We start from the raw sequence: 265,343 nt of genomic DNA, 5'->3' as shown, positions 1-265,343 counted from the left end.
TGTTTCCAGCAACACACACACACCACAATATCAGGTGTGGACAATAGCGTTTCACGCACCCACAGCTAATTGTCCCAGAGCTAGGAAGGCAGAGCTGTGTGAAAAGGGGGAAATTAACATGCCCCATACAGCCTTCCTTACAGCAGGCTGGGAACACTCCTACAAGGCCAGCGGCCCAGAACTTCCCTTGGGGGAAGGCGCTCACCTGTGACATAGCACAGCCTTCCCTCAGCAGAGGCCCTAGGAGGGCACAGCTTGAAAGAGGGACTCACTCGCAAGTCCCAGGGACCATACGCCAATACCAAGGACTTGTGGGTCAGCGCCAGAGACAATCTGTGGTGAGACTGAAGTGAAGGTTTAGACTCTTGCAATGGCCTTAAATCTCCAGGAACACCTGGGAGGTTTGATTATTAAAGCCACCCTCCCTCCCTATCTGCTCAGACACATGCCCCACATTCAGGGTGGACAGTACCAACAACACACCCAAACTTGGTGCACTAATTGGAGCCCCCCCACACACCCAAGAATCAGACTGCCACACACCACAAAGACAAAGTTGGGAAGAACTGGCTTGAGGGGAATAGGTGGCTCGCGAATGCCATCTGCTGGTTAGTTAGAGAAAGTGTACGCCACTAAGCTGTGGATCTGACAGATGAGAGATTAGTCTCTGAATTAGCCTACATATTTTAAAAGAAACCTATCAAGTTAAACAAATACCAAGAGGCCAAAAAAACAGATAATTTTAAAACATATGAAAAAAACCAGACAATATGGAAAACCCAAACCCAAACACCCAAATCAAAAGATCAGAGGAGACACAGTACTTGGAGCAATTAATCAAAGAACTAAAGACAAAGAATGAGAGCATGGCACAGGATATAAAGGACATGAAGAAGACCCTAGAAGAGCATAAAGAAGAAATTGCAAGAGTAAATAAAAAAAAAAAAAGATGACCTTACGGAAATAAAAGAAACTGTTGATCAAATTAAAAAGAGTCTGGATACTCATAGTACAAGACTAGAGGACACTGAACAACAAATCAGTGACCTCAAGGGCCACAGAATGGAAAATGAAAGAATAAAAGAAAGAATGGGGAAAAAAATAAAAAAAATCAAAATGGACCTCAGGGATATGATAGATAAAATAAAACATCCAAATATAAGACTCATTGGTGTCCCAGAAGGGGAAGAAAAGGGTAAAGGTCTAGAAAGAGTATTCAGAGAAACTGTTGGGAAAAACTTCCCAAACCTTCTACACAATATAAATACACAAAGCATAAATGCCCAGTGAACTCCAAATAGAATAAATCCAAATAAACCCACTCCAAGACATATTCTGATCAGACTGTCAAGTACTGAAGAGAAGAAGCAAGTTCTGAAAGCAGCAAGAGAAAAGCAATTCACCACATCCAAAGGAAACAACATAAGACTAAGTAGTGACTACTCAGTGGCCACCATGGAGGCGAGAAGGCACAACATGGTGGCACAACATATTTAAAAATCTGAGAGAGAAAAATTTCCAACCAAGAATACTTTATCCAGCAAAGCTCTCCTTCAAATTTGAGGGAGAGCTTAAATTTTTCACAGACAAACAAATGCTGAGAGATTTTGCTAACAAAAGACCTGCCCTACTTCAGATACTAAAGGAGCCCTACTGACAGAGAAACAAAGAAAGGAGAGAGAGATGGAGAAAGGTTCAGTAATATATTGTTGTATTCGATTTGCTAATATTTTGTTGAGAATTTTAGCATCTATATTCATAAGAGATATTTGTTTGTAGTTTTCCTTTCTTGTAATGTCTTTATCTGGTTTTATCATCAGGGTAATGCTGGAACTTGTGTAACTTCTCCCCTTCAGTCTCATCAAATATATAATTGGGTTTAAACAATAGGGGCTACCTCATTAGGTTATTATGCAGGTTAAATCACTAAATACATGTAAAGCACCTATGACAGAGCCTAGTACATAATAAGTACTAAATATATATTTTTTAAAATATTGCTTTCTTGGAAGTAAATTCTACAGTTACAATTCAGTATTCAATTACCATGTTGTTAGATTTCACTTGTTAAATGTTTGTTTATGACTTTTTTTTTTGGTGTTTGTAAAATGATTCACGTATCATCTTCTTTTTATATCCTGTTCTTGTCCACCTTTGGTATCAGGGTTTGGCTAGCCTCCAAAAGTGAGGTGAATAGCCATCCATCTTTTTCTATGCTCAGGAAGTGTTTACATAATATACAAAATCATCTGGGCCTATTTTTCTATTAGTTGTATATTGCTGTGTAACAAATTACCCCCCAAAACTTAATGGCTTAAAACAGCAAACATTTATTACCTCATAATTTCTGTAGATCAAGAAACTAAGCATGGATCTGTCACAGGCTGCAATCAAGGTGTTGGCTGGGATTTCAGCCCTCTTAGGGCTAGCTAGGGGGAAGATACATTTCCAACCTCACTCACATGGCTGTTGGCCAGATGCAGTTTCCTGTGGGCTGTCTGACTCAAGACCTCAGTTTTTCATGGGCTGTTGGCCAGAGACCCCCTCAGTTCCTTGACACATGGAACTCTCCCCAGGGCTGCTCACAACTTGGCAACTGGCTTCACTAAGGGAGAGAGTCATGTAGCAAAACAAGAGTGACTGTGTTTTGTAACCTAACCTTGAAAGTAATATCCCATCACTTTTGCTGCAGTCTATTGGCTAGAAGAAGTGAGTTGCTGGTCCAGCCACCCTCAAAGGGAGGGGATTACACAAGGGTGTGAATAACAATAGGTGCTATTATGGGCCATTTTAGAGGCTGCCTGCAACAAATTTTAAAGGTAGATCTTCGACTATCCTTCCACTTTCTTCTACAGCTATTGGTCCATACTAGTCCTATACTTTTTCTTACACAATTTTGGTAATTTATGATTGCCTACCAAATAATTATGCTTCTGTTTTGAAAATTTATTTGTTAAAAAATCTAATCTGGATGTATGAGCAGAGGAGTAATAAAATAATGACAAAAAATATATAAATATTGGGAGAGATAAGGGGTCTTGGATGGTTTGGGTGTTCTTTTTATTTCCTTCATTTTTTTATATTTTTTTCTTCATTTTGGAGTGATGAAAATGCTTGAAAATTGATTGTGGTGATGAATGCACAACTCTATGATGATTCTGTGAGCCACTGACTGTATACTTTGGATGGATTATATGGTGTGTGAGTGTATCTCAATAAAATTGCATTTAAAAAAAAATCTAATCTGGAGCTGAAGCTTATTCCTATCATTATTTATGTCTCCCCTCTCTTTTTCTTTATCAGAAAGAACATTTGTCTAATTTGTTGGTCATTGCAAAGAAGCAGTTTTTTGTGTATTGCTCAACTCTATTTTTTGTATTTTCTTTGATTTCTGACTTTATTAATTACTGCCTTTTACTTTTATTTGAGCTTATTTTGTGGACTTTCACCTAGATTCTTGAAAGCTTGGTTTCTTTGTTTTCAATTTTTATTTCTAATAAATACATTTAAGGCCAAAAAAAAAAAAAAAACATATAAGCTTCCCCTTTATTTTATTTAGGGTTGTAAAGTTCTTGCAAGCAAAACAAGAGAAAAAAAACAAAACAAAACCCATTTTCTAGAGAAAAAAGTAACATAATTCGTTTTGAAAATGATCTTCTGGTACTAACTCTATTTCTATTCCATCTAAATGATTTAACAATGCAGCAGATGATCTATTTTATGCCACAGTTCATTCATTCAGTCAATCAATTTTTCACTCAGCAAATAATATTTGTACTACCTTTCCCCATTTTGACAACACAGTAAGATTTCTGAGCCTAATATGAACTGGGAAGGAACATAATTAGGTAAAAATATTCCATTAACAATGACTTATTCTACAATCAATTTGAATTGGCTATCTATGCCTAACTCATGCCTCTTTTTTATTTTTTATTTCAAGTTTTCACTCTAAAAATATCATTACTTTCCATTTTGAGCTAATGTCTATGTCTTTCTAACTGTCCAAAGGCCTGGAAATCACTCTCCATTATATGTAATTCTTTTTTTGAGAAAAAGAAACCATCACAGCAAAAGAATTAAATAACATTGTAAAATTACATGTAATTTAAAATTGCCAAAACTAGAATAATGCACCAGTATTTTAATTTCTACACCAAATCTATTTCCTTTTGGCCCATCATTCCTTCCTGCTTATTAAAAGGCCTTAAAAAATAAAACAGCTAGCAGGAACACAATGACAACTAATCTATTTATATGAGCTAAATTTGAATGATTCCCCAAATGAAAACCACATGAATTCAAATTTCCTTAGGATACACATGTACTAGAAGTTTCGTTTTCAAAAAGTGCAGTTTATAAAATGTGTGTATATGTGCTTATTTTAGGACAATGAAGATGGAGTTAAACAAATTAGAAACAACGATTTTAGGCATTTGACCTTTCTAAAGAGACTGGAGGGCATCTGTCTCTAATGTCAAGGAATGAAATGGCAGTTTTATGACTCATGAAATCTACTGACTATAGTTTTGCTACTTTTGTGTTTACTAATAAATGTTGCATAGTTTGCATTTCAGGTAGTACTTGGTTATCTGAAACATCAGAAACAGTAAAGATAATTTTTAAGGAAAAATATAATACAATGTCAATGAATTATTGAAGATGGGATTTAAGTGACAGCTTATATATTTTAAAAAATATAAAACTATTTTTGTATGGGTCATGGAGTTTTGAAAACCAGTATTAAAAGTTGGAGCTTTGAAACAATGTATTTTGTTTTGTTGTTTTCTTTTCCCCAGGAGAAAAGAGACCAACAACAAGACATAAGATTACATAAATAGGGAGAAAATTAATACTACAGACAGAGGAAACAAGATCTTTTAAAACGATTGTTCATAGCCTCTGGAGGAAACATGCTGGTTGGAATTAATTGCAGATAATGGAACTTTATCCTAAGTGTTCAAAAATATACATGTATAGTTAATCAACATGATAAACATTTGTGAACCAGTGTTTAGCAGTTATGCAATTCTCCGTCTGCTGAAGAATCTCCACCTCATCCTCTATTGCCGACCCCACGAGGGCTTGTGGCAATTCAAGTATTTTGTCGTTTCCTGGAATGCACGTCTGTGAAACACCATCTGAACAAGTGGTAATAGTGTCCTGCAACATTCCAGTCAGGGAAGAGAACCAGCAGTCTGAAAGAAGACACCTGCCAGCCGTTCCTAGAGCATTTCTCCCTGCTCATCTCTGTACACTCTCTCTCTGGCTTTGGGGCTGTATGTGGCCTGGGGAGAAGTACCAGTGCAGCTGGTGGTATGATTTTAGATTTCAATCACAGAGGCTCATAGAGGGAAGGGGATACCCACCAGCAAATTCTACTTTTACACCAAGTCAAGAGTTGCTGCTGCCTTGTCCAACATCGTAGCATGAGGGAGGCATAGAACACAGTCAACTGACAAGTTTCTTTTTCAACATATAAAATATTTAAAATGTAAACAGGATAATTTTGGAGACATTAATAATTGTTTGTTCTTAAGGTGTCCCACGTCTTCCTATTCTAAGCAAGTAGTTGAACTTGTCCTATTTCCTTAACTCAGGAACAGTTGCTGAGCAGAATTAGAAGGTGGTGGTAGGAATTTGCAGTTTTATAAGACCTAAACTCCATGAAATGGTTGTGCATTCATCCCCCCTCTCCCTCAGTGGGGAAGGATGAGAAGGAAGTGCCCTTGAGGGAAGCAAGGGAGAGAAGAGGGCTTGAGTCCTGACTCGGCAGGGTGCAGAGGTCTGTGGGTCTCTCAAGCAGTGAGGAGCAGCATGCTGCTATCAGGGAGGAAATGGCAGGACCTTGGTGAGAAATGGCTTCAGGACTTTGGAAGGAGGCTGGACATCAAGAGCAGTGCTCCCAACCTCTGCCAATATTCTTCAGCACATGGATGGCTCAGAGGCTAGTCAGGTACCTGACTGCAGGTCAAGACCATGGACATTCAGTAAAGGCAAATGGATGAGGACCTGCTGCTTTGTTCCACCCCAGGACCTTTGCAAAACCAGGGGAAGAAGGAGCCTTAACCATACCTGAGACTGGCATGTCCACTGACCCAGTGGAATGGGGAACTGGAGTTGGAATAGGTTGTTTAAAAGGATAAAATGACATTCTCGAGCTGGTTAAAGATACTATCTATGAACTTTAGAGTTTGCAGTTCATTCATTCATTCATTAAGTATTTGAATCAGTGAGTACCAGGCACTCTATTAGGTTCAGGTGATGTATCTTTCAGTAACGCGGGCAAGATTCTTGATCTCTTGGAGCCCACATTTTATGAGAGAAGCCAGATAATAAATAAGTAAACAAAACAGCTTCAGGGAGAAATGAGAGCTAGAAATGAATTAAACAGAGTGATATGATGGAGAATGAAAGGAACACATATAAGATGGTCAGAAAAAGCCTCCCTAAGCTGAGACACAAATGACAAGGGGACAGTTATTTGAAAAGCAGGATGAATGGGAGGAAGGGTAAAACACATTTTGTTCATACAAGGAACAGATGAAAGCGAGTTCAGCAGAAATGCAATAGATGCATGCCAGTTGCCAGAGAAGAACTGAACATGAAGCTAATAAAGCTGAAGCCTCACGGACCCTCCCTTGCATGTTCACGTGCTTATCTGCTTTTGTAAAATTTGCCAAAGTCAAATATTTAAACCAAATTTGGCTAAAATCGTTGCCCCCTTTTCTCTCCAACTTCTCCTCCTCCAAGTGGTACTGGAGTGGTTGTTAGCATTTGTGGAATCCACCTAAGGGAAGTTGTGTTGGGGATTTGTTCATTTTGGGTTTAGTGGAATACATTTATGTGATTTACAATCACATTCACATAAAGTTATTGCCAGCTGCCCCAGCGTAGGAATGAATAGCTCCCAGGCACATTCCTACCAGCTGTGGCATTGTGCCAATTTACCTGGTGCAGAAACATTCACAGGCAGGGCCAGAGGTCTTATCATGGCATCAGCACATTCCGTGGTGCCAGCGGTGGGAGTATTTGGGGAGTGGGGGAGAAACGAGGTTTGAAACATGCGATTCCAGAAGCTGGTCTGTGAAAACTCTGCCCAACACCAAACACAATAATTGTCAGTGAAGAATTTGGTTCTTATTGAGGCCTAGTCAAATACAAAATTCTCTACTTTTAGTAATATGTTTGATAATGCAGCAAAACTATAGCTGCACCACACATTTTTCTTTTTTGATGTCAATCACGAGAAATAAATTAATCAGAATTCCTGTGTTTATGGACACAATTCTCTGTATTACATTACATCTGTATGGAAAGACATATGTTGTGTGCACTTCAACTAGCAATAATAAAAAACTCATTTTGATTAGCCATGCTAAATATTAATGTAAAAATGATGTTACAAAATTGTCATATAAAGAGATCAAAGAGATTCAACCAAAATCACACAAGGGAAAACGAGATGTCAAGCTGATAATTAATAAAAAGTATTGTTATTTATCTGGATTTTGTGATGTTTGTGGTATTTATCAACTTTTAAAATTTGTAATTTGGGTGTTTTCCCCCTCATTCAAAATAAATATTCACCTTCATGTTTAATTTCAATAATAAAAGTTTTGTAGTCTTTTTCTTAAAAGCCCTCCACCCCTGCCCCTAAATTGTGTAAATTCAGATGCCACAAAACTTGTATCTACTTGTTTTGGTTTTCTCGGCTGCTTAAGCAAAATCATAAAATGGTCAGGTTAAACAATGGGAATTTATGGTTTTGAGGCCAGGAAATGTCCAAGTCAAGGCATCATCAGGGTGATGCTTTCTCCCTGAAGACTATGGTGTCCTGGGGCTGGCTGCCAGTGACCCTTGGCTTCTCTGCCACGTGGCAAGGCACATAGTGGCATCTGCTGGTCTCTGCCTTCTCTTCTGGGTTCAGTTGATTTCAGCTTCTTATTTCCTGTGACTTTCTCTTTGTCTGAATTTCTTTCTCTTATAAAGGCCTCCAACAACATGATTAAGACCCATCTTGATTGAGGTAGGTCACACCTTAACTGAAATAGCCTCACCAAAATCCCTACTTATAATGGGTTTACACTCACAAGCATGGGTTAAATTTAAGAACATGTTTTTTCTGGGTACCTACAACTTCAAGCCACCACACTACTCCTGCTTCAGTGCATTTATGATAAAGGTCCACAGTAGGAGAACTAAGCAAAAACCTATTATGTACAAAAAGAACCACAATTCGGCAAAAGGCTAGTTTTAGGATATATCAGGAGCAAAATCTCATTGCATATTGTCTATTGATTGCAGTTCTAGCTTATTTTAATTATTTGAATGGACTTCATTTAAAATAGACTTTTAAAAAGAGATCTCATAAAATTAGGGGAGAATTTTGTCTTTCAACAGTGATTAATTTCTGAGTTTTCTTAACAGATAAAAGCAACACTGTTAGACTGTCATAATTTAGTTGGCACTCTTCTGATCTTTTCATTTTTCTGCATCACTCTTTCCACCCCATTTCTTATTTCATAGCTTCTCAAGAGGAATAAAAATGTCCGCTTTACCCTTAGGCTTCTAGAAGCTACTAAGATTAAAAATAAATACATTTACATTTATAATGTTGAAATGAAAATGCTTCAAGTTGCAATAGTATTATTAGTGATGACTAATGAGTAAAATAATGTCAATGGACTCCTGAGTCAAGCCTTACATTGGAGGCACATTTTAGTTATAGGTTGTAGTTTGTCAAGTTTAGTCTATTAAGCAAATATATTATTCAAATTGCTGTATTTTGTTGCCTGAAGTAATGTCTTCTAGACTAAATCACACTGTGTTGTCAATGTGTCACAGGCTTACTATCTACCCTGCCTTAAAAAAACTGCCTTTTTCTCATTCATTCATTTAGCAAATATTTATTGTTTATTTCAGGCACCATTCTAGGCACCAGGAATATAGAAGTTAACAAGTCAGACATGCCCTCTAGAAGCTTATATTCCAATTGTCAGGACAGGTAATAAAGACAAATAACAACATGGTTTGTCATGATGGGAAGTGCTCGGAAGAAAAATAAAGCTGGTGGGGTATGTGGCTACTTCAGGGAAAGCTTTCTGAAGAGGTGACATTTGTGTTGTTGCAGTGGTGGTGGTGGTTGTCATTGTTGATGTAAATCATAAAACTGTTTTGGCCAAACCACATGTCACAAGTTATATTCTTTTCAGAGGCAGGTGGGCTTTGTGTCGATTCAAACCCCAGCTCTGCTGGTATTCTCTGCACAGCCTTAGGTACATCACGAGTCCTCTCTTACCGCAATTAATCTTTTTAGATAAATGTTGTAATAAATGAGATGTTTTTATGCACCTGAAACAGTTCCTGGTGCACAATAACTGCTTAATAAACCTATCTTTTAATCTGTCACTTTACTCTCTAAGATGGTGCTCTCCATTGGAAACACAAATGCCTCTGAAGGGGGAAGGGGGCCAAGCATTTTGGAAGAAAATAGCTTTTCATTGCAGGTCAGTAAAACAGGCTTCCCAGAAAAGTGAGGACTTCCTAGAAAATGCCTATTTCCAAAGTAGCCAACAGCCACTGAGTAAAGAGAGTAAAACATCAACCACTGGGTTTGAAGAGATGTTCCGCTGACCTGTTTTCACTGGCTGTCATGACTCTGCAGTCGACTTTGGAATTAGACAGGCCTCAGCTTGTCTCCTGGCTCTGCCACCCCCAGCTAGTTATTCTAGCTCCATTTTCTCATGTGTAGAAAACAAAGGGCTGTTGGGTGGAATAGGTGAGACGAGTCCATGCTCAGCACTATGCTGGGATACAGGACACACTCGGTTCATTTTGTTATTGTTATGAGCGGTGATTATCACTTTTTTTTTTTTTTTTGCCTTCTTACTTCCCTAATTGTCTACTGAATATGCATTTTTTTAAAAAATCTTCATTTTATTGAGATATATTCACATACCACACAGTCATACAAAACAAATCGTACATTCGATTGTTCACAGTACCATTACATAGTTGTACATTCATCACCTAAATCAATCCCTGACACCTTCATTAGCACACACACAAAAATAACAAGAATAATAATTAAAGTGAAAAAGAGCAATTGAAGTAAAAAAGAACACTGGGTACCTTTGTCTGTTTGTTTGTTTGTTTCCTTCCCCTATTTTTCTACTCATCCATCCATAAACTAGACAAAGTGGAGTGTGGTCCTTATGGCTTTCCCAATCCCATTGTCACCCCTCATATGCTACATTTTTATACAATTGTCTTCGAGATTCAATGGGTTCTGGGTTGTAGTTTGATAGTTTCAGATATCCACCACCAGCTACCCCAATTCTTTAGAACCTAAAAAAGGGTTGTCTAAATTGTGCGTAAGAGTGCCCACCAGAGTGACCTCTCGGCTCCTTTTGGAATCTCTCTGCCACTGAAGCTTATTTCATTGCCTTTCACATCCTCCGTTTGGTCAAGAAGATGTTCTCCATCTCATGATGCCGGGTCTACATTCCTCTCTGGGAGTCATATTCCACGTTGCCAGGGAGATTCACTCCCTTGGGTGTCTGATCCCATGTAGGGGGGAGGGCAGTGGTTTCACCTTTCAAGTTGGCTTAGCTAGAGAGAGAGGGCCACATCTGAGCAACAAAGAGGCATTCGGAAGGAGGCTCTTAGGCACAATTATAGGGAGGCCTAGCCTCTCCTTGATTATCACTTTTTTAAACTCCAGCACTTTCCCACCCACCATCTCATGGGTTTCTCACAGGATAGCAAAGTAGTAGAAATGCATCATACCTTTAAGAGAACTATGAAATAAGCCCCTGAGAGAGCAACTGGCTTCTCCAAGTAACCATAGCTGGAATTCTGTTTCAGTTCTCCTAATCTCCAGCATCTAGCATAGATGGAATAGATGGAAGTTTTGGAGCTCAAAAATATTTGCTGGAGGATAAATTGTCCTATCTCCCATTTCTGAGTTTTTTCCACTGTGTGGTACATCCAGAATTAATGGAATTGATGAACCAGTTGGGGGCTTTGGAGGTCCGTTTTCCTGCCCTTCAAGCAAGGAAAACTCTTGTCCTTCCAAGATGCACAGTGAACCAACTTCTATAGGACCCAGACTTTGTGTTTTCTGAAGATAATAGCAGTTCTTCAATAAATAAACATGGAATTAAATTGCATAGACTAGAATTAAATGGAAACAACATGAATGCAGACTTGAGCTAAAAGTATTAAACTTGGTTTCAACATGATTTCCAGATTCCAACTTTCATTGACCAACAAGTAGAGCAGAATGGAGCAATATTTCCTACACCTTTGATAACTTTCTCTTTTTAATCATGAAGTGCTTATGAACATTAAGCCCCATCAAGCAACCATCACTTTCCAAGCTCTCTGGTGAGAGAGGGAAACAGGCAGCCAGGTCAAGCACATGGCCTGGGGTCACACTGGGATCAGTGAGAGAGCAAATCAGACTCTGGGGTCCTCTTACAACACAGAAAAAGTTACATGGAGGTCACTTGGGCCATTTCCCTAGCAACATATTCAGGGGGTTTTCCTGCATTTTGTTTTCCAGCACTTTGCCAAATCTGACCTTAAATATCTCAAGGGATAGCATTTGTTTCCGTGTTTCTTCCTTCCAACTTGGCTAATTATGCCAGCATCTAAGACCTCTGCCTGCTAGGCAATGTTTATCTGTCTTTCAAAGTATAACTTCCAGATCTCTTCTCGTTATTTCTAGTTGTACTCTTCCTGTTACCTTTTTCTTCCTTTTTAGTACCCATACTAGCAATGATAAAAAGTTTTATGATAGGCATACACAAATATGCATGAGAATTTGCAGAGACTGACAATTTTGAAAAGTACTAGTATGTTGTCATTATAGAAAAATTCAATGCACGCATGAGATGCTTTAAATATGTTGATATTTCTCATTTACAAATGTGTAAAAAATGTACAAATCACCTGGATTTGGATAATCAGTTTGAAAAGCTGTAAAATCTAGATCCAGTGCACTATATTTTTAGGGAAATAAAAGTGTTTTCATAAGTGCAGCTAATCCAAAAAATATGTGAAATCTACAGTCATTTCACAGGACTTTCAAATATGATTATGCCCCTTACTCCAGCATTTTTCATTAAATAAGTAGATTTTTTCAATTGGATGGAGGAGTAAAGTGGATCAGGTCACTGTAACTTTTTTTCTCTATGAAGTACATACTTTCACTCAAAGTTAAATATGACAAAGCTTGACTTAAGACATGGAGGCAGATTTCCAGTACAAAATGAAATCACATAATGGTCATTAAAACTGATTTCACTTCATTTTTTCTGAATCCTTCTTATCCTGCCTGAGCAATAAATGAAACCCAGATGTTGGGATGATGCAAGATACCTTGTTTCAAGCCCAGCAAAGCAGAGACATGCTCTCTAGTTAGTAGGGCCATTCATTTGAAAAAACAGCACCTTTAGCTTCTTTAGCAAATTGTTTTGGCTAAGGAACCTCTGGGATGTAAATCATTAAGGATACCAATAGCCCTCAAGAGACAAGTAAATAAATAACAGATACTAGCCAGGTACAGTGGAAATTCAAAATTTAAAATAACATTGCTTCAGAGTTTTAAGTAACTTCAAAAACTGATTGTTGGGAGGCGGGGCAAGATGGCAGACTGGTGAGCTGTAAGTTTTAGTTACTCCTCTAGGAAAGTAGGTAAAAAGCCAGGAACTGCGTGGACTGGACACCACAGAGTAATCTGTCTTTGGGCATACTTCATACAACACTCATGAAAACGTGGAACTGCTGAGATCAGCGAAATCTGTAAGTTTTTGCGGCCAGGGGACCCGCGCCCCTCCCTGCCAGGCTCAGTCCCGTGGGAGGAGGGGCTGCCAGCTCCGGGAAGGAGAAGGGAGAACTGCAGTGGTAGCCCTTCTCGGAAACTCATTCTACTGATCCATACTCCAACCATAGATAGACAGAGACCAGACACCAGAGAATCTGAGAGCTGCCAGCCCAGCAGAGAGGAGACAGGCATAGAGAAAAAAAAATAACATGAAAAACTCCAAAATAAAAGCAGAGGATTTTTGGAGTTCTGGTGAACACAGAAAGGGGAAGGGCGGAGCTCAGGCCTCGAGGCGCATATGCAAATCCCGAAGAAAAGCTGATCTCTCTGCCCTGTGGACCTTTCCTTAATGGCCCTGGTTGCTTTGTCTATTAGCATTTCAATAACCCATTAGATCTCTGAGGAGGGCCCTTTTTTTTTTTTTTTTTTTTTTAATCCTTTTTTCTTTTTCTAAAACAATTACTCTAAGAAGCCCAATACAGAAAAACTTCAAAGAATTGCAATTTGGGCACGTCAAGTCAAGAGCAGAACTAAGAGAGCTCTGAGACAAAAGGCAATAATCCAGTGGCTGAGAAAATTCACTAAACACCACAACTTCCCAAGAAAAGGGGTGTGTCCGCTCACAGCCACCATCCTGGTGGACAGGAAACACTCCTGCCCATCGCCAGCCCCATAGCCCAGAGCTGCCCCAGACAACCCAGTGTGACGGAAGTGCTTCAAATAACAGGCACACACTACAAAACTGCGCGTGGACATTAGCCTTCCCTGCAACCTCAGCTGATTGTCCCAGAGTTGGGAAGGTGGAGCAGTGTGAATTAACAAAGCCCCATTCAGCCATCATTTGAGCAAACTGGGAGCCTCCCTACATAGCCCAGCAGCCCAGAACTGCCCTGGGGGGACGGCACTCACCTGTGACATAGCACAGTCATCCCTCAACAGAGGACCCGGGGTGCACAGCCTGGAAGAGGGGCCCACTTGCAAGTCTCAGGAGCCATATGCCAATACCAAGGACTTGTGGGTCAGTGGCAGAGACAAACTGTGGCAGGACTGAACTGAAGGATTAGACTATTGCAGCAGCTTTAAAACTCTAGGATCACCAGGGAGATTTGATTGTTAGGGCCACCCCCCCTCCCCGACTGCCCAGAAACACGCCCCACATACAGGGCAGGCAACACCAACTACACACGCAAGCTTGGTACACCAATTGGGCCCCACAAGACTCACTCCCCCACCCACCAAAAAGGCTAAGCAGGGGAGAACTGGCTTGTGGAGAACAGGTGGCTCGTGGACCCCACCTGCTGGTTAGTTAGAGAAAGTGTACTCCACGAAGCTGTAGAGCTGATAAATTAGAGATAAGGACTTCAATAGGTCTACAAACCCTAAAAAAACCCTATCAAATTCAGCAAATGCCACGAGGCCAAAAACAACAGAAAATTATAAAGCATATGAAAAAACCAGACGATATGGATAACCCAAGCCCAAGCACCCAAATCAAAAGACCAGAAGAGACACAGCACCTAGAGCAGCTACTCAAAGAACAAAAGATGAACAATGAGACCATAGTACGGGATATGAAGGAAATCAAGAAGACTCTAGAAGAGCATAAAGAAGACATTGCAAGACTAAATAAAAAAATGGATGATCTTATGGAAATTAAAGAAACTGTTGACCAAATTAAAAAGATTCTGGACACTCATAGTACAAGACTAGAGGAAGTTGAACAACGAATCAGTGACCTGGAAGATGACAGAATGGAAAATGAAAGCATAAAAGAAAGAATGGGGAAAAAAATTGAAAAAATCGAAATGGACCTCAGGGATATGATAGATAATATGAAACGTCCAAATATAAGACTCATTGGTGTCCCAGAAGGGGAAGAAAAGGGTAAAGGTCTAGGAAGAGTATTCAAAGAAATTGTTGGGGAAAACTTCCCAAATCTTCTAAACAACATAAATACACAAATCATAAATGCTCAGCGAACTCCAAATAGAATAAATCCAAATAAACCCACTCCGAGACATATACTGATCACACTGTCAAACACAGAAGAGAAGGAGCAAGTTCTGAAAGCAGCAAGAGAAAAGCAATTCACCACATACAAAGGAAACAGCATAAGACTAAGTAGTGACTACTCAGCAGCCACCATGGAGTCAAGAAGGCAATGGCACAATATATTTAAAATTCTGAGTGAGAAAAATTTCCAGCCAAGAATACTTTATCCAGCAAAGCTCTCCTTCAAATTTGAGGGAGAGCTTAAATTTTTCACAGACAAACAAATGCTGAGAGAATTTGCTAACAAGAGACCTGCCCTACTGGAGATACTAAAGGGAGCCCTACAGACAGAGAAACAAAGACAGGACAGAGAGACTTGGAGAAAGGTTCAGTACTAAAGAGATTCGGTATGGGTACAATAAAGGATATCAATAGAGAGAGGGAAAAATATGGCAAACATAAACCAAAGGATAAGATGACCGATTCAAGAAATGCCTTCACGGTTTTAACGTTGAATGTAAATGGATTAAACTCCCCAATTAAAAGATATAGATTCGCAGAATGGATCAAAAAAAATGAACCATCAATATGTTGCATACAAGAGACTCATCTTAGACACAGGGACACAAAGAAACTGAAAGTGAAAGGATGGAAAAAAATATTTCATGCAAGCTACAGCCAAAAGAAAGCAGGTGTAGCAATATTAATCTCAGATAAAATAGACTTCAAATGCAGGGATGTTTTGAGAGACAAAGAAGGCCACTACATACTAATAAAAGGGGCAATTCAGCAAGAAGAAATAACAATCGTAAATGTCTATGCACCCAATCAAGGTGCCACAAAATACATGAGAGAAACACTGGCAAAACTAAAGGAAGCAATTGATGTTTCCACAATAATTGTGGGAGACTTCAACACATCACTCTCTCCTATAGATAGATCAACCAGACAGAAGACCAATAAGGAAATTGAAAACCTAAACAATCTGATAAATGAATTAGGTTTAACAGACATCTACAGGACATTACATCCCAAATCACCAGGATACACATACTTTTCTAGTGCTCATGGAACTTTCTCCAGAATAGATCATATGCTGGGACATAAAACAAGCCTCAATAAATTTAAAAAGATTGAAATTATTCAAAGCACATTCTCTGACCACAATGGAATACAATTAGAAGTCAATAACCATCAGAGACTTAGAAAATTCACAAATACCTGGAGGTTAAACAACACACTCCTCAACAATCAGTGGGTTAAAGAAGAAATAGCAAGAGAAATTGCTAAATATATAGAGACGAATGAAAATGAGAACACAACATACCAAAACCTATGGGATGCAGCAAAAGCAGTGCTAAGGGGGAAATTTATAGCACTAAACGCATATATTAAAAAGGAAGAAAGAGCCAAAATCAAAGAACTAATGGATCAACTGAAGAAGCTATAAAATGAACAGCGAACCAATCCTAAACCAAGTACAAGAAAAGAAATAACAAGGATTAAAGCAGAAATAAATGACATAGAGAACAAAAAAACAATAGAGAGGATAAATATCACCAAAAGTTGGTTCTTTGAGAAGATCAACAAGATTGACAAGCCCCTAGCTAGACTGACAAAATCAAAAAGAGAGAAGACCCATATAAACAAAATAATGAATGAAAATGGTGACATAACTGCAGATCCTGAAGAAATTAAAAAAATTATAAGAGGATATTATGAACAACTGTATGGCAACAAACTGGATAATGTTGCAGAAATGGACAATTTCCTGGAAACATATGAACAACCTAGACTGACCAGAGAAGAAATAGAAGACCTCAACCAACCCATCACAAGCAAAGAGATCCAATCAGTCATCAAAAATCTTCCCACAAATAAATGCCCAGGGCCAGATGGCTTCACAGGGGAATTCTTCCAAACTTTCTAGAAAGAACTGACACCAATCTTACTCAAACTCTTTCAAAACATTGAAAAAAATGGAACACTACCTAACTCATTTTATGAAGCTAACATCAATCTAATACCAAAACCAGGCAAAGATGCTACAAAAAAGGAAAACTACCGGCCAATCTCCCTAATGAATATAGATGCAAAAATCCTCAACAAAATACTTGCAAATCGAATCCAAAGACACATTAAAAAAATCATACACCATGACCAAGTGGGGTTCATTCCAGGCATGCAAGGATGGTTCAACATAAGAAAAACAATCAATGTATTACAACACATTAAAAACTCGAAAGGGAAAAATCAATTGATCATCTCAATAGATGCCGAAAAAGCATTTGACAAAATCCAACATCCCTTTTTGATAAAAACACTTCAAAAGGTAGGAATTGAAGGAAATTTCCTCAACATGATAAAGAGTATATATGAAAAACCCACAGCCAGCATAGTACTCAATGGTGAGAGACTGAAAGCCTTCCCTCTAAGATCAGGAACAAGACAAGGATGCCCGCTGTCACCACTGTTATTCAACATTGTGCTGGAAGTGCTAGCCAGGGCAATCCGGCAAGACAAAGAAATAAAAGGCATCCAAATTGGAAAAGAAGAAGTAAAACTGTCATTGTTTGCAGATGATATGATCTTATATCTAGAAAACCCTGAGAAATCAACGATACACCTACTAGAGCTAATAAACAAATTTAGCAAAGTAGCGGGATACAAGATTAATGCACATAAGTCAGTAATGTTTCTATATGCTAGAAATGAACAAACTGAAGAGACACTCAAGAAAAAGATACCATTTTCAATAGCAACTAAAAAAATCAAGTACCTAGGAATAAACTTAACCAAAGATGTAAAAGACCTATACAAAGAAAACTACATAACTCTACTAAAAGAAATAGAAGGGGACCTTAAAAGATGGAAAAATATTCCATGTTCATGGATAGGAAGGCTAAATGTCATTCAGATGTCAATTCTACCCAAACTCATCTACAGATTCAATGCAATCCCAATCAAAATTCCAACAACCTACTTTGCAGACTTGGAAAAGCTAGTTATCAAATTTATTTGGAATGGGAAGATGCCTCGAATTGCTAAAGACACTCTAAAAAAGAAAAACGAAGTGGGAGGACTTACACTCCCTGACTTTGAAGCTTATTATAAGGCCACAGTTGCCAAAACAGCATGGTACTGGCACAAAGATAGACATATAGATCAATGGAATCGAATTGAGAATTCAGAGATAGACCCTCAGATCTATGGCCGACTGATCTTTGATAAGGCCCCCAAAGTCACTGAACTGAGCCATAATGGTCTTTTCAACAAATGGGGCTGGGAGAGTTGGATATCCATATCCAAAAGAATGAAAGAGGACCCCTACCTCACCCCCTACACAAAAATTAACTCAAAATGGACCAAAGATCTCAATATAAAAGAAAGTACCATAAAACTCCTAGAAGATAATGTAGGAAAACATCTTCAAGACCTTGTATTAGGCGGCCACTTCCTAGACTTTACACCCAAAGCACAAGTAACAAAAGAGAAAATAGATAAATGGGAACTCCTCAAGGTTAGAACTTTCTGCACTTCAAAGGAATTTCTCAAAAAGGTAAAGAGGCAGCCAACTCAATGGGAAAAAATTTTTGGAAACCATGTATCTGACAAAAGACTGATATCTTGCATATACAAAGAAATCCTACAACTCAATGACAATAGTATAGTCGGCCCAATTATAAAATGGGCAAAAGATATGAAAAGACAGTTCCCTGAAGAGGAAATACAAATGGCCAAGAAACACATGAAAAAATGTTCAGCTTCACTAGCTATTAGAGAGATGCAAATTAAGACCACAATGAGATACCATCTAACACCGATTAGAATGGCTGCCATTAAACAAACAGGAAACTACAAATGCTGGAGGGGATGTGGAGAAATTGGAACTCTTATTCATTGTTGGTGGGACTGTATAATGGTTCAGCCACTCTGGAAGTCAGTCTGGCAGTTCCTTAGAAAACTAGATATAGAGCTACCATTCGATTCAGCGATTGCACTTCTCGGTATATACCCGGAAGATCGGAAAGCAGTGACACGAACAGATATCTGCACGCCAATGTTCATAGCAGCATTATTCACAATTGCCAAGAGATGGAAACAACCCAAATGTCCTTCAACAGATGAGTGGATAAATAAAATGTGGTATATACACACGATGGAATACTACGCGGCAGTAAGAAGGAACGATCTCGTGAAACATATGACAACATGGATGAACCTTGAAGACATAATGCTGAGCGAAAGAAGCCAGGCACAAAAAGAGAAATATTATATGCTACCACTAATGTGAACTTTGAAAAATGTAAAACAAATGGTTTATAATGTAGAATGTAGGGGAACTAGCAGTAGAGAGCAATTAAGGAAGGGGGAACAATAATCCAAGAAGAACAGATAAGCTATTTAACGTTCTGGGGATGCCCAGAAATGACTATGGTCTGTTAATTTCTGATGGATATAGTAGGAACAAGTTCACAGAAATGTTGCTATATTAAGTAACTTCCTTGGGGTAAAGTAGGAACATGTTGGAAGTTAAGCAGTTATCTTAGGTTAGTTGTCTTTTTCTTACTCCCTTGTTATGGTCTCTTTGAAATGTTCTTTTATTGTATGTTTGTTTTCTTTTTAACTTTTTTTTTCATACAGTTGATTTAAAAAAGAAGGGAAAGTTAAAAAAAAAAGAAAAAAAAGGAAAAACAAGGGAAAAAAAAAAAGATGTAGTGCCCCCTTGAGGAGCCTGTGGAGAATGCAGGGGTATTCGCCTACCCCACCTCCATGGTTGCTAACATGACCACAGACATAGGGGACTGGTGGTTTGATGGGTTGAGCCCTCTACCATAAGTTTTACCCTTGGGAAGACGGTTGCTGCAAAGGAGAGGCTAGGCCTCCCTATATTTGTGCCTAAGAGTCTCCTCCTGAATGCCTCTTTGTTGCTCAGATGTGGCCCTCTCTCTCTGGCTAAGCCAACTTGAAAGGTGAAATCACTGCCCTCCCCCCTACGTGGGACCAGACACCCAGGGGAGTGAATCTCCCTGGCAACGTGGAATATGACTCCCGGGGAGGAATGTAGACCCGGCATCGTGGGACGGAGAACATCTTCTTGACCAAAAGGGGGATGTGAAAGGAAATGAAATAAGCTTCAGTGGCAGAGAGATTCCAAAACGAGCCGAGAGTTCACTCTGGTGGGCACTCTTACGCACAATATAGACAACACTTTTTAGGTTCTAAAGAATTGGGGTAGCTGGTGGTGGATACCTGAAACTATCAAACTACAACCCAGAACCCATGAATCTCAAAGACAGTTGTATAAAAATGTAGCTTATGAGAGGTGACAATGGGATTGGGAAAGCCATAAGGACCACACTCCACTTTGTCTAGTTTATGGATGGATGAGTAGAAAAATAGGGGAAGGAAACAAACAGACAAAGGTACCCAGTGTTCTTTTTTACTTCAATTGCTCTTTTTCACTCTAATTATTATTCTTGTTATTTTTGTGTGTGTGCTAATGAAGGTGTCAGGGATTGATTTAAGTGATGAATGTACAACTATGTAATGGTACTGTAAACAATCGAAAGTACGGTTTGTTTTGTATGACTGCGTGTTATGTGAATATATCTCAATAAAATGATGATTAAAAAAAAAAAAAAAATGGGGTAGCTGGTGGTGGATACCTGAAACTATCAAACTACAACCCAGAACCCATGAATCTCGAAGATAGTTGTATAAAAATGTAGCTTATGAGGGGTGACAATGGGATTGGGAAAGCCATAAGGACCAAACTCCACTTTGTCTAGTTTATGGATGGATGTGTAGAAAAGTAGGGGAAGGAATCAAACAGACAAAGGTACCCAGTGTTCTTTTTTACTTCAATTGCTCGTTTTCACTCTAATTATTATTCTTGTTATTTTTGTGTGTGTGCTAATGAAGGTGTCAGGGATTGATTTAGGTAATGAATGTACAACTATGTAATGGTACTGTAAACAATCGAAAGTACAATTTGTTTTGTATGACTGCGTGGTATGTGAATATATCTCAATAAAATGATGATTAAAAAACAAAAAAAAAACTGATTGTTAAGGTTTATGGTATGGTAAACGTGCTTTTGTCACAGGATTAATGGAATGACAAATACAGATGCATTAATATTCAAGATGCAAAACTAGTTCAGGACAGTGTCTAATGATGTTCATCATTAAAGATTAGTAGAACAAATCATTCTACAAGAATCATAGGATTTTGAAGTGAAAGCATACAGATGATCACTGGATTGATAGACAAGGTACACAAGGATTATTTTAGTCCAAGGACATCTAATCCCAACAACCTTGAGCCAGTAAATAATTTCTTTTCCACGGTTTATGAGCCCATTTGTGACAGATGATTCTACCAATCATCTCTATTTCATTTGTGTCTGTGAAAGAAGGAGAAGAAAAGGTAACTATTTCAAGGGCTAAATGATTGTGAAAGAAACTGGATAGAAGACATTCTTATTAGCAAATAAGAAATTATCAAAAATATCAAATATAAATTATTATATTCTTCAGAAAATGTCAAAGAGAACAGTTACCATATGTACTGTAAAAAAAAGTTACACGCAGAGCCATTCTATTAATAGAGAGATGAAGTAAATAACCATCTTTAACAAATATACCAGTTTTAAAATTGATAGACATGACTGATTTGCACTGAAGAATTTACTCTTTTGTCCTACCATCCTTGTAGTAGATAATACACTTTTGCAACATGGATAGTCACATTTAGAAGGGCAGTCTATGACTGAAGAAAAGAGACAGCCAAGATTTTTATAATCTTAAAATTAAACCCTTTGGCATTATTCTTTTAACCAGCTGTGTCTTTGGACCCAAACAGGATATAGTAATGCAAACAAAATGCAGGATGATCTTTCATTGCATTTAGTCATTTGAAAGAAAAGGCTTGAGTTCAATTTATATTTTTAGATAAATATCTAAGAAAATAAAAGCACGCAGTCCTTCAGCTACAATATATTAGACACTAGAGATACATATCTTTGGTTCCTACCTTCATGGCATTCAAGATCTAGAGCAGGGGTTTCCAACTATGGCCTGCAGGCCACACAGTCTCTGGTGCAACTGCTCCATCATCTCAGTGCAAAAGCACCCAGAGACAAGATGTTAATAAATGGGTGTGACTGTGTTCCAATAAAACTTTATTTCCGAAAACAGGCAACAGCCATATTTGGACTGTAGTTTGCCGACCCCGGGTTAAACTCAAGAAAAAACTAGAAGGCTAGACTAACTACAAAAAATAGAATTAAGCAAAGAAAAAAAAATTTTTTTTTTTAATCATTCTTTGGAATTCTGCTTCTGGATATTAGGCTATACCTTTCAGCAGAACAAAACTTTCACAGAAAACTTCTAGAAAAGCCAGATAATTTATTTTTAGAATCTGTTTAAAGACATTAGAGGTGCTGAATTTACTAGTACTAGACGGTGCCAAGATGCCAGAGAAGAGCAAGCAGTTGCACCTATAGGCTTTGCCTAGAGAGAGGGCTGCTTCTGGGAACAAAGAAATCACCAGAGCCTTTGTTGATCTTTGGGGCTAGTGCAGGGATGTTTGGCACTGTCTTGTGACATTTTTGATTGCCATGATGGGGGCAGGGGTGCTTGCTACTGGCAACTGATGAGTAGAGGCGAGGGATGCTGCTAAACATCCTACAATGCACAGGACAGCCCCTCACAACAAAGAATTATCTAGTCCAAAATATCAGTATGCCACAGTTGAGAATCCCTGATCTAGAAAGACAAACCTGGAGACTTAGAATCACATGCACACATCAAAGTATATATAATTCTTCTTCCTGACTTTGGTTCAGACATTTTCTACAAATCATTTTGTTAGAGTCTTATAATTTCAGATATGGAATTTTTATGCCCCTATTAAATTCTACACCTGAAATGTTCTGAGTCATTTTCTCCCAGGTCCCAACCCCATCCCAGCCACAATAATTCTCAGCATGTAACCTTATCACTTACCTTAATGGTTTGGTTGAAATCATCTTATGTGAGCTCTGTCTACCTTCATCCTTTCCACACAATTTTTTTTCTATCAGTTCACCCATTCTTTGCCATTTCTAAGAAAGTATCTCTTCTTTACCAAGAGAATGCCTTATTTGTTCTCTCCCCCACCCCATTTTTTTAAAAAAATCACTTTTTCTTAATCCTGCTGTCTTTTCAGGTTGTTCTCCCATCTCTCTCCTTCCTTTTGTGCCCCAAATTATTGAAAGAGTGGTCAACATGTACTGCATATATTTTATTATAATCTAGCCTCAGTTTCAGTGATCTTATCCACATTTCAATCATATAATCAATGTTCTTTCTTCAGCCATGATATTTAACTCTTAAAAATTTCCTCTGGCCTTCTCTGACACTCACTAACCTGATTTCTTCTATTACCTTTTTTGTTGCTCCTTCACTATCCCACCCACTAAATAGGCCTCACAACATTCAATGCCCAGTATGCCAGTTGTGCCTCTCAGCTTCAAAGCCACCTCTCTATGTTCTTTTCTAGGACGCTTGATCAGGGACTCTCAAATCACATTTCTGTTTTGCCAGCAGCTCTGTGTTAGTTTATGCCAACAGGGGGCTGGAGGAGGGAGAAGGTACCTGCTCCTATTGTTTGTCTAAAGTTCCTATAGCAGTTAGTTTCAGTAGCAGCAACTGATTCCAGTTTGAAGCTATCCCACCATTTGCAGAACCAGCCTCATCACACCCTCTTGGCAATACCAGCACCAGCCAAGCAATGCTTTCTTCTCAGATGTCTGAATTCCAGCCCCATGAGGACCCTTCTCCAATTTTCCAAGTTTAAATAATTCCAACTTCTTCCCTTTGTTCCTCCAGATCTATGGGTAGTATCTGCTTCCTGTAGTGCTACCTCCATGATACCTTGGTGTTTCTATTTGCCTTTCCAATTATTTACTAATAGAGCTAGTAATAAAGTAAATAGACACAACTACAACCCTTAATCATCTTACTCATTAGACAAAGCGCTAATGCAACTTGCTTTTTTCTTAGAATATTTTGGCCTTACTTTTCCCTTAGCTGACAAATATATGAAATTTTGGTCTTCATTTATATATTGATGTTAAACATGGGGGAAGAATCTAACATGGGGTAAAGAATCTTTAAGTTGACGTCAAGATGCTGATAAAAACTCTATCCTATCTTTCTGTATTCATAGTTGTGTTCCTATATTATAAGATACCAAGAACTCATAAGAAATGTTATAAGATTTGGCCTCTGAGGCTTAACAGGCAGCCAGGTTCACCCTTACCCTGCCTCCTGATAATGCTTTCACTACTTGTCGTGAGATGTGGGTGATTATGGTATGCGGGGAGAGAGGATCTAAAACTAGAAGTTTTAAAAGTTGAACGAGACAGGGGATTTTAGTGACATATACAAACTGTGATGAAGTGAGCCCCTTTGAGCCAAACTATGGACATCCGTAACCTTTCTGTCCTGATGCAGTAGGTATTATGCACTAATAAAATCTCTTAAGATTCACTCATTCAAGTTGATTTATTTATTTTCTATATTATCCTCAAGACCCCCAGCTAACATGACTATTCAAAGAAAGGCTCTAGGTGTGGTAACATCACAGGGAAACTCTAACTATATGGAGATGTGAGGCCACTGAGAAGGCAGTTAAACCTGGAAGGTCCCGAGACCAGCACAGACTCTAATTTATACCTATTATTTTGCATCTTTGGGCCTACATCAGGAAGGCTGGCCTTCATAGTGATAGGGGTCTTTTGGCCTAGAAACAGGAAGGTTAAATAAATACATGTACTCTTCACCAAAATTAAAGAGCAGTGCAGGAATCCGTCAGAGTTCTAGGCCTTCTAGCCAAATCGGAAAATTGTGAGGGGACAACATGCATTAAAATGTTACAAGATTTCTTAAAAAATTTTTTCTAAGAATAAACTTAGTCTAAGATAGGAATATGGGTATTCTTTAGGGTTTTGGGGACTCCTGTTGACTTGGGCTTATCATACTGTGGCCATTAGGAATATCTAGCTGAAGCTTGCCTAGGAGTAACCTTCATTACAGCCTCTCAACTCTATTTGAATTCTCTTAGCCACTGAAACTTTACTTTGTTGGCTTTCTTTTCCCCCTTTTGGTCAAAAAGGCATTCTCAACCCCTTGATTACAGGGTCAGGCTCATTTCCAGGATCTGTGTCCCACGTTGCCAGGGAGACTCATTCACCTAGGGTGTTCTGTCCCACATTAGGGGGAGGGTGATGAATTTATTTGCAGAGTTGAGCTTAGAGAGAGAAAGTCCACATTTGAGCAACAAAAGAGGTTCTGTGGAGGTGACTTCTAAGTGTAATTATAGGTGAGCTTAGCCTCCCCTTTACAACCATAAATTTAACAAGAGCAAGCCTCAAGAACAAGGGCTTGCTTGACTTATAAGGTAGGGGGTTCCCAAATTCACATAACATATGTTTGGTCCACGATAATCAATCAATAGCGTCACATTATCATCACTTAGTTGTACAATCCTCATCACTCTCCATTTTAAACAATTCTCATGAACCAAAACACCCCATAGCTCTTTTAAGCCCTTAATTATTTGTCCCCAGTATTTGTGTGGTACTATAATTATTCCTATTAATTATAGTCCCTGGTATGCAATAGGTAGATTTTCCCCATATATCACTCTGTTGTCAACTCTGTACCAGTATCAGACCTTAGAAGTATATCAAGCAAGCACCTATTCTATATTTGTCATGTTGATATGTGAGATACATGCCTTCAAAAAACCCCTTTCAATCCTTTTCATCTTCAATGTGGCTCTGATACATATAATCTTATTAACAAACAATCATCACCCCATCCATTCCCATATCTTTAAATTCACCCTCATTAACATATCTTAACATATTAGGTTATCATTCCCCCTTCACTAGTTTCTGTCTATCTCTAGGTCCCCAATATTCTACATTATAAGATACTATTTTACATTGTCCAGGGAGTTCATAGCAGTGGTAACATACAATATCTCTCCTTTTATGTCTGATTTATTTCACTCAGCATTATATCTTCAAGGTTCATCTGTGTTGCCATATGTTTCAGGACCTTATTTCTTCTTATTGCTGCATAGTACTCCATTGTACATATATACCACATTTTGTTTATCCAGTCATCTGTTGAAGGACACTTGGATTGTTTCCATCTCTTGGCAATTGTGAACAATGCTGCTATGAACACCAATGTACAAATGTCTGTTTGTGTCATTGCTTTCAGATCTTCTGGGTATATACTGAGAGGTAGAATTGCTGATTCGTAGGGTAATTCAATATCTAGTTTTCTGAGAAGCCACCAAACTGTCTTCCACAGTGGCTGCACCATTATGCGTTCCTACCAGCAATGAATAAAAGTTCCAATCCATCCACATCCCCTCCTGTACTTGTTTCCTGTTTGTTTAATAGCAGTCATTCTTATTGGTTTGAGATGGTAGCTCATTTTGGTTTTGATTTGCCTTTGCCTAATAGAGAGTGAAGATGAACATTCTTTCATGTGTTTTTTAGCCATTTGTATTTCCTCTTCAGAAAAATGCCTTTTCATTTCTTTTTCCCATTTTATAATTGGGCTGTTTGTACTGTTGTTGAATTGTAGGATTTCTTTATATATGCAAGATATCAGTCTCTTATCAGATACATTGTTTCCAAATATTTTCTCCCATTGAGTTGCTTGCCTCTTCACCTTTTTGACAAGATCTTTTGAGGCTCAGAAGTTTTTTATTTTGAGGAGTTCCCATTTACCTATTTTTTCTTTTGTTTCTTGTGCTTTCGGTGTAAGATCTAAAAGCTACCTCCTATTACTAGGTCTTGGAAATGTTTCCCTATATTATCTTCTAAGAGTTTTATTGTGCTGTCTCTTATATTGAGGTCGTTGACCCACTTTGAGCTAACTTTTGTATAGGGTGTGAAGTAGGGGTCCTCTTTCATTCTTTTGGATATGGATATCCAGTTCTCCCAGCCCCGTTTGTTGAAGAAACTGTTCTGTCCCAGTTCAGTGGATTTGGGGGCCTTATCAAAAATCAGTCAACCATAGACCTGGGGGTCTATTTTCAAACTCTCAATTCGATTCCATTGTCTATCTTTGTGCCAATACCATGCTGTTTTGACTACTGTGGCTTTATAGTAGGTGTCAAAGTCTGGAAGAGAAGTCCTCCCACTTTGTTCTTCTTTTATAGAATGTTTTTGGTAATTCAAAGCCCCTTTCCTTTCCAAATAAATTTGATGACTACATTTTCCAAGTCTGCAAAGTAGGTTGTTAGAATCTTGATTGAAATTGTGCTGAATCTGTAGATCAGTTTGGGTAGAATTGACATCTTAGCGACATACAACCTTCCTATCCATTATTATGGAATATCTTTCCACCTCTTTAGGTCCCATTTGATTTCTTTTAGTTGCAATTTGTAATTTTCTGTGTAGAAGTCTTTTATACCCTTGGTTAAATTTATTCCTAGGTACTTGATTTTTTTAGTTGATATTGTGAATGGAATTTTTTTTTATTGCCTCTTCAGTTAGGTCATTACTGGTATATAGAACATTACTAACTTATGTGCATCAATCTTGTATACCACCACTCTGCTGAATTTGCTTATTAGTTCAAGTAGCTGTGTCATTGATTTCTCAGGATTTTCCAAATTTAAGATCATATCATCTGCAAATAATGACAGTTTTACTTCTTCCTTTCCAATTTGGATACTTTTGTTTCATTGTCTTGGTCAATTGCTCTGGCTAGAACTTCTAGCACAATGTTGAATAGCAGTGGTGACAGCAGGCATCCTTGTCTTGTTTCCAATCTTAGGGGGAAGGCTTTCTGTCTCTCACCATTGAGTACTATGCTGGCTGTGGGTTTTTCATATATGCTCCTTGTCATATGAAGGAAAGCTCTTTAATTTCCTGTCTTTTGAAGTGTTTTTATCAAAAAGTGATGCTGAATTTTGTCAAATGCTTTTTCAGCATCTATTGAAATGATCATTTGATTTTTCCCTTTCAATTTGTTAATGTGTTGTATTACATTGATTGATTTTCTTATGTTGCACCCCCCCCTTGCATGCCGGGAATGAACCCCACTTGATCATCATGTATAATTCTTTTAATGTGCCTTTGGACTTGATTTGCAAGTATTTTGTTAAGAATTTTTTTATCTATATTCATTAGGGAGATTGGCCTATAGTTTTCCTTTTTTATAGTACCTTTACGTGGTTTTGGTATTAGAGTGACATTAGCTTCATAAAATGAGTTAGGTAGTGTTCCTTTTTCTTCAATTTTCTGAAAGAGTTTGAGCAGGAATGGTATCATTTCTTTCTGGAAGGTTTGGCAAAATTTCCCTGTGAAGCCATCTGGCCCTGGGCTTTTATTTGTAGGAAGCTTTTTGATGACTGGTTGGATCTCTTTGCTTTATTGGTTTGTTAAGGTCTTCTATTTCTTCTTGGGTCAGTCTAGGTTGTTCATGTGTTTCCAAGAAATTGTCCATTTCCTCTAAATTTTCTATCTTGTTGGTATACAGTTGTTCATAGTATCCTCTTGTGATTTTATTTTATTTCTTCAGGATCCATAGTAATTACCCCACTCTCATTTCTGATTCTGTTTATTTGGGTCTTCTCTCTTTTTGACTTTTCAGTCTCGCTAAGGGTCTGCCAATCTTGTTGATAGTCTCAAAGATCTAATTTTTGGTTTTTTAAAATTCTTCTCTATTTTTTTTTGTTGTTGTTCTCCAACTCATTTATTTCTGCTTTAATCCTTGTTATTTCTTTTCTTCTACTTGCTTTAGGGTTAGTTTGCTGATCATTCTCTAGCCATCTTCCTGGTTTCTTAAATTTTGTAATTTTCTTAGATTATTTTTATGAAGATTCTGTATATCTCAATGATTATTCCATTCTGTAGCAGTTTCTAATATGCTTGTTCTCAAGGCAACAAGGAAGTAGGGGTTTGAAAGGAATATACCCTTCCATTACTGTAGTCAGAAGTATCAAAAGACCAGCAAGGATTAGAGTGGATGTGAACAGCTTTAAGCAGGGTGGTGAGGAATGCTAAAGCCCTCAGGACAGTACATCAGGGAAGAAATAAGGGTGGAGAGAGCTAGCTTAGTGTCAATAACTGACCCTGGGAAACTGATACTCAGGAAGCCCTGTGGTATTCAAGCATATGGAAGTATAATGTGTAAGTAAAGCAGGAGAAATGCAAGCCAAATAAGGAATTACCAACACTTCTTGTTTCCTGAAGAGCCTAAAAATCTTATTGAGACATTATTTCTCCCAAAATTACTTTTATGACATTACCGACTACTGATTATTACTATTATTGTCATGCCTACTATATGAAAGTATTCTACTCAAACTGGAAATTAAGTATGAGCTTAAACTTCACACTAAATTTCAGAGCTTTCCTTTCAACTAATTCTCGTGTTGATCTATGAAGAAAGTTAAAATTTTAGCACTTTCACAAATTACTTAAAAAGACTGGTTTTGTTTTGTTTTAATTCTATCCTGTTGCAGTGAACCATAAGCTCTATGCACTTCCTTAGTGGCAAACTCAGAAATTTTTTCAAGGGCTTTCTAATGATAAATGCAATCCATCCTACCTTGTTCTGGCTGCACTTTGGGATTATTTACTTTTTTTATTATATAATATGCACAGTTAACACAATTTATCCTATTCTCAGTTTAATCTGGTTAGCATTTTATGAAATTTCCTGGGGGATTGAGTTGCTCTAAATGGCTGTTGCTTATGCACTTCTGATGACAACTCCTTGAAATATTTTGCACTACTTTGTTAAATTATCCAATGTCTTCAGTGCAGAAAAATCAAAGACCATATGCTTGCCTGTGTTTTATTCCTTTAATGTTTGGAAAAGGTCTACAGTATTTGAGGATGATGGTTCTATATAGGTTGCTCCAAGTTTAATACATTGCAATCATATAAATAGCTTGGTTGTACATTTGTTAATAAACTGTTTTTAAAGCCAAGATTTTCTTTTCAATTATAAAAATAAAAGCTTACATTTTTGTTTATACCTATAAATACTGTTTGTTAATAAAGAGATTTTATAGATTGTTTTTAAAAACAACATAAATTTATATTCTTTATTTAAAACAACTTACAGAATTTAAAAAAAACAAGGAAGAGAGGTTACTAAGGGCTAAGAAGAGGGAAGAACAGGGAATCATTTAATGGGTACAGAATTTCTGTTTGGAGTAATGAAAAAGTGTTAGTAAGGAGTGGTGATGATGATAACACAACATTGTAAATGTAGTTAATGTCACTGAACTGACTCTTATTGTGGTTAAAGTGGCAAATTTATGTTATATGTATGTTATTACTGTAAGATTTAAATAAATAAATGGAAGATGTCCTTTATTTCTATATAATTAAAGGCTCTTTGCATTCTTTCCTTCACACTAAAAATAGGACAAGAGGAAATACTATTTTTAGAATACATGAAATTGAAATACTCAATGATCTGAAGTGATTTCTATGCATCTCAGCATAAACAGTGGATTAGTATGAAGATTTGCTGCTGAGGAGAGATGGATTACCCTGTGGTAGGTTTAATAATCCTCCCTCAATAAATCTGTAGGCATCTTAGAACTAGAAATGGGCAAACTCCGATGGACAAGAAGATACTGAGCTACTCACTTGAAAAATACTTATTGAGAGCCAACAATATGCTTAACCCTATTAGAAGATACAAGAAATAAGGAGATAGCTCATATCACAGAACATTCGTTGAGCACGTAACATACGCCTTGTACAAAGTGCTTGGTTCTGGAGATAAAGGTAGGAAAGGCGTGGATACCCAACAACCCCCTGTCTAGTTGCGGGAGCAGATATAAATGCAAATCACAATACGCAAGTGTTATGTACTATAATAGGAGTATATTCACTATGTTATGGGGAATAAGAACCGAAGAATTTTGATGGAGGTGGTGACGGGAGGGGCGTTTATGGAACACTGCCAAGAAAGGAAACAATATTTGCACTGGACTTTGTAAACAGGAAAGAAGGAAGGAAGGAAAGAGCATAATGCAAAGAGAAAGATCCCCAAAGGACATGGTGGCATAAGCATTCATCTAAGTTTAAGGACTAGCTAACAGAGAGGAGTGGCTCGAGAGTGAAGCTGGGGTGGTGGGCGGGGAGTGCAGAGCTGGTGTGCTGGAGCTGACTGGAAAAGTAGACTGGAACCAAATTATAAAGGACATTGGTGCCACAGTAAAGACTCTGGACTGTATCTTAAAGGTAGAGAAGATCTAACCAAGGTTCTTAAACAAACAAATGACACAATGAGAAATGGAGGGGGGAGCGCAGTTGTTTTGCGTTGTTTTGGTTTTATGATGTCTTCGGTGCTACTGTTTAGATGCATATTTTAGAACGTTACTTTCAGGCATAGTGTGGGAGGTGGGTTGTTTGTCCTGTGGTGGTGCCTCTGCTACAAATAGAGATGCATCAGATATTGAAAAAGAACTGTTGGGAGATGAAAGGACCTAAACTATGTCAGTGACAATACAAATAGAAAGTGATTATCAGCTATTTTCTGGAGAGGTGCTATGGTGTGGACGTCTCCAAAAGCAACCAGCTTAGGTTAGATTCCTGGATTTCTAGTTACTAATGGTATAAACGGGCAAGTTAGGCTCTTTGTGTCTCATTTTCCCTATCTGTAAAATAGGAATAAAAAATATTACCTACCTCATCGGGGTTGTTATGAATACTAAATGAGCCAACATATGTAAAGTGCTTAGAATGAATAGTATTTGACACATAGCAAGTGTAATGTAAGGGTTAGTTGTTAGTGGTATTGTCTTTCCAAAGGAGAAACAGATTTTGAACTTTTGGAATGAAGGGAGAAAATGGCTTTTAAATTGAACTAAGGTGTAGGGAATATGGTAAAAGGCAGAGATTACTCCAGGTGCTGGGAACAGTAAGAGCAAAGGCTCGGGGGAGAGAAGGACAGAGATGTTTGATTTCCACAGGGTTATGCTTCCACATGGGGCAAAGGGGCGGAAGTGAGCTGGAGCTCTTTGTCTGAGAGCCTAATAGCAAGGAATTGGCCACTGTGCTTTTACATTAGCAGTTTTCTAGCATATTAATAAGGGGCCACAAAAACTTATCATCCAGCTATGACACTTTTGAGAGAGAGAAAAACAGCAAGAATAATTAAAATCAAATAATTTTACACTTATTTAAATACATCCTCATTCTATTTTTTAAATATTTGTATATGGACCAAAAAACTGATGAGCCTAAGAAATAGTTTTTTTTTCAAAAATTACTTTCAAATATAAAAGTCTTTCTAGGAAAAGATAATACATATCTATGTGTGTGAGCATTAGTATATTAAGGCAAAATTTTAAAAAAGTCTTTGTGTTGGTTATCTGGACATTTAAAAATGACTTAAGCCCAATAACTACAAGAAAAGAAAATTGTAGGTTAATATTTCTCCTGAGCATAGATGCAAAATCTAATACAGGAAATGAGCAAATCTAATACCAGACCAAGTAGGGCTTATTTCAGGAATGTAAGATTGGTTTAACATTTAAAATTCAATCAATGTAACAGTAACAGAATAAAGGAGAACATATGATAATTTCAATAGATGCAGAAAAACACATTATCAAGAAAAAATACCTCTCAGCAAATTGGGAATGCAGGACAAATATCTTAATCTCATGGAGTAACTTTTTAAAATATCATCATTATACTTACTGGTAAAATTTGGACATTTTCTCTTGAGGTTCAATTAAGACAAGAATGACCACTCTCACCACTTCCATTCAACTATCTATAGTAGGTTCTAGTTGGTGCTATAAGGCAAGCAAAATCCAAGAAACAAAAGGTGTAATGTCTGGAAAAGAAGTAAAATTGTCATTATTTGTAGATGGTATATTGTATATGTAAAAAATATAAGAAGATGCATAAACTATTGGGATTAATAAGCATAGTTGATGGAAACAAGGTCAATATCCAAAATACAAGTGCATTTAGAAACAAACAACTAAACAATGAAAAAAGATTTAAATTCCATTTACAATGGCATTGAAAAACTAAAATACCTAAGAATAAACCTAAAAAAATAATATGTAAAACTTCTATATTGAAACTACCAAATATTTCTGAAAGAATTTGTAGAATACCTAATAAATGAAAGGAAATTTTAAGTTCATGGAATAGAAGATTCACTATAGTAAAGATGCCAACTTGCTCCAAAGTGATCTACAAATTCAATAAAATCCCAATCAAAATCCCAACAGGTTATTTACTTATTTTTTTGGGGGGTGCAAATTGACAACTGTATACTAAAATTTATATGAAAATGCAAAGGACCTAAAATAGTCACGGCATCCTGAAGAAAAAGGTTAGAAGTCATAAAACTCCTGTTATCAAAATTTAATATGACATTACAAAAATTAAGACAGTGTAGTGTTGGTTCAATGATAGACCAAAAGACTAATGTAACAAAGTAAGAAACTTGACACAGACCCACATGTTCATAATTCCTTGATTTATGACAGTCTCAATAACAATTCAGAAAAGGAAATTAAGGTCTTTTTAATAAATGGTGCCAGAGCTATTGGGTATTAATACTGGAAAAAATTAAACAAGATTCCTATCTCATACAAACATTAATTTGAGATTAATTCTGTATCTAAATGTGAAAAGTAAAACATAAATTTTCAAGAAGAAAACGGATTTTCTTTATGGCCTTGGGATAAGCAAAGAATCTTAAATAGGATATAAAATTCACTAATCATAAAAGGTTGATCACTTTGACTTTATTAAAATTAAGAACTTTTGATCATCAAAAAACAACATCAATGAATTTCTTGAACTTCTTAGCTGTGCTTAATGGGATTGCATAAAAGAATGTTCTTGTTCATGGGAAATGTATATGTGAATTATATTGTTTGTTCAAGGATGTATGCAGCTTGCTCTCATATGTTCAGAAGACAGAGCAATAGATGATGGATGATGGATAGGGAGGGAAGGAAGGAGGGAGGGAGGGAAAGAAAGAAATGGTGGTGTGACAGGATGTTAAAGTTGGTGGATGGGGTATCGGGGGAGGGGGGTTGGGGTATGCTGGAGTTCTGTGTATGGGGTTTGTATTGTTTTTGCAACTGTTCTTGTAAGTTTGAATTTATTTCAAAATAAAATAAAAAAAATAATAATGGAGGGGGGGTGGTTAGGGGTAGGGGAGGAACTAAATTTTCTTTTTTGTCTTTATTTCTTTTCTGGAGTAATGAAAATGTTCTAAAAACTGGAACAAAAAATTAATTGTAGTGATGGATTCACAGCTGTATGATGGTACTGTGGGCAACTGATTGTGCACTTTGGATCTCTCAAATAATCTCAATAAAATTAAATTAAAAAAAACATTAAGAGAGTGAAAAGGAAGTCATAGATTGAAAGAATATCTTTGCAATACATATATTTCACAAAGGACTTGTAGCCAGAATACATAAAAAATTACTAAAAAAAGAAGAAAAAGGCCTTTAACCCAAATTTTTAAAAATGAGAAAAAAAGCTTGAACAGACACTCACCAAAGAAGGCATCCAAATCACCAAAAACCATGTAAAAGGTGCTATCAATATTATTATCAGTGAAATGCAAGTAAAAACAGTAATGAGATATCAAACAGCTATTTAGAAGTACTGACAGTACCAAGTATTGTCAAGTTCATAAAGGAACTGGAACTCTAATACACTGCTGGTGGTAGTGTTAATTAAAAATAGTTTGGAAAACTGGGTAGCAATGTCTACTAAAGCCAGATATACTCAAACCCTATGGCACATAAATATCCACTCTTAAGCATGTCCTCAAGAGAGATAAGTGCATGTGCCTACCAAAATATACATGTACAAAAATGCTCATAGGAGCATTATTCATAATGTCTCAAACTGGGAACAAACCAAATATTCATCAATAGTAGGTCAGATAACTTAAAGATGGTAGATCTATATAATGTAATACTCTGCTACAATGAAAAAGAGCAAACCACTGTTCTACCCCAAAGCATGGATGAACCTTGCAGACATAATGTTGAGCAAAAGGAGCCAGAGGACAAAAGCATGCTTATATTATTCCACTTAAATGAATTGTTTTTAAAGGCAAAATTAATTTTTTGTGACAGAGGTCAGAAAGGTGGCAACTAATTAAGGGCTAATCAACTGGAAGGGGGCATGAAAGAGTCTGCCATGGGGCTGGAATGTTCTTCCTTCAATTTAAAGGCACTTACACAGCTTGTACCTATGTAAGAAATCATGAAGCCTTAGGATCTGTGAACTTGACGTAAGTTATACCTCCACTTTTAAAAGGTAAATAATATAGACTAAATATAGACAGAATAATTGTTCATGTGACATCTTCACATATTTTAATCAGTTTCTTAGCCATATTTGTTTCTACCACATCATTGGTGTTTTCCTGATGAATGTTTTTATTTACTACGGTCTTTTTTTTTTTCTCATGAAATCACCACAATCTTCAAAATGGCATTTTATTGTTAATTATATTTGAAATAGTTGCAACCTTCAATTGACTCTTCTCTTTCAACCATATGATTTTTAATCATCAAAATACTCTCTTTACAGCTGTTGCGGTACTTGGTGAGCTCAGAGCAAAAATTTTTCCAGGTACTCTTTTTGCTTCCAATCAGAATATATTTATTCGGTAAATGTTTCTATAAGACAAAATTTTCCAAGTAGATTGTCTCTCTATGTGACTCTTTGAAAGTTGCCAAACTTAAATTATTTTAAATTTTATTCTATTTTTGCACAGAGAATAAATTTTTCCAATTAGAAGTGGGAGCTCCATCAAAAGTTTCTTCCTATATGTAAAGATATTCCAAAGAGCTCTTACAGAATTTCAAAATTAAAGCTTGTACACTATGGGAATTTATTAACTTACAGTTTGCAGTTCTTAGGCCATGAAAATGTCCAACTCAAGGCATCAACAGGATGATACCTGGACTCTGAATATAGACTGCTGGCATCCAGGACACCTCTGTCACATGGGAAGGCACATGGCCAGTGTCTGCTGGTCCTTCTCTCCTGGGTTTCATTGCTTTCAGCTTCTGGTTCCAGTGACTGCCTCTCCGAGCTTCTGTAGGTCCTCTCTTAGCCCCTTTGGGGCTATTGTCTAACAGCTTCTCTTAACTTAATCTCTTAGCTTCTGTATGTGTTTTATCTTCTTATAAAGGACTCCAGCAAGGGGATCAAGACCCATCCTGAATGAGGCAGTTACAACTCAATTGAAAAAACCTGATCAAAAGGCCCCACCCCCAATAGGTCTGCACCCACAGGAATGGATTCAAAGAACATGGCCTTCTCTGGTGTACATAAGAGTTTCAAACTACCACATACACAATTTGTGCTTACATTATTTAATGTGTTCAGTTTTCTTTTCCATTAGTAAAAATAAATTGCAATGTTAGCCTTCTTGCAAGTTTTGTTTTCAGTAATTGAAACTTGTTAAAAGCATCAAAGCTCATCTTTTGGGCACTCTATTTATTGACTACTTTGATTTAAAAAAAAAATTGACCATTACTTGAATTAGCTGGTTTTTTATTTGTAACATGGAATATCCTGCCATAAAGTTCTCATCATTTAACTATTTGTGAAGGTACTCTGTTAATGGAACAACAACAACAAAAATAGCCATTGCTTTACTTTTTATATGATCACAAGAAAACTTAGAATCTAAAATAAGCAAAATTAATTTAGAAGAAAAGTCATCTGATCCAAATGAAAAGTCATGCTTCAGAGTCACATGTAAATATACCTTCTGCAGCTGCACATATTAAATCAGTACCTCCAAGTACACTTGTATTAAAAATAACATTAACTTATAAAGTAGATGCTTTTGATTTTCATGTGGTTACCCATTATAACCCCTTTGTTGGGTGGGGAATTTTAACAAACATTTTTGCAAGTTGCACCTTCATTATCAGTTTTCTTGAGAAACAGAAATTCAGTACTTATATACACTCTTTTGGTTTTAGGCTTATGGCTGCCAAAAAAGTTTACTGCAGTTTTTTTTAAAAGTATTAAAAAACAGAATAAATAAATTTTTGAAGATTTACACTAAATGATATGGACAAATCTGCTTAGCAAGAGTATTCAGACCACTCACCATACACAATATGGGAGAACAAAACCCAGAAGACAAGGGAGAGATGAGCAGACACTGCCATGTGCTTTGGCATGTGACAGAGGAGCCAAGGATCCCAGCAGCCAGTCTTCCAGTCTTGGGGAAGAAAGCATCGCCTTGATGATATCTTGGTTTGGACATTTTCCTGGCCTCAAAATCCTGAGAAAATAAATTGCCTTTGTTTAAGTCAACTCATATTGTGGTATTTACTTTGAGCAGCCTAGGAAACTAAAACAACATCATAGCAGAAACTGGGAGTACAAAGCAGAGGTCCATCAAAATGATCCTTATTTTAACACAACTCTTAATACTACTTTGTTAAATTAGGAAAATATCCTAAACTGAATGGTACACTGAGGCAACAGGAATGGGGATTGTTTTGGGCAAATGGATATATGTAACGCAACAGCAGTTTAAATACACAGTAGAAATAAGTTCAATTCAAAGCTACAAATATTTGTTGAGGACCTACCAAATCTAAGGACCCTTGCTATGAACAGAAAGAAACTCTAACAGGAATTAAGCCAACTTCTTCATCTTACCTTTAGAAGGATAAAGCATGTAAAAAATGATTGTTATTCAGAATAAAAGGGTATGGCATTTTCTTAAAAATTAATGACATGAGCCTGTTACATCAAAGAAAATAACTGACAGTGTTTGTTGTCAATGATAACTCTTGAGCTTTCATGTAAAAATAAGAACTTTGGAAAAGTTGTATCTACCACCATGAGCTTATCAACATCCCCATATTTAAAGGCTTTTCTGATGAGATTGATAATTATATTAACAAATGTGATAATGAAATGCATCAAAATTTGGAACAACTGCATAACTCAAGTGAATCGATATTTTACAAATGCCAAATGTGTGATATTACAAAATCATACATGGGTTAAAAATGTCCATTCAAATTGCAAGGTAGATCAATGGCTTTTAATGCAACAGAGTATGAAATGTTCACTGATATGCCTTTAGATTCCACACTGTAACTAACCTTTAAGAAACAACCCCTCATTAAGTTTTGTTAATATCAGAAAATTATCTGAAAAGGCTATTAAAATATGACCTCCCTTTTCCAACTACTTATCTACATAAGGCTAGATTTTCTTCATATATTTCAACTAAAATAGAATATCACAACAGATTGAATACAGCAGTGGTTATGATAATCCAGCTGATTTTTAAGCTAGACATTAAAAAGATTTGCCAAAATGTAAAATAATACCACTCTTCTCACTAAATTTTTGTTTTAGAACATACGTTTTGCATAAAAATGTTATTTATAGTGACTTATAATGGATTTATGGTTGCTTTTTAAAAAATGAATTAACAAATATTATAAAAATACCTTTTTTGTTTCTAATACAAGAATATTGATAGATGTAAATCACATAAACAAAACTCTTTGGGATCCTCAATCATTTATAAAAGTGTAAATGGGTCCTTAAATGGAAAAGTTTGAGAAGGACTGCCTCAAATTACATACATTTGGAAGAAATTTCATTACATAGGACTATTGAAATAAAGGGTGTATGTGTGTGGAGATCACAGCAGGAATGATCAGGAAAGTTTTCACAGAAGACCCTAAAAAATGGTAGAATTTTGAGAGGAACTCTTTTGAAAAGATGAAAGATCATGAATAAAAACTTAGAAACAGAAAATCACCTGATGCTCTCAGGCAATAATGAGTCCAGTCGGCTGAAATAAGGACGACACCATTCTCTCCTGCTTCTCTTCTGACCCCTCTGACCATTCCTTTTGCCTCTTTATTGGCTCTTCTTCCTCCCCCACACCACCAATATCAGTGTTTCCTCAGGTTTTGTCCTTGAATCTGTCTTCTCACTCCATATGGTGGTCTCCCTCATTAATCACACTCATCCTCAAATTTGGACCTATCACTTCTTGGCTGATGAATCCCAGATCCTTAGCCTCTTCCCTCTTGAGATCCTGAACTATGTCTTAAACACCTTAAGGGCAACAAGCCTAAAATGGAATAAATATTTTCCTGGAGACCAACCTCTCTCATGTATCTGCTTTCTCGACACCCCCATACAGGGCTAACTCAGGCCAGAAGCAGTCACCTTAGTCTCTACTCTTACTTTTCTCCCCTATATTTATTCAGTTCCACCCCTGTCATCATCACTGTTCCTTGTTTTTACTTTTAATACTATTACACTATTTTCTAGTTGTTCTTTTTGCTGCTAGTCTAACAAATACTCCCATTCCATTCTCCATATTACTGCCAAAACAAAGATATAAAAATATAATCGTGCTGTTTCTCTATTTTAAAACCCTTGATTGCCCCCTTCCAGGATGAATTCCTAACACCTTGGTGGACCATAAAATGTTGCCCGTTATCTGGACTTTCTCCAACCTTATTGCTTGACTAAGTCCCTCCTCTGCCCTGGTGTAACGTATTATTTGCTTCTGCCAAATCAAAGAGCTTGCAGTTTCTTCAATGTCTCTAGTTTGTTTCACATTTCCATGCCTTTGTTCAGGTTGCGTTTTCTTCCAGGATTGCCCTTCTCTGTTTGAGCAACAAAGAACACCAACTCACATTTCATGATTCCTCTTGAGACCCATTTCCTCTAAGAACCCATCCCTTCACAAAGGGTTAAACCACATATTTGGTTTCCTCTTTTAATAATAACTTTTTTTTGTTTTTTTAATTCTTTTCTATTGAGATATAATCATACACCATGCAGTCGTATAAAACAAAGTGTAAATTCAATTGTTTACAGTACCATTATATAGTTGTGCATTCGTCACCAAAATTAATATTTGACATTTTCTTTACCACACACACACAAATAATAAGAATAAAAATTAAAGTGAAACAGAACAATTAAAGTAAAAAAGAGCACTGGGTGTTGTTTTTTATTCTTCCGCCATTTTTCTACTCATCCATCCATACACTGGACAAAGGGGAGTGTGTCCATATGGCTTTCCCAATCACATTGTCACCCCTCATAAGCTACATTTTTATATAATCATCTTCAAGATTCATGGGTTCTGGGTTGTAGTTTGATAGTTTCAGGTATTTCCTGCTAGCTATTCCAATTCATCAGAACCTAAAAAGGGTTGTCTATATTGTGCGTAAGAGTGCCCACCAGAGTGACCTCTCGGCTCCTTTTGGAATCTCTGCCACTGAAGCTTATTTCATTTCCTTTCACATCCCCCTTTTGGTCAGGAAAATGTTCTCCATCCCATGATGCTGGGTCTAGATTCCTCCCCAAGAGTCATATTCCACGTTGCCAGGGAGATTCACTCCCTTGGGTGTCTGATCCCACATAGCGGGGAGGGCAGTAATTTCACCTGCCAAGTTGGCTTAGCTAGAGAGAGAGGGCCACATCTGAACAACAAAGAGGCATTCGGGAGGAGGCCCTTAGGCACAATTATAGGGAGGCCTAGCCTCTCCTTTGCAGCAACAGTCTTGCCAAGGGCAGGTCCTGTGGCAGAGGGCTCAGCCCATCAAATCACCATTCTCCTATGTCTGTGAGCATATCAGCAACCATCGAGGTGGGGAAGCCCAGCACCCCTGCATTGTCCACCAGCTCCTCAAGGGGGCTCTGCATATTTTTTTCATTTTTTTCCTTTTAATTAACTTTTTTTTAAAAAATTAGGGCTTAGATTATAAATTCTTGCAGGGGTATTAGCCTATAAATTCTTGCAGGGGTATTAGCCTACCCCACCTCGATGGTTGCTAACATGACCACAGACATAGGGGACTGGTGGTTGGATGGGTTGAGCCCTCTACCATAAGTTTTACCCTTGGGAAGACGGTTGCTGCAAAGGAGAGGCTAGGCCTCCCTGTATTTGTGCCTAAGAGTCTCCTCCTGAATGCCTCTTTGTTGCTCAGATGTGGCCCTCTCTCTCTGGCTAAGCCAACTTGAAAGGTGAAATCACTGCCCTCCCCCCTACGTGGGATCAGACACCCAGGGAAGTGAATCTCCCTGGCAACGTGGAATATGACTCCCGGGGAGGAATGTAGACCCGGCATCGTGGGACGGAGAACATCTTCTTGACCAAAAGGGGGATATGAAAGGAAATGAAATAAGCTTCAGTGGCAGAGAGATTCCAAAACGAGCCGAGAGATCACTCTGGTGGGCACTCTTACGCACACTTTAGACAACCTTTTTTAGGTTCTAAAGAATTGGGGTAGCTGGTGGTGGATACCTGAAACTATTAAACTACAACCCAGAACCCATGAATCTCGAAGACAGTTGTATAAAAATGTAGCTTATGAGGGGTGACAGTGGGATTGGGAATGCCATAAGGACCAAACTCCACTTTGTCTAGTTTATGGATGGATGTGTAGAAAAGTAGGGGAAGCAAACAAACAGACAAAGGTACCCAGTGTTCTTTTTTACTTCAATTGCTCTTTTTCACTCTAATTATTATTCTTCTTATTTTTGTGTGTGTGCTAATGAAGGTGTCAGGGATTGATTTAGGTGATGAATGTACAACTATGTAATGGTAGTGTAAACAATCGAAAGTACAATTTGTTTTGTATGACTGCGTGGTATGTGAATATATCTCAATAAAATGATGATTTAAAAAAAAAAAAAAAAAAAAAAAAAAATTAATTACATCAAAAAAAATTTTAAAGATATACAATAAAAAAAATTCAAACAAACCATAACAAGGGAGTTAGAAAAAGACAACTAACCTAAAATAACTACTTTACTTCCAACATGTTCCTACTCTACCCCAAGAAAATAACCTAATACAGTAACATTTCTGTGAACTTGTTCCTACTATACCCATCAGAAATTAACAAAGCATAGTCATTCCTGGGCATTCCCAGAACGTTAAATTTACCTGCAATAGCTTATCTATTCTTCTTGGGTTATCTTTCCTCCTTCATTAATTGCTATCTATTGCTAGTTCCCCTACATTCTACATTATAAACCATTTATTTTAGGGGTGTGTTGTTTAACCTTCAGGTGTTTGTGAATTTTCTAAGTCTCTGATGGTTATTGATTTCTAATTGTATTCCATCATGGTCAGAGAATGTGCTTTGAATAATTTCAATTTTTTTAAATTTATTGAGACTTGTTTTATGTCCCAGCATATGGTCTATTCTGGAAAAAGTTCCGTGATCACTAGAGAAGAATGTGTATCCTGGTGATTTGGGATGTAATGTTCTATATATGTCTGTTAAATCTAATTCATTTATCAGATTGTTTAGGTTTTCAATTTCCTTATTGGTCTTCTGTCCGGTTGATCTATCTATAGGAGAGAGTGATGTGTTCAAGTCTCCCACAATTATTGTGGAAACATCCATTGCTTCCTTTAGTTTTGCCAGTGTTTGTCTCATATATTTTGTGGCACCATGATTGGGTGCATAAACATTTATGATTGTTATTTCTTCTTGTTGAATTGCCCCTTTTATTAGTATGTAGTGGCCTTCTTTGTCTCTCCTAACATCCTTGCATTTAAAGTCTATTTTAGCTGAGATTAATATTGCTACTCCTGCTTCCTTTTGGCTGTAGCTTGCATGAAATATTTTTTCCATCCTTTCACTTTCAATTTCTTTGTGTCCCTGTGTCTAAGATGAGTCTCTTGTATGCAACATATTGATGGTTCATATTTTTTGATCCATTCTGCCAATCTATATCTTTTAAATGGGGAGTTTAATCAATTTACATTCAACATTATTACTGTGAAGGCATTTCTTGAATCAGTCGTCCTATCCTTTGGTTTATGTTTATCAGATGTATTTTTTCCCTCTCTCTCTTATTGTCCTTTAGTGAATCGACATTGAATTTCTTTCGTACTGAACCTTTCTCCATATCTCTCTCTTCTTTCTTTGTTTCTCTGTCGGTAGGGTTCTGTTTAGTATCTGAAGTAGGTCAGGTCTTTTATCAGCAAAATCTCTCAGCATTTGTTTGTCTGTGAAAAATTAAGCTCTCCCTCAAATTTGAAGGAGCGCTTTGCTGGATAAAGTATTCTTAGTTGGAAATTTTTCTCTCTCAGAATTTTAAATATGTCATGTCACTGCTTTCTTGCCTCCATGGTGGCCACTGAGTAGTCAAAACTTAGTCTTATGTTGTTTCCCTTGTATGTGGTGAATCGCTTTTCTCTTGCTGCTTTCAGAACTTGCTCCTTCTCTTCAGTATTTGACAGTCTGATCAGAATATGTCTTGGAGTGGGTTTATTTGGATTTATTCTATTTGGAGTTCACTGGGCATTTATGCTTTGTGTATTTATATTGTGTAGAAGGTTTGGGAAGTTTTCCCCAACAATTTCTTTGAATACTCTTTCTAGACCTTTACCCTTCTCTTCCTCTTCTGGGATACCAATGAATCTTGTATTTGGATGTTTTATTTTATCTATCATATCCCTGAGGTCCATTTTGATTTTTTTGATTTTTTCCCCATTCTTTCTTTTGTTCTTTCATTTTCCATTCTGTGGCCCTCGAGGTCACTGATTCATTGTTCAGCTTCCTCTAGTCTTGTACTTTGAGTATCCAGAATCTTCTTAATTTGGTCAACAGCTTCTTTTATTTCCATAAGATCATCTATTTTTTTAATTTACTCTTGCAATTTCTTCTTTATGCTCTTCTAGGGTCTTCTTCATGTTCTTTATATCCTGTGCCATGCTCTTCTTCATGTCCTTTATATCCTATGGCATGCTCTTATTGTTTGCCTTTAGTTCTTTGATTAATTGCTCCAAGTACTGTGTCTCCTCTGACCTTTTGATTTAGGTGTCTGGGTTTGGGTTATCCATATCGTCTGGTTTTTTCATATGCTTTAAAATTTTCTGTCGTTTTTGGCCTCTTGGCATTTGCTTTACTGGATAGGGTTCTTTTAGGATATGTAGGATTATTCAAAGACTAATATCTAATTTGTCAGATCTATAGCTTGGTGGTATACATTTCATCTAACTAACCAGCAGATGGCCTCCATGAGTCACCTATTCCCCTGAAGTCAGTCCTCCCCAACTTTGTCTTTGTGGTGTGTGGGGGTTTGATTCTTGTGGGGTCCAGCTGATGCACCAAGTTTGGGTGTGTTGGTGCTGTCCACCCTGAATGTGGGTCATGTGTCTGAGTGGTTAGGGAGGGAAGGCAGCTTTAATAATCAAACCTCCCAGGTGTTCCTGGAGATTAAGGCTGTTGCAAGAGTCTAAACCTTCATTTCAGTCTTGCCACAGGTTGTCTCTGGCACTGACCCACAAGTCCTTGGTATTGGCGTATGGTCCCTGAGATTTCCGAGTGGGTCCCTCTTCCAAGCTGGGCCCTACTAGGGCCTCTGCTGAAGGAAGGTTGTGCTACATCACAAGTGTGCACTATCCTTCAAGGGAAGTTCTGGGTTGCCAGGCCATGTAGGCACATTCCCAGCCTGCTATAAGGATGGCTGTATAGGTCATGTTAATTTCCCCCCTTTTGCGCAGGTCCACCTTCCCAACTGCGGGACAATTAGCTGTGGGTGCGCAAAAGGCTATTGTCCACGCCTGATATTATGGTGTGTGCACGTGTTGCTGGAAACACTTCCTGTCACACTAGGTTTTTTGGCACAGCTCTGGGCTGTGGCACCGGCACTGGGAAGAAGCTTTCCCAGCCCGCCGGGAAGATGGCTGCAAGGGGCATGGTTATTTTCCCCTTTTGGCTCACCACTGCCTTCCTTGCTCTAAGACAATTAGCAGCGGGTGTGCAAAAGTCTATCTTCCATGCCAGATATTGAGGTGTTTGTACAGCCCTTTCCTGCTGTGCTTCACTGTGTGGTTCTTGCTGCCGTATCTGCAGCCATTTTGGGGTTTTTTAAAAAACAACTAGTCCGCCTCCAAACACCAACCCACAGTTTCCCCACATCACAGCGTGGCTGCCGGACATTCAGCAGGCTCACTCACTCGTTTCGGAACGCAGACTCCTGATTTCACCAAGTGCACAGTCCCTGTGGATTTAGCAGAACTTGTCCAGCTGGTGTATTGCTGGAACTGGTGTTCTGGTTCACTTTCTGGCTTTTATCTAGTATTTTTCATGGAGGTGTTTTTTTGCCCTGTCTCTCCTAGCTGCCATCTTAGGTTCTCCCTTAATAATAACATTTTGAAAGTGTTTTTTTGCATTTCAAATCTGTTTCTGAAACTATTCTTAATCGATGCACCTACTCTATGGCTAGAGTGGTACTGTACAAAGCATTTTCTGTAGACTTGTATTGCATTAAGTAAAAAGCAAAGAAAATGTAAATATCTAGCAGAAAAAATAGGTATTTCTTTTAACATTCCCAAATAAATTGACAAGAGAAGAGCTAACTTTATAAAACATGCACTCAATATCCAAATGTGTATTATTATGTCCTTTAAAAAACATTTTTCACAAATGGTTTTAAATTGCTGGAATTTCTTTAATTCTATGCAAACTTAAATTTTGATAGATTTGACATACTTTTATATCATAAAAGCCATTTTGTTCTGAGAATTATTTTCCCAAACAGACAAATGTCTAGTCTTTCATTTTAATATAGCTGGTCATTCACAGCTCATTTTAAAGAGGATTAAAATTCTTAAGCAGCAACATCATAGACATATTTGCCATCTCCTGAATTCAAATGATATCAGAGTTACAGATAAGCCTGCCAGAGACTTGTTTCATTATTGAGCTCAAGTCCTTATAATCAGTGTGCCCTTGCAGTTTTCTGTGAAAAACAGAGGACCATAGAAGGATGCTTTATGAAGTCACTTTGAAAAAATGGAATCTGCTTAGTTTTATACAGTGCTTTCCATTAAATGACTCATCTACACTTAACATATCACATAAATATGTAATGATTTGAACTTTAGAATTTCATTAGGACTTTTCCAATCTACCACTGAAAAAATAATGTATAACAAGACTTTTTTCAAAGAAAAAATGTATAATAAGTGGCACCAGCAACAATATTGTTCTCATACTTAAACGGTCATTGTGCTTTGGTTTCTTTGTCTTAGGGGCAGAATGCTGACAGGATGTTCTTAATAAATTGCCTAGAGACCATGTCAGTAGATGCTACCCAAACACAAAGCCAGAAATAACTTGTTTAAGAAAAATTCGGGCAGAAAAATAGATATAACTACTGAGGAGATGCTTTTATACTTGATTACATCTAGAAGACATTGTACCCAGTTATAGAAATGACAGGTCACACATCCACACAGGGGTACAGACTCCAGGGTCTACCGTATTCATCTGAAGACCAAAAACAGTGATTGCAAGGGCAGGAGGAAGCAGCACTTATTTACTACTCAGAGATTTCAGTGACATTAGAGTTTTAGTAGGTGTGTTATGGTGATATTTTTCAGTATAAGCCTTGCAATCATCATATGCACAAAAGCAGGGAGTTGACTAAAAAAAAATAAGTAGGCAAATAGAGCAAAGCAAGAAAAAAGTAAAATATGCAAGGCAGTTAATAATTAGAAAGGAAAAAGGAGATGTGAAAAACACCTGAGAAATAAAGCAGTATGTGTGGAAAGAATATTGGATTGTAGAAGCTCGAAGCCTTAATTAATGAGAATAATCAAAAATTATTTTAAAATAAAAGTTTTATGAAGTGGAATCTCTGATAAGCCAGAATTTTTCCATTTATTCTTGCTTAAAATATTCTGTTTCATTGTAATCTGTATAGTCAGTTTAGTGGGGAAACAAATGGTTTGAAATGATGGCAGGGAGAGTAGAGCAAAGGATATTAGTAATACATTTTAATAGGGTAGTTAGCTCTCTCAGAGAGCAAAATGATAAAATCATCCTATCTGAAGAGGTGACTTTGGTTTCCCATATTTCACTCCCCACTCAGAGACACTTAACACTTTCTTCATGAAAAGATAAGATTTTAGAGCTGAAATCAGGAGGCAGGAGAATTGACTGTTACAGTTAAAGCATCATGCTACAAAAGCAGATTTGCACCTTCCCTTGAATTACTTTTAAACTGTTGAACATGCCACAGAAAGAAGAAAGTATAGTATCTAGAAAGCCAGAAGCTAAGTCAAATTCCCAGAAAATCAAGGACTGTATACGATGTTGGATTAAAATAAGCCATGATTGAATGAGTAATGTTTTCTTTCTCCCCCCACCCCACCCCCTCCTTCTCTCTCCTTTCTCTGATTTGTATATGTGTGTCGGTGAGTAGTATATGAATGCATGCACACATGCAATTTATTGCAGATATATTTTAGGAACTTATTCTTTTTTTTTTTAGTTTTCTCCAAAGTATCCTCTTAAAATGTAGTAACAATTTAAGGTTTGCTTAACTCTTAAAACGGGCTTTTTAATGAAAGTGTTGTGAAGAAAAAAAAGTGGAGATAATTTGGAATCATGGAAAATGCACTGGAGTGCAGAACAAGATCTGGACTCTAGCCCCAGATCTTCCAGTATCTGTGGGGCTTGGAGTTGGACCTCCCTAGACCTTAGCTTTCCCATCTGGGTAATGGAAGTACTGGATTAGAATGACGTGTAAAGCCTCTTCCAATCCAACATTTCATTATTTTATGAAATGTCGGTGATGTTAAGTAGAGAGCTCCTATCACAACCTGCTATCACCTGGTGGTTAAAGTGCCTAAAGTGTAAAAGCAGGAAGAGGCAATATCAGCTTCTAAAATATGGAAAGTGCACTCCTCAACAAATGAGATTGCTTGGTTTGTAACAAAGTGGGAACAAAACAGATAACCTTAATAGTAAAATGCAGTATTTTCTATAGGTAAACAGGGTTTTAAGTAGCAAAGCCAATGAAAACATACATAGGATAACCAAAAGACATGTACCAGGGAGTATGCTGGGCTGCCCTCTTCACTGAAGATTTCATGTACAATAGATAATGCAAATAACATTTATAAAATAAAATAAGGCAATTACAACATGATAACAAATCTCATGAAAAGTGAACACTCTCATGGGAACAGTGTGACAGTTAGGGATCCAAGGTTGGACAGATCTAATTGTGTATATCGGTTTGGTAACTTACCAGTTATGTGAACTTGGTCAAGCTAATTATGTGTTCATTGTAAAACAATTTGGAAAATATAGAACAATATCAAAGAATAAAACAAAAACCATTTACTACTACTCAGATATAACATCACTGACTTTGCACATACAGCCAGCCTATTTTCTATGCCACTAGATATACATCTATTACATAACCTGATTTTACCATCTCATATTGTAATATTTCCCATCACTAAACATTCCTTTACAATACTTTGATGCTACAGATGCGGGCTGAGGGAGAGGTGACAGGAGAGGCACTGGGAATGTGAGCCACCAAATCCCCAAACTTACACCTTCAGGACCTGCTCTGGTAGAAATGTTTGTACTCCACTTCCACCTGATGGTGAGTTTCTGCTAAAGTTCATGGCTTGTTGGATCAGCAATCAGCCAGTTCATGATAGGCAACTCTGAAAAACCAGACAGTCTCTATTGCACCCATCAGTGAGCCAAGAGTTTTTTCTCTAAAGGAGAATATTCACTAAAGGCATGGCTTTGCCCCCAAATCATAAGAGTGTGTACTCCAGTTCTCTTACTGAGGCTTACCCCAGGCCAAATTAAGCCTCCTGATCTACCATGGACACTTAGAGCATCCTTGGATCTGTTGAATTAAAATGCTCAGGTAGCTAAACTGCTTGCATTGCAGCCTGAACCAGTTGGAAAGACCCTTACCTCTGAGCCCTAACTAAACTAGCAGCCTTAAGGAATACTCGGTTAATGGAGGCAGTATGGATGGGGAGTAGGGGAGGGGAAAGTCATGCTTCTGGCATCTAATGAATAGAGGCCCGCGATGTTGCTAAATATCCTGCCATGAACAGGACAGAACCCTTATAATAAAGAATTAAATGGCTCAAAATAAGAAAAGTGCCAAGGTTGAAAGCCCTGTTTTAAATGTACCAAAGTCTTTAGTTCTAAACAATAGAATATACCCTAGTTATCTTGAACAGAAAGGATTTGTTAAAAATCCATTACGTAACTAACAGCGCTGAATGGTGTGTAAATGAGGTGGAAAGGGGAAGCTCAGAGTCATATATGTCACCAGAAGAAAAGTTGGAGGTCAAAAGATGGGAATGTATAAAACTGAATCCTATGGTGGGCAATGTCCATGATCAACTGTACAAATACTAGAAATCGCTTCCATGAACCAGAACAAATGTATGACAATACAATTAGAAGTTAATAATAGAGGGGCATGTAGGGAAGAACTATATACCTATTACAAACTATATACTACAGTTAGTAGTATTTCAACATTTTTTCATAAACAGTAACAAATGTACTACATCAATACTACGAGTCAACAATTGAGGGGGGTTGGTTAGGGATAGGGGAGGATTAGAGTCTCCTTTTTTTTTTTTTTTTCTTTTTTCATCTTTCACTTTATTTCTTGTCTGGAGTAATGAAAAGTTTCTAAAAATTGAACAAAAATTAAGTGTGATGGATGCACAGCTGTATGAGGGTACCCAGGGGCAAGTGATTGTACACTTTGGATCTTTGGATAATTGTATGGTATCTCAACAATCTCCATAAAAATAGAAAAAAAAAAAAAAATCCATTACGGATTTTCCAGAGTAAGATGGCGGCAGTGCAAGTGCTGAGGATGTGGAGTCAGAATTCTCTGCGGCTGGTAAGGAGATTTGTGTTTGTTATTTTCAAACATGTTGTAATGCTCATGCTTTGAAACCAAAATTTGTGTATTTTTTCGGTTATACTTCATTTGAGTATAGTCATCCACATCAATTCCTGAAAACAACTGCTGCTGTACATGGACAGATTGTTCAATTCAAACTCTCAGACATTGGAGAAGGGATTAGAGAAGTAACTGTCAAAGAATGGTATGTAAAAGAAGGAGACACAGGGTCTAAATTTGATAGCATCTGTGAAGTTCAAAGTGATAAAGCTTCTGTTACCATCACAAGTTGTTATGATGGAGTCATTAAAAAACTATTATAATCTAGAGGAGATTGCCTAGTGGGGAAGCCGTTAGTAGACATAGAAATGGAAGCTTTAAAAGGTATTGTAAATGTGTGTTCATCTTTTACCAAATTGATTACTTTTGTCCTTTTGTTATTAGGTCTCGATTAAAATTGATGTTTACTTTTAATAACTTTCAGAATTTGAGGTGGGTGTTTAGAAGCCCAAACCAGGAAAATAGAAAAGGTCCTCTGTGATGTGTGATTATCTTCTGACCAGTAGCATGTTAAAAATATGTACAGAAACACTTCATTTATCTGGAGTTCTGCCTACTGTAAAACTTAAGTGTTGAAGAAGCAACAAGCTCCTACAGGAATTAAAGATTTGGGATCTGAGCAGTGGCCACTGATAGCAAGTATTGGAGTGTGCAAAGATTACATCTAACATAATGGGATTGCTCTGTTTGCCGCTGATATAATAAAGAGCACTCTCACTGATGATGGTTATGAAAGCTAAACTTCTTGAGAAGAAAAGTAGAAGAGAAAAAGTGGAAAATCTAAATGAAAAGTGAAGAGTCCGGTATTCAGCAGAAGAAGCAATGATGGTACTTAGAAGCAGCAGATGTCCCAACAAAGAGGAGTTTATTATGAGAATGTGGCAGGAAAAAAAACTAAAATTGCTGGGCAGCCCCAGTGGCTGCAAACAGTTAGGTCTCTGCCAGAAGTTCCTTATGGCATATTGTGATGCATCGAAGTTACATTGTTGAGGAAGCAGCTTTGATATATGGAGATGGGGGCAGGTAAGTTCTGTGATGCAACTCCTAGGCTAGCATTCCATCTTGGTAGTGCTGAGATAAAAATGTTTCAGTAGTATAATTCAGAAGTCTAGAAGGAATCTTTGAATTACAGTGGTTGTTTGACACTAAATATTGCTCTGCAGTCAGTACAAAAATAATAACTAATATCACAATCACTTTTTTTTCCAGAATCATGTTCAGCAATTTAGAAAATGTTTCATACCTATTAATTTTACTTACCCTTATCTGTGAGGTATTATAGTTTAACAGATGAGAAAACAAAACTCAAGAGAAGTGTAGAAAGATTTGCCCAATGATAAGTGAGAGGCCCAAAATTAGAAGTTGAATATCATGAGTCCTTATCCAGAATGTTCTCCATTATCACAGGTTGCCTCCAAAAGGATGGAAGACGGTTTGTTGATGCATTCCTATTATTTAATTTTTGTTGTTATAAAAGCAGTTTATGTGCATTGTAGAAAGTAGAAGATATAGAAAAGCAGAAGCATGTTCCTGCTACTCAGAAATGGCCACTCTCAAGATGTTAGTGTATGTTGTTCCATACATTTTTAAAGGCACATGTATAAACTGTAGATATTTTTACCAAAATAATATCATATTGTACATGTTGCATTCTAATCTGTTTTAGTTAATGATCTACATGTTTTCAGGACAACACATTTTCATTTTATCCAATAACCACACCATATTTACATTTCCCCAATTGCTCCCAAAATGTCCTTGAAATTTCAGTTGATTTGTTCAAACTAGGATCCAGTGCAGGGTCATACATTGCACTTGGCTGTTATATTCCTAAACTCTTTTTTAAACTACCTCATCTCCCCACCCATTTTGTTTCATGACACTGACTTGCTGAAGAGACTGTTTCATTTGTTTCACAGAATGTCACATTTTCAGAATTTGTCTTGTTGCTTGGAGTTAATTGTTCCTTTAGTCCTTATATTTTGTGTAAACTGGAAGTAAGTTTTAAAGTCAAATATTTTTGATAGAATACATCATGGATGATATTGTGTACTTCACATTGCTTCACATCAGGATACAAACAACATCTGGATGACCTGCCACAGTGAAACTGTTTAACATAAATTAGGATACTGATACCCTAACCCCTCCATTGTACAGTTTTGCAACCTGCAAGTTATCTGTAAGGTGTTACTTTGACACTACATAAGTAGTTTAGAATATTATTTGATATCTAAATCCATAATTGCTTTAGTGATTGTGGAATGATTTCAAATTCTGTCATTTTTTTAAATCATTATTAGTTGATATTGTTCTGTAAGATGGCACATCTCCCCATCAACTGGGGTTACCAATTACTCTGAAATACAGTTCCTACTGGAAAGACAGGGAAAAAAAAAAAAAACACTTAATACTTTCCCTTTACCAATTCTCAATGTAAGGAGTTGCTTTAATAGGCACTTCAAGTGGTGATATTAATTTTTCCATCTTTCTCTTTGTGTGTGCATTTCAATTGATTTGATGTGTTTAACTATCACAATCTTTATCCTTTTCAATACTCATATCATTATAGTGGGGGCCTCTTCAAAACAAAAATTCTATTGCGTAGTCAACAAAATCTCTATGAAAGCTACAGACCTGGGTTTAAATGCCATACAACCTAGATAAAAGCAGCCTGGAAAAATCCCCAATCAAACCATGGCACTGCTTAGTAGAAACACTATAGTTACTACCACATGCTACTTTTGGCATCTACAACACTGAAAATCAGATGGCAAAAGCTCTGCCACAGGTGCCCCAGAAAAAAAGCAGATGCTTCTGCCACAGTGCCTGACAGAATTTTCTGTCCTCTTGGGATAGCCCTGAACACATTTGTTTGGAGGAACTTGTTGCTTGCAGACCTCAATGCTGGCAATGCTGGGAAACATAGTTTTAGCTTTCTAATCTCTTTATGAAAGGAAGCAAGCCAGAACAAATGTTCCTGTGCTTGCCACACCCATCACTTTACCCAAAACATCATTCCAAACACATGAAAAGCCATTTCTTTGAAGATCACAAATGAGACAGAAATGTTCACTATCATGTTTACAAACCAACATTACTTTGGAAGCCCCAGCAAGCATGATAAGAAAAGTAAAAGAAATAGGGGGAAAAAAGAAAAGCGGGTCTGATGATGTGGCTGTCCATCTGGAAAACTCAAACAATTGTGTTTTAAAGTAGTAAAAAAATTAGTGCTTTTAAGAGTTGTCCATATAAAAATATAAAATATTAATAACCTGTACCTTACTGGCAATAAACAGCTAGAAATAGAAGTGGCAAAACTTTCCATTCACAAAAGCACACACTTGGGACTCGGACAAGATGGCAGCATAGAGAGGCGTGGAAACTAAGTAGTCCCCCTGGAACAACTACAAAAAACCAGAAACAACTAGTAAATAATCCAGAATAACTGCAGGGGAACAAATGAGACCATCCACTCATCATATACCAACCTGAATTGGGAGGAATGCCCGAGAACACAGCATAAAATCTGTAAGTAAAACCTGCAGATCCAAGTCGTGAGACCCCCTCCCCCATAGCCCGAGCTGCAAAGCCTCGTGGTGCCAGAGAGAAGCTCTCTCCCAGCAGGCGAATACAGCTCAGCTGAGCTCCAACTGGGGTTTTATGTAGCGAGTGTGAACTGCTCACTACAGGTACGTAGCCCCAAAAAACAGAGGCTTTGGGTGACGACTGACCTGGGAGAGCTGGAGGGTCACCTTGGACTGGGTCTGAAGGGGACTATCTATTTCTTTTTGGCTCAGTGGAGAAAGCCCCAGTCATTTTCAGTTCCCAGGGCTGTGACTCAGGGAAGGGTGGAGACAGCACAAGCAGAGAGCGAGACCATTAAAATGCTGATGACCTCCACCTGAGGGGTCTATCTTCTCTAGGAGGAAAGGGGTGGGGCCCTTTCCATTCAGAACCAGACCCCAGAGCCTGGGGGAACACGGCCATACCTCCTCACACCAGTCAAGAATTATAGGCTAACAGGTGTCACCTGCTGGGCAGAAAAGCACAGTGACCTGAGGCATCAAAGAGTGGAGCAATTTTCTAAGACACATCCGCAGGGAAACCAGATACTGAATATTTCTTCCCTCTGGGACCTGAGCCTGTTCTGGTCTGGGAAAACCTGATTTGGATAACCAAGGAAACCATGCCTAGACAACAGAAAATTACAATCTACACTAAGAAAAACAAAGGTATGGCCCAGTCAAAAGATCAAACATACACTTCAACTGAGATACAGGAATTTAAACGACTAATGCTAAATAAATTCAAAAAGTTTAGAGAAGATATTGCAAAAGAGATAGAGGCTGTAAAGGAAGCACTGGGCATGTATACGGCAGAAATTGAAAGTTCAAGAAAACAACTAGTGGAATCTATGGAAATGAAAGGCACAACACAAGAGATGAAAGACACAATGGAAACATAGAACAGCAGATCTCAAGAGGCAGAAGAAAACACTCAGGAACTGGAGAACAAAACACCTGAAAGCCTACATGCAAAGGAACAGATGGAGAAAAGAATGAAAAAATATGAGCAACATCTCTGGGAACTCAAGGATGAAACAAAGTACAATAATGTACATATCACTGGTGTCCCAGAAGGAGAAGAGAAGGGAAAGGGGGCAGAAGCAATAATAGAGGAAATAATTAATGAAAATTTCCCATCTCTTATGAAAGACATAAAAGTACAGATCCAAGAAGCGCAGCGTACTCCAAACAGAAGACATATGAATAGGCCTACGCCAAGACACTTAATAATCAGATTATCAAATGTCAAAGATAAAGAGAGAATCCTGAAAGCAGCAAGAGAAAAGCAATCCATTACATACAAAGGAAGCTTAATAAGACTATGTGCGGATCTCTCAGCAGAAACCATGGAGGCAAGAAGGAAGTGGTGTGATATATTTAAGATACTGAAAGAGAAAAACCGCCAACCAAGAATCCTGTGCCCAGCAAAGCTGTCCTTCAAATATGAAGAAGAGCTCAAAATATTTTCTGACAAACAGACAATGAGAGACTTTGTGAACCAGACACTTGTCCTACAGGAAATACTAAAGGGAGCACTACAGGGTGATAGAAGACAGGAGTGCGTGGTTTGGAACACAATTTTGGGCGATGGTAGCACAACAATGTAAATACACTGAACAAAGGTAACTATGAATATGGTTGAGAGAGGAAGGTGGGGAGCATGTGAGACACCAGAAGAAAGGAGGAAAGATAAAGACTGGGACTGTGTAACTTGGTGAAATCTAGAGTATTCAACAATTGTGATAAAATGTACAAATACATTCTTTTACGAGGGAGAACAAGCAAATGTCAACCTTGCAAGGTATTAAAAATGGGGAGGCATTGGGGGAGGGATGCAATCAGCATAAACTAGAGACTGTAACTAATAGAATCATTGTATTATGCTTCCTTTAATGTAACAAAGGTGATATACCAAGGTGAATGCAGATAAGAGGGGGAGATAGGGGAGGCATGTTAGACACTTGACATTGGTGGTATTGTCTGATTCTTTATAGTACTTTGATTTAAGGTTATTTTTCCTTTTGCTGCTTCCTAGCTGTCATTTTTTTTTTTCCCTCTTTCTTTTGCCTCTCTACCTTCTTTGACTCTCCCTCCTGCCTTGTGGAAGAAATGTAGATGCTCTTATATAGATAGTGGTGAAGGTGGTGAACACATAAATGTATGACCATGCAGAAAGCCATCGATTATTTACTTGGGATGGAATGTATGGTGAGTGAACAAAACCATATTTAAAAAAAATGCGTTGATGACAAAACCTCGACGGCAATATACTGAGTGAAATAAGCCAGACACATTAGGACAATTATTGCAGGGTCTCACTGATAGGAACTAATTATAATATGTAAACTCATAGACATGAAATATAAGGTACCAAGATATAGGATGAGGCTTAAGAATGGGGAGTGATTGCTTAGTATGAGCAGAATGTTCAATTAGGATGAACTTAAATGTTTGGAAATGAACAGGGGTGTTGGTAGCAAGATGTGAGAATAACTAACAGGGCCGAATGGTGTGTGAATGAGGTGGAAAGGGGAAGCTCAGAGTCATATATGTCACCAGAAGGGAAGTTGGAGGTCAAAAGATGGGAATGTATAAAACTGAATCCTATGGTGGGCAATGTCCATGATCAACTGTACAAATACTAGAAATCACTTCCATGAACCAGAACAAATGTATGACAATACAATTAGAAGTTAATAATAGAGGGGCATATAGGGAAGAACTATATACCTATTACAAACTATATACTACAGTTAGTAGTATTTCAACATTTTTTCATAAACAGTAACAAATGTACTATACCAACACTACGAGTCAACAATTGAGGGGGGTTGGTTAGAGATATGGGAGGATTCGCGTTTCCTTTTCCTTTTTTCTTTTTTCATCTTTCACTTTATTTCTTGTCTGGAGTAATGAAAAGTTTCTAAAAATTGAACAAAAATTAAGTGTGATGGATGCACAGCTGTATGAGGGTACCCAGGGGCAAGTGATTGTACACTTTGGATCTTTGGATAATTGTATGGTGTCTGAACAATCTCAATAAAAATGAAAAAAAAAAAAAAAAAAAAAAAAAAAAAAACATGACCAAAAAGCCCTGGGTCCATTCACAGAGGCCTGCAAAGGGTCGCAGGAGAACATGACTTACCTGGGGGGCAGCGACAGGGGACTGACAGGACTGAGGGACCCAGGTGTCTGGACAAAAACAGCACACGGGTACACCACCATTAAGGAAGCATGTGTGTGCATGTAAGAAAAAGTCTGGACGTTTCTAGGGCCAGTCTGCAACCTCTTTTCTTTGGAACCCCAGAGATCAGCACATGATAAATGCTGCTTAAAATAATTCATAAAAGAAAGCCTTCAAAGTACAAGCATCGAACTGTGTCTTCAAGATCGATTCCCCACCATCTCCAGCTAGACATCCAGGAGTTATGAAGGACTCCAGGCACTGGTCCTCTACACGCAGAACCTCAGCACCAGTCTCGGTGCCATACAGAAAGTAGTTTCAACACGCAATATATTTTCACTCTTTAAAATGAAACCATCTTATTAAATATACCACCCGCCGCAATAATAAAAGAGCAAACGGCTAAGGAACACAATTCCTCATTTGCCGTGAAAAGGTAAACTGAGTGACAACTGACAATGAGAAGAGGCTCGATGGCAAACGGATGCTTACACACTTGCGTTTCTTGCATAGGAAGACTTGGTTTGAGAGACTGCAAAGCTTCGTTTCTAATACTGCCTTCAGCACTAGTTCCCTGAGCAGTCTTTGGGTTGTCATGGAAACCAGCCACACCTGGGGATGCACTGGGACCCGCTGGGCTTGTGGCAGGATCAGGAGACAGTGGGGGCTCTGGGGCCTGAGACACTGGCCCATTCTGGCAGACGTCTCGCTTGCTGGGCACATCCAGGCTTTCTCTTTCAATTGAAATTTTGTTTACTCTCACATTGACACCTGGAAAAAGAAAGCAGGTTTGGGTCATTACATTTTTTTAATCAACAATATCAAGTCATTTTTCAAACAGAGCTAAAGTAGGACAAAAAGATTGAGACATATGAACATGAACAATTTCCACATAAGTCTGTTCACTCTGAGAGAAGAGCAGGGTCCCTTTTCTTCTCCCCACTGGCAGGAATTCGTGGACAAGTCACACAGCCTCTCTGGCCTCAATACCCTCACCTGTAGAAGTATCTTACCTTTTGCACAATGGCTGCAGAATTTAAGTAGTAGTAGTTCCTTTTCACTTAAATAAGGCCAATGAGAAATTTTATGAAAGTCTGTTTAAAAAACAAATTGGTGTCTCCATGGATTTGTCTACTCTAGACATTTCACATAAATGGAATCATACAATTAAAAAAAAAAGCACACACTTAAGAAACAGATAATTCTAAGTAAATTAAGTTAAGAAGAAAAATAGAGGATCTAGATATAGTTGAGAATTTTATGTCAATGATGTTCTATACTGTTTTTTGTCTCACCTCTTTCACTCAGTATAATTATTTTGAGATTCATCCATGTTGTCGAACATACCAGTAGTTCACGCCTTTATATTGCTGAGGAATATTCCATTGTATGGATATACCACAATTTATTTATCCATTCACCTGTTTATAGTCATTTGGGTTGTTTCCAATTTTGGGCTATTACAGATAAACCTGTTACGAACATTTGTGTACAAGACTTTATTAAGGACACATGCTTTTGTTCCTCTTGGGTAAATACTTAGTAGTGGAATGGCTAAGTCATAGGATATGTGTATGTTTAACTCTTTAGAAAATTGATGAATTGTTTTCCAAAGTGGTCATACCTTTTACATTGTTCCCAAAATATATGAATGTTCCAATAACTACATATTCTCAATTTTAGGCATTCAAATAAGTGTGTGAGTAGTATATGATATCTCACTGTGGTTTTAGTATGCATTTTCTAATGACTAATGCTGTTGAGCATCTTTTCATGTTTATTTGCCATCCATGTATCTTCTTTAGTGAAGTATCTATTCATATCCTTTCCCTATTTTTCTAAAATAGGTTGTTTTCTTATTGAGACTTGAGTTCCTTATATATTCTGGACATAATCCTTTATCAGACATGTGATTTGTAGATATTTTGGCCTAGGCAGTGCCTTGTATTTTCATTCTCTTAATGGTGTCCTTTGAAGAGTAGAATTTCTTAATTTTAATAAAACCCAAGTTACTATTTATTTTTATGGATTGATTTCTTGCTGTTGTAAAGGATCACAAAGATTTTATCCTGTTTTCTCCTGGAGTTTTTATAGGTTTAGGTTTTTCACTTAGATATATCTATGGTTTATTAATTTTTGTATATGGTGAGATAGTGGTTGAAGTTCATTATTTTGTATGTGGATATACAATTGCTCCAGTACTGTTTGTTAAAAAAGTAAGACATGCCCTCTCACCTTTACCCCTTTGTTCCAAGTAAATTGACTATACGTGTGTGTACCGTCAATTATACATATACTGTATATAGTTCATATATGTATTCTATACATATACATATAGTATATATATACATAATACATATATATGCTTTTATTTCTGGAATGTTTAATCTGTTCCTTTGACGTTTTGTCTCTCTTAATGGCAATACCACAATGATTTGAATATTGTAGCTTTATAATAAGTCTGAAAGTCAGGTAGTGTAAGTTTTCCGACTTTGTTTTTCTTCAAAGTTATTTTAGCTAATATATGCCCTTTGTATTTCCACGTGAATTTTTGTACAATTAGCTATTTTCTCCAAAAATCTTTCTGGTGATTTGATTGAGGTTGCATTAAATCTGTAGATCAATTTGGGAGGAATGACATCTTGATAATGTTGAATCTTCCAATTCATCAGCAAAGTACATCTCTTTATTTATTTTAATCTTTAGATTCTCTTAAACATGTTTTGTCATATTTACTCCTAATATTTTATATTTTTGATATTAGTGTAAATTGTATTGCTTATTTAAATATTAATTTCCAAGTTGCTACTATATAGAAATACAATTGATTTTTGTATATTGATCTTGTACCCTGAACCCTTGTTAAATTCACATATTAATTAGTTCTAGTAGTTTTTGTAGATTCCACTGGATTTCTCTTATACATAGATGATTGTCATCTGTAAATAAGACAGTTTTACTTCTTCCTTTCCAAACAGGAAGCCTTTTATTTCTCTTTCTTGCCTTTTATTTCTCTCACTGGCTAGAACCTCTGGTAAGATTTTGAATATAAGTGATAAGAGCAAACATCTTAGTCTCATTTTTGAACTTAGGGGAAAATAATTCCATTTTCCATCATTAAATATGATGTTAGATGCAAGATTTTTTAATAATTGATTTTATTAGAGCAGTTTTAGGCTTACAGAAGAATCACACAAAGAGTACATAATTCCCATATACCACTCCACACACTTAGTTTTCCCTGTTAGTAATATTTTGCAATAGTGTGGTACCTTTATTACAATTAATGAAACATTATTATTATAGTTATATTAGATGTAGGTATTTTGAAGACGTCTGTTATTAGGTTGAAGAAATTCCCTCGTTTTCTAAGAGTTTTTGTTGCTTTTGATGGTTTTGATGGGTTTCTTTCTTTCTTTGTCTTCTTTTTTTTTTTTTTTTTTTTGTATTGTGTGTGTGCTAGTGATGAATTCATTCAGCTTTTATATGAATGGAACTCTTTACATTTACTTTTGAAAGATTTTCAGTAGGTAAAAAATTCTAATTTGACTTTTTTTGCTATTTTAAAGGATGTTGCTCCATTCTTTCTAGCTTGCATAATTTCCAACAAGAAATCTCTTATCATTTTTATCTTTGTTCATTGGTATTGTGTCTTTTATCTCTGACTGGTTTTAACATTGTTTCTTTATCAGTAGCACTGGTTTTAAGCAATTTGATTAAGGAGTGCGTAGCTGTAATTTATTCATGTTTCTTATGCTTCAGCTTCATTGATCTTCTCGGATCTGTGAGTTTATATTTTTTGTCAAATTTAGAAAAATTGGGGCCTTACTTCCTCACATATCTTTTCTGCCTTCCTTCCAACTCTCTGGCCAGGAACTACAAAAATATATACATTAGGCTGCTTGAAATTGTCTGACAGTGCACTACTGATCTGTTCATGGTTTTCAGTCTTTTATATCTGTGTGTTTCATTTTGGATAGTTTCTATTGTTAAATCTTCAAGTTTACTAATATTTCCTTCTTTAATGTCTAATCTGTGGTTCCCTTCACCCAGTGTATTTTTCATCTCAGACATTGTAATATGTGAATATTACATACATATGCATATTTAGAAATTCAGTTTGGGGTGTATATATATATATATATATATATATATATATATATATATATACATATAAACATGCATATACATATGTACTTGTGTTTATGCTTTCTATCTCTTCCTAACATGCTCAATCTTTCTTCTAACTTCTTGAACATATGAAATACAGTGACAATATGTTTTTTAATGTCATTTTCTATTAATTCTATCATTTGTATCATTTCTAGGTCAATTTCATTTGATACATTATGGGTTGTATTTTCCTGTCTATTTGCATATCTGATAATATTTTATTAGATACCAGATACGGTGACTTTCACCCTGTTGGGTGATGGATATTTTTGTATTCCTGTATTTGTTTTGGGATGTGGTTACATTATTTGAAATCAGTTAGGTAGAAGGAAAGTCTAGAGTTAATTGTCTCCACTACGAAGGCAGAACACTTCTGAATAATCTAATCAATGTCCCATGAATTATGAGAATTTCCACCCTGGCTGGCTTGAACAGGCATTCTTCCAGGCCCCGTGTGAACTCTAAGGACTGTTCTCTCTTATCAGGTAGTTTTTTCCTAAGCCTCAGGTGGTTTCTTCTCATGCATGTGCTGATCAGTACACTCAGTTGAATAGTAGAGAAAGATCCTTTACAGAACTCCGTAGTTTTCTCTGTATAGCTTTCTCTTTTCTGCTATTCTGCCTTGTGAACTCAAGCTGACTTCTCTTTCCCAGACTCATGGATCCATATCCTCAGTTCAGGAAATAACCAGGTTCTGTGTAGGTGCTCCCCTACCTGTGCCACAATCAAGAGACTTTCTCTAGGCAGTAACTAGGATAATCATAGGCAGCTTACTTGCTTTATTGCTTCATCTCTTAGATATCACTGTACTTTGTTACCCAATACTCAATGTCTTGAGAACTATTATTTCATATATTGTCTGGTGTTTTAGTTGTTCTCAGCAAGAGGGTAAATTCTTTCCCCATTATTATATATTGGTAGGAAACAAAATCTAAATTTAATGTCAAAAATTTTTAGAATACTATTGGGTATTTTTGGAATTATACAAAATGATCTTAAAGTGTGTGTATGTGTAAGGATACATTTCATTGGATAGCTGAAACCCATTAAAAAGAAAAGTGATGGAGGAATAAGAGGTCGAGACAAAAAAATTGCTTAATCATATACTAAATCATAACATGAAGCCAATATGGTTTTGGCATTGGAATAAAAAATTAGATCGATATACATAGTCATATCAATATCCATAAATAGATCACAGTTTATTTAGAATTTATTGTATTAAAAAGGTAACATTTCCAAAAGATAGAAAAATGTAGGTTTATTAATAAATGTTTGTGGCACAATTAAAGGAGACACATAAATGAAGAAATGTAATTTGCCCATGCATCATACTTAATATCATAAAGATGTCAGTTTTCCTCAAATTGATCTATAGATTCAATGCACACCTGATAAAATATCAGCAGAATTTTACAAGATGATTAACAAGATGATTCTTGCAAAAGAACAAAGTTGGAAAACTCACAGAGAAATTGGAACTCTAGTGCATTATTGATGGAAATGTAAAATGGTACAGTCACTGTGGAAAAGCAATTTGGAGGCTTCTCAAAAAGTTAAATATACCCCTGAGTGCCTCTTTGTTGCTCAGATGTGGCCCTCTCTCTCTAACTAAGCCACCTTGGCAGATGATCTCACTGCCCTCCCCGCTATGTGGGACCTGACTCCCAGGGGTGTAAATCTCCCTGGCAACACAGGAGATGACTCCCTGGGATGAATCTGGACTCAGCATTGTTGAATTGAGAACATTTTCTTGACCAAAAGGAGGATGCAAAATGAAATAAAGCTTCAGAGGCTGAGAGATTTCAATTGGGCTCGAGAGGTTACTCTGGTGGACATTCTTAAGCACTATATAGATAACACTTTTTAGGTTTTAATGTATTGGAATAGCTAGAAGTAAATACCAGAAACTACCGAATTCCAACCCAGTAGCCTAGACTCTTGAAGATGACTGTATAACAATGTAGATTACAAGGGTTACAGTGTGATTGTGAAAACCTTGTGTATCGCACTCCCTTTATCTAGTGTATAGATGCATGAGTAGATAAATGGGGACAAAAACTAAATGAAAAATAGGGTGGGATGGGGGGATGATTTGGTGTTCTTTTTTATTTTTATTTTTTATTCTGATTCTGATTCTTTCTGGTATAGGAAAATGTTCAAAAATAGATTGGGGTGATGGATGCACAACTATATGATGATACTGTGAACAGTTGATTGTACACCATGGATGATTGTATCATATGTGAATAGATCTCAATAAAACTGAATTTAAAAAAAAAGAGAAAGTAAGAGAGATGCAGGACAGAGGGGCCCCAGAGTGAGCACCTAGGTCTCAAGAGTAGCTTACATGGACACGGTCTGAGTTTATTAGTGTGGAACCTTATTTTTGGCATCAAAAGTCTTAGGAATAACTGGACATACAACAACCTTAACAGGAGTTGCTTTTAGCTCCTCTTTTAACATTTCAGAAAGTACATATGGAGAGGTTTTTCAATTTATTCTTTCGCTTTCAATAATGGGGAAAAGGCCACAATTTTACTTGCCATATCAAATAGAAAAAAATTTCTTGAAATAAAATTTGCATAGATTTAGATTCTGCACCAAAAAAAAAAAAAAAAAAAAACCCTTATAAATCTAAGGTTTAAGAATAGATGCCACTGGGTGAATAGGGCATTGTATAAGTTATGAGGACAATCTTAGAAACAAAACTTGACAAGACACTACTATAAATGGAGCAAACATGGCAGACTCAGTTCACCCAAGACAGACCCAAGCACATGCTTTTCTCATTCAAGGTTTTCCCCAACTGAAATAAATGCACATGCTGGCTGCCTGGAAGAAGGGAATGGGAATGAGAGACGTTTGAGAGTAAATAGGGATTCAAATCAAAATGAGAGAAGAAAAGATCAATCATATTATTTGAGACCTTAAAGCAAACTCAGGTTCTCCTAAGAATCAAGTATCAACTGAATAAAAACCACGTGGAAATCAGCCACAAATCTAGATACTTAGACATAGGAGCCTCTGAGGAGTTCAGAACACCTTCAGTTTTTCTTAGCTCCTATTAATTGTAGACTACCCCAGATGGGCAAACACTGTTCATTCAGTGCTAAAATCAATGCCCTCAAAAGTATGCAAATACATTTGTGACCTAAGCACAATAAATAGATTCTTCAGTAGCTGTGTCTTGCAGACTTTAGGTCCTGACCCATTTGTTAGTAGCGAAATCAATTTTATGGATAGTGCCTTTTTTTTTTTCCATAAAATAGAACAGAACATGTCAGTATGCTTCACACATTGTAAGGTAAGAATTACTTCATGAATCTTTTGTTTCAGTTACACATGTGAATGGTGTGTCTGTGTGTATTGTGTGTACTAAGCTGCGATGTAAAATAAGTTTCTTACTGTGGACTGTAGTAAAAAAGTTTGGGGAAAAAAAGTTAAATATAGATTTACCATATGACCCAGCAATTCCATGACTAGGTACATACCCAAAGAAAGTGAAAACAGAGTCTCAAACAGATTCTTGTACACCAATGTTTATTCACAAGAGCCAAATAGTGGAAACAACCCAAGTATCCATCAACAAATGAAAAGATAAACAAAATGTGGTGCATATACACAATGGAATGTTATTTGGCCATAAGAAAGAATAAAGTTATTTGACATGCTGCATCATGGAAGAACCTTGAAAACATTATGCTCAGTGAAATAAGCAAGGCACAAATATCATATGATATCACTTACAATGACTAGATGACTAGAAATAGAAAATTTGCAGAGATAGAAAGCAGATTTGAGGTTACTACGGGATAGGGGGAGCGTGAAAGGAGGAGTGTTTTTAAACTTTAAAAAAATTTTGGGGAACTTAGACTACCTGACTTCAAGGTTTATTTTAAAACCTTATTAAAGCCTTATGAAGTCTGATTATAGAGCTATAATAATCAAGATAGGTGTAAAGATATACAGAATGATCAATGGGACAGAACAGAGTCCAAAAGAGACTCAAAATTATGTGGTCAATTGATTTTGACAGAAGTATAAATGCAATTTGTTGAAGAAAGGATAATTTTCTCAATAAATGTTACTGGAACAGTTGGATATCCATATGTAAAGAATAGACAAATAAAAAATTAAATTCTACCTTGTATCATATACAAAAATCAAATCCAAATGGATCACAGACCTAAATGGAAAATGGAAAATTATAAAATATCTAGTTGAAACATAGGGGAAAATTTTTGTGATCTTTGATTAGACAAAGTTTTCTTAGATACAACACAAAAACATGATTTATAGAGGACAAAAATTGATAGATGGAAGATCATCAAAATTAAAAATGTCTGCTCTTCTGAAGACACTATAAAGAAATGAAAAGACAAGTCACAGTCTGGGAAAATTTTTCAAATTGCATATGATTAAAAAAAATACTTGTATCCTGCATATATGAAGAAGTCCCAAAACTCAGTAAGAAATCAAACAGCCTAATAATAATGGGCAAAAAATTTAAGCACACAGAAGGGTATTTAATGTTAGTCATTAGAGAAATGCAAATTAAAACCACAGAGAGATACTATAATACATACCTATTGGAAAGCATAAAATAAAAAAGACTGACCATATCAAGTGTGGAAGAAGATGTGAAGCAATCGTAATTCTCATATACTACTGATGGTAATGCAAAATGATACACTCCCTGCCAATTCAAAAACAAATTCAGATATAGGTAGGAAGATAATTTATTCAAAAGGATTAGGAGAGGAATATTGCAATAAAAGGAGTGGGAGTGTTGCAATAGGGAGAATGTTCTACCATCAGATCTGTAAGCATCTCAAAGGTTCAAGTGGAGAGGACTTTTCCTTTATATAGGGTTTGGGGGTAAATAAGATGTTTTAGTTTCCTGGGCTGCTCAAGAAAATGCCGTAAAATGGCATGGCTTAAACAATGGGAACCTATTAGCTTATGGTTTTGAGGCTAAAAGAAAGTTCAAATTAAGGCATCATCAAGGCGATGCTTTCTCCCTGAAGACTTTGGTGTTCTGGGACAGACTGCTGATGATCCTGGGCTTCTCTATCACACGAGAAGGCACATGGTGGCTTCTTCTGGTTACTCCCTTCTCTTCTGGGTTCCACTGAGGTAGCTTCTTGCTTCCTGTGACTTTCTCTCTTTGTCTGAATTTCATTCTCTTATAAAGATCTCCAGTGATAGGATTTAGACCCTTCCTGATTGAGATGGACTACATCTTAACTGAAGTAACCTCATCAAAACATTCTACTTACAATGGATTCACACCCAACATATCTTAAAATATGTTAAGTTTAAGAACATATTTTTCTGGTACGTACAGTTCCAAACCACCACACAAGGTTAGAAAGAACTGGATACGGTGGAATGGGGTGAGTAAGTGGCATAATTGGGCAGTTGAGCAGGAAATGTCTTTCCTCGCAGTCAGCAAGGGGGACCTATGGGAGTCTTGTCTAAGTTAGGTGGGTAATGGTGGTTCTTTGCAGTAAGCCATTTCCTGAAAAACAAAAGGATAGGGGTATTTCTTAACCATTTCTGTTTTCCAGGAGCACAGGCCTCAGGTGAAGTTTAACTTTGTCATCACTTTTGAAAAAAATCTGGCATTATCTTAAAAAGCTAAGTGTATACCATATGACCCAACCATTCCAATCCATACCTAGTTATTTGCTTAAAAGAAATGAAAGCATATGTCCATACTAAGACATGTATGCAAATGTTTACAACAGCTTTGTTTGTCAAAATAGTCAAAATAGTCAAAGGCTGGAACAAGCCAAATGTCAATGAGTAGGTGAATGAATGATGAAATTGTGGTATACCCATACAATAGACTGCTATCCAGCAATAAGAAGATTGAACTACTTGTTTTAGTTTCCTAGGCTGCTAAAAGCAGATGCCATGAAAATGGATTGGCTTAACAATGAGAATTTATTAGCTTACAGTTTTGAGGATGAGAAAAATATTCCAAATGAGGCATCATCAAGGCAATGCTTTCTTCCCAAAGCCTGGTTGCTGGTGATCCTTGACTCCTCCAACATATGGTAAGGCACATGGCAGTGTCTGCTGGCCTCTCCCTTCTCTCCTATGTTTTGTTGCTTTCAGCTTACTGCTTCCATGGCTTTTTTCTCTCTCTGTATTCATTCCATTTAAAAAGGACTCCAGTAAGAGAATTAAGACCCATCCTGATTGAGGTGACCACACCTTAACTGAAGTAAACTCATCAAAAGGTTCTACTTACAACAGGTCCACATCCTTAATTTAATAAACAGGTCCACATCCTTAAATCTAATGCATCAAATTTAAGAACATGCCTTTTTGGGGTTCATACAGCTTCAAACCACCACACTATTGGTATACAAGAAAACATGGATGAATTTCAAAATAATTATGCTGAGTAACAAGTCAGACAAAAAGTGCATACTATATGACTCTATTTATATAAACTTTTAGAAAATGCAAAGAAATCTATAGTGGCAGAAAGCATATCAGTGGTTTCTTGGGGATGTATGGTCGAGAGAGGCAGGAGGAAGGGATTTCAAAGGGGCACAAGGAAATTTCAGAGGTGATGGGTAGGTTAATCATCTTCATTATGATGATTTTATGAGTGCTTACATACCTATGTCAACATGTATCAAATTGAACACTTTAAATATATGCTCTTTATTGCATGTCAATTACACCTTAAGAAAGCTGTTAAATAGATAAGTGCATGACTAAACTTGAATTCTAGAAACGCGAATTTAATGATTATTACTTCACAATACCAAAGGATGTTGCTTCAATACCAGAGGATATGTTAATTTAATTTGAACTTCATTTTTGGAACATTAGCACTCTCGTAATGAAAATATTCATTAATTTTTTTTTATGTGAAGTAAAAGACAAAATATAAATGTATTTATAAAACACAGTTTTATTACTAACATTTACGTAATTTATATTTAAAATTTTAAGCATAATCACGTAAGAAAAGAAATAAGCCATTGAATGAATTACTTCAATCAAAAATGGGGCAATTCTTTAATTTCCTGAGTACTTTTCTCTATTCCTAAATACTTATTCAGGCTAAAATAAGACATACACATTTTATTTCACCTTCAAACACCCTTCAGATAAATATTCAGATGACTAAATATTAAGTATTAATGTTAACTTAAATATTAACAATAGAAATTAAATATGGGTACCACTTTATTTTAAAAGCCAAGGAGTCAAAAAAGCAATTGAAGAATCAAAGCAAGCCTAATTTGTTGCCTTAGAAACAAACTTTGGGTTTTGCTTTCCTGAAATTAAATTTTCTAACAACATCTTTTTTGGATCTATTCAGCTGGGTCTTCTTTGATACCAGCCTTGGTGTTCCTAGGACTTTTCTCTTGTCATAATCAGGTGGCTCAACTCTTTATCTTCCAATCCAAATTAGAAGATCCTGAACTCCATATCTGTGTGTCCCATTGCTTAATGTGAAACAAAACCGGGTGTTCCATCATAAATCTAAATTCAGTATGTCAAATATCATAGTCAGAACCTCATTCATGATGACTACACCCACATTAGTCTTTCCATATCATACTTCTCTTCTGATCTCATGCTGAAATCTCCCAATTCATACATGATATTAGCATTTGGGTGTCTCATATACATCTCAAATATAATTTGTCCCAACCAGAACCCAAATCTCTACCTCAGCCCAAACTGTCACCCTCCTCATATAGTTTTCCCCACCTCTGTAAAAGGCATGTTTGCTCAAGCCAGGTGCCTGTAAATCTTTATCAGATCTAAATTACAGAAAAAGATTGCAGATAGTTATAATACCCCTTTAAGATGCCCGTTAAACATAATGAACATAAATTTATATTTGACATATCAGTGATTTTTCAGCAAAATATATATTCGACATCTCTAATCATTTAAAATCAATTCCTCTTTTCCCAATTTCCCTGCAGCAATCAACAGAATCCTCCAAATTTCTTTACAGTAGTTATCAGAATAAACCTGCAATTGACCAAATGGGGAAAATTTCACGATCTATTTTGAAGTGTTGAAAACCTAAATGCAAAGTTGCTTGTTTCCTCAGGAGGCAATAAAAAATATCAGCCTGTTACTATAAAATAAAGTTACACTTAAAAAAAATTATGGGACTAGCTCCCAATAGTCTAAAAGGCTGAATTAACTCATTACCCAATTCAAGGTGATTGAACTATTTCTGAAGGCTTTCCAAGGTGTGAATTATGCATGCTTCTGAATGCAATCCTCAGATTCTTCCACTCTGGCCTCCATTCCTGAGGTCTAAGGAGAAAGAGAATCTCGCTCTCCTAAGGTTTAAGAAATGGCTCTCGACTCTTGTTAGTGGAGATGGAACTCAGAACTGCTCCCTTGAGGAGTGACTACACCAGGCTCCTCCAGAAATGAGCCCCCACTCTCAACAAGAAAAACTTGCTGATCCATGTTGGCACTGGCTTGAGTTTGCCTTTGTGTGGCCAGGATTAGCTCTCCAGACCTACTCCCCCAACTGTGACCCTAAGGCTAGGCTCAACATCTAGCCCTAAGGAGAAGGGAGAGGGGAAGGCTCCCCTCAGTCCACAAAGCCACCTCAGATCTTGGTCAATTTTGGTTAACAAAGGAAACATCAGTTCTCTTCAAAAGAAAACTCCACCTTTACCCTATTAGGGTATTTTTTCTTTACATCAAGTCCCCATTAATATAATAGAATCACAAAACTGTCTACAGATTGGTATATTACCCACTTTTTAGTTAATTTAGTCTTATCCATAGTCCCCTTGTTATTCTAATATATTATAACCTGTTGTATGTGTGTGTGTGTGTGGTGTGTGTGTGTGTGTTTTAATGGTAGATTTACTCTGCTTGTCCATTTTACAAGTATCTCAATTAAATGTTTATTAGAGAAATAGTTTACAGAACAATTATGCACAAAATACAGGTTCCCATATATCCTTCCACCCCCATTATTAACACCTAGCATTGATGTGGTACATTTGTTACAAATGAAGAAAGCACATTTTATAATTCTGCTGTTAACAATTATAAAATGTCCATGGTTTATTAACAATTATAAAAAGTCCATGGTTTATTAACATTTGTTTTATAACAATTATAAAATGTCCATGGTTTATTAATAATTATAAAATGTCCATGGTTTAACTTAGGATTCACTGTTGTGTAATGCAGTTTCATGGATTTTTTTAAAAAAATTCTTGTTCTATCACCATATATACAAACCAACGTTTCTCCCTATTAACCACATTCAGGTATATATTTCAATGCTGTTAATTACTTCCACAATGTTGTGCTACCATCATCTGCATCCATTACCAAAACATTTCTGTCATTCCATATAGGAATTCTGGACATTTTAAGCCTTAACTTCATATTTCTTCTCCCCATCTTGTCCCCTGGTAACCTATATTCTAGGTTCTGATTCCATGAGTTTGCTTATTCTAATTGTTTCAAATCAGTGAGATCATATATTTGTCCTTTTGTGTTTGGCTTCTTTCACTCAATATGATGTCTTCAGGGTTCACCCCTGTTGTTGCATGTATCAGAACTTCATTCCTATTTATGGCTGAATAATATTCTGAATTTTAAAAAATATGCTAATTTATTGTAAGAGATCCCCCACCCCTCCTCAAAAGCAGTGCTTCAGACCATATAGAGTAATTTTGTGTCATGTAACAACCCAGGGGTAGACAAGGGTCCGAGGTGGGTAAGTGGTTCTGGTTCATGGAGAAATGCAGGGACCTAGGCTCCTTTTATATGATTTTCTGTCATCAACCCTAGAGGATTGTCCTCATCTGCATGGTTAATTTGGCTTTACCATCACCACATCTGCATTCCAGCCTGCAAGAGGGTGAAAGAATAAGGCTGACACTTTTAAAGATGAGACAAGAAAGTAGCAGAAATAATTTCTACTCTGTTCCATGGGTCACAAATCCACAACCAGCTGTCAGGGAAGCTGGACAGCTGTCATGGTGGGGCAATTGCACCCTATCTAAAACTCAGGAGAATGGATTCTCTACCACATTATCTAAATTTCTGATATTTTTCACTTACTGAAAATATTGTGGTAGATTGAATTATGTACTCCAACATAGACACATTAATAATCTTAATCCACATTGCTGTGGGTGTGAACCCATTGTAAATAGGACCTCTTGAAGATGTTAATTTCCGTTAAGGTACTGCCCAACTGAAGTAGGATGAGTCTTAATCTGGATTGCTGTAAACTTTATGAAGAAAATTGGAAAGCCAGAAGTGAGAAAAGAGAGGACATTGTCATGTGATGTGAAGCAGAGATGCAAGCCAAGGAACCTCAAGGATTGTGGCAAGCCAGCACCAGAACACTACTGATTCGGGGAGGAAACCATGCAAAAATAATTCCCCTTGTTTAAGCCAATCCATTGTGTGCTTTGTCACAGCAGGCTGGCAAACTAAGACGTAGAGCATTGCCTTATTTTCTAGGTAATCATGTAAGTGGACTTCAGGAAGGAATCAAAGTCAAATAACTTCTTCCTGTTAATGATCTCATGTTCAAGCACTGACATCAAACAGACTGTTAGTACCACTTCTAATTCCTCCCACCATTATATCTGTGAGTTATCAGGTATTTTCCCCCCTCAATTCAATCTGAATAACAAATAGATATTGGTGATAGAACATCACATAGTTGGTTTTCAATATTATTATACCTTCTTTATAAGCATTTTGTTATATAAAAACTGGGTTTCATTCACTTCCTTTTGAGTGCCTGTTCTCCTGTCTTCTTCACTTAGATTAATCATTTCTTGATTAAGCAATGCAATGAAAACATTGAGTCACACCTCATTCACTCCTTCAATTACAAAAAATTTCAAGTGCCCAGAAATACATGTGGTATGAGTATGGAGTGAGTTATGAATACAGAACTAGGGCTGTGCAGCAGCCATGGCTCAATTTTCCACCCATTTTTATAGGAAGTTATAAAAGAACACTTAACTGTTCCTCTTCAAATCATAGACATGACCAAGAAAACTTCTGTGAAACCAAGTGATAGAAGGATACATTTCCAAGGTCTAAAATCTCACTGAGATCTTGTAAAATGAATGTTTTCTGAATACCAGATTCTTTATGATGAGATGCTATCTTCCATATAAGTCAGAAAATACTGAAAAGTGAGTCAGATCATGTCACTTCTCCGCTCAAAACCTAAAATGACCATCTTCTCACTCAAAATAAAAGCCAGGCTCTTTAAAATAGCCTAAGAGACTGTACCTCGTCTTCTTTCACCCCCTTTTCCTCTCCCCTCATTCACTCTGCTCTATCCTCTCTGGCATCCACCTGCTCCTGGAACATGCCAGAAACCCCCCTTCCTGAGGAGAAACTTTTTTTGGAACCCTCCCCTCTTCTGGGATTGCTCTTTTCCCCAGATACCTGCATGGATAACTCCCTTACCTTCTTCAAGGCTTTGTTCAAATATCACCTTCTCTATGAGGTTGCGTCAGTTCAGGACCCCTGAAAAGCAGATACCAATGTGGAATTAGACATCCAAAAGATTTATTGAAGGAAACATCTGTGAAGAAGAAAGGAGAGCAGGAGCAGGAGTGGAAGAGAAAGCCATCAGGTGCAACACTGATCCTGATCCCTGTGAAAAGAGAGGGAAAAGGAAGAAGGATTGGGTGGGATGAGCCTCAGAGTGCAGTGCAGCTCTGAGAAAGTCTCAGTCAGGGTGATGAGAACCCCAGAACAAGGGCTTCCTGTCAAAGGTGTGCCATGTTGGGCAGAAATAGCCTGGCTATAATACCCACACCATGCTCAGTCATTGTTTGAAAGCTGCTGGGAAGAGTGTGACTTCAGCATGAATGAACTAGCAGCTCCAAAGGTGAAGCAGCTGAAGGCTGTCAGCTGCTTACATTCCTTGAAGCAGGCTGTCTTGAAGGGAGATACAAGGCATTCACCTCCATGGCCCCACAGAGGCTTACCCTATTGACCCCAACTCTGCATTCTCAATCCTTTTTAGCCTGCTCCACTTTTACTTTGTCCACAGTACTTTCCTTTTTTACATACATATCATGTCATGTTCATGAGCACACTGAAAAGAATGTGTTATCCCCAATTTAAAATGAGTAAATAAATCAAGGTTTAGTAAGCTTACAAAATGCACCTATTCTAGAGCTCCCTAGGGTTTTGTCCTTGGACTTTACTCCCATGGCTTCAATTTTCACGTATATACAATGAATAATGACTATGGTGATGATGCCATAATAACAATAATAGTGAACAATATTAAGCACCCTCCAGGCATGCATATCCAACAGCTGACTTGACATCTCCACTCAGATGTCCTATAGATATCACCAAACATCCAAAACCAAACCCATTCCCCTCTCAAATCTGCTCTTGCTCCTGATGCCCCACTTCTTGAATAGCCCAGCATCCACCCATGAATTCCATCTGATCAAAAATCTGAGAGTGGTCTTTGTGACTCCTCCCTCTCTTCCCTGGCTTTCTGTTGCCAAGTCTTATGGGTCCATTTTATAAACCTCTTTCCAGTCTGTCTGTCCTCTCCACCCACACCCTACTGCCTTTACCTAGGCCATCATGTTTGCTCACCTGGATGATTGCCAACATTACCCAAACCGGTTTGCGTCCCACTTCTGCTGCCCCTCCCTCTATGCGTCCCACTTCTGCTGCCCCTCCCTCTACTTCATCCTTCCAGTGAATCAGACTAATAATTCCGGAAAAAATAAATCCATACTGTCATTCCCTTGATTAAAATCTTTCATGGCCTCTTCAGTGCCTTCAAGGGACACCATGAACTACTCCCACGTGCCAGGTCTCATTTCTCCACTCACTCTTCCAGAACCCCAGGTTTGAGCCATGCTGGACAACTTGCACATCGGAATGTCCTGAGTTCATTCATGCATCCTTGACTTGTTCATGCTGTTCCCATGGGCCTTCACACCTTCTTTGCCTAACATACTCTTGTCCTTTGGGATTTATCAGGGAGATTTCTCTCACTTTCTGAAGCTGAGTTAAAATCCTTTCTTACATATTCCCATGGCAACCTGTATTTTCTCATAGACCACTAATCAACTGTATATTAGTAGGTCTTACTAGACGAGGAGCTATCATACTTTTTCTGTAAAGAGCCAAGTAGTATATATTTCATGTATTTGAGATTTCACAGGCTTTGTGTCTCTGTCACAACTACTAACTCTGCCACTGTAGAATAAAAGCAGCCATAGATAGAATGTAAATGGATGAGCAAGGCTGTGTGCCAATAAAACTTTATTTATGAACACTGAAATTTGAATTTCATACAATTTTCACCTCATGAAATAATATTCTTCTTTTGATTTTTTCAACCTCTTAAAAATGTAAATAGCGTTCTTAGCTCAGGGCCATACAAAAATAGGGAGATGGGCCAGATTTTGCCTACAGGCCATAGTTTGCTGATCTCTATGCTATTCCATGAATTCTTGACAGGACAGTATCTGATCTGACTTTGTATCCACAGTGCCTTGCATAGTATGCAGCATATAGTAGATGCTTAATAAATATTTGTTCAAGAAATAAAACTTGCATAGCTAGTAGTGTTAGTGTCAGGATCAAACCTGAGTTAACTTGACTTGGCAGTGCAATGTCACCTCTGTGGCTAGAGTCACAAGTGGAATGGTATACTCAGAGCAAGACTTTCAAGATATTCAAGAAGTAATTATGGAAATACTGTGGTGATGGGCCTTGTTTCAGTTTGGTAAAGCTGCCGGAATGCAGTATACCAGAAATAGGCTGGCTTTTTCAATGGGAATTTATTAACTCACAATTTACGGTCCTTAGGCCAGGAAAATGTCCAACTCAAGGCATCAGCAGGATGATACCTGGACTCTGAAGACAGGCTGTCAGCTTCCAGGACCCCTGTGTCAAATGGGAAGGCACATGGCTGGCATCTGCTGGTCCTTTGCTCCAGGGTGTCACTGCTTTCAGCTTCTGGCTTTAGTGGCTTCCTCTCTGTTTTCTGTGGGTCCTTTCTGAGCTTCTCCAGGGCCTTTTCTCTGTGAGCTTCTCAATTTCATCTCTATGTGTTGTATCCTCTTATAAAGAACTCCAGTAAGATGATTAGGACTCACCCTGGGGCAGGCCTCAGTTGAAATAACCTAAATAAAAGATCCCACTTACAAAAGGTCTGCACCCACAGGAAGGGATTAAAAGAATATGATTCTTTCTGGGGTACATACAGGCTCCAAACTACCACAGGCTTTAATGACAACTTGAACTCTACTTTTACCATTAGTTGCCATTCAACTTAGCCTATGACATACCCACATTCCACCTCCTCTCCCAGATTAACTTTGTCTTATTTACTGTGCTTACAGGAATTTAAAATAGTCCAGTTCTTGGCATTTCAATTTAAAACAAAACAAAACACAACAAAAACAAAAAACAAAAAACAAATCTTCATCAAACTGTTTGCAGCTCTGGAGTCAGAAACCTCCAAATTTCTTAAGCTAAACTAATACTCAGAGCATCACAGCTCTGATTGTCCACTTATAAGAAGGAAGCCCTAGTGTTGCAGGAAACTCCTCTTTCTACAAATTCTTTTGCAGAGTTATTTGACTCTGCTTTCTTTTCCTTCTGTACTTAGAACAGAAAGACCCCAAAGAACACAGCATCCCAGCACAGTGCCATTCCCTGGGACCTCTCCTTTTCAGTTAGGGTATGGTTACCTGAACTCAGGTGGCAATAGGGCAGGTGGGACCAAAAAAATACTGAGCATTCAGGCTGACTCAGGTCTGGCACAGGCCAATGACCTGATCATGGGTATAAGATCGGAAGGTTGTCACTCAGGTACGTGACATGTGAAGCAGGACTCAAACCAGAAATCTATTTGATAAGAAAAGGGGATTTGTGATCAGTAAGTCCTTTGCTGGTGGAACTGTTCAGTCAGTCAATATTTTAGTTATTTGAGAGCTTAGATATAAGGTAGTCAAGGAAAAAAAAGGCAGAACCAGTTAGTAGAGAAGAGCAAAATCATAGTATCAAAAGGAAGAAAAATACAGTGAGGTGAAAAGAGCTCTGAATTTAAAATCAAAAGACATGATTTCCAACTAGTTGGATGGCTTTGAGTAAGTTGCTTTTATTTTCTGAACCTCATTTTATTTATAAGATGATTGGATTGAATTCATTACCCACTGAATTTGGGTTGAAAACCCATATCTCTTAAGTTCCTTCCAGCTTTAATATTTAGAATTCAAAACTGTGTTAGAACTGAAACCACATGTTTTGTGCTCTGGTCTCAGATAATTTCACCTCTGAGCAAGAGGTGAGGCTGAATTTATAAATTCAAATTTAGTGGTTTTGTACGGGGCATCAAGCCAACCAGGTCATCACATGGCATTCCTATTCTGAGTCTACTCTCTCCTGATTGTGACATAGTTGTGACATAGCAACTTTTTTTTTTTTTTAAATTGCTTTCACAAGCTGTACTATCTCAAACACAGGCCAAATTTTTCTGAATTCCACCAAATATTTTCATCATATTGAGAATATACGAAAATCAAAAAACCGTTTCAGTGTGAATTCTCAAACCTGTCCAGTGTTGAAACTGGATGTAGGAAGGATTTCATATCTTAAAATCTTATAAAAGCTGAGTAGGGAAAGGGACCATAAATCTTCATCACTGCTGGAACTACTCATAATGGCTGCAAAACTCACGTGGCATCTCAGCGGTAGCATTACCCTCATGTAAGTTTTTACCTAGGCATTACATCAGAAAAGGGATTTTGTCAGATAGTTTTTATTTTCTTGTAGCCCAGAAGAAAACATATTTTGAAAGCAAAAACAGTGGTCTGGTTTTACCTTAGTCGTAGAGATACCAAACCTAGGGTTAGCTGAAGACCTTTCTAATTAGCAGTGGGGAGTGGTAGGACATCAGCCTAGAATGGTTCTAATTTTAGGGCAAGAATGAGAGGTCAAATTCCTAGTTCCATGTAACTGGCCCTTCCTTCTCAGCTGTTTATCACAGCACAACGAAAACTCTCAGCTGTTTATCACAGCACGAGGAAAACTGTCGGTACTTATATACATAGAGATGCCTGTGGAAGAAGCCATCCTACTTCGTAGAAACGAATATGTGGACATGTGTTGAAGTAATATACAGAAGTCCAGGAATCCCAGCTTCAGTGAAAGCACCTCTTCCCTCGCTTTTCAGTTGGGACATCTTTTTGCCCCTTCTATTTTACACGTTGCCAGGCTGCCTTGGGGCGTTCCTCCCTCACAATTACGTCATCGAATTCCCTGTGTACACGAGCCAGATTCGCCTTTAAACTGTAATTTCCTCGAGGTCTGGGATCGTGTACTTTCCTTTCAGTATCGGCAATGCAGTATCTACATCATCATACAATGACTCAAGTAACGGTGAATGCAAGGCTGAACCAGCAAACTTTTGAATGAAAGCATCCCTCAGTACTCGCTCTCCTTCTCCTACGGGGCTTCATGGTGAAATTGTTGCTCTGATTCAGTAACAGCATTAAAAATTTTGACCTGTTGAATTAAAAAAAAAAAAAAAGAGGAAAGAGGCGAAAGCAAAAGAGAGGACGGGAGGCCAAAACACCAACGGGACTACAGACTCCGCCCCTCCAGGCTCCGCCTCCCGCCCCGCCGCGCCGCGGTCGGCGCCTGCGCGCGTGCGCCGGCGGGAGCGCGACCGCTGGTCCAAGCCCGGGCGCCGGGGACGCGCAGCCGGGAGTGTTTGACGTGGCAGTTCGCAGCCCGGCTGCAACTCGGTTCTTGAGACCAGCCCGTGGGGACACCCGGCCGGTGGAAAGGCGCGGCGGGAGCAGCGGCCGCAGCGGGAGCTGGGTCACCGGGGGCAACCGGCCCCAGGAACAGAGCCACAGGCTCTCGGAAGCCCGGCGGCGTTGGGGAGCGGGTCCAGGTAATGCCTCGTCCAGCTGCGCTCGGACGGGACAGCCCCCTCCCCCAGCACAGCTGGAGTGGAGTGCGGTGTCCGGCCCGGGGTGGGGGATGGCGAGAGGCTGAGTGCGCACCTGTGGCTTGGTCAGCGCGGTAAAGAGTTCATACTTTGCCTCCTTAGGTCTTTCGTGCAGTTTAATAATTGAGGGAGGGGGTAGAGATGCCCCCCCCCTTTATGTCTCGGGATGCAGGAACAGCCTAGTAGAGTCCTCAGTACCCCAGTATTTCACTGTCACTGACAGCGCTTTTCTCTTCTCCCTAACAACTTAAGTTCCTCTTTCTTGGAAAAAGGGGGTCTTTGAAATATTCATAGTAAAAATGGCAAGTGTATCTTAAGCTGCGAGACATCCTGTTAGTTAAACTGATTTGGCCGAATCCAAACTTGGTCCGAGGCGAGAAGAGCATCTTGGCTAGGGTTGCCTGGTGACGATGGAATAATGGGTGTCGTTCTGGGATTGCAGCTCCCCAGATTTCGACCCTAGGCCTGCTCATGCCAAGTGGCTTTCTGCCATGTCGTGGCTTGAAGCTGAGTCAGGTTTCTGTAACTTGGTCTCTGTGAGGAAGTTTGACGTGGCAAACTGGGTTGCTCGAGGAAGCAAATTCCTCTCAGGTCCAGTTAAAAGGGATCCGGCTACTTCCTGCTCTTGGGAGTGAACATCCCTGTCTTTCTTTTCTGTCACTCAGCAACAGGCTGCTTTGTAGGTATGTTCGTACTGACTTCCTAAATGTGCTTGGTTGGATGAGCCTTGACCAAAGCTCAGGCTGCCACGTCTGTCTGAGCTTAGTGGGAGGAGGGAAAAAGTGTGGTCAGTAGCAAAGCAGACCGGCGGGATTTTGCCTACCTTTCTCCCCCTTGAGTGAGAGAAGAAAGTGATTTTATCATCTTTTTCACTTGCTTATTTTAATTTTGTAAATGGAAAATGAAACCAAATGAAGACTTTAAGCTTACAGTTTAAAATTTGAAATGCACCACCAATCTCTTACCTTAAAAGGCAGCATAATAAAATAACAAAAGGAAGAGTGTTTCTATGCTAGGTGAAGAAACTGGAGAGAAATTGTAGAATCAGTGTTTTATATCTGGGAAGACTCTTAGAGGTTTTATCTTATAAAAGAGGGAACAGGCTCAGAGAGGTTATTCAGTTTATTCTAAGTCACACAACTAAGTATTGGTAGATTTGGAATGAGAACCCACTTCTCTCAGCAGGGTTCAGAGCCTTTTCTGCTCATGTTAGTTTTTTTATTTTGTTTTGTTTTGTTTTGTTTTGTTTTGTTTCTTAAATGGCCCACCCTATGAAATACCTCTTATTTGTGAAAATCCAGAAAAAATGAAAATTAGAAAGAAAATTGATATTTAGGTACTGATTAGAATCAAGAATGGTCTGTTGTATTTGTGAGTGTGTTTGTGTGCACAGTTATACACATAGATTGCACTTTTTGTCTTAGTTCCTTAAATATAGGTTTATACGTTCATAGAGATGTGATTATTTAAATCTGAAGGAAATTCTGTCATTTCTCATAGAGATACCACCACCAACTCTCAAATCTCGTAAGCTACCTACTGGCTTGGTCAAATTATGAGTCATAAAATAGGTCCATTATCAACTTCTTTATCTTTTTCTGTATTTGTTGAACTATTAATTTCTCTTTGTTCTAAATACCTGATTACAATTACTGATTAGGAGAGCACTAAAAGGACACAAGTCACAAAACATCTAATTACAGTTTACTAGTGATTAAGCTTGTCAATCAGTTGAATGGCACAAGTTGTTGCCGGTTGTTTGGTCTGCACTGAAACGGGGTCATGGGCACCAAAAGCACAAGAGCACTTTTAAGAGACTCTTTCTGAAACTCTTCAAACTCTGTCTCTGAAACACTTCAAACTTCCAGTGAAAAAGTGGTTGGCAGTTGTTATTCAGATTTTGTGCCTGAGAATTTGCACAGGACTATTGAAGTGATTTACTGAGTTCCATAGAGCTATGATTAAGAAGCTGTTTATGGGATAATGATATGTGATATGTTATATTGTATGATTGGAAGATGTTTCATGCATCTGATAATTATACCTCTCCTCAGATCATCATAAACATTTATTTGTAGTGTTTATATTTTTTAATAGCATTAAGTGACTTTCGGTTTGCTAAAGCTGCCAAAATGCAATATACCAGAAATGGGTTGGTTTTTACAATGGAGATTTATTAGTTTATAATTTGCAGTTCTTAGGCCATAAAAATGTCCCCATTAAGGCATCAACAGGATGATACCTGGACTCTGAAGAAAGGCTCTTGACATCTGGGACAACTCTGTCACATGGGAAGGCACATGGCTGGCATCTCCTTGGCTTCTCTCCTGGATTTCATTGCTTTCAGCTGCTGGTTCTCTCAGCTTCTGTGGGTCCTCTCTTAGCTCTCCAGGGCTTTTCTTCTCTTTTATTCTCATAAAGGACTCTAGTAAATGATTAGGACCTACCTTGAATGGGGTGGGTCACATCTCAATTGAAACAACCTAATCAAAGGTTCCACTCAGGACAGGTCTGCACCTACAGAAATGGATTAAAAGAAGGTGGCATTTTCTGGGGTACATAACAGCTTCAAACCAGCACAGTGTCTCAACCCCTCCTGATGACATTTTTTTTTTTTTCTGTTGCAGGTTTCTTTTGTAGAACTGTCCTTTGGAATGATATTTTCATAATGAGTCAACAAGGTTATGTGGCTACACCCCCCTATTCTCAGTCGCAGCCTGGAATAGGCCTTTCTCCACCTCATTATGGACACTATGGTGACCCATCACATGCAGCTTCTCCACCAGGTATAGTGCGTTATTTTGACCTATATATGATTATTGACTTCTCAGGCTCACAGCTTTCGGGGCATTGAATGGTCATATATGATGCAATGGGTGGAGATTATAGAATCATTTGGAAAAGGCTCTTTTAGAAGAAGCATGCATCACTAGCTTGGTGTGAATTAGTGGTATGGGTTATTGTAAATATTCGATAAAAAATGCATTAAATTTTTTTTTTTTAAATCATCATTTTATTGAGATATATTCACATACCACGCAGTCATACAAAACAAATTGTACTTTCGATTGTTTACAGTACCATTACATAGTTGTACATTCATCACCTAAATCAATCCCTGACACCTTCATTAGCACACACACAAAAATAACAAGAATAATAATTAGAGTGAAAAAGAGCAATTGAACTAAAAAAGAACACTGGGTACCTTTGTCTGTTTGTTTCCTTCCCCTACTTTTCTACACATCCATCCATAAACTAGACAAAGTGGAGTTTGGTCCTTATGGAAAAAATGCATTAAATTTTAACATGTAAATGCTAAAGTGGTCTTGGCAATAATAATGTCAGTTTTGATATTGGAAAAATATTGTTAGATTTGTACACTAGAGATTTATAATAACAACAAGAAAAACATGGCCTTTCCTTGAAATTATTATTCAACAATATTGGCTGCTTTCAAATATGGTACTCAGCAGAGAGTGTTGGGTTTAGTGGCAGAAGTGGGAGAAAAAAAGGAGTAATGGAGTGAGACCGACAACTATTGTTCTGATGGCTGTTGACACCATGAGATCACTTTCTTTTATGAAAGGGCTGCTTTGAGGGACCAAGCTACAGGAGGCATGTGCAAGGCTTGTTTCAGGTCTGGTAGGCCCCAATTACCTGAAATATTGTGGTTGATAGTTCCTGGGGCTCCTGAGAGAATGCTGGGGAGTTAAGCTCAAAACTGTTGTGGAAATGGACTGTGTGTAAATCAGTGAGTAACTCTTGGACTCCCTAGGACTGACTCAGATAGCTAGGATCCAGGCTGTGCTGGATCCTTGTGGGGTGAGAAGAGCCTTTTAGGTGGGTTGATGTTAGCACCCACATACAGTTTGCTGTAGAAGATGCTCTGAGACTGTGAATTTCCTATGGGAAGTCACTCTTATGATTTAGTCCTCCCCAAATTTTTAAAGACCTCCAGATGAGGCATCTCTCTTCTTGTCCAGGCTAATCCTTCCCTTAACATTTATAGTTTTGCCTTTCTGGATCCTTTAGGAACCATTAACTCATCTTTTTCCAGTTTCTTTTTATCTGACGATTCATTCCTGCTCAATATTTATATATTGAGTAATAATTATAAGTTATTCTTTTTTGAGTATTTAACATGTACCAAAAACTGGCCCTAAAAGCTTTATGTGTGCTATCTTATTTAATCCTTATATAGTACTATGTGTGTTGTTAGTTCTGTTTGCCTCCAAGGAAACTGAGTGTCTAGTTTAATATGACTTGTCCAAGGTCACACAGCTGGCATATGGTGAAGCCAGGATTCATACCCAGGTCTCTAAATGAAAAGAAACAAATGACAAACTCCACTACATACTTAAGTACAACACTCTGTGTCATTCACCCTTTCTCTTTTCACAGCCATCTTTTTTATTTGCATGAGAGTAGTCTTTACTACATACCATAAACATCACTGGCCATGTATGAAAAAGTTAAGGGTCCTGATTCCAGCAAAGGGTATGTGAGTAGGTAGATGTGATTTTCCCAGGGCAGTTCCTGAAGGTACATACAGAGGGATGGGGAGAATCAGAGGTCCTTCAGAAGTCAGAAGTCATTGAGTTCCAGCCCCTTCCTCCAGTCCTCCCCATCCCAAAACTTAACTCCAGAAAGATCGTCTGCAGAATTCTACAGTATAACACACCCTAAACTCCTCCCCAGCTCGATGAACTTCATTTAAACTCATTATTTAACAACTAAATTTAATTTTTTTAAGCAGCAGTAACTAACAGCTGATGCCATTTGTTAAATTTCTACTATGTACAGGATATTTTACATACAGATCTCATTTAATTCTATAACACTGAAAAATAATTTCTTTATTTTACTAATTAAGAAACTCAGAGTGGCAAAGGAACTTCCTAAAATCTCACAACTATTAAGAAACAGCCTGGAGACTTTGGCACTATGGTCATGGTGGAGGGGGCGGCACTGCTGAGGTGGAACAGGCTGGCACCAAGGTGCAGGATTTCTATAATTGGACGGTACTCTAGCTGTTCAGCAGTATATTCAGCAGAACATAAGGCCAGATTGCTCCAATATTGACAAAATTCTTGAACCACCTGAAGGCCAAGATGAGGGTGTATGGAAGTGTGAACATTGAGGCAGTTCTGCCTTGAGCTAAATGGACTTGCTGTCAAACTTCAGTTTGAGTGCCATCTAGATACATGTACTCAGATGACAGCAACTGAACAATGGAGTTTTCTTTGTGCAGCTCATAAAACTCCAAGAGAGTATCCTGCCATAGACTACACAAGGCACACACTTGTTAGTGCTGCATGTCTTCTGAATAGTAATAAATTTTTAGAGTTAGCATAAAGGAATCATCTGTAGCAAAACTAGGAACAGTATGTCATAGGATTTACAGAATATTTTCGTATGCTTATTTTCATCACTGGCAGATATTTGATGAATGTGAAAATGAAATATTTTTGTGTCATCGGTTTACCAAATTTGTGATGAAATATAATTTGATGTCCAAGGATAACCTGATTGTACTAATTTTAGAAGAGGAAGTACAGAATTCAGTTTCTGTACAAAAGCATGAAGGGAATCAGAAAAATATACTGAACACATAATTAACATTAATTATGTACTGTATATATATATATCATTTTAGACACATCAATCATGTATCCATATTATAGTTTTTTTTGTTTAGTATAGGTTTTTATATGCTGTGTATAGCCTTTTAAAATGGGAAACACTTTTTAAGTTATTCATGAGCTGTATATTCACCAGTGTGACATTCATGGTTTTTAAATAAGATTAGTATTATCTGTTTACAATGCCTGATAATAGAAGAATTTACAGTTTAGTAAAATTGCTGCTAAGCACTCATTGGATCACAATCCTCATAAAATAAACCCATCTATAAAAGATGAGGGAGCCTGAGGTTTTGCACAGCCATTTACTAAAGAAATGGTAAAGTTTTCCTTTGTTTTTCAATTCCTGAGTTTGAATTTTCTAGAAAATTCTGTAATACATAGTCTTAACTTTTCAAACACGTGATAAAAGTATTTTACAATTCTGTTTATAGTTTTTGATATGCATATATAATTATGTGTATATCTGAATATAAATGCAAATGAAGTACTAGTAACACTTAGATGATTTTACTATAAAAGTAAATTCTTGGCCGGCATACCTGGAAAGGATTTACGTTTCTGCAACAATGGATGTTATAGGTGAAATGATGACCATAAGGCATGTAAATGATGTTCCCACTGGAAACCTCCCCATCTGTCCCTTCTAAACTGCTTTAGCTGAGAAGCTTTTCACGAAACTGTGATTTATTGGTAGCTTATACCTATTTGTGTTTGAATTCATTGCTTACAAGTTATACCTCTTATTAGCAATTACATTATACTACAGGAAAAGTGTATTGGCATAGGCTCTTATCTTTGTTTTGAAAAATTGTTCTAACTACTTGGAAAATAGTCTTTAAAATAGTTTGACTCTTCCTATTCGTAACATTAATCTTTTCATTTAACCATTGAGGCAGCATTTAGGCAGAGTTGAAAGAATATTGTAATATTTATTTTGTACCCTCTCCCCACAAAGTTTTCGTAACATTAATCTTTTCATTTAACCATTGAGGCGGCATTTAGGTAGAATTGAAAGAATATCGTAATATTTATTTTGTACCCTCTCCCCACAAAGTTTATGTTTGAATTATATGCACATGTGAGGTTATTTGCAATAATTTGCAGGTTCCAAGGGTGTTAATGAATGGTCATACATTTTTTTTACCATGTTGTAATTCATTGTCTTAAGAAGGATTCAACTACAGATTTAACAATCTAATAATCTGTTGGATGCAGTTTTTAAAAAGGTGCTGGAGGTCTTACTGCCAAACTGTCTGAAGGGAGACACTAAGAGAGGATAAAAAAATTGTACATGTAGTGAAGAAAATATTTAAATCTATCATTTGAATAGATTTAATAAACATGGGGAACTTCATTTTCATTTTTAATTTAATTTTTCTTTGATAAAGGCTCATTTTGAAATGAAGATGAAAATATATTCATCTTATTTGAATATGAAGAAATAATTTATACATTATGAGACAAGTATGCACAGCAAAAATGTGGGAAGTAGTAGCTTACTGAGATTGTGTGTATAATTTATGCCTTTCTAAGCCTGCCAGCCTTTTTGGCTTTGAACAGTGCTATCCCAGCAGCCGTTCATTACTGTGCCCCAACCCACAACTATCTTTTAGGAAGTTTTGTGTTCACAGTAAAAGGAATGTTGACTTTGAAATTATGCATTTATATTAGTGTTACTATAAGCCAATAGGAATAGTAATCTTTAAATGAACTTGCTAAATATTGTGAGACTAAACTACTAAATTAATAAATTATACAGTAATGTGGCTGTTTTCTCTAGAGGGCATTTCACAATGAATTTCTGTTGCTTGACTATTTTATTGGTGAACATTTGAACTGAGGCAGTGACTGGGATTGGTGATCTAGCTAAGTATTTTGAAACACGTTGGTTTGGTGTTTACAGGGAAATAAAATATGATTTGTTTCCTACTCAGAAAAAAAGAAAGAAAGAAAGAAAAGAAACAGCTTGGGGATTAAATTTCAGGCTCGTTTGATTCCAAAGCCTGTCACTTACCTCTAGCTCACCTTGCCTCCATATGTTGTATATGAGGCCACTTTTAGGCTGGTGAGTTTGGTAAGGAGGGAAGAAGTAGCTTAAATTACCAGCTAAACTTCAAGTATTTGATTATTTGGACTTTTTTTTTTCTTTTACTTTTTACTGTAGTAGCATATATACAATATAAAATTTCTCATTTTAAACACTTCCAAGTATACAATTCAGTGGTATTATTACATCCACTATCATCCATTACCAAAACTTTTACATCATCCTAAACAGAAACTCTGTACCCATTAAGCATTAATCCCCCATTCTTCCCTGCCGCTGGTAACCTGTAATATGTTGTCTGTCTCTATGAATTTACATATTCTAGTTATTTCATATAAGTGAAATCATACAATTTCTTTTTTTGTGTGCCTGGCTTATTTCATTCAACATGATGTCTCCAGGTTCAGTCTTGTAGAATGTGTCAGAACTTCATTCCTTTTTTATGGTTGAATAATATTCCATTATATGTGCATACCACACTTTGTTTCTTTGTTTATCCATATGTCTGTTGATGGACATTTGGATTGCTCCCACCTTCTGACTATTGTGAATAATGCTGCTGTGAACGTTGGTGTATAAATGTCTGAGTCCCTGCTTTCAATTATTTGGAATATATACCTAGAAATGAGATTGCTAGGCAATATAATAATTGTATGCTTAAATTTTTGAGGAACTGGCAAACTGTTTTCTATAGCATCTGCAGATGCACCCACAGCCACAGTCGTCTTCTTTAAAAAGCATTCACTGTACTCAGTGACTCTGCTCCCTTGCCTCTCATTCCCTCTACAGCTCAGTGTAGTGTACACTCCACAGCTTATCCCCCATCCACCTTTTCCCTTCTCCTACCAGTGCCATCATTAGCTTCTTATGACCGAATGCAGTGGACATTGTCATTTTTCAAAACTCTCTTCTCCTTTGGCTTCACTGTCTTTTTGTTGTTTTTCTTGGTTGCTTTCTGGACATCTCTTTCTTAGGAGCACCTCTTATTTTATAGGACCCTTCAGCGTTGCTGTTTCTCCTTCCATGTTCCATCTTCACCCCTTTTCACCTCTCACTCTTTGGATTTTTCCCTAAGCCATTTCACATTAAATGTTAATCTCCCAGATTTATTTCTCCAGCTCAGATGTCTCTCCTACATTCTAGACCCGTTATTTCCAGTTGCCCAGCTATTTGTGTAGACACAGCTCACATCCAAAAAAATTCGGTGTTTTTTCATAAAAACCTGTTTTTTTCAAGCATTCCATATCTCACTCATTAGCAACATCATTCATTCTGTTATTCAAAGTAGAAACTTTAACTATTTTTAAAAAAACTCTCCCTTTTACCTTCTCCAATCGAACTGGTCTCCCAAATTCTTTGGAGTACTTGTAAACATCTTTCCAATTTGTTTCCTTCTTTCTATCCTCCTGTCACTTTCCTTCTAACCATTCTTCTCACCTGGATTACTAAAGTGGTCCCTTAACTATTATCCCTCTTTCTATTGCTGCTTTTCTCCAAACCATTCACTGCTATCTCACAGTGATTTTTATAGCATGCAAATCTAACTCTGATTTTCCTTTGCTTAAAACTGTTCACGGTACCCCATTACACCTGATTATATTTTAAGGTCCTCAGGTCTTCAGTACTTTACCCTTTTTCTTTTTTCCAACTCATTTGCCACATTCCCACACTTGCTACTCCAGCAATTCTAAACTGTTAGTTATTTGGTGGCTGGTTTGCTCTTGTTTCCCGCTTTGCCTTCCACACTGCTGCAAAGCCAGCCCATGCATCCAGTTTGTCCTCCTAATAAGTTTATACACACACTCCTTCAGATTCGGTGTCTGTAGTATCGGGCTTGCAGGCATTTTCTCATCCCTATTCCTCCTCAAGCTTAGTTAGAAGCTCTCTTTCTCCTCCTGTGTTCTCTTAACACCTGTGCAGACTTCCACACTGTTTACCACACTGTGCTATCATAGATGTGCCTGGAGCATAGAAAGCACTCATTAAATGTTTCTTCAGTGAATGACGTGAATGACTTGAACGACAAGCTGCAGCATTCATCAGCAAAACACTCTGGTGTTTACCAGTATTTTTTAAAGGGTCTTTGTTGAATTAAATTCTTTGTGCTTTAATGTAAGACACGTTCTCCTTATTCAATTCTTAGATGTATACCAGGCTATCATCTTCTGTATAAATATACCTTTCTATAAATTATGTTGTTTTTGTTTAATTGTTTTCACGCTGTCACTAAATTACCCCAGCCTTGATTTCTCTGTACTCCTGTAGATCCTTAATTTTCAGTCATCATGTCTCTTTTCCAGTCTTTGGGTGTTCCTTTGGTTGGTTTTCTGACAGACACAGGCAACCTAGTGGCCATCTTAAGGAATTTAGACTTTATTTAAAGAGAAATATGGTGCCGCTGAAGTGTTCTAAGCTGGGAGAGGTCACAATCCAATATGCATTTTAGGAAGAGCTATACTCCATGTTAGAAAGCTTGGTGAATCAGGACTGGCACACTACTATCTGGGGTAGGGTTTTTCAACCTCAGCACTGGTTACATCTGTAGCCAGGTAATTCTTTATTGTGGGGGGCTGTCCTGTGCATTGCAAGGTGTTTAGCAACATCCTTATCCTCTATCTACTAGCTGCAAATAGCACCCCTTCCTCCCCAGTTGTGGCAACCAATATCCCAGACATTGCCACATGTCCCTTCAGGGGCAAAATTGCCTCTGGTTGAAGACCACTGGTCTGGAAGCTGAAAAGCAGAAAGTGTTGTTGACCTGGAACTAGGATAGGGGCTATGGGATTGGAGCAGCTCTAATAGTGAGCTTGTTTAGGTACTTCTCCCACAGCAGTGCCTCAGGAAGTATAGCCATTAGGATTCTGCCAATAGGATAGGGAGCTTATCTTTGTTTATTTTAGATAAACTTTTTTTCACAGATGGTTTTTAATTTTGGTTTTAGTTTATTAATTCTAGGGCCAAATTCAAGGTGTGCTTTTCTGTGATGTTGTTTTGGCTAGGGTTCTTTTGCCAATAGCAGAATCTACTGTAGCAGGAAGGGATTTGTTAAAGGATATCAGGAAGTTAACAAAATATTAGAACGAGAGAACCAAGCTTGAAACTATGCTATCCAGAGAAATGTACAACCCTACTCAGTTCTGTTCCATCAGAAGCCACTGTCACTTTATCCCAGAACTATCCCTGCCCCTAAGTTGGCCAGAGTCCCCCAGAGGTGTGTTGCTTGTTGGAACCTAAAACACATGGCAGCCCAAGTTGTAAGGCAGTCTAGGAAATGGAGATTCCATCTTTCCAGCTAGGACCAGAGGGGGTTGGAACTGGTAGTGAGTTAGCTATAGTGTTTGCCACTTTTTAAAATACCAATTTGTGATTTCAGATATTTTTCTTTTGACTTAAGCATAGTTAGTTCTTTCTCCTATTGTGGTGTTCCTTTCCTATTAACATATTCATACTGTTCCCTAAAGAACTTGATTCTGTTTCACAGTGACAACTTTTTAAAATGTCAGTAATGTGGTCAGGGGAAGACCAAGACTTTGCAGATAACAATGATACTGGTTTCCCTTTGCCCTAGGAAAAGCCTAAATGGCACAGAAGACTTTGCAGTCTGACCCCAACCAACATGGACAACCTCTGCTCTGGCCACTTTCCTTCTCATTCTCTCCATATGGAACCCTTTGCCGGTCCTGATGATGCTTTCTCATGTTTTTGCCTAAGCTTTTCCTTCTGACTGGAATCCCTTTCCTTGCCTTTATACTAAGAAAACCCCTGCTTGTCCTTTAAGATTTAGCTCAAGGGGTTCTTCCTCTTTGAACTCTTCCTGATTCCCCTAAGAAGGAGAGTTAGGCAGTCCTTATGCATATCATAACACTCATCATGCAGCACTGTAATTATTTGTTTACATGGCGTCTCCTCCATAACAGCTCGTAGTACCTGAAAGGCACATGAAATGTGTGTTGAATAAATGCAAGAGTTTGAATCATTGCTATAGAGTTGATTTCCAAAGATAAAAGAGAGGTCACATTTTAGTAAGATTAGTATATAACAGTTCTGCTTGTGAATATCAGAATTGTTTTCTGATTCTCTACACGTTTGAGAGTTGTTGATGAAAAATGCTACTAATCTACTTACTTTAAAAATAGGAATATCTTTGGTTTCTTATAGGTAAAAATTTCATCTACATCAATTTTCCAGTGGGGGTGATTTTGCCCCCAAGGGACTTTTGACAGTATTTGGAGACATTTTTGATTGTCACACTGGGGAGGTGCTACTGACATCTTGTGGGGAAAGGCCAGGGATGCTGCTAACCATCCCATATAATGCAAAGGTTAGCACTCTCCCCAGCCCCCACCACCACAGTAAAGAGTTATCTGATCTCAAATGTCAGTAAAGCCAAGGTGAAAAACTGATTTCTAGGGATTTAAAATCTACCTTAACGCTCCGATTTGAAATTCAAGTTTGATTTCTGTGCCTGTCCTCCAAATCAATGCATATTGTTATTTTATTGAAATTTTTATTTGTTACACAATAAATAGTATATGCTCCTCTGTCAGCAGAATTCTCTGTCTGTTTTGAATAGTGTTATTAACCCAACTGTACAGAGTACATATGTACTTATTTAAGTTGAAAATATTTTAGTGCTGTGTTGTGGAATTTTTACATTTCTCCAAAATAATGCTTTAGAAAATGAAAATACAAGTGCACATATAATTGTGGTATATATGTTTTGTTAGGATATAAGTCTTTGAATAAAGAAAGGCAGAGGATGTGGCCAGAGGACACAAAGATTTCTTGAGTGTTTACCTTTAAGTATAGGGCATTGTTCTAGGTGCTCTCATACCGTTGCCTAATTTCATTATCAGAACAATTCTTGGAAATGGTGGGGGTGGGGGGGCAGGCATTTTTACCATGACACAGTGTTAAAAATTGAGGTTCTGAAAGATAAAGAATCTTGTCAGGGTCACAGCTTTTATGAGGTAGGGATTTAAAACTGAGTCTGTGTGACTGCTAGTCTCTTGTTTTCTAACTTTGCTATCTTTGAGGTCTAGAACTTTATATAAAAATGTACTGTTATAAGAATAGTATTTATTATTTTAATTTCTGATATATGAAAAATCACCAAATAAAACTTAGAGTATTAATTTTTTGTATATATATATTTTTAACTGAGATTGTTCACATACCATACAACTATCCGAAGATCCAAAGTGTACAATCAATTGCTCATGGTATCATCATACAGCTGTGCATCCATCAACACAATTTTTTTTTCAATTTTTAGAACATTTTCAGTACTCCAGAAAAGAAATAAAGACAAAAAAAAAGGAAACTCAGATCCTCCCATATCCCTAACCACGCCCCCCTCCATTATTGATTCATAGTTTTGGTATAGTACATTTATTACTGTTGATGAAAGACTGTTAACATACTACTAACTGTAGTATATAGTTTGCAATAGGTATACATTTTTTCCCCAAATGCCTCTCTATTATTAACTTCTAGTTACAGTGTCATACATTTGTTCTAGTTCGTGAGAGAGATTTCTGATATTTGTATAGTTAATCACAGACATGGTCCACCACAAGATTCACTGTTTTATACATTTCCATCTTTTAACCTCCAGCTTCCTTCTGGTGACATGCGTGACTCTGAGCTTACCCTTTCCACCACCTTCACACACCTTTCAGCACTGTTAGTTATTCTCACAACATTCTGCCATCACCCTTGTCCATTTCCAAACATTTAAGTTCACCCTAGTTGAACATTCTGCTCATAATAAGCAACCGCTCCTCATTCTATATCCTGGTAACTTACATTTCATGTTTATGAGTTTACATATAACAATTAGTTCATATCAGTGAGACCCTGCAATATTTTCCTTTATGTGTCTGTCATATTTCACTCAATACAGTACCCTCAAGGTTTCTTCATCAACCTGTTTCTTTTAGAATGGTTTTGTTCACACACCATACATTCTGTCCTAAGTAAGCAATTGCTGGTTCCCTGTGTAGTCACGTATTTATGTATTCAGCACCATCGCCACTCTCTATATAAGGACATCTCCATTTCTTCCACAAAGACAGAGGAAGAGTCAAAGAAGACAGAGAAGCAAAAGAAAAAGAAAAGAGAGAGAAAAAACAAACAAAAAAACTTGATAGCTAGAAAGCGACAAAAGGAAAGATAGCATTAACTTAGAGTAGAATAAAGAGTCAGACAGCATCACCAATACCTGGAGTCCCATACCCTTCCCCTATTCCCCAGCCCCTCATACGCATTTAGCTTTGGTGTATTGCTTTTGTTATATTAAAGGAAGCATAATACAATGTTTCTGTTAATTATAGTCTCTAGTTTGCATTGATTGTATTTTCTCCCCAATCCCACCCTATTTTTAACACTTTGCAGTGTTGACATTCATTTGTTCTACATCATGTAAAAACATATTTATACCTTTTATTACAATTGTTGAGCACCGTAGGTTTCTCTGAGTTACACAGTCCCAGTCTTTATCATTCATCTTTTGTTCTGGTGTCCCACATGATCCCAGCCTTCCTCTTTCAACCATACTCACAGCCATCTTTGTTCAGTGTACTTACACTGCTGTGCTACTATCTCTCAAAATTGTTTTCCAAACCTCTTATTCCTGTCTTTTCCTTTCTGTCTGCAGTGCTTCCTTTAGCGTTTCCTGTAGAGCAGTTATCTTGTTCACAAACTGTCATTGTCTGTTTGTCAGAGACTGTTTTAAGCTCTCCCTCATATTTGAAGGATAGTTTTGCCAAATATAGGATTCTTGTTTGGTAGTTTTTCTCTTTCAGCATCTTAAATATATCACCCACTTCCTTCTTGCCTCCATGGTTTCTATTGAGAAATCTGCATCTAGTCTTATCAAGGTTCCTTTGTATGTGATGGATCGCTTTTCTCTTGCTGCTTTCAGGATTCTCTATCTCTGACGTTGATAATCTGATTATTAAGTGTCTTGGTGTAGGCCTATTCAGAGCTATTCTGTTTGGGGTATGCTGAGCTTCTTGGATCCGTAATTTTATGTTTTTCATAAGAGATGGGAAATTTTCATTGATTATTTCCTCTATTATTGCTTCTGCCCCTTTTCCCTTCTCTTCTCCTTCTGGGACACCAATAACACATACATTCTTGCTTTTCATTTTGTCCTTAAATTCCCGGAGACATTGCTCATATTTTTCCATTCTTTTCTCTGTTCTTTTCTGTGTAGGCTTTCAGGTGCCTTGTTCTCCAGTTCCTGAGTATTTTCTTCTGCCTCTTGAGATCTGCTATTGTATGTTTCCATTGTGTCTTTCATCTCTTGTGTTGAGCCTTTCATTTCCATAGATTCTGCCGGTTGATTTTTCGAACTTTCAATTTCGAACTTTTCAGTTTCAAACTTTCAATTGAAATTGAATGAAAAATGCCCAGTGTTTTCATTATATGGTTCAGCTCTTTTGCCATATCTTCCCTAAACTTTTTGAATTGACTTAATATTAGTTGTTTCAATTCCTGTATCTCAGTTGAAGTGTAAGTTTGTTCCTTGATTGGGCCATAACTTCATTTATCTTAGTGTAGGTTGTAGTTTTCTGTTGTCTAGGCATGGTTTCCTTGGTTACCCCAAATAAGGTTTTCCCAGACCAGAACAGGCTCAAGTCCCAGAAAGAAGAAATATTCAGTATCTGGTTTCCCTGAGGGTGTGTCTTAGAAAATTGGTACACCCTGTGTGCCTGTTTGAATGTATTATGTCCCCCAAAACGCCATTATCTTTGATACAATCTTGTGTGGGCAGATGTTTCAGTTTTGATTAGATTGTAATTCTTTGAGTGTTTCCGTGGAGATGTGCCCCACCCAACTGTGGGTGATCACTCTGATTGGATAATTTGCATGGAGGTGTTACTCTACCCATTCAGGGTGGGTCTAAATTAAATCACTGGAGCCATATAAATGAGCTGACAAACAGAAGGAACTCAGTACAGCTGAGAGTGACATTTCGAAGAGGAGCTACAGCCAAGAGGGACACTATGAAGAATGCACAGAAGCTGAGAGAGTAGCTACAGATGAGAGACAGTTTGAAGACAGCTGTTGAAAGCAGACTCTTACTCCAGAGAAGCTAAGAGAGGACAAAACACCCCAAAAGCAACTAAGAGTGACATTTTTGAGGAACTGCAGCCTAGAGAGGAACATCCTGGGAGAAAGCCATTTTGAAACCAGAACTTTGCAGCATTTGCCAGCCAGGTGCCTTCCCAGTACAGCTCCTCTTCAAAATGTCACTCTCAGCTGTACTGATTTTCCGGAGACCACTGGCCATCCTCTAGTGAAGGTACCCTTTGATGATGGACACTTTATGGCCTTAAAACTGTAACTTTGTAGTGAAATAAACCCCCTTTTATAAAAGCCTATCCATTTTTGGTGTTTTGCATTCCAGCAGCATTAGCAAACTAGAACACCCTGTGATGCCTCAGTCACTGTGCTTTTCTGCCCAGCAGGTGGCACCTGTCAGCCTGTAATTCCAGACTGGTGTAAGGCGGTGTGGCCTGTGGCTGTTTTCCCCCAGTCTCTGGGGTCTGGTTCTGAATGGAAGGCAGGTAGTAGAGCTGGGCCTCATCCGTTTCCTCTTAGAGAAGATAAGACCCCCCCTGCTCCGGGAGAGGTCATTAGCATTTCAGTGGTCTCTCTCTGCCTGTGCTGTCTCCACCCTTGTCTGGGTCAGAGCACTGGGAACTGAAAATGGCTGAGGCTTTCTCCACTGAGCCAAAAAAGGGACAGAAAGTCCCCTTCAGGGCTAGGCTGTGTCTACCCTCTAGCTCTCCAAGGTCAGTTGTCACCCAAAGCCTCTGTCTGCTTGTTGGGGAGTTGTAGCTCATAGTGAGCAGTTCACAGTTGCTAATTAAAACCCCAGTTGGAGCTCAGCTGGAGCTCAGCTGAGCTATATTCGCTTGCTGGGAGAGAGCTTCTGTCTAGCACCACGAGGCTTTGCAGCTCGGGCTGTGGCAGGAGGGGTCTCCCGGCTTGGATCCAGAGTTTTTACTTATAGATTTTATGCTGTGATCTTAAGCATTCCTCCCAATTCAGGTTGGTGTATGATGAATGGATGGTCACGTTTGTCACCCCACAGTTATTCCGGATTATTTATTAGTTGTTCCTGTTTTTTTTTTAGTTGTTCCAGGGGGTCTAACTAGCTTCCACTCCTCTCTCTGCCACCATCTTAGATCCTCCCAAGTATTAATTTTTAAGTTTAAGGAATCTAGTTTTTAGAGAAGAGAACTTTATAAAAATTTCAATAATATTATACACAGAAATTGCCACTTCACTAGTTACATACTATTCCAGATTACTCAGGCATCTAAAAGCATCCTTACCCATGTATTATGATGATAATATAATAAACTCCTCATGGAGGACTGCAAGATTATCCACTCAATTTCCTTGCTATTTGGGGGAGAATAAAACTTTCCAGAGGAAGGTAAAAGGAGAAAGGAGATGCTGAGTGTGAAATGTTATCATGAGGTCGAATGGGGGAGTTCACAGAAGGCAGTCTGAAGGTAATTAATGCTGGTGCCAAAAAGGAGGCTGGGTCAAAAAGCAAATAAGAAGACTTGAAGTGGAGATAGCAAATAGAAGAATCATACTTTTCCTTTATTTATTTTTCTTTCTTCTTTTAAAAGGCTAAAAGAGAGTCTCCCAGGTAATTTAGTCTGAATCTTTTATTTTGCAGAAGGGAAACTGAGGTCCTCAAAGATCAGCTTCTTGGCTAGAGCCATACAACTAACAGTAACCCCCAGGGTGGGATCTTGAATTGCTCTAACCCAAGCCCAAGGATTTTTCTCTAGAAGAAAAAAGGAAAATGTCTGGGAGCAGTTTTGAAGGGAAACCTTTAAAGATCTCTGGCTGAGTAGAACGGTTTGTAAATGAAAACACAGTCTCTGCTAGGAGCATCTTTCTATTCATGCATGTGACTCTATATTTTGTATGAATGAGTGTGATGAGGACTTGAGATGACCCCCAACTGTTTATCACAGAACTATTTGGGATTCTGGAAAAATTGCTAACCTCCGAAAGACGTGCTCTGGATTTGTTAGAGAAACAGATGCCACTCTCCATTTGTTTTCCTCATGCTGTAACTCATATAAAAGCATTTTTAGAGGTCTTTTTTTTCAATCCATAAAGTTGAGATGCTCTGTCATTCCTGATAAATTTTTCCAGATGTATTTCTGATATCCAGCTGGCATTTTTTATTGGATTCTCTAGTGTGTTCTATCATGGTGTTTCTATCAGATGCAAAAGTTGCTTCTTCTGTTTTAATTTCTGTTTAGTGTTAAAATTAGTCCTTTCTTTTCTGTTCTTTTATCATATGATATTCAAATAATTATGTGGGAACTTAGCGTTGATAGGTGTGTAGATATTGATTAAAGCGAGTTTAAATGGAGAACTCGTCCTAACCCATTTACTTCCCTCCTCCCCACCTGCTTTGCATTTTTAAACTAATGTCCTCTCTTTGCTTCCTCTCTCTGTACTTTAATACCACACTTTTCCAAATTCATGTTCTTTTGTTGCAGGTTTGATGAAGCCAGCAGGGCCTTTGGGGGCTGCTGCCCCTGGGGGGATGTTGCCCCCTGGCCCTCCACCTCCTGGAACCCATCAGTTTGGCCAGAATGGAGCCCATTCCTCTGGGCTTCCACCTCAAAGGTGAGTTGGGTGGATTCCAAACCCTCATTCAGATATCCTTTTTAAATTGTCTCAGAAGTACCTTCTAAACTAGTTTTTTCATTGGTTGAAAGTTTGAACTCGTGTAGATCTCCACATCATTGAAAAGGTCTGCTGTAAAACTGCCGTAGGAAACAAAGCATTTAAAAAAGTTGAGGAAAAATAAAGCAATATTAGTAAGTATTTTAAAAACATATCAAAAATTCCTTGTGTCATTACCACACATTTTTTAGTGCTGGGTGGGTTAAATTCAGTTCATTTTAGTTCTGTATTAATCTCTGATTACTTCAGATGTCTTTGGTCTGTATTAGTCAACAAAATATTCAATCACCCTGTTCTCTTGAATCTTTCACAAAACTGAGCTTAGTGCCAATAGGTGCTTAATACTTTAAAAATTAAATCATATTGAGACCAATGATAAAGACTGTGAATTTGACATGGAAGGTACATAGATGCCCATGAAGGACTCTCAGAAAGGAAGGGCTACAGGAAGAACGTCATAGGAAATAAGTCTTGTGTTTGTGTTTATAATGAATTGAGGAGGGGAGTAATTGTAGGCAGACTTGTAGAAGTCAAGATATGAGGTATTTAGAGCCCTGCACCCTTACTTGGGATCTTGGGAGGTGAAGAAGTTGAGCCTGCTGCCCCAATTCTGGAGGATGGGAAGAGGATAGGGCAGAAAGACTGAGAACCAGGGGACCTCTTTGGTCCAACAATTAACTAGCTGTAGCTATATGATACTGGTGAAATTCTTTGGCATCTCTAGGTCTCGTCTCCTTTACTTCTAAAATGAGGAAGTAGAATTCTCAGTCCAGAAGCACAGGGGAAATCTGAAAAAGTTCATTGTTAGAACATTCAAGGATCTCACATGTTTTTCAGATGAAATGTGGAGATTGAACAGCTAGTTCAAAGTTAAGGGAAGTTTTTGGTCACTGGTGTTAGTCTGGATTGGGTTGACCTTTTTGGTTATTGTTTGCTTCACTTGAATTATGTTGCTGAGGAATAAAGTAGATCATAAACTTTGTCATCAGACAGACCTAGCTTTGTGATTGTGAATGCAATACAGATCTGGTAGAGTGAAAAACATAAACTGAAGTCAGAAGGACATGTGGTAACACTGACTCAGGCAGTTACTAGTTGGGTGAGTTACTTAACTTCTGTGTGCCTTGGTTTGCCAGTTTGGATATATTATGGTCCCCAAAACATGTTATCTTTGATGCAGTCTTTTGGAGGCAGACATATTAGTATTGATTAGGTTGGAACCTTTTGGATTAGGTTGTTTTCATGGAGCTGTGACCCACCCAACTGTAGGTGATAACTCTGATTAGATAATTTCCATGGAGGTGTGGCCCTGCCCATTCAGCGTGGGTGTTGATTAGTTTTACTGGAGTACTTTAAAAAGAGCCACAGAGGCCCAGATGCTTGCTGGCTGATCTTGATGCTTAGAGAGGCTTGGAGCTGCAGCGGAGAGACACATTTTGAAGATGGCCATTGGGAGCTGTCACTGACATTTTGGAGAATGCCATTTTGAAATGCAACCTGGGAGCAAGCAGATGCCAGCCATGTGCCTTCCCAGCTAACAGAGGATTTTGGATGCCATCGGCCATCCTTCAGTGAATGTACCCTATCGTTGATGCCTTACCTTGGACACTTAATGGCCTTAAGACTATAACTTGGTAACCAAATAAACCCCTTTTATAGAAGCCAATCCATTTTGGGTATTTTGCATTCTGGCAGCATTAGCAAACTGGAACACTTGGTTTCACCAGTTGGAACAATAACGTGATTGTGAGGATGTTCATGATTAATGCATGCAAAATACCTTGCACAGTGCAGATCACCCATTAGGAATTTAATACTGTTAGAAATTTCGGCACATAGTCACAGAGGACATGGAGACTAATTGACTTCAGGCAGAAAAGTTTTATTAGTCCATTAGCATGCCAGGGGTCAGAAGGAAAGGCGCCATTAGTGTGGTGGGAGTCTGAAGTAAAGGTTCAGCCTGCCTGAGACAAAGGGAGAACTGTATTTATGCTTTGCTTTCAGGATGGTCGGTTGTTAAAGATGGATGGGTTTAGCTGATGGGTCAAGTGGTGATTGGTGTCTGTCAGGGTGGGAGTTGAGAAAAAATGGTGTTGAACCAATGGAGAAGAGAGTAGTGGATTTTTTTGTCCTTTAAGCGTTGGAATGTGCATAACTCAGGAAGGGGAGGGATCTTACAGGATACGGTGGTCGCAGTATGTTATTTTGGCAACCAGGAAGTTGTACACAAAGGGCTTACCTAATATGCTGTTTGTGAAGGCCCATATTTGGAGTGGAGTTTTCTAACATTTCCAAAATTTTTGTTTATATAAAAGAAAGGAAGAATGTAACAGGTGTACATCAGGAAGTAAGGATAGGGCTTTGGGGCGTCAATCTTTTCTGGCTGCTTCCTGCTGTTAAGGGACGACGTCGGAGTGTTGTCCTTCTTCCTGGATTCTGTACATACATCTGTCCATTTTGTCTGCTCGGTTGAAGGTGTTGATATTGGAACTTCTGTAGCAGGAGGATGTTGCTAACATGTTCTTGAGTGAGGTTCTTTATAGATCTGTGAATAAAGCTGGTTAAAAGTTGTAAGAAACAAGGTTCCAGAATGAACGCAGAGGAGATAAGAAGTAGGATAGGAGAGAGTGAAGCTAGGGTGAGTTATTAGTTGCATTTTTTTTTGGATCATTTTATGATGCTATATTTTCTTTTAAAGTTTTTAAACTCTTAATTACTTAGCTGGTTACACGTGTGCCCAGTTTGGCAAGGGAGAGGTGGGGTAAAGGCTCGAGCTTGAGATTTTTTATCTACTCCCACTATGGGACAGGTTTTAGAGAAGAGAGGGCTGGAATGTGAGGTTAAGATAGAATAAGTGGCTCCCATATTAATTAAAAAATTAATGGTCTTACTCGCCATATCAAGAGATGCCCAGAGCTCAGCAATCTTGATGTTCTTTGGTGAGATTTAGGGAGCCATTTGCCCTGGGCCCCTTCAGTCTTGGTTAGGGGTAGCCAACAGGGCTTTTGGAGAGGCCTTGCTCTCCCTTAGGGGCTCACTGCACTCTTGGACCCAGTGTCCTGGCTTCCCACACCATGAACAGGGCCCTGCAGGCTCTCTCTCTCCTCAGGGCTCCTGTCGTCCTTGGGGGCACTCTCATTTCCAGTGCCCTGTCCCTCTGCATTGATGACAGGTTCCTGGTGGTTTCTGTACCCGAGTGACCCTGACGTGGCTGATTCCTGTTTATAGCTGAAACTATGAGCCTCGCCTTATTCCGGTCCCTCCTTGGGGGATTAGGGTGTTGAATTTTCTGTTTTAACCTTTTGTTGGACCAGAGGTTGAATATGCTTACTTTCTTTAGTTTTAATTTTTCAGTTATACAGGGGCGTACATTTTAGGGTTCCAGTTAGGGGAAGCTAGGATCTATTTAACTTATCTTTTGGGCAGCTTATGCCCTTTTACTCTAGTGCACTGGCACACTAGTATTTTAAATTTTCATTCAGAGTGTTTTTAATTCTGCTTGGGTTTATTGCATATTCCTTTCTAACTTCAATTCTTCTTCTAAGCGGCACTGCTGCATCGGCTGTTAAGGCTTTTTTGTGTAACTGCACGCACAGCTTTTAAGAATGGCCAGGCATTATTAAGCAGTGATATCGCTAGTTTTTACCATTCTTTAACTTTGGCCACCGAAATAAATTTTCTTTTTTGTAACTTTCTGTATCCATTTTAGGTTTTGTTCCACATTAAAAAAAAAACAAACCACTTTCCTTTTCCTTTCAATGAAAACATCTCTCATACCCTTTACATTTAAGTCATTAAAACAATCTTGGAAATTGTTCTTAAGCAAGCATTTTATAACATACTATTACCATTAAAATTAAACTTGTTAGAATAATGCTAAATATTTAAAACACTTTAGTTAATGCATTATTGAAACAGAAATACACAATTTTTAACAGGAATTCTCAGGATAAGAGTGAGACACTTTGGGATTATTAAGGAGTGAGAAAAAAGGTGTACTATGGAGGGCATTAGACAGTGGAGGGGTTTGTAGGGGCTTAGAGATTATACCATCTGTTCCCATAATAGAGACTGAGGAGTGGGTCAGTGGCCTGGAGAATTTAGGCATAGCAGATTAAGTAGTTTTCATGTTTAAAAGGAATGAAACATTTTTGCCTGCAACTGAGAGCGTTACCCATGTTTCTGCCAGCGTGGTGGTGGTGACTGGAGCCTTTTCGGTACCCAGGCATTTTCAGTTGTCCATGGCAAGCTCCAGGAGATCAAGGAGCTTGAGCTGTGGATTGGCTTGACTTTGGGAGTCTGATGTTTTCTGGTCTGGAGGGGCCTGAGAGCAGTCAGACTTTTAGTGGCCTCACTGTCTGCACAGCAGATGGGGCTCGAGGGTTTTTTCCTTAAGGCGTTTGCTAGCAATTGACATGCCTGCTTTTTAGAGTTATCCTTGGCTTTTGTTTTTTCCTGCTCCTGCTGAGAGTGCTCCAGGTTTCTATTATTAAACATCTTGAAGGTTAGGGTTTAGAGTATGAGCCTAGGCACTGTTTAAGGTGCCTAGAAAGGTTAGAAAGAGAGAAGGGAACATGGATGTGAATGGGCCCCTCTGGTACAGACATTTTTCTCAAGGAGAGGATAGGCTGAGATTGTGAGGAGCAGGTTCTTTGTGGGCAAAGAAAGGAGGGTTGAGAGTCTGAGGTAGAATTTGGAGGTGAGGAGGGTGTTTACTGGCTGTGGTTTAACAGCAGTTTAAGCTTTGCTAGGAGAAGCTGCATAAAGAGAAGGAGGAGGAGAATTGTGGCCATAGCCCTGGCAGGGGTGGGGTATGGCAACATCGGTGACATGGAGCCCTGGCAGGGCTGGGCTGGCACCGAGCACAGCGAAGCCTGGGGGATGGAGCTAGGTTAGGAGCTTGAGGAGAATTGAGGGGAAAGTTTTTGGAAGGATTGAAGAAAGAGTTGGGAGGAGGAGGAGGTGAAAGATTTGACAAGTGGAACAAGTTTGGCAGACAGCGGGGCAGAGAGAGGGGTGGTTATGGAGATAGAAGAAAGCCTGAATATAGGGAACCTCAGACCATTTGCCATTGCATTGTATGACATTTTCAAGATCTTGCACAATTTGGTAATAGTTCCATTTTCTGGCCACTGACTATTATTATCTAATTTATATTGAGGCCAGACAGTGGTTGAAAGAAGATAAGTTTTCTTTAGTCTGAGGTCTCCTCCTGGATATAAGACTTTAAGATTCTGGAGGAGATAGCTAAGAAGAGTGTCCTTGGGAGGAACCAAATGAGAGTTTCCCATGGGGAGTGCTGTTAGGGCAGGGCTTTAGCATCCCTGAATGCAGAACAAGAATGAGAGAAGAGTCAAGCATCCTTGAGTCTTTCACTTCTTGTTCAGAAACGGGAGTGGAGACCTTACTCAAACTCAGGTGTCCCCGAGAACGAGGGGTCAGACCTTGGGAACAATTTCCCTTGGCCGGAGAAGGTCACTGACTTAGCGCTAGGATTTTTGGAGAAAATTTGGAAATAGACAGGACCTTCTGGAGAGGCTGCAAAACTCAACCACAGAGTGTGAATTGGTGTCCGGTGTTGGGCGATTGGTCAGCAGTGGCAGGGTGGAGGCTCCCCACAGGTCAGTTGGTCTCAATGTGACCCTCTCCTGGGTTTTAGCAACAGAATGTTAGAAATTTTGGCGTGCAGTCACAGAGGGCACGGAGACTAATCAACTTCAGGCAGGAAAGGTTTATTTGTGCATCAGCATGGCAGGGATCGGAAGGAAAGACGCCATTGGCATGGCGGGGGTCTGAAGTAAAGCTTCAGCCCACCCGAGACAAAGGGAGAACTGTATTTTTGCTCTACTTTTGGGGGTAGTCAGTTGTTAAAGATGGACAGGGGTTTAGCTGATGGGTCAAGTGGTGATTGGACTGGGGGTCTGTTGGAGTGGGAGTTGAGAAGAAGTGGTGTTGAGCCAATGGAGAAGAGGGTGGTGGGGTTGTTGTTTTTTTTGTGTGTTTTTTTTTTTTTGTCTCTTTAAGGTTGGAATGTTCCTAACTCGGGAAGGGGAGGGGGTCTTACAGGATACGGTGGTCACAGTATGTTATTTTGGCCACCAGGAAGTTTTACATGAAGGGCTTGCCTAATATGCTGTTTGTGAAGACCCATATTTGGAGTGGAATTTTCCAACAAATACATGTTTGCAATTATCAATATCATTTCCTTTGGCTATAGAATGTCTACCGTTGGCAGCTTGCCCTTCCCTACTAGCTCAATCTAATTACTCTTGACAGCTTAATTCAGGAATCTTCTTTTACTGTGATTCCTCAGGAAACACTGACAGATTTTACCTCTTCTTCACTTGCTTCAATTTAAACAGTAAATTGAATGTTAGAAATGGGTTGAAAAATGAGACAGCAGGGAAAAATCTGGTATTGTAGGCCAATTTCCACAGTTACTCGCTACCTTGCCCTCATGGGACACGTTTCTGTGTATATAGTACAATGCAAGGGCAAAGGATGCAGCAGTTGCGCAGGTAAATCCCATCAGTCTGGTGTCTGGGTTATTCAGAGAGCATAACTGGCACATATTTTTCCTTGAGGATAACAGCATTTCATCTGTGTTTTTCTTACTTGGAGGGTCCATCAAATTAATCCCATACTTTTTACCATATCTAAATTATCAAAAAAGAAGATATAATTCAGTCACTATGTTGATTTAAATTAAAATGTATCATTTCTATTTTTAAAACATTACCATTTCAAAGGTAATGTTTCATAAAATTTAGAAGTCATACCTAGTTTTGTCCTTTTGATCTTGGCTGAGGCAGAATAAATGCTTTAAACTTGTAAGTGGTACTAAAGTTATCTATATAGGGGCATTGCTGGGCAGGATTAATCAACTAAAAATCTGCAACCTTGAAGTCCATTTTTAATTATAAAGGGAAAAGTCAATTAAGTGGTCTGTTTGGACCAAAAAATAGCAAACTGCTGGGAAAAGGGAACTCACCTTCCCAAATTGAAGCTGATATGGGTGAATCTACTGACTAGGAAATTGGTTGCAGTGGAAAAGCAGGGAGCCAGACAAGGGAAATGTAGTCAGTTCTTGACATTAACGGTAGTTATGTTCTCTCCAGTCTCCATGAACCCTGAGTTAGTAACTACTGAAACATTTCTCCTAGGGGAAATACAGGATTAGATTCCTGTGAGCCTCGTGTTACAACATTTTCATCAGTAGATCAATACATAACCTTGTTTTATGTGTTTCTGTTTTAAAACATGTGGTTTAATATATATTACTGATTCATTAATTTTGAGCTCATGGCCAAGAGCACTTATTACTTGTGTGAACGAAGCTTATCTAACACATGTATTTTGTCCATAAGGCACATCACACTCTTCTTGTACTTAGGAACACTAGACAGCACTTCAGCGCTGTGTTTGAAGGCCATATTAAACAGTGAAATTGCTAACACAAAGCACAAAATGCAAAAAATGTGGTACTTAATTTATTGCAAAAAAAACACTTTTTCTCAGTATGACAGTTAAAACAAGAAGGGAGAGTTTTTGCTTGGTCAGTATAGAATTTTTGTAAATTAAAATTAACAAAGTAAGAAAAAAAAATTAAAGCTTGAGGAAATAGAACCAAAAAAAGGAGGAGGAGAACATACCTTCACTTCTTGAGCAATTTGTTGCAAACTTGAAAATGGGAAATGCTTGAGGTTGAGCAGACCATGGAAATTGGGTCTACTACAGAGGTTCATGATTCAAAGAGTCTAAATATTCATGCTTTATTAATCATCTGGCAGTAATTCTTTATTGACTATTTTTTATGGTGATCTGCTCTTTTCTGTTTTCAATGAAACAGTAAATTAAAATATAAAATAAAATATAAAATAAAATATATCTCAGCCCAGAAACATGTTAAGTAAAGGTGGTCAGTATGACAGATATTTATATGTATATGACTTTTAATTGTAACCACATTATATTTGTATCAGAGAAAGGGAACGTTGGGCCCCGTGAGCTCTCTTTACAACTTTGAAGCTGAGAGCTAGAGAGGTTAAGTGGCTTGCTCAAGGTCAGATATCAGGTGTCCGAGGACCTGGATTCTCACCTAAGCTCTGATACCCACATACTTTGTGACCTTAGATAAACTTAGTAAAATAATGAAATTGAAAAATATTAAGCCAATTTGTATGTTTAAAATGTTCTGGTAATCTTTCCTGTATGTATGTGAGGGTTTTTGTTAGCCCTTTAATTCTATTTTATTTTTATTTTTAGATTGACAATATTGCTTTTAAAATCCAAATCTATTTAAGACTCATGACTTTTAAGTTAGTCAGAAAGATATAATTTATTTTTGAATTTCAGAAGTCTCACTCTCAGGACATAAATGCTAAGCACTGAATGATAAGTAGGCATTTATCAGTCAAAATAAATAGCTGATGGTTGTACATTCTTTCATTTTATATTTTAAATCTTTAGTTAAGTTAAAAAAAAAATACTTGAAGCTGTTGGTGTCAACTTCTGTTTGAAATTTTTTTGTCCTATCTGTACTGTCTATATAAAAATTGATTTACAGCATTTTATAGTTTAAAAATATTGTTAACATTTGTGAAACACCTGTGAAAAGTGTTTTTGGGAACTTTGTTCTCAAACAATTGAATAGGACAGTTAGTTTTTGTTACATTTAACAGCTGTTTTTCCAGTTCCTACTTATCAGACCAAGCCCTGTAACCATATCTCAAACTGCTTCCACTAATATATTATAAAACATGTACATTTTGCCAATGTGCAGTTACTCTATGTATCTATCCCCCATTGCTGATTAAGAAAAAAGACAAGAAGTATAATAGCTTAAAAAAAGGGATGCTTTATATGAGGCAGTGGATTTTCAAAACAGATCTTTGACAATTTTGAAATCATTTCTGTGACCACAACGTATTTTAAATGTGTCGAGCAAGACTAAAATTATATTTTGCCCTGTGTGGTTCACCCCAATATCAATATATTAACAATATAAAGAAAAGTTAACTTTTATCTTTTCTGCCTTTATTCAGTTTTATCTCCCCTGAAATTAATTAAATCAAAGGATGCTTTGTCTAACTGGTTTTGGTCTTTTTTTCATTTTTGGCAGGAGAGGAAATTGACACTGTAGGCTTTAAAGGAAATTTTGCTTAGCAATATTAAGTTTTTGGGTTAGAACATTATTAATTCAAACTTAAATCCCTTCGTATCCAATTCCCTTCATTGGATAGTTTGTACATGTGAGTTATGTGGAGAAAACATCTCTGATCATTCATTCATTTAACTCATAAGGCATTGGATACCAGCACTCTGAAAAATATGCTTAGTATCATACTGTCAGAGTAATGACTTGAAGGTTAAGTTTAACTTTTGTTTATAATAATTGCTAGACTCAAAAGATATGGAGAAAAAGGACTAGAAAATTAGTGTGATGTTTTTGAAACTGCACTCACTTAAGGCCTGGGTTCAGCCTGGTCCCAGCTTTGTCACAGATAAGTTGTAGTACTTTAGGCAAGTCACTGGACTCTGTCAGTCTCCACCCCTAACCTCTTGTGTGGCAGTGGGGTGTGGAAAGGAAGAGCATGGGACACTAGGGAAATGGTTTCAAATTTGCAGGCAGAGTTATTGAAGTCAGAGTATGCAATCTAGGAAATTTAATTTTTATTTAAAATTTACAGTGGATAAGAAAAGAAATCATGACGTGGCTCTGTGGGAAGACTAACCTCCTAAGGCAGATTAACCATAAAAGGAATGCTGTTCAGATGATGGCTATTTGTTTCATGTAAAACAAGGAAAAATAAATATAAGTTCACACTAAATCCAAAGGTAAAGCATGATGACATTTTTAGATTTTAAAACAGGGAGTGATTTCAAAACTTCTTACTGAGTTGTTCACTTTCAAGTTCTGTTCTGCAGGAAATGTCTTGCTCTAATTCTAGTGCAGTTCATGTTTTGCTTTAAAAGCTGCATAGAATATAAGAATGATCATAAAGATACAAGGCATTTCAGTCCTCTTAATTTCTATTCTGTTGATCACTAACTCTAACATAGATAAGACTTTGGTGGGCTTAGCTTCCCGAATTGATTTTCAAAGCTGGGTCTGTATTCACATTAGGGAATTTTTTTTGCTAAATATCTTGACATGTTTAGCATGTGAGCATGAATATGGAATGATGCTACATGGTTCATTTTGAGCTCACACCAAGGTCAATTAAAGATTCAGCATATAATATCAGGCATTTTCCTTGTGCTTACTTGATGAGTTTATTCAATTTTACAAATTATTGTCATTTGTTATATGTCATTTGTTTATGAGATTCTATGATATTATCTAACACCCTTGTTTTCTTCTCAGATTTCCAGGTCCTCCACCTATCAACAGTGTGGCACCATCCTATGCACCATACTCACCTTCTACACAGTCGTCTTATCCAAGTCCTGCGTCCACTACATCCATCACCCAACTGGGCACCCAACTCAGTGCTATGCAAATTAACAGCTATGGTAACAGTTTCATTATTAGTGTTCGTTGACTGCCTTTGTCATGATTATTTTTGATGATAAAGTCCTCTTCATTCTAAAGATAGACATTTGGAAGTAGTATTCTGGACATTTTTCTATTAAACCATCTGTATTATGTATGACTATAATTAATTGTTTTTTTCCTGATCATGTTGCCATTTACTTCAGGATAATCGGAGGGCCCTCTCAATATCTTATGTTCAATACTGGAATAATAAATAACCATCAGAACAGTGAATTTATTTTAAGAAATACAGGGTAGTTTTAACTTGTGCTGTTTATTATGGGGCCCCCAAATTGAAAATCTAATACCCTTTGTTTCTCACTGCATTTTAATTCAGAATTTAGATCCTGGAAGAATGGAAGCTCAGATGTCATAAGGCAGAAAAGAGAATAATGGGAAAACAGTTACAGTACTGAAATTTACATCAATAGAAACACTGTATATTCCAGAAGCCATGGAATTAAATCTCCACTGTAATAAAAGCATGGTCAGCCATTTATCTTGATGATGAATGTTTCCATATTACTTAAGATTTGTTTTTTAGAAGTATCAGTAAATCCCCTCAGGATGCTTCCTATATTTTACTGATTTTAAAATGGATAATGTCCCCAAAGAAGCAGCTCAATTTCTCATAATCAGAGAAAGGGAAACAAGTATCTGGTTTTACAGCTAATTTAGTGGGCTATCCTTTCTAGCACAGAAGGAAAATAATTTATGAGTGTGTAAGTTACCTGAACAATGCTGGATATGTGAATAAGTTTTCCTCTACATGATTTTCCTCTACATGGTTTTCCAGATTTTAAACCAGCTACATTTCCTTAATTAATTGTATGTGTCATGCAAGTTAATACAACTGAGTTAAGATTTATCTTGCTGATCTTCTAAAATTATGAATGTTGCTTTTTACTCTTTAAAAATTCTCCAGCTGTATCAAATGCCCCCAGATAGCACTTGCATCACTTTCTGAATGAAGATTATCTTATGGCTTAACCATGTGATTTATAACGGTGCCTTCTTGCTTTGTGGTAGGGAAGCAAGTGTCCCTGTAGGGGGCTTTGTACAAGTTAGGGGAGTTGAGAAATGGGGCTTTTAGTTTGGTTGGTTTTCTTTTTTGCGCAGGTTCGGGCATGGCTCCTCCCAGCCAGGGACCCCCTGGCCCTCCATCTGTGGCACCGTTCCAGGGTCCTCCACGACCTCCGCAGCCATCCATTTTGCAACCTGGATCTCAGGTTCTTCTACCACCACCCACTGCACTGAATGGCCCTGGTGCCTCACCCTTGTCTCCGCCAACACATAGGCAGGATGGGCTCCCTGGGCCTGCTCCTCCCAATGCCCAGCACCAGCCCCCATCTCTTCCAGGACAGACTCTGGGCACTGGATATCCTCCACAGCAGGGTAAGGAGGGCAGGCCTTGGGTTACCTAGAGGCACCCTGAATTGGAAATCAGTGTTGCTCTTATGTTACCAAGTATCTATCACTTGCTTTTAAGGAATGGTAGTTTTTTAATAGTGTGGCAAGAGCAAAGAAAGGAGGAAACCACAGACATTCATCCTTATCTCCCTATAGAAAAATATTCTATTTAATGAGATGAAAAATGCAAACTGCTTGAATGACCAACGTAATATTTTCAGTGAGCCCCCCTGCTGGAACTTGGGGCTATAGTCATTTCTTTTTAAAATTGTTTTCAAGCAGCTAACTATGGCCCCCAGATGGCAGGCGCACAACTCTCCTATCCAGGAGGCTTTCCTGGGGGTCCTGCACAGATGGCTGGCCCTCCACCACCCCAGAAGAAGCTGGATCCTGACTCTATCCCTAGCCCAGTAAGTGCTCTTCTCACTCCAGCAGTCTCTCTGACAAAGGGTCATTCTGCAGCCATTATTCTCTGAAACTCTTCCATTGGTTAGTATTTATCTGTCCTCTATCTTAGAAGTTAGAGAATACAATCACATAAAAGAAGACTTACTTGTATGTATGTGTGCGGGTCAGGGGCATACTCAGGTGGGATCCAAGAGAAATAACCTATGTAGATTTTTTCTGATTCATGTGAACTTATTGGCAATAACTATCAACATTTAATGAGTAATTAGCAGTAATACTATATCCTCTATAAACATGCTATTTTAAAAAACCAGAGGACCCTTTTCAATATGAGTGAGATACCCATAGAGAATGAAAGTACAAATTATTTTATGTATTAAAATTTTTGTTTTATATAAAGTTAGACCTAAAACTTAACTCTTATCCACCCAAGTGATTTTCTTTGGAGGGTTCGTTTTTAAGGACTAAATCAGTCAGCTTTCACTAGATCATTCTGCTTCACAGACAGTCCCCAACTTTGCTTATAGCAGCAAAGATTTCTTTATCACCTAGGTTACATGTAGGCTGCAGCACCTACAGATTGGCTTTAGGCTCTGCAGCACATGCCCTCATCATTCCAGAATCTAGGGTGAAGGAACACCCCTTGTTGGGGACAAACTATTCTCATGGCAGAGGGAAAAAGGGAGAGAACTGGCAGAAATATACAGTAGTTCTTAAAGCTTCCCTCACGTGTGTTACATGTCACAACCACACACATGAGAAGATCAAGAAGAGGAGGAAGATAATTATTTGGATTCTTTATTTCTATCTCAACTCCATAACTAGATTTTCTTATTTTCATCCCTATTATATTCTTCATCAATAAATGTTTATATTAGAGAAATATGAGATGTTTCCAAGTTAGAGAGTAAAACTTAGGGACTTTGCTCCTTTTGATTGCTACACAATATGCAAAAACCTCAGGGAATGCTTTATACTGTTTTTGTCTTATGTTTCAAGGAGTAGGGATGAGTCATGGGGTAAACTTGAAAAGCCGAACTAAAGATCAAGATTTATTTCAGGAGAAAAGTTAAGGATTCTTTAGGTTTCATATTGTAAGTAATTTCTTCTGAATTTAATGATTTTTAGCCTTGTAGAGTTTTTTCCTTTATCTGCAAAAAGTGTTTTCTTTTAAAATGTTGTTGTCAGTTTTTTCCTACCAGAATTTTTTTTTAAATGTTTACCTGTCATCCCAGTAGATAAATTGAATAAAAATAAAGTTATTTGAAGGATCAGCATCAGAGCTGATGGAAACTACTGGTCTAAAATGGTAAAAGTAAGGAAAGACGGACCTTAAAACATGATTGGTTTTCAATGAGAATTTGATCTGAAATGAGCTGAAAGGATTAGGAAAATGCCTGTTTTCTTCTGGATATGAATAATAATAAAGAGAGTAAACTCCCTGAGTTGAATGTTGAGGACAGTCTTAGCTAACTTTAGCTTGCTCTTAATACCCTATCAGATCCAGGTGATCGAGAATGACCGAACCACCAGAGGAGGACAAGTTTATGCCACCAACACCAGAGGCCAGGTTCCTCCTCTGGTCACTACAGATTGTGTGATACAAGATCAAGGTATTTATTCTCAATATTTTTTATTGAGGTGTAACATTTTCTTCCCATTTTTTTTTAAGCAAGTATACAGCAGACACCTTTCAATAATGCTGTCACTGATGGGAAACCCCTCTGTAGCTGATAATGGGGATTAATTCACCATTAACCACTCAAGTACTAAGAAGGTACTGTGAATTGAATTCTATTCTTTGCTTGTAGAGGTCTAGAGAGTTTCTGGTGAGCCCTAGTGCAATATATCAGTTTAAGAAAATTTTTCTTTCGAATTAAATTAGTTCATACCCTATTTTGGGTAAATTTACTCACAGCACTATAGAAATCTAGCAGGATAGCATGGGCAGAACAATAGGGAATTGGGCAACAGACCTAGTTCTAGCCCCAACAACATTTTTTCATCGGTTCTTCAACAATTTGTGTTCTGTTTCCCCACTTTTAAAATAGGATGATGAGAGACTCTGTCTCTACAACTCTCCCTTACCTGCTGTCAGTTTAATATATCTATCGAACCTCATAGAGGTTTGATCTTCCCAAGAATATATTACTCTATAGTTTATGGCAAGTTAAAATACAGCCTGATGATATCTGACATCTGAGATTCTGAAGACACCATTTAAATGTGTAAAGGCTCGATCTTAGATGTATATCATCAGGATATAAACAAACATTTTGACATAAAAAACATTTTGATTCTTCTCCGCGTTGCTCAGCCAGCCAAGTCTAGTTGGGGATCTCCCTCTCGTCTAGTCCATCCTCTCTGCTGCCTTCAGCATTATCCTTGTAAAACAGGGAGCACAGTGAGGTGGAAAGGTCTGTGACTAGAAGCCTCACAGATCTGCCCATGAAAACCAGACCCACCCCTTACCGTCTGCATGAGCTTTGATCATCTCTCCTCTGAGCCTCAGTGTCACCTTCTGTAAAATGTAAGGACCAAGGCCTGAAGGGCCAATGCAAGGAGTGTAGTGACTCGGTGTGTCAGGGTGTGTCTGTGCCGGTATGCTTAAATACAAGGATTAGAGGTGAATGTGTGTGTGTGCACACAGTTATGCTTATATGTATGCAGGGGGCTTGACATGTAGAAGGGCTTGATATAAAGTTCACATGATACTATTGTTATGGATATTAGTATTAAAACACAATTTAAATCACTTTGTTTCCTATTCTAAAAATAATTTCTTTGTTCCCTATTACCTGCAGTATCAAATCCAAAATTGTTAGCCTGAGTTCATATTTGTAAAGTACTTAGAACCTGGCATATAATAGGGGTGAGCTATATGAAAATGCTGATTTATTTTTTTAAATCATTGCTGACCTATAAAAATGGCAATTTCATTTCAACCTAATGGCAAGTGTCACATAAATGTTTGTTAGATAAATATGAAATAGGTACTTTGCAACTAAAGAATGATCCTCACCAGCTCATCCTGAACATTTTTCTTCCTTGCATATCTGCCTCCATCATATGAAACTTCTCCCCTTATTTCCCATGTCTCTGAGTATCACCTTGTACTGTTCTCTCTGCAACAGACTAGGGAGCTTTCTTGTTCACCATTGTGTCCCCAGAAATTCACCTGGTACCTAGAACATGATAATTGCCTAGTAAATACTTATAAAGCTATTGTACTTAGAATATATAACTCTCACCCCTTTGCATGGAAAACTCTTAGTTCTTCCAAACTCAATTTAAATTTTCTCTTTGAAATCTTCTCCAGTGTCTTCTCCCATGGCCCTTTGCATACACTCCTATTATAGCCCCTAACATGTTGTATTTTACTGTGGTTTGTGTCTGTTTCTCCCACAATACTGTGAGCTATCAGGGGCAGGGCCCCACTTGTTCATTCATTCATTGATTCATGCATACATGCATTCAGTAAATATTTATTAAGTACTTATTATGTGCTAGGCTTTATGCTAAGCCTAGGATTAATAACATAATTAAAAATATAATTATAACTAAAATACACTTAAAATATTCAAATATTCTTAATACTTAATTCCAACTCCATTCACTTCTCCACTCTTATTGATGACTATTTCATACTTTCTCCTAAACCTGTAATACCACTTCTTCCATCCAATGCTTCACTGCACTTACTTCCTACTTTCTGAGAATACTGTGCGATTAGAAGAGGACTTCCATGTATTCCCACATCAAACCCTATCTGCAATGTGCCCTTGTGCTCTGCCTTCCTGCTTTGTAAATGAGCTGTGTGCTCCAGTGGGAAGCCAATACTTTCCCCTAAGTACTTCTCAAGTATATTGCTGCAGTAATTCTTCCTTCTTTCTCTTATATCATTAATACTTTTACCTTCACAGTATTATTCTCACCTTAAAAAAAAAAAAACCAACCCAACCTTCTCCCATCTTAATTAAAAATGTTTCCTCGACCCACTTCCTTTACCAGCTACCCCTCTTTCTTAGCTGCTTTTTGCAGCAAAACTTGAAAGAATTATTGCCAGTTCCTCTCCTTCCATTCTCTTTAAACCCATTCTAAGCAGGCTTTTTCCCCCACCATTGGAGCAATACTGCTCTTTTCAGGGTCTCCGTTGACTTCCATATTGCTAAATCCATTGGACATGTTACTATGGGAGGACCAAATTGGCACAGTTGATCGTGCCTTTTCCTTGATATACTTATTTCACTTGACTTCCAGGACACCAAGCTCTTCTTGTTTTTATCCTTCCCATTCCTTTGGTTGGTTTCTCCTCTTCCTCTGTTCTGTTTAAGGCAGAGAACCCCAGGGCTCAGTCCTTGATTGCATTCTCTTCTCTGGCCACAAAAACTCCCTTGGTGGCTTGATGTAGTTTCATGGCTTCAAATGTCTTCTACATGCTAACCCCCCAAATGTATATTTCTTTTCTTCACACCTCATACATTATGCTTATCAATAAGTCAGTCATTATACCTTCAAAATATAGTAGTAACCTGGGCACTTCTCAACACTTCTCCTGCTCTGTGGCTGCCCTTGCCACTGCTGCTTCTTACCTGGGTCACTGCAGTAGCCTTCTAACTGGTCTCACTGGTTATGCTCTTCCCTATTACAGTCCATTCTCAAATCCACAGGCACACATAAGTCAGATCATGACACTTCTGTGCTCAAGAGTAAAAGCCAGAGGGTTTGAAGTGGCCTTAAGCCTCTGCGTGATCCATCCGTATGCCTGTGTTGTGCACCCTCCCCTGCCCCCGCCTCGTGCCTCCTGTTACTTCTCTGAACTCATCACCTCCTAGTGTGCCCCTTGCTGGCTCCATTGCAGCTGCACAGGCCTCCTACTGTTCTCCTGCCAGGCCAGGACCACGCCCCCCCCCTCCCCTGCCTCTGCTTGGGCAAATTCCTTGCCTTCATCAAGTCTTTGCTCTGTCACGTTTTTAATGAGGCCTACGCTGTAACTATTTTAAATTGCAATCATCTGCCTCCCACCACCTGCACTTGTCATGTCTACTGTATTAATTTTCTCATTTATTAGGTTGAATATTTATTGTCTTTGTCCCCCCATAGGAATGTAAGCTCCACCGGGAAGCACCTAAGATAGTTCCTGAAGCTAGTAGACAATAAATATTTGATGATTAAGTTCTTTCAATCATAATATAATTTTATTTCAAAATTTATTTTAGATAAATATAAAATAAATTATTTTATATGAATTATTCCAGTGATTCAGAAATATCCTTTGTGCTATGGATATTGTTTTAGCACTCATGTATGCCATGAAATGAAGATGCTTGGTCAGGAAACCTATCATATACTTATCTCATATACTGATCTCAGGGAGGTTTTTGTGTTTTTAAATTAATTTTATTTTAAAAATTATTATTTCTGTTACAACTGTAATTTTCATTTCTAAGTTCAATTTCCAAATTTAGGGGAAAATGGAGTAATATTTGATAAAGTATCACTTGCTACTATGAAATGGTGTACACATGCTTACCTTTCTCATAAGCAGAGATGTATTAGTAGAAGAGGACAAAGAAAAAATAATCATGATCCAAAATTTTATTTTTTCATGTTTTTGTGGCTCTTGTTTCATTTCTTCCAATGAATATAAATACCTTTGAAGTCTGTGAACTGATTATATTAAAACCCTGCTTATGGAAAACAATAGTAATAATTAATAACTCTGTTTTCTGTCTTCTCAGAATTTAGATTGTTTTATTTTGCAAGCAATTATAGTGTCTGTAATACAGATTGTAGAATTACACAATACTACTTTTTTGTTTTTAGAAATCATGAAGAAAGCTTTACAAAGGCAATATATTATCTAGAAGTATCTTTATTAATATTTAAATATTTTAAGGCAGATGTTTTCTGAGCAAATTTTAAGTGTATTCCTTTGAACATTACAGGCAATGCTAGTCCTCGGTACATCCGTTGCACTACATACTGTTTCCCATGCACATCAGATATGGCTAAGCAAGCTCAGATTCCATTAGCTGCTGTTATCAAACCCTTTGCCACAATTCCATCAAATGAGGTAAGAATTATTAATAATAGTGATTTGATAATTTACCAATTCCAAAATTCTTTTTTCATCATTATTTTCTTGTACACTATTCTGTGTTATAAACAGAAAATGCAAAGACACCTAGTCATTCCATTTGTTAGGGGAAAAAAATCAGACATTTTTATCATGTGCCCCAAACACTGAAGGCTGGAGCTGTGTATTGGTTTGCTGTAACAATGAATATATGCAGAAAATGTAGAACGTCACATGATGACAACACCATCAGGAGGCCCTGATGCCCTACCTAGGTGAGCATTTGCCATGTAAATTAAACCCCTATTAAGAAATGGCATATTGCCCTCACCCCAGACAATGGCCTCATGCCTCTTCCTAGTCAATCCCCCCTTTCCATAACCCTGTGGCCCTTCTCCCCTGCAACCAGTGTCTGAATTTTTTCCATCCTGTATTTGTTTTGCCTATTCTAGGGTTTTATGTAAGTAGAATCATACAGTATATACTCTTTAATGTAAGGTTTCTTTGACTCAGCATACTGTTTTTGAGAGCATCCATGTTGTTGCCTTTATTAGTACTTTGTTCTTTTTTTCATTGCTGAATAGTATTTCATTGTAGTATATACCAGTTTGTTTATTTAATCTTTTATTGATGGACATCTGGGCTCTTTCCAGATTTTGTCTATTATGAATAAAGCTGCTGTGTACATTCTTATACAAGTCTATGGACATATGTTTTCAATTCTGTTTGGATAATACCTATGAGTAGATTGCTAGTTCCTGATGTACATGTTTGTTTATAAAACATGTTTCTGATAAAAATTCCCAAGCCAAGGGGAAGTTTCGAGTCATGCAAGTCACCAGAAGAAAAGCTGGAGGTTAAAACATGGGAATGTATAATGCAGTGACTCTTGTGGTGGACACTGTCTGTGATTAACTGTACAAAATATTAAAAAGTTCTTTCATGGACTAGAACAAATATACAACTCTGTTACAAGGAGTTAATAATAGAGGAGTATATGGGAAAAAATGTACCTATTGCAAACGATGACAGTAGTTAACAGTAATATTTTAATATTGGTTCATCAACAGTAACAAAGGTACCACACCAATACTATGGGTAAATAATGGGGGAAGGGAGATAAGGCATATGGGAGGGTTTGGGTTTTCTTTTTTCTTTTTATTGCTTTTTTGGAGTAATGAAAATGTTCTAAAATTGATCATGGGGTGATTTGCATAATTGTGTGATGATACTATGAGCCAGTGATTGTATACTTCAGATGGTTTGTACAGTATGTGAATATATCTCAATAAAATTGCATTAAACAAACAAAAAACCTGCCAAGCCATTCTCCAAAGAGGCTGTACCTTTTTACAATCCCTCCAAAATTGTATGAGATTTCTAGTTGCTCTATATCCTCTCTAGCATTTAGTATTGTCAGTTTTTAAAATTTTAGCCATTCTGATGTGGTGTAATAGTATCCATAAGAAATATATATTTTTATTTTAATATTTAGGCTTTGAACAAAATTTAAGTTCAAAAAGGTACAGTGAATAGTATAACACTCATGTACTTACCACACATCATTAGCCAAGTATTAATATTTTGTCATATTTGTTTGAGATCTTTTTTTTTTAGAGAATTGAAACTTTATAGCTAGATATGAAGTCATCTCTTATCTGTCCCATTACTCTTTCTTCTTCCTTCTCTAGAGGCAAATACTGTAATGAATTTGGTATGTATCTTCCCTACATGTATTTTTATATATTGACTTCATATGCATGTATCCATAACAATATGTCTTACTTTTAAATAATTAAAACACAAGCATTCAAAGATTGAAAGAATATACAAGGAAAAATATCCTATCCCCTTCCCTTCCCCCTTTATAGACAGCGCTTACCTGTTGTTTATGATTCCTTCTAGAAATGCAATATACATATACCAGCATGTAAGTATCCATTCTTTAAAAAACACATAGATAAATGACAGCACATGATACACAGTATTCCATACTTCTCTTTTTTCATTTAATGTGGCTGATACTCCGTCCATGTCACTACATACAGAGCTGCCTCATTCTCTAAAACAGTTGTGTAGCATGATATATTAAGTCATAAGCAAACTGCTGTTGAAACTGTACCTGTCAATTTCAAGATGCATACAGATTTCAGAAATGTAAAACTTTAAAAATGTGAGTACTAAAATTGAATTTATTAACATAAATGTATCTGAAAGAGGATTTATATCAAACCATTGGCATGGCTTCTGTCAGGGAGTGGGATTGTCTTGGACAAACACTCTCTACCTCACACATTTTTCTGCTGCCCGAGTCTTTCTACAGTTATTTGTTATTTTCATAAGCAGCAGAAGAGAACATTTCTGCTTTGAAAGAATCCAGCAGCATATATAAAATAGCAAACTATTCTAGGCAGCAACTCTATTGTATCAATATGGAATACATGGGATTTATACCAGTGAGCAGTGTCAGTTTTGAGTGCACCTTGTTCAAGGCAATGAGTTTGCATTGTTTTCAGCTACAGACTAGGAAAAGCCTCTCCTCCTTGCCCCCTCCCCATAAGGCAGATGACCTGGATCAAGTATGTATGAAACAGAGCAAATCCAACAGTTGTTCACACTACAAACCAGAACCTATAACCATCTCTTGATTACCATTTAGTATTAACTGCAAAATCATTCAGTAATATGTTCCTGAAAATAAAACCTGGTATTTCCTTTTTTAGTTGAAAAAATCTTTCACGTTAGCCCAATCCCTCACTTTCAAATGCGTGTACACATTTCACACACAGATTGAATGTATATGATTTCTATTTTCCAAAGTTGTTTGTGCTCTAACCAAATACTACCTCCTCATCAGCATGAGGTTTTCCTTTAGTGAAAACTTGTGCTTCATTTTAGTCTCTTTGCCTTCCAAGGTAATAAACAGATGAGCTTAGAGTGGTGGCTTATTTTTGGAATCTGACTTAGGGAAATTAACACACTCTATTCTTTTAATGTTGCTAGAGGCTCTGCATACTGACCAGGTAAATGTATTTTGACTATATTTTCTTTATTCAAGCCCTCTTTAAAGAAAACCTCTTTTTTCCTTAGACCTTTGGTGAATAGGATTACTGTGAATATATTTTAGGAAGAAGTACTGTCTCTTGTATGTCAGTTGCTTCTGAGTTGAATGAAGACTTTATCTATTTAAAGAAATACATTTACTTTTGTTAATTAGTTGAAATAGACGGAGTAAGGACTGGGAAAGGGAAGTTCTAACACCAGGAAGAAGGCTTCCAAAGGTGTGCTCTCAAAAATGTCTTTTCTTTTTGGGCAGTTTTACTGAACCTAAAATTGGAAAGCCACTAACATTTGGGGAACATCATTGCTATACTATGCTAACTAGTTGGATGAAAATGTGTATGCTACCGAATATGTGGGCATGCTTTACAGACCATCCTTTTGTGGTGTCCATGACATCATCCTGGTGTGTTTTTTCCTACCTCACTGGCAGGGACCGTCTTAGTCCTCTTGCTTGTTTTCCTGACCTGTGATATTGGGATTAGTCTAGACTTGGTCTTGGCATCTCCTCCCTTCTCTGTTTACAGTCCCTGCTCATGCTAAAGACTTCATAAACATTGTAAGTATCTATGCACTGTTGCTGCTACTGATGAGAATAATAGTCAACACTTAAAAGCACTTACTGATCACAGTTATAAGTTTTTTTTTAATACATTTTTGTTTATTTAATCCTCACATCCATCCCCATTTTATTATACCCATTTTAGATATAAGGAAACTGAAACAGTTAGTACCTTGCCTAATAAGTGGCAGAGCCAGTATTTAAACCCACACAGTCTGGCACCTGAGTCCTTCCTCTTAATCCATGGTATTACTCCATCTACAGTTCATTCATTCATTCTTACATCTCCATTACTATATTCACATATCCAAATGCCTTTCTGACATCTCCCCTTGGGTATTTTATAGAAACCTCAAACTTAACATGTACAAAACTAAATCCTGATCTCTAAACCCTAAACCTGGTTGTTGTTCCACGTCTCAAATAAATGACACTATCAATTGTCTAATTGCTCAAGCTAGAACCACCAAACTAAACAGTTACAGTTAAGTAATAGAAAATGAGGGACATGCTGATTTTAGATATTTATGACATATAATCAGGGGAATTTCTGTAACAGGTTTTAAAGTATCTTTTTTAAAGACAAATGGTTAACATGAGTATTACCATTCTTCATATGAATAGCATTTTAATTATTTTCTTCTATAATGAATGGCTTGCTTATTTCTAGATATAATACAATTTTAGGATTTTATTGTTTATCTTACTAATCTTGCCATCATTACTACAATTAAAAAAAGCTTTCTTTAAAAATTTCTTGATTTGACATCTACCAAAAAGATTTATTTAATGCAGTATTTTTTTAATGGTTCCATTGTTTGACAGAACCTTTTTAAGCATGCCACTGTGTTAGCAACGGCCTGTAAAAATAAACCTAACCCAAGCAGTGATGATCAGAGAATGCTCCCTGTGAGCATTTACTTTGGAAGACATGCTATTTCCAAGGGCATATCTATGCCATCATCGCTTAACATTTCATATTCTTTACTAAAATTTTGCTTTTTCTATATGTGTTTTAAGCAAAACTCATTGCCACATTCAGTATAATTAATTATGAGGTATTTATTCAACAAAAGCAATTGGTTATATTTTAAGTTCTCTTATTCAGTAACCTCTGTTTTAATAGTTGATGCTGTATTCTAAGAACTGAGGTAGACATGGTATAGATTTCCAGTGTAAAAGGATTGAGGACTGTACCTAATTTTTAATTTGATTTTGTGTTTTCTTTTTCTAAAATAGGAAATCCTTACATTTGGGACATGTGCATACATCTAATTATAGATGGAACTAAAAGTAATTTCACTTAAGCCAGATGGTAGAAGCTTTTACTCCATCTGTGACTAGATTCAGGAATATCTGTGTGTATTTTTATATTATTAATGAATGTAATAAAGTAATTTACTTGCTTATTGAAGTCATTAATGAAGATAAATTTTTATCCAAAACTCTAAATTTCACTTGATTTAAAATCCCCTACTTACTTGTGCTAGGAACTGAGCTGGATTTTAGGGATATGGGGAAAAACAAGACCAGTTACTCTTGAACAGGACTTTTAAAATGTTTGAGGGGTACACAGCTAATTTTAGTACAATGTGAAAAAGACTTTGATGGGAATAACCTCATTGTTCTGTGGAGTTTAGGTTTAGGGTAAGTTTTACCTAAGTTATGACTTAATGAATATAGAAGTATATCCTATTATTAAATACTATTTAAGTTCTTTTTTCTCAATGATTGTTCATATACTGATAGGGTCAGTAGATATGCAAAAGATGAAATGGAAAAAAAAAAGGAATGGCTATCAAAGAACTGACAAATTGGGTTAACAGGACAGGAATAAACCCAACACCCATATATTACATGAGGGGTAGACTTCACATCCATCACTTATGGAAGGGATTGCTGACTTCTCAGCCTGTCTTGCTTGCATGAGTTGACATGGTTTTGGCAGAATTTATGCTGCTGTTTCATGCATGAAAGAAAAAAAAATTCTGCCTCATTGTAGTAGTTTATGTCACTATGAATTATGTGTCATCCTTTTAGGAAGATAGCAGCTTTGTGAAGTAGGTATTATCCTAGTTTTATAGATAATGAAGCTCTGCAGGTTTTGAGGCTTATTAAACTCACACAGCCAGTAAGAGATATTGCTGGAATCAAGACTCCAAATTCTAAGTTCTTTTAGTGCCATCTAGATATAAATGAGCTTTTGAGGTTTTATTTGGTTAAACACACAAAACAGCGTTTTTCTTGCTGGTCCATTTAGCAATGGACCTCTTGTTCCAGCAAGCTCATGAGTTTTCTTAAAATGTACATTTTAAACTTCTTTTCTTGAAGTCTTTTGACATCAGGCTACTGCTGACTTCTCCTTAAAGGTAAAGACCATCCAGAATCCAACAATAGGCTGTGCCTACAATAGAGGTCTTAGTTGAATAAATATATTCTCCTTGGAAGAAGTATATACATTTAAAGGCAAAGATAAACCAAATTACAGAAAGGTGGTTGATTTCTAGGTATTTTTTCTAGGTAGATTTTTAAAATGTAGACCTCTAAAAAGCACAATGAGTCTTAATTGTTCCTTGGCCGGACCCATAGTTGGGTCCTATTGATGAACATGTTGTTAATGGATTAAAAAGTTTTTTATCCTACTTTGGTTATTTTGTTTTGGGCTGTTAAATGACTACACACTTCACTTACGGCCATGTTTGCCTCTCTAACAAGCTGTGTGGGTAAAGGAAAAAATCATTTGGAAGACCATAGATATATTTTTCAAGTCCATCAACACTATGTGAGAAACAACTCCTTTTGCTCCAACACATAGTGATAAGAGAGGTTTTTCTTTTACTCTTTTTTCATTATAAAGGACAGACCAGGAAAACAAGTAGGAAGAATTTTTGATAATATGAAGTTCTTTCAGAAACTGATAGAAAATGAGTACTTCCTTCCAAGTGTAACAGATAGTTACCAAATGGCAGAACACTGGGTTAGGCACCAAGAAACGTGATTTCCGTTTTCTGCTTGCTGTGTATTGTGACCTTGAGCCTCCATTCCCATTCTCATAAGAGGGAGAAGTCTGGCTCTGATACTCTATAAATCTAGAAGGCTTCCAGCATCTGCTTTTCTTTTTTATTCTTTATTGGGCCCTCAGCATGGAATACCATTTTTTTATTACCGTATCTTATGTTATTAGAAATTCATAGGAACAAATTGCACAACCCAACCAAAAGTGATTTCATTTCTATTATGTTTTTAGTATAGTAAATTTGGAGTGTATTATTCATTTAAAAAGCACATGAAGATTTGTAACTGCATTTAAAACTTTTATATATAGCTTAGATTTAGCTAGCTTTTAGATAAATGTGGCCTATGATTGCTGATTACTGTTTAATATGTTCTTTAAAAAGCTTAAAGAAAATGTATGCTTTAAATTATTTTAAAATAAAACTTCAAAAGCTGAACTGACTTTTGGAATATGCATTATAATCCAAAATTGTATGCTTTAATGCAATGTTTTTAAAAGTATTGACATAAAAACTTGGAAAAATAAAATGTATGTACTCAAATAGAAATGGAATTGTGACTATAACATTTTAAGTACATTTAAGTAGCATATGAAGTTACTTTAGAAACCAAATTTATCTCTTAAGGTTTTTGTTCTCTCTTTAAACAGTGCTATGAACAAGTATATGAAAAAGTTTGGCAGCTGAAGAACAGAATGTTATCCCATTTTAGAAGTTATAGACTGTTGCAGCATACAGGGAAGTGGCATTTGTCAGGGCAAAGGTTATTAGAATTCTTTATTAAGTTACAATTTCCAAGCTAAATGTAGCCAGCTTATTTTCTCAATCTCAAAATTATTCATGTAAACTTTTGTTTTATTAAATGGAGAATAAATTATTTCAAGAGAAATAATACTAAGAGAGCATTCTCCATGATATGATTTTCATTGAATGTAAGTGTGGGTTTTATGATGTCCAGTGGCCTGATGATTGAGTAAATAGCATCTGTAACATATGAAACAAGAAAGTAGATCAATCTCCCTGGAAGTAGAGCACTGGGGATCAGTGAGGAAACACCAAAGAAGAGGAACTATTTTAGAGCCTTCCTCCTTCCATTTTCATCAATTCTAAGACTCCCATTTTCTCATTTTTTAACATTTCACAAATAGGAATATGTCTTATTAATAGCAACTTCTTAGCACTGTGTCATATTAAATTGGCAGCCTTGGTGCCTCTTATAATTGATGGAGTTTTAGAATCAATTAAATACACTATACTTTGCTTCATGATTCTAACTTCAATCAAATTTGTGGGTATTTGAATAAGACAAGGGCTTACAATTTATACAATGGGTGTGTTCCCTTGTGATCAATTATGAGAAAATCAAATATTTTAAAGTTCCATATTCGAAAGTTGCCTAGGCATCAAGTTCTTATTGAATAAAGGCTAAAACAATTAATGAACAGATCCTATTTTTTAAAAGGAGAGAAGGATGAAAAAATAACCCTATGTAAACATTTAATTTGGAATTGTTTCTTATAATGTCTGAAAATGGCACCCAAGTTGAATCACCTTTAGCCTAGTTAATTCCTATTCATCCTTCAGATTTCAGTTCAAAGTTACTTCCTCAAGGGAGCTTTCCAGGATAGCCTGTCTTTATACTGTCTTGTAGCTCCCTTCATACCATATATCACAGTTTGCGGTTTTGTATTTGTGCATTTGATTAATGTCTTTTTCCCACTAGGCACCTTGAGGGTAGGGACCACCTCTGATTTTTCTAACCCTTTTATTCTCAGCACCTAAACAGTACATGGGATATTTTTGTACTCAATAAATATTTGTTTAGATAAACTTTTATTTTACAATATCATTTATATATGTAAGTATACTAGAATTTGGAGACTGAGTACTTTGATGAGATTTTGGCCCTAGAGATCTAATGCTCATTTATCCAGCATCCACATTGGTTACAATTATGTTCATTGGTATTGAAAGAGTTACAAAATGAACAAGAAAGGAACTGCAATCTAGGAGTCCAGCTAAGACTAGGAACCTTCATTTGGAATCATCTCTTCATCTAAGCATCTACCATTTACTTGAGTTTTCATGTTCTGTAGAAATGTAAATATTTTATTTCCCACTAAATAGTGTACATTCTTATGAAAAATAGCCACTTGGGGACTTATTGGGAATTATTCTTACTTTTAGTATTGCTAACAAATAAAAACAGCTGTGTTAACTAGGGTAACAGTTACATAAGGAATTTCCTGACTACTAAAATGCTTCATAAATTTAGCTTTGTGTTCATTTCTCTCCTCTTCCAATGTTTGTTTCTTTCATTATCATCCCACTATAAATGTTAAGGTGTGTAGTGTGTGTGCATGTGTGTGTGTGTGTGTGTGTGTGAGAGAGAGAGAGAGAGAGAGAGAGAATGGATGTATGAAAGATACATGTAAAAAGAGAGGACTTGAATATTTAAAATGTTATTTATTTTTATTGTTGGGAAAATAAGAGCATCACTAGCTTTATTCAATAATATTTATATAAAATATACAGATAAAACAGAAGAACCATAATGATAAAATCTAGTGTATGTAGATATTATGGAACTCATTTAATATTAAGATATTTATTCTTAATCTTAAACCAAACTACCTAGGTAAATTGAAATATATTATAGCCTTTAACATGGGAATGAGATTTAAGTTTCTTTTGGTTTACCACACCCCATACTCTCTTGTCCTCTACAGTTTAAAAAGTTTTGAAACACTCTTTTATGTAAATACATCAAATGTATGATTTTGCTTACAATTCTTCTTTCTTACAGGAAAAGGATAGAAGAGCATATTAAATGCTCATATTGATCAAATTAAATTATCTATTTGATAAATTAAGAAGTAATCCTCTCTCTCATTCCAGTTCATTGTTGATATATAATAAACATATATTTATTTCTCTAGATTCTTTAAAATTGGGCACACACATTTTTTAGTTAATTTTTTTTTCTCAACTTTTTTTTAAACCTGCTCTCAAGTCTCTCCTCCAAATGGCTTTTGGCTGTTTGTCCAAATCAAATTACCTCACAAAAGATGATTGCTGGAAATGGCCCAACTGATGCACATGAATGTCCACCAGGATGGGCAACAAAGCAGTATTTCCATTGAGAGTCCTCAACTGCATGATTCAAAATCTTGAATTTTTCACACTCTGAAAGCAATACCTAGAAGGAGTTTCAGATATATTTAGATAAACGTATAGTTACCAAGGGAAACAGTAATTTTGATTTGAGTTCTGATATGCTTATTTATGGAATCTGTTTTTTAATTTTATAATGACACCTGAGATTTTAGGAATTTCAGTTGTCATATTTATATGCCATAACCTGGACAACAGTATATTGTTATTTGATATGATGATTTATCAACAGTGTGCATTTTTATGAAGGACTATTAATTTATTTTATCATACTTTATTCCAGAAAGGATTTAAGAACAACTATTCATTCAATTCAATAAATATTTACTATTCACCCAATATGTGTCAGACACTGTTCTTGGCACTTGAGATTTATCAGTGAACAAAACAGACAGAGATCCCTGTCCTCAATGGAGCTTACATTCTAATGGGAAGAGACAAGACAGTGGACCTAAAAATAAAATGTATCTAATGCTGTGAAAGAAGGGGAAAGTAGAGCAGGTAGGGATGGTGACTACACAGGGGGTGGGACGTGGAGTGCAGATTTCAGATTAAATAGTCTAGGCCTAATTGAGAAGGTGCCATTTGAATAAAGACTTCATACATGCATCGAGAAACAAGTTTTAAAGATATTTTCATGGCCTTGTAAAGAAATGAGACAAATGGAAGGGATATTTTGACTAGCTTGTAATTCTGTCTGAGAGACAACAGGAGTTTGCATCTAGGCTTACTAATTTTTAACCCTTTCATCTTTAAAGGGGAGTATTTACTTTTCTTTAAGAGACAGAAAACTGCCCGTTATTCTCTTTTGGAAGAAACATACTTGACTCAGAGGGTTTTTAATTGTAAATTTTATTTTCATCCTCTGTGAAAAACTGTGCGTTCTTATAGCAATTAAATATGTCTTTTGCTAGTACCTATAATTAGACAATAAAATATAATTCTCCCTTAGGATATAAGATAAACTATAATAGGTTAAGGTTTGTAAGAAATGTGGGAAAATGTCTCTCAACTGTAGAATTACTGAATATCAGAGCTCCTTGTGGGAGTGTGTCTTACTCAGAAGTTTCCAACATCTGTTCCAACAAGAAAAATTATGCTGATCTCTGCAAATATACCCATAACTTGAAAGGCTATGTCAGCATAACCCAATCCAAACAAACCATTTTTTGTTTAAGAATCATTAACTACCATTTATAGTTTAGACATGAAACAGGACTGCCTTTCCAGAAAGCTGATACTATGGTTCTCTACTAACTGCACTATTTGTTTTCCCTTTTGGAAATGGGATGCCCTCTTAACCATGAGCAAACCTTTTGTAGACCTTCAGCATGTAGTCTGATTTGACCTTCCCACCAAAAACCCTTTGTGGCATCACAAGGCCTGGGTAGAAAGGTCACAGCTGTGTTTGCTTTAAGGCTCTTTTAGCCTTTGCTTGAGAGTGGTTTTCTAGTGGGTTGTTTGTGCATATTTTGGGATGAACTTGGCATAATAGAGTTTATCATGCCCCGATCTAATCTTCCATAATAAAGAACAAGCAAATATTCTCAAATCCAAAGGCGACTTCTGTTTGTTTTTTCCCTTTTCCCTTCAGTTTTTCCCCTTCAGACTTCCTTCTTTATGTCCTTCCTCTCTCTCTGCTTTCCTCCCTTCTCGCTCTCCTTCTTTCCCTCCCTCACTCCCTCCATCTCTTCCTTCCTCCTCATCCATTCAACAAATATTTATTAAGAATTTACTCTAATCTAGGCCCTGGGGATCAGTGGTGAACATGAAGTTTGTATATGGGTGTTAAAAATTAATTCAAAAATTAATTCACAATATTCAAATATCTTTTTAGTTTACTTTTTAAAGAATCTCATGAATTGAGTATATATAGGAGATGATGCAACAAACAAAAATTCTAGAAATCCCTCATGGTAATTGTAAAACATATGATAGAAATCAGTAATTATAAGTAGGTTTCAAAACTTATACCAAATATATCATTTTTTCAAAAGACATTGTTTCAGTCAATGGCCAAAATCTCTTAACTATTTTCTGTCAGAATTGTGATCATGTAGTAACAACTGATTTGAGATGAATGTGTGTGTGTCTGTTAAACCTGGGATTTCAGGACATAGCACCCAACCTAGCTTTGAAGGCTCTTCACCAAAACACTCCAGCCTTCCTCTTTATCTCCCTTCATCTCAGCGGGTCCAGGCTCCTTGCCAGCAATATGCTTTTCTTCCTGTCTTAAGTTGTTAGCAGTGATTGAAATTCTGTCTTCCTCTTCTCAGGCATTGAAAATACAACTTGTAACTGCCATCTCTTACTTGAAAGAAGCCTTTACTGGCCTCCTATGCAAGTTGACTTCTTTTACTTGGGCTTTTTGCTTTAGCACCTATCACAGCTGTCTTGGGCTTGTGACAGTTAATTTGGGGGGCATCTAATAGATATTTTTTTTTGTTCATTTACAAACTTTTGATTGCTTACTCTTCAGGTACTGTAGGAGACACACAGCAAACAAGTTAGACCTGAGTGTCTTTGATCTGAATGTTTAGTGATGATACTGAAAGATAAAACTGTGTGATGAGTGCTACAAAACACAAGGGAATTGGGAGAATATAACTGAAACATCTAAGCCTGTGTTGGGGGGGCCAGGTTTAGACATGATTACAGTTTAGAAAAGATCTCTGAGAAGGTAGAGAGAAAAAGAGAGAGAGAGACAGAGAGACAGAGAGAGAGAGACAGAGAGAGAGAGACAGAGAGAGAGAGAGAGAGATGGCCCTTCCATTTTAACAGGAGAGGGAGAGAAAAGGAAAATTATGGGTGCGTGTGCTGATAAATTAGTGGGTAAAAATTCTTATGTTAGGGCTTCCATTTTGTTTGTGAAAAAGCCCACCTCTATTTCCCGAGAGAGGTGGAGGGAGAGTTTACTTGGAGGACTGAATAGGGTAGAAATGGTATAAAATAGCTCTTTTAGAGAATGCGAGAGAGATGACAAGGGAACATTAAAATGGCTACCGGCAGGCTTGGTTCAAGTCAGAGACCAAAGATAATGGTGCCTTGCTCTGCAACTCCAGAAGCAATCTGCTAGCAGCTCCCGAATAGCACAGAGAAGGTACATAGTTGGGATGGATGGATGGATGGATGCATGGATGGATGGATGGATGGATGGATGACAATCAAAGCTACAGCTCTGCAATTTCCTGGACAGTCACTTCCCATCTCCTACCTTCAGTTCCCCTCTGAACAATGTAGATGGTGATACCTCAACCCCAAATTGAGATTATGTATATGGAAACATTTTAAACTGCAAATAAACACATACAAAATAGTTATGATTTTACATATATTCTGAGAGGTCTGTATGAGTAAAAAAATTTTTTAGGATTTTTCAATGCTGAAAAAACAAAAAAGACTAACTTCCAACTCAAGGGATATTCAAGTTCAATATAAGCTCTAGTTATAACAAGAATAAATAGACCCATTAATAGAGGCAAAAAATTGGAGATAATCTCTTATGTGCCACTAGCACTCAAGCTAGCAAGAGTATAATATTCTGGAAATATAAAAATGTAAAGTTTTAGGTTAGGAAGAGCCAACTTGAAAACACTCTTGAAAAATATAAATATATTCTTAGAATTAATACAACATATTGCATGCCCCATTGTCAAGCTCTTATCTTTTTAGAAGATGCATTACAAGGTGTGGAACATTTAATCATATTTGTTACAATTGATGATAGCACATTTTTATAATTGTACTATTAATTAAGGTCCATTGTTTAACTTAGGGCTCACTGTGTAGTGTAGTTCCCTGGATTTTTAAAAAATTTTTATTCTGTTACCATATAAACAATCTATTATTTTCCCCTTTTAATCATATTCAGATATATATTTCAGTGCTGTTAATTGCTTTCCAAATAGGAACCCTGTATATTTTAAGCCTTAACTTCCCATTCCCTATCCCCACCCCATCCCCTAGTAACCTGTATTCTAGATTCTGACTCTATGAGTTTGCTTATTCTAATTTATAACATGATTTTTAGAAAACATGCAGAAAATATTCTATTCATGCCATACTTGTAATTTAAAAATAATAGTCAAACAAAATAGAACTTCTGTTTTTTTTTAAAAAATGAGTGTACCCTAAGTAGTTTACTGACCCGTATCTTTTTGTCCATGTAGGGTGACTGAATGTCATATATGGAAAAGCTGAAAATAGAAAACAATACAAGCTGCTTCTCATTTCTCTTTCATATGGAAATTTCTTTAAAGACTGCAGTTGATACCGGCTCTCTTTTCATTTTAGCTTCTGGGCATAATCCTCTGGGAATCTGACTCTTCTTGTCTTCCAGCATGCCTAATAGTCTGAATGTTTAGCATTTTTAAAGGGTAGTTGTTCATCACAGGTTCTGGATTATTTTTTCACATACCATTTCTATGCTGCTACTTATATCCACCAATTAATCCATACTACCAGCTGACCTCCTCTTGAGATAGATCCAAAAATTAAGAAGTACTCCAATCTCAAGAAGTAGCTGTGTGCCAAATCATGTTGAAATATGAAGTCTTTGTTGTTAGAGGTATATATTTACAGTGATTTACTGAGGAAGATGATCTGATGTTGAATATGATCCTTTCTCTATCAAGGTGTCGCATTTTGGCAGATCTTCTTATTTTAAATCCTCAGATCTTTTTAGGAATCAAATAGAGCAAAGTGTCTCTTCCATAACCAATAACTGCTTAGGTGGGGTACTTCCTTCAGGCACTTAGTAAAGAATAATATTGGTAAAAGGGTGACAACTCTTTATTCCCAGGATCTTGCCTATTTTGTTGGAGACTTCTAATGAAGGAAATAAAAGGAGAAGAAAAGGAGAAGAGGAGTACACATTGAAAATAGAAAATATGTTTCTTCAAAATTAGTAAATAGGTGTTAGGAGAGGGGAAAAGCAGGTGATTAAAGAGTGAGTTTAGCATTTATATGAACTATACTGCTGAAAAATAAGGAAAGTGATTGTGGGGCAAATGCTAGGGTAGAAGGGAGATGGGGATGGTTTTCAACCAGCAATATCCTGGATATAGGCAGAAGCAACATTCCTAGTTCAGGGTGTTCCTGAAATCTGGGATTTGGCTACTCTCTCTGACCCCTTCCTTTATCAACATCATTGCTTATGACGACGTTCCAACAGGAAGGTAGATAATTGCTTTAGAAAATCATTTTGGTCATCACTGTGAACTGCCGAGTACCACAGTGCAGGTGTTGCTGTCTTTTGCTTTGTTAATTTGCACCTTGCATGCTAATGTGGAGAGGAAGATGTGGACAGTGCAGTGAGAGAACTAGCTACATAAAGCCGTTGCTTCCCAGGCCATCTTTAGCCTGCCTACTCTGCTTTGTGGCAGCTGCTATTGCAGCAGTGCTTCTGTTTTCTTACGTGTAGTCAAGGAAAAGTTGGTAAAGGATTAAAACTTTTCAAATAGGTTTTTGTTGGTTATCTTCAATCAGTTTGACAAATTCTGTAATTTCTATAGAATTTATGCTTAAAATAGCCTTATATTTATATTTCATGTTGTTCCATAGCATTTTGTTTCACCCAGAATATAGCTTAGCCATTATGAAAAGTTTCTTAATTTTGTGATAATAGCTGACCTAAGCTAAGTAAATGTCATTAGAGTTACATAAGACAATTGTAACCTAATTATTTTGGATGTTTTATTACCCCAGATTATTAATAACGAATTATATATAGTCTTTTCAATTTTTAGTAGTGCAGTGCCACCTACTGGTTTTATGCTATATATACACCTTCATATTTTCTTAAGCTTTCCAAATTTGACAAAATCTGCTGTTAATATTTGGTTGCATTCTGTTATTCATGACTTTTCTAAAACAGAGAATCTATATATAGACTTGTGTATTCAGATATTTATTAGTAATATAGATTCCAAATATTAGGCTGCAAACTTGATGAAAATTCTTCTTGTTGACTTTCTCTATCTCACGTTTCATTTTCTTTAAGCATCTATTTTTGTTTTGGAGTTAAAATCTATGAATAGTTTAACATTCTTTTTAGCCTAAAAACAGTAATGGTATTATTCCAAGTATTCTGTCTACATTCTGTTCTTTTAATTGTATCTGTGTATGCTTGTTTGTTTAATATCTTTCTACCACACTAGACTGTAAGCCTTACAATGGTACATAGTGTGTGTGCTCAGTGCCTACTGTACAGATGTTAAAGTTACCTGAGGGGATAGCAAGAATATTTGGAAAACTGATAATATATTCAAATAAGAAATTTTTAAAAAGATTTTACTAGTAGTATTAAGGAAGTATTGATTGGTAAATCTTGTTATAAACTTCCTTTACATGAAAAACAATGAAAAGTTTTTTGTTTTGTTTTGCTTTTTAATCACTGGTCATTAGCACTGAACCCAACTTCCCAATGAATTTTATTTTTGCTTGTAGTCCAGAATCCACCATGGTGTTATACATGCACAAAAAAGAGAGGCATTTATTCAAATAAAACATTCTAATTAAAATTAGTACTAATATAGTATCTGGCCTGGCCCTGGTAACCCAAAAATATGGAGTATTAAAGTATCATTCTCCTCCCTTTTCTTTCCTTAGCTTCCCATCACTTTCAAGTTGTATAAATCGGGTCATGCCACACAGGGCCACAAACAGGAATAGCCATATGAGGTTTTAGAGCCAGTCTCTCCATCCCTTCATTTTTCCATTTAAGAGAAGTATGTGGGAAAAAAGGGCTGGTAGGGACATACTAGAAGCCAAAAGATCAAAACACATTTATAAGCAAAATTATAAAACCTGAAGATATTTCTGAAGTAATTACGACATAATGCCCTTGGTAAGGGGGTAAAAAACACTTAGGGAAAAATTTTGAAAGTAATATATGTGTGTGTTTTTTTAAAGCTATACTCAGAAGAAAAGTGAGATAAGCTCTTTATGAGCTCATGTACACTACTGTAGAGCAGATAAGCAGACATCTGGAGAGAGCAAAGAAAAAATTTCTGATGATTTTCAACATAGCCTGAGAGAGATGAAACAAGACAGTGTAATTTAGAAACCCATGTCCTGTGGCCTGAAAATAAAATGTAAACAGTTAAAAAGCTTTTAACATTCTTTACTGTCACTTTAGTTGTCTGAAAGCCTTACTTACCTATCCATCATCCTGTTTCCAAAAGAGTGAAAATAGAAAAAATGTAAGCGTCTTTAATAGGCTAGGTACAGTCATTACTTAGCTCTATTTTATTACTAGACATTCATTTTCATTTCTGCAAGTTTGAATCTGCCAGGACTGGAATGCTTAGGTGTTAGTTGACCTAATTTTACAGTAATTTTAGGCTGGGCCTGCCTTTGAGCAAATCATATCAGTAAAAATAAGCTCAATTTCTTTCCATTACCTCTGGTTTGTCTAGAAAATAATTGCATCAGATTTTGTTTCTGAAGTCTCATAGGAATTGATTATAGCCTTTGTACTCTTAGAAAATAAAAGGATGGGAAAAGCAAACTTGGCTATGGTGGATGCTTATTACAGACTTTCTCCCTAGTTTAACTCTTAAAAGCATCTCCTGATCTCAAAGTCTGAAGCTTAGAACAGCACAGTAACCAGAAGCATGACTGATAACTGGATTTTTGAGGAACCAGAAAAAGCTACTTCATTGTTACATTTTTGCTGTCTTGGACTCCTTACTTTCCTGATTCTCCATTCATTGTCAGAATCTGGTTTGTACCTGCATCTTTCTGTTTGCTTCCCTCTTGCCCCTCTGATCATTCTTATTCTTACCAGCTAAAGAGCACAAACATTAGTCACTTTTTACTTTTCAAGCAAAGGAGTGCAGTATGTATCAATATGTGTATATGTGCATGTTTGTGTGTATTTAATATCTACTCTGCCTCTCAACTTTTAACCATTAGATTGTATCAGAATCTCCTGAAAGGTAGATTCCATGTCTTCTAGGTCATTCTTACAATAATATTTTACAGTAACAAACAAGTTGACTAATTTAAATATTTATATAAATAAATGTCTTCAGGAAGTGCAGAGAGCCCATCTCAGACTTATGCAGCTATAACTCTCCAGTTAAAGATACTCTTACCTGAACTGAGTGGTGTTGAGAGAAGAAAGGCCGTTCTGTAAAGTGGTGGTAGCAGTTAACTTTTGGCCAACAGTTACGTGCAGGCACTGTGCTCCATAGTGCTCTCGTGGTACTCATTTAATCCTTGCCACAACCCTACCAGCAGAGGTACTAGAACAATGCCCTTGCTATAGATCAGAAGAGACCATGAACAAGAAAATCCAGTTCATCCTCTGGCTTCCTTCAGGCTGGAGGTAGGAGAGAAGGCTGTGCAGAGACTGAGGGGAGTGATTCCAAATGTATTTTGTTTTTTATCCTTTCTCTGACTCTTCTGCATATTGTCCTGAACCTGTTTTTTCCTGCACTGGGGCCTCAGGAATGGATTAGTTTTCATATTGGACATCTGGGCAGGGAGAAAAAGTAGATTTTGGCAGAAAATGGCCTTATGACCCTTCCTCACTGCTACCTACCTCCCCCTCTTCAGATCTTCGTTAAAAACTAAGCTACTTCATTTACATCTTTTCCTTTAAAGAAAAACTTAGTTGACGTGCCAAATCCTGCAATTCTCATATTTTTCTTAAAATGTTTTCTTTAAGGAGATTTATCAAAACAACAGGAATCTTGGTGGTTTTACTCTGAAAGCTAGAGAGTTTAGAAACAAGGCAGACTTCTAATGCTGAAGCTTTTTCACTTTCAACTGTAAAAGGTGTGTAATGGTTTCTACACATGTTTATGGGGATGAAACAATTGAAGTATTTTTTTCATATCTGGCAAAGCATGACCAGCATGTTGAGGGTCCTCTGAAACATTTTGTCTTTTGATAGAGTAACAGTAAAGGCAGATTCAGCCTCTTTGCCTAATAAGTGACCATTATTGGCATATTTCTTCAAACAGATACTTGTATTTTTGAAGAAATATTTTGTATTCTTAAATGAAACTATCTGAACAGCATACTACTATGAAAAGTAAAGCTTGTAAGATCAGACTCAGTTCACCTCTTTACTTATGGTCTATGAATAAACTCAGCAAAATATGTTGTAAAAGATATACAGAACATGTTTAACCTAAGTATTATCAGTATCATCATCATAGATCTTTCTTCCCCTCTCTTTCTTCCTCTCTCTCCACATGTATTCATAAATAAACATGAACACATGTACATAAATATAAATATACACATACATGCTTATAAATGAGATACAAATTTAAATTAATTTTTGTTTGAGTATTGTGGACAACATCTTATTGTCTTGAATTCACGTGGTATCAAGAAAGGCAGTTTTACTCTCCTGGGGAGTATTAAGAGTAAAGAGTTCCGTAATGAATGCCATTAGAAGACTTTTTAAATTACATCGATTACATAGGACTTCTAAAATACCTGGAAATCCTATGCCCACCTGTTGCTTACTTGTACTTGCTTCTTACAGACTCCCCTTTACTTGGTGAATCATGGAGAGAATGGACCTGTCAGATGCAACAGATGCAAAGCCTATATGTGCCCATTTATGCAGTTCATTGAAGGAGGAAGAAGGTATCAGTGTGGATTTTGCAACTGTGTGAATGATGGTAAGTAGCTCTTAAATATTACTCTTCTTATAATAGGAAAATCAGACCTGATTTTATAGTCATTCCTTCCTCGAAGGAATTCAACAAGAACATGCTCCATTTGGATTATCCAAGCTCCTTTTAGCCTTACACATCCCCATGAGCCCCACATGGAAGCTGCAGTGTTTCTTATAAAAGAAAATTCAAAATTAGAAAAAAAAATTCATTTCTCAATTCCCTTCCATAAAATGTGACATTTTACCCTGTGTATACAGAGGATAAACCTGAGATACCTTTCCTCTTCCATCATTCCTCAGGGTTATTCTTGAATATGAGCTCATTGATATTTAGGAAAAGCTTAGTTCTAACTAAGGGCTTTAACACATATAGATTTTTTTTTCCTCTCCCATATAAATGCTGGATTGTTTAGAGAGGAAAGAGCATTATTACAAAGGGCTTTTCCAAATTCATTATATTTCCAGTTTCATTTCAGTATGAATTTACTAAGTCATACCACAAAAACCACAAATTTGCTAGAAGTTCTCACTTTTATTACACCTATAATGTCTCTTATAATGTTTCTATGTTTTTAAGTCTTTGGTGTTAAATAAAACATATACTCAGGCTGAGAACATTCCCATATTCATTTACGTTTCAGAATTTTTCCAGAACAGTTTATGATGCTAACTAAAGCATGAGTTTTCTATATGCTTCTCTCTGTTCCGTACGTTCATAGACATTTGTCCCTGTGGTTAATTAGATCTAAAGAATGAATAAGACTCTTTCTGCCCTATTGACAGTCGAGCTCAGGCACAATTTCCTGCCTATGTAATTGCATCATGGCACCTCTGATGGGTGAGTGCTTCTCGTTTCCCCACAGCCCCTCCCTTCTCACCCTCCATTATCACAGCCCATGGCTTTGCCCAGCTTGGAGTGCTGGAGACCAGCATTGTGAGTTTCTCTCATGAATACCTTTTGTCAGTTCTTAAAAATGCCACATGTGGAGGTGAATCATAGACTTCTGGCCTTACCACAAAGACCATGGCACGGCATCTACTTAGTGGAAATTAGATAGACCAGTGAGGCCAGATTTTGTTAGCTCTCCACCCTCACTTCTCTTTCCAAGGAAGAGCTCACTCTTTCATCCTGGATGAAATCTGCAACCAAATCTTTGGATATCACTAAATCCTTAGATATTGCTAAATCATTTATCATTAAATCTTAGTACCTGGATTTTAGAAACCCTATAACAATTCACTTCTGTATGCTTTAGTTTTGGGGTGGGGTGTCAGAGTCATGAGAAGACAGCCTCTCCAGGAGCATTTGGATGAAGTCCTCCACCTGGGTCAGTTTCCTGGTGTCTTCACTCAAGGCTTCACCTCACTTGGAGCAACATGGTGTGAAAAAACACCTCAGGTTCTTGCCAAGACAAGGCTTGTATCTCCACGCAGTAGATTCCATTCCTGTGGGTATTCAGTGCTAGGAAGCTGCTATGCTCATTTTCCAAGACAGTTTTATTCACATTAGGCTCAAATATTTGTGCCCACAAGGAAGCCAGGCTCCCTTAGATTAAAGTTGACACCTGCATTCTTCATTTAGGTTTAAAGAAGTCAGAGATTTGTTGGAGTTAGAAAGAATTCAGCAGGCTGGGTCGCATATTCTACTCTATTTCCCTGCAAATTGTCCAGAGGTTGCCCAGTGGGAAGCATATGAGGTCAAAGGGCATGCAGGAAAACAGGTGGCATATGGCAATGCATAATTTATGGTGTGACTTGAATTTCTGTTTATAAAGCATGGTAGATAGTATTAAATGCTAAAATATATAAAATTAATTAATGTAAAAGAGCAAAAAATTCATAGGTTATGCTCCGTAGAAATTACTGTATCAGACATCCCAAGACAGCCAGTACGGCATTCTCTCTCTCATCTACAGGTACAAAAAAGCAGTGGAAGTCCTTGTTAGCTTACTTAACTCAACTGGAACTCTCAATTTTCACTTCTGCAATTTTTTCAAGACATTGAATTTTTCAAATTCAGAGATCCATATGTACATTTGACTCTTATAAAACTTGTTTTAAAAGAATTGGCTAAGATATAAGAAAGTAGGAAAAAAGTCTAGTCTCTGATTTTTTTAAAGTGCAACCAAAGAAAAGAGTCCTTCTGTGATCCATGTGTTAATTGCACAAGTAAAAATAAAGAATATTCAGTTGTTTTTTTATAAGGCATTATTTCTGTAGTTTCATAAATGCAAATGTTGTTTTTTAAAAAATGCTTAAAACCGGAGCATTGTCGGTTATTCTAAATACTTCCATGGGCAGTGGCTTTAATGGCCAGTCCTATTAATCTCAAGGTGACAGAACTTTGCTTTCACAGAGATACCAGGCCATATTTGTCCAAGTGTTTAGTATGTGACTCATAAGTGTTCCTGTGCTGTTGGATGACTTCCAGGTCTTTGCCAGAACTAACCTTCTTAGACGTTTGAATCAAATTGAAGTTCCTCAGCTGAGATCTTGGTGTAGTCTTTGCCTAATACAGTAATCCTCTCTAGTCTGCAGCGCACACTTTAAAAATTAACATACAGACTCCCCATGGCTGAACATATCTCTTAATTAAAGGATAATAGATACTATAGTTAATAGTATAAATAACTGATGTATACTTCTGTTAGGTATATTGAAAATTCAAAGTTAGAAGAATCAGGACTCTCTTTTTATGAGTTCTTTAAATAGGGACAATTAAATCTGGGTTGTGACAACTTAAAAACTCACCAGTGCTCTTATCCCGTTTCTCTAGGATGATACAAATCATAAATGTTTTTTTTTTATCATCAATAACCTATAGAAGAGTCAAGAAGATTTTTTAGAAAACCCGGGTACATTCCAAGACTTACTTCTTAAATAGTGAATATTTAGAATACACTGCATTCCAGCTTTTTAAAGACTTGTTTCTCATACTAAATCCTTTCCTTCCTTAATAAATTTTAAAGACTTATTAAATTGTCTTTGTTTATGAAAACAAAAGATTTCCTCTTCTGTATTGTTTTCATTAGTTCCATCATTCTATTTCCAACATCTGGACCACATTGGGAGAAGACTGGACCACTATGAGAAGCCAGAGCTATCTCTAGGATCTTATGAATATGTTGCTACTTTGGATTACTGCAGAGTAAGTACTCCCAGGACTTCAAATATTTTTACATTGATGTCAAATTCAAGTGAATAACTTTCATATGTAAATAATTGACTCCTGATTCACAAACATTGATTGAATACCTACTTCATGCAAACTGTTTTGGGTGGGGTTATAGGGATGTAGTAATGGCTAAGACACAGATCTAGCCCTCCAGGTCATTAACATGGTGAAACTGCCAAACCATTGACCCAAGTTGTCAGTTTTAGAAACTAAAAATTGTTGTCATAAATAGAAAACAATTATTTATTTTTGTCCCTATCAGATACAACACTCTGGGTTCTTAAAGCAACAGTCCCATGTAGTAGTTTCTGCCTCCATCCTTTTGTCAACAGTCCCTGAATTTTTTTCCCTTTCAAAGCAAAACCTCAACCACTATGACCAGTAGGACTATTGACATGTTTCTGTGTCTCCCTCCTCCGTCTCAGTTGTTACCACAATGGTTTAGCCTCTCAGCATCTCCCTTGGGCTATTTCAGCAGCCTGGGATGCTTCTGGTTTCTCTGTTCTAAAATGTAATCATGAGATACTCCACTATATCCCACAAACCTCTATTTGTTCTTTCTTTTATAAAAAATTAGGTTCAAACAAGTTAAATTTCCTTACAAAACTGTTAATTGTTAGACCCCAGACTACCACCTCAGCTGTATCTTCAGTTGTGCAGAAGTCTCACCACCTACTCCAAACACATTGACCCCTTTTATAACTCCATGTCTTTATAAAAAAGATGTTTTTTTTGGCCAGAATGTCCTTCTATCTTCCTATCATATCTGTACATGCTCCACCTGGCAAATTCCTACTTACTCTTTAAACCTGGCTGAAATTCCATGTGTATGTGGCAACTTTCTCTGTCATCGTGGTAGTTTTTCTTTTTTTTTTTTTTTAACTACATCTTCTCTTTTTTTCATAGAATTTGGGCCATGTCTCTGTTTTAAAAGTTATCCCCATGGAATTTAAGTCTTCTTCCATGTCTTCCCTCTTCACAGATTCTGATACCCTTGGGGACAAGAATCTTGTCCCTGTCATGTTTATGGCCCCTACCTGTTTGGCAAAGGGTAGGCATTTGATCAATGTATGTTTAGTAAGTAAGTGAATGAATGAGTGAATGAATGAATGTGCAGATTTTTTACTATCCCCTGGACTGGCTGTTTCCCTTCTCCATCATCATAATGAGAGTGTCATTACTATGAGCAACTCGTAGGGCTTTAAAATTCTTCAGTGATTTGAAAATTATATCTTCTTGGGTATCAGATTTCAGCTAATTTGCACCATAGGTAGAATTGAAGAAACAGGGCTATTCTCACTGATTTCCTTACTTCTCCAAAAATGAATGTGTGCTACTGTGAGGTCCCCAGAAAACAGCCTCTGATCCACAGGTTTCTCTCATAAATGTTTGCTAAGGAACCAACAAACTTTGACTTTTGACTTTTTGCGTTTTACTTTTTGCCTTTTACTTAAGCAATATGCTTAAGCTTACACTTCTTCCCAAAGAGAACTCACTAACGGTCATTTCGCTGACTAGTTCTCATTCATTTTACTTGCTTTTATTATTAATTTTTCCTTAAATGCTGCGAAGAGATGTCTAGGTACACCTTACCATTTGCCAGTCAGGCAGTCAGTATGTGAATTCCTCAACAGCAGAAGTGGTTTTTAACTCTTGTTTGGCCAGCAGTGCTTAGCAAAGCCCCAAGCACAAAGTATACACGTTGAGTGCCTGCTATGAGTTTTCAGCATGATGAAGTAAAATAATAACCAGTAATGATTTTTAAATGTCATTTAAACAAATTTCAGTGATATTTGGGTTCTTAGTATAGATTATGCAGAACATTTTTCTTGACCAGAAGATTTTTCAATTGATTGGATTAAAATTTTTTTTGCTTAACGTAACTTATTGCCTTTTTAAAAGTAATGTATATGATTGTTTTACACTACATAACATTGAACTAGTTATAAAGAAAACTAGATGCTTTATTAGTTTAAAATGTTGTGAAATTTGAACATATTTTGGAAAATGTAAGAACATTTCTAGTACAAACGTTCTATTTCAGGCAAAAAGGCATGTCCTGAAGTACTAAATACTTATGTATAATTTATTTGTTCTTTCCTGCTAGTGACTCAAGGAGAATCATTAGGAAGAACATAAACATTTGAAGTTCTAATTAAATGTAATAAAGCCATTATAATTAGTAATGGAAAATTTAATCACTGATCTTTGCAACTGTGGTATAAATCTAACCAGGCTCTGAATTTCCATTTCTCTGCCAAAAAAGCTGCATTATCTTGATTTTTTGCTTTTTTAGTAGAAACTTAGGCAAAAAGTCAAATCTATTTCTGGGAAGAGAAGTCTTAGTATCTTCAAATTTTTTTATCTGGAAATATTCCAGATGTCTAGTTGATGGAAAATCTCACTCAGCAGGCAAGGAACCAAGAAAAACTGTATGTTTTTAAGAGGTTTTTGTAAACTTAATCTTCCTTTTATTATATGAAGTAGGATTCATAGTAAAAGATGCTGCAAATATCTTCAAATTTAAAGTTTAATTTGTACATGTATTTTTTTGACACCACACAGATAGAAGGAGAATTTCAGTCCCATTTTTCCCTATTCATTTTATTTTAACTTGGTACCAATTTTAGATCATAAAATTAATATTTATTGAACATTTACTGTGTGTCAGCTCTGTGCTAAGTGTTTTCCATGTAGTCCATCATTTAGTTCTCATGGTGAACACATGTGGTAAGTACCACCATCCTCTGAGGAAACTGAGACTTAGAGAACTTAAATACCAGCCTCAGGTGGTACACCTACGATATGATGGAGTCAGACTAAAAAAACCATGTCTGCATAACCACAGACCCCCTATTCTCTATCACTGTATTCATTGTGGGTATGTAGACAAGTATCTACAAAATCACCATGGGGTTACCTGGTAAAGAAGACCTCATCTTAGTCATATAACTGGAAGTTTATCATTTGTAAGTACATGGTCTATATCTGCATATAAAGTGTACTTGAAATATAAAATCTGATCCCGAACCTGCCTTTTTCCTGAATAAAAAGATAACTTCTCCACTTTATTTTAATTCATTTTGACATTTGTTGGATGCCTCACATTTCCAAGGCACTTGGCTCTGTGCTGTGAGGGATACCAAAATTAGCACAATAATAAACCTGATTTCAAGTTACTACCATCTATAGGACCAATGTGAAACGTTTATAATTATGATGTAAAGCCAAATATGACAAATGCTGTAAGACTGGAATAATCAGAGTGCCATAAGAAAACAGAAATTTAACTTATGATTTGGAAGATCAGGGAAGGCCTCAAAGAGGGAGTGACATTTGTGCTGTTTGAACCATGAGAATATTGACAGGCAAATGGAAGGGGGAACCTCAGTAAGCAGAAAGGTTTCACAGAGTCAACGCTGACCTACTCCCATTTCTTCAGGGGCCAGGCAGGCATTGTAGATGAATGCTGTGGGCTTAGCGTGGGGACTAAATTAGTTGGAGAATATATACTCCTTCTTTCCCCAAACACACTTAAATTCAAATAGTTTTGAAAACTCTTGAGCCAAACCAAACACTTTTCTGGCCAAATTCTTGACCCAGGCTCACTAAGCAGTGACTTCTGGATAGGAGATGTTTTGAAAATGGCAAGCACTTTAATTAGTTGGGGGAATGTGTATTGGGGAATAATGTGAAGTAAAGCTGGGAAATAGTTTTGAATCATAGTCTTTTTTATTTTCTACGTAGTCTACCATCACATCTTTGATCTGTTAGTTGTTTTATACATGTTTGTTAAGTAGTATTATGGAGGGTCTTGAATACCAGGCTATTAAAGAGCTTATACTTAATTCAGTAGGCCAAGAGGATAATTAAAGATTAAGGAAGAAGTTGTTTTCATTAATTTATCTGTCCACCCATTCATCCACACATTCATTCATTCAATCAACAGTTATTGATTGCTTTTTTTTTCTGCCATGCTCTGTACTAGACTCTGGGGATTCAGCAAACTTCCTGTCCTCAGAGGATGTAGGATTGTGATCTGTATTGCACCTTGGACAGTTGGACAGTTATTTCTGACAGCAATCTGTATAATAAGAGGGGAGAGATTGGAGGTGGGGGTAGTTATTAAAAGTTGATGTAGTAGTCCAAGCAAGACAAAATGAAGGTCTCAGTTTAGATATTGGAGCTCAAAGAGCCACAGAGGGCTTCATAAATAACTGATGTGGATGGTAAGGGAGATGGACATTCCACAAACAGAGATTTCAAGCTCAGGTTATTTTAGAGGATTGTGTTTTCTGTAAATTCCTTGTAGAAGGGCCAGGATAATGGCAGAAATGTTATCCAAATGTCTAAAAATTTGAATCGAAGGTGCTGGCAGGACGTTTATGTGGCGGTATAGTTAATTGGAATGTTGGCCTGGAGCGCAGAAAGAGGCTGCAATGACTTGCCTGTATAGAAGTGCTGGTTAAAACTGAGTAAATGAATGCGAGTTCCATGCTGGAGAGTATGGTGAGAGGAGAGAAGCATGTCCTTTGGAGAAGGATGAGAAAATGAAAACCAGAAACAGCTTTCAGAAAAGTGGGGGAGGAAATGATGCTGCCATGCCCTGCAGGTGAAGAGAGTGAAAGTGGTCCACTGTGCCTAAAGTTGAGATCTAGAGTGAGAGCTGGCATTTATTGCAAGTCACTGTAGTTTAGCTTGCAGTTAGGAGGTCTGTGACCTTTAAGAGAGCAGTTTCAGTAGGATGGCATGGAAAACCAGATTTTCTTAGAGTTCATAGGAGTTGGATAAGCGTAGCGGGACAAGGCAAGCTGGATGAAGAAATTAGGCACAAGATGACAAGCTCCCAGATGGTTAGGAGTAGGGATGGGGTAAAACATTGGGGGTAAAAAAGGAGCATTTCTAAAGAAAGTCCCTGGGACACATTTCTTTGTTGGTCTGATTTTGGTAAAAGTGGCCAAGTGATAATGTTTTCAGGCTGACAATTTTTAAGTACTGTAATTTTTTTTACTTCAAATGTAGGACTTTTATTAGAAGAATGTCATGTCTAGCCTTGTAATGGATATAGAATGAATCAAGAAGATAATTTTGAGACATTATCATCAAAATGTCTAATTATAATAATTTTAATACAATTTTATTTTAAAATATTTTTCCATTTTTCATAAAGTTAAAAATTAAATGAGTTTTAATTCTTTATTCTCTAGTGTGAGTCATTAAAGTTGTTTGCCCATGGCTCTCTTTTCTAAATATTTTATAAAACCCAAACTGAAGACTCACTCCCTGAGTGCTTTTTGAATATCAGCCAGTACAGGAACCAACAGTACAAAACATTTTCACAGCAGCTGCTTTGTGTTATAATGATTGTTTTAAACAGATACAGAAAAGGTCTAACATTCCATGATTACCATAAATACATAAGAAATTAGGTAAGTCTTAAATAGTATGGTACAATTTTAGAAAAGTATGTAACTACATTTTATTATATAATTTCACATCTTTAAAATTGGAAGAGTTTATAAAAGACAAGTCTGAAAATAATGACATCCAAAGTAATGAAGTTTTGCTATAATTATTGTAATACTCTTACTTGGCACAATTTGTCAGTGTTCCAGACACATTTCTTCTGATAGGCAGAGTGTCGTAAGAAAGGCCAGCCACAAAACTGTAGTTCACCATTGGGCAGTTGTAGTAATAAAATCTTTGGAGTGTTGCAAAACTGAACCTTCTCTGGTAGATATTGTAATACTGTCTAGGTCATACTCTGGTAAATAAATAGCTGCTTTTTTCACTTTTATAGCATCAGAGACTGTTCTAGAAAATGATTTAGTTCCACAGACCTAATGTCTAAATTCTAAATGAAACATCTGATAACCTCCAAGAGTTTCTTGTGAGTGTTTTAATTTGGTTATGAAATGTATATACTTTCTAATTATATTTATGTAATTTTTTGCTCTTTGTAGAAAAATAAGCCACCTAACCCACCAGCCTTTATCTTCATGATTGATGTTTCATATAGTAATATAAAGAATGGTCTTGTGAAACTCATCTGTGAAGAACTGAAGACTGTGCTGGAAAAGCTTCCAAAGTAAGGGAACTACCATTCTTTTTATAACTTAAATAATATTGCTAAATTCATTTCTTGGCCAGAAATCAAATGCTGTATGACCCATTGATATCTTTTGCTATTGAGGACATCTAGTAATTATTTATAAATCAAACAGTACCATTCTTTTGAGTCCGTATAAATCACAAGTAAACAAACTGATAAGATAGTGCTGTGGTAAAAACATTCAAAATACATTATAAAGTATAAGGAGAATCTCAACAGTGTTGTGGGATGGACCTGGGAAGCCTGTTATTCACTTTCTAAAGTGTTGATTCCCTACTTTAGAAAGTGTTGAAGAGTTTGGGAGTAGGGGGTGCCAGAAAATGGAACTGTCACCTAATGACAGAAATGGTACCTTTTGGATAAATTTCCTTCTCTTTATACGATCCTCTAACTCCTTTGCAGCTTCATTGCTCTATGTCATGTAACTTGACAGCACAAGATAACTTCACTTACCTGCCTTTGTAGAGGGCAGTACATACAGGGAAAGATGGAAAGATATTTTGGCAAACATGACTATTTTTTAAATATCTTACCATACAAACTAGTTGTTTAGGATGGGGAATGAGAACCTAGTAAGGAGATTCAGGAACAAGGAGATTCAGGAACAAGGAGAATGCCTTCCTTCATAAGAGGAAGACACGTTTAAGAAAATTAAACAGGCTAGGAAATGTTGTCTGTAGCCTACCGTGTGTAGGCTCCCTATCTCTCTGAGCATAAGCAATCTCTCATCTGGAGAGGGATTTTTTTTGAGGGTGGAGGTTGTCTTAAGCCCTTGGGATGCCGTGAGTCTTTGGTTGCCTGCTCCTCTGTATTCGTTCAGCATATCACTGCTGCCTTGGCACATGTGAAGCTCAGGCAAATGAACTCTGGACCTCCCAGGAGTAGTTTTGTTTGTATCTTGAAACTGAAGTCATAATATTCTCGATGATGGTTTGTAAAAGCAGTGGGGATGTTTAAAAAACACTGAGGCAATTTCAAACTGAATTCTACAATGAAGAATGAGCCAGGAGCAAGTTAAAGATGGTGAGATGGTGGCATGAGAAAGACATCCCAAAACTGTGGAATTGTTTGTGATTATAGTTCTCTTCCTTCATTGTTAGGGAAATTTGAGAAGAATGGACTTTCTGTTAAATGCTCTTTATATATACATATATAATAAAACTCTCTCACAGGTCTGAATTTTGAGCTTCAAAGAGAGGAAAGAAAAATACTCTTAACTTCTGGAAATGGTTTCTCTCTCTTTTCCTCTCTCTCAAATTGGTTCAAATTAAGTTAACTTATTTTCATAGACAGTTACTTCACCAACCCTTTGTTTCTTTTCAACACAGAGGTGATGTGAAACGTGTAACCTGTTAATGAGTTATGAAATCACAGACTTTTATTAGATGTCATTATAACTTTTATATTCCTTTAGAACACAGATACGTGATTTTTGCAAAAGAGAAAAGAGAAAAGTAGAAGGCTAAGGCTGGTTATTCCCTCCCACTTTTCAAGAAGTTTTTATTCAAGTCCAAACACCGTTTTCCTCTTTATTTATTTATTTTTAATCTGATGGCTTTTCTCCCCCAAAATTTATTTTGGGGCTTGTATTGTGTAACTTTATTTTTTATGATAAGATTGCCATTAATTTGATTTCCTTCTTTGAGCTAAAGCAGGTAATATGTCAAAAAACCTTTTTAAAGCACAGTCTTAAGAGTTGCGGAACATGTCTATGGCATGTTCATCTCTTAGCTAAATCTTTGAAAAGTGAAGTCCCCATTCTTCAGTATTTTACTTTGGATTTATTTCTTTGGTCTTCCCAGGTTGACAGACTTTTCTGTCTGACTTCTCTGGAACAGGAAAGAAGAGATTTGAAGTGTCTCACCTGATGTCCAGATCAAGCTACTGTTTTTTGATTGTTTTTAATGCCACTATAGCTAACATGTTCAAAATGCCTGATTTTGGAATATTCTGGCTTATCTAGTTAATATCTTCAGTGCCACTCTGTTGGATGGTGTTTCTTAGTTTCCTAAGGCTGCTTTAACAAAGTACCACAAGCTGAGTGGCTGAAAACAGCAGAAGTTGATTGTTTCATAGTTCTGGATGTTAAAAGTTCAAAATCAAGGTGTCAACAGTGTCATTCTCCCCCTGATGTCTCTAGGGAAGAATCTGTTCCATGTTTTTCTCTTGGCTTCTGGTGGTTTTCAACAATCTTAGGACTTCAGTCTTGACCTCAGTCATCAAGTGATCTTTCTCTGTGTCCAAATTTCCTCTTTATTTATGGGCACCAGTCATATTGGATTAGGACCCACCCTAATCTAGTTTGGCCTTATCTTAACTAACAAGATCTTCAAAAGTCCTATTTCCAAATGCGGTTACATTCACAGAACTGGGAGTTAGGAATTTTGGGGGAGGTATACAATTCAACCTATAACAGACAGTATTCTCCAGTTCTTCATTCTATTAAAATAATAGGGCAAATGTTGAGTGAAGGGGATAATTGAAAAGCAGAGGAACAAAAAATTTGTCCCTTATGATAAGCCTTAAGTCATTTCACACAACTTGTATAAAGTTAATATGAAGAGAGGCTGAGAATTAGTTTTCTTCTGCTGGATCTGATTTAATGAGACAGTTACACTGTTGAAGACGAAAATTTTAGGACAATTCTTTGTTTTTCAAACAATCTGTTTTTAAAGTATGTTCCCATGGAGACAAGTACTAACATTTTGCAATAATGTGAGATATTCTGATTAAATGCTTTTTAAAAATGTTAATTTATATTTTAAATGAACTCTATAAATCCCAAGATACCCCTTTCCCATAGCATGAAAATATCCAAATCCAAAAGGAAGTAACAATCCAGGTTCTTTTCTGTTGTTTTTCTTTTGTGCCTTTTGACTTAGTTGACTACAGATTAACTATTAAAGGAGAATAAAAGTCCTTCATGATTTTCTGGGCATTTTTCACCTTATTTAATAAAAAGTTTCCTGGTAAATGGGAGCTTACCCAGTGATGTGCTGTTAAAATGGCTCTCAAATAAATAAATATAACCCCAATTTGTAGCATTTTCTGATTTCTGGTGTAAATACTCCCATCCTGACTGATTTTAATCTACTAAGGTTTTGTCACTAAATCAGAGTTGAGAAGAGAGATATATACAATCAGCTTACAATTTGTTTTCTAATTTGCCATCCCGAAGACAGTGTTTCATCATCACAATAGTCATTTGGGGAGCAGAGGTCATAAGACTAGGACCCTGTTCTTTATTGGCTTATAGTCAAGTATTCATGAAATTTTAACTAAAAGGAACTACATGCTAAGAGTCAAACAAGAATGATTTACAGGTATTTAGAAGAGGAAATAACATCTCGCTGATGCATCAGGGGAGGTTTCACAGAAGAACAATTTATGCTTGGTCTTAGAGAATAAAATTCTGATAAATAGGAAGGGGAAGGGGAAAACATGGATGCTATAATATAGTGGTGAGTTGCACAAAATCATACAGCTTGGTATACTGGGTGTGTGTGTGTGTCTGTGTGTGCCTACTCAGAAAGGATAAGGATTCCCACTTCTAGAAACTTTGTATCAGAGTCCAGAATATAAACCTTTGCCAAATGTTTTTCGAAGGAATTATTAGGATCTATTTAAACTGCCATCCCATGTATCAAGGCCACAATGTAGAACCAATTCCCTCAAATAGTAAAGGGAGTAGAGAAGAACTACAACAGAGTTTAAAGTCAGTACTTCACCAGCCTATACTCTGCTGAAACATCAAAGAAATAGGGAAGTCTGCAGTGGGATCAGCAATTTGAACTTCAAATAATTTCATCTAGATATTTCCATTTTCCTTTCTCTTCTCCTCAGCTAACTCTGCCATGGGCAGAATTCAGAAACTGGACAATAAAATTATCCCTTAGGCAAAATAGGTTTTACTGTCATCTAAGTTTCAGTTAAAATGGCATATTTCTCTTGTGGCTATTTTGAACGCTATTTTATATCCACAGTTGAAAATTAGTGAGAGCATCAGTAGTGTCTAGGAATTTTTATTTTGGAGAGAGAGAGAAAAAAAAATAGAACCAGTGTAAAGTACTTTGGTAAACATATAACTGGAGTCTAGACCACTAAATTCTGAATATACTTAGTATAGACTGGAATGAGACTACTCATGCCTTTATAGTCCTTTCAGGAAGATTAAGGTCTTGGTTTGGAATCCCTCAAAAAAACAAAAAAAACCACTTTTTCTTTTCTTTTCTTTCTTTTTTTTTTTTTTCAACAGTTTGATGCTTTTGTTGTTTTTGTTTATTTGTTTGTTTGCCTTGCCATGACCATCACCAGTGGTTACTTAATAAGAAATACATCATCAATTTATAAAAGTGATTCTGTTTTTATATTTATACTATATGTTTATATATTATAGTTCTCCAAATCTAGCCCATTTCTATTAAGATTCTTTAGAATGTATAAGAAAAGAATCACATACACGGAGCAAGTCCTTACTTGATAAAAATAGTTGTCCTGTTAGTAATCTAAGTGTGCTTTTCTCTTGCTTCAGATATTCCATTTGTCCTTTTGACCTGGTGACTTCCAAGACAGTTTTATTTATAAAGAAAGTAATTTAGTCTAGCTTGTTCAGGAAAAAAAAATTATGATTTGCTATGGATTGAGAATAAATACATTAAAGAAATATGAATGAATATTTTCATACAATTTATTTGACTTTCTTTACCTAGATTTTCAAGATTTGTTTTCCTTGGCAATTTGTTTATTTTTCAACTAATCCCTGTCCTCCCCCACTGTGAGTCAGTACCATTTATGTTTGGTAATAGAAATTAAGACCAGGACTATAAATATGTCTTCCATATGTTTTATAGAAGGGCACACTGAATTTCAAATAGCAAACTGCTTTCATTCTAAACTTAAAAAAGGACCTTTCAAACACTTTTTTCCCCCTCATAGGGAAGAACAGGAAGAGACTTCTGCCATTCGAGTTGGTTTTATCACATATAACAAAGTTCTCCATTTCTTTAATGTGAAGAGTAATTTGGCCCAGCCTCAGATGATGGTGGTTACTGATGTTGGAGAGGTCTTTGTTCCTTTGTTGGATGGTTTCCTTGTCAACTATCAAGAATCCCAGTCTGTGATTCACAAGTAAATATCAAGTATTTTATAATTTAAATACAAATCATATGTGTTGTTAATTGCATTGTTATTTTGATTCAGTCACACACTGGCAAGGGGATTTTAAAACTTCACATTTTTTATGCTTGTGTCTTTTTAATGTACAGCTGTATCTAAAAGGAGGGATTTTTGTAATTAACTCTATCAATCCTTTCTTTTTTTCTTTTTTTTTTTAACTGGAAAGGTAATGCAAGGAGATTTCCTGCATGTGGACGAGTGTATTCAATGATGGTTATAATTACTAAAGATATAGCCACTGTTCCAAGAATTTATAGTCTTAGGAGAACAATAATGTAGCAAATAGAAAAATATCTATAAGAGATGTGATTTTGCAAATGTCCCAACGAAATCATAACTTTTGGTGCCAAACCATGTCAGGATATCAGACAATCCTTCCCTGAGAAATGATCTGTGAAATTCACCCATAGGTGTTTGGCATATGATTTTAGGCTTGTACTGTCAGTGATTTATTTCCTGAAGTTTATTAAAAATATGCTAAATATTTAAAACATATTTCTTACTCATTTCTTATAGTTTATTGGACCAGATTCCAGAGATGTTTGCAGACTCTAATGAAAATGAGACTGTCTTTGCTCCTGTCATCCAGGCTGGCATGGAAGCACTAAAGGTGAGAAGAAGCCTCTTCTAATTGCTAGTAAATAAATTTTGAAAACAGGGAGAGAAACAATAATTATAATAAGGAAGGCCTATCTACAAATGCAGGCTTCATTACATCATGTAGGTTGCTAGAGGCTATTCCAGACTTCCTCACAAACCACAAGAGGAAATGGCCAAAACCACAGACTACTCCCAGTGTTTACATTCCAGCACTGTTAGCATCTGAACAACTGATTTTGTTAGGATTTCCAGTTTAGCTCCTCCCTTTGCTTTTATATGAACTTTATATGAACCGTTTTAAAATTAGTTCAACAATATCTGAACTACTAGATATGTGAAAAAAATTCCCGTTAGCACCCTGCCCTTCCTTGGGTTTTCAAACCCGCAGAGGCAAGGCCTTGAGACAGGAGTTGTGAATGGTCCTCAGGGCCTAGCTGGATGCCAAAAGCAGATGGGAAGTTGGCCATGTTTCCAGTTGGAAAGCTGAGCCCAAATGACTCTGATCATTTTCATAGGTTTAATAAAGAAAGTAATCTGAGAAAGGCAAAATGATTAAAAACACTTACTCTCTTAATCATTACTACTTTAGTACGTAAAGTAGTCATGTAAACCATGTTGGTCCTGACAACTGGTTCTTAAAAATTAATTTAAAATTTTATTTATATTAAATTACCTTTTAAGATAAAATGGTAGTAATAGTAACAATTACAAATAACATCAACTATAGGACAGAACTGAGTTTATGAAATATTTTTACTTAAATTGCATCTAACATCATAGTTTAATTCTAGTAAAGGGATTCTGGCTTGAGTTTTTTGTTGTATAGAGTATTCACCCAGCATTGGATCAAAGTCTGCTCTGGCTGTTCTCAAAAGGCCTCAGAATACATGTTAATTTAACCTATATTTTGAAAGTCAGTTTTACATCATAAAACAATTTGGAGATGTTAGGGCTCACCTAGTGGAAGCCAATGGTGATAATTGGTTGGACTACAGGAAAGACAGGAATTCCTATTTCATTCCACATCGCTAAAAACAATTATATGGTCTAGCTCAATTTGAAAGGTTATTTTGTTCTCTCTTCCAATAAGATATTTGGAAATCCATATGTAAATCTTCCCATACATGGTAAATCTTACATGACCCTACAGTTCTTTCTGCTCTAAGAAGTTGTGACTAGGAATAATATTGTATTCATGTGCTCACACAGGATGATGAGTGCATATTCATAAGCTAATGTGTCATCAATTAAGAGAGCATAGTGAAGTGGAAACGAGAGTACAGGCCTGGCTTCCAGTGGACCTGAGTGCAGAATCCCAGCTCAACCCCTTAATTCATTTCTAAAAGAGAACAGTACTATTTTATAGCAATATTTTTCACATGGGCAGTCTCCAAGAGATCTACAGGCAGCTTGGCAGCTCTGAAAAAAAAAATAGAGCATATTTGTGTACATGGGTTCCATGTGTCTGAAATGTAATATTAATTATGATACAGGGAGAACCTAAGATGGTGGCTAGGAGAGACAGGGAAGAAAAACACCTCCTTGAAAAATACTAGGTAAAAGCCAGAAAATGACTCAGAATACCAGTTCCAGCAATGCACCAGCTGGACAAGGTCTGCTAAATCCACAGGGACTGTACACTTGGCGAAACCGAAGTCTGCATTCTGAAATGAGTGAGTGAACCTGCTGAACGTCCGGCAGCCATGCTGAGGTGTGGGGAAACCGTGGGTTGGTGTTTGGAGGCGGAGTAGTTCTTTTTTAAAAAAACCCAAAAGCAGGTGCAGATATGGCAGCGAGAACCACACAGTGAAGCGCAGAGGGAACGGGCTGTGCGAACGCCTCATTATCTGTCATGGAAAATAGCCTTTCGTGGACCCACTGCTAATTGTCTCAGAGTGGGGAGGGCAGAGGTGAGCCAAAAGGAGAAAAAAACCATGCCCCTTGCAGCCATCTTCCCGGCAGGCTGGGAGCGCTCCTGCCGGGCATCAGAGCCATGGACTAGAGCCACACCAAGGGACCCAGTGTGATGGGAAGTGTTTCCTGCTACACCGCGCACATGCCACAGTGTCAGACGTGGACAGTGGCCTTTCATACGCCCACAGCTGGTTGTCCCGGAGCTGGGAAGGTGGAGCTGTGCAAAAAGGGGGAGGTTAACACGCCCCATTCAGCCATCTTTACAGCAGGCTAAGAACGCCCCTGCACAGCCCAGCAGCCCAGGGCTTCCCTTGAGGGACAGTGCGCACTTGTGACGTAGCACAGCCTTCCACCAGCAGAGGCCCTGGAAGGGTACGGCTGGGAAGAAGGACCCACTCGGAAATCCCAGGGACTCTACGCCAATACCAAGGACTTGTGGGTCAGCAGCAGAGACAATCTGTGGCAAGACTGAAATGAAGGTTTAGACTCTTGCAACAGCCTTAAATCTCCAGGAACACCTGGGAGGTTTGATCATTAAAGCTGCCCTGCCCCCCAACCACTCAGAGACATGCCCCACATTCAGGGTGGACAGCACCAACAAAACACCCAAACTTGGTGCACCAATTGGACCCCACAAGAACCAGACCCCCACACACCACAAAGACAAAGTTGGGGAGAACTGACTTGAGGGGAATAGATGACTCTAGGACGCCATCTGCTGGTCAGTTACAGTGTATGCTGTACGCTGTAGATCTGACAAATTAGAGATTAGGGTTTGAATAATTCTTCATATCCTAAAAGAACACTATCAAGTAAAGCAAATGCCATGAGCCCAAAAACAACAGAAAATTTTAAAGCATATGAAAAAACCAGGCAATATGGATAACCCAAACCCAAACACCCAAATCAAAAGATCAGAGGAGACACACAGTACTTGGAGCAATTAATCAAGGAACTAAAGACAAACAATGAGATCATGGCATGGGATATAAAGGACATGAAGAAGACCATAGAAGAGCATAAAGAAGAAATTGCAAGAGTAAATAAAAAAATAGATGATCTTATGGAAATAAAAGAAACTGTTGACCAAATTAAAAAGATTCTGGATGCTCATAGTACAAGACTAGGGGAAGCTGAACAACAACTCAGTGACCTCGAGAACCACATAAGGGAAAATGAAAGAACAAAAGAAAGAATGGGGAAAAAAATCGAAAAAATTGAAATGGACCTCAGGGATATGATAGATAAAATAAAACGTCCAAATATAAGACTCATTGGTGTCCCAGAAGGGGAAGAGAAGCATAAAGGTCCAGAAAGAGTATTCAAAGAAATTGTTGGGGAAAACTTCCCAAACCTTCTACACTATATAAATACACAAAGCATAAATGCCCAGTGAACTACATATAGAATAAATCCAAATAAACCCACTCCAAGGCATATTCTGATTAGACTGTCAAATACTGAAGAGAAGGAGCAAGTTCTGAAAGCAGCAAGAGAAAAGCAATTCATCACATACAAATGAAACAACATAAGACTAAGTAGTGACTACTCAGCAGCCACCATGGAGGCGAGAAGGCAGTGGCATGACATATTTAAAATTCTGAGAGAAAAATTTCTGACCAAGAATACTTTATCCAGCAAAACTCTCCTTCAAATTTGAGGGAGAGCTTAAATTTTTCACAAACAAATGCTGAGAGATTTTGCTAATAAAAGACCTGCCCTACTTCAGATACTAAAGGGAGCCCTACCGACAGAGAAACAAAGAAAGGAGAGAGAGATACAGAGAAATTTAACAGACATATGTAGAACATTAAATCCCAAATCACCAGAATACAGATTCTTCTCTAGTGATCACAGAACTTTCTCCAGAATAGACCATAGGCTGGGACATAAAACAAGCCTCAATAAATTTAAAAAAATTGAAATTATTCAAAGCACATTCTCTGACCACAATGGAATACAAATAGAAGTCAATAACCATCAGAGACTTAGAAAATTCACAAACACCTGGAGGTTAAAAGTGAGGGGGAGATGAAAACATTCCCAGATAATCAAAAGCTGAGGGACTTCATCACAGTAGATCAGTCCTGAAAGAAATGCTAAAGGGAATTGTGCAGGCTGAAAGGAAGGGACACTAAACAGTTGACTGAAACCGCATGAAGAAATAGAGATTTCCAGTAAAGATCATATGGTAAATATAAATACCGATACTACTATATTTTTGATTTGTAGCTCCACTATTACTTCCTACAGGATCTAAAATAATAAAGTGTAATGATAAATCAGTGGTTTTGGACTCAATGTAAAATATGTAATTTTTGACAAGAGCTACATGAAGTTGGGGGAATGGAGGAGTATAGGGACATAGTTTATGTATCCTATTGAATTAAGTTAGTATCAAAGAAAACAAGATTGTTGTAGACTTAAGATGTTAAATTTAAGCCCCATGGTAAACATAAAGAAAATATCAGAGAATATGATCATAGAGATGAAAAGTAGAGTATGGGTTATGAGAAGTGGGGGAAGGGGCAATGGGGAGTTAATAAGAAATGAGTGTGGGGTTTCTGTTTGGGGTGAAGGGAAATTTCTAGTAATGGATGGTGGGAACGTGATGGCATTGCAACATTGTGAATGTGATTAATCCCACTAAATGGAATGCTTGGGAGGGGTTGGAATGGGAAGATTTATGCTGTAGATATGTTCCCACAATTGAAAAAAAAAGACAGTCTAAATAGATAATGACAATTAAATGCCATAGATGATCCTGGACGAGATCTAAGAATAGAGGAGAAAAGGCTCGAAAGGACACAACTGGGACATAAGGAAAAAAATGAAATATAGAATGTAAGCTTTATATCAATGTTAAATTTCTTGAACTTCTTAACTACACTTAATGTGATTACATAAATGAATATTCTTGTTCATAGGAAATGGGTATGTGAATTACATTATTTGTTCAAGGATGTGTGCAGCTTGTTCTCATATGTTCAGAAGACAGAGCAATAGATGATGGATGATAGGGAGGGAGGGAAGGAGGGAGGGAAAGAAAGAAATGGTAAAGTGACAAAATATTAAAGTTGGTAGATTGGAGTATTGGTGGAGGAGGGTTGGGGTATGCTGGAGTTCTGTGTATGGGGTTTGTATTATTTTAGCAACTGTTCCTGTAAGTTTCAATTTATTTCCAATTCAAAAAAAAAAAAAGAGGAAAGGGGGTGTGCCGGTTTGGATGCATAATGCCCCCCAGAATGCCATGTCCTTTGATGCAATATTGTGGGGCAGACATATTAGTGTTGATTAGGTTGGAATCTTGGATTTGGTTGTTTCCATGGAGATGTGACCCACATAGCTGTGGGTAATACCTTTCATTAGATTATTTCCATGGAGGTATGGCCCCACCCATTCAGGGTGGTCTTGATTGATTTACTGGAGTCCTATAAAAAGAGCCATGCAGCCCAGATGCTTGTAGCAGCCAAGAAAGGCATTTTGAAGATGACCATTGTGTTAGGGTTCTCTAGCAAAACAGAATCAACAAGAAATATCTATAAATATAGGATTTATAAAAATGTCTCACACAACTGTGGGTATGCACGAGTCCAAATTCCATAGGGCAGGCAGCAAACTGGCAACTCCAATGAAGATGTTCGATGAACTCCTCAGGCAACGAGCTGGCAACTTCGATGAACATGTTCGATGAACTCCTCAGGAGACAGACTGGCAACTTCGATGAACTCCTCAGGAAACGCTTTGCTGGTCAGCCAAAGAAGAAGTGAAGGTCCTCTATCTGTCTTGCTTAAAAGTCTTCAACCGATTGGATTAAATCCAGCTGACTGCATTCTCTCATTATGGAAGACATGCCCTTCCTTGACTTTGTCAGTCACAGCTGCAGCCCAACTGACTGATGATTTAATAAACCAGCTTGATGGTTTATTAACCAGCCACAAACATCCTCGCAGCAACGGTTAGGCCAGTTCTTGCTTGACCAGACAGCTGGATACCATCACCTGGCCAAGTTGACACATGAACCTAAACATCACAGCCATTGAAGATAGACTTTTACTACTCCAGAGTTTGCCTGAAAGAAACTAAGAGAATACCCCCAGATGCCCAGAGAGAAACATCCTGGGAGAAAGCCATTTTGGAACACAATCTGAGAACAAAGGAAGACGCCAGCCATGTGCCTTCCCAGACAGCAGAGGTGTTCCAGATGCAATTGGCCATTCTTCTGTGAAGGTACCCTATTGTTGACACCTTGGGCACTTTTATGGCCTTAAGACTGTAACTTTGTAACCAAATAAATCCCCTTTATAAAAGCCAAAAAAAAATTATGATACATTACTGAAAAACCATTGTGTTCTTAGTAACTAAAACATTCTTCAAGGTTGCTTGTGCACTACAACGACTGCAGCAATTAGTGTTCTCAGCTGTTAGTCAGTTTAGTAGTCAGTTCATTTCAGCCAATATATTTTCATCTTTTGCATGTTATTTTTTTGTTATATTTGCATTTTTAGTGTTAATGTTTAAATTTACATTGAAGTTTAAAAATTGGTGAAACTTAAATCTAAATAAAACTCAGAATAGCTTCATAAATATCAATGTTAATGCCATTATCCTTACAAAGAAGATTGAACTATCTTTAGAAAAGATGAAGAATTGTCTTTAAAAAAGGGGGAACTATTCTTATAAAATGATGCTGTTGGACAGTTACTATCACATGCCCGCTGTGAACATCATTCTCCTCAACACCAGTCTTCATACAGAGGTTGAATGATGGTTTACTACTTCAGAAGGATAAATAGGGTAGTAGTTCCCCAAATGGCTAATCATAAACTCACAAGTTAAGGAGTCAGTGCTTTTCTTAAACAGATTTCTGACCCTACTCCCAGAGATTCTGATTCATTAGGTCTTGGTTGAAGCCTAAAGATTTGTATTTTTAGAGTTCTCCCTTTTTTTCCTGATGATTATCCACATTTGGGTATGAGGAATTGTTATCCATTCTGAAATCTCTTAGAATATCCTTATATTAACTCAAATCATTAAAAAAAGCTTTTTTTAAAATGCAATTTTATTGATATATATTCACATACCACACAATCTATCCAAAGCATACATTCAGTGGCTCACAGTATCATTAAATAGTAGTGCATTCATCACCACAATCAATTTTAGAACATTTTCATTACTTTCAAAATAAAAAAGTAAAAAGGAACACTCAAAACATCCCATACTCTTTAATCCCCCATATTATTTATTTATTTTTGTCTTTATTTTATTACTCACCTGCCCATATTTTCACATGATAAAAGCTATATAGTTATACAGTTGTCATCAAGAATCAAGTCTACTGGATTACAATTCAACAGATCGGGTGTTTCCTTCTAGCTATTCTAATACACTAGAAACTAAAAAGGTCTATATATATAATGCATAAGAATAACCTTCAGAGTGACCTCTCGACTCTATTTGAAATCTCTTAGCCACTGAAACTTTATTTTGTTTCATTTCTTTTCCCCCTTTTGGTCAAGATGGCTTTCTCAATCCTATGATGCCAGCACCAGGCTCATCCCTGGGAGTCATTTCCAACGTTGTCAGGGAGACTTGCACCCCTAAGAGTCATGTCCCACATAGTAGGGAGGGTCATGAGTTTATTTGCAGTTGGCTGAGAGTCCACATCTGAGCAACAAAAGAGGTTCTCTGGAGGTGACTCCCTAAGCTTTTGATTAATGGTTAAGATTAGAAATAACTATGAAGAAAATTTCTTTCTTTTGCAGAAAGTTAAAGTGGAGATACTATTGCATTATTCAAATTCATTTGTAGAAAGATTCATTTGTTGATTTCCTCAAGTCAGCTTTTACAAGTATTCTAACTCATAATGTTTCTTTTAGCCTTAACTACACGGAAGGTACTACTTACAGCAGATTTTGTAATATAATTATTTCCTTTCCCTGATCTTTTTAAACTGATTTCTAGTTCTTTTACATTTGATTTAGTTGGTTCTATTGTATCTGTGCCTTTAATCATAAGTTTCCTCAAAATGTTTTGTAAATAGATTTAAATGAATAGTAAATTAATGCAAAAGTTTCTCCTGCATCTGTCAGGAAAATTCTGAGAGGTTATAATTCATGGTATAAGAGGAAAAACTGCTGCAGTATTGTTGCAGCTTATCTGTAGTTTATGCTTTTTGCCTCTTAACAAATTTGCCGTCCTTGGATGAAGAGATATTTTTTCCAAGTAGTATAAAATTGTGTGTATGTGTGTGTAAATGTTTGGTGTGTATGATTGTTTAGCTGCCTCTGGCAATCACATTATCTGATTGTCTTTTCAGGTCCAGTGTAGCTGAATTTCAGTCAGATTTAAATTTGTGTAACTAATATACAAGGGTACTAAAATTTTTGCCTAAGGTCTTTATTAGTCTAAGAGATAATGTTTTCAAGAAACTGCAAGGTGGTATCTAAATATTGAAAAGGCCACCTCACTCACTCAGTCATTCTTTCAGTCATCAAAGATCTATTAAATGCCTGTGGTTTTTAAGGCACTGCAGGTCCCTGCTCCTAAATTGTTTGCAGTATGGTAGAAGAGATGTAACTTTGTAATACAAGGCATAGTGGAATGTTTATTGTTTTATCCAAAATTGGGATGTTGGAGGACAAGAATAAGCTTGGAAAGCCCATTACTGTGACTGGGCAGCCAAATTGTTCAGGGTATTTTGCACAGGAGGCTGGAGATAAGTGTCTCGTCCCTCTGTGGGCAGAGAGTAGAAACTGAAAGAACATCCAAGTGAAACCTTTCCTATTGTGTGTCCAAGCAAAGACATTTTGGAACTGAACTCTCCCACTTGAATTATAGCTTCACTTTCTATCACATTGATGCCCCGTAAAATCTATATATAATCAGTAGCAATACAGTTCTTGAAGACAAAAACTATAACAAAAAAACATGTGCTAATTTGTCACAGAGGTAAACAGGGATGTTCGGAAAGTTCCTCGCATACTTTCACAGAAGTCCTTGAGTTAGCTAACTGAAGGCTTTGATGCACTATTTTCTGTTACAAATGCTTCCATGTCCACAGCATCTTGGACTCTTAGTGGGTTTTTTTCCACAGACTCTTTCAAAATCTGTATCTCTTTCAAAACTGACACTCATAACTCAACTGTATGTGAATTGTCTTTTAACTTGGCCAAAGAACAGTGTTCTGAGTTAACTATTACTTCCACCATAAAACCAGATAAAATACAATTTGGAATAAGAATTTGCCAACAAGTTGGAGCAAAATGGCCTTTAGTGATACACTTAAAATATATAAATATTTCACTAGTCCGGGGAATTTATCTCTAAGTGGTCCACCATATATACCTAAATTTAATTTTAAGTAATGCATCCCAGCAACATTCCATTCACAAACATTTATGGAATGTCTATAGAGTGAAAGGCAGTACGGGTCTAGAGAAACATAATGTAGAAAAATCAAGGTCTCCTTTTTAAGGGAGTTCTTGATCTATAGTACAGGGCAGTAGAATACATAAGTTTGTGATACAGTAACATAAATTCTAGAGTAGTTTTGTCTACAAAGTAGAATGGGGACTTCAGGGTAGAGGCAACCAGCTCTGCCAAGGATGTTAATGAGCTGCCTCTTAAAGGAAGGGACATTGGAGCTGGGTTTTTGACAAGTTTTCCAGGCCAACCTTTCTTAGCTTTCTACCATTAGAAGAATAACGTGTCATTTGTCTTATTTTATATGAAATACTCCTGTGGGCCCAGTCAGATTTTGATCAGAACATAAGTTTTGTAGGGAAATAAAGCATAGTCTATCACAGGGGCTTTTTCTTTTTTTAATTTATAGAAGATTTTATAAGCATGCAATTAATGAAATAACCAGATCTAAAATTAATAGCCATTTTACAAGAAATGTTATAATAAAGCTACTCATTTTTTAAAATATTGAACTTCATTTTTTTAATGGACCCTGATTTTTTTCCTTGTGAATTCTACTCTACAGGTAATATTAACGAGGTAATCAAGTATGTTGGATTATGATTTATGCCATGCACTGGCTCATTTCATTTTATCAACAATTATTTTATGTAGACACTACTTTTCCTATTTTATATATTAGGCAACATGATCAGAGAAGTTAAATAATTTGCCCAGTGTCACTCAGATAATAAAATGGCTGTGTTCCTAATCCAGGCAGATAGGAGCTAGGACCTGTGCTCTTAACTACTGTGGTATAAAATTACAATGCCTTTATGAATAGAAAATATCTAGATGGATAGAAACATTTTTGACAGTGAATTCCTTGGGGGAATTGGGTGGGCCAGGCAAGAAAGATTGCAGATAATGTGGACTTTCTTTTTTTAACTTTATACCTTGTCTGCTACCTAAACTTTAAAAAAAAAAAAACTTTCATGATAATAAAAATGATAGAAATAAAACAAACCTTAGTCATAGAATTTCAAAATTTTTAACAGATTTAACTTGATATCAATATTACTGTAGTTTTTACTCTAATTTTGGCATTGCAATTAATGTGTCTGTGCTGGCCAAAATGTTGGTTGTGTCTTTCTTTTTTTTCTTTTTCTTTTTTTGGCTTTTACAAAAGGGGGTTTATTTGGTTACACAGTTACAGTCTTAAGGCCATAAAGTGTCCAGGGTAAGGCATCAACAATCAGGTACCTTCACTGGAAGATGGCCAATGGTGTCCGGAAAACCTCTGTTAGCTGGGAAGGCACATGGCTGGTGTCTGCTCCAAAGTTCCGGTTTCAAAATGGCTTTCTCCCAGGATGTTCCTCTCTAGGCTTCAGCTCCTCAAAAATGTCACTTTTAGTTGCTCTTGGGGCATTTGTCCTCTCTTAGCTTCTCCAGAGCAAAAGTCTGCTTTCACGGCTATCTTCAAACTGTCTGTCATCTGCAGCTACTTTCTCATCTTTGTATTCTTCCAAGTGTCCCTCTTGGCTGTAGCTCCTCTTCAAAATGTCACTCTCAGCTGCACTGAGTTCCTTCTGTTTGTCATCTCATTTATATGGCTCCAGTGATTTAATTTAGACCCACCCTGAGTGGGCGGGGTAACACCTCCATAGAAATTATCCAGTCAGAGTCATCACCCACAGTTGGGTGGGGCACATCTCCTCGGAAACATTCAAAGAATTGCAATCTAATCAAAACTGATACGTCTGCCCATACAAGATTACATCAAAGATAATGGCGTTTGGGGGGACATAATACATTCAAACCGGCACAGGAGGACTTCCAGGTTTCTGGCTTGGGCAGTGAGTAGATGGTGGTGTCATTCAATGGGATAGGTTACAATGAAAGAGAAGCCGATTTGGGGGGGTGGGGTGAGGAATAGATAAAATATCCAACTGAGGTGCCTGTTAAGACATACAATTGGACGTGTCAAGTTGACAATAGGATATCTGGGCCTAGCGCTCAGCGGAGAGATTTTAGGCTGGAGAGCTTGATTTTGGGATCATCTGTGTGAAGGACAACTGAAGCCATGAACACGGGTGAGACTCCAGAAGCAAATGCTGTGCCAGGCTTCGTGGGCAGTCCTGTACAATCTCTGGCTTGGTGCAACATGGTTCCCACAGCCCCGACATCTCCAGTCATCTTCACCTGTCTGTGTGGCCATGGTCCTGGGGGTTCAGAGCAATTGGTTGTGTCTTTCTCTTTCATAGTACATTCACATCTGTATTCACTACATATGCTTCTTCATTCATTCTTGCCTTATTTCTTATTAATGCTGCTATCTATCAATAATTTTCAGAAGAAGACTCATTTAACAATAAAATCACAACTCATAAATTCTTGCCCATTGCCGGTGACAGTAAAGACTAGACAGGACATGGGTTACACCCCCTTCCCAATGTGTTAGCTGTGACTCCGCCTCTATGACCCACTCCAGAAAGCCTATCAGAATGTCTCTCAGTGAAAGACATTAGGACACGGCCAGCCTTGAGTTCATTCAACTTGTTTTTTAGGGAAATTGTTCATAAACCTAAGTACCTTGTTATTAGTTGCAAATAACTTACAACACATCTTTCAGCTGACTGGGGCACACCAGTGTGTCACTAAAGCCAGCTGTTGGAAATAGCAGCTCCAAGTAGAGAAAAGGAGGAATGGGTCCCAGCCTGAGGGAACGGAATATGCAAAGACACATAGGTGTGTAAAGCAGCTGGTGTATTCCAGGAAAACAAGAAGTTGGTGTGGCTGGTGCTTCCGGTGCAAGGGATGGCAAGGGTGAGGAAATATTGGAGATTAAACTGGACAGATTCAGACTAAACTTCAAAGGGCCTTAGAGCTTTCAGTTACTGGCTCTGTGACCTGGGACACACTTGTGACCTAAGCCTCAGTTTTCCCATCCTTATATGCAAACAATAATACCTACTTCATAAGATTGTGAGGGTTAAATAAGAAAACGTGTGAAGGGCCCAGCATGGAGCTGTACACAGCAAATGTTGGTAGAAACTCATCTTACTTGTTCCTGTTGAGATGAAAGGCAGTAGAAAGCCTTCAGAATTCAGGAGAAAAGGCACATTATCATAACAATTGCCTTTATTTAAGGGACTGTGTTCTAACAGCATCATACAGGGTAGTTTGGAAAAAGGTGAAGTGGTGGGGGTGGGGCAGTGTTACTATATTGAATCATATTTAATTGAAGTAAATTCTGCTAGGTAGGTTATTTCTTAGCTTCTTAGATAGGATTTTAAATATTCTGAATACTGAATTGACTTTCATGGAGCCTGAAGTCTTTCTATTACTTTTCAGGGACTACAGATACCTAGTCTTGGTCACACGTTTTTTTTTTTCCCTTTTGTCATCATGCCTTCTTGCTGGTTTCTGGTGTCCACTATTGCCACAACACTACTGCATTCTTGTGCATTCTTCCTTGAAAGGCCACTTTAGGTTTAATCTATGTTTACTAAAGGTTTGAAATAAGAGCTTCTCTTGCATTATGATCCTGGGAATTCTATCATCTACTTTTGCATTACAGGATTCACCTGATACTTAAAGACTATACTGTAGGCTAAACAAGAAAGTAATTTCACAAGGACATGTTATTTTAATAGTTTTTTAAAGCATCATGGTAAACAGACCCATATTTAAATATTGACTTTTTCATTTACAACTTGAATGGCTTTAGGCAAATTACCTATCTGCTCTAAACCTCAGCTTCTCAATATATAAAATTGGGGAAATAGCACCTGCCCAAGGACATGAAGGTTACTGTGAGGATTAAATGAGATTAAAACAGTACCTGACTCATAGAAGGTGTTTAAATGTTAATTTATTTTTGGATTCCCTTAAAATAAAACCTCACCTGGGATATTTTCTGTTTTGTTTTGTTTTGTTTTTTAGGCAGCAGATTGTCCTGGGAAGCTGTTCATCTTCCATTCCTCCTTGCCAACCGCTGAAGCGCCAGGGAAGCTCAAAAACAGAGATGACAAAAAACTGATTAATACAGAGAAAGAGAAGGTACTTAATATACAATTGCCCTTTGAGGTGTTGCAGTAGGTTGGATATGTACCCCAACAAACACATGTTCTTAATCCATGTACCTGTATGAACTCATTGTAAATAAGATCTCTTGAAGATGTCATTTTTAGTTAAGTTGTAGCCCAACTGAAGGAGGGTAGGTCTTAATCTGGATTGCTGGAGACCTTATGAAGAGAACCCAGAAGTCACCAAAGCCGGAAAGGAGAGTACATCACCATGTGATGGGAGATAGAGATAAAAGCCATGGAACCTCCAAGATTGCTGACAGTCAGCACTAGAACACTATAGCCTTGCCAGTATCTTGATTTTGGACTTCGTCTAGCCTCAGAACCCTGAGTCAATAAATTCTAGTTGTCTAAGCCAACCCATTGTGTGGTATTTGGATAGCAGCTCTGGCAAACTAAGATAGGTGTCCATATGTCAGTTATTAAAAGAGGTTAAATAAAGAAAGAATATGTCCTTCAGGTAGGAAGTAGGGGGTGGGGGGCATTGCTGAATCTAATTTATAAGTCCAGGACTTTGTCTATTACAGGAATATTTTGAATTGCAAATAATTCAGGAAATTTTATATTCCAAGAAAAACTGTCTAGAAATTAAAATAAAGCCCCAAACTTTCTTAATATATAATCCATGTAAGAGAGACTGAGGGATAGATAAGACTGTTATAGAAATGGAAAAAGTTTGGGGAGGGGGAAGGGATGCCAAAAGAAGATAAAAAGGGAGACCACAGCATATGACAACATTCCTCTGAGGCAGAGACGTAATGCAGGAGCTAGAGATGCCTGCTCTGATAAGTACCACACCATGGGTTGACTTAAACAACTGGAATTTGTTGATTTCCAGTTTTGGAGGCTAGCAGTCTGATACCAAGGTATTGGCAGGCCTTGCTTTCTCTTGGAGGTGGTAGTGTTCCAGCAATCCTTGGTTTCCTTCTCTGGTTTCCTCTGACTTCTGGCTTATACTGACTACTGGCTTCTCATGGGTCCAGTTCTCTTTGCTTATAAGGATTTCAGCCAGATACATTGAGGTCCACACTGATTCAGTTTGCTCTCATCTGAGGGGTCTTCGAAGATCCCATTTACAAATGAGTCCACACTTTAACTAATAATAACATCTTAAAGGTCCTCTTTACAAATCGGTTCACACCTACTCAGGATGGGGGATAGGACTTGAATGTGTCTCTAAGGGGGTCATGAATCAGCCTCCAACATATGCCTTTCCTCAAACCCTCTGACAGTGCAGCAGGGGAGGAAAAGTCAGGGAAAAGGCAGAAAGCATGGAGGGTAGGGATCCAGCTACTGGCCACATGACATCAGAGAAGTTACTAACCTCTCTGAACCTCATCTGGGACTGTAAAGTGAGGACAGCAGTGCAGTACCAGCTTCATAGGACTGCATGAGGATCAAATAAAATTGTGCACATACTTACATTTTTTGCTTGATATGAGACTGGCACAGATTAGGTACACAATAAATGGCTATTGCCCTGATGATGACCACAACCCATTTCTTCTGCCCAGTTTGATTCCTGGACAATACATGTTTTCATTTTAAAAGCTCAAAGATAATTCAATAGAAATTTAAATTCTGTTTAAGATTTTGTAAATTTCTAACATTTTGTGATTTTCCTTTTCCTTTTTTGCATCTTTTCCTTCAGGTACTTTTCCAGCCCCAAACGAATGTCTATGACTCTCTGGCCAGGGACTGTGTGACTCATGGCTGCTCCGTGACGCTCTTCCTCTTTCCCAGTCAGTATGTGGACGTGGCCTCTCTGGGTCTTGTTCCTCAGCTCACTGGGGGAACCCTTTACAAATACAACAATTTCCAGGTAAATGCCAGCAGTTTGTTCACCTCCTTTTTCTAATTTATTTTGGTGTTTAGCTTGTAAGTTAAGAAAGCTGTGCCCCCTTGTGGGCAACTGGCAGATACACAGTCCAAGAGTAGATGGAAAACAATGCCTCTGCTAAGCAGTTGCTTTCATGCTTCCTGAGTGTTTGGAAACAGTTTGAACTCATTCTGTCTCAGAGTTAAGTATCAATATAAGCTTTCATAATAGGGAAAATATACTTTATATAAAATGTATATAAGCTGTTGCTTTAAAAAGTGACTAAATATTTGTTTTCAACTGTTGGAGTTTGGGAGAGTCAAATCATTATACTCTCTCTTCCAAGCCCAAATTGAGAGACAGATAGAAGAGATGATCAAAATGTCAGCACTATAACTGACCTAGGTTTGTGGGCAAGTGGACTTGCTAATGCTTCACCCCTGAGTTTGTCAGACTTACACACCCAGGCACTTGGTGGGCACAGGTACAAGCTTCTCCTGTGGACACCTGCCCCCTCGAAGCCTTATTGCAGAGCAGAAAATGTTTGCCTCCTGCATGCAGCTGCCTCCCCAAAAAGAAGACCCAGAGGGGTCTGAGCTATGCATACCCAGTTCCTTTTTCCAAACTTACTGAACAGTTAAGTGCCTCCTCCTTTTGAAAAGAGAAATGAGGGGACAGGAGTATACTTCCAAATGGAAACTGGGAGTGGGAATGAGTGTTTCCCCAAACGTAAATGACAAGTGTGAATTATCATTTAGTTTATTTATCATAGATTAAATTATTTTCAATTGCCTGGAGACATTTATATCATAGACTTAGTTAAAGGATTTCATAAGACCAAAGATTGCAAATAAAATAAAGTTGAAGAAGCTTTAAGAATCCTTTCCAAGATTTCTGGGTGAAATAAGCCTTTTTACACTTACACTAGAAAATAAGTTTTTGATAATCATATAGAATTCTGATTCTGGAATATTGAAGCACAACAAAGCCTTCTGTGCTAACCAATTTCAGTTCCTTTCCCAACCATGGAATTAAACTTTATCTGACACTTTATTTCTTACTACCTAAAAAAGGACTTTATGTCTTCAATTCCTTATTGATGAGGCTCTGGCATATGTGAATAATCCTTCCTTGTTAAGCCCCTTAGCATTAGCATGGTCATCAGCTCTAGAGTAACTTAGCTTCAGAGACCATGGATGCACTATAATATAACCATCCAGGTTTATTACATTTTTTTCTATTCTTTAAACGTCGTTGATTTATGTGTTAATCCTGCGTAGTTTCTGATAGAATAAAGGATATTTATTTGTACATCAACATAGCGGTAATTATTATTGTTTCCTTTGATGTGCTCCCAAAAAAGAAATACTGTTGCTATCCAATAGAAGAAAACCCTCTAGGATATAAACAGGGAGTAAAATATTTTGTAAACAAAGAGTTTTCATTTTAGCCATGATAGAACTCATTGTGTTTGCTCTAAATTTTTTTGAAATTGAATTACACTGTGGTATTTCTTTCTCATCTTTAAAATGGAAATTTTTAATAGTGCCTTTTATTCAGTACTAGTGTAAAGAAGAAATAATACAAACAATGACCAAGAACTTTGCAGGCATCCAATTGAATATAAAGAGCTGAAGAGATTATAATAAAAATTTCTCTCTCTTTCCCTCCATCCCTATGATTTTGAAGGGGACCAGAAGGAAGGATATGTGTGCCTGCTTCTCTCTCACCTTTTAATAGTATTGGTGAGAATTTCTTAAAGGACTTCACTGTCCAGGTTGGATGGGAAGCTTTAGAAGCTTGTGCTCAGTCTGTTTGCTCCTTTTGGTGGGCACACAGCTCAGTATTGTGCACACATGCATACTGCATAAATGTTGCTGTGTTGTGAATTGTGAAAAGCCCACAAGAAATATGGTGAGAGTAGAATATTTAACAGGACTGGGAGAAGGGGCTTTGTCTCATGAACTATCCTCTGACTTAGCTTCACCAAGTTCTGAATGTGAAGAAGAAATGAATACAACTCCCAACTCCAGGGTCTTTACCCAACCTCTAAGGGGTGTTATTATGTCTTATTCTTGTCTCTAACTGTAAACCCCTGAGTGGATCATTTACTCAGTATCAGTTTCCCCATTTGCAAAATTTAATTAATAACTGATAACTGATCTTCCCATTCAAGTGTTGTGAAAATGAAAGAAAATACTAGATGTTAGTTTAATTTGAAAAGTTAAGAATCACTGTCTAAATATCTCATATCTCCTTTAACCAAATAAACATAAAATATGCACGGAAGTATGCTAAATCAGTATTTTAAAAATAACTGTTACTTTAAGTACTTTTACTGCCATCTGGTGGACATTGTTCATGCTTTATTTTTTAGATGCACTTGGACAGCCAACAATTTTTGAATGACCTCAGATATGATATTGAAAAGAAAATAGGATTTGATGCTATTATGAGAGTTCGCACCAGCACAGGTAATTATAACACGCTGTTTTTGGGGGTCTCTGTTATGATTGTTTCCTCTTCAAATTAATAATAGGCCAACAAAGAAAATAACAGTAAAATAAGGAGAGGCAAAATTTCCCTTTCCCTCATCCATAGGTTTCAGAGCCACTGATTTTTTTGGTGGAATTTTTATGAACAACACGACCGATGTAGAAATGGCAGCCATTGATTGTGACAAGGCAGTCACTGTGGAGTTCAAGCATGACGACAAACTCAGTGAAGACAGTGGAGCCTTAATCCAGGTGATATAAAAGTTATTGCCGTTTTTTGCATTTTAGTTTATTCCTGAGACTGGCCAGTGGGGAGACTAAAATATCATCAAATGTGTTAGTTTTTTTCATTAAACAAAAACCAACTCTATTTCTCCAAAGGCAAAAGTCATTAGAGAACTCAGTTCTGTGGTTTCTCTATACTCTGAATCCTATATGCTACTTTATATGAAGTAACAATTACATGTCATTGCTCGAGAAAGAGCCCAGTAAACTTGTGGTCAGCATCCTGGACATCAGCAAACTGTTTTCCAGCAGTGTTCCATTCTTTCAGGCTTCAGCCACCCATTCGCTTCTTTGTTGCACTGCTATCATATTTTAGGCACCATGTTAAACACATTATCATATTATAACCAAGATAAAAGGATTTAGTTTTGTAGTAAATAAGGTTAACTAAAGGTATAAGAACTTTGAATTAAAACAAGAAAAATTATGTCTAATGGTCAGAGTGTTCAGACACTAGCTGGCATTCTTAAAGGATGGGGAGATGTTGGCATTGAGTTGAGAAAGAACCTAGTTAAGGTTTATTTTCCATTACAGATATTTGGGTTATGTCTTTGCATTCTTGAAATCTATCTATCTATATATCTGTCTGTCTATCTATCTATCTATCTTTCTATCTCTTCAGCATACGACTCAAGCACCCTCAAAGATAACTGTATATTTTTAAGGGAAGTGAGCCTTGAGTAGGACTGTGAGAACATAAAGGTATTGTTTCTAGACCTAGATTTCATGGTAATAAAATCTGAGTTCATGAAATGCATGCTACTTGTGGAAATGCAACCAGATATTTACATGTGAATAGCCCAGTAATTTAAACCAGTGAAATGCTACATAGAACCCCACTGAATGAATTGGTCATTATTCTTCCCTTACTTGTTGTCATTTAGTCTTTAGCAATAATGGAAAAAAATCTGTGGAAAAATTTAGAAGTCTTTTAGCTGGGCATACTGTTCTGTAAATGCAAATAAGATTATCTAGCTTGGGAGGATATGTTAACCAGAAAAGCATGTGACCTTCATGTTGCCTCTGCAGTGTGCTGTGCTTTACACAACGATCAGCGGCCAAAGAAGACTTCGGATTCACAATCTTGGTTTAAATTGCAGCTCCCAGTTAGCTGATCTCTATAAGAGCTGTGAGACAGATGCCCTTATCAATTTCTTTGCCAAGTCAGGTAAGGCTTTGCTTGTCCTCTGGTCAGCATGCTTGCCTAGTAATTCAGTCAAGCCTTGTTAGTTAATTGAGTCAGTAACTGAAAAGTACTGTGGTGGCACAAGCCTTTGGTGGATAAATTCAGAACTTTTAAAAGCAAAGGGTTACTGAGGATAGTTAACATCTCTTAACTCTAGATTAATAATGGGATAACTCAGTTCAATCCCACACTATACAGTTTTATTTAAAGTTTCCATCCCAGAGTAGGGGTGAGGGCATGAGTTGAAATTTAGGAAAGTGATATTTAGGCTCTTATTATAGTTTGTGACTGTGCCTTTTAGCCCATGGGGATAATGGAAGAAAACTGTCCCTAAACATCATCCTGAACTTGCTTATCCATACCATGATAAGGATGAAATGGGATGGGACCCAAGGCTGGATTTTCTCTGGCTTTCCTCATGAGATTCTACACCAAGGTTTAGAAAAAAGAAGCAACCCATCCTGTAGAAATTCAGGACATCGGAAGTTGGCAAACTGGCCTTTCTTTTCTTTATATGTAGCATTCTGATTCTAATATTCTAAGGAAAGATCTAGACCAATTGTCTACCTGTCACTGTAGGTAGGGCCCTTGTTCTCCACTTGCCAGATCATCACAAATAAATTTAACAATTTTTAAAAGTTGTCTTTCCTTGCTGAAACAAATTTATTCTTTTTAAATTATTATTTGAAGGGATGAATTTATGAGCTACAACACTGATGCCCTTTTCATTGTTTTGTGCACATAGCTTTTAAAGCAGTTCTACACCAGCCCTTGAAGGTCATCCGGGAAATCCTGGTTAATCAGACTGCCCATATGTTGGCATGTTACCGAAAGAATTGTGCAGGTCCATCTGCAGCAAGCCAGGTAAGCTATCTATTGTGCATCAATATTAAATGATACAAACAGCTACTCATTCCTTCAGCATATACCTATTGAGGGCTTGTGACATTCAGGCACTTAGATAGATGCTTTACACTAGAACATACAATCAAGAAGGTTGAGATGCAGGTTTTGGGGGACTATGGTATTTTCATAGCCAACATAAAAAACTTAAGGCCTTACAAGATGCATGAACCAAAAAATGTGCACATTTGCTGTGTTCACAGTCACTACATTATATATAAATAAAAAGAGTGCTATATTTAAGAAGTGTCACAATATAACAGGAATTTCTTTTGCATATGAAGATAGACATTTGGTTGTGAAATATGTGTGCTTACTTACTTTTTAGTCATGCATATCAGCAATCAAAGTTTTGACATAAGCTGGTGGCAGTAATGGCATTCTTTATTATGTAAACATAAACATAATTTATTTTATAAACATTGGAGTTTTTTATTTTTGAAGATTATTAACAGATACAAAGAGTTTTGAAAGAATAGTCTCTGGACTATTATCTAGTAATTTGAAATTTTAGCAGACCCTTTAAATAAGCCTCATTTAACTTCTATCCAGTAAAAGAAAAAGTAAAATCTTAGTCTACATTTATTTTTGTATCCCTTCTCTTGTCCACATTCTTCCCTATGTCAATCAAAGTTAGAATGCCATTTGTTATAGTTGCATGTCGAATATCTGAATATAAAATTTGATTAAAAGAGAAGACAGTGAGCAACAGATGGGAAAAGCTTCTGGCTCATTCATTATCAGTAGTGGATACTGAGGAGGTGTGGACCCTGCCTTGATCAGGATGGCACAATGAGATGCTTCAGGGCTCTGTCCCCCAACAGAAGCTTTGAGCAACCAGCAAGATCTGGTAGAAACATCTTTCTCAAATCTCTAGAAAACAATTAAAGGACCTCAATATCAGGACAAACAGCAAATCAAGAAAACAGCTACTTAAAAACGGAGAGGATCTTGTGGTGCCCTGGCTGGTCCCTCCCTTACCCCTCACTGGCTAGGTCCTGGTTCTGGAGGGAGCAGAGTAACCCTCATATGAATACTGAAAGCATGTACGTCTGGTCCAGTCTGTCTAGTTTTGGCCTGAGGGACTCATTATTCTAGCACTTGCCCTCATGTAGAAGGTGGCACACAGAGTTCTCCAACAGAATGCTGTGGTAGAGCAGTCAAGTGGCTGCCTGGGGCAAGAGATTGCTGGCTGTAAGGTATGTGTTGTAGTGCCCAGGACCTTGAGGAAACTGTTTCCTAGAGAAGAAGGGGCATTCTTATCCATGTAAATGGGGTATTCCTAGGGCCCTCATACTCATGCCCAAGAAAAGACACATGTGCAGAAAGGATCAGTGCAGCCCCTATGCTTTGACCTGGAGCTATTCTCTAAACTCATTGTATGGATAAACTCTGAAGGAGAGCACTCTCCCAGGTCAATCTGTGAAGACTGGGAAAGGTGTTTTTTCTTCCCTTTTTTTTTTTTTTTTTGGTTATTTCTTGGCTCCTGACATTCAAAGAAAGCTCTATCATAACACTAGCTGCATACAAGCATAAAGAACAGAATACTTTAGACTCTAAACTTCTGTGATAACACATTAGAATATCAAAATGCCCAGGCTTAAACAAAAGATATAAAACATACAAAGAAACAGGAAGTGATAGCCCAGGCAGAGGAGAAAATTAAAGCATTAGAAATCACCAAAGAAGAGCATTAGACGTGGGACATAACCAGACAAAAACTTTAAAAAAAAATGTTCTTAAATATGTTCAGAGAGTTAAAGGAAAACATGGACAAAGAACTAAAGGAAATCAGGAAAAAGATATATGCACACAAAATATCAGTAGACAGATGGAAATTATGAAAAGTGTTTGTCAGGAGGAGAGACACCCAAAGAGATGTAAACCCACTCCAATACAGGTGTCAGGATCACCAGCAAAAGCACGACTCACAGGCTATGATGGAAAGACATTTAATCAATCACATAAAGAAGAGACAGCTTCACTAGTGGGCATTGGTTCCCATAGCCAGTGGCTCTCAATTCATGGCCAGATTGAGCAGGGAGATGTATTATGCATAGCACCTTCTGTTGTGTTCATATGCTGCTGCTCCTTCCCCACCAAGGACAGACATGCCACTTGGATGTGAGTTGGACGTCGCAAAACATGCATACCAGAGTCAGACTGTCTCCAGTGAATGTTCACAAATGCTTAGGACAGTAGAGGAAGGAATGTACTGGCAGTCCTCTTATCTCCTTACGGGTCTGTGTTTTATCCTGCCAGACTGATGCACCTGGTCCTGAGCATAGAATATATTTTGAGGGCCCAGGGAAAGGTGGTAGGTCACGCTAGGACAGCTCTCTACCATGAAAAGGAGCCAAACGGAGCTGAAGACCATAGTAACAGAATTTAAAATTTCTTGATGGATTTAACAGCAGATTCAAGCTGGCAGAAAAAAGAATCAGTGAACTTGAAGATACTTGAAATCATCAAGTCTGAGGGGCAAAAGTCTGAAGAAAAGTGAACAGATCTGAGGAACCCGTGGGACATAAAGAGTACCAATATATGCATGGTGGGAATCCCAGAAGGAGAAGAAAACAGAAAGGGGCATAGAGAATATTGAAAGAAATAATGGTTGAAAACATCCCAAATTTAATAAAAGACATGCATATACACATCCAAGATGCTCAGTGAATTCTCAACAGGATAAACCCAAATAGACCCACACCATGATGCATTATAATCAAACTTTCAAAGAGATTATTGTGAAAACCACAAGAGAGAAGCAATGTAAAACATACAAGGAAGCGTCAATAAGATTAAGTGCTACTTTCTCATCAGAAACCATGGAGGCAGGACAGTTGGGGGAATGACATATATTTAAAGTGCTGCAAGGAAAAAATTAACCAACAGAGAATTCCATATCTGGCAAAACTTTCTTTCAAAAATGAGGGAGCGATTAAGGCATTCCTAAATAACCAAAAGCTGAGGGACTTCATCACCACTAGTCAACCCTACAAGAAATGCTAAAGAGAGTTCTGCAGGTTGAAAGGAAAGGACACTAGACAGTCAAAGCCAGATGAAGAAATAAGGATCTCCAGTGAGGATAGCAAAATAACATGGGTAAATATGTCACTACTATTGTATTTTTTTTGGTTTGTAACTCCCCTTTTAACTGCCTACAGAATCTAAAGTACAAATGCATGAAATGTAATGATAAATCAGTGGTTTGGGACTCAATGTATAAACATGCAATTTGTGACAAGAATTACATAAGGGTGGGGAACAGATTTTGTAGATAGTTTGTGTACACCACTGAAGTTAAGTTGGTATCTAAACAAATGAGAGTGTTACAGATTTAGGATGTTAAATGTAAGCCCTAAGGCAGCTACAAAGAAAATTTTGGAAAATATGCAAGCTTATAGAGACAGAAATGAGAGAACACGTTGCCAGGGGCAGAGGGCAGGGGTATGGGGAGTTATATATAAATGGTGTATAGGGTTTCTGTTTGGGAAGATGGGAAAGTTTTAGTAATGGAAGGTGGTAAGGGTACCACAACATTGTAAATGTGGTTAATCCCACTGAATGGTATGCTCTGTGGTTGAGATAGAAAAGTTTATGTCAAAAAATAATATGTGTGTGTGTGTGTGTGTGTGTGTGTGTGTGTGTATGTGTGTATTCCACAATTTAAGAAAGGAATGAGCAGCTAAAGAGATGGTGAAAACTAAATGCAATACATAATTCTGGACAGGATCTAATAATGGAGGAGAAAAGGCCCAACTAGACATTTTGGAGACATGAAAAACTTGGAATAAAGATTATGAGTTGTATGTAAATCAATGTTAAATTTCTTGAACTTGGTAACTGTACTTAAGGTGGTGACATAAGTAAATATCCTTGTCATTAGGAAATGTACATAGCAGTATTAAGTGTTCAGGGAATTGATGTATACAACCTAACTCAAGTAGTCGGAAAATGGATTGATAAATAGGTAGACAGACGGATGGATAGGTTGACAGACAGAATGGTATGGCAAATGTGGCAAAATATTAAAATTGGTGGATCTTGGTAACTGAGGAAGTAGGGGTATGTTGGAGTTCTCTGCATGGAGTTTATATTATTTTTATAACTGTCCTTTAAGTTTGAAAGTATCTCAAAATAAAAAGATTTTTAGAGAGTGGGTACTGAAAGGACATCTGAAACCCCACCAAAAAATTGTATGCTTGCAGCAGCAAAAATAATGCAAATAAATTTAGGGGTCAAATCCTACTCTGAGTTAAGAAGGAAAATAAAGACATTTATTAGCTTGGACTTTTTTTTTTTTTTTTTTAGTTTTTTTTTTTAGTTTTTTGTAGTTTAATTAAAATCAGGACAGGGATACATGAAACAAACAAAAATACTTTTCTGGTCATCAAATTTTGAGACTCAAAGCATCCCCCAACCACTGGAGATCCACCTTATGCTTGAGAGACATCAGCCATCACAAAAGATTTTCATTCTTTTGAACTACTCACATTTTGTAACAGAAAACATAACAAAGTTCCTCAGACATCTTTCCTCCCTTCTGTCTAAAATGTGTTCACAAACAGGCTATTTTCATAGTTCAAAAGAAAAGCAAACAGCTTTCTTCCTTAGCCAGTTGGCCTCTTACTCTCACCCTGGGATCTGATCTCTTAATGAGAGGGTTCAGGGTACCAAATTCAGCCAGAAATTCCCAGGACACCAGTGGCTACCTCACTGGTCTTTCCCGAGGGGAGTTACTCTCCCAAGATTATTCTGCCAGTCATCCATTCTTTTATTTCCTGTGTTGATAATCACATAAGCAACTCTTGAATCTCTGGGTATTCACTCCTCTTAATTATTCGGAAGACTTGCCACTTGTGTACTCTATCACAAGGTATTTGTTCAATTTATACAAAGCCTACCAAGTGCACCTGGAATCTCGCCTGGATATAGTTCAATCATTAGCACTTTAGACCCCAGTTTTACTATTTGTCTTAGAGCTCTGGAAACATTATGTTGACTCGGGAGTATCTCACACATCATAAGTAGATGAAAGAGAACGGTTAAAGTCCCCTCAAAAAGTTTATTTGCTAATGTTAAACAGGTTGGATTCAAAAACCTTAAGTTAAAAACAAATCTGTTGCATATTTATTGGGGAACAAAAACTCAAATATGTCAATTCCTTCTGGTTTAAAAGTTAAAAACTTTGCCTCAAATACTAAATCATTTCTTTCCACAATTATTTCTGGGGTAAAAACATTATGATGCCAAATTTTGTCTGAAAGCATTATTAGAGATTATTCCATTCTTTTAATGAGATTTTTTCTTTCTCCATTAGCAAATTTCAAGTCTGACATTTGAAGACCTTTAAAAAAGTATACCTTTAAATTAGTGATAACTATGTTTTAAAAAAATGAGATAACTTAGATATCATAGAGTCTGCAAAATATAAAGACCAGAACACTGTTAGTAACAATAACATAATAAAATATACCCTTAATTGAAAATTAAGAATAGAATAGCAGCATTTCAGGTCTCTTCAGAGACTGTAACTTCAAACATAGTGTCATCCCAGTTTACTTGTGAGAAATAATATCTGAGAAGAGATGAATTAATAAGGAAAATCTGTTTGACTATAGAACCCAAAGTTTCCTGATCCAAGCAAAACCATTAAGGAACTCCACACTTGAATTATATGATTCTGGACCTCAGTAGAACTGCTTTTACTGAATTGTCACAGTGAGAACTAGGTTGTGGCAAGAGAAGGGCTGAAAACTCCATGGTTCATGTGATCATGTGATAGATGCTGTGTTAAGACATTTAACTAGAAACAACATTATACAAATTTTTAAGCTAACATAAGCAAGGTAGATTCTCTTTATCAAATCTCTCTAATAAGTTCTGAGCTTAATTATATCATATAATGTACAGTGACTTCAAAGGGCAAGTCGTATGACCTCAACAGCAAAGTAATAATTTTTTTTTTTATTTAAAATTCATCACTGTTTCTATTATTTCAAAACACAAAGAAGAGAAGAATTCTCTGGAATCAAAACTGGACTTACATGAATTTCCACTCCTTCCCCATCCACACCCTTTCTCTCCAAGAATAATTAATTTATGGAGGGAATTGGGGAGGTGTGAGGAAGGTTTTATAGTGGCAATCAATTACCACATTTTCTTCCCCACTTCAAAACCATTGAATAAGATTGTTTCCTTGTTTTCTTTCACTCTTTTGCTCCTTTTTTCTTCTTCACCATCAATTTTCTTTCTTATTTATCCCTCTCTTTTCTTCTTTCTGCCCTCCTGTAATCCAGCCTCCTCTAATCAGACTTTGTGGTCCTAATGGTGTCATCATGAGCCAAGCTCAGCCCCTGTGTGGCATTTAAGACAACAAATTTCTAAACTGTCTTAATATGACGTGATGATTGAGAAGCAACCAGTGAAATTGCAAGATAGTATTAGAAAATTGTACGTACATGTTTCTACATGGGAATGTTAGAAAATTGTTAGTACGTAATAATATATATCTAACTGGTAACTAGCCCAAAAAGAGCATTGAGGCCACATGTCTCTGGAAGAGGGCCATGATCTGGTTCCTGCATCTTTTGATCATAATTTTCCTTGTTTGAGGAAGTAATCCAGTGACCAGAGTTGTCAAATGAAAATATTTTATGCTAGAGAAAAAAAAATGCAAGAAGAAGAAAGAGAATGTTCCACTCCTATCAGGAAACATATATTTAACTGTCTTGGTTCTTTGAAAGGTATTAGAAGGGCAAAAACCCTGCAAAATAGAATCATTCTAAAATATGTTTGCCTGAACCAGTTAGAAAGTTTTGTCTTATGCATTCCTTACTTAGTAGATCATGAAAAAGCCCACAATATTAAAAGATTCAGATTGAAGAATAAATCCCAGCAGAGCCCTGAGGGAAATTTTCTTTTCATAAAGGATTCTGATAAGTTTGTATACTTTTTTCTCATTAATATAGTAAACTAAAAAGAAATCATGAATTTACACACCAGATATTTCAGATAATCAGCTTGCAAATTATTATTTCCTATATATGCTTTTTCTTTTGAATATTTCTTTGTTCCTTTAGTTGCTGCCAAATGGAAGGAAGTGAAGCTCAGATCGAACTTGATTATTAGCCATTCTTATGAAACTGAATTGGGAGAAAGTTAAACAACACAGGCCATTATATGTAAATTTTACATTATATGTAAATTAAGTTGTGTGTTTTTAGAACTGCTGCCTTGTGCTATTATCTGTGGCATCCTATCATGGTATGTACCTTGAGGTAGGTAGAGTGAGAGATCACATGAGTGAAAGTGGGGATGGAGAAGAAGGTACAGATGACTTACAATGTAGAATTAAAAAGATTCACTTGCTAATTGAGGGTAAAGAAATAAATGAAATTAATTTTATCTGGTAGTTCTAATATCTAAAATAGGAAACATGAAGAAACAACAGGTTGAGCAAATTACTTAACTGCACATTGCCATTCAGTAGCGACACACCTAAATTCACGAAGCATTTTAGTTTGTACCTATAATATTGCAATCTCCTTATTATGTTTTATCCATTTTATATGTCTGTCCTCCTCAGTGGGCTTTAAGCAACTTGAGACATGGACTTCGCTTCATTCCTCCTTATGTCCTTGACACTTTGCACAGAACCTGTCACACAGGGCATTCAATAGTGTTTAGTGAATTTATGACTAAACATATGAATGTAAGATGCCAGCAGAACATAAAGGAAGAGGTATCTCATGGGCAGTTAGAAATACTGTTCTTAAATTTAAGGGGTGGAAGTTGTAAATTCAGATTAGCCAATCACTTGTTTAATTTCCTTTATTTAGTAAGCATATATATGGTACTTAATACATGTGAGGCACTATTTTAAATGCTTTACAGACCAATAATCATTTAATCCTCATAACAACCCCATGATCATGAAGTATGATCATGAACTATTATTCCATGTTCAGATAAGAAAGCTGAGGAAAAGAAAGGTTAAGTAATTTGCTCAAGGCCATAGACCTAATAAGAGGCAGAGCCAGGATTCCGTTCTAGGCAGTCTGGCCTCAGGGTTGTGCCGTTAACCGCGGTGCCAGGCATAGATAAAATAAAAACAACTGCTGTTCTTTGAACATCCACTTTTGCCAGTTACTGTGCTTTGGGTGCCTTCCATGGGATTACCACATCCTCACAAAAATCTCAAAGGCTAATAATGTTTCTATCTTACATGTAAAGCTCAGGGTTTCTCTCTCAGTAAAGGTCAAGTGTATGAAATAAATATCTTTCTTTTTTCAGCTTATTCTACCAGATTCCATGAAAGTATTGCCAGTGTACATGAATTGTTTGTTAAAAAATAGTGTGCTGCTCAGCAGACCGGAGATCCCAACAGATGAGCGGGCCTATCAGAGGCAGCTGGTCATGACCATGGGTGTGGCTGACTCCCAGCTCTTCTTCTACCCACTGCTTCTGCCAATAGTAAGCATGTCGCAGGTGCACGTTTCCTAGAAGAGTCTGGAAGGGGATCATATTTTATGCTTTTCCATATGCCATATCTGAAACATTTGTTCTTAAGAAATTTAAATTCATGAACACCTTCAAAGTGTGTGGGAATTAGAGCAGTTGCTTGTGTGCGTCAACATGTGCTCAGTATGGTGGGAAGAGGAAAATCAGGGGCTCCTAGTTCATGGAATTATTCGATGATTGCTTTTCTTGTCTCATTCCCAAATTGGTTATCTTCAATTGAGTAGGCAGATTGAAAAATTAGTAAGCAAGTTGAGTTGTTTCAAGAAATCTACTTTATAATATTAAAGGCAACTTACATATGTACAGGACTCTTGTGTATATGTTCATTTATCTATTTTTATAAAATGTATGACTGTCTAATTGTCACCACTTTTAACCAGAATGTCTGTGATTAGTCTTGCCCAAATGCCCTATACTATACAAGGGACCAACTAACCATCTTTGCCCTCAAGAAACTTACATGCTACTAATCTATTCTACTTATTTGAAGTCAGTCCTTAATGTGTGGATGTCCCTGCACTCTGTGACTTGGCTCTTTTCCCCTGAGACCTAACAGATTACAATTGAGGGAGGAGAGAAGAGGAAAAGCTGATCAGCTTATTTCTAATGCCTGTGTTCAAACTCTATACTTAGACTCTTACTTACAATACAATCACTGTTAAACTAGGTCAGAAATAAAAAGAGCTTTTAATTCTTTCAAACAATATGAATGTTGGATGTAAATTATTACAACTGATGGATTTTCAGTTAGATTTGGATTAACACAAGCCTGTAAACCAGAGAGGGAAATAAGCTCTAAGGAACAAGAATGTTACCACTCCACTAAAATTTTCTTGCCAAGGTCATCAGTGACCAACATGTTGCTGAATCCAATGGGTAGTTCTCATTCCTTTTCTTTTTGGACCTAACAACAGCATTTGACGCACTTGATTACTGCCTCTTGAAATACTGTTTTCGCTGGTTTCCCTCCTTCTATCTTTGGTAGTTTTTCCTGTTCTTGTTAGAATGCTCCAGGACTCAGTCCCTATGTAGCTCCTCTTTTCTACCTATACTCAATCCCTTGCCCGGGTGGGGGGTGGGGGGTATCTCATTTGTTCTTATGGCTTTAAACATTTATATTCTAATGACTCCCACATTCGTATCTCTAGTCTGCCTCTGCCCTAAACTCTGGATGTATTTGTCCCTGTGCCCTACTGAACATCTCTCCTTGGATGGGTATCTTAAACCAAGTCCCTGATCTTACCTCCTGAGCCAGCTTCTTCTGCAGTCTTCTCGGTCTCTATTTACCACCCCTCCATCCTTCCAGTTTTACAGGCCAAAACTCTTGCAGTCATCTTGACTTCTTTCTCTCATATACCACATCTCATCTGTCAGCAAACATGTCAGCTCTCCTTTCCAGAATATCCAGTCTGTCTGCTTCTCACCCCCTCCTCGGTCACCACCCAGATTTAAACATAATCATCTCTCCCCTAGACTCCTAACAAGTCTCCCTGCTCTCACCTTTTTCAGTCTGTTTTCAGCATAGAAGTTAGAGTGATGCTGTTAAAATATTGTCAACTCATGTCACTCCTCTGTTCAGAATACTACAGGATTTCCTATTTTAGTTAAAACCGAAGTTCCTACCACCTCTGCCCAACGTAATCTTTGCTACTGTTCCGTCCTTTGTGTCTGACTTCATCTTCTATTACTCTCTCCTTTTTCACTCTACCCCTCGCTGATCTTCAGACAGCCCAGGCAGGCTCTTGCCTCAAGACCTTTGTACTGGCTGTTCCCAACACCTGGATTGTTCTTCCCCCGGATATACCCAGGGCTCCTTCTCTCATCTCCTCGGGTCTTTCCTCAGAAGTTACCTTCTCAGCAAAACTCTCCTTGATGACCTGACTTAAAATTGAACCACCACCACCACTACCGGTATACCCTGTCCCACTCTCCTGTTTCACTTCTTTTCATAACACTTGACACCATCTAAAATTCTATATAATTTTACTTATTTCTTGTCTTTCTTTACCTCCCCCCCAAAAAACAGTAGCTGCACAAGGTAGGGACTATTGTTAATTACAATGCCTCTAAGATAGTTGGTACTCATTAGATACGTGATGGATGGATGGATGGATGGATGGGTGGATAGATGGAAGAACTGAAGGAAGGAAGGAAGGAAGAACAAATGAACAAAGGAATAAAGGAGTGGAAAGGAAAAGAAAAAAAATAGAGGGAGAGAAAAGGAAGAGAAGAAAGAAGGAATTTCTAACTCTCTAATCTTTGCCTACACAGCACGTGTTAGATGTTAAAAATGCAACATTACCTGCTGCTATTCGTTGCTCCGAGACCCGTCTTTCCGAAGAAGGAATATTCCTGTTGGCTAACGGTCTAAATATGTTCTTATGGTTGGGAGTAAGTAGCCCACCAGAACTGATTCAAGGAATATTTAATGTGCCATCTTTTGCTCATATCAACACAGATATGGTAAGTATTGGTTTTTTTTTTTCATTGTTTTTGGGGTAATATATGAAATTTAAATTCTTAAATGCTCTTTGTTAATGTACAACCGTATATTACAAAGAAGAAAAACAGTAAAGCATATAGCTCTATGTAAGAATGAGAATATTTCATGTTTGGTGAATACCAATATTTGTATAAAGTGTTATCAAGATACATCAGCATCTTGGAGGGAGGGGCATAATGATGTTTGTATAAAGAGTTATCAAAGAACCATAAACTTTAATATAAATTGCTAACATTTCATAATCTTTTACTCTGTGCCAATTCGTGTGCTCTGAATAGTTCAAATACACCATTTCATTTCATTCTTACAACAAATCAATGAGATGAATATTGTTATCAACATTTTACAGATCAGTCAATTGAGACTCAAGAGAAAAGTTCATTTGTGTAGTTAAGTGGCAGAGAGAGCTGAATTCAGGTCTGTCTCCAAAAGCATATCCTCCGGGCTCATTCCCGGTGCTGAACTGCATACTCAGAAGAATGTGCAGAAATCTTTCGTAGGTGTGCCACTAAAACTAAGTCAGATTAATGAGTTATAAATAATAAACCCACAAAAACAGATTAAACTCCCCTCTGTTGCAATCATAGCAAAAAGATTATGGATTTCAATGTGGAGGTGAATACAAGTGACTTTATTTTTAAAGTTTGTGAGGAGAAACCAGCAATTAATTCCAATTTGAAAGTCAACATTTATTGCAAACCTTATATGCAGACCATGATTGCATGAGCCTCATTACTATGAAGGTTATCGTCTTACTTTCCTTGGCAAGGGATTCCTGATGGGTCCATGTGTAGATCTTAGCAGATACAGATTCTGCCCTGAAGCCTCACGGTATATGGCAGATGTCTTAAGGCTAGCTGGATCCCCCAATTTCTGGTACAATTTAGAGATACATAAGCATCTTGCAGGAAGGGGCAGGATTGAAATTCAAGGCTACATAGATAGGTGGTCAGTTTAGATAGCTGCATATCCATTATGAATGTCAACAGTATATTATTAAAGGAGTTAAAAAATTATAAAAGCAACTATATTCCATTCAGAGTCGAGCTTTAAGATTAAGAGACTAGAAATTAAGGTATGATTAGAAATGCAATTTTAAACAAACAAACAAAAAAGTTAAATTGACATTCAGTGTGCAAAGAACTATGAGTCTGATGAATGTTTTCGTAAAATTTAAGGAAGCCTCCTCTTATATCACAGTGTATTGATTGACATAGTAAATCCTAAGTACATATTTTCTGAATGGAATATATATTTGAAATAGCCAAAGTCTCTACTACAAAGCAGCAGTTTGGTAGGTTTGTGCTTATATCAGTATATCTCTTTTCAACCTTTTTCAAAAGTAAAACAAAAGAAAAAAACAAGTGTTGACTATTTCGTAAATTTGGGAGGCACTTGGCATTTAAAACATGTACATGGAGTATACTTATTTTATTTATTGAATAAATAATCTGCCTTAATGTCAGAGAATGTACTTAGGAAATGGAATATGAAAATTTATGATGTATTTCCTATTTTTCTTACAAATTCTATGAAAAATATGGGCTATAGTCTTTTCCTGAGAGTTTTGGGATCATGATGAGACATTCTGACTCACCTTTTCTGTAGCTAATTCACAGCTTATATATGAGCTCTTAGCTTCTTCTTGCTGAGAAGTAAGCATTGGCATTTTACTCTGCTTTATGGAAGAACTCTGAGTCCTGATGCTTCCCATGCCCTGGAGGGCCTGCGCATTTAGATTGTTATCTTTCATAGATCTTTAACCTGGTTTCAGTGAAATCAGAGGCCACATTCTCTTTGAGAATCCAGTATATGGAGATTTTTGTTTTAAAGTTGGACCCAATTGCATTTCAAAATGTAATAATGCCTTAATTCTCTGCAGCCCATCCACTTAGGCAATGAAGTATATTGTTTTTTCTCACAACAAAGCCTTGAAACATCCATTTTGAACAGGGATTAAACCTTCATGGTGAATGACCCAAAGACATCCTTTGAGTAAATTGTGTCATTTCAGTGATGTACATGTGTCAAATTCCACAGAAAGATTTTTGTTTTCAAAAGACAGAGATAATTAGTTCATTGATGGACATTTATCCCAATAAGAATTCATAATTTTTAGTCCATTTTTTCACATTTTTGGTTTTCAGGTGTATTAGGGTTCTCTAGGGAAACAGAACCAACAGGAGATATCTGTAAATATGAGATTTTATAAAAGCATTTCATGCAACTTGTTTTAGTTTGCTAATGCTGCTGAATGCAAAACACCAGAGATGGATTGGCTTTTATATAAAGGGGGTTTATTTGGCTACACAGTTACAGTCTTAAGGCCATGAGGTGTCCAAGGTAACACATCAGTAATAGGGTACCTTCACTGGAGGATGGCCAATGGCGTCCAGAAAACCTCTGTTAGCTGGGAAGGCACGTGGCTGGCGTCTGCTCCAAAGTTCTGGTTTCAAAATGGCTTTCTCCCAGGACGTTCCTCTCTAGCAAGCTTGCTCCTCTTCAAAACATCATTCACAGCTGCACTGAGTTCCTTCTCTTTGAGGTAGCTCATTTATATGGCTCCACTGATCAAGACCCACCCTGAATGGGTGGGGCCATGCCTCCATGGGAATATCTCATCAGAGTCATCACCCACAGCTGGGTGGGGCACATTCCAAGCAAATCTAATCAGAACCAAAACGTCTGCCCCACAAGACTACATCAAAGATAATGGCATTTGGGGGACACAATACATTCAAACTGGCACACAGCTGTAGCATTGCACAGGTCCAAATTCTGTAGGGCAGGCAGCAAGCTGGCAACTCTGATGAAGATCTTCAGTAAACTCCCCAGGAAAGGCTGGCTGGCTGATGAAGAAATGAAAGTTCTCTCTTCTCCCTTAAAAGTCTTCAACTGACTGGATTAAATCCAGCTGACTGTATCCTTTCATTGTAGAAGATACTCCCTTAATTGATTGCCGATGTAATCAGCCACAGATACAATCAAGTGACTGATGATTTAATAAACCAGCCTTCTGGTTTATTAACCAGCCACGAAATATCCTTGCAGTAATGGTTAAGCCAGTGTTTGCTTCACCAGACAATTGGGCACCATCGCCTGGCCAAGTTGACACATGAACCTAACCATCACATCAGGTAAATGAACTAAGCCAGTAGTCAAGTACATGGTTTTAAAAAGATATATTTTTTTAAACATTCTAATAATGTCATATTGATGCTTCTAGCTAAATGTTACAAGTTGTACTGTAACTTAAACTTAGGTTTTTTTAAATGCAGACCTTACTGCCTGAGGTGGGAAGCCCATACTCTGAAAAACTCAGAATGATAATGACTATTATTCAGCAGAAGAGGCCGTATTCAGTGAAGGTAAGAATGAGATTTTGTTTTTTCCTTTCTTCGAAGTGTTTTATTTCATTAAAGGCTTTTTAAATGCATGGCCTATATTTGGGAGGTTCTTTTTTATTATTATTAATTTAATTTACACACACTCATATTTAAAACTTATATTTAAAAACTTATATTTAAAAAAGATACCATCACCATAGCCACCAAAATAAAATGTACATATAGGTATAGAGAAACACACAAATTTAAGATATCTTCTCAATTACGGACACTGAAGTATAATTGTTAAAAATACATCTTTTTCCCCATATAGCTTTTTTTTAATGCAGAACATGCAAATACAGATTTGTTCTGGTGGTAGTTCACTGATTTTTTTAAAACTATTTTTATTAGTAGCATTTTTTTAATTAGAGCAGTTGTAGGTTTACAGAAAAGTCATGTAAAAAATACGTTCCCATATACCCCCCTATTACTGACACTTTTGCATTAGTGTGGTACCTTTGTTACAATTGTTGAAAGAATATTAAAATGTTACTGTTAACTATAGTCCATAGTTTACATTTGGTGCATTTGTTCCCCATATACCACATTATTATTAACACCTTGTAATAGTGTAATACATTTGTTATAATTCATAAATGAACATTCTTATATTTGTACTATTAGTCACAATCCCCCACAGGGTTCACTGTGTTATATAGTACCATGATTTATTTCTCACTTTCCTTCTAGTAACATACACAGCCCAAAATTTCCCCTTTCAACCACATTCGCCAACATAATTCAGTGCTATTAATTATACTTACAACAAGGTGCTGGTGTCACCACTGTCCATTTCCAAAAATTTGCAATCAACCTAAATAGAAATTCTGCATAAATTAAGCATCAGCTACCTTTTCTCTACCCCCATTGTATTCCCTGAAACCCGTATTCTAGATTCTGACTCTACGAATTTGCTTATTATAAATAGTTCTATATCAGTGAGAGCACACTATATTTGTCCTTTTGTGTCTGGCTTATTTCACTCAACATAACATCCTCAGGTTTCATCCATGTTGTCACATGCATCAGGACTTCATTTCTTCTTACAGTTGAATAATATTCCATAGTATGTATATAACACATTTTATCAGTCGATCAGTTGATGGACATTTGGGTTGCTTCCATATTTTGGCAATTGTGACTAATGCTGCTATGCACATCGATTTGCAAATATCTTGTTTGTGTCCATGCTTTCAGATCTTCTGGGTATATCCCAAGTAGCAGAATTTCTGGGTTATAAGGCCACTCTATACTTAGCTTCCTGAGGAACCACCAAACTGTCCTTCAGAGCACCTGTACCATTTTACATTTCCACCAGCAGTGAATATGTGTTCCAACTTCTCCACATCCTCTCCAACACTTGTAGTTTCCTGTTTATTTAACAGCAGCCATTCTAACAGGTGTGAGATGATATCTCATTGTGCTTTTGATTTGCCTTTCCCTAAAAGCTAGTGAAGCTGAGCATCTTTTCAAGTGCTTTTTAGTCATCTGTATTTCATCTTCAGAAAAATATCCTTTCATGTCTGTTCTAGTTTGCTAATGCTGCTGGAATGCAAAACACCAAAAATGGATTGGCTTTCATAAAGGGGGGGTTTATTTGGTTGCAGAGCTACAGTCTTAAGGCCATAAAGTGTCCAAGGTAATGCATCAACAATCAGGTACCTTCGCTGGAGGATGGCCAGTGGTGTCCGGAAAACCTCTGTTAGCTGGGAAGGCACGTGGATGGTATCTGTTCCAAAGTTCTGGTTTCAAAATGGCTTTCTCCTGGGACGCCCCTCTCTAGGCTGCAGTTCTTCAAAAATGTCACTCTTAGTTGCACTTGGAGTATTTGTCCTCTCTTAGCTTCTCTGGAGCAAGAGTCTGCTTTCAACGGCCATCTTCAAACTCTTTGTCTCATCCGCAGCTCCTGTGCTTTCTTCAAAGTGTCCCTCTTGGCTGTACTAGCTTGCTCCTTCTGTCTGATCTTATATAGTGCTCCAGTAATTTAATTCAGACCCACCCTGAATGGGCAGGCCAACACCTCCATGGAATTATCCAGTCAGAGTCATCACCCACAGTTGAGTGGGGCACATCTCCATGGAAACACTCAAAGAATTACAATCTAATTAGCACTGATAGGTCTGCCCACAGAAGATTACATCAAAGATAATGGTGTTTGGGGGGACATAATACATTCAAACTGGCACAATGTCTTTTGCCCATTTTTTAGTTAGGTTTGTCTTTTTATTGTTGAGTTGTAGGATCTTTATATATTCTGGCTTTCAAATCCTTATCAGATATGTGGTTTCCAAATATTTCTCCCATTGAGTCGGTTGCCCTTTCACCTTTTGACAAAGTCCTTTGAAGCACTGAAGTATTGCATTTTTGAAGAGTTCCCATTTATCTATTTTTTTCTCTCATTGCTTGTGCTTTGGGTATCAAGTCTAAGAAACTACCATCTATCACCTATCATCTTGCAGATATTTCCCTACATTTTCTTCTAGGAGTTTTATGATACTGGCTCTTATATTTCGGTTTGATGCATTTTGAGTTAATTTTAGAATAGGATGTGAGATTGGGGTCCTCTTTCATTCTTTTGGTTATGGATATCCGGTACTCCCAGTACCACTTATTGCGGAGACTGTTCTGTCCCAGTTGAGTGGACCTGGGAGCCTTATCAAAACTCAATTGACCAATCTCGACAGGTGAACTCACTGCCCTCCCCACTATGTGGGACCCGACTCCCAGGGTTGTAAATCTCCCTGGCAATGCAGAATATGACTCCCGGGGATGAATGTGGACCTGGCATCGTGGGACTGAGAGTACCTTCTTGACCAAAAGGGGGATGCAAAATGAGACGAAATAGTTTCAGTGGCTGAGAGATTTCAAATGGAGTCGAGAGGTCACTCTGGTGAACATTCTTATGCACTATATAGATAACATGTCTTAGGTTTTAATGTGTTGGAATAGCTAGAAGTAAATACCTGAAACTACCAAACTCCAACCCAGCAGTCTGGACTCCTGAAGACAATTATACAATAATGTAGATTACAAGGGGTGACAGTGTGATTGTGAAGACCTTGTGGCTCACACACCCTTTATCTAGTGTATGGATGAGTAGAAAAATGGGGATAAAAACTAAAGGACAAATAGGGTGGGATGGGGGGGATGATTTGGGTGTTCTTTTTTCACTTTTATTTTGTATTCTTTTTCTGGTTCTTTCTGATGTAAGGAAAATGTTCAGAGATAGATTGTGGTGATGAACGCATAACTATGTTATCATACTGTGGACAGTGGATTGTATACCATGGATGATTGTATGGTGTGTGAATGTATTTCAGTAAAACTGAATTTAATTAAAAAAAATAATAATTGGCCAAAGATATGAGGGTCTATTTCTGGAGCTCAGTTGAATTCCATCAATCAATATGTCTATTTTTATGCCAGTACTGTGCTGTTTCAACCACTGTGGCTTTATAATATCGTTAAAGTCAGGAAGCATGATACCTCCACTTCATTCTTTTTCAAGATGCTTGTGGCTGTTCAGGGCACCTTACCCTTCCAAATAAGTTTGTTAATCGGCTTTTCCATTTCTGCAAAGTAGGCTGTTGGAATTTTGATAGGGATTGCGTTGAAACTGTAAATCAATTTGGGTAGAATTGATATCTTAATGATATTTAGTCTTCTAATCCATGAACACAGAATGTCCTTCCATTTATTTAGGTCTTCTTTGATTTCTTTTAGCAATGTTTTGTCATTTTCTGTATATAGCCTTGGTTAAATTTATTCCTAGATATTTGATTTTTTTAGTTTCTATTGTAAATGGAATATTTTTCCTGATGTCCTCCTCAGATTGTTCATTACTAGTGTATAGAAGAAACACTACTGATTTTTGTCTGTTGATCTTGTATCCTGCCACTTTGCTGAACTTGTTTACTAGCTCTAGTAGCTCTATTGTAGATTTTTTGGAGACTTTATAAATATAGGATCATGTCATCTGCAAATAGTGAAAGTTTTACTTCTTCCTTTCCAGTGGATGCTTTTTATTTCTTGTCTAATTGCTCTAGTTAGAACTTCCAGAACAATGCTGAATGACAGTGGTGACAGTGGGCATCTTTGTCTTGTTCCAGATCTTAGAGGGAGAATGTTCAGAGTTTCACCATTGAGTACGATGTTTGCTGTGGGTTTTTCATATATGACCTTTATCATGTTGAGGAACTTTCCTTCTATTCCTATCGTTTGAAGTGTTTTTATCAAGAAAGATTGCTGGATTTTGTCAAATCCCTTTTCTGCATCAATTGAGATGATCATGTGGTTTTTCCTCTTCATTTTGTTAATATGGTGAATTACGTTAATTGATTTTCTTGTGTTGAACCACCCTTGCATACCTGGGATAAAACCCACTTGATCATGGTGTATAATTCTGTTAATGGGCTGTTGGATTTGATATGCAAACATTTTGTTAAGGATTTTTGTATCTATTTTCATTAGAGAAATTGGTGTGTAATTTTCCTTCCTTGTAGTATCTTTATAAGGCTTTGGTAATAGGGTGATGTTGACTTCATAGAGTGAGTTAGGTAGTGTTCTCTCCTCTTCAAATTTTTGGAGGAGCTTGAACAGAACTGGTATTAATTCTTGGAATGATTGGTAGAATTCATCTGTGAAGCCATCTGATCCTGGGCTTTTCTTTGTTGGGAGGCTTTTGATGACTGATTTAATTTCTTTACTTGTAATTGGTATGTTGAGGTCTTCTATTTCTTCTGAAGTCAGTGTAAGTTGTTAGTGTTTCTAGGAATTTGTCCATTTCATCTAAGTTGTCTAATTTGTTGGCATAGTATCCTCTTATGATTCTTTTATCATTTTTATTTCTGTGTAGTCAGTAGTAATATCCCCCCTCTCATTTCTGATTTTACTTATTTGCATCTTCTCTCTTTTTGTCAGTCTAAGTTATTGGGTCAGGGGAAGGTTAAAGCCTATCAGCCTATGGCCCAGGCCAAAATATAATAAAGAAAAAAAGCAAGCTGTGGTGACACAGGTAGTATTCTTGATAACTTAAAAGCTTATAAAGCAAAAGTAGGGAGGGCCTCCTACCTACAAATAAATGGACCAGCTCAGTTATAGTCAGTAGGGCTGGTGAACTGCTGCCCTTCCCCCATGCAGCCTCTGCTGGTGGTTTTACCAGAAATTAGAGGGGATGCTTTGGCTCCTCTTAATTATACATGAAGCATTTTTGTTTTCCATGTGAGGCTCAAATAACCCCAATCATGGCCCAATAAATAAAACTCTGACCAATCAGATCATCTACTTCACCTTCCTCAAACAAGAATAAGGGGGTGTATAGAAGGGCTCAAAATACATGTGACAAAACGTCCCCCTTCTGGGCTTCTTCCCCATGGGTCTCTTCCCCCTAGAGCAGCACTGTCCAATAATATGAGTCACGTGTATAATTTTACATTTTCTAGTAGCCATATAGAAAAAGTAAAATATTCATTTTAATAGTATATTTTATTTAACCCAATATATCCAAAATATTATTTCTACATAATCAGTATAAACAATTATTGAGATTTTTTTTTATATTTTCTTTTTCATACTAAGTTTTAGAAACCCATTGTGTATTTTACATTTACAACAGATCTCAATTCAACTAGCCACATTTCACGTGCTCAGTAGCCACATGTGGCTGGTGGCTACAGTACTGGGCAGCACAACCTTAGAAAATCGCTTTCCTCCTTATGCATTCTGCTTCTGTAATGTCTCAAATCTACTCCCTTATTCCACTTCCAGTGCGCTAATTCAGATCCTGTTCATCTCCCACCTAAACAATTTCAATAGCTCCCTATCTGGTTTCCCTCATCTCGCTAATGTATTGTAGGTACTGCTGCCAGCTAATTCTCCCTTTTCATTCTTCCACACCTTCACTAGATGGCATTTCCTACTATCTGAGTTTGCCAGGCTGCTAACCACACATGGCTTGACTTAAATGGCAAGAAATTATTGGCTCATGGCTTCAGAGGCTAGAAGTCCAAAATCAAGATCTTGACAGGCTAGCTTTCTCCAGAAGTCTGTAGCATTCTTGTGCTGGCTTTCCACAATCCTTGGGGTTCCTTGTCTTACATGTCTGCCTCCCTTCACTAGTGATCTCTGTCTACACACACACACACACACACACACACCCTCTCTCTCTCTGTCTCTTCAGGTTTCTGCTGACTTCCAGCTTCTGGCTTCTCTCTGGCCTTCTCTGACTTCTGGCTTCTGTGTCCTTCTCTTTCTAACGTCTCCAGTAATAAGGTTTAAGACCTACACTGATTCAGTTTACCACACCTTAATTAAAAATAACATCTTCAAGAGGTCCTCTTTACAAATGGTTTCACACCCACAAGAATGCAGATGAAGATTAAGAACGTGTCTATGTTGGGGTACATGATTCAAGTCTACCACACCTACCAAAGCCTAAACTCATTATTATGGTGATTTTTCCCTAACTTTCTACTACATTTTAGAAACACTAGCTAATAATATACCTGCCATATCTGTGTCTTTGGTCCATGGTATTCCCATATGGAATGTTCTCACACCAACCCCCTAATCCTTATGGAAATCCTACCTCTTCTCTGAGGCTCAGGTGATAGTCTACTGTTGGGAAGCCTTTACCTTGGCACTTTGCTTATGTTTTATTTTTGCCACTTACACCTGTATGTCATAGGCTCTGTGGTTTAGGGGGGTCATCCTCCATGGCCTCACACATAGTGGACAGTCTATATTTGGTGAAATGAAGCATACAAAATTAAGTAATTCAGAAACTTTTATAACCAGATATCTTCTTGGTTTTCTCCCCACCCCCAGCTTACAATAGTAAAGCAGCGAGAGCAGCCAGAAATGGTTTTCCGTCAATTCCTGGTAGAAGACAAAGGACTTTACGGAGGATCCTCATATGTGGATTTCCTTTGTTGTGTTCACAAGGAGATTTGTCAGCTGCTTAATTAACTGAATTTTCTCTGTTGTTGATGTTGCATTTCTGAGGAGATAATCTCCTTCTTGGTGCCTAATTCCCTAGCTGATAACAAATTAGTTTTGATTTCTTGTTCATTTTCAGAATAGCTTTCCAAGATGGCATTTAGAACTTCAGCTTTGGTGCTCAGGAATAAAGCCAGTGAAGGTACAGTTGTATCTTAAAGGGAACAGTCTATTTCTGATTGTACAATTTTTAACTTTAAAAACTGATACAGTTTGCATTTCATGAAAGATATAGTTTACAGAACTGTAAACATTCTCAATTTTCTTTATGCTAGACCTATAAATTATTTTTCAAAGTGTATAGATTTTGGGTAAAAATTGTTTTGGTTCCTCTCCTGTTTGCAGTGAGAGAAAAAAAAACTTAATTTTTACATTATACGTAATTTTTTTAAACCATGTAATGCCATCAAACATATTTTTCAACTTAAGGTTTGCATAGCAGACTTTTAATAACCTTGGAATCTATCTGGTGGAACAATTTGTGTTCTGCATTTTTTCTTAATTATATGTTGTGTATGTTAAAATTTTTTCAGTTGTTTTGTCTATGTAACTGTCTTTATCAATATTCTTAATGGTTCTTTGTACAATTTTGAAGGTTTCTACCTGTATATAATGGATCTTAACCAGTATCAATAAATCACTTCGTCTACTCTTAGCAGATACTCACTTTTTATGTATTCTCAGATTTCAAAAAAAAAAAAACAAAAAGAGTAATACTCAAAATGTCTTGGGAAAAAGTTGTTTGGATGGGATCACTAAGAACATATCAGGAAAACTGAATTCTTTCTTTTTTTGAGGATTGGGGAGTGTTAGGTAGTAAGTAAATCAAGGAAATATCAGGGACAATATAGTTGAGAAAAGCATTTAAAAATTTCTCTTATGTCCTTGTGGGCAAGAGAAATAGAAACAGGCTACCCGAGCTCATCAAATGGCTGTTATTAATGGATATAAACCTAGGAGAGTTGTTTTGAGTGGTGTGACACAGGCACCTGTCCTGTATCTGGCCAGTTTTGGGGCAAAATAATCAACTTTGTTATTAATGATTTGACTTGGATAAAGAATATTTATAATTGCTAAAGTATCTTGAATACATACAGTGTCCCAGAAACTGCACTAAGTGTTCCTGTGAACATTACCACATTCCTCGCAGCAACTCTTAATCCTATTATCTGTCCTATTTTACACATGAAGAAATGGGCTTGAAGTGATTCAGTACCTTGTCTGTGATTATATGACTAGTAAAGTTTATTTATTAAATTAGTAGATTTCACGGCTGAGTAGAATAACAGATACACTGACAGGATTCAGATCCCCCCACATGTTAGCCAACTGGAATGAAGTTTCAGACTGACTTGGAGGAGTTTAACAAGAAGAAATGTTAAGATTCTAGACTTGTGTCCAAAACATAAAGGCACACACAGGAGTGGGGGAGATGCTTCTTGGAAACAACAGATAGTAAACATGACCTTAGGGAGTTTGTCAATATGAATCAGTAGTGGGATAAAAGCAAATGTGCTCTCCAGCTGCTTTATATCAAGGACAGCATGTCAGGTGAGTATAGCAATGGTCCCACTTTGCTCAAAGGAGAGGCCACACCCAGATGCATGCTCATGATAGGCACTGTGCTCTATGTGGAATAGAGGCACACAGCACATTCCTTTATTCACTTGAAGACAGTTTAATGATTTGTTCCATGTTCCCTAGGGTATAGCACCAGAATCAATAACCAGAAGTGACAAAGTGCTGCTCAGTAGAAAGAATTTTCTAATTAGGTGTTCAAACATAGACTGTGTCATTCTGGGAGGTAGTACATTCTCTTCAACAAATATTTCTTGCACACCATCTATGTACCAGGCACTGTGATCTCTACTCGGAAGCTAGACAATGAAGAGCGGCACAAACAAGATCCCTGCCATCTCCACATGACAATGAAGTTTCCTAAGTGCCATGAAATACCATAATGAGCATATAATGGGGATATATCTGACCTTGTCTAGTTGGGGACAGGGTATAGTCAGTAAAGATTCCCCAAAGGAAGTTATATTGAAGCTCAGACCTGAAAAAATGAGTATGCACTGGGCAAGTAACTGGGAGTATTGGTAAATATTCCAGAAGAGGGGAAAATGTCCGTGAAGGCCCAGAGTGGGAGAGAACATGTATTACCTTTTCAATAAACTAAAGAACTTAAACTTGGCTGGAACTTACTGATGAGAGATAATGTGGCCAAAGATAAAGCTGGATGAGGTGGATAAAGTGAGTCCTGGTCAAGGAGGAGTTTGGACTTAATCCTAATGACAAAGTGAAGACATTCAAAGGGATTTAAGCACCAAAGTGACTCTTCAGAAAGATCACATTGGAATTTTAAGGTGGCAGAACTGGAAGCAGAGTTTATTTAGGAGGTTGTCCGGTAATCCATCCTAGTTCATGTTAGCATGAACTATGGGGAGGTTGGGGGAGGGGTGTCAGATAAAGCTAGTGAGAGAGAAGATAGTGTCAGAAAATGAAAATGACTCTCAAGTTTCTGCTTTGGGCAACTGAGTAGACGGTGAGGCCATTCCCAAAAGGAGGGAACACAGGGTAGGAGTAGATTGTGTGTGTGTGTGTGTGTGTGTGTGTGTGTGCGCGCCCGTGTGTGTGCGTGCACTCGCACTTATACGTATGTAAGGGGAAGAAGGGGAGGTTAGAGTCCAAATGTGTACATGTTGAGGTGGATTGCAATATATCAAAGTGAAATAATCTATAGCACCTAAAAATAGGGATCTGTGACTCTGGAGAGTTTTGAGCTGGAGATTTGAAAGCCGTTTACATACAGAGAAATAGAAGTCACAGAAGTGAATGAAATAACCTAGGGTGACTTTGTAGAGTGAGAAAGCAGCAGATCCTGGAGGCACACAGTAAAATGGAAACCTGTAAAGGAGGCTGACAAGGAAGGGACTGAGAGGGAAGAACCAAAACTTGGCTTGTCACAAAGCCAAGGGAAAAGGGATCATAGAAAGAGTCAGCCAAGTTAGTTTTCCAAGTTAAAGACTAAATGTATGTTGGGTTTAGTGAGAAGATTATGAGTGACTTTGGCAAAAGCAATTTCTCTGGATAAATAAGAATGAACACTAGATTGAAATAGTCTGAGAAAGAAGAGATAAAGTGGAGGCAATTCAAGAAGAGGATGAGAAGGTTACAAGTGGAGGAGAGGATTTTTTTGTTTTGTTTTTTGCTTTTTTTTTCAGTCTTAAGTTAGGCAGGGATTTGACACTTAAATGCTGATGGAAAGAAGCCAGCATAATATGTAAAAAATAGAAAATAGTGGGAGTACTGAAGTCAAAATAATGCTGGAGATTGAAGACGGAAAAAAAATAATAAAGCAAGACCTTTGGAAGACAAAAGGGATTGAGTATAACACAGCAAAAATGGAGAAATTAGCTTTCAATGGTAGATGCCCAATATATAATGGAACTGGCCAGTACATTCTGAATGAACGCTAGCCAAAAATGGTGTAAATACTGGTAGATGGGTGTTCTAAAATGGTACCTCCAGCAAACCTTGAGAGGCTACAGAGGTAATGGCTAAGAGCAAGGGCTTTGGAACCAACTACATGGGTTCTTATTACCAGCTCCACTATTAGCTGTGTCATCTAGAGCAAGTTAGGAACTTTTCTGTGCCTTGGTTTTCTACCTAGATTGTTTTAAGGATTCAGTTAATATACTTAAAGGACTTAGAATAGTTCTTGATACATAGTAAGTGCTATTTAAGTGTTTGTCGCTGTTAAATTATTTTATGTTTTTTTTTAAATTAAACTTGCTGTTTCAGTTTGCTAAAGCTGCTGGAATGCAATATACCAGAAATGGGTTGGCCTTTTCAATGGGGTTTTATTAAGTTCCAAATTTACAGTTCTAAGTCCATGAAAATGTCCAAATTAAGGAATCAAGAGGAAGATAACTTCTCTAAGGAAAAGCTGCTGGCATCCAGGGTTCCTGTCACATGGGAAGGCATATGGCAACATCTGGTCCTTCGCTCCTGGTTCTGATTTCAATGGCTGTCTCCAAATGTCTCTGGGTGTTTCTCTCTAAGTCTCTCCAAAATGTCTGTGTTTCTGCCTTTTATCCTCCCATGAAGGGTTCCAGTAAAGGATTACGACCCACCTTGAATTAGGTGAGTCACACCCCAGTTGAAACAACCTAACCAAAAGTTCCCACCAACAATAGGTCTGCACTCACAAGAATGGACTAAAAGAACATGGCATTTTCTGGGGTACGTAACAGTTTCTAACCAGCACACTTGCTAAGAACTGTGAAAACTAGGATTAAACTGATTTCTAATTGTTTTGCTGCTATGCCAAGAGTTCCTTGATTGACCCCCTCAAAACCAAGCTACTATCTTTAAATGGCATAGAAATGTTCGCTGGGAATTAACTGATTATTTCAGAGATTAAATTCATCAATATGATAAATTGGCAGCCTAAGGTGCTTTCAGTGTTAAACACCTTAGTATTATATAAACCAAAGATAAGAATTTGCATTTTCAATATTGGGGAATCATTATGAAAAATTCATAGTTCACTCACTCAAGGCACATCTTTGATAAATGTTACTGAATGGTACCACCTTCCCTTTTCCAGACATCTAACCTAATGGCATTAGATTGAGGATAATTAGGGAAGCCCTATTGATATATTTAAAATGTTTATCCTGTTAACATAACAGAAAGTTGTTTCTCTACTAATAAAATAATGAAGGGCAAACATCAAATTTCAGATCAATTTTTTTGCAACATGGAAATGTAATGTGAAATTGAGCTTCAGCTCCACTAGGAGGCATTACACACTAACTGTTAAAGGTTCAAGTCAGTCATTCATCTTCCAGAAAAGGTAATTCTTCATGTGTGTGTCATGGGAAGAGAGAGGATTAGTAAGGGTGTGTGTGTGTGTGCATGGGGGGGGGGACAATTTTAATTGCTGAAAACACAAGATTTAACACTGTGACTGATCTGCATAAAAACAGAAACAAAAAAATTTAGTTGGAAGAGGAAACAGAAATCCCCTAGCCATCTTAAATGGACGTTTCTCGTGGCCTCTGCTTCAGAAAGTGATGAGAAGTTCACTCCTTTTCCAAATGGTCATTTATGAACAATTCTATTTGCTCAAAAATTATATTTAGCATACTACTACCCCAAAGCTTCTACCTTTTGGTGCAAGCCCTGTGGCTCCTGAGACCATAGTTGAATTCCTTGTCTCCTTGATAACAGTTTTCAGATCTTTCAAAGGCTATCATGCCTATCATATTTCTTGTCCAGACCAAACTCCACTTCCCAAAACATTTCGTTACAAACATGATTTCTAGGGCCATTGTCATCTGAACTTAATATATGAAGTTTTAATCACATAGTGAACAAAGTCAATTTAGAGAAGCAAAAATTACTATGTCAAGTTAAGGAAACTATTTTCAAATAGTGACTGCAAATATAGCCTCGAGTAATGAACTGTCCAAGAATTTTTAAGGTATGCATTTTTATTCTGATGTATTTTTAAATTATGCTATCAGTGATACAACTTTTTGATACTGGTAATTTGCAAATTTAAGATCTTTTATGAAATAAGATGTTAGTTTCTTAAGTCACGATTTTTCAAAATGTATTCCTAAGATTGATGAAAGACTTTGTATTTAAATACATATTATTCATATTTGAATAATGCAGTTTAGGATATCCTATGATTTAGATTAATGTTACCTAATCAGTGTTTTAGGGGCCAGATATGCCCACGTGGCAAAAAAAGTTACATTTATCAATTAGGGGAAATCAGATTTAGCAGATAAGAAGTTGCAACAATAAACTGATGTGTACAAAAAAAGTCCTATTTTTAAAATCAACTTAACTGAATCTCAATCGCCATCCCACAGGACTGGCAGGAAAAAGTTTATAATCTTTGGGCCACACTGATACTACTGTCAAATGGTCTCCTGAAGTTCAGGGCTCTCCGCTTCCATGTCATGCTTTGGAGAACATGAATCTGTAGCTTGGAGACTGCAGGTGAACCACTCAGCTATTTGCCGGTGAGGTTATCCCTCCCTGGGGTGTTGCTACTGATCAGCAGCAACTTCCTAAGACTCCTGGGTGCCTCCCAACTCCCACCCTCCATCCTGTCCCCTCACTCTCAGGCAATCAGCTCTCCCTTATGCACACTATTATTCATAAAAAAAAAAAAAAACGCAGTCTAGTTTTTTACTTAGCCTATCATTAAACCAGGCAAAACGGATGTGGTTAAATTACTTTCCTTATTTTAACAGGCTGCATTTGGTAGAGAAGTATTTAGAAATTTATGTCCTGAGGAAAAGTCAGATGTCTTTAAAGTCAGACCAGGTTAAGTTAATTCTCTTCAAAACCACTAATTAAGTGATAATTCAATGGAAATTACTTGGGTTTCCTCTGCCTGAAAGAATAATTTCCTCTTACCGAGAGAAAAAAAAGTCCTTAATAGAGAAACACAACCCTCTTATGCAGCAAGAAAGCATCAGCAGAAGAGAAAAGAACTCAAAAGAGAAGGCTAATAAAAATCCTCTGGGAATTAATAACCAAGCAAGAGAGTAAAGGAGTATTTATTGAGCACTTATTATATGGCATACATTAGAAGCTGAGAAAGCATAGCACTGCCTTTATAAAGTAAATGACGATGACTAAGGTCTGAGAGCACAAGCACCAAGCTTAGGACTAAATTACTAGACAAAGGCAGGTATCAGATGGAATGGCAAGCCTTCGCTGGAATCCAGATAAAAGGAAGCAATTAAATCTGGCAATGAGACCCAAAGAGGTTCTGGTCTCATTCTGATCTAATACCTCGTCAGCACTATCTCAGGAAGAAACTTAAGATTCAGGGAGCTGGTTAACTAAACAAGGCAACATTTGTGCTTATATTTTCTTAAATTTTGCTTTGGAATTATTTTTATAAATACAATATTCTTAATCATACTTATATGCAATAAAATTTTTTTCAATAAAACATGAAAGTTGAAAAGAAAGCTATAATCTTGAACTTAACTATTTATCATGCATGTGAGCCTAGTTTATTGGACAAAGCCAAATAACCCATCCACCTGTTGTAACTTACCTGAACTATGGGCACTATTCTTATGAAGAAAACACCTCTCTTTCACTAAATACTAAAGTATGTACCCACTGAGTTGTCTTGAAAAGCATAAACCTATAAAATGAGATCAAATTCCACAAGACATTTAAGCAACTACACTGGTAATTTAACAAGCACAAACTACTAAACTGGATTTGTTTTTAACAAACTGTGTTCGAATTTGACTTTTTGTCCATTTTCAAAAAAGACAACAGCAAAAAACATTAAAAAGCAGGATAGGTTAGTCCTATTCTCTATGATCATTAATGACTATAATTATAAACTGAAAGCTTGTACAGGTGTAGGATTCTATGTGTGTTTTATGAAAATACAGGCTGGACATTTTCTTCCGCTGGACAGATGAATGGCTTTCAATCACAAAATATATGAAGCTTTAATGTATTAGTCCATGCTTTCAATCTTAATTGTGTTTGTTCTAAAATACACTAACTATATACTTTCAAAGGTGATGGTTTCCTGTCCCAAGCAAGAAACAGTTTCCCATCTCATTTTAATAAAGTTTAGAGGTCAGAATTTAAACTATACATGCAGTTATTTAGCTATCCAAATTAATGTTAAAAGATTTTAATTCTGTGAAAGGAAAATGTAAGCAAAGGATAAAGACAACCAGGACACATGCTCTCCAGTGCCCACCCCACTCTATATTGTCTCATGGCCCCAAGACAAAGAGTCAGTGGCCATTTATTACAGCACCGCTTTGCTTATAGAAGACTTGAGACAACTCCTCCAAGGGGGAAAACGGCCTAGAAGAGGGGAAAATATATGAGTGAAAGTAAATGCTTCTGTGTATTTAATATACAAAGTGTGTCTAAAAACGACAATTATTCCCTTATGAAACAAACTATCTGAACTGCTTCACTGATTTGTATTCAATGATTCTGGACTCCTGTGTAGAATTTACATTGCTGACCTCTAGATTCTCAATTATTTAGAATTATTTTTGGAAAAACCTACCTTTACCTAATTTCACTGTTTATTATAACCTCGATTTGGGGAGGTAAGAACTATAACCCACACTCAAACCAATCATTTTAACCATTCTGTCAATACTAGAAAGATTACTCAGATAAAACATTATTTAATCTATTCTAAGAAAAGCCTTTCTTAAAAGCAAAGGTTTATATTTTCAATAGTTCACAAAAGAGCTGAATGAGTCCCAACCGGACTATCATTTTGTCAAGTTAATAAGGAATGTATTTAACAAATTAGTAAAATCCAGAACTATGAAGATCAAATTTTATGTCCTTAATGAAAATAGTTATGTTTTAAATTAATACAGATTTTTAAATAATATAAGTTTTTCTTCCCCAGCTGCTCTTGCAGCTGTGGAAGAGAAAAAAAAAAAAAAGCTGCCGTAACTAATCAGAAAGATATGATTTAGCTATTAAGACAGGGAGAAGGTATTTTAAAAGACATGAAAAGGAATCATTCCTTGGAACACTCTTAGTAACAGCCATGATACAAGGGTCTCAGCTGATCGATAGAACATTGTAACTCCAGACATCTACCATTACAACTACATTAACTTAAAATCGAACTACAGCATAACACTGAATCAGCTTTAGAATAAGGGAGGTAAGGTTTAAATTTCTACATTTATGAGCCAATAGCCATCAAGTGTCTCTTCTACTTAGCAATGATATCAGAACTGCTGCAGTCCTGATCCACTCCAGCTCTGGACATGTGGCCTGGCATCCACAGACCTGATGCTTGATTTCCAGTTTTCACCTTGTCCTCTCCCTCTCTGTGCTGTTTGGTGACCATTCTACCCTTTGACTGCTCTCTCCATGATTCCTCGGACTAATCTGGTTCAATTGTCTTTGGGTATGGGACTTTCTACCACAAAATCTGTTCTAGCTGACATTATCAACTTCCTCCCCTTTTCTATTCTCCATTATGAAGAAAAGCAGAAAAGAATTCCTATTCAGGCAGCACTTTGGGTCTCCCTATTGTCATCCTCCTTTCGGAGAATAGTTCCCATTGAAGATATTTCAACACTTGGTCTTGGAATACCTAGAATGGTAATTCTGTATAATCTTAGATAGTAGAACTTTTAAACTGAAAAATTTAAGGTTATTTCAGAATGATTAGCTTCTATTCCCAAATGTATAAATTAGAAATCAGTATAGCAACTAAAAATTTATTTTTGGTGATTCCTAGATAATTCTGTCAAAATGTTGAGACATGCAAATATAAAGAGAATTAGAAGCCAGCAAAGGTTAATGAACTTTCATTGGAAACCTTTCCTCAATGAACAACATTCTATTGTAAAAAATGATGAGGCAACCTTTACTAAAAGTGAAAGATGGCAAAACTAAAGTTGATTCTACCCTCTGTTATTAAAAAGGCTGTATTACATTATCCAAAGGATAAAGGCTAGATCTTCTTTTACCCCAATCTATTCTTTTGTTTGCTCTTTTCTAAATATGGCGGACTGTGGCTACTCCCTACTTTCAACCTACAAGCAGCCCTACCTCCCTGAAAGATGTCCTTGAGATAGAGATTTCACAGGTGACTGTGCCAGGTGAGCACCAGGCATGCTGTCTTCCTTCAGCTAGGCCCAGGGCATGGAACATGCTAGAGTCCTGTGCCTGGGACAGGATCACTCCTCAGCTGACACTTCTAAGGACCCATCAGTGGGCAAATGGAACTTCTCTCTGTCCTCTTCATTCCCAGGCCAACTTTGAGAAATACAGTTCTGCTTTAGATAATTTGTAATTAATGAAGTTGAAAACTTCATTTCTAACAGTAAAAACTCTAACCAATCATAATACATAATTTCTACATCTGGAAAGGTGTTAGTCAAACGCTATCTGTACTAAATAGTACTAACAATTTGGGCAAGTTAAATGCATTAGGTTTTTAAGAATCTCAACCCTATTTCCATAACTCAGTCCTTATCTTCAGCTGAGTCTTTAGTGGGTGTATTAGAACCTTGTCTTATGTATGATATGAGCCAGTGAAAAGCACAGAATGGCCACTAAAATGCACCAGAGACCAAAAGAAGAGTTTGATTTCATGTTAGTCTTTTTTTTTTTTCATTTGATAACAGTAATTCTCTTATAGAAAACAGACTCCCAAATTTTGAAGGTTTAAAGTTTCATTGGAAAAATCATACACAAAATAAAAAACTGTATTTATCAAGAATAATGATACTTCATTAAATTCAGAAAATCCATTTAAAACATGAGTTACAGTATAGAAAGAGAAATGACAGCATAAAGTCTTGTACAACAAACTGATCTGCAAAACCAGTTCCTTAAAAACAAGCAAAAGACTATAATGGTTTTAATAAAAGGCAACTGCAGTTCTATTTTCCAAGCTGTATTCTTAAGTTGAGGGATTTCTGTAACTGGTTTTCACATTAAACTTTCTCCATAACTAGTTTAAAGATATATATGTCATTTTCTCATCACCAAGTACTTTATTCCTCAAAATGTTTAAAACAAGTACCTGATAACTAGGTGTCTTTGCTGCTGACTCTGTTACTTCTGTTTTGCTAATGAACACAAAACTGCTTCGAAAGTCAATCCAAGTTCAAATACATACCAAAGTGCTAGCACTTGGCTATCTGTCCTTGTTTGCTTCTAAGGAAGCATGATTAAGAGTCATGTGTAGCTACACGATTAATATTATAATGATGAGCTTTTTGGAAGGTTTTTTTTTTTAGTCTGCAAAATACTCAGATTATATCTGAGTTTAGGATTTTTTAAAAAGAAAAAAAAAAAACCCATCTTTTTCTGTTGTTTCATCAATAAAATGTTAAGACCCCCAACAGAAGTTTCTCATCTGTCCCAATTCCATTCTATCAAGGCTCCCAAACAGCTTCCCATTTGCTGTGACAGCAGTGGCAAGATGTACATTATCTCAACTCCCGTCACACTAGTATAGCACAGAGTGGGTCTTTGTTCACTTCAATTATTCCTAAAATGCAAAAGCCTTTGCAATTAGTTGGAATATATCAGAATAAACTCAGTCAGTCTCTGAAGGTGAAAGTTTTTGTGTTGTTCCATTCTGTTCAGTTACATGCACATGACAAAGGGCAGGACTGCTCATTTATCCTGGACAAAACTAGATAGCGTCTATGACAAATTCAAGGAAGACTGGCTTCGATATTCTGCAGCTTAGAGAAACTAAAGCAAAGTGCAAGCTGGAATGAAATTCTAAAATATGTCTCCCAAATGAAATTCAAACAAATTAAGAAGGGCATTAACAGGATCAGTGTCTTCAGAAATTATCGCGGTGGAAAGCCACCCCTGTGTGCTCCTCCACGGCCCCCTCTAAAGCCACCTCTTTCTCCTCGGAAGTTAGATCGATTTCTTTCTCGTCCACGGCCAGCAGAAGTTCCACCTCTCCCTCCACCCCTGGGAGCTCCACCTCCCCGATCAGATTTAGATTTGGGAGGAGGTGACTTTGGTCGAAGTCTCTCAATTTCTTCTGTACATCCAGTCAAGTAGGAATTAGGGGTGCTGAAATAGGATGCATATGTTTCTGCATTGTAGTTGCTATTTGTAAGAGTTGGTCCAACCGTAAGCCAGCCTGAAATTGAGGAAAACAAAATTATTTTTTCAGTTCTTCTCTTATTGATCCTTTAAGGGCCTAGCTTAATTCCCTATCGCATTCTTAAAGATGTCCCTATCCCTCACCCAATAGTGATCTCTTTTACAGAACTCATGGCACTGAATCATAGTCACATGTTCAGTATTTCATACAAATCTATCTTGTTTCTCCTAGATTGTAACATTTGTAACATATCTTCCTCATTGTCACCATCCGTGTTCCTGTAAGAAAAGCACTTAGAGAAGAAATATTATACTCTGAGTTTGGGCTCAATTAAACTATAAAAAAATTATGTATATCCTTCTTATTAATGGAAATGGTACCATCATATTCTGATTACAATCTTGGAATTGACTTTTGCCTCTAAACTTCCCAACCGTAACATATACTCAATAAGTCCTAAAAATTCTGCTACTACCATGTTGCTCCTATTCATTTCCGTCTTTCCATTCCTACTGCCACCATAAAACTTAAGCCTTTATTATTCTATTAGGCCAGCCCTCTATCATACCACACACATACAACAGACAACATCTATGTTGTACTTATCTCCCAACCACTAGTTTCTCTTCCCTCTAAAAGTGGAGAGCCTAAAGCAAAGCTTAAAAGATATTTGTTACTTCTCTGATCAAAAACCTTCTAAGGGAGGCGGGGCAAGATGGCAGACTGGTGAGCTGTATGTTTTAGTTACTCCTCCAGGAAAGTAGGTAGAAAGCCAAGAACTGCGTGGACTGGACACCACAGAGCAATCTGACTTTGGGCATGCTTCATACAACACTCATGAAAACGTGGAACTGCTGAGATCAGCGAAATCTGTAAGTTTTTGCGGCCAGGGGACCCGCGCCCCTCCCTGCCAGGCTCAGTCCTGGGGGAGGAGGGGCTGTCAGCTCCGGGAAGGAGAAGGGAGAACTGCAGTGGCAGCCCTTATCGGAAACTCATTCTACTGATTCAAACTCCAACCATAGATAGACTGAGACCAGAAACCAGAGAATCTGAGAGCAGCCAGCCCAGCAGAGAGGAGACAGGCATAGAAAAAAAACAACACGAAAAACTCCAAAATAAAAGCGGAGGTTTTTGGAGTTCTGGTGAACATAGAAAGGGGAAGGGCCTTGAGGCGCATATGCAAATCCTGAAGAAAAGCTGATCTCTCTGCCCTGTGGACCTTTCCTTAATGGCCCTGGTTGCTTTGTCTCTTAGCATTTCAATAACCCATTAGATCTCTGAGGAGGGCCCGATTTTTTTTGTTTTTTTTTTTTTTTAATCCTTTTTTCTTTTTCTAAAACAATTACTCTAAGAAGCCCAATACAGAAAGCTTCAAAGACTTGCTATTTGGGCAGGTCAAGTCAAGAGCAGAACTAGGAGAGCTCTGAGACAAAACGCAATAATCCAGTGGCTGAGAAAATTCACTAAACACGACAACTTCCCAAGAAAAGGGGGGTGTCCGCTCACAGCCATCATCCTGGTGGACAGGAAACACTCCTGCCCATCGCCAGCCCCATAGCCCAGAACTGCCCCAGACAACCCAGTGTGACGGAAGTGCTTCAAATAACAGGCACACACCACAAAACTGGGCGTGGACATTAGCCTTCCCTGCAACCTCAGCTGATTGTCCCAGAGTTGGGAAGGTAGATCAGTGTGAATTAACAAAGCCCCATTCAGCCATCATTTCAGCAGACTGGGAGCCTCCCTACACAGCCCAGCAGCCCAGAACTGGCCTGGGGGAACGGCACTCACCTGTGACGTAGCACAGTCATCCCTCAACAGAGGACCCGGGGTGCACGGCCTGGAAGAGGGGCCCACTTGCAAGTCTCAGGAGCCATACGCCAATACCAAGGACTTGTGGGTCAGTGGCAGAGACAAACTGTGGCAGGACTGAACTGAAGGATTAGACTATTGCAGCAGCTTTAAAACTCTAGGATCACCAGGGAGATTTGATTGTTAGAGCCACCCCCCCCTCCCTGACTGCCCAGAAACACGCCCCATACACAGGGCAGGCAACACCAACTACACACGCAAGCTTGGTACACCAATTGGACCCCACAAGACTCACTCCCCCACTCACCAAAAAGGCTAAGCAGGGGAGAACTGGCTTGTGGAGAACAGGTGGCTCGTGGACGCCACCTGCTGGTTAGTTAGAGAAAGTGTACTCCACGAAGCTGTAGATCTGATAAATTAGAGATAAGGACTTCAATTGGTCTACAAATCCTAAAAGAACCCTATCAAATTCAGCAAATGCCACGAGGCCAAAAACAACAGAAAATTATAAAGCATATGAAAAAACCAGACGATATGGATAACCCAAGCCCAAGCACCCAAATCAAAAGACCAGAAGAGACACAGCACCTAGAGCAGCTACTCAAAGAACTAAAGATGAACAATGAGACCATAGTACGGGAGATAAAGGAAATCAAGAAGACCCTAGAAGAGCATAAAGAAGACATTGCAAGACTAAATAAAAAAATAGATGATCTTATGGAAATTAAAGAAACTGTTGACCAAATTAAAAAGATTCTGGACACTCATAGTACAAGACTAGAGGAAGTTGAACAACGAATCAGTGACCTCGAAGATGACAGAATGGAAAATGAAAGCATAAAAGAAAGAATGGGGAAAAAATTTGAAAAAATCGAAATGGACCTCAGGGATATGATCGATAATATGAAACGTCCAAATATAAGACTCATTGGTGTCCCAGAAGGCGAAGAAAAGGGTAAAGGTCTAGGAAGAGTGTTCAAAGAAATTGTCGGGGAAAACTTCCCAAATCTTCTAAACAACATAAATACACAAATCATAAATGCTCAGCGAACTCCAAATAGAATAAATCCAAATAAACCCACGCCGAGACATATACTGATCACACTATCAAACACAGAACAGAAGGAACAAGTTCTGAAAGCAGCAAGAGAAAAGCAATTCACCACATACAAAGGAAACAGCATAAGACTAAGTAGTGACTACTCAGCAGCCACCATGGAGGAGAGAAGTCAGTGGCACGGTATATTTAAAATTCTGAGTGAGAAAAATTTCCAGCCCAGAATACTTTATCCAGCAAAGCTCTCCTTCAAATTTGAGGGAGAGCTTAAATTTTTCACAGACAAACAAATGCTGAGAGAATTTGCTAACAAGAGACCTGCCCTACTGGAGATACTCAAGGGAGCCCTACAGACAGAGAAACAAAGAAAGGACAGAGAGACTTAGAGAAAGGTTCAGTACTAAAGAGATTCGGTATGGGTACAATAAAGGATATTAATAGACAGAGGGGAAAAATATGACAAACATAAACCAAAGGATAAGATGGCTGATTCAAGAAATGCCATCACGGTTATAACGTTGAATGTAAATGGATTAAACTCCCCAATTAAAAGATATAGATTCGCAGAATGGATCAAAAAAAATGAACCATCAATATGTTGCATACAAGAGACTCATCTTAGACACAGGGACACAAAGAAACTGAAAGTGAAAGGATGGAAAAAAATATTTCATGCAAGCTACAGCCAAAAGAAAGCAGGTGTAGCAATATTAATCTCAGATAAAATAGACTTCAAATGCAGGGATGTTTTGAGAGACAAAGAAGGCCACTACGTACTAATAAAAGGGGCAATTCAGCAAGAAGAAATAACAATCGTAAATGTCTATGCACCCAATCAAGGTGCCACAAAATACATGAGAGAAACATTGGCAAAACTAAAGGAAGCAATTGATGTTTCCACAATAATTGTGGGAGACTTCAACACATCACTCTCTCCTATAGATAGATCAACCAGACAGAAGACCAATAAGGAAATTGAAAACCTAAACAATCTGATAAATGAATTAGATTTAACAGACATATACGGGACATTACATCCCAAATCGCCAGGATACACATACTTTTCTAGTGCTCATGGAACTTTCTCCAGAATAGATCATATGCTGGGACATAAAACAAGCCTCAATAAATTTAAAAAGATTGAAATTATTCAAAGCACATTCTCTGACCACAGTGGAATACAATTAGAAGTCAATAACCATCAGAGACTTAGAAAATTCACAAATACCTGGAGGTTAAACAACACACTCCTAAACAATCAGTGGGTTAAAGAAGAAATAGCAAGAGAAATTGCTAAATATATAGAGACGAATGAAAATGAGAACACAACATACCAAAACCTATGGGATGCAGCAAAAGCAGTGCTAAGGGGGAAATTTATAGCACTAAACGCATATATTAAAAAGGAAGAAAGAGCCAAAATCAAAGAACTAATGGATCAACTGAAGAAGCTAGAAAATGAACAGCAAACCAATCCTAAACCAAGTACAAGAAAAGAAATAACAAGGATTAAAGCAGAAATAAATGACATAGAGAAAAAAAAAAAACAACAGAGAGGATAAATATCACCAAAAGTTGGTTCTTTGAGAAGATCAACAAGATTGACAAGCCCCTAGCTAGACTGACAAAATCAAAAAGAGAGAAGACCCATATAAACAAAATAATGAATGAAAAAGGTGACATAACTGCAGATCCTGAAGAAATTAAAAAAATTATAAGAGGATACTATGAACAACTGTATGGCAACAAACTGGATAATGTAGAGGAAATGGACAATTTCCTGGAAACATATGAACAACCTAGACTGACCAGAGAAGAAACAGAAGACCTCAACCAACCCATCACAAGCAAAGAGATCCAATCAGTCATCAAAAATCTTCCCACAAATAAATGCCCAGGGCCAGATGGCTTCACAGGGGAATTCTACCAAACTTTCCAGAAAGAACTGACACCAATCTTACTCAAACTCTTTCAAAACATTGAAGAAAATGAAACACTACCTAACTCATTTTATGAAGCTAACATCAATCTAATACCAAAACCAGGCAAAGATGTTACAAAAAAGGAAAACTACCGGCCAATCTCCCTAATGAATATAGATGCAAAAATCCTCAACAAAATACTTGCAAATCGAATCCAAAGACACATTAAAAAAATCATACACCATGACCAAGTGGGGTTCATTCCAGGCATGCAAGGATGGTTCAACATAAGAAAATCAATCAATGTATTACAACACATTAACAAGTCAAAAGGGAAAAATCAATTGATCATCTCAATAGATGCTGAAAAAGCATTTGACAAAATCCAACATCCCTTTTTGATAAAAACACTTCAAAAGGTAGGAATTGAAGGAAACTTCCTCAACATGATAAAGAGCATATATGAAAAACCCACAGCCAGCATAGTACTCAATGGTGAGAGACTGAAAGCCTTCCCTCTAAAATCAGGAACAAGACAAGGATGCCCGCTATCACCACTGTTATTCAACATTGTGCTGGAAGTGCTAGCCAGGGCAATCCGGCAAGACAAAGAAATAACAGGCATCCAAATTGGAAAAGAAGAAGTAAAACTGTCATTGTTTGCAGATGATATGATCTTATACCTAGAAAACCCTGAGAAATCGACGATACAGCTACTAGAGCTAATAAACAAATTTAGCAAAGTAGCGGGATACAAGGTTAATGCACATAAGTCAGTAATGTTTCTATATGCTAGAAATGAACAAACTGAAGAGACACTCAAGAAAAAGATACCATTTTCAATAGCAACTAAAAAAATCAAGTACCTAGGAATCAACTTAACCAAAGATGTAAAAGACCTATACAAAGAAAACTACATAACTCTACTAAAAGAAATAGAAGGGGACCTTAAAAGATGGAAAAATATTCCATGTTCATGGATAGGAAGACTAAATGTCATTAAGATGTCAATTCCACCCAAACTCATCTACAGATTCAATGCAATCCCAATCAAAATTCCAACAACCTACTTTGCAGACTTGGAAAAGCTAGTTATCAAATTTATTTGGAAAGGGAAGATGCCTGGAATTGCTAAAGACACTCTAAAAAAGAAAAACGAAGTGGGAGGACTTACACTCCCTGACTTTGAAGCTTATTATAAAGCCACAGTTGCCAAAACAGCATGGTACTGGCACAAAGATAGACATATAGATCAATGGAATCGAATTGAGAATTCAGAGATAGACCCTCAGATCTATGGCCGACTGATCTTTGATAAGGCCCCCAAAGTCACTGAACTGAGTCATAATGGTCTTTTCAACAAATGGGGCTGGGAGAGTTGGATATCCATATCCAAAAGAATGAAAGAGGACCCCTACCTCACCCCCTACACAAAAATTAACTCAAAATGGACCAAAGATCTCAATATAAAAGAAAGTACCATAAAACTCCTAGAAGATAATGTAGGAAAACATCTTCAAGACCTTGTATTAGGCGGCCACTTCCTAGACTTTACACCCAAAGCACAAGCAACAAAAGAGAAAATAGATAAATGGGAACTCCGCAAGCTTAAAAGTTTCTGCACCTGGAAGGAATTTCTCAAAAAGGTAAAGAGGCAGCCAACTCAATGGGAAAAAATTTTCGGAAACCATGTATCTGACAAAAGACTGATATCTTGCATATATAAAGAAATCCTACAACTCAATGACAATAGTACAGACAGCCCAATTATAAAATGGGCAAAAGATATGAAAAGACAGTTCTCTGAAGAGGAAATACAAATGGCCAAGAAACACATGAAAAAATGTTCAGCTTCACTAGCTATTAGAGAGATGCAAATTAAGACCACAATGAGATACCATCTAACACCGGTTAGAATGGCTGCCATTAAACAAACAGGAAACTACAAATGCTGGAGGGGATGTGGAGAAATTGGAACTCTTATTCACTGTTGGTGGGACTGTATAATGGTTCAGCCACTCTGGAAGTCAGTCTGGCAGTTCCTTAGAAAACTAGATATAGAGTTACCATTCGATCCAGCGATTGCACTTCTCGGTATATACCCGGAAGATCGGAAAGCAGTGACACGAACGGATATCTGCACGCCAATGTTCATAGCAGCATTATTCACAATTGCCAAAAGATGGAAACAACCCAAATGTCCTTCAACAGATGAGTGGATAAATAAAATGTGGTATATACACATGATGGAATACTACGCGGCAGTAAGAAGGAACGATCTCGTGAAACATATGACAACATGGATGAAGCTTGAGGACATAATGCTAAGCGAAATAAGCCAGGCACAAAAAGAGAAATATTATATGCTACCACTAATGTGAACTTTGAAAAATGTAAAACAAATGGCTTATAATGTAGAATGTAGGGGAACTAGCAATAGAGAGCAATTAAGGAAGGGGGAACAATAATCCAAGAAGAACAGATAAGCTATTTAACGTTCCGGGGATGCCCAGGAATGACTACGGTCTGTTAATTTCTGATGGATATAGTAGGAGCAAGTTCACAGAAATGTTGCTATATTAGGTAACTTTCTTGGGATAAAGTAGGAACATGTTGGAAGTTAAGCAGTTATCTTAGGTTAGTTGTCTTTTTCTTACTCCCCTGTTATGGTCTCTTTGAAATGTTCTTTTATTCTATGTTTGTTTTCTTTTTAACTTTTTTTTCATACAGTTGATTTAAAAAAGAAGGGAAAGTTAAAAAAAAAAAAAAAAAGTTAAAAAAAAAAGATGTAGTGCCCCCTTGAGGAGCCTGTGGAGAATGCAGGGGTATTCGCCTACCCCACCTCCATGGTTGCTAACATGACCACAGACATAGGGGACTGGTGGTTTGATGGGTTGGGCCCTCTACCACAGGTTTTACCCTTGGGAAGATGGTTGCTGCAAAGGAGAGGCTAGGCCTCCCTATGGTTGTGCCTAAGAGCCTCCTCCCGAATGCCTCTTTGTTGCTCAGATGTGGCCCTGTCTCTCTAGCTAAGCCAACTTGAAAGGTGAAATCACTGCCCTCCCCCCTACGTGGGATCAGACACCCAGGGGAGTGAATCTCCCTGGCAACGTGGAATATGACTCCCAGGGAGGAATGTAGACCTGGCATCGTGGGACGGAGAACATCTTCTTGTCCAAAAGGGGGATGTGAAAGGAAATGAAATAAGCTTCAGTGGCAGAGAGAATCCAAAAGGAGCCGAGAGGTCACTCTGGTGGGCACTCTTACGCACACTTTAGACAACCCTTTTTAGGTTCTAAAGAATTGGGGTAGCTGGTGGTGGATACCTGAAACTATCAAACTACAACCCAGAACCCCTGAATCTCGAAGACAGTTGTATAAAAATGTAGCTTATGAGGGGTGACAAGGGGATTGGGAAAGCCATAAGGACCACACTCCACTTCGTCTAGTTTATGGATGGATGAGTAGAAAAATAGGGGAAGGAAACGGGCAGACAAAGGTACCCAGTGTTCTTTTTTACTTCAATTGCTCTTTTTCACTCTAATTATTATTCTTGTTATTCTTGTGTGTGTGCTAATGAAGGTGTCAGGGATTGATTTGGGTGATGAATGTAGAACTATGTAATGGTACTGTGAACAATCGAAAGTACGATTTGTTTTGTATGACTGCGTGGTATATGAATATATCTCAATAAAATGAAGATTAAAAAAAAAAAAGACATAATGCTGAGCAAAATAAGCCAGGCACAAAAAGAGAGATATTGTATGTTACCACTAATGTGAATTCTGTGAAAAATGTACAATGCTTTATACTGTAGAATGTAGGGGACCTAGAGATACCAATTAGTGGAGGGGGAATGATAATCTAATAAGAACAGATAAACTATGGAGGGTAATCTCAATGTTATGGGAATGCTCAGGAATGATTATGGTTTGTAAACTTTCTTGGATATAGTAAGATCATGTTGGAAGCAATAGAGTTATTTTAGGTTTTTTTTTTTCTCTTATTCCTTTGTTTTCTTAGGGGTTGTTAATTTTCTTGGGGTATGGTAGGAACATGTTGGAAGCAATGTAGTTATTTTAGATTATTTGTTTTTCTTACTCCTCTGTTTGGACATGGTTTATTAATTTTCTTGGGGTATGGTAGGAACATATTGGAAGCAATGTAGTTATTTTAGGTTATTTGTTTTCCTTAATCCATTGCTTTGTTTGAAATGTTGTGGGGTTTTTTTGGTTGTTGTTTGCCTGTTTGTTTTTAATTTTTTGATAAACAAAGTTAAAAAATTGAAAAAAAATCAGTAGAAAAATGGGAGTAAAAACTAAATGACAAATAGGGTGGGATGGGGGGATGGTTTGGGTATTCTCTTTTCACTTTTATTTTTTATTCTTATTCTGATTCTTTCTGATGTAAGGAAAATGTTCAGAAATAGATTGTGGTGATGAACGCATAGCTATATGATCATACTGTGAACAGTTGATTGTATACCATGGATGACTGTATGGTTTGTGAATATATTTCAATAAAACTGAATTAAAAAAAAAAAAAAAAAAAAAAAAAAACCTTCTAAGGCTTTCCAAAAAGCCCAAATTCATAAATATTGAACGATTTTACAATGAGGGCTGACCCTAACTTTCCAATCACATTTCTCATTAATGATTTTCATAAAGCCTACATCTGAGTAAAACAATGATCTACTACATTGATTTTTTCCATATTAACCTCAACCTTTGTGCTCATATTATTTTCTTTTTCATTCTGTCAACCTCCTGAAAATCCCACCCTTCAATTCAAATACACTTCCTACACTAAATGAAAATAATGTTTCTCCTTAATTTTCATTACACACTGTACCTCTGTGAGTATTTTTGTCAACTACATTGCTAGGCAACACTGCTTATAATGAAAATGACTTCTGATTGATTAAACTGTCTGAAATGGGGGGAACTACAAATTAACTAAAATTTATAAATGCATGAACACCCACAGGGACAACATAGTTTCAGCTTCCATGGGTGTGGTGATTCATGTAATTGGCATGTACTTTGGGGACCATGGAAACTATGCTATAGAGTGTTACAAGTGACACTGGTGCCTTATCAAGTAATCTCTAAACTTGCCAAGTAATCTCTAAAAATTAGGTTCTTTATCTAAATGAGTTTTGTAAGAATGGGCATAAAGAACCAGATGATAATTTGCAAGCAAAAATTAGTATCTGTACTTCAAAGACTTTGTTCAAATGGTACAGATACAGATAGATGGATATCCTGTATGAAAGAGATCATGTACAATCTAAAGTGGGTAAAGTGGTCACAGTTAAATAAAGAGTAACTTCATTGAAACTTAAATTGTAATTATAAATAAAAACTGGTATCAAGCAGAATCTCTATTTTAGTTGCTTCTAATGATTATATCTACAAGTACACTTCGTAATTTATCTACTCTTCCTACTCCTTAGATTCTTCTACTCATGTTTAAAGAAAATGCCTTTAATGAAATCATTAAAGCAATGCTACGAAGCCATTAAAATAATTATGAATAATTATTTAAAATGTAGAAGCATATTTGACAGAATACTATCCTAAATGAGGAAAAAAATACAAAATAGTGACTATACTTACGTAAAAATTTGGATGCCTAGGAACTGAAATGTATTATGTAAAAAAAATGGAAATTATTCTTGGCAACAGTGAGATAATGAACCTTTTTCCCTCTTTAAAATGTTCTTTCATGTTGTTACATTGACTTTTCAATTATTAAAAGATTACCATCTGTTTGATGTTTGCTTTTACTCTTCAAATAGTCTCAATTTTGCTTTTTCTTTATGTTTTCTTCTTCCTTAAAAGAGCAATTGCCATTGGAGATTGATCCCAGATTCAGCAGCTATTTGGGAGCAGACAGGTTAAGGTTGAAAGAGAAAAATCTGTGTCTTATTTACTCAAACACTAGAGCCATATAATCTTGCTATTCATTATAAATGAACATCTATGTTTTTTGAACAAAACACAGCCCTCCAATTGAGTGCCTGGTACTGTTACTTTCTTTTAAACCAGTGGAGATGAACACTTGCTTGCCACAATGTCTGCTGCCAAAATGTTTTGATAAAAGTAAAATCATCCACCAAACTTCCAAATAAGATGTTCACACATATTTGCAGAGGAAGTCTAAACAACTCAAAGTTCATTTTATAGCAATATATAAACTATGTGCATAACATAGGCATGAAATACATGTTTTCTTAAGAAAAGCTGACTTGAAAAAATTAAGGAAACTATAACGTTTAAACCATAGTATTCTCATCCTTTAAAAATCAATATGCTATTTTAATTTAGACTTTAATCATTCAAGGATGCAAGTTGCAATCTCCAAGATGACCACTAAAGGAAAAATAAAAGAATATCTAGCATGCTAATACAAAGAAAAATGGAACAATAAATATTTAATCCAAAAGAAATGGGAGAAAAACGAACACAGAACAAGTGGTACCAATGTATAGCAAATAGTAAAATGGTAATTTATGCCCAAATATATAGCGAATTACATTAAATACAGATTGACTAAACAGTCCAATTAAAAGATAAAGCTTGTCAGAATGGATGAAGAAGCAGCCATCTGTTCTTCACAAGAGATTACATCTTAAATGTAAGAATGTGGAAAGATTGAAAGTAAAAGGAGGGAAATAATATGCCATGCAAACACAAACCAGAAGAAAGCAGAAATAGCTATTTCTTATTAAGGCAAGAAACACAGAATAAAGAGGTACATTTCATAATATTCAGGGTCAACCCACCTGTAAGACCAAAAAGTTTACATTTTACATGCACGTACCAACACAGCCTTAAACACACACACACACACACACACCAAAAACTGACAAGTAAATGAGGAAAAACACAAATCCATCATTGTAAGAGATTTTAACAAATGTTCCTCATAGAAAAAGCAGTTTTAAAAAATTGAAGACATGGATGATCTAAACAACATGCAATTAATAAACACTGCAACTAACTACAAAAACAGAACATTCTTTCCAGTATGACTTGGAACATTTATCAAATTTGGGTAATAAAATAAACAAATCTCAACAAATTACAAAGCAGTGCAATTTTATAGTATATGTTATTTAACTACAAAGAAAGTAAGTCAAAAAGCAAAAACAAAACAATAATCAGTGAGTTAAATATGTAATTACAACGAAAATTTAAAAAAAAATTTTGAAAGAAATGATAAAAATACCATGTGTCAAACTCTTGGAATGCAATGAAATTGTGCCTAGAGAAATTTAAAGCCCCAATACAATATAATACAATCTAATTTTAAAAAGCTGTGTACCGTTGATCTAAACATATACCTCAGATAGAAAAACAGCAAAATAAAACTAAAGAAAGAAGGAACAAAATAAAGATAAAAACGGAAATTAATGAAATTAAAACAAACATGCAAGAGAGGATCAACAAAGGCAAAAATCAGTTCCTTGAAAAAACTAATAAAATTGATAAAACTGATCAAGAGAAAAAATAGAGAAGGCACAAACTATCAATATCAGGAATGAAAAGGAAGATATCATAAAAATCCCTGAAATATTACAAATCTAAGAGGATATTACAAACTTTATGCCAATAAATTTGAAAATTTAGGTGAAGCAGGTCCCTAGAATAATAGAACTTACCAATAATGACATAAAAGACAGAAAATCTAAACATTACAAATACTAATAAAAACTGAATCTATAATTTAAAACTTTCCTTCAAAAAAACTTCAGACCCAGATGACTTCACCAGTGTATTCATCCAATCATATTAGTAAGAAATAACACCAATCTTGCACAAGGTCTTCCAGAGAAGTTTTATGATGCCCAATTTATTTTATGAGGCCAAAATAACCAGACAATGATGCCAAAACCCAGTAAGGATATTACAACAATTGAAAATCTTTCTCAATAACATAGATGCAATAATCTAAACCACAATATTAAAAAATACAATCGTAAGATACATATAAAGGACAACACATCACAACCAAGTAGGTTGATTCAAGGAAATCCAAGACAGGAATCTAAGACATAAAATGTCAAATTTTAACATTTGAAAATCAATCTATAAAATTCACCGTATTAAAGAATAAAGGAGAAAAAACATGATCATCTAAATCAGAGGGAGGCAAACTATGGCCTGTCGGGTCCTTTATAGAAAAATTCTGCTACTCCCTAATCTAAATAGATTCAGAAAAAGCATTTGATAATTCAACATCTATGCATGATTAAAAATAAAAAAAAAAATCTTAGAAAACCACGACTGAAAAGCTACTTTCTTTTTCTGATAAAAGGCAAAATGACCTACAGCAAATGTCATGCTTAATAGAGAAATACAGAGAACAGGACTGAGACAATGACACAGCCATCAACACTTCTACTCGTCACTGTACTGGATCCTAGCCAGGGCAACAAGACAAGAGAAAGACTTAGAAGAAATAAGGATTGGAAAGGGAAAAATAAAACCTTTTTTTTTCGTTGTTGTTGCATATGGCATGATTATATACATAGGGAAAAAAGAGAGTCAATAAATAAACTATTAAAATTAAACTATTTTAGAAAGGTCAATACTGAAAAAAATAATCCAAGAGTAATCTGTAGTATTGTAAGTCAAGAAAGTGGGTTACCTTTGGGCAGGGAACAGTGAGAAGTCAAGGGCAAGAGGGATGCTGGGAATGATTTATTTCTTCACCTGGACTGTGATTACACAGGTATACTCACTTTGTGATAGCTCATTGAGCTGTACACCTAGGATTGAGATAGTTTTATGGCATGAATTTTGACAAGTTGCTCTGAGAAAAAATTTTTCTTTTAGAGGATGTTTTCTCTAAAGCCAAACCTAGTGTATAAGTTTCACACTCAAAAAAATCTTTGTAAAAAGAATTGTTTTACATTTCTCTTATTATTTTACATAATTTTATGAAATTAGAGACCATTAATGTTTCTAATGCTGATATTTTCTAGTTATTGTATTCACCAAAACATGCCTACAGAGAAAGAGCTGTGGTGGTTATGTTGTACATACAAATCAAGGCAACTTTAAGTATTATTTTTTTGGAATGGACATCAGAGTTTCTTCTAAATTCTCAGATACTTTTAAATCCAATTATTCTACTGTAACTTCTTCAACTTTTCTTACTGTCTTCTTATAAAATGTAGACTTCTTAAAAAAACAAATAAGATTCTGGCTTTTTCCATCTATAAGCTGTATTCTAACACAGGAAGGTGAAACAGATGCATTTTTGTTCAGAATTAAGAAGTGAATAAGACAGTCTTTGCCTTCCATGAGACTAAATGCTACAATGACTATAAACATGTGCCCATGTGAATCAATAATTTGGATAGTGATAAGTGCTACAAAAATAATAAAATAGAATAAGGGGAAAGAGTGTTGGGAAGAGGGAGTGGGAAGTTGGTTAGTTTATACAGGGTTGTGAGAAGAATGCCTGTCTGAGAAGAGGAAAGTTAAGTAGGTATATGGAACAATACTGAGGCAAAAATGAGCTAGGTATATTTGAGGTATAGCAAGAAGGCAAGTTAAACACCTAATTTTATTTTATACAGCACTGTGTCCTATTTCTTGACACTCATATTCCAAGGAACCATGAAGAATGAAAAAAAAACAAAAAAACAAAAAACAAAAACCTAAGGTCCTACCTGGTCGAATTGTACTATCTCTTCCAAAAAGATGAAGGCGTCTTCTACCAAGGCAAAAATGTTCAATTATATGAAATATTTCTACAGGTTTTTCTATATTGCCGATTTCAGGTTCTTCTGTGATAATTAAGTCAATGTCAACATTAGCATGAATGAAGTCCCCATCTGTGCTACGTTTAACAGTTCCTTTGATCCCCATTAGGCAGTGTTCCTAAATAACAATAAGAACAGATCAATTAATATTTTTTCATCATCATATTTCATAACATTTTATATTTCTGATATTCCCAATTTCAAAATAATTCTCATTTCTCTGAAACTTTGGGATCTATTTCTATAGGCAAACACAGACTAGGAAAGCCTGGATCTCTGTATGTGGGAAGACTGCCAGGGAACCTAGAAAAGAAAGCGTTCAAGTTGGGGCTATCAGATTTTAGAAGTGAGTCAATCACCACTGAGTCTTTTCTTCTGCAATACTTGTTAACAATTTATCTTCACCCGTTCTGGAAACCTGTTCTTGACTTTGAATCTTCAAATGATGCTATAGTGGTTCTTCTATGACCCAAGATCAAAACAATACAGAAGGCAACAGTCTTTTTACACTAACAGGGGACTTAAAATATGGATACAGACTTACAAATGTTCAACAAAAGTAAATGCTAAAATCAAACCTTTTTTTTTTTTTTTTTTTTTTAACTTTCCCTATTAAATCTGGATTGGGGAGTGGAGGAAAAAGGATTACATAAATTTCATCGCTTACTCGACTCCATGAACCAACAGTGGCAAGGGTAGCTTAGTTCCCTTCAAAAGAATTTTCCAGTCCAAGAAAGACTTAAGAAAGATCCTCCCACCAGTGGCTCCCTAATCAGTGAGAGGCCAAAGGACACAGACTGTTAATGCCAGACGACAGCAGGGCTGAATCATATGAAGCAGAGGTTCTCCAGGACTCTTTTGTAGGTTCTCAGGGTTTTTATGTAGGAAAAAAGAAAAAGGAAGAGGAGAGAACTATGCCTCTTAGCAGGCAATTATGAGTCTCTTCTTCCTGGGCCTAGAGAAGGAAAAGTTCTGGGAGCTAGGTACCAAAGGCTCATATCTGACTTAGAATTCCAGCAGTTTAGAACATGCAGGACTATATATTCCCTTCTCCAGCACAGTGGAGGCTGATCTAACACAGTGAATGCAACACTTTAAAATTAATTCAGATGCATTCTTATAATGTTCAATGCCATTTTAACAAGTCTAAGAAAAGGACCTTTTCACCCAAATTAATTAAAGAGTATATGGCGATTTGGAAAAGCCTGAGAGAAAATAATGAAAATCAAGAAAACAAAGCAGTAAAGGCAGTACCTTTGTTCTTTGGAAGACAGCTTTTGGATCTAAAGTCTTAGTCTTCCCAGGATTGTTTTTATTGGTTTTAATCCAACAAATATCTTCACATCTTCTATAGCCCCACTTGCGTAAACACTAGACATGAAAGAATTTTTTTTTTTTAAATCCTTAACTTAAATAAACAATACTTAAAATAATCAACTAGCATTTTAAAACTTTCTACAGATTTGTGACATTAAATTCCAAAGGGGCATGGTAATTTTGTTTTACTACAGAAACAGAAGAAAAGAAACGCCGTATTGAAATATACAGCCACAAGATAAAATACATGTAATTTGGGATGTTATAATATATTATATGTGCTATATAATATTAAATATCAAGACATACCAAGGATTATATAAAACCTCAACTCTTTAATACTATCTTACCAGCAATAGAAGCTGTTTTAATCATAAAGAAATGCTCAGCCTTTCTGTAATCACAAGATAATCTAAAAGATAATTTGATTCCTGTCACTTCAATTTTCCACCCTCTGATGAGAACATGCTATAAACCTATATTTCTATATTTAATACAAACAATTTTTTAAAATTCAGACTATTAAAATTGTTACATATATCTATTGAGGAAAAATTTACTTTCATCTTTACTCTAAAAATAAAGATATTTGAATCTTAGCATCCAAAAATCTGTTATATATGAACACAAAACACATACTAACACATCGTTTTCCTCAAGGAAACATTTTGATGGCCTATTATATGCAGGTACTGGCCAGCTGCTGGGAATAAAGCCAAGAATAAACCACAGTCCTTATTCTCAGTTAATTTAAGAGTAAGTGGAGGCAGAATGGATCAAAAAAAATGAACCATCAATATGTTGCATACAAGAGACTCATCTTAGACACAGGGACACAAAGAAACTGAAAGTGAAAGGATGGAAAAAAATATTTCATGCAAGCTACAGCCAAAAGAAAGCAGGTGTAGCAATATTAATCTCAGATAAAATAGACTTCAAATGCAGGGATGTTTTGAGAGACAAAGAAGGCCACTACATAATAATAAAAGGGGCAATTCAGCAAGAAGAAATAACAATCGTAAATGTCTATGCACCCAATCAAGGTGCCACAAAATACATGAGAGAAACACTGGAAAAACTAAAGGAAGCAATTGAGGTTTCCACAATAATTATGGGAGACTTCAACACATCACTCTCTCCTATAGATAGATCAACCAGACAGAAGACCAATAAGGAAATTGAAAACCTAAACAATCTAATAAATGAATTAGATTTAACAGACATATACAGGACATTACATCCCAAATCACCAGGATACACATACTTTTCTAGTGCTCATGGAACTTTCTCCAGAATAGATCATATGCTGGGACATAAAACAAGCCTCAATAAATTTAAAAAGATTGAAATTATTCAAAGCACATTCTCTGACCACAATGGAATACAATTAGAAGTCAATAACCATCAGAGACTTAGAAAATTCACAAATACCTGGAGGTTAAACAACACCTAAACAATCAGTGGGTTAAAGAAGAAATAGCAAGAGAAATTGCTAAATATATAGAGACGAATGAAAATGAGAACACAACATACCAAAACCTATGGGATGCAGCAAAAGCAGTGCTAAGGGGGAAATTTATAGCACTAAACGCATATATTAAAAAGGAAGAAAGAGCCAAAATCAAAGAACTAATGGATCAACTGAAGAAGCTAGAAAATGAACAGCAAACCAATCCTAAACCAAGTACAAGAAAAGAAATAACAAGGATTAAAGCAGAAATAAATGACATAGAGAACAAAAAAACAAGAGAGAGGATAAATATCACCAAAAGTTGGTTCTTTGAGAAGATCAACAAGATTGACAAGCCCCTAGCTAGACTGACAAAATCAAAAAGAGAGAAGACCCATATAAACAAAATAATGAATGAAAAAGGTGACATAACTGCAGATCCTGAAGAAATTAAAAAAAATTGTAAGAGGATACTATGAACAACTGTATGGCAACAAACTGGATAATGTAGAGGAAATGGACAATTTCCTGGAAACATATGAACAACCTAGACTGACCAGAGAAGAAATAGAAGACCTCAACCAATCCATCACAAGCAAAGAGATCCAATCAGTCATCAAAAATCTTCCCACAAATAAATGCCCAGGGCCAGATGCCTTCACAGGGGAATTCTACCAAACTTTCCAGAAAGAACTGACACCAATCTTACTCAAACTCTTTCAAAACATTGAAGAAAATGGAACACTACCTAACTCATTTTATGAAGCTAACATCAATCTAATACCAAAACCAGGCAAAGATGTTACAAAAAAGGAAAACTACCGGCCAATCTCCCTAATGAATATCGATGCAAAAATCCTCAACAAAATACTTGCAAATGGAATCCAAAGACACATTAAAAAAATCATACACCATGACCAAGTGGGGTTCATTCCAGGCATGCAAGGATGGTTCAACATAAGAAAATCAATGAATGTATTACAGCACATTAACAAGTCAAAAGGGAAAAATCAATTGATCATCTCAATAGATGCTGAAAAAGCATTTGACAAAATCCAACATCCCTTTTTGATAAAAACACTTCAAAAGGTAGGAATTGAAGGAAACTTCCTCCACATGATAAAGAGCATATATGAAAAACCCACAGCCAGCATAGTACTCAATGGTGAGAGACTGAAAGCCTTCCCTCTAAGATCAGGAACAAGACAAGGATGCCCACTGTCACCACTGTTATTCAACATTGTGCTGGAAGTGCTAGCCAGGGCAACCCGGCAAGACAAAGAAATAAAAGGCATCCAAATTGGAAAAGAAGAAGTAAAACTGTCATTGTTTGCAGATGATATGATCTTATATCTAGAAAACCCTGAGAAATCGACGATACAGCTACTAGAGCTAATCAACAAATTTAGCAAAGTAGCGGGATACAAGATTAATGCACATAAGTCAGTAATGTTTCTATATGCTAGAAATGAACAAACTGAAGAGACACTCAAGAAAAAGATACCATTTTCAATAGCAACTAAAAAAATCAAGTACCTAGGAATCAACTTAACCAAAGATGTAAAAGACCTATACAAAGAAAACTACATAACTCTACTAAAAGAAATAGAAGGGGACCTTAAAGATGGAAAAATATTCCATGTTCATGAATAGGAAGACTAAATGTCATTAAGATGTCAATTCTACCCAAACTCATCTACAGATTCAATGCAATCCAAATCAAAATTCCAACAACCTACTTTGCAGACTTGGAAAAGCTAGTTATCAAATTTATTTGGAAAGGGAAGATGCCTGGAATTGCTAAAGACACTCTAAAAAAGAAAAACGAAGTGGGAGGACTTACACTCCCTGACTTTGAAGCTTATTATAAAGCCACAGTTGCCAAAACAGCATGGTACTGGCACAAAGATAGACATATAGATCAATGGAATCGAATTGAGAATTCAGAGATAGACCCTCAGATCTATGGCCGACTGATCTTTGATAAGGCCCCCAAAGTCACTGAACTGAGTCATAATGGTCTTTTCAACAAATGGGGCTGGGAGAGTTGGATATCCATATCCAAAAGAATGAAAGAGGACCCCTACCTCACCCCCTACACAAAAATTAACTCAAAATGGACCAAAGATCTCAATATAAAAGAAAGTACCATAAAACTCCTAGAAGATAATGTAGGAAAACATCTTCAAGACCTTGTATTAGGCGGCCACTTCCTAGACTTTACACCCAAAGCACAAGCAACAAAAGAGAAAATAGATAAATGGGAACTCCGCAAGCTTAAAAGTTTCTGCACCTGGAAGGAATTTCTCAAAAAGGTAAAGAGGCAGCCAACTCAATGGGAAAAAATTTTCGGAAACCATGTATCTGACAAAAGACTGATATCTTGCATATATAAAGAAATCCTACAACTCAATGACAATAGTACAGACAGCCCAATTATAAAATGGGCAAAAGATATGAAAAGACAGTTCTCTGAAGAGGAAATACAAATGGCCAAGAAACACATGAAAAAATGTTCAGCTTCACTAGCTATTAGAGAGATGCAAATTAAGACCACAATGAGATACCATCTAACACCGATTAGAATGGCTGCCATTAAACAAACAGGAAACTACAAATGCTGGAGGGGATGTGGAGAAATTGGAACTCTTATTCACTGTTGGTGGGACTGTATAATGGTTCAGCCACTCTGGAAGTCAGTCTCGCAGTTCCTTAGAAAACTAGATATAGAGTTACCTTTCAATCCAGCGATTGCACTTCTCGGTATATACCCGGAAGATCGGAAAGCAGTGACACGAACAGATATCTGCACGCCAATGTTCATAGCAGCATTATTCACAATTGCCAAGAGATGGAAACAACCCAAATGTCCTTCAACAGATGAGTGGATAAATAAAATGTGGTATATACACACGATGGAATACTACACGGCAGTAAGAAGGAACGATCTCGTGAAACATATGACAACATGGATGAACCTTGAAGACATAATGCTGAGCGAAATAAGCCAGGCACAAAAAGAGAAATATTATATGCTACCACTAATGTGAACTTTGAAAAATGTAAAACAAATGGTTTATAATGTAGAATGTAGGGGAACTAGCAATAGAGAGCAATTAAGGAAGGGGGAACAATAATCCAAGAAGAACAGATAAGCTATTTAACGTTCTGGGGATGCCCAGGAATGACTATAGTCTGTTAATTTCTGATGGATATAGTAGGAACAAGTTCACAGAAATGTTGCTATATTATGTAACTTTCTTGGGGTAAAGTAGGAACATGTTGGAAGTTAAGCAGTTATCTTAGGTTAGTTGTCTTTTTCTTACTCCCTTGTTATGGTCCCTTTGAAATGTTCTTTTATTGTATGTTTGTTTTCTTTTTAACTTTTTTTTCATACAGTTGATTTAAAAAAGAAGGGAAAGTTAAAAAAAAAAAAAAAAAAAAGAAAAACAGGGAAAAAAAAAAAAGATGTAGTGCCCCCTTGAGGAGCCTGTGGAGAATGCAGGGGTATTCGCCTACCCCACCTCCATGGTTGCTAACATGACCACAAACATAGGGGACTGGTGGTTTGATGGGTTGAGCCCTCTACCACAGGTTCTACCCTTGGGAAGACGGTTGCTGCAAAGGAGAGGCTAGGCCTCCCTATGGTTGTGCCTAAGAGCCTCCTCCCGAATGCCTCTTTGTTGCTCAGATGTGGCCCTGTCTCTCTAGCTAAGCCAACTTGAAAGGTGAAATCACTGCCCTCCCCCCTACGTGGGATCAGACACCCAGGGGAGTGAATCTCCCTGGCAACGTGGAATATGACTCCCGGGGAGGAATGTAGACCTGGCATCGTGGGACGGAGAACATCTTCTTGACCAAAAGGGGGATGTGAAAGGAAATGAAATAAGCTTCAGTGGCAGAGAGATTCCAAAAGGAGCCGAGAGGTCACTCTGGTGGGCACTCTTATGCACACTTTAGACAACCTTTTTAGGTTCTAAAGAATTGGGGTAGCTGGTGGTGGATACCTGAAACTATCAAACTACAACCCAGAACCCATGAATCTCGAAGACAGTTGTATAAAAATGTAGCTTATGAGGGTTGACAATGGGATTGGGAAAGCCATAAGGACCACACTCCACTTTGTCTAGTTTATGGATGCATGAGTAGAAAAATAGGGGAAGGAAACAAACAGACAAAGGTACCCAGTGTTCTTTTTTACTTCAATTGCTCTTTTTCACTCTAATTATTCTTGTTATTTTTGTGTGTGTGCTAATGAAGGTGTCAGGGATTGATTTGGGTGATGAATGTACCACTATGTAATGGTACTGTAAACAATCAAAAGTACGATTTGTTTTGTATGAATGCGTGGAATGTGAATATATCTCAATAAAATGAAGATTAAAAAAAAAAAAAAAAAAGAAGAGTAAGTGGAGGAAATAAGTAAATTGTGTAGTAGATTACCATTGGTGCTATGATCAAGTACATATAAAAATACAGTGGAGCACAAAACATATGCCCTTTTCAGGAATGCTGCAATTGTATACAGTGAGATACACCTCAACATGAAACTTAGATTTTTATTTTAAAACCTCAAAGATCAAAAGCAATATCTGGTCCTGTCATCAAATATTTTTTTCACACTGGGTGTTCATTATACACCACAAGGGCCTAAATCCTACAGGCCCTAATTAACAAAAGCTAATTTACCAAAAGCTCATGAGTATTTCTCAGGCTGAATTATTTTTGTAATCATCTTGGCCAATATCCGCTTTCACCAATATGCTAAACTGTGGCAACAAATAATATAAAACCTCCTAATCACTTTCAACCTAATTTTGGGGGTGGAAGAAAATACCAAACACAGACATTATAGCTATAAAAGGTAAATACCAATATGCCTGTAAAAAACATACAGTATTTTTCTTTCTGTCTGTTTTGTAAGCTCTTCCATAACATGCTGAAGAGTTGCCACTAAAAGAATAGAGTTCCCCAGTTGGAGTATGGTTATCTTACCTCGGGATTAAAAAATGACAGGATTAATAAGTGAAGCAATGATGTTACCCAACAATCTCAAACTAGTGTTTTATACATAAAATATATTTGTGATTGCAGAATTCCAGAACTTGAGCATAAATTTACCTCAATAAAATCCTACTTTATTATCTCAAATAATCCTATTTAAATTCTTTACCTATTAAATGGGCATTTTTCCCAAATTAGCATGATTAAATGAGATAATTAGTTGTATAACATGTAACATGTTCAAAAATGGAAAGTAATATCCAATAACAGGTGAGGACAGTAAGACCCACAAGACTAAGTACCTTCCTGCCCAAAGTCTTACTGTCAGACAGCAGCAGAATTTAAACCAAAACTGAAGACTCCTGACAACCAGCCACAACACTCCCATTATTCTCAAATAAAACAGAGTATATTATTTTGTTTTCATTTAGAAATCCAAAATGCTCCAAATCAAAAAAAAGAAAAGCTCTGAAACAAATTAAATATAGGTACTTAAAAATAAATTGACATGCTATAATTCTTTCTGTCATTCATTCAAACTACATTGGGTTCCAGATACTGTGTTACTTTCCCAATATGATCTGGCTTCCATTTTAGAACAGCACCATTTAGTTACTTATAGTAAATGACACTTAAGCAGTTCATTTTGAACTGCAATTTGGAATTTCAAATCGCTCAACTGCTCTCTTCCTGCAGTTATAATAAGCTACATTTTGAAAGAGCTACATTCATCTCTAGTGTGAGTTAACTCACAGAGTACTGCCATTTTTTCATTCTTTTCTGAACATTTTTTTCGTCTGAATATTTCAGGGCTGCTAAAGGACAAAATAACATTAATCTCCAAACTTTCATGCAACACATTATGTTACATTTTTTTCTTATGAATTTAAAAATCCACTTTCAAAAACCACCACCTTACCACTCTTCCGAGGTCCAATCCCTCCCCAGAACCACACCAGAGAAAAATAAATGATCGAGGTGCTGCAATCTCATCAATTTCTAACTTCATAATCTATAAGAAATCAAAACAATATTGCATAAAGTATTGTTTCCCATTTATCCTAAATGCAAATGAACATTCATTGTGATTTATCAGTACCCTCAACAGATGCGTTCTTTAAATGCACCCATTTTAATTTGGAAATACAATGAAAAATAAATTTTATCCTTAAAAATTTTTTATTCTAATGTTATTTTCTTATTCTATATACAAACAACCACACACACTTGCATGCATACCACAAACATATATACCCTTGCTCTAACACAGGAAAAGCTCATAGGAAAACATATTTATAGAATTAGGAAATTTTACAAAATCCAGCTTGAGAGAGATTCTACAGCAAGCCTTTACCATTTACAGAAGAGAAACTGATATGAAAAGAGCTTAAATGACCCCAAATTTAGGAGCAAAATTAAAATGAACTATAACAGTGTTTGAGAGGACTATGGCTTCAAGTACCTGTAGAACAGCTCTAGAGAAAATAATTTAATATACATATCTTATTACAGTGACTACTTTAAGTCTGAAATAAAAAAATATATAATCTATAATTTTGTTTGGCTTATATATATTGAGCATGCCACATTGAAAAAAGTTCTTAATAATTAAATTTCTAAATTTCAGAAACACCATAGTCTCATAAATGACAGTAGAAGCAAACATTTTATATGACATTCTCTCCCCCACCCCTCAGCTTTCTTTAACCATCAAAAAATTCCAGAAACCATGGTTCAGGAGAGCTTGGGGCTCTAGGGCCAGATAAAACTTTTTCAATACAACAGCCAGAGCTGAAGTTAAGTGAAATTAAACTGAAATCAAGGATATACCTATAAAATGGAATTTCTTTATTTCAAAAACTCTATTAGTTTGTCATATATAATTGAGGGTCTTGTGCCTTTACTGCCCAAATCTCACAGAGAGATTGGCTGTACTAATCAAAGATAGGCAATTCATTTTTTAAAATTTTCTTTCCTTTTGGTTGAACTGACAAAACATGTTTTTAATATTAATATTCAATTTTGAGTACAGCATGGGGAAAATGACATTCTTTTTATTTTTAATTAGAAAAATTGCAGGTTTATAGAAAAATTATGCAGAAAATATATAATTCCCAAACCCACCCTCCAACATCAACACTTTGCATCAGCAAGGTTTGTTACAACTGATGAAAGAATATTGTTATAATTGCAGTATTAATTATAGTTCATGGTTTACATTAGGGTTCATTGTGTTATACAGTCCTATGTTTTGTTTTGTTTTCAATTTTTATTCTAGTAACATATATACAACCTAAAATTTCCCCTTTAACGATATTCAAATATGTATTTCAAAGCCATTAATTGTGCTCTATTTGGGGCAACAGCAAAGTTTTGGTTAGGAAGACATCTTAAACACTACCAGAAGATGTCAATTTGCATGACCTCTCTGTAAAGCTTCTCAGCAATAAAATCAAGAGCCTTAAGTCTCTAACCTTAAGTTTTAGGAATACCATATCTGTACACTTTCCTGAATTTTCAACAATAAGTACAGATAACATTTATAATCGGTGGCGGGGGGGAGTGCCATAACAATGTAATAAATGAAAGTGCCAGGGGTACTGAAGCCAACAGGCAAAGCTCCGTGAAAGAGGAAGAACTGGAGGTAAATCTTGAAAAATAAATATTATTAACAATACTAAGTATCATTAACTCAGAAAGGACATGCAAGGATTCAAAACAGTTTCCTATGAAACACTAGTCCTATAAATAGTTTTGGTTCTTTCTTTTCTCTACCTCTCTTCTGCCCATGACATTCCTAATTACTCTCACCATGAAATTCCCTATTCCCTTGGCTTTCATGACATTCATATCCTCCTGATGCTCCTACCTCTCTGACCCATTCTTTTTTATATCTCTTTACACTTGTAAATGTTTCCTGAGGCTTTATGTCTGTCCACATTTTATCTCAATTGAGACATTATCCCTGGACAAACTCATCAATTCTTAAGGGTTTAATGTGCTAATCACTCCAAAATCTATTTCAACACCAGATCTATCCTTTGAGCGTCATATTCCTATTACCTCCTCCACCTGAATGTCTCACACACATCCCAAAATCAACTTGTCTAACATTACATAACCCGTTTAATCCTGCAACTATTCCTATATTCGCTCTTTGTTGGTGATAACTCTATCCACTACCCAAGATAAACACTTTTGCCATCCTTACCTCCTCCCCTCGTCCCAATCACTAAGTCTTATTAATGTATCTTCTAAACATTCTTGAATTTATTGCCTTCTTTCTATTCCTACTACCACCACCCTAATTCAGGGCTCCTTCACTTCATAACCAGGTTCCTGCAACAATCTTCTAACTGCTCTCCCTTCTCCAGACTTCTTTCCCTCTAATTCAGCCTCCGTGCAGCAATCAGACCATTTTTACTAAATGGTTTACTTTAACCAAACTGTTTAAAGCCCTTCAAAAGCTTCCAGATAAAGGTCCAAGCACCTAAGAAGATATCATAATAAGATAATCCCAATCTGTGTTCAAACAACACCAACCAACACATAAACCTCCCTCTCCAATAAATCGGAGATTGTCTTTTGCTGTTCCTTCTGCTTAGAATCCCTTTCCCACACTTTTCTTCATAGGGCCAATGCCAACTATGTATATTTGTCATGTGTCACCTCCTGTATATTCATGTGCCCCACCTCCATAGGCCTGGTCATTTGTTCTCATAGCATCTTCTGCAATCCTCCATTATCAAACTAACAAAATTATAACATAATTATCTGTTGGGTCAATGTTCAGCCTACTAAACTGTGTGCTCCTGAAAGACAAGTATTAAGTCTTACTCATCTTTGAATCTCTGGCACCTAGCACAATGTGTAGTACAGAATGGGTACTCAACAAATATTTGTCATTTTTGTAACTGATCAGTAAAAACATATACCTTAAGCAACTAATTGAAGTTATCACCTTGCTTAGTTTTATTTGAGAAAATACAACTTTTTCATATCAATTACATTATAATGAAATTACATGTTTATATATCCTTTTTATCCAGTATATTATAAGCATCTTGAAGAGCAGGGATAATGTTTTATGCATGTTATACTCTGATGTTTACAAAACTAACCAAATGCAAGATGAGTTTTTATTCTGCCTTTTTAAAGACTTTTCTAACTACATATTCAGGGACTCTAAGACTGAGATTGTGAGTCTTCTATAGCCAACTCACTTACTACCTGCTCAATTTTTTCCTGAAAAAGGAGAATCAGCCTAAAGACAGTGTAATATTTGTCAATGTACCTTAGACTTTTAGCCACAAGACATATAAATCTATATTTATTATCCCTACAAAGTAGTGATATTTATAATTTCACTTTCTGATCAAATAATCATTTTAAAAATACATAACTCATTAGAATAAAGAAAATTTTATCGTACATCATCCCAAGTCCAGCATTTTTCATTAGCTGTGATGCCAGTCTCTCGATAATATTCTTCTAAAGGGGGTTCCAGGAGAATCACATCAAATTTGGGTGTTAATTCTCTGATGTCAAAAGCTTCTATATCTGCTTGTAAGTACCTATTTGATGAAAGTATAAAAAATGAGAAATACCTTACAGATGGTAATGAAAGAAATTTCTTAACTATTAGCACTATTTACAAGATAATCATGAGCTAATTACTAAATGCCTTTTAATGGAGGAGTGCCTTTCTTCAGTAAAGAACAGACAGTAAACCATCTACCAACACTCTTCCCTAGGGCATAGACATTACTACGTATTCCCCATGTACTTACAGAATACATTCTTCAGTCATTTTTACACTGAAAATCCATATTCAGATGTTCAGAAGTCTCTGAATACCTTTCTAGTATCATCAGAATTTTCTAATAAATATTATTTAAGTTTTTTTCTCAACTGTTTAGTTCAGTTATAAAAACTATTTCTCTGTAAGTTTTTAAATCCTCTCTCTAAAAATGTTCCTGGATATGGATGTAATTTTCTTCTGTTAGTTTGTTCATAAGTAAAATTGCTTATATTAAAAGTCCTCTCAAGCTAAATTACCATTAGCCTTTGCTGAAAGGCTATTTTTACAACAGTATAAAAGTGTTTTAAATCTAAAATACTTTAAATGTAAAAACATTTTAAAATACAATGACTATTAGAGTCTGCTCAAATTTTTTCCCAAATAGGCCTGTTTATAAACAAACAATATGTTTTATCAAATTGTTAATTGTACAAAACATTCAAGACAAGCTAAATATGGAACAGATTCTCTAATATCAAAAACTTCACACTCATTTCTGAAGAAAAAAATTATTCCATTTACCAAAGGTTAAAATGGATTATTATTCCAAAGAGTTAAAACAGCTATTCCTGGATGCTGAGATACAATTAATTTTTATTTTATTCTTTCCTTTCATCTATATTTTCTAAATTTTTTACAATTAAACAACTACTTTGTGAGAAAAAAATTTATATTAAAGACAAATTTAAGCAAATTATCAAGCATACAACAAATATAAATGGCTTTTTTAAGAAGAAAAGTTATCTAAAAACTCATTAAGAAAATGACCTGGAAAGCTGGAAAAAAAAAGTTAAATGTGTGTTCTCAGCAGAGGAGTTTCAAACTAATATATTTTACTATTAAGAAGAAATAACTGAAAAAGAGTTGAGAATTCAATCAGAGATATGAATGAAGAGGATCTGGTAGGACTAAGGCAAATCAGGCCAAGGGTAAAGGACAATATTGACTTTGTTTTAAAACTTCAACTTCTGTGTGAGACAAAGGGAGGAGATATTTATTTGGTGCAGGATCTATATTTTCTGTAGCACACTACATAATTTAACTTGTATGGTCAATTTATTCAAACACCATAATTACATGGAACTTAGAATAGGAAGTGAGATCTGGTAGTTTGTACAGGTTAGTGTGAAACCCTGATATATTATGAAGTAATTTAGGCAGGGAATAAAAATGTATTCCCCCTGAGGAATTGGGGGAAAATGCTGAAATATTAAACTTCCCTACCTAGGGAATTACTGATATTCTCACAAGGATTGATGAATGCCAATTTAGTAAGCCAAGCCCTTGCTCTTGGGCCTTGCCCTTGTGAAGTCTGTTATTGCAAAGGAGAGTTTAAGCCTACTTATAATTGTGTCTAGGAGTCTCCCCCAGAGAACCTCTTTCGTTGCTCAGAGGTGGCCCTCTCTCCCTAAGCTCACTCGGCAGGTAAACTCACTGCCTTCCCCTCTACGTGGAACATGACTCCCAGAGGTGTAAATCTCCCTGGCAATGCAGGATGTGACTCCCAGGGATGAGCCTGGACCTGTCATTGTGGGATTGAGAAAGTCTTCTTGACCAAAAGTGGGAAGCGAAATGAAATAAACAGTTTCAGTGGCTGAGAGATTTCAAAAGGAGTTGAGAGGTCATTCTACAGTATATTTTATGGGCTATATAGACAACCCTTTGTAGTTTTTACGTATTGTAACAGCTAGAAGGAAATACTTGAAACTGCCGATCTGCAACCCAGTAGACTTGATTCTTGAAGACAACTGTGTAACTATGTATCTTACACACTGTGACTACGTGATTGTGAAAACCTTGTGGCTCACACTCCTTTTATCCAGTGTATGGACAGAGGAGTAGAAAAATGTGGACAAAAATTAATTGAAAAACAGGGTGGGATAGTGGGGATGGGATGTTTTAGGTGTTCTTTTTTACTTTTTTTTTTTCAAGTAATGAAAATGTTCAAAAATTGATTATGGTGATGAAGCACAACTATACAATGGTACTGTGAACAACTGATTGTACACTGTGGATGATTATATGGTATGTGAATATATGTCAATAAAACTGAATTAAAAGAAAAAGAAGAAGAAATAAGAGTACGTTATCCCTAGTGTTAAAAGTTTTCTTAAAACAAAGGTTATGGATAAACAATTGATACATTAAACCTGAGTTGGGGACCAAAAAAAAAAAAATGAATAGCAACACTTACATAGGAGGGGTGTTAGACTTGGCTATTAACTCATCCTTAAGTCTGATGAGCTCCCTCAGTTTAGGGTATTCTTCAAATCTGTCAGCTAAACCTGAGGGGAAAAAAAGAGTAAATTTTAAATTTCAATACAACTGAAGTTAGTATTGGTGAATTCAAAGGTTATTAACCCTCTCAAAAAAACAAAACGTAACAAAACAATGCACACCGTTTTAATCTCCCTTCTTTTTTAAATAGTTCATTTCAATCGTGTTTTTTAAATTTTCAGAAACACATTTTATATCTAATGACACTAACTCTTCATAAGGGTAAAAACACAGATTGCTAAAGCCCAGATGATGTCAATAGGCCATTTAATTTCTCATATTTATTAAGTTAAAAAAATCTGCTCAGAGCATTGTTTAATCATTCTGTTCTCAGAAGACAAAAAAAAAAAAGATTGCCAATCTATTGTGCCCTTTTTTTCCCTTTCTTCTAGCTAAAAAAAAAATTTCTTTTCTAAAGACTTTTGTGATTGTTGAGATTTCTATGTAATTTCTTGAATAGTTATCCAAAACAAAGGAGTAATTTTTTTTTTTCCCATTCTATGATTAGGTAAGGAAAGAGACAAAGAATAGCAAAAATGAGAAAAATACTACTGACGATTATAAATTAATTGACTATGCCCTAGGGACACAATTCCAGATTAATCAAGTTAAGAAGATAATGAGGCCCTACCAGTAGATTAGTTTTCACTTCACTCATGCTGATTCCTTATCTAATTGTACTACCAACTCCATGACAAGTCACTTTCTCTAGGAATATTTTCTACTTCATCAGTATTTACAGTTTGAAAGATCTCACATCTCCAGAGATACATGTAATACATACATAATTTTTTTTTTTTTTAGCTAAAAGAAAGGGAAAAAAAGGGCACAACAGATTGGCAATCTTTATATATATATATGAAGTCTATAAGCCTTTAAATACACAGGTATTTAAAAACAGAGACTCACTACTCCCATGGCTCATAAATATTTTGGATCTTTGAACCTCAGAAGAGATTTTAGGTTGGGATGAATAGGACTAGGAATAGCAAAGATTTCTTAAAGCACTTATCTGGTTTTTTTTGCAACATAAAATGGTTATGAGCACTTAATTGTTTTTATTCCCAACCCCACAGGAAGCATATCCATAAGAATTTAAATTATGTAAACTTCCTAATTTAAAAACTAAATGTATATATATTAATAAAGTTAATATCAAAGAGTATAAGTGAAAGACTTTCTAAAGCCTCCTTAGTGTCTACAGATAAAATTTAAAATAAAACAAGTTTCAAAATTTTCTTATAGTTGGGTTTTAATCATAGTAGGGTCAGCCCTCAATCATCTACAAAACAGAAGGTACAATTATTTCTCAATCTATAACAGTTTTCTACACACGTTTTCTTTGCCTTAAAAGCACAAAGATTTACATCAAAGTTTTGTTAAACAATTAATCGTAAGTCTTTATACTACATCTCAATTTTGCTATGAAAACATTAAAAATTAGTTTCTATTTCAAATGTAACATTGCTTACAAAATGACAAGAGAAAAAACAGATAAACTGGATTACATCAAAATTAAAACTTTTGTGCTCCAAGCATTACCATCAAAAAAATGGAAAGACAGCCCATAGAATGGGAGAAAACATTTGCAAATCATGAGTGGTAAGGGACTTGTATCGAGAATACATAAAGAACTCTCACAACTCAATAATAAAAATGACCAACAGCCAACTTAAGAATAGGGAAAGGGTTTGGACATTTCTCCAAAGATAAATAAATAAGCACATGAAAAGCTGCTCAATATAATCAGTTACCAGGGAAATACAAATCAAAACCCCAATGAGATATCACTTTATAACTACTAGGATGGTTATAATCAAAAAGAAAGACAATAACAAGTGGCAAGGATGTGAAGAAACTGGAAACTTGACACTGTAACTAGGAATGAACAATGGTACAGCCACTTTGAAAAACAGTTAGACATTTTCTCAAAGAGTTAAAAACAGAATTACCTTATGACCCAGCAATTCTACTCCTAGGTATATACTCAAGAGAAATGAAAACATACATCCAGACAAAAACTTGTACATAAATGTTCATAAGAGCGTTGTTCATAATAGCCCCAAAGAAGAAAGACCCAAATGTCCATCAACAGATGAATGGATAAACAATATATAGTATCCCCATACAATGGACTATTATTTAGCAATAAAAAGAAATGAAGCGGTGATACATGCTACAACATGGATGGCCCTTGAAAACATTATGCTAAGTGAAAAATGCCAGCAGAAAACAACACGTTATATGATTCCATTTAAATGAAATGTCCAGAATAGGCAAATTTATAAAGACAGAAAGTAGATAAGGGCAGGGGGAGGAGGGCGGAGATGAGGGGAGGAAACAGGGACTAACTGCTAACTTGTAGAAGGTTTCTTTAGAAAAGATGAAAACGTTCAAAAATTACATTGAGGTGACGGTCGCACAACCCTGTGAATATATTTTTAAAAACAATGAATTATACAATGTAAATGGGTAAACTCTACAGTATATAAGTTATAGCTCAAAAAAGCTGTTAAAAAATGCAGGGATAATTACAAAATCAAACTGGAAAAAAGACAGGGAAGTAATAAAGAAGAGAGAGAGAGAAAAAAAAAGTGAACACCGCTTGCCAGCAAATGTACTGGGAGCACTGAGAACAGAAAAGGGAAACCAAGCTAGGAAAAATAATTTTGTTAGAAATAATCCACAAAGTAGATGAATTACATGCATGTAATGAGAGTTAGCTATAGCATATTCCCACCAAATCTGACATACCTACATCCCTGATGAAATTCTGAGGTCTATGTCCAGTGTCTACAAAATGCTGACAATAATCATTATGGGGATTTAAGCTCTGTGTCCCCTAAAGAAAAGTCAAAATGAAATTAATAACACACACTCTGAGGTATATACACTACCTCTGTATTTTGTTTTTTATTACGAGGCCATACAAAATATAAAGACAGATACATCAGTAGATTAGAAGATTAGTATTATTTAAAAACACGGCAGCTAAGGTGACAGTATTCCTCTTCAGTATTCAGATATGAATACACTATTATCTTATACCAAATAGCCAAAAATCAGAAGAATATTTCATCTGTAATTCTAAATGCTCTCTATTTTATAGTAATTCCTCAATAACTGAAGAAAATCTTAAGAGCAACTGGTTATTTAAAATATTTTTCAGGCACAGAGCTTAAATATGTAGAGTTAAAAGATTTGAAAATTATTCATTTACCTTAAGAAAAGTACTAGAATCTTTGTAAATCTCTTCTTCATATGGCAAATTCTCTTCCTCCTGTTGCACTTCCAGCTCATCCTTGAGAAATGAAGATCAGACAGACATTTTATAAATAGGGACTATTAACATCAATATTTTATTGATAATAAATGTTTTAAATTACCACTGAAGTCTTTGCTTTCTCACCATTAGATCTAACCAGTTGATTATTTTTACAATAAAAAAAATTGAAAATCTTCAACATTAACTATCCAAAACTACTAATGTCTTGTTAGATGAATTGTCTAGATTTATCTCATATATACTATAAATACCAAAATTTAGCTCTAATAATGAAAAAAATAGGACGATCAAAGAGGCAGTTTTATTTCTATTAGGTTGAACCATATATAACTCTTGTTAGAAGTCAAAAATGTTAGAATGTTGTCAATTTCGTATTGTTTGACCTAATACAATCACAAATATATATATTACATATTAGCATGTATTAAAATGCAAAACACACAAGACAGTATTCATGAGATTAGGTAATTATAACATTGAACTTCCTAGGGATTTATATAACAATTAACTTGAAAATGGAGACAGTTTTTTCCTCCATAATATTTCAATGAAATATTTCAGTCTGCAATTAGAAGTATAGAAGTTAGGTTTTTTCTTGGGCCTCCTTCAGAAATGGTTCTACATTACTATCTAGCTCAAGAGTTCTCAAAATATTTTAATTGTACCATCCTATATAGTTAACAAGGAATAATACAATTCAAAAAAGACAGTATTGCAGCCTCTCAACATCTGTTCCAATCACTCAAAGTTTTTGATACAGTAACCTCCTCACTCTTCTTTAAGAATATTAATGCCTAGTGGTTACCAGGCATTGTGCTAAGTGCTTAATACATATAACCTAATTTAATCCACACAGCTCTTGACTTAAGAAAAGAAAATTGACATGAAGGTTTTAATTTAACTGATAAGAAAACACATGCTACTGACAATTATTTTGCACATTCTAAAATTCAGCTTTCCCTGAAATTTATTTTCCTGAATAAGAATCTATTATTGCAGAGATTTATTTTATTCTCACCATAAAATTAACCCACTCTCTACTTGCCTTATATTCTTCCATTTTGTCTTCATCTGTCTCTCCTTCATCCAGATACTTACGTTTTGCATTTGGAGCAGAGGTATCATAGGAAGCCCTGAAAATTAAAACTAAAGTATCACATTCAAATATAATACATTTTATACAAAACATATACATGCATCTATTAATACATATATTATTAAATAACAGGTTATAAAAAAGAACAAGGCAATTTTTTCTTGATTAAAGGTTATCTATTTTACCCAGTTTATAAATCACCCCAAAAGTCATATAATCTGTTTAATCGGCAATTCTACATTTATTTTTATGAATAAGCAATCAAATGACAAAATAAGCTGTCATAAGAGATGTACTGCAAAAGAGCCTTCTATAATAAGTAATCTCTTTTCAGTACACTGGTGTTCAATATATCTAGAATACTACAAAATCCTGAAATGCTTTCTGAACCATCAAACGAATATTCCCTGAATACCACTTTTAGGGTAAAGTATGTTTCTTCTATAAAAATTGTTTGTATGTAATTAATTATTTATAGTATATAAGCTAACTCTCAGTCTAGCATTACATTTTCTATCTACTTTATAAATGGGAACTTACATATTTAGAAAATAAATCTTTCATAATCCATGAATTAACAATAAAACCAATGTTTCCAAAATATTCTGATGCTTTCCATAACAAAACACTTGACATTTAGGGTTATTTGTTTGTTATAATAATGATTGTTTCACAATATTACTATATCACTAAAAAAAAAATTACTCGACTGACCTGCAAGTTTCTCTTGTTTCAGCAATTTCTCTCTGCTCATCTTTGCTATTCAACACAGCACCAATGCTGTCCGCACTTTCAGCTCCCAACTGAGAAAAGGCAAAAACCAAAACTTAATTACAATGCAGCAGATAGCCTTTCCAGGCTTTTGCAGTAGCATTTAATAAAACAAGCATTAAAATAAATATTTGTTGCTTGAAAATTGACTGTGGCGATGAATGCCCAACTATATAATACAGCCACTGGTTGTATACTATGAATGTATTATATGGTATAAGAGTATATCTCAATAAAATTCCATTTTAAAAAATAATAATAATAAAATAAATTAACAAATATTTGTAACTACCAAAGCAAACAAATGGTTAAATAGCTTGCAAAACAAATTGAAAATAACCCAGAACAAAACCATGTCACTTTCATCAGCTGGTAAAGCATTTTATGCTTTCAGTTACAACTGAAATTAAGACACTTAACTTCAGCCAATTTTCTACTTTTAAAGTAAATAATAAAACATAATTTAGCAGTGCTAGTAGCAATAACAAAAATAGCAGCTAACATATTAGATCTAGAATCAGCTCACGTAACAGTACCTTATTTATCCCATGTTCTAATAAAAAGCCATTCCGTTTTATTCCAGCCAGGTCTTTATAATGATTATAGGCACAATATTGTATATTTCTAATATGTTAGAAATGGTAATGCAAATATCGATTGGCAGTAGGGGGATTTTGCAAAATACAACACACGTAGAAATTACTGGTTGAGATTGGGCTAGCTAAACAGAGTGGTACCAGTTCATGGAAAGCTTTAAAAGCCAGACCAAGAAGTACAGAATGTAATTTATAGGCTATGAGAAATCATCCAATATTTTTAAGCACATGAAGGAATAAGGAAATCTGCATTAAATAGTCCTTTTAGCTAAGGAAAGGGAAGAAGGCATACTAAAATATGAGAGCAGCAAGTCATTAGTACCGATCTTACACATTTTATCCACTGTCCTTTTAATCTGTTACTTCAAATCACTTCCATCAGGTTTCTCCAGTGGTATATCTCTTTCCAATATACCAACTGTCCCTAAAATTTCAACTCCTCCATAAAATCTTCCTAATTCTGATTCCCTGTAGTCAGGAGAAAACACATTTATTTCCTTTACTTGGGACGCTTTCAAGCCTTACAACTCTCTTTTCATCTCAGATGCGTACAAATTGTTTCCTCAAAGAATTCTTCCATGAACACTGTATATAGATGTCCTCTCTCGTTAGTCTCCTTTTCGCTTCCTTTTTCCTTAATGACTTCATAGCACTTAATACTTTCTATGGTTTTGTTGTTTATTTTTTTTCCTACTTATACTGTTTATTTCACAGTTTCTACTGCAACTTTTAATTAATTATTTGTATAATTCAATTTTTATCAGTTTACTTTTGTTAACTTCTCCCCCACTGAATGTAAACTCATTTATGTGGTCTTGTTAATCTTTATATGCTCAGCAGCCAGTACATGCCTGACTCATAGGAGATAAATATGTGCTGAATGAATCCTGGACTAGGACACATTGTATTATAGGAGAAAAGCTTTAAATCAAAATTACAAAATTGTAATCGTCTTCTCATATGCCAACATTTTTCTTTTTAATTGTGGAATGACTGGATCGATCAAGTCAAAAAAAGATTTTCCATTATGCCAGCACTAAATATATATTTGAATTATCATGACAGTTTTGGTATCTTTTGAAGGCATGTAACATATTTTTTTAAACAAAGCTACTTTGAGATCAAGTTTGCAGATACAAGTTAAATAAAAAGCAGGTGTAAATTGGTGGTGGTAGCATCAATTACTACTATCATGGCCCAAGCCTACTAACTGCCTCCAATGTTCTCATATAGCAGACAAAAGCAAATCAAGGAATTTGTACATATGAGTATAATGAAATTCTGATATTTCATTAATTGATAAATGTTTCTTAAAAAGCTTAGTTTGTGCCAGAAACAGTGTTGGGGTATGGTAAGTTTAACCCAATGGAAGTTAAATGCAAAGACTCTGCACTCAAGCTGTTTATATTCTATATGACAATTAATAAATAACATATAATAGTGGGCTAGACAGTAAGTACAATGAAGGTTCAAAGGAGAAAGAGCCTAAACCAGGGGTCAGGATAGATTTTGTCATTAAGTTCTGACCTTAGCTGGGCCATGAAGGAGAGATGGAATTCCAAAAGGAAGGAGGACAAGGGCTTCTTAAAAAAAATCACTAAGTATTTACACAAATCAAGTTCTGGAGAATAATAAACTAGTCGGCCTTGTTCATATGGAGAAAAATGAGCAAAAGAAAGGCTGAAATAAGTTAGTAAAGTAGAAGTTTGTTGTTGATTATTGTAAGTCATCCTTATGTAAATGGAATGGTTCATATCCAATTAGAAGACTGGTTTTCAGGAGGTAGCTAGAGAAAAGAGCATGGAAAGGCCTAAATTAAAATCCCAGCTAACACACTTACCAGCTTTACAGCCTTGGGCAAGTTACTCAAATTCTTAGAGCTTTAGTTTCTTCATCTATAAAATGCAGATCACATATAACTTGTAGGATCAAGATAATATATGTAAAAAATCTTAGCAGAGAGTCTGGCACATAGTTAGAAAGGACTTAATAAATGGCAGCCATTATTAAATTTTGTGCACTATGTAAACTCTTGGAGAGTAGGGACAATCTATTATTCATAGTTGAATTGCCAAGGCCTACTCAAGTCCCTGGCACATAGTAAGAGACTCAACAAATATTTGTTATTTGAATATATTTTGAGCTAAATCTTTTAGAAGTTTGAATTCAAAATTAAGGACTAAGAACTTTCCTTGGTGGCAAAAAGGAGCTAGCTATTGAGCATTTTTGAAGAAACAAGATTTTTAAAGTTGGGAAAAAGAAGGCATTGAAAGGATACCTGATTTGCCTAAGATCATACTGCTAAGAGGGACAGGAATATCTGATTCCAAATTCTCACATTTTAAACACTATACCATCAATCTTTTTATCAGTTCATAACTGAGGATAGGTTTCAGATTTCCCATAACTAAAATCAAGATTTTTAACTAAGAAATACAAGTCAAATTCTTCATTAAAGTCTATGAGCTTTTTCTGCATGACTTTTACTTATCTATCTGAACAGTAGAATGGAAAACATAGCCTCTAAGTAGAGATGTGTACCATGTGGGTTTTCTGTTTGTGTATTCTACTAATCAGCAAGGGTTAACTTACTCATACACAAGAAGCAGTGAAGCAGACTGGTTTTGAAGAAAAGCTTTGGAGGGACAAATCTGCGCTAATCTCTTTGCCGAGATCTGAGTGACCTGAGGCAAAATTACTTAACCTCTGGAACCTCCGTTTCACTACTTAATAAGTGAGGATATTACCACCATCTATTTCAGGAGGTTGCTGTGGCTGATACAGAGGAAGAATTCAAGTATTAGTTGTGGGTGATGATGACAATACTGTACATAGTACCATGGATTTGTAATACGCAAAATGCAGAATATAAAGTTTATATTTAGACTACGTCCAATGCAGTCTTTTAGAGGAGATAATCCCAAAGGAAATAAACCATTTGGTGGGTTTACAATCTCAGGAATTAGGTGCCTATCCCGAAAAAAGACAAGTCATGGAAAACAATTTAAACAGTGAAGAGAAATTTAGGGGTAATAGATCACTTTTCCTAGCGTGAACTGTGGTAATTTATTTACAAAGACAAAGCTTTGAATCCCCACCATCAAGCACGGTGCCAGACACTTGGCGGGCATTCAATAAGCGCTGCTCAAGACCAGTCGTGGCGTTTGGTTTAGTACCACGACACTGACCGCGGCGTTAACTGGAAAAATTTCAGGGCACCGCGGAAGTTGTGAGAAAAGAGGGGGAGAATCGGGGATCAGGATCGCGGAACCGGGAAAATCTGGGCAGGGACAAGTGGGGAACCGACAGAGAAGGAAAGTAGAAGGGGAGAGGGCGGCCGCGCACGCGCATTCATGATCCCTCCCGGCACTGGCCATCCCTGGCCGCCGACCTGCTGCGCGAGGAGCTGTCGCCGTAGCTTCTGCCGCTCCCGGATCTCCTGCAAGCGGCTGTCCATGTCCCAACGCCTGTTTTCCACTACCCGAAAACTTGGCAATAAGCTGATGAAATGCCTCTCACTTTTCCTTCCGAGTCAATAAAACACTACATTCGCCGGGAGCTTCCGGAGGGCGGGTATCCTTAGCCCTTCATCAATAGGGATTTCCGGCTCTGCCGGGATTGGCTTAGTCGAGCCCGGAAGTCCCGCCTCCTGGGTCCTGCGATTTGACATCGCTTGGAAATGGCCCAATGAGATGAGGACTGCCCTCCCCCCGCCCCGCGGAGGTGACCAAGACGCGTGTCTGAAGGCTATCGTCTCCCTCGGGTCGTAGTCGTTGGAGTCCGAACTGTGTGGGATGTTTTGTTGGTTTCCTTTTTCCATTAATTCCCGAGTTACCCTTTCTGATTTTTTAAAAAATTGCTAAATGTCTGTTTTTTACTAAGAGCACAAACTCGAGCCAGATTGCTTAGATTTGAACCCTGGTGTATCAGTAGGCGAGTGACTTAGGCTAATTACCTCCGCGAGCCTCAGTTTTTTCATTTGTAAAATGAGAGTAAAAGTGCATACCTTCGAGAGTTGTGTAGGTTGCAAGAATAAACAGCGCGCGACAAATAGCGCAATGGGAGCGTTTACTGTTAATAAGATTTTTGCTATTTTCCCTTCTGGCGGGGATAACTACTGCCTCTGCCCGTGCTTTCCCAAACCTCACTGGTCTTTGAGAACTTAACTGTTTTACCATAACTCATTTTATGGAATCTTTCCTTTAGGGAAGTGGGTGAGCGATTGTAAAGTGTACTTTGGTTTATGTCGAAAGGCGAGAGGCTACAGGAAGGCATGTTTGTGGTTGTACTTTTTTCTTAGCCAAAACTAACCGTGGCATACAAAAATAAATAGCAGCTTACTGAAATTACCTGGTTGGAATTGGGTAAAAGTGGGCAAGATTATATTCTGCTGATGATCATGTGTTTTTCGAGAAGTACTTCTGAAAGGCAGCTTCAAAAGAGGAGTTCCAAAAACCTCTCGAGTAACGGCAACACTTTGAAAAGTGTATAAATTTCCAAGGTCCTCTCCTGTAAAAGGCAATACTAATTTGTAGGTATGGCTTAAAGTAGGTTTTGAAAATCAGTTGCATTACTTTACCTTCTAATTTAGGTTGAATACTGATTTCAACTATTTACCAATGAGTGAGAATAGGCATTTGTTCACTCCAATACTTACTGATACTTACTGAGCGTTTTATATTGCAAACATTGTATCAGACCCTAGAGTCTATCAAAGACCAAAAACCAAACAAGCCAATTTTCTTTATGGAGATTTCTGTCTACGGCGAGTAGGCATTTGTGTGTGTGTATTTGTTTTTCTAGTAAGAGGCTGTGCAAGTTATTTGCCTATGGTCTTCGAGCCCCATACTCACCCCCAATTCTGATCTGGGATGATGGTGGGACTGGGAAACTAAAGCCTACATTTCCCAGACTACTTTGTTAGATGGCTTTCTATCAAGATTCTGCCTAGAGGAAGCACAAGCACCTTCAGAAGGTGAAAGATAGGGAGAACCTATTAACTTCCCTTACTCTTTCTTCTTGTATCACTGGGAATGGCTGTGTCCTTTACAAAGTACCAGAACCAGCTACAAACAGCCCCTTTTTGGTTATGGTACCTCCCATTTTCCCACCCCCATGGGGTATGCACAGCAATGAGTGTCCTCTGGGACTCTGATAATACCACCTCCACCCTCTGTTCCATCAACTCTAGGACTCATAGCTACTTCTGGCAGTTAGAAATTTCTGTTTTAATCTCAACTTTCCCTTTTTTGCCCCTAGCCTTCATCACCTGGGTAGCCAATTCTCCATAGTAAATGCTGTTAGTTTAGAGTACTGCAAATGATTTCTGATTTCCTGACTGGATCCTGGACTTAAAAATATGCAAATGTGTACTATGATAAGGTATTTACAAAGCCATCAGAATCTGGCAGTGTTGGGGCAGGGGTAATTAAAGTTTTCACAAAGAAGGAGGTGTAACTTGAAATCTGTCTCCTAATCATTGAATTTTAAAATGCCGGGCCAGTGGTTCTAAACCATTTTTTCCCACACGAGCATGCCTGAAGAGTACGGTACATGCCCATCAGTAATATCTGCTTATTATAGCCACATAAGGGCCACTAGGTAGTAGGAGGCAGGGGGATAGAAAGGAGAAGAAATTTGAAATAACCCCACATATAATTCACACTCTTTGAAGAAATTGTTTCACTTCTAGGCACTAATTCTAGAAACTAATTAGAGATCTACTTAACAATTTGTACTTCTCCCCAAAAGTTCCTTGAGAATGACTACTACAAACCTATATATAAAAATGCTTATTGCACATATTCTTAGGATGTCTCCCAGAATCTCAAATTTAACATGGAAAAAACCTAAATTCATCTTCTACCACCAGCCTTTTCAAAAAAAAAAAAAAAAGCCAGTTCCTCTTTTCCAGCATTTCCTACATCTGAATGTCATTAATTTTCACCCATTTTCCCAAATAAAGAGGCACTCCACATCTCCCTCAGCCTCCAGATCTACTCTGTTATTCCACCCCCACCGCTTAGAGACACACAGCACACACCACTCTTCATTTTCACAACCACAACTTGCAGATGATCTATAACCTGATCCGTATACTACTTGGCCTACCCATTTCCAGAAGTGTATGAGAAATAATTTTATCATCTCAAACTCTTCTCAAAATTTTTTCATCTTTTCCTATGTCTAGGGGCAGCACTGTATAATAGAACTTTCTATGATGACAGAAGTGTTCTATCTACAGTAATCAATATGGTAGTCACTAGTCACTTGTGCCTACTGAGCCCTTGAAATGTGACTAGTACAGCTGAGGAACTGAAGTTTTACTTTTATTTTAATTTAAATTTAATTAGCCATTCTTGGCTATTGGCTACCATATTTTGCAGCACAGGTCTAGGCTAAACCACTGAGATTTTGAAACAGTCCTCTGCCTCCCTGCCCAGCCTCATTTCCAACTATTCTCTTTTATGTACACAATCTTCTAGGTATATTAAAATTTTTCTCACTTTTCCTCCAAACATGCCAATTTTTGTATACTTTTTAGGAATTTGAATTGAATAAGAGAGAAGCCTCCTAGAATAAAGCAATAGACTCCAACATTACTTTTGAAAAGATAGATTTTGTAAGTAGAAAGTTTCATGAAAACACATAGTGAAAATGAAATGTAAAAAATCTGCTGATAATGTCTGCTTTTTCTCAATGTCTCGTAAAGAATAGAAACTTAATAGATATATACTGGTTACCAACTCTAACTTTTTTGAGCTTTGTTGGAAAGACTGGTGGTGAGCAGCCGTGTTGTTAAGAGATAGACAAGAACCAGTTAGCATTCCACATCATCCTTGGAAATTTGTTTATAAGTGGTGGTTTTCAAACCTGTACATTTATTGTGCTCAACAGGATGACCATAAAGGTCTAGCACAGTTGTGGCACAAGAGAATGTTTAACAAGTTTTCTAGTAAGTAAATATTCTATATAAGAAACGGGGGTGAAGAATGTTTTTCTCGTCACTTGTCAATAGTATATTTTATAAGGGTATTGGGATTGTACACACAAAAAATGTACATTTAAAAGCATTAAATTCCTAAAATATAAGGCAGGAAGACATATATTTCACAGATTGCACATCAATATCAAATGGAAAAGTGTTGTGAAGAATTGGATAAGTTTGATTTATTTTAGGAATCTGCACAGCCCTGTTGTCTTTTCAAAATGACCAAAATTGGGAGAAAACTGAGAAAGTCAAGGTGGAAAAAAAAAAATAACCTGAAGACATTATAAGTAATGTCACTACATTTAACTGAATAGAGAGAAGAAAATATTTAAATGCTGACTAATGCAATGTAAGTTTGCTATTTACTTGAGAAAATTCAGTTCTATAGAGCACAAGAATGAGATGAATGGAACATAGGATATGTTAAGGACAGATAATGAGTAAGAAAGTAGCTTGTGAGACATAGGCAGAGTTCATAAGATGTGTTACATGTAGATACAAAGTAAGCTAATAACCTAAAAATGTGTTAATGCTAGATAGACTAAACAGAATGTGTGACAGAGTGAATGAGTCCTACTTATGGATGGAAAGACCAAATCACCGTCATGGCAGCTCTGACCTGACAACCTTGTCACACCTATACCAGCTATCTGTAGTCTTATTCTGGACCCACGTGTTCTACCTAAGAAATGCTGAGATATTCTGTTAGCTGTTGGCAGGCTAACTGGTAAGCTACAGCTGTGGCCAGGCATACATGCCTTGCATTTCCTATATACAGCAAGTGTGTGTCTTTGGTCACAGGTCCCTTCTGTCTGTGGACCTCCTTTTCAAACTTCAGTCTGCCCTCCTAACCAAATCCCCAGTGGAAAGTGCTGTTTTGCAGCAGAGGGAGAGACAGTACATATGAACATTGTGCTACTAAGGATTCAGGTAGTCTGGTTCTACCACATGCACTCAATCCTAAGGCTGATAAAACCCCATCTCCTTCCTCTTCCTTCAGGTTGTATGCTGTAAGCTGATTTAATAAACTGTGTGGTTTGAGCATCTTCATTTTGTCAGTGGGCTTTTCTGTTCGGTGACCTTTGGTATAGCTTGATGGGTAATGTACTGGAGGCCACTGCTCTATCAAGGTAATTTCCCATGACAGCTAGAGAAAAATCAGAAAAATAACATAGAGTTGTATAGCATAAACTGAAGCAGTATGAAGAGGGGACAGAAAAGCAGTTACAAATTGTATCCATTCATGGACTAAAAGACCCAAATAAGCAAGTAAAGGGCAAAGGAAAAGATAAAAAGAAGGAAATTTTTTTTTCCTAAATTGATTTATAGAAAAAGGAAGGGGGCAAGACAAAGATAAGACTTGTGGCTTTTGCCAATGCCGTGTAAATGTTATTGATATCAATTATACTTTAAGACCAGACCTCAATAACTGTTTCAAAGGTAACTACAACAAAGTCTGGATTAAGGGAAATGCTCTTCCAGCAAGTGGACTAATCTCTGAATTTCTTTTATATAACATTGTGATAGTTTTTTTAAAAAAATGTTATTACATTTTTAAAGCATTTAAGCCATTGAGGAGAGAAAATTAAGAGGTTTAAAAATACCTATAGATAGTTAGGAAGAAATGCATATTTTCTATAAAACTTTTTATATGAATCCTGGAATATTCCTTGTAAAATGACTCATATTTAAAAAGCACTCATAAACCAACTATTTTAAAGATTGGTAGAATGGTTTAGTAAAAGAAATATCCCTTCAAAATTAAAGTATGTTATCCCCTTTTTAATTTCTTTCATCTTTTTAACTTTATCTCTTTTATAATTAATTTTCTTCAACAGATCACTCTATGCATTACAGAAAATGTTGAGTTAAAAACTTATCAAGATTACTGAAATATCTATATATATAAAAGCATATAGGAATCATTCTAAGAAAGTTTACCATAATCACATAAGAAATGAAATTGTTTAAGAAATACTTCTTGGGGCTTACTCTGGATTTTAAAGAAAGTACAATTTTGTGATGTAGCTCATTCAAACTAATTAACAGCCTTATGCTTTGATACCATTTTTTATTTGTTTGATTTTACAACTCATATTTTGCTTTCAAGTTGAGTATTGTCTCACTCCCCAAGCTAAATTTGACATGGTAAAAATAATTTGAAAAAGAAAGTGCTTTCAGTCATGAATCACAAATAAAACCTGCATTCAAAGAGAGATTGAAAGTACAAGATCATCAAGTGCTGCTTTTTAAAATGATCTATTTGGAATTTTAAATATGTCATTTTATAACCAAATGAAAACAGAAGAGATGTTCTCAGAATTTACAAAGTACTAGTGAATTTTGTACTATTTTTAAAAATTGTTATAAAGAAAGCTATTACTCAAGAACTTTGGATAAAAAAATACTAAAAATTATTTTAGTTTCTTTATACCAAACTACCATAAAAATGGATTTAGTTGTATGCATTCTTTAAAACATATGGCTATTATTGTAGCCAATGTAAATAATGCAATTTTTGCTCCAAAGAATTGTTACAAATGAATATAAAAAGGCAAACCTTGATATATGCTCCAAAAAAAAAGATATTGAAACCAAATTAGCTCACATGCTAAATCTGTTTTAGATTATGACCAAATGTATCCAAACAAAATTGCTGGAGTCACCCTGTGCTCTGGGCTTCCCAGCAGTCTCCTCTGGACATTTAATGTCAGATGACTGAGGAGTGAAACAGAATTATTGTTCACTAGCCATTGATTATTCAAAATTCCCTCTGATTTGAATTACCTACTTCACTATTTTTCTCTCCCATCCATTTCTGGGTCAAATGTATAATAAACCAAAGTATATTGAGTCTGGTGAAATTTAGCAGAGAAACAAAATTGGCCACTTCTTGGAAATCTTACTGAAGGAAGGAAAAAATTAGACATTTTCTGATCCTCGTAAGAGTTGGATTGCAATTTAAATTTCCAACTGTAATCAATTTTCTATTCTTCTTAAGCCTGAACATTGCAAAAAGCAAGACTTTTCTCAAGCTGAAACATATGGTTCCACATTTGTTGTACTATGTTTCTGCTCAGTAAATAAACTAAGACAGGAACACCGGAAATGGTATTATGATGTAGCAACTCTCCCACATCCATATCTAAGTCTAGATTGGTAGTTGCTGAAAACTGATACTATATTCATACTGAAAAAATGTACAAGCTTCTGTGTGTGTGTGTTATATAGACATATATATAACGCAAATATGTATGTATATATATATATGCTAATAGCATAATTAGGAAAAAATTTGATCAAGGTATATTGGAAGATTAACTTATATTTAGAAAATTGAAGCAGCGGGACTCATAGTGTACAATCATAAAGCAAATTAATTTTTTTCTTCCTCTACCCTTTCTTTGAACTGGTTTTTCCCCTGCTTCTGCATGAAAAATTATGCAGTCCTTATGCTTTTTCTGGTTACTCTTAGGTATTAGAGTTACTTGGTTATTTTAAGCCTCAGTCTCTGTTTAGGAATCAAAATATGAGCTTAAAATTTAATTCTGCTGATATTCCCACAAGCATTAGGGAATTCCAATTTAATAAGTCAAGCCCTCGTTCTTGGGGCTTGCCTTATGAAACTTATTCCTGCAAAGGGGAAGCTAAGCCTACTAATAATTATGCCTAAGAGTTACCCCCAGACAACTTCTTTTGTTGAACATTCAAATGTGGCCTCTTTCTCTCAGACAACTCTGCAAATAAACTTACTACCCTTTGGCCTACGTGGGGCATGACTCCCAGGGTTGTAAATCTCCCAGGCAACAAGGGACAGGACTCCCAGGGTTGAGCCCGGCCCTGGCATCATGGGTCTGAGAATGCCAACTTGATCAAAAGGGGGAAAAGAAATGAAACAAAATAGATCTTCAGTGGCTGAGAGATCTCAAATAGAGTTGAGAGTTCAATTTGGAGATTGTTCTTATGCACTGTATAGATAAACCTTTTTAGTTTCTAGTGTATTAGAATAGCTAGAAGGAAATACCTGAATCTGTTGAATGATAATCCAGTAGACTTGATTCTTGATCATAATTGTATAACTATATAGCTTTTATCATGTAACTGTGTGATAGTGAAAACCTGGTGACTGTCACTCTGTTTAACCAGTGTATGGGCAAATGAATAATAAAATAATGACAAAAATATGTAAATAATCGGGCAGGTGGTGGTGGTGTAAAGGGTATGGTATGGTGTGGTTTGGGTTTTTTTTTTTATATATTTTTCCCTTTTTTTTATTTTTATAACCAAATAAAAACAGTAGAAGAGATGTTCTCAGAATTCACAAAGTACTAGTGAACTTTGTACTATTTTTAAAAATTGTTATAAAGAAAGCTATTACTCAAGAACTTTGGATAAAAAAATACTAAAAATTATTTTAGTTTCTTATATTTAATTCTGCTGATATTCCTGCAGAATATAACAATATTATATTAGCCAGCTATCCTCTAGCTCTTTAGATTTTCCAAATGGGAGTAAACACTTCTATGTCTCCCAAACCTTAAATTTGCCCAAGGGTCTCCTTATATCTTCCTCTTGATTCAGAGTCATGAGACAAAACCATCTACCACTCCCTCTTGAGAGGAGGAGTGGGCTCACAGCACAACAATGGCTATTTCCAAAAATTTTCTCCTCCAAACTCTTAATTCACAACTGTTTTAGTCCTTCAAAGTGGTTGAGGAAGTTTAGGGTTACACGACCAATTTTCCTCACCTTCACATGCACTTGTAAGAAATAATACAGAGAGATCCCATGTACCCTTTACCCAGTTTCACCCAATGTAATGTAACATTGTAAATCATTTATAAACCATAATAAATGTAGCATAGCAACCACCTACTAGGTGATGGTAACATAGTAAAACATGGCAAAACTATAGTACAGTATCACAGCCAGGTTATTGACATTGATACTGTCAAAATACAGAACATCTCCATCACCACATAGACCTCTGTTGTCCTTTTATGGCCACACTCATTTCTCTCCCATGCCCACCCTCTCCTTAACCCTATCAACCACTAATCTGTTCTCAGTTTCCATAATTTTGTCATTTCAAGAATGTTATATAAATGAAATCATACAGCAGGTAACCTTTTGGAATTAGCTTTTTTCACTCACCGTGATTCCCTAGAGATTCATCCAGGTCATTATGTTTATCAATAGCTCATTTCTTTTTCTTGCTGAGTAGTTGTACTGGATTGAATGATGGCCCCAAAAAGATATGTTCATCTCCTTACTGTGGAATCTGTGAATGTTAACCTTTTTCAGAAAAAAGGTCTCTGCAGAAGTAATTAAGGATCTTGAGATGAGATTATCCTGAATTACCTGGTTGGCCCTAAATCCAGTAACAAGAGATCCACAGAAAAGAGACACATGGTGACACAGAGACACAGAGAGGTAATGTGAGGATGGAGACAGAGAATGGAGTGAGGCATCCTCAAGCCAAATAATGCCAGCAATCTCCAGGAACTGGAAGAGGCAAGGAACAGAATCTCTCCTGCAGTCTCTGGAGGGAATGTGGCCCTGCCAAAACTTTGATTTTGTACTTCTGGCTTCCAGAACTGTGAGAGAATAAATTTCAGTTGTTTTAAGCCACCAAGTTTGTGCTAGTTTGTTAGAGCAGCACAGGAAACTAATACAGTAGTGTTCCATACTACTGTAAACAAATTTACCCCAATTTGTTTAATCATTTACTCATGAATTCAGAAGTAATGAAAAAACTTAATGGTTCTCAAACATTTTGTTTGGGGACCCCACACACTCTTAAAAACTGAATACATCAAAGAGCTAAATTTATATTTATTTGGATTATATCTATCACTGTTTATAATATTAGAAAATAAAACTGAGAAAAATGTGAAATATTAATTCATTTAAAATAACTAATTATCTCATTATTTGTTAACATATCTTTATGAAAAGCAACTATATGTTCCAGTTTTCTAATGCTGCCATTATGCAAAATACCAGAAATGGATTGGCTTTTATAAAAGAGGTTTATTTGGCTGCAAATTTACAGTTCTATGGTCATAAACATGTCCAAACTTAGGCATCAACAAGAAGATACCTTCACTGAAGAAAGGGCAATGGTGTCCAGAACACCTCTGTCAGCTGGGAAGGCACATGGCTGGTGTTTGCTGGTCCTGGGTTGTGTTTTAGCTCCTGTGCATCCTTGCTTCTTTCTCCCAGGGTGTTTCTCTCTTAGAGTCTGAGGGTCCTCTCTTAGCTTCTCTGGGGCAAACTCTGGACTTCATCTCTTAGCTTAGCATCTCCAAATGTCTTTCTGGCTGCATCTCCAAGCATCTCTAAGCATCAGCATCTGTGTTGGCTCTTGAGTTCTCTCTCTCTTTTTTTTAAATTTTAATAATATATTTTATTCAACCTAATGTATCAAAAATGTTATTTCAACATGTAATCAATGTAAAAAAGTATCAATGAGATATCCTACATTATTTCTTTCATATAAAGTTTTCAAAATCTGGTATGTATTTTACACTTACAGCATTTCTTAATTCCGATGCTAAATTTTCATTGCAAATACTTCCTCTGTAATCAGATTAAAAAAATTTGTATGAAATGTTTTTATATGTGCCAAAACAGCCACAAGGATATTCATATAGGGTGTTGCTATTAATAGGATTGCTGTCAGAACAGACTGTCTTCAAACTCTTCTCTTGAGCCCTCTTAAGTAGACCAGTGAACTAATCAAAACCCACCCTGAATGGGTGGGGTCTACCCTTCCAGGGAAATAATTTAGTCAGGGTTCTCACCCACAGTTGAGTGGGTCACATCTCCATGGAAACATTAAATCAAAAGTTTCCACCTAAGACTGGATTAAAAGATCATGGCTTTTGTGGGGGCATAATATATCCACTGGCACATTCCACCCTCTGGACCCCAAAAACACATGCTCTTTCTATCTACAAAATACAGTCATTCCATCACAATATCAAAAAAGCCTAAATTATTCAGTAACAATAGATAAGTACAAGTGTTATCAAAATCAGTTACAGGCATTGCCATTGTCCTAAAGCAAAATTCTTCTCTGGCTGTGGACCTGTGAAACTCAGAACAAGTTATCTGCTGCCAATATACATAGAAGGGACAGTCATAGGATGAAAATTTCCATTGCCATAGGGAGAAATTGGGAGGAAGACAGGGGTAACCAGACCAAAAGAGTTCTGAAAACCCTCAGGGCATACTTCATTAGGTTTCAAAGTCTGAGAATCATCTACAGAATGATGTTTTATCCTTGGGACTTGAGAGAACAGGAGTCCAACACTTTCTAAGGGCAGTCATGGTGGCCTTTTTCTCTCCAAATGCTGTGGTGAGTGCTCCAAAATATCCACGCACTGGGGAGACCACCTTCTTCACAGCCCCACCCTCTTCAAACACTGGGGTGTGCACCATCTCCGGGGCACATGCTCAACCCCTGTAGAAAAGTGGGGTGCTGGCCAGGCTCTCCCCAATCTCCAGGGAATGTGCTCCAACTTCTCTGAGGACTGGGGTGGCAGCACTCTTCTTAAGCATTGAGATAGAAGGCCTGTCCTCTGCCTCCACGACAAACTCACCCTTTCATGTGCATGGGTTGCTCTATTCTTCTTGCCCAAGATTTCTTGGCTTCAGACCTTGACTTCATGGTTCTGCCTTCTCTGGAGAAATTTTTACTTCAATCTATCATTTTTTCATCCCTTTTAGTCCAGACTGGCAGTGGTTCTGTCTATACAGATATGGCAAAAAAAATTTGTTGGCTTGGCATGCAGTGTACAGTGGTAAAAACCATCAGGCAATAGGACTTTCCACAAATCCTTCCTGGATAACTCCATCACCAATCCTGGCTTGTACTGAAATGGCTGACTGTTTCCAGGTTTCATTAAATCCTCAGGCTGTAGCCTCTGGGGATTCATTTTCCAGACATTCAATTCCTGGTTGCTTTGTGGCCAAAAGTTCAGTTTTCAGCTTATCTCTTTCCTTTCGCATTTTACTATAAGCTGCAAGGAAAAGCCAGGCTGCATGTTCCACACTTAGTTTGGAGATCTCTTCAGCTAAGTATCCCAGCTCATTGCTTTGAAATTCTGCCTTCTATCTGACACTAGGACTCAATTTTGCCAAATTGTCTGCCACTTTAAAACAAGGATCACCTTTCTTCCAGTTGGCAATGCCACATTCATCATTCCTGTTTAAGGCCTCATTGGAAGTATCTTTAGAGTTCATATTTCTACCAACAGTCTCTTCAAAGCAATCTAAGCCTTTTCTGTCAAGCTCCTCACATTCTTCCAGAATCTTCCCATTATCCATTTAAAAAGCCATTCCAACATATTTGGTATTTGCAAACTCAGCAGCACCCCACTTCCCTGGTACCAAAATCTGTTCCAGTTTGCTAATGTTGCAGTTATGCAAAATACCAGAAATGGGTGGGCTTTTATAAGGGGGGTTTATCTGGCTACAAATTTACAGTTCTACAGCCATAAATATGTCCAAACTAAGGCATCAGCAAGAGGATACCATTACTGAAGAAAGGCTGTTGGAATCTGGAATACCTCTGTCAGCTGGGGAGGCATGTGGCTGGCATCTGCTGGTCCCGGGTTGTGTTTCAGCATCTCTCTCAGCTTTTGTGCATCCTTGCTTCTTTCTCCCAGGGTATTTCTCTCTAAGCATCTGGGGGTCATCTCTTGGCTTCTCTGGAGCAAACTGGACTTCATCTCTTAGCTTAACATCTCCAAACATCCTTCTGTCAGCATCTCCAAACATCTCCAAGCATCAGCATCTGTGTTGGCTCTTGAGCTCTCTTAGGTAGACCAATGAACAATCAAGACCCACCCTGAATGGGCAGGGTCCACACCTGTATGGAAATAATTCAGTCAGAGTTCTCACCCACAATTGAGTGGGTCACATCTCCATGGAAACTTTCAATCAAAAGTTTCCACCCAAGAACATTGGATTAAAAGATCATGGCTTAAATATATGGAAATTTTAATAGAAAGTGAGACCTGGTAGGTTTGCGTAAGTTAGAAATAGAGACACATCCCAAAGTAATTTGGACAGAGAATAAAAATAGATATGCAGGGCCCCCTGAGGAGCTGGGGGGAAATGCAGAAGTGTTGGGTTCCTCACCTGGATTGTTGCTGATGTTCTCACAAACATTGAGGACTGGTGGTTTGATATGCCAAGGACTTACCCTTATGAAGCTTGTTACTGCAAAGGAGAGGCTAAACGTGCTTATAACTGTGCCTAAGAATCTCCCCCTGAATACCTCTTTGTTGTTCAAATGTGGCCCTCTTTCTCTAGCTAAGCCAACTCAGTGGGTGAACTCAATGGCCCAAGGGTATAAATCTCCCTGGCAACATGATATATGACTCCTGGAGATGAATCTGGACCTGACACCATAGAATTGAGAACATCTTCTTGACCAAAAAGGGGATGCAAAATGAAACAAAAGAAAGTTTCAGTGGCTGAGAGATTCCAAATGGAGCTGAGAGGTCACTCTGTGGGCATTCTTATGCACTATAGAAATAAACCTTTTTAGGTTTTAATGTACTGGAATAGCTAGAAGTAAATACCTGAAACTATCAAACTGCAACTCAGCAGCCTTGACTCTTGAAGATGATTGTACAGCAATGTAGCTGACAAGGGGTGACAGTGTGATTGTGAAAGCCTTGTGGATCACACGCTCTTTATCCAGGATGTGGATGGATGAGTAAAAAAATGGGGACAAAAAAATAAATAAAAAATAGGGTGGGAGGTGGGGGGAATGATTTGGGTGTTCTTTTTTTTTTTTTAATCTTCATTTTATTGAGATATATTCACATACCACGCAGTCATACAAAACAAATCGTACATTCGATTGTTCACAGTACCATTACATAGTTGTATATTCATCACCTAAATCAATCCCTGACACCTTCATTAGCACACACACAAAAATAACAATAATAATAATTAGAGTGAAAAAGAACAATTGAAGTAAAAAAGAACACTGGGTACCTTTGTCTGTTTGTTTGTTTGTTTCCTTCCCCTATTTTTCTATTCATCCATCCATAAACTAGACAAAGTGGAGTGTGGTCCTTACGGCTTTCCCAATCCCATTGTCACCCCCATAAGCTACATTTTTATACAATTGTCTTGAGATTCACGGGTTCTGGGTTGTAGTTTGATAGTTTCAGGTATCCACCACCAGCTACCCCAATTCTTTAGAACCTAAAAAGGGTTGTCTAAATTGTGTGTAAGAGTGCCCACCAGAGTGACCTCTCAGCTCCTTTTGGAATCTCTCTGCCACTGAAGCTTATTTCATTTCCTTTCACATCCCCCTTTTGGTCAAGAAGATGTTCTCCGTCCCACGATGCCGGGTCTACATTCCTCCCCGGGAGTCATATTCCACGTTGCCAGGGAGATTCACTCCCCTGGGTGTCTGATCCCACGTAGTGGGGAGGGCAGTGATTTCACCTTTCAAGTTGGCTTAGCTAGAGAGACAGGGCCACATCTGAGCAACAAAGAGGCATTCGGGAGGAGGCTCTTAGGCACAATTATAGGGAGGTCTAGCCTCTCCTTTGCAGCAACCGTCTTCCCAAGGGTAAAACCTATGGTAGAGGGCTCAACCCATCAAACCACCAGTCCCCTATGTCTGTGGTCATGTTAGCAACCATCGAGGTGGGGTAGTCCAATACCCCTGCATTCTCCACAGGCTCCTCAAAGGGGCACTACATATTTTTTTCCTTGTTTTTTTTTTTTTTTTTTAAATATTCATTTTATTGAGATATATTCACATACCACACAGTCATATAAAACAAATCATACATTCGATTGTTCACAGTACTGTTACATAGTTGTACATTCATCACCAAAATCAATCCCCAACACCCTCATTACCACACGCACAAAAATAACCAGAATAATAATTAAAGTGAAAAAGTGTGCTTCAGGTTTTAAAGCAGGGAAGGATAGTGAGGCATTTGCCTTGGACCCCAAATTTAAGGGGCACCAAAAAACTCAGGAAATAGTATTTGAATGCAAGGTTTTAAAAAATCAAAAGTAATGCAAAAAGTCCATGGTGAACAAAATATCAAAATTTCATATACAGATAACATTGGTAATGGTGCCATGCCAAGCCATTTAAGAGCATGATGCAAAGGTAGAATATCAACAATACTAATTTTTTTTTTTTTTAGAGATAACAGTAAAAATAATGTTTATTGTTTATTTTCTGATTACAACACAAATATATGCTCCTTAAATAAAATTTGGAAAACATATAAAAGTTTCAATGAGAAAAAGTAAAAATTACATATAACCCAACTTTTTAAAGTAACCAAATTTCTTATTATATTTCACTGAGTTTTTTTTTTTATCTTCATTTTATTGAGATATATTCACATACCACGCAGTCATACAAAACAAATCGTACTTTCGATTGTTTACAGTACCATTACATAGTTGTACATTCCTCACCTAAATCAATCCTTGACACCTTCATTAGCACACACACAAAAATAACAAGAATAATAATTAAAGTGAAAAAGAACAATTGAAGTAAAAAAGAACACTGGGTACCTTTGTCTGTTTGTTTCCTTCCCCTATTTTTCTACTCATCCATCCATAAACTAGACAAAGTGGAGTGTGGTCCTTATGGCTTTCCCAATCCCATTGTCACCCCTCATAAGCTACATTTTTATACAACTGTCTTCGAGATTCATGGGTTCTGGGTTGTAGTTTGATAGTTTCAGGTATCCACCACCAGCTACCCCAATTCTTTGGAACCTAAAAAGAGTTGTCTAAAGTGTGCATAAGAGTGCCCACCAGAGTGACCTCTCGGCTCCTTTTGGAATCTCTCTGCCACTGAAGCTTATTTCATTGCCTTTCACATCCCCCTTTTGGTCAAGAAGATGTTCTCCGTCCCAGGATGCCAGGTCTACATTCCTCCCCGGGAGTCATATTCCACGTTGCCAGGGAGATTCACTCCCCTGGGTGTCTGATCCCACATAGTGGGGAGGGCAGTGATTTCACCTTTCAAGTTGGCTTAGCTAGAGCAAGAGGGCCACATCTGAGCAACAAAGAGGCATTCAGGAGGAGGCTCTTAGGCACAATTATAGGGAGGCCTAGCCTCTCCTTTGCAGCAACCGTCTTCCCAAGGGTAAAACCTATGGTAGAGGTCTCAACCCATCAAACCACCAGTCCCCTATGTCTGTGGTCATGTTAGCAACCATCGAGGTGGGGTAGTCCAATACCCCTGCATTCTCCACAGGCTCCTCAAGGGGGCACTACATATTTTTTTCCTTGTTTTTTTAAATTTTTTTTTATTTTTTACTTTTTTTTTTTTATTCTTATTTTCACTTTTTCTGGAACAAGGAAAATGTTCAAAAAAAGATTGGGGTGATGAATGCAAAACCATATGATGGTACTGGGAACAACTGATTTTACACTTTGGATGATTGTATGGTATGTGAATGTGTCTCAATAAAATTGAATTTAAAAAAAAAAAAGATGATGGCTTTTGTGGGGGATATAATACATCCAAACCAGCACACTGTATTTTCCAAAACAAAAGTTTTTTTTAAAAGAGTGGCATTGTTTTATATTTTTTTCAAATCTGTTTAATGTCTTGACTTATTTATTTTGTGTGTGTGTGTGTGTGTGTGTGTTTTTTGTTTTTTTTTTTTTTTTTTTTTTGACTTATTTTTAAATGGCTGGATACTCATATCTTTTTCTGCATTCAGCTGAGATATGTTGTTTTGGTTGAAGTAGATGAAGTCATTCTGTCCTCACACAAATATAGTTTGGAAAGAGATTTAGATCTTTAAAATTTTAATATCTGCTTCAGATAATTGTGGATATTCTTCTTTGATACTATATGGAAATAAAACCTATGGTAATTTCTTGAAGCTTAGTTGCAATGTGAAATCTGAAACCATTCCCATGAGCTTTTAATATTAAGACTGAAAAAGAAACCAATTTGCTATGTTAAATTTTTGGTGGTGGCTAGAAAAGACTAACAGAGATTATGCCACACTTTAGTATACCACTAAAGGGATATAATGAGGTTTATCATTTTCATCTCTATTTGGCTAGTTTTCATCCATGAACATTCTTTTATTATATAAAGAAATATATTTTTGATGCGTTTTCTCAAGGATAGATAATAGTAAGATTGTATGTGTGTGTGTATATATGCATGTGTGCGTAGTCTAGCATGTAAGCTGATGAATGCTGGACATCAATAGTTTAATCAGAAATTCTATAAGCCTTTCCAAACTGAAAGAACCAAGTAGATTGGTATGAGAGAGAGAGTAGTAGGGTAGAACAATTGTAGTGGTTAAATAATGTTGTAGCAAAAATAATACTAGACTAATGTTCTGATTCAATTTTACCAGCAGAATCATGGGATCCTAGCCTCTAAATTTTTTTAGGATCAAGAGGTATCCAAGATGTCTCTTAGATGTGTTCTCAATCTTAGTCTACTTTGGACCCTTTTAGCAGCCTCCCTCCTCTGATGTTGCTACAGTAATGGCCTCATGGACCCTAAATCACCAGATCACTGGTCATCTGTTTTGCTTTCAATTGAAGACACATCCTGCTCCTCATCTGTTTGGCACTCTCTTCAGAGGCCCTGAGGTAGCATTGCCATTTGGACTGATACACTGTAACTTTCCTCCAGATGGCTTGTATTCTGTTCTCCCTTTTATTTTTTGTGAGTTTCTTCCTCATCTTACACTGTCTAAGAGGTTAAGGATTGGACCTTGTTCTCTGATAATTTAGGAACCTTGGACCTGAGCCAGGGAATAGCTATCAAAAGTAGCTTGTCCAGTCATTGCCCTTCCAATGATACTTTATAGCTCTTCATAAAGATAGACCCATGAAGTCCACCTGTTCCCTTCATACATGTAGATGGTAAATTTACAGGAGGTACATGCTTAGAACCTCACTGTGAGAACTTCCTACCCAGAATCTTGGTCTTTCTCTCTCTTTTCATTCTGTCTCGGTCTCATTCATTCTCTCCTGTGCTTTTCTCCCATTTTCCTTAGCCTAATTATTTTCTGCTTAATCATGAGTAAATAAGCTTTATACTCCAAAGTTAAATACTTCTCAGTGTCTCAGCATCATCTGAGGGTATTTATAAGAGTTACTTTCTTAGGCTGCATCTACATCTTTAGAGAGACAAAAGCTGTCTGAGATGGAAAGGGGATGAGGAGTGAGGGAAGGAGATGGTAGCAAGGAGTGACAGTCTACGACCATAGAAAGCCAGGCATCGGGAATGGAGGTAAGATGGAAGAAGTGTTGCTCTTTTTTCTCTCTCATATTGTTCTGATCAATCATTTCACAGCCCATTATCTTTTCAGGGCAGAATAACATAATGGGCTGGGGAAAAGACTGGCATCAGCTCAATCCCAGACCATGAATGGTGTGGTAGGCAGAGGTAGGCATTCTGGTCATCCCTTGAGTACACATTCCTGCCCTCCATCCCCTTCACTCCAACTCTTGGGCTTTATAATTATAGCAGAAGGAAACAGTAATTGGAAAAGAGCAGTGCCCACTGGTGAAGGTTCTGGGAGGTTTCTAGAGAGGCAGATTGCCTGGTGGATAGTGCAGTGGAGGGTGGGGAAAAGGAATAGTAAAGCCTGGATTGCAACACTAAAGACAATGCAAAGTTTTACAAGATTTCTGAGAAATAGGGCTTTTCCCCTACAAAGAAACAAGAATCAGATTGACAGCAGTCTTTTCATCAGTAACTTTGAATATGAAAAGAAAATGGAGTAACATTTTCTAAAGATTTTTTAAAAGTAGCTTTGACCTACGTTTTTATATCTAGGTAAACTACATTTACCTGGGTGAAATAAAGATAATATCAATAATACAAGGAGCCAAAAAATTTATCACCCCCAAAACTTCTCTGAAACACTCTCAGAGGAAATACTCCATAAAAAGAGAGACAAATTCTAGAGAAAACAGCAAACTGTGTTTTTACATAAAAGGATGGGCAATAAGTTAGTAATTTTTTTATGTGTAATTAGCATTGACTTAAGAAAAGGGACAGGAAAGAAAAATATAAATGTACCCATTCTAATTCAGAAGAAAAATGCCAGATATCAACATGGAGATATTGAAGGGCTGGAGCAGAACAGAGAGGAACAGGTGCTCCTTGTGTGGGGCAAGAAATACTTATATAGATAAGCTTAACTAATTTATCACAGAAACATAAACCTAACCCCATGGGTTTTGGGAAGGGACAATAAAGAAAAAATAACAATATTTAGCTTTCAAAATGAAGAAAAAAGTATGGCAGGCAGTTTAAAACACAATTAACTCCCTTTTTCCCCCATCTTCTTTTTGAGCGTCTTGATTCCTTAGAGCTTCTAAATCAGAAACTGAGCTACCATTTGGAACCTGTTGGAAGATGTAGATTGCATACTGGCTCAGAATCACAGTTTTTCTCACCTGTATCTATGAAGCTATACACTTAAAATGTAGACCTTAAGGTGTTAGTAAGCAAGACCCCCAGTAGTTTTATGTGAAAAAATTTCAATAATCCTTCTCAAATATGTATAGAAATGTTGTATGCAAAGCCAAAAAAAAGGCAAATATGAACTTGCAGCCCTAAAATTAAAAAAAAACTTTTTTAATTGCTGTGATAGTAAAACAGAATTTAATGTTAAAAATAATCTTGAAATAATAATATATCAATAAACTGTAATGATGTGAACATTTTAGCCACAAACAATACAGCTTTGAGAGATACAAGGCAATGGAAAGAACTATGGGGAGAAATCAGTAAATCAATTGAAATTGGAGATTTTAACCAATTCCTCTAAAAACTGATAGAACAAGCCAGTAATAAAAATAATCAAAATCATACAAAATTTGCATCACATGGTTAATAAACTCAAATTAATAGATGAAGCTATATTGTCTTCAGCAGGCAATACATATTCCTTACAAACACATATGGAACATCCACAAAAATCAACCATAAATTAAGTAACAAAGAAAATGTCATGTATTTCAAAGAATCCATGCAATGCAGATTATGTTATCATTATACAGTTTAATTAAAAATAAATACCAAAAGGGAGATTGAAAGTAATTCCATAAATCTAAGAATCAAAAATAATTATTGACTCTTGGATTAATAAAGAGAAAAAGAAAAAATGAGGGAAATTAATAAATACTTTAAATTTGAATGAATTATTTTAAATACATTTATCAGAAAACAAGAAATAAATACTGATAGTAAATAAAGCAAGTATTAAACTCAAGGCACTAGAGCAAGAAACAACACAATAAACATAGAAACAAGAAGGGTGGGCATAAGACAAATAAGGAAAAATCAATGAACTACAAAAGAAGAAGTCAGTAGAGATGATTAATAATAACAAACCTTATTTCTTTGAAGGGATTAAAAATCATACAAAAATCTGACAAAGCTGATCAATGAAATGAAAGAGACTATACAATTAAAATTCAACCCCTAGGTCAAAAACGCATCCACTGTGTCAATGGAGAGAGGCTGAGGTGACTGAACTCCAGCCAGAGACAATGGAGCACCTAGAAGGCCAAGATGTCGGCTTCGTTAGTCTAGTCCACTGTTGGGGCTGTGAGCAAGAGGAAGCTGTCCCAGGGCCTCTGTCAAACCTGATAACTTCAGCAGTAAACAATATAAAACAGCTTCTTAAAACTAAGCCTGAACATGTAGGTGTGAAAGTTGGTGTCTGAATCAGGGATTGAATGGCCTTTCTTATACTCCAGATTACATAAATGCAAAAGGAGATTCTGATGAAGAAGTTGTTCCAGATGAAGTCAGAGTGTTCATTGAAAAGAAAGCACAGCTAACACTTTTAGGAACAGAAATGGACTACGTAGACGACAAATTATTCAGTGGGTTTGTGTTCAATAACCCAAACATCAAAGGAGCTTGTGGCTGTGGAGAAAGCTTTAATATTTGACACTCCTGGACAACTCCTTCAAGAAACTCCAGAGATTGATTCTCCTGGAAGACTTGGGGCTTACTAAAGAAATAATGTGACTGTCACATTCTCAAGGTATATGTATAGTCTGCCTTACGGGGAAATAAAGTAATACATTTTGAAAATGAGGCCAGTATGTTGCATTCCAGAAGTGATATTTGTATTCCTTTTAGAGGATGAAAAATGAGAAGCCATTACTCTCTTTGGATCATATTTCTGTTTTATAAAGAAAAAAAATCCTACTGTACACTTAACTCTCTTGCATCCTTTCTGTTAGAACCAGCTTCACTGAAGTTGCCTTAGTGGTAGGATTACAGATAGATCTCTATCAAATGGCTTGAATTGTGCATCTCCCTCAGCATTTTCCCAAACAGATTGATGGCTCTTGAATTTCAGAGGCAAGAAATTCTGACTGCTTGTAGTAATGTGGTAGTGCTTTTCTTTTTGCTTTTCTACCCAATATTTGACATGGCCCCTTTACATTTTAATTAAAAATGTCATTGCTGAATGCCCCGTTTGCCTGCCCTTAAATAGTACCAGCCATTAGGTGAAAGTTTGGGGCAAAGATTTCCTAGAACTGAATGATAGTACAAAAGGGAGAAAATACTCCACTGTCTGTTTCTCAACCCATTTCTTTTACCAGCTTACATGTCTGTTCAAAATGTGGTCTGAAGCTGATAGATTCTTTTAGTTGAAAGGTCTCGTAAGGTCTGCCTTATGGGGAAATAAAGTTAGATGTGGGCCATCTAACCCACATCCACCTCAACTCTATATGGAGTAAGGCAAACCCCGTGGAGGCTAAAGTCCTGTCCAACCTCACCCTGCAAGTTAGGGCAGAGCCAGGACTCAACCTCAGGTCTCCTTCCCTTGTAGGTAACGTGTTCCCTATGCTTTTAGGCAGTCAGGAAACTTAAATGGTGATCTGGCTTCCCTGTTTGGTCAATATTTTGATAAAATTTTTTAGTGATTTGATGGATAACATGTAAGTTTTTATTTTATTTTGAATGGTAAGAGTCTTATTTTAAAACCATTTATGTGGGGGATCCAAGATGGCAGATTAGGAACATGTTGGAGGCATTGTAGTTATTTTAGGTTATTTGTTTTTCTTATTCCTTTGTTTTGTTTTGTTTTGTTTGGAATGTGTTTTTTTATTGTCTGTTTTTTAATTCTTTGATAAAGTTAAAAAAAAACATTTTTGTGACTTACTATCTTGTTTCTTCCATGAAACCATGAAACAATGGTTTACACTGGCAGGGAAGACATTATAGCAGCCCAGAATTATTCCTTTAGAATGTTGTAGTAGTTGTGAAAGCAGAACTTGGGGGTCTTTCCTAAAAATTCCCAATGTGCTTTTACCTTCTGTATCTTAAATCCAACTGCTAAAATTTTAAACCTAACATTTTAACCTAATGTTTTTATCTCAAATTTTCTTTAACTGTTCATTTTGTCATTTAGCTATTGATTTTCCTGGGTTTGACATATTCTGTGAGGTTGCAAATACGCTTTTTTTGAAAGCTAATTCTCATTAATTGAAGTATCACCCAAGTTCCTTTGTTTGTCATATTCACTAAAGTATCTGGCACAAAATGCACCAAACTTAGAATAGCAGCTTTCTGCAAACAATCTCATGCATTTGTGTCATTAATATAATTGTTGATCCACATATGGTTTGTACAATACTTTATGTTTACAGAGATTGAATTATAAATAAAAACAATGTGACTTCTTTGTGATCATTAAAAAAAAATTCAACCCACCCAAAAGAGAAGAAACTGTAGAAAGAATAGAGATTTTAAAAAATAACAAAAGCTATGAACCATCCAGCAATATTACTGAAAATCTACTTGATAAGAATAAATTTCTAAGAGAACTTTGCATGAGAAGAAATACGAAACTTGAATTACCAATTAATCATGAAAGAGATTTCTAATTATCCACCAGGACTTCAGCCCAGGTAATACTTGTTGTAGTCAAGGTTCTTAATCGTAGTCAAGCAAATCCACTTTAGCTAGTTTAATACAAAAAGGATTATTAAAGAATGTATATAGATCACAGGAGTATTGGCAAGACTAAAGTAATGGCCTTTGGCTGAGCTTGCAAGAATGCTCTTCAAAACCCAGCAGAACTTAGCAACCAAAAGAACTACTGCCTCTGTTGTGATCAGGAATCTGTCACCAGCAGTGCTGATTTTAATTTCACACCACTGCTGCCACAATTTATACCATAAAAATGAGCATGCTGTGCCATGTTCCCAAATGACTCACTTTTGAATCATCTTCCACACGTGCATCTTATTGGCAGAACCTAAATCACATTCAGAATCGTAACTGTCGGGGAATCTGAAACATGTAAATTTTACTTTTAGTCTTTGCACGTTATAAAGGGGTTGGAATGGGGTTGAAAAGTTAATCCACAGGACAGATAGTTTTAAAGGACTTCAAAACTTCCAAGGTAAAATTAAGTCCAGTTTATCAAAGTGTTCCAGAAAAGAGAAAGTGAGGGAGGGCTACTCAATTCAAATTAACTCTTTAATTCCCAACATACTTTAAGAGGTTAATTATAATCATCTGACCAACACTGAATTAGGACAAGAAAAAAACAATAGCCCATTTCACATATGAACAAAAATGTGAAATCCTGAATAAATGTTATCTGAATTCAAGTCTTTTAATACACAAAACATGACAATGTAAGTTTTATTCCAGAAATGTATAAATGTTCAACATCAGAAAATATGCTCTTTAGCACATTAATGGACTAGAGGGGGGAAAATATCACCTCAACAGATGCAGAAAGGACATTTGATAAAGTTTAACATATATTTGTGATATGTTTAAAAAGTGTTAAGAAAATTGGGAATAAAAGATTATTTAATTTGATAAAAGCTTTTAACACAAATGTATAGTAAACAGTGGAAAAAATTGTGCACATTGTCTTTAGGATGGGAATAAGAAAAAGACTTGTCATTACTGCTCCAATTCAACATAACAATCAATAGAATAAGGCAAAAAAAAAAAGAAGGTATAAGGATTACAATAGAGTGGATAACCTTTTTACTGTTTGCAGATTCTTAGATCTACTAGAAAACCTAGTGGAATCAATACACAAACTATTAGAACTAGATCTGCAACAACAATAACAACAATAGCTAACACTTACATAGCACTTGCAAAGTATTAGAAGTTTTCTAATTATTTTATGTGTTAATTCAGTGTCATATAAAAATGAACAACATTCTTTTACATTAGCAATAATCAACTAGAAATTAGTATAAAAAATGTGACTTCACTTATAATACTAACAGAAACTACAAATTCTGCAGAATATACCCTAATGAAGAATATAACCATCCTTTCTAAACAATTTTCAAAACTCAACTACATAACATAAAAGATGATGAGGATGAAGAAAGTACCAACTTCATGGAGGAGGCAAATTAACATTGTAAAGCTTTCATTATCCCTAAATTAGTCTAAATTCAATATAATTTAAATGAAAATTTGAGCAAGACTTTGAGAGGGACTTGACAGATTCTGAAATTTGCATGAAATAACAGACCACAAAAAAGGCAAATTTTGAAAAAGAAGAGCAAAGAGAGGGATCTTGTCTTATTGAATATACCGATATATTACAAAACCATAGCAAAACAAACAAACAAAAACCCAGTGTGGTATAGGTATTGGAACCAGCAAAAAACTGATTCAACAGACTAGAAAACCAATAAATAATCCCATGCCAAATATGGGAATGTGATATATAATAGAAATTAGCTCCATAATCAGAGGAGAAAAGAGGGAAGTTAAATGAATTGGCAAAGGCCTGGAGGCAACTTGTCCATACATGTCTAAAGCAAAGGCCAAATTATCTATACATAATTAAATTAAAAGGTTAACTGGTCTTTGCGTCTTGAAATCACCCACATATGTCCAAGGCAAGTTATATGTGAGAAGTTATTTGAGACTCTCCAAGCTTGCACAACTGCTAGGATGCTCTGACATTCTTTAAACCTGGGTCTTGATTTCCCTGATACCAAGATCTTTGTTAGGGTAAATTAATCTTGTTAGTTAGATTTCCA

At 36.9% G+C, this 265,343-nt stretch overlaps 2 protein-coding genes and 2 pseudogenes across 3 annotated transcripts; 3 read left to right on the top strand and 1 right to left on the bottom strand.

Moving 5' to 3' along the window:
- Positions 1–77,345: 77,345 nt before the first annotated feature.
- SEC24D (SEC24 homolog D, COPII coat complex component) lies at positions 77,346–191,149 on the top strand. 2 transcript variants are annotated; one of them, XM_037830552.1, is made up of 23 exons: positions 77,346–77,541; positions 80,226–80,384; positions 95,841–95,970; positions 106,397–106,545; positions 107,687–107,962; positions 108,257–108,387; positions 109,887–109,998; positions 114,334–114,461; positions 133,780–133,918; positions 136,947–137,062; positions 143,053–143,177; positions 148,137–148,328; positions 148,893–148,986; positions 162,243–162,359; positions 164,037–164,207; positions 166,582–166,678; positions 166,806–166,951; positions 168,014–168,152; positions 168,916–169,034; positions 177,369–177,548; positions 179,868–180,059; positions 183,378–183,467; positions 190,314–191,149. In XM_037830552.1, exons 2-23 carry the CDS (start codon positions 80,267–80,269, stop codon positions 190,452–190,454), a joined length of 3,102 nt encoding a protein of 1,033 aa, XP_037686480.1. In that variant the 5' UTR covers positions 77,346–77,541; positions 80,226–80,266; the 3' UTR covers positions 190,455–191,149. The 2 variants fall into 2 exon arrangements, with proteins under 2 accessions (XP_037686480.1, XP_037686481.1); XM_037830553.1 differs by having other exon boundaries at positions 108,260–108,387; positions 190,314–191,148.
- On the top strand, positions 82,256–83,097 carry LOC119529805 (annotated as a pseudogene).
- Positions 191,150–198,849: 7,700 nt separating the features above from the next.
- Positions 198,850–240,872, bottom strand: METTL14 (methyltransferase like 14). Its single transcript, XM_037830551.1, has 11 exons — positions 240,681–240,872; positions 236,637–236,725; positions 235,872–235,959; positions 234,761–234,841; positions 234,295–234,382; positions 231,458–231,548; positions 228,895–229,036; positions 225,382–225,474; positions 217,946–218,062; positions 216,599–216,809; positions 198,850–202,158 (listed from the first exon to the last, which is right to left on the bottom strand). Exons 1-11 carry the CDS (start codon positions 240,744–240,746, stop codon positions 201,854–201,856), a joined length of 1,371 nt encoding a protein of 456 aa, XP_037686479.1. The 5' UTR covers positions 240,747–240,872; the 3' UTR covers positions 198,850–201,853.
- Positions 240,873–260,862: 19,990 nt separating this feature from the next.
- On the top strand, positions 260,863–261,247 carry LOC119529802 (annotated as a pseudogene).
- Positions 261,248–265,343: the final 4,096 nt, after the last annotated feature.

Source organism: Choloepus didactylus, chromosome 3 (genome assembly GCF_015220235.1).
Source record: "Choloepus didactylus isolate mChoDid1 chromosome 3, mChoDid1.pri, whole genome shotgun sequence".
In the NCBI taxonomy this organism is placed as follows: Eukaryota; Metazoa; Chordata; class Mammalia; order Pilosa; family Megalonychidae; genus Choloepus; species Choloepus didactylus.
The sequence above is the reverse complement of the archived record's forward strand: the minus strand, read 5'-3'. Positions and strand labels throughout refer to the sequence as shown.

Bases quoted from the DNA above. Each gene is read 5' to 3' on its own strand.
- SEC24D (XM_037830552.1), top strand. From the start codon at position 80,267: ATGAGTCAACAAGGTTATGTGGCTACACCCCCCTATTCTCAGTCGCAG. The intron at 95,971-106,396 runs GTGAGTTGGGTG...TTTTCTTCTCAG, and splicing joins TCTGGGCTTCCACCTCAAAG to ATTTCCAGGTCCTCCACCTA. The intron at 166,679-166,805 runs GTAATTATAACA...CCTCATCCATAG, and splicing joins GAGAGTTCGCACCAGCACAG to GTTTCAGAGCCACTGATTTT.
- METTL14 (XM_037830551.1), bottom strand. From the start codon at position 240,746: ATGGACAGCCGCTTGCAGGAGATCCGGGAGCGGCAGAAGCTACGGCGA. The intron at 229,037-231,457 runs GTAAGTGTTGCT...TTCATCAAATAG, and splicing joins AAGTCTAACACCCCTCCTAT to GTACTTACAAGCAGATATAG. The intron at 218,063-225,381 runs GTAAGGTGGTGG...TTTCATGTCTAG, and splicing joins GATTGGACCTCGGAAGAGTG to TGTTTACGCAAGTGGGGCTA.